General features: G+C 41.2%; 10 protein-coding genes across 12 annotated transcripts in view; 4 read left to right on the top strand and 6 right to left on the bottom strand.

The window, feature by feature from the left end:
* Window positions 1-11,981, top strand: part of ARG2 (arginase 2) — a 17,245-nt gene extending 5,264 nt beyond the window's left edge. The window contains exons 1-7 of one of the 2 annotated variants that reach the window (XM_063117546.1): window positions 3,080-3,960; window positions 5,284-5,461; window positions 6,513-6,672; window positions 9,868-9,962; window positions 10,099-10,203; window positions 10,363-10,499; window positions 11,776-11,981. In XM_063117546.1, coding sequence (XP_062973616.1) covers window positions 3,849-3,960; window positions 5,284-5,461; window positions 6,513-6,672; window positions 9,868-9,962; window positions 10,099-10,203; window positions 10,363-10,499; window positions 11,776-11,981 — 993 coding nt within the window. In that variant the 5' untranslated portion in view covers window positions 3,080-3,848. Of the gene's footprint in view, window positions 1-3,079; window positions 3,961-5,283; window positions 5,462-6,512; window positions 6,673-9,867; window positions 9,963-10,098; window positions 10,204-10,362; window positions 10,500-11,775 lie in introns of those variants that run through there. The other variant, XM_063117544.1, reaches the window with a different exon arrangement.
* VTI1B (vesicle transport through interaction with t-SNAREs 1B) lies at window positions 10,276-28,280 on the bottom strand. The gene is made up of 6 exons (XM_063117547.1): window positions 28,057-28,280; window positions 25,095-25,153; window positions 24,084-24,275; window positions 16,720-16,893; window positions 14,536-14,597; window positions 10,276-12,533 (listed from the first exon to the last, which is right to left on the bottom strand). The coding sequence occupies exons 1-6, from the start codon at window positions 28,172-28,174 to the stop codon at window positions 12,443-12,445; spliced, it is 696 nt and encodes a 231-aa protein (XP_062973617.1). The 5' UTR covers window positions 28,175-28,280; the 3' UTR covers window positions 10,276-12,442.
* A 3,804-nt stretch (window positions 28,281-32,084) lies between these two features.
* LOC134392850 (retinol dehydrogenase 12-like) lies at window positions 32,085-48,410 on the top strand. 2 transcript variants are annotated; one of them, XM_063117543.1, is made up of 7 exons: window positions 32,085-32,171; window positions 33,825-33,943; window positions 36,144-36,299; window positions 39,756-39,860; window positions 42,099-42,308; window positions 46,321-46,510; window positions 47,536-48,410. In XM_063117543.1, exons 1-7 carry the CDS (start codon window positions 32,092-32,094, stop codon window positions 47,636-47,638), a joined length of 963 nt encoding a protein of 320 aa, XP_062973613.1. In that variant the 5' UTR covers window positions 32,085-32,091; the 3' UTR covers window positions 47,639-48,410. The 2 variants fall into 2 exon arrangements, with proteins under 2 accessions (XP_062973613.1, XP_062973612.1); XM_063117542.1 differs by lacking the exon at window positions 32,085-32,171 and adding an exon at window positions 32,178-32,296.
* Window positions 48,411-48,535: 125 nt separating this feature from the next.
* ZFYVE26 (zinc finger FYVE-type containing 26) lies at window positions 48,536-115,901 on the bottom strand. The gene is made up of 42 exons (XM_063117567.1): window positions 115,623-115,901; window positions 115,277-115,474; window positions 113,326-113,404; window positions 112,582-112,671; window positions 108,131-108,671; window positions 106,405-106,535; window positions 105,137-105,301; window positions 104,887-104,975; window positions 103,892-104,052; window positions 102,249-102,461; window positions 99,301-99,957; window positions 98,720-98,809; window positions 97,163-97,234; window positions 96,535-96,683; window positions 95,759-95,957; window positions 93,485-93,751; window positions 93,203-93,313; window positions 90,750-90,914; window positions 90,061-90,288; window positions 89,384-89,489; window positions 87,329-88,068; window positions 86,346-86,542; window positions 80,605-80,709; window positions 80,004-80,126; window positions 77,869-78,045; window positions 77,507-77,753; window positions 76,795-76,893; window positions 73,387-73,544; window positions 73,019-73,188; window positions 72,635-72,666; window positions 71,787-71,920; window positions 70,784-71,004; window positions 67,294-67,441; window positions 65,653-65,862; window positions 63,190-63,408; window positions 61,555-61,752; window positions 57,245-57,447; window positions 56,562-56,703; window positions 55,184-55,243; window positions 53,875-54,057; window positions 51,889-51,933; window positions 48,536-50,002 (listed from the first exon to the last, which is right to left on the bottom strand). Exons 2-42 carry the CDS (start codon window positions 115,465-115,467, stop codon window positions 49,793-49,795), a joined length of 7,725 nt encoding a protein of 2,574 aa, XP_062973637.1. The 5' UTR covers window positions 115,468-115,474; window positions 115,623-115,901; the 3' UTR covers window positions 48,536-49,792.
* Window positions 115,902-117,471: 1,570 nt separating this feature from the next.
* Window positions 117,472-121,555, top strand: LOC134393752 (galectin-related protein A-like). Its single transcript, XM_063118842.1, has 4 exons — window positions 117,472-117,619; window positions 118,536-118,624; window positions 120,715-120,895; window positions 121,383-121,555. Exons 1-4 carry the CDS (start codon window positions 117,476-117,478, stop codon window positions 121,524-121,526), a joined length of 558 nt encoding a protein of 185 aa, XP_062974912.1. The 5' UTR covers window positions 117,472-117,475; the 3' UTR covers window positions 121,527-121,555.
* A 5,060-nt stretch (window positions 121,556-126,615) lies between these two features.
* PLEK2 (pleckstrin 2) lies at window positions 126,616-139,880 on the bottom strand. The gene is made up of 9 exons (XM_063118841.1): window positions 139,779-139,880; window positions 137,827-137,991; window positions 137,332-137,513; window positions 135,394-135,485; window positions 133,520-133,707; window positions 131,566-131,667; window positions 129,574-129,657; window positions 127,452-127,530; window positions 126,616-126,787 (listed from the first exon to the last, which is right to left on the bottom strand). The coding sequence occupies exons 1-9, from the start codon at window positions 139,824-139,826 to the stop codon at window positions 126,660-126,662; spliced, it is 1,068 nt and encodes a 355-aa protein (XP_062974911.1). The 5' UTR covers window positions 139,827-139,880; the 3' UTR covers window positions 126,616-126,659.
* Window positions 139,881-151,817: 11,937 nt separating this feature from the next.
* Window positions 151,818-166,413, bottom strand: EIF2S1 (eukaryotic translation initiation factor 2 subunit alpha). Its single transcript, XM_063117541.1, has 8 exons — window positions 166,334-166,413; window positions 163,907-164,148; window positions 163,357-163,436; window positions 160,704-160,855; window positions 159,303-159,409; window positions 156,412-156,509; window positions 155,834-155,977; window positions 151,818-152,342 (listed from the first exon to the last, which is right to left on the bottom strand). The coding sequence occupies exons 2-8, from the start codon at window positions 164,145-164,147 to the stop codon at window positions 152,217-152,219; spliced, it is 948 nt and encodes a 315-aa protein (XP_062973611.1). The 5' UTR covers window position 164,148; window positions 166,334-166,413; the 3' UTR covers window positions 151,818-152,216.
* Window positions 166,414-168,864: 2,451 nt separating this feature from the next.
* On the top strand, window positions 168,865-183,510 carry ATP6V1D (ATPase H+ transporting V1 subunit D). The gene is made up of 9 exons (XM_063117566.1): window positions 168,865-169,017; window positions 174,176-174,293; window positions 174,434-174,513; window positions 175,385-175,452; window positions 176,730-176,774; window positions 177,297-177,400; window positions 179,258-179,324; window positions 180,928-181,006; window positions 182,817-183,510. The coding sequence occupies exons 1-9, from the start codon at window positions 168,977-168,979 to the stop codon at window positions 182,959-182,961; spliced, it is 747 nt and encodes a 248-aa protein (XP_062973636.1). The 5' UTR covers window positions 168,865-168,976; the 3' UTR covers window positions 182,962-183,510.
* A 2,068-nt stretch (window positions 183,511-185,578) lies between these two features.
* PALS1 (protein associated with LIN7 1, MAGUK p55 family member) lies at window positions 185,579-261,388 on the bottom strand. The gene is made up of 14 exons (XM_063117565.1): window positions 261,239-261,388; window positions 231,719-232,237; window positions 221,381-221,589; window positions 216,018-216,095; window positions 215,171-215,317; window positions 212,865-213,026; window positions 204,908-204,985; window positions 200,744-200,927; window positions 200,109-200,180; window positions 199,260-199,331; window positions 196,109-196,276; window positions 195,258-195,460; window positions 192,885-192,995; window positions 185,579-189,749 (listed from the first exon to the last, which is right to left on the bottom strand). Exons 2-14 carry the CDS (start codon window positions 232,119-232,121, stop codon window positions 189,573-189,575), a joined length of 2,064 nt encoding a protein of 687 aa, XP_062973635.1. The 5' UTR covers window positions 232,122-232,237; window positions 261,239-261,388; the 3' UTR covers window positions 185,579-189,572.
* An 8,006-nt stretch (window positions 261,389-269,394) lies between these two features.
* On the bottom strand, window positions 269,395-286,645 carry GARIN2 (golgi associated RAB2 interactor family member 2). The gene is made up of 7 exons (XM_063118840.1): window positions 286,613-286,645; window positions 284,084-284,234; window positions 281,696-281,898; window positions 277,668-277,923; window positions 275,691-275,947; window positions 273,628-273,674; window positions 269,395-269,585 (listed from the first exon to the last, which is right to left on the bottom strand). Exons 2-7 carry the CDS (start codon window positions 284,165-284,167, stop codon window positions 269,539-269,541), a joined length of 894 nt encoding a protein of 297 aa, XP_062974910.1. The 5' UTR covers window positions 284,168-284,234; window positions 286,613-286,645; the 3' UTR covers window positions 269,395-269,538.
* Window positions 286,646-288,358: the final 1,713 nt, after the last annotated feature.

Raw genomic sequence — 288,358 nt, 5'->3', positions numbered from 1 at the left:
AATTAATCAATTAAAAAAAATTTGGGCAAGGGTTCAGCCATTGTATCAGCGTGTAAAATAAAGGGGAGCAGAACATCCAGACGTGACATGGAAAACAGATTTAACATTTTGAGGTTTTCAAAACACTGCTCTTCATCATGTATATTTTTCCATTCCTTTCATGAGAGAAAGATTGACTAGATTTGCACATAACAATCCGTGGTTAGTTGGGAACCATGTGAGAGTGAGTGAGCAATACCAACCATGGGTTAAAACTGGGTTGTGTCTCCCTCAACAACCCAGAGTTCTGAGTTTATATGTGACAGAGCACAACCCAGGAATGGGATGTTCCTGAGTTGTTTACAAAAGTGGAAATTAAGCGGTGAGCAATTTGGAGGCAGTACTCTTGCTTGCTCCTGTCTGGTCCCATGGATTAAACTGGGTATTTCTTTATGTGATCTCTATCTTTAAGAAATGAAAATGAAAAGAAAGATGGGATTGAAAAAATACCTATGATAAAGAGCAGTGGATCAAAATGTGTTTGGTTACAAAAAAAAAGTTTCATTTTTTAAAAAACTCCGCTGCTGCTTTTAGATGTTTTGCCCTTTCTTTTGCTGTTCACTTCTTTCTGGTATATAAATACAGATTAGATTGAACAGCAATACAATGGACTGGATTCTGGAGTATCAACTGAAAACTCATACTCAGGGGTAGGTTAGAGAAGCACAACGTTAAAGGAAGTGTCAGTGACCTAGGAAGTGTGGTAAGCCATCATGAAATGATGAATGTACTCTCTGTTACAGCTTTGGGTTGTTTTGCAACCCAGGAAAGAGCTTTAAAGTGAGGAGTTACCATCAGCTTCTTACCAGAAACAGAGATTGATTGAGACTAATCTTTTCGGATTAGTTAAACTAGTACAAAGCCTATAGCTACAAGTTCCAAGGGATAGCAATGTTAGTCCGTTGCAGCAAAAATAGCAAAGAGATGCAAAGCCATTTTAAAGATTAAGAGATTGATTTTTGGTACATTTTTCATGGCTAGAGATCACTTCATCAGACACATGAAGTGCTAAGTGCAGCCCAAAGGCCAGATGATACAAGATCACAATAAAAAAAACCAGAAGATCCAATAAAAGTAGATATGATTCACTCCCAACTTTTAATGAATGGGCAAGGCAAGACAAATGCTGTATTGAAACACCTAACAGAGGAACAAATATTTTCTGTAATGAGCAAGCCACACCCAGGTCCTACTGAGTGTAAGAGTCATTGCATCAGACTTGCGAATGAAAATTCAGCACCTTCACTTCCAAGTCATACAGAATGTATAGCATGAGTGCAATGCTCCACTGTCCTTTTTCCATGTTAATTTTACTGTGTGCTTAGAATTAGGCAAAGGCAAAATGCCTAAGTTCGCTTGAAACGCTTGAGCGACCTTACCCATTTTATTTTAACGACTTACTAATTGAGAAACAAATAAAGTTTACCAAATCAATTATATCAATTGTGCCCATCAATTTAAGATCACCCACATGTTGTGTGGAAGTGATTAAATCACAGGGTTATGTAAACGACGGTTCTTTTGTGCAGTCAGTAATTGACTTGTATAAAGAATGAAGTGCTGGCTTATCAGTAGAGAGCTCTGATTTCAAATGATAGCAATAGATAAAATGCTGTCAATGGGAACGTGGAGGATTTTTCCTGGCTTTCAGATTAATGGGTCTTGGAAAATCTACAAACCACAAAGGGGGAGACACTGGAAAAGAGCCTAAAGTAAAGGGGTAAAGAAAAAGTGGACATGGCTGGCTATAAATGGCTTTAGAAATATACTTTCTACTTTTGTTGGCTTCTTACCAGAAGCTTCTGTCCAGCCCATGCCCTCTGAAGGGACAGCTCTGATGACAGACAGTTCTTTGTCACAAGACTTGAGCACTTCAACACTGTAATGTGATTTGTACATGATGACAGAATGTGCTGCCATTGCATCATGTTTAATGTATTAGTGCAGGTTAAAAGATTGCTGACTGATTTTGGAGACACTTATTAAAATGACCTGCAGTTTATTTGGATAATCCTTTTGAGGTTAGGAGAACAGCATGGAGCCAACATATATGTCAGGTTTTGGGGATAAGCCTCCATTACATATTATGTTTACTTAACTGTGTGCAGTGTCTCCATGCTGTTGCTTTTGTACAATTCATCTAATTCTTATGCAACTGACTATAATGTATTGATTATCCCAATACTAAAATTTATTAGCAGCAGGCCTTTGGAGAATAATCTGGCCCTCCATCTATATTAAAGTCTTATAATTTTGTTGTGTATTTTAAACGTTTAGGTTCCCCCCACCCCAATGTATGTTTTAAACTTTGTAAGGCCGCCTTGAGGCCCAGCATTGGGCAAAAGGCAGGATGATGATGATGATGATGATGATGATTTGGAGCTTAGTGCAAGAACATCAGATGTAGTAACTATACTGCAGATAAACAGAAGTGGATCTAGTCAGCTGGGAGCTCCATGTAAGAGCATGTTCTACACATTGGCTTGGATCCAACACCATCATTCCACTGATGGAAGCAGTTTTGTCAATAGAACAGAGAGGGGACGATTCGTCCTCCTTTCCACATGACCTTAAAATCAGCTCCAGAGGACTAGGAAACCCGCTGGAGATTTTCAGGCTGCAGGAATAAGAAAGTCCCATTGTGCTGGTGAAGTTCTGCTAGCACAAAATTGGATCTAACTCAGTATAAATAACCTTTTAAAATTGTTCCTGTTTTCTAGTATAAAGAAATCAGCTGTAACAGGTTACCTGGATTTAAATTCATTTAGAAGGAATTTATGACCAAAATTAGTCACTTTTATTATCATAAATAGTAATTTTTAGACTACTTTCCTCTGATCATAGTGAAGTTTTCTTATGATTAGGCTTCCTGTGAGATCAGGTCTTTTAAAACAGGAGGGGGGAATCAAGGGAGGTGTACTGGTGATATTATTTTCTTGCTGGTCCTGAAAACAATTGCTTCTTAAAATGTGTAGGCACCCACTAAATGGCAGCAGTTTGCAAACAACTGTTTGTGTCTTATTGATATTAGGTGTGTAAATAGCAAAGGCTTATGGTCTGAATCATGATGACTCCTAGGAACTGATGAAAGAGAGGAGTGGAGTTGCAAGTCCCTGACTATTGAGCATCCAGCTAATTGAAACAAGGACAGGGCTTGTTTCAATTAGCTCAAGGAGACTGGGGAGGAACTTGTTCAGCGGGATGCATGAACTATCTGTATTGGTGAAACAGCCATTTGTGGTCAGAATGAACAAATGAAGAAGCCATGCAGGGTGGTTAAGAGTCCAATGTACCAAATGACATTCTAGATGGGCCAGGGGTAATTTCATAAAGTTTGCTGTTTTCCTAAACTCTTTCCCCTGTTAGGATATACCCACAAATTGTCCTCAGCTGCAGAAGACTCATTATGTAACCTTAATAAATCCGAATCGAGGCCTAATTCTAGGCCATTCAACTTCATTGCCATTTTGCAAAGAAAACTTCGAGGGCTTACTATTGAGCCCTCAATTTTTGCAAATCAGACAGAAATAATCTAAGTGAAGTAAAACAATAATCTCAATTTGTTAGTGCAAAAATATTTATGACTTTATTAAAGCTGCATTTAAATGGTAACCTGAAACCCAATTACGTTACTTATTCTGCATTTCAAGGCACAATTTAAATCTGTATCACACGAACTAGTAATTTCCTCTTAGGGTTGCCAGGAGGCCTCTTTTACAGAGGACCGTCCTCTGAAGGGCTGCAACAGGCCCATTCTTTATTTGAAGGTGTTCTCTATTTGAAAGTCTGCCTTGTTCATTTGTTTAAAGATGAAAAACACCCACATAAGAACTCTTGCCCATCAACAGCCTCTGGATAGCCGACTGACCAGACATGGAACCCAAGTCACCAGGTCCACTGTCTTCTGCACTAAACTTAAATGTACAGCATTTCTATTAAATTTAAAATAATTATTTCTAAATTTGCAAGCATACATATAAATGAGCATACACACAATTTATACAAATCTACATCCTCTTTTAGTCATTTTTTGTGATGCATTTCTTCTTCTTTTTGGCAGTGTATAAATTACTATGCTATTTCCACTCAGATGATCTTGCTTTCAAGCTAAGTACACTTTTGAGATGGGCTAGGAGTTCGCAAGCGACCATATTGTCACTCTAAAGGGAGCCTGTAATTACTGTTTGTCTGAAATTCTGACATTTCTGTTGAAAAAGGGTTCTCTTCTTTGAGAGTACAATCCTATACACTCCTGAGTTCAATGAGACCTAGTACCATGTAAGTGTGTATAGAACTGCAGCCTAAGTATAATTGGGAATTGTATTTTTAAATAAAGGAAAGGCCAGACGCACCAATGAGTAACAGTGATTGTTGTAATTTCCTGAATGTTGCTTCCTTTTTTAAATTTTGAAATATATTGTTTCAACACAGGAGAGGGATATCAGTGGCTACTAGTCCAGATGCCTCTAAGCTACCTTTAGTATCAGAGGCAGTAAGCTTTTATGCTACCTCCAGTAGTGCTGTTGCACTCATGTCTTGCTTGTTTGTGGGTCTCACGTTGACAGCTGGTTAGCCACTGTGTGAACAGAATGCTGGGCTAGATGACTCTTGATCTGATACAGGATGGCTCTTCTTATGTTCTTAAAAGACATGCATGTATTTTCAACTTCACTCCCAAAATTTTACAAGAGTAAATTGTTTATTAATTTAAGGGCAGAAAGGTGATTCATAAACCTTTTTTAAAAATTAAAATTTGCACTTGTAATTTCAGGTGGCAGCTGTTATGGCTGAGAGTACATTTCATGACTCCATTTGATGATGATTTTGTGCAGACTTTATTCCAAGCTACTCTCTAAATACTGTTCAATGTCTGGTTCTGTAGTTGCAGAACACAGCAGTCTGCCAAGATTGGGCACTAGGAGCATATTACATCAGCACTGTGTGCTCTCTACCCCTACTTTTTTGTGGGGGGTATATGTGTGTTTGGTTAAAGTGAAAATCTAGAATAAGCTAACAAGTTCTTATCTTTTATAAATACAAAGGTGGGGTCCTGAAGTAAGTCATCTAGGATCCTTGCATAACCAGGGGCATGGTTGTAAAGCAGGTGTTTTCACATCTACATTAACTGAATTAATACTATAATCACCAGAGTTACTTATCACCAATGCTAGTACAATTATATGTAACGCTAGTACCATTATTAGTACCAACCCAACTTTCTTCTTCCCTTTTCTTTGTCCCTAGGTTGCCAGGTATATGATCTTGGAGATTTAAATTTCACCCATGTGCCCAATGATGAGCTATACAAAAACCTAGTCAAGTACCCACGTTCTGTAGGCTCAGCTAACCAAGTCCTGGCTGACACGGTGAATGGAGCTGTTGCTGCTGGGCATAGCTGCATAACTGTTGGAGGTGATCACAGGTGAGCTAAGAACCATCAACAAGGAATGAAATAAGTTTTTAAACTGCTTTGTGAAAAGAGCGGTAAAGCACACTGCTCCTTAACTGGACTTAGTCCAAATTATTGTTGGCTGATTAAAAGTCATAAGTAAGCATGAACAAGTTTTCTGTCATTGTCCCCTATGGCAAATAGTGATAAGTTTTGCCTGGTATGGAGCAACAGCCAATAAATAATAAACGTGCAAGGAATGTGTGGAAGACTAAAATCTGTCCCATGCATTCAAAGTTACATTGTGGGGACTTCCCTTGACTGCACTACTTCAGGATGGGTGGTATTTTTTGAATGCTTCTTTCATTGCAGTGTGCATGTAGAGAAGTAGCACATTAGACTCAGGCTAAAACTTTTTGTCCTGGTGTGGTTATTATCTACATACAAGGAGTTTATGTGGAATAGTATTAAAAAATGTGTCCGTTTCCACCTACAGTTTGATATGATGAAGTGAAAGGAGGTCTCTAATTTTGCTGTGCATACAACTTGGTTCTTAATTGAAGGCTTATGCAGTGTCTGACTAATGCAGAATTTGGTGTCTTCGCTCACTTTTCCTGGCAGGGTAGTATTATGGTGTTACATGAGAAACAAGGCAGACCACTAGCAAAAAAGCATAATAGCGGTGTCCAAGGTGTTCTAGACTCTACTAACAACAAAAAAGTAACTGAGACTCTGATGACTAAGCAACAAAAAAGGGATTCTCTTTTCTTGGTTCAGTCACCAGATTGTTAGTTGCTTGGTGATATTTCTACAGTTTCATCCTCTTTGCTATATGAGCTTTTAGCAACAAGTAACCCAAAATGAAAAGGGCATGGGTGCAATCTTTGAACACTGCAAGACACCCAATAAAGCTAAAATTATACTTTTGAAATAAAATAGGTCAACTCCTAATAGTGGAAGGCTAAACAGTGATTGATCCAAAAGTATCCTACTTCACAGCTATAAAAAGCCACCCCATGGATGTATTTATTTACTTATGTATGGGTAGGACAGATAAACATTTGAAATCTGTTTTCCCCCACAGTTTGGCACTTGGTTCCATCAGTGGCCACACAAGGCAGTACCCACATCTATGCGTAATCTGGGTTGATGCACATGCTGACATTAATACTCCACTCACAACTGAATCAGGAAATCTCCATGGACAGCCAGTCTCATTTCTTTTAAGAGAACTTCAGGATAAGGTAAGAAGGGATAGGGCTGTCCAGCAGTGAAGTACATTTCTAATGAATTCTGCCTATTCTCTTCTACTTGTTGCCTAATCAGATAAAGCACAGGTGATACCCTTCCCTCATATAATAACTTATCTGTTAGACAGCCCTCTAGCGTTGACAAGGTTTGGCTTCTATGACTGCCTGAAACCACAACAGGGCTTCTGTCAGATGTCCTCCTCAGGAAGGGAGCCTGATTCATGGTGAACTCTCCCTAGTAGGTGAGCACTTCTTCGCCTGGCTGTCGTCCTATTGTGGATCTCAAGACACCAGCAATCTTGGGAGCTAGGTGGTAGCCCAGCATCCTCCTCACCTTCAGAAGCTGAAACTTCTACCATTTGGGGGAAAGATCCAACGCCCTCTTTCTGGAGGGCACAGGATCATCCCAGTCAACCCCAGGATCCCCTGAAGTGATTAGTTCCCTAGGAACTTCTGATTTAGGCGGCTACATATCCATCCTCTAAAGAAGATTCCTCCAAGGGGGGGCATGACAGTCAGTCCAGCTGAATATTACTTCCTATATAACTGGCATACTTTTTGTCCTTTTGTTTAGACTGACACAGTTTTATCAACATTGGGGGGCTTGTCAGGAACAGGACCTTTGGAAATGTTTCTGCCAAGCTACTGTACCTTTGCAAGTTCTTAAGCAAATGCAACGTTGGCATAACCTACTGGGGCAGTGTATTCTGGCTGCAGGCATTTAAATCATTTAAGATAGAAGTTAGCACTAATAATTCCTCAAAAGCAAAGAATATAGCTGATTGATGCAGCTACCAGCATTTTAAAATTTACTTGATATGTAGACTAGATATGTGAAGCCTCTAAGGAAAAAAACCACTGGAAAAATTTAGGGGGAAATTTCACCCACCCACCCCAAGACTGTTTGTGGGTGGATGTGGGTGTCTATAAAATGGAAAATTTAACAGCTTTGGTTTATGATTTTTATTTATTTATTAGAAATTAAGACAATATTTTATTTTAGATGTTTTTGTTCAACTCCAGTGTACCATCCTTTCAGGAGAGCATACTATGACCCAGTTTGCACATCACAAGAACCCGTAGGTTGTTGGAGCCAGATAACAGTGAGTAAGCATGCTGCAGCTCACTGCTTCTGCTTTACATCTGATTCAGAATCCACTTTGGATCTGGTTGTTTGCTGTGATGCCCAAACATGGCACCCTGGGTTGTTGAGGCGGAGACAACCCAGAGTTACAAACCATGGTTTGTTGGTTGATTTAATCTCTGGATTGTTTATCCCTCAACAAGCCAGAGTGTTCAGGGGTCACAGCAAACAACCCAGGAATGGGCATTCCTGGATTGTTTGCTAAACTGGATGTAAAGCAGAAGTGACGAGCAGATGGGAGGCAGCATGCTCACTCATTGCCACACAGCCCCGATCAACCAGAGTTAATTAACCAATCAATAGTTGGTTGCTATGTGTGAACTGGGTCACTATGAACTTGACACCTTTTCCACCTCTTAGCAAGTAGACTTTCAACTGTTAATCAGTAGCAGCTGGTAGCCGAAAGTTCACTGGCTTTACCCTACTTGTAGCCATTTTGGTAGTTTTACTTACCACAGAAAGGATTATGCATGAACATGTTTTCTGTTTAATAAACAAACCTAACTTCTTTCTTTCAAAGAAGTTTATGCAATACTTTTTCTAGTACCAGCATTCATTTCATGACTCCCTCTTGATCATATCCATCTTAAAGAAGTATTAAGACATCTACTTACACAACAAACATGTGAATATTTTGAATGGCAGCTAACATTTTGGTATATGCTATTCAATTTACAAAGTAGTGGCCTAATATAATCCACTAATTTGTGTTAACGTATGCAAAATTATTTGACAAACAGCCAATTAACAATAATACTGTGCTTAAGCACTGCTCTAATATCCAACCCTGTGAAAGCACTATACAATCAGTTGTATCTTAACCAAGGTAAGGCTTTACCTTAAAAGCAAACAAGTTGAACTCATCAAAATGCACACACTTAGCAATGGATTCTTAATGTGGATATGTATTGGAAGATCACCGTTACTACTCTTCATATACTTCTTTCAATATAAAAGTATGTCTTGGAAGACACAATGTGTGAAGCAGCCTCTAGACTAACATAAGGAGTTCCACTAATACTATTCTTGTGACTCCATAACATACGCATAATCTAGTAAATATCATCCAACAAGCTTGAATTGAATTCACTTCTACCCCACATAAGATCATTAGTACACTTAATGAGCTATCCTGTGTCTCTTAGACAGCATCTGAGGGACTGGAAGATATTTCAGATTCCCTGATTAGAGGTTAAGACTGTGTTTCTACCTCTTGGGAGAACAGAGGACAGAGCTTTCACCCCTCTCTCCCTGCCAGAACCGAGTTTCTAGCTGCTCTCTAAGGTCAGGAAGTCAACCTTGGAGAAGGGGAAAAGGGGGTGTTTTGGTGAGTGGGTAGGGGAGGAGACTGGAGAAACCAGGATACAAACTAGCCTGAGGTCTCCAGCCTCCTTCCTTCCCCCTCCAAAGCGCCCCACCTAGATGATAATCCAGAAAGTGATGGACAAAATAGCTTGTCTGGTGAAAAGGGCAGGGCAGGAGGCTGGGGAGGCAAAGATCGCCTCTGCCACTCCTCATGCCCTGCTTTGGATGATCATAAGCCTCTGAGTTCAGGGACCTACAGTCATTGAGGGTGCAACCCATAGGACTGTGTCCTTAGACAAGCTTCTTTGGACAAAGAATTATATTCTCTCAAATGGATTTCCTTTAAAGGATATTTATTTATTTATTTATTGCATTTCTATACCGCCCAATAGCCGAAGCTCTCTGGGCGAATATGTGTTAAATGCGCAATAACTGGAGCCCACCCAAATCTTTTGCTGTTACTTTTGAGGCTTGTCTGGCCTGGACCCTGTCCTTAATCTGGTACATGATGTTACTCCAAGGGGAAGACAAACTGTAATAGGAATATAACAACAAGACTGACCTCTCACCTAGGATGCAATCCTATTCATGTTTGACAGAAAATGTTCAACTCCCAGTATGAATAGAAACATGCATAGGATTGCATCCTTAATCTCCCTTTATTTATATTGAGTGTAAGACTGTAAAATATGACTCTCAGATCAATCCTTTCAGGACCATGTTCTTCTCTTCTCCTGTAGGTGCCATTGCTTCCTGGATTTTCCTGGCTAAAGCCCTGCCTTTCAAGATCAGATATTGTATATATTGGCCTGAGGGATGTTGATCCTGCTGAACAGTAAGTGCAAGATAGCTGGGTTGGGAGAACATTATTTTACAAGCACTTGGCTTGGGTAAATGCTGCATTCATAGGCTACTGGCACCAGTAAGAGTTATGCTGGCTCATAGCTTTAAACTATTTTCTTTATTAACAGCTATATTTTGAAGAACTACGGCATCCAGTATTTTTCTATGAGAGATATTGATAGATTCGGAATCCAGAAAGTGATGGAAAGAACTTTTGACCATCTTTTGGGCAGGTAAAACCTTTTTGAAGATGGATACTTTGGGGAAGATTTGTCAGACAAAAAATACTTGACATACGCAGCCAATTATCCTACTGATCAGTTCCTAATTAGTATAACGGATTTATTGCACATGGGTTATACCTGTAGAATAAAGTGATTCTCTTTCCACAGAGGACAAAGACCAATCCACCTGAGCTTTGACATTGATGCCTTTGACCCAACACTGGCTCCAGCAACAGGGACTCCTGTTTTGGGTGGCTTAACATATCGTGAAGGCATGTACATTTCAGAGGAAATACACAACACAGGTAAGAACCAGCCAAGCATATTTTACTTTTAGCTTAAGGTAACATAACACACACAAAAATATGCTTGTATGGTAGCTACATCACAAAATTATTCAGAGATTATTGAAATATAAAATGTAGGAATGTAGTTCAGATAAAAGTTCAAGTTCTCTTTCCTTACTGCACTCCCTTCATGAGGGAATTAATAAGAAACAGATTGGACTGGACCGGACACTTACAAAACTAGAAAAATAGTTCCCTCGAGCTTTCAGACAGAGCCCAAATCACACTTCCTAGGTAGTAAAAAAAAATGCACCCAAACAGACTTTACTCAAATATTGCTAAAATAAATTCTAAAAGCTATGCCTAACAAACTTAAGCATAAGCTAAATGGAAATATAGCCTCATAAGAACTGTCATTCCATTTGCTCTATGATTACATTGCTTTCAGTGTTATTCCATTGCAGTCTTTTATTACCTGTAATTTCTGTAGTTTCTATAGGGAGTGGGGGAAAGCTGTTGGCCTGGTTCGTACATAACACTAATCCATTGTCGTTGAACTTTAGTTTGTCATGATGTGTGAATACGGCCACACTAACAAACCACAACCAAGCCAGAAAGAGAACCAATAGTTTGTTGTTGGGTTTATGAACTCTAGGTTGTTTAAACCATTGGTTATCATCATGTGTGAACCCAGAACTATGGGTTGTTCATGGGTATTTCAGCAGGCATCAGAAGCAGCAGGCAAGAAAACCAGCTTTTGGGATACAGGTAGAGAGCAGGCAAAGAAGGAGGGAAATAACCCAAGGATTAATAGAACAAACTACAGTTTGACTGATCATCTTCCAGACAAACCCTCAGTTAAATAAAGCATGAACTAGCTCTAGGTGTGAACCAGGCCAACATTTATAAAGTTTAATTATAGCTGTAAAGGATTCATAAATGTTTCTAGCATCTATGTTGCAGCATTACTTAAACGTCAAACCAATAATCTGCACTAGTTTGATCTGTGTTTTATGTCACTGGCAACAACATAACCTAAACACTGAAGCTAGTAATAATTATTGTTCCTTTGGACAGCTGTCTGAAAAGCAATGCAAGATTATTTGAATAGTGCAGTACATTTAAAACTGCAAGAGAATAGTGGAAGAGCTTATGTTTGGAACTTGGGGTTCACATAAGACCCATATGGCACTAAAGTAGTATAGACAATCTATCCTTTGGTTGAGATGGTGCTTTTTAAAAACATTAAATTCTTCTGCTTGTTCCACATGATTTACTGTGTTTAATTTCTTAGGCCTGCTTTCTGCTGTGGACCTTGTAGAAGTTAATCCATTACTTGGAGCTTCCCAGGAGGAAGTGAATGCAACAGCTAATCTTGCAGTAGATGTGATTGCTACATGCTTTGGGCAGACAAGAGAAGGAGCACACATCGTTTTTGATGATCTCCCAACACCCAGTTCACCAGATGAATCTGACAGTGAAGAGCAAGTACGGATGTAGGACCCCCCAAGTGTCGGCAGATACTTCACAACGGGCATTAAAGACAGTTCTGCTGATCTACTCAAACGGACAGGCGCAAAAACTCACTGTACTACACTCTGAAGTGTTCAGTTTTGGAGAGACTAGTTTCTTTTTCCATTGTGCGACCAAACAGCTGCATTACAAGTTAGACAACATGTCAGCTTAAGACAAATGTTTATTACTTTACAATTATACAATCTTACCATCACTTCGCTGCTCTTTGTCCTTTCTTCCAGGCACATTTCCTTTCAGATGCCAGGCACCATTCTTAGATGAACATATTGTTAAGATTAACACCACATGTGTAGTGTGTTTCAACTGCATTAAGTATAATCCACCCTTTTCAATCTATGCCAAAGAGCTGTTACTCAGCAGTGTCCATGCATAGTCCTTAAGGTAGATGGAAGACATGAAGGCAGAAGGCTGCACATCTTGAAAGTTCAGCGGAAGAACTTGTAGTAGACAACACCTACCAGGATGATTATTTCCAGAATGATAATAACGGAGAGCAACAATTTGTTTGTCATAAGTCTAGAATAAGAAATGGAACATAAGCTTATTGGGTTTTTTAAAAAGTCTGACACTACTACCCATCCAGGTAATTCTCACAAAGGTAAGATGAAAGCATCAATTTTCATATTTAGATAGTGCAAGTCCCACTATGTTCAATGGCGCTTACTCCCAAACATGCATAGGAATGCAGCCATGGTTCAGATATCATATCAAACTACGGTTTATGGTAACTGAAGCTGAGAAATCAAAACACAGTTTGTGTTCCCAACGTACAGCCAAACTATGCTCATCATTCTCACTAGTTTCTCCCTCCCTGAACTCCATGAAATGGGCACAAAGCATTTCCAGTAGCATTTCCCTCACACCTTTCCATAAGGATAAAATAGCTATGTGTAGTCAGCCAAATAATGGGGGAGGGATGTCTAAGAAAGCTAACAGGCCATCAGGAAAGGTACCTGAACCATGCACATCCCTCTATTGTGCACATGTCACATCTAATTGTGGAGGTAGGGCTGTAAACGCCAAATGTGCTTGGATGACGGAATTAACTGCTAGAATATTGTCTTTGAATATTCAATAAAGAATGTTAACTGAGTGTGTTGGTACCCTTGCCTTTTTTTGCTCTGATAGTAAGAACTGACTTAGCAGCTGAGAGGGATTCAGAAGCAAATGTTGGAGCAGGGTGGTGGGTGGGGCAACCAAGGCTGTGGACAGACTAGAGCAGGGGTGGGCAACCTGTAGCCCTCCGGATGTTTTAGCCCAAAACTCCTATCATCCCTCACCACTGACCCTGTTCAGAAGACATGCTAAGGCATGGTGGTCAAGCATGTTGAGCTAAACATTATTATTTATTACATTTATATACCACCCCATAGCCAAAGCTCTCTGAGCAGTTTATAAAGATTAAAACTCTGAACATTAAAATATATAAAATTTAAAACCATAAAAAAGCATAAAAACAGGTTACATACAATATTCATTTAAAACAACTATTCTGGGTCAGTAAAAACCTCAACATATGCTGTTAAATGCCTGGGAAAAGAAGGAGGAAGACCAGGCATTCTAATATTTTACATTGTGTGGAATCTGGAGTAAAAATTTTCGTCTGGGTGATACTGCTAATCCATTCCCTGACTGAGCATGCAGATTAATGCAGTGCTGGTAACAGTCAGCCAAGAGTCCTTGGTTGGTGAGCTTGTCAATTCACTTTTCAGTGCTCTGTCTTATATTGAGGCTTGGTTGGAATTGAGCTAGCCAACAGGCACGTAGATCATATTTTTCAGCCAAGAGATGTATCTTTCTCAGTATTCATATCATACAAGAGACAACACTTTGCCTCAGGGGCATTTAAATAATTCCCAACGTGGTTGACCTGCAGTGACCCAGTTGCCAACAGGCAGTAAAAAAACCCACAAACCCCTGCAGAAAACAGCAAAAGCTAAAATTGTGTGACCCATGACTTAGCATGTTGTATGAACAATTCCTAACTATGGTGGCTACTTAATGGCCGGGTTCAGGCAACACGCTAAACCCTGCTGCTTAACCACAAAATGGTTAAGAGAATGCATTATTCCCTTAACTATTTTGTGGTTAGGCAGCAGGGTTTAGCATGTTGTCTGAACCAGACCAATAGAGTTTAAACACACTCACTAACCATTTGTTGCAAAAGGGTTAGCTGGTGAACTAAGGCTTATCATGATGTCTTAATGGGGTCAAAATGAAAGCTAATCTACCAGAAAATTGTTTGATTCACCTAGTATGTGATTTTGCTCCAAAATACCATTTTGGAAATGCTATTTGCACTACATGCAACTTTTAAAAAATGGTACTTCATTCAAACTCTAGATCCATGAAAGGCTGAGAAGGCAGTGTTGCAAGAAAGATCCTAGATTTGTTAGGCACTGGGAAATATTTTGGGCTTAACTTGAAAGGATGGGCTTAATTTGAACCACAGTAAAACTAGTCTGCTGGTGCTTAATATCAGAATGATTTTGATCCAAGACTCAAACATGTTACTAACCTTCTTGAGATGGAGCGCAATATTTTCCGGCTTTTGCTTAAATTTTCACTCGTGTTTACTAGCTAAAAAGAAAAGAAAAGAAAAGAAACCATTAGTATGAAAAGAAACCATTAGTATGTCTCAAGTAAAGTTAGCAAAAAGATTAAAATTCTGTGTCCAGGCAATTCAAATTACGAAATAGGAAAACCCAATTCTAAGACCTAGAAGTAAGGCAGATTGACCAAACTTGCATAATTCCTTATTCTGCATAGTTTATCCTATGTGTTCCTGTCCCAGGCAGGTGCATAAAGCTATGCAGAGCACCACCATCAAGCACTGGAAAACGTATTCAGCAATCCATCCAGCTTCTGAGATTTCAGCAGGCATTTCACAAACACTTTCAAGCATGTACTCATAATCACAAGAGCTAAAAATGTGTTCTTTTTTAAAACATGAAAGTACAGATTTAAAGAAGTCGAATTCTGCCCTGGGTAACACATTCTGTGCTTTTTTCTGGGCTCCTGCAAAATCTCAGTATACACATAGGCCTGTTCTTCTGCCAGCACAAGAAGAAAATATACCCATTGTGTGAGAAAAGGCTTGCAATTAATTTCTACATCACTAGAGCTACAAGGGGCTGCGTAATAATCTTTAAGCAGTTCCTGCACCGGAAATGTAGGCCAGCATGAGCACATAAACTGGTTTCACATGAGACACTAACCCATAATGGATTGTTTTCTGATGGATGTCGTCTGTGTTGTTTTTTTACTCATGGCAAAAAGCCTTATTCACCGTGGCTAAAGCCATGTTTTAAGGTGTCTTCTGAACACAGCAAGTGGCTTATTTCCTTCAAACAACTCACCCCGAGAATCCATGGCCTGCAGTAGAGGTTGTTTAATTTACGGCGGATTAGCAAATCATCTGGCACACCAGCATGGGTTACAGCAATCGCTTACAGAGCTGCTTGGCAAGAGTGGCCAAAAAAGCTGCCGCTGTTCTGCTCCTCTCAAGCAATCTCTGAGCACATTTGTTTTCCTGCTACGTTCAGCTGTGTCTCCAACTCCAAATCATCTCCCCACCCCCACAGGAGATTCCCAAATGATTTCACCTGTGGCTAAATCCTCACTTTTCCATGAAAAAGCAAAGTTGCACAATTATCCAGTGGCGCATGTGGTGGCAACCCTTTATATTAAATTTCGTGCAATTTCTACAAGGTTTCAAAGAGAGTTGGAGCCCCCACCCACCCCTTTTTGTTGCACATGGGCAGAGATAGGGGATCTGGCAAAGGCTTGGAAAAGCAGTATGAGTGGGAAATGGTTTTCACAGCAAAGGAAGCTGAGATATCTGACTGGCCGAGCGGAAGGACTATGGGAGGGGGGGAGGGGGAGGGGGGAGCACAGTAGATTGTTTGCAAAACAATCTACTCTATGTAGCTTATCGCGCAACACAGGTTAGTGTGATGTGTGAATAGGCCTGCAGTTTTAAAGAATAAAGACAACAAAATTGACCAGATAATGAAATAGTACAAAACAATTTCAAGAAAATGAGGGCTAGGTAAGTCTGGGATCCCTTAACCATGAAAGCTCTTGGGCTAGATTTTATAAACTACATGATCTAGAATTATGAGACAATACAAATTATTGATTGTGCTTCATATTTTCTCTCCTTTCTTTCAACATAAGCATTTTTGGAATTAAAACATTCCAAAAGGTTTGTAATTGTTTTACATCCCAAGATGGCAGAGAATGGGAAGGGGCCATTGCTCAATGATTGCACATGCATTATATTCAGAAGATCCTACGTTTAATCTTGAATCTCCATTTAGAAGTGCTGCTAACTGTTAAGAACTGACTGCAGAGATCCACATCTGACTCATACTTAAATTAGTAATACTGCAAAGTTATCTTAACCCCAAATTAGCACACTGAAAAAAAAAGTCATTCTTTACTTTGGCTCCTGTATCCTGAAAAGATATAGCTCTGAAAAGGAAAACTGAAGGTAAATGTTTCAGGTCTACCTTGCTTTGCGGTGGGGGTGAAGTTATATGCCCATGTCTCAATTTTTTGAAAGATGCTTTTTGAATCCCCCCCCCCCCAGTTGTGCTTCTCAAATTGGCATGCGTTTATATGAAATACTGAGGAGACTCAGTATTTCCAACACAGAAAGATGAGACTGCTGTGTTAGAGCAACATTCTTTGCACTCACTCTGCCTTTGGTGCGTTCCAACTGCTCCCGCTGTTCTCCAAGTTCTTCAATTATATCTGTACCGATCTGGTCAGTCTCTGCAGCAATCTGGTGTGAACGTTCTATGCTTTGACTTGCTCGATTCAAGCTTTCTGTTCCTTGAAGCAGCAAGACCCTCTGAGACTGTATCTGAGTCTAAGAAAGACAATTAAGACCTATTAAAAAGACAGGAAAATGTTTTACCTTCTGATATGTTCTCTCTGAGATAACAGAGATGCAGATTAACTGCCCAAACTAGCGACAATCTCTGCTTTACAGGAATGTTTGACATTGTACGGAATAAAAATAAGATTTCTGGATTTTGCACCTAAGTTTTTATTACAACCCAAAGATCTCTGTGTACCATGTGTGATGGAAAATGGTACAATGTCTGCACCAGATAAACTTATAAACTGCCAAAAACAAACAAACAAAGAAATGGACAAAGAGGCAGAGATACATTCTCCAGATGAAAAAAAACTAAATGAATTAAGTCAATCAATGGCTCATACAGAAAGAGGAATATCTTGGTTAAAGCACTTCATAAACATATTGCTATGATAAAAATGCAAATAGCTCACTAACAAGGAACTATGATTAATTGCTAAAGACATTGCTCCAGGATTACACCAACCAGTAAAACCCTCCTATCCCAGTACTGGGGCAGTTTGAGTAGCTAATGTACACGCCTTCAAACTCATTTTTTAACTATTTTATTAATTTCTACACACAACAACAACAACAAGAAACATTACAGAACAACACATACTACATTAACAATATAATACACTGCCTCTAATAAGAACACATATAAAAAACATATAAAGCCATATTCCATTTGAGGCAATCTTTATGTCAGACATATAGGCTGTTAATTACTTCACTTTAGCCAGCCCAGTGTTATGTAAAGACCACAGATTATATATAGAATCCACAAACAAATACGTCATTCTTTTGCAACTCTTGTACATACTCTATCAGAGGTTTCCAGTCCAGTACAAATGAGACTGTTGATTCTTCTCTTACTAACGCCTAAGTTTAGCCGTCTCCGCCAGCTCCAAAACTTTGAGCAGCCATTCCTCCGTTGATGGTACTTGTGTCTTTTTCAAGTACTGTGCGTGTAGTAGTCTGGCAGCTGTTGTCATGTACAAAAGCAACGTTTCTCCTTTTTCTTTAAGTTGATCATCCATAAGTCCCAGCAAGGGCGATAAAGGACAGCCCTGTCTTGTCCCTCTTTGTACGTCACATGGACTAGTAAAGTCTCCATTAACAATTATTTGGGCTTTTTGTAGATTATAAATTGATTTCACCTATTTTATGAAGTTCTCCCCAAAATCAGATAATTCCATTATCTTAAACAAGAAGCTCCATTTAAGATTGTCGAATGCTTTCTCTGCGTCTAAGAATATCAATGCTGCTTGTTTTTCGAGATGTTTTTCCAAATACCAACATTTAACACCACTCTTACATTATCCCTCAGATGTCTTTTTGGTAAAAACAAAACAAAAAACACTTTGGTCTTCACGGATGAAACCTTGTAGTACTTTCTTAAGTCTTTCTGCCAAAATTGCTGCAAATAACTTATAATCATTGTTAAGTAGCGATATTGGTCTATAGTTTTTAGTCATGGTTAAGTTTTGCCCTTCGTTTGGTATGAAATATATGCAGTCTGCCATGAATCCGGAATCTTCCCACTCATCAATATAGAGTTCATTGTAGCTTGCAGTGGTTGCAATAGTTACTCCTCTCACTTCTTGTAGTAGAGGCCAGGGAGACCATCCGGATCTGGAGACTTGCCAAGTTTAATATTTTTTATTTTCTCCACCATTTCACATATCATTATAGGCTCATTCATTCTTTGTTTTTGTTCTGTCGTTACTTTTGGTAGATTTCGTTTCTTTAAATATTTGTCCATTATCTCTGTTGAGACCTCCTGTCTTTTGTATAATAACGATGAAAGGCCTTCTGGATAGCCCTAGCCTCTGTAAGTTCACTCTCTTTTATTTTGATTATTATTTTCTTTTCCCTTTCTTTTCTCAGCCTGTATGCTAACCATTTTCCTGGTTTATTTGCTGATTCAAATTCTCTGTTTCACATAGTTTAACTTAGTTTGCATCTCTCTTGTTGTTAACATAGATAGCTGTTGCTGAAACATTTTAATTTGTTGCAAAATTTTCGTCTCTCCCGGATCCTGCTTTAATTCTTGCTCTCTTCTTTTTATCTCCTCCAGTATATTCTGTGTCTTTTCTTCTCTTTTCTAGTAGACAGTTTTGTTGAATAAATTGTCCCCTCACAAATGCTTTGCTTGCATCCCAAACCATTCTCATCTCCGTTCCTTTATTCAAATTCAGTTCAAAATATTCTTTTAGTTTCTTTTTAATTTTATCGACCATATTTTTATCGTGTAATAACGTTTCATTGAGTTTCCATCTGAAAGCGGTTCTTTCCCTCCTGCATTCCATTTTTATAGAGTTATGAACTGAAAAGGATTTAGGTAAAATCTATTTTCTTGACTTTGGTGAAGAATTCTCTAGTTGTCAGGTGAAGGCTACTCCCTCCGGGAACTCCCATCTGAATCCGATCTTCTCCTCATTAAGGATGTTTGTTATAAATGAATAGTCCTTCCATAGGAATCTCCTTCAGTACGGCAATCTCTTTGCTACGAATTTTCATTTTTTGCTCGAATGGAGTTGAAGAATTTTGTCTCTGAGTGTCTTTCTAACAATACATGTTAGAAAGTACACCAATACATCTCCCAGCCATCCTCTTGTTTTTGCATATGCAGAATTCACCCTGCACACTCTATCTATTTCCTCTTCCAGATAATCTGATGGTTGATCCAATGCTGATGATAAGCACATTATTATTTCAGCTCTAAACTCACCATCTTTTATTTTGTCTGAGACCGATCTAAATCTCAGAATATGTTCCTTAGCTTGTAATTCAACAAACGCCCATTGATCCTGTTCACGTTCCAGGGCTAAGGTCGTTGCATCTGCCTTTGTTTCCAGAGTATCCACTCTATTTGTAACAGCCTGCACCTCTTCAGTCACTTTATTTAAGGCACTGTCTATTTTTCTGATTTCTTGCATTAGCTCCTATTTTGTCCCCTTCACTTCTTCTTCGACTTCTTGAATCTTCTTTTCCAGTCTGTCATCAAAAGATTGTAGTTTATCAACAATCCCATCCATCTTCTGTCCTAGCAAATCTATTATCTTTTGGGATTGGTCTGTAGTTGACATCTTGGAAATAGGGGAGTCCAGAGAACCTCTCCTTGTTCCCGCCCCTGGCATTACAGCGCTGGCCGGCTGCTCCAATAAGTTCTTTTTCAATATGTCTTTTTCAGTAACTTTATTACTATCTCCTGCAAGTGGTACTGTGGCACCTTTTTTAGGTCTAGTACCCCTGCATCCAGACATAGTACATTTTTTCAGCAAGCTCTTTAACATCAATATCTGATCTCCAACATAAACAATTCAGACAATTCTCAATTTATCCAGCAGATGGCACTCTTGCACCTGTATTGCTAATGGTAATAGAAAAATTTCAATAAAAGGATTTCAATTCAAAGGAAATTCTCCACTTATCCAGCAGATGGCAGCGATGAACTTGTTATTGCTGTACTGCTCACGGTCAGTGGAAGAATTTCTGTCGCCATTACAAGGATTCATCCTTTGATGAGATAAAACACCCATTCTGTTAACTCGTTTGTAAGCAAAGTTAAGGAATCTTCTATTCATTTATCTGGGGTCCCCTTCCGATTCAGTTAATCGTTACTTCTCTAAATAAAATTCAGAGCGTTCTGCCTTCTGTTGTTTGTTAGCCGCCGTCTGTCAGGATAGCTGCCCCAAATGCTTTACTAAGGTAGTTGCTGTTAAGGCCTACCGTATTTCTTCAGTTCTAAGACACACTTTTCCCCCCATATAAACATCTTTAAAAACGGCGTGCATCTTAGAATCACGGGTGTGTTTATTATTTCTTAGAATCAAAGCTTTTTTTCCGTTGGTGGTACTGAAATTAGTGTGCGTCTTACAATCTATGGCGTCTTAGAATCGAAGAAATACGGTAATTAAGAGTGAGGATATGCTACCTTTATTACCTTGAGGAATGCAGGTTCCATCCGACATGCCGAGGTGTTGTAAATCCTGAGTCCTTATCTGCCTGTAGTCAACGCTCAAGCCACCACAGCAGGTCTGGTTCCAGGTCTCCTCTCAGGTCGACCCTCTTAAATTTCCGAGGGGAAAAAAATGGCTGGAGATTCTCTCACAGTCATAGCATGCTGTCATTCTGACCCAGAAAGTGTCAGGCAGCCATCACCCTCAGGCAACGGAGTCCATGCCTTCAAACTCATGAATATTTCCTTCCCCATCACCAAAACAGAATCAGATTTCAGACACTATCACTAGGTTGCTAATCCAGAGCAACACTTCAGGAAGTAACTAGGATGGGCTAGAGTCCCATGGGGCAACAGACAATCTACTCATATTGACAATGAAATTTGAAGGCACTAGTCTGTAGAAATTCTGTAACATTGCTTCAAGAGATTGCATACTACAATCATCAATCCCTGGATTTTCAATTAGAATTTTTAGAAATGTCCTAAAGTTTAGGACAATCTGGGATGCTGCAAATTGATGACAAAATCCAGATAAATGACTAAAATTGTGTTCCAAATATTGTGAAGACATATGAATAAGCTAGCGACAAAGGAGGAGGCATTGGTCAACATTTCTCTAAAAGATCTCTCTCTCTCCTCTCCATCTGCAATCAATGTTGTTCAACCGTAGTCGATGTGGAATCTCTTATCTCATCTTCAGAGATAGACCCCACCGGTCTAGGTACCAAAATCAGTAGTGGTGTCAGCACTCGCTGTGGGCGAGGCACTGGAGAAACAGAGACGTCAGGAGTAGGGGTCAGGAGTCAATGAGAACTCAGAGTCCTTCTTTTTCTTCTGAATGTCAGAGGTTTTAGGGGTCCAGGCTTTCTTTGATATTTTCTTAGCCACAGACATCGCCAGAGAGTGGCCAGGCGTAGGAAGTAAGTCAGGTGCAGATCCCTCTATCTGGACCCCTTGCAAATGCCCTGAAATGTCATCAGAACGAATCCTACTTGATGGAGATGTTAGGCGCTTAACTGATGTAGAAGCACTCCCATTCTTTCGTTGCACATTTCTCCAAGCTTATGAGGAGCGTCAGCTGCTTTCAATGCTCTCTCCCACAGGACAGCCCACAGCTTGTCCACTCTATTTAAGGGTCTGCTTAGTGAAGGACATACAGTGATGACCGGTTTCAACAATATGTCCACCAATTCAGGCTACACACAGAGAATAACCATCAGTTGGGGGAAGTTTACTCCCACACCACACACTTTTGGAATGGGGCCTTAATGGCCATAAGCCCTGGGGCGATTTGTGACCAAGGATCACAACAATTAACTCAAACCAACTAATTAAAATGAAGAAAGGGAAAGATTGAATGTACAAGAAGAAAGAAAGGTAGATTAAAAACAAATTTCCTCAAAAAAAATAGCAAAAATGCTAGAAGTCCCTAGAGTGAGTCTGGCCACAATAGTGGTCAACGAAGAACTGAGGGTTGGGCAGGAACCATCAGCACAAGCGCAGTAGCAGTGGAGGCTGTGTTCCTGCCAAAACGCTTTCCTCAGCTATTAGAAGTACCTGAAGCGGATGCACAGAGACCACGATGAAGAACTGCCCTTCCTCCCAACAGACCTTGGATGTCTCAACAGAAGCCTCTTGCTGAGCTGTTTGGCTTACCATGCTATATTTAGCACAGGGAGGAAGGCTACTACAAGATGGAATTCAGAACACAAAAGTTGGAGGAAAATGCTGCACCAGCCCACTTTCTCTGACCCTAAGGGATGTTTATATGAAAATCAAGGTCTGTATTAATGTATTCTTCCTAAACTCTATCTACCATTCCTGAATGACTATGGAAATCTTTATATACAATACTAGAGACCCAAGTGCAGACTTAACAGTGGGGGTGAGGATGACCTTTGAAGTGTTTGCTAGTGAATGGGAGTTGGGAATTTGTGTATGAGGAAGCAAACTTCCCTGCCCTTTCCCCAATGATTGATTCTTTGAAAGGAAAGGGAAGAAGGGAGCAAAGGATTTTTTAAAAGCCCTCTTCCTTCCAACCAAGCCCTCCACAATGGTATATACAAACAGAGGACTATGTAAGCACCATCCTTTCACAATAACCAGTAAGAGATGTACCACGACCTTAAGGGGGAAAGAGAACTCTGAGGAGATTTTCCTAAGGGAGGCTTTAAGAACCCCTGCCCATCAGTGCACTCTTGCATGTCTAGAGATATGTCAAATGAAGAATCTCCATTTCCTGACACAGATTAAAGAAAGAAGACCAATCCTCCTTTAGTTCTGAATGCTAAATCTGGCCTTAGCATCTCAGAAGTTTAAAATTATACATGGCAAAACTCCATTGAGGGCATAATCACATGCCTCCTACATAAACAAGAAGATGTAATCTCAAAAGGTACATAGAAAATGTTAGCCTGCATAAAGCAGTTACATGACAAATAAGAATTTGATCAGTATACCCCATATTTGATTTAACTAACTTTAATATCTGTGAACATTTTATTATGCATACCAAAGATGGATGCACGCAATTCAGTTTGAAGACTGAAATACAATACAAATTGTATGTTTAGTTATGCCAAAGGAGCATGCAATAGGGCAAATGTTACAGATTTGTCAAAAATGGAAATAGCTTGCTAGATCAGGTACCATGAGCATAAATCAGACATGCATTTAGAAGCCCAACAGAATAGGTACCTGGATGATATTTATCAACAATGCATTGCTTTCAACACTTCAGTGCTTCAAAGAGCATTCAAATGTGCATCTCATTTTTATGTGCAGCTAGAAATGAGTAAGGGCACACAATTTTAACCCTACTGAATCAGTGGGGATGACAACAATCAAGGACTCAGGACTCTATGCAATATATCCTTTCCTTCCAACAATAAGTAGTGGCTTATTTTCTCCCTCTTACAAAAACATCTGCCCTCCTTTCAGGACTCTTAAAAAACAAACAATTTCACTGAGGTTTGAGAATATTTAAATCAACAGCTTAAAGTAAACAGACCTATTTAATTTACATTCCTATAGTACTGACATTATCAAGCTATTTGAAGAACTTGCATAATTTTACATATATTTGCAATGTTGCTATTAATACAATCCCAGTATCAACATAAAAGTGAGTATCCTTATTTAAAGGGCTGAACTAGCAAGAATGTAAAGAGCTTTGCCATCAATAATCTAAAAAAACTTTATATATAGTTAATCTATACCTAGTACTCACACTCTGCTCATTTTCTGTGGAGAACATGCCAAATCTTGAATCTCCACGCCCACCTGGGATGACTCCCAAATCTGTACTTTTCATTTTCCTCTGGTATGTAGCAAGGTCTCTTCTGTATGCCCGAATTTTGACCATCATTTGATTGTGGAAGGACACTGGAGCATATTTCAATTCTTCTTCTATTTCCCGTAACTTTAATAAGTTTAAAACATATACACACATATCAAAAATTCTTGTTACACGTTTTTGAATTATGTCAGTCAAGCCTGAATATGATCAGTTTGCTGGTAGTCTAAGTCATATACCATGCCTGTAAAAATATTACCCCCATCTAGACTACTTATTGAGACATATCATCTGACCACTCCCTATGATTAAAACATGACCTTCTTTGCTGTTCCGCAGGTAGAAGGACACGTTTTGATATATCTCTATGATTTCTTTCCTCTCCTTTTTTCTGCCTATTACTCTGTTTTACTGTTTTCAAGACTTTAAATCATCTACCCAAATTTACAGTTAATTTGGGCATAGGTCTCAGTGAAATGGCAAACCAGCATCTGAAGTATACCACTTCAGACTGCAAAAATGACACACCTCTATATTAAACAAAATGAATAAATCACTGTATGTAGAAAACGAGCGTGTCAGGGGCTGTGTTCAGATGACACTTTGGTGTGAACTCCACCCCACAGAGTGAGTGGTGTGGACTGCTAGCATGTGGCTTTAAAGCATCATGGTAAAAGATGTCCGCGGGGTGGAGTTCAACCACTACATGGGGTAGTCTTCTCTCCCCCTCCGGCCTTCCCACTGAAAGGTGGTGCTGATTCCCGCTTAACGCTCTTGCTTTGGCAGCCCATTCAGCAGAGGGGAAAGAGGAGTATAAAATAATGGAATTTTTCAGTCAACTCTCTGCAATGGACTAAGGTTCTGAGTATTGTGCTTAGAATAGAGGTCTTAGTCCATTGCTTAGCATTGACTGGAAAACCCATAAGTTATAATTTATATCTTTACCGTTTCATTTGCTTCCTTTTGTTTTTCATCAAAGTCTCGTATCAATTTCTTCTTTTCCTCTGGAAGACATAACAGACAACATACAAAAGGCAAATTTTCATCAAAGGGAAAAATAACCCAACCATCAGCATGTCAAAAGGAATTTTCAAGATGAATTCACAAGATAAGTGTATATTTTTCTGCCATAGCTACAAGTTACATACATAGCATTTGTTTCCCTGGAAATTGTTTTCATAATTAACTGATAATGTGAAATGACCCTCAAACACTTTACTTCAGTAGGGACTACATAAAAAGACATTAACATAAAAAATCCTAATTCGTAAACTCAGGCGGAGATCCTATCAGTTTGGTGGATGAGTGAATCTCACTCATGTAAACAAGGTAATATGCAACAGGGGTTATGTGTACATACAGGTGTACAGATGTAGATCTGGTTTGCACAACCTTACCACCTCTGTTTTAAAGAAGGATCAAACATGAAGTTGGACAAGCAATACAACCATGTCACATGGTGCCTCATATGCAGTGGATGAACATTCATGTGTAAGTTTCTTCACTTCAGATCTCTGGTTGATGTAATGTAAGAACTGCCCCCTAGAACAGACCAAGCCCCAAGGACCACCAACATGAGCCAGGTGCAAAATGGGTGTTGAGCCAAATGCAAGAAGTTGGTTCAAAGGGCAGAGCCAATCACCTACAGCATCCCAAGAACCATACCCTGGGTTGACATGCATTTACAAGTACAAATCTACATCTGAGTTACTACAGAGCAGTTACTATCCAATTTAGAAGGCAAAATGCTGCTTTGTTATTTTGAAGAAAGCTTGATTTACTGTAAACCATCTGAAGACCTACCAATAAATCCTGATCTATTATGTACTCACCCATATCCTAGACAATCAAAATACTTTTAAATACTTGGTGTTTGCTTGTTTACAAGGTCCAATACTTTTTGGCAAATTATATCTGAATATTTCCAGAGTTTCTCTCATACTTACTATTTGGATTTCTCTAAGAAATTCATAGTTAGGCACTCTGCAATCTACAGAGTTGCTGCCTAACCTCAGGTAATTGCATTACAGCAAATTGCATTACAGCGAAATGTGGACATCCAGATGAAACTGACAATTTGAACTCAACTGATATAGATACAGTCATAAAGATTTCTAATTTTTATCGCTCAAGGTCATAGATCTAACTTCAAGTGGGAATATAAGCATGCTCAACAACAGACCTGTAGTACAATCAGATAAGCTAGTGATGTTAGCCAATATTCACATCTGAAAGTAAATGCACATATTTTTCTCAAGTCATGTGTTGGTCAAGTGCTCAACTAACATAATACGTTTCTGACAGTCATGAGCGTGTTTCTGTAGAGTGGGAATGGAAGGATATTAAACATGAAAATTTAGCTGGGTCAAAGATAAGAACATAAGAAGAGCCATGCTGGATCAGACCAAAGTCCATCTAGTTCATTCAATTTTATCAAATTGATAAAATCCTGTTGTATGTGCAGTATATTTCCACCAGAGTTGCAAGATATTTTGCTTTGTAAAAAAATAGAACTGAGTCAGAGTTGTGCAGCAGCTGGTGTTAGTCTCGAAGGGCAGAAAATTGGGTTCAAATCCCCTCTTGCCTATGACAATCACTTTGATGCCCTTGAGTAAATTACCCTCTCTCAGCTTAACCAACCATACAAGGTTGTTGTGTGGCTAAAATATCAGTCTGGTTCTTTCAAAGGGCAGTATACAAAGTAATAAATTATACGGCTCTTATTGGATCTGCTTTCATGCCGGCTGGGGATGATATGAGTTGCACATCTGAAGAATGATAAAAGGAAGATTTGTTGTAAGCTGATTATGAGTAGTAGTAAGAGTTTGGCAACAATTTTTGGCAACATTGCACAGAGTACAATGTTGTGGTATTGTGTAAGTGACATCAAAAAGACCAACTTCACACTCTGTACATTTATCTCTAGCAAAAACAAGATAACAAAGAGTTATGCTTGCTCGATCACAGCCAAGAAAAAAAGTGTCCCCATTGTTTTGAAAGGTGTGTGTACACAAACCAAGCAAAAGAATTTTCATTTTGTTTCATCCTTTAGGCGTTTCAGAAAGAAAGAAAAAGGGTGGGAACTTAGGACATAGCAGCCCTGGACTCTTTTTCAAAATGTCATGCAAGAGCACTTCAGAGTATCTGCAGATTGCCCTCCTCTCATGGCTAAGTATCGACGATCATGTTTTTCTCAGGAGTGTAAGTCAGTGACAAAGGAATAAGTGTCACAGAGCAGTATCTAATGGTGGACCCACTGAAATGAGGCTCAAGTTAGCAGTGACTAACTTGAGACTCACTCATTTCAATGGGTCTACTCTACATAAGGCTGACATTGGATACTACCCAATGAACTGAACTCAACAGCACTTGTTTCTAAGTAAGCATCTCTGGGATCGGAGGGTAAGAGGCAATCTCGCGGTGTTAGAAATCATGATTTGAGGGTAGGGCTGAGTACTAACAGGGTTAAATCCTGCCATGAAATTTTAGTCATTTCCCCACCCCTATTTCCAACCTCTTTTAAAATCATTTTGGGGCTTAGGGGTTGCCACTTCTTTTTTATTATGGACCCCACGCCTGGGCCTTCAGCAGCAGCTTTCCCCCATCCCTTTAACTCCTTGCTAGGAAGAGCGGTTGAGCGTCTGCGGCCTTGTCGGGAGGCGCTCTTGGACGCGCAGAAGCGGGGCCAACGGAAAGGGAAAATAAGGGGAGGGGGGAAGCCGGACACGCCGCTGGAGCTGCGCCCAACAGGGCCGCGGCGCTACAGGCTCAGCGGCGCCGCGGCAGGGTGGGAAGTTGAAGGTTCATTTTCACCACAAACGTTGGTCTGAGAGCTGCACTGGAGGCGGACTCTTCTCCCGGTTTGTGCCGTTCAACGGCTCGGTCCAGAGCCCCTCACGTCACGTACCAACTGCCGAGCTCCCGCGCAGCCGCTCCGGGGCGCCGCGTAGCTCCCCGTGCAGGCCGCGGAAGATTTCGTGCAGTCGCTCCAAGTGCTCCGAAGAGCCGCTGCCGCGATCCACCATGACGCCAAGGAGCGGGAGAAGGCTACGGGCTCCCCAAATCCGACGCTCCCCCGGTTACGGCGGTCTGGAGCCCTCGCAATCTCCTCACGGGCACTTCCGGGATGAAGAACGGGTGAGGGCAACCTCCTCCCGGCCCCGCTCTCAAGGGTCTCGGCGGAAAAGTATCGGTTAAACAGCGCCGCCTTGGTTCTGGCGGAGAAATCATTTCCACAGAGATAAGAAAAGACCTTTTAAAGCGCAATCCTATGCGTGTTTAAGACAGAAAAGGTCCTACAGCTCCCACTATGCTCCAGCCAGCACTGGCCGGGGCATGCTGGTAGTTGTAGGACCTTTTCTGTTCAACATGCAGGGATTCTGCCCATGAATTCGGTCTCACTGGGTTCCCAACCCAGCCATCTGGGGCTTCCCAGATGGTCACACCATCCACTGGAGCCGCCCCTTTCTCTCAGCAGCCAATCCTTTGGTGGTTGTCTGGTTTTTGTTCATCCTCCCGCCCTCCCTCCCTTCTAAAACAGAGCTTTCCAAACTTTTCAAGTTGGTGACACGCTTTTTAGACATGCATCATTTTGCGACACAGTAATTCAGTGTACTAGCAAACCGAAGGTTAAACTAACCCCTTATAAGAGACCCCCGTGGCCAGATCTACACTAGTCTTATAACGTTGCTAGTGTCCCTTTCTAACGTGGTTCTCTGTATCGGTTCTCTGAATCACGGGGCACACTAGCGTGACTTAGGTTTAGCTGTAACGTTACTGCAGGGCACATTGTTAAATCCTTTCGGTTGTTCTGGGTTGCTCTGAGCTGCTGGGTTTGCTCCGCCCACAGCCTGCCTCATTCCAAGTCTGATCCAGCATGGCACTTCTTATCTTCTCTTGTTCTTAACCATCAGAACGAAGCACTTGACCCTGAAATTAACCAGTGGCATGTACCACCTTCACAGCAGAATGAGCAAGGTACACAGATATATAGAGAGGACTGTATATAGAGAGAGGACTGTTCTCTGTAAAAGAGGATGTATGGCCACCCTAACAACCCCAATTTTGCAGGGTCCTTTGTTCCCTATGAATGAGCACTGCATTTCCAGCAATGTTTGGGTTGTGCAGGCAAAATCGATTTATTTTCAGAGAGCTTACTTTTAGAAAAGGCAACAGTCAGCTTTTCATGGTTTCCTTTTAAAAAAAAAAAACTTGCTTCCAGTGACAACCCAGTTGCAATCAGCAGCACATCAGCATTTCACATTTGGTCCGATGGGACATGATGTAGCCTGATTTCCCCGGAGCATTTTTTAAGGGAAAAATGTCAGACCCCTAATGGCCAGTGAGGGCAAATATTGTTTTTGCGGTAACCACTCTGGTTTTGGGCCATTCTGTGCAAAATGAGGAATGCTGCTGGACAGCTCCAGAACTGCCTGAAACAGTGACAAAGTTTTTATTTTTGTTCTTCACAGTGGAAACTCCTCCGCTATCTCACCTTCTAATGACAAGCTCCATCCAAAAATTAATAGTCATCCATGCAATTGTCATTAATTTTTTCTACAAGACTTTTCACCCCCACAAAATAGACCAATAAAAAAAGTGGGCCAAATACTTCAACCCAGAACTAGGACAAACCAGGTGGTACAAGTCAAACATCTGGACAAAAAGCCCAGGCAGACATTGTGGCTTAGGCAAGGCTTAACTCGGAAAGCCTCCTTTTAGTCCTTTCTTTCCAGGAAGCCCCATAGCCAATCTCAGTGGGTAAGGCCCATTCATGGCCTAGGGCAGAAGAGGGCAGACATTAGGCTTCTATGATCTACTTTGGGTTTTTTTAGAACCCTGAAGTCTACCAACTAGAGTTAGGTGCCAAACAGAAGTATAGGGGCACAGATACACACTTAGAATGAAGGAATAGGATGCCTCTGAACACATGCCCAGTGCAGAAATTTGTTTTCATTACTGAAAGTGAGCTTAGAGTTCTTTCACATAAAAATCTACTCCTAAATTCTCTCTCCTCACCCAAGTTTTAAAAATATATTTAAGAAGTAACTTCTACCCAGGAAATGCAGGGAGTTGTTATTTCTATCTCAACATGCGTAAGATTGCGCTTGTAGTTGCTACTATTAAATAATTGGGAGTCAGAAACCCTTGCAGATCTACTGCAGTTCCCAATCTAACAATCTTTGGCCCAGGGTAGTTAAGTAGTTAAACGAGGGGTCCCCAGCCTATTTGAGACAGTGGGCACAATTTGTGTTGTGCAGTCAGGAAAAGGGGGGTCACTTCCAAGTTGCAACGTTGATTGCAAAAACAGTTTGGAGGAGGGAAAGAGTTAATCACACCTGCCCTAATATCTATAGACATAGAAAGTTGAAGTCAAGCCCAGTATTCAGCTTCCATTTTGACTTTATCTTGGTAGGGGCAAAACTACAATATAAATGGAAACTAATAAATGGAGGCTGAAGCTTCTGGATGCAAGGGAGAACTGCCTTGGAGCCAGGAAGCTTTCTGGGTATAATTTAACTTCATTGAGCTTTACTGCAAATTGAGGGTATTTTGTCTGGTCTGGATTAAAAAAAACCACCAAACACACTAGTCTCCAACAAAAAAATGGGTGGAGTAAGGGAATAGTAAAGATATTGCAAATTTATCATAAACCACTCTCAGCTCACTTGCAACATGTGGGGATAACGATGGACTACATCGCAGGGCTGTCGAAAGGCAGGCAACAACCACCATTTCTAACTGCACTGGCTGCCTATTAGCTACTGGGCCAGGTTTAAGGTTCTTGTACTTGTGTACAAAGCCCTAAACAACTTGGGACCAGGATACCTGAGAGAGCGCCTTCTCCCTTACCAACCTGCCCGGTCACTGAGGTCATCCGAGGGCCTGCTCCTGGTGGTTCCACCTAGATCCATCCTCGGATTGGAATCCACCAGGGGAAGAGCCTTCAGCGTGGTGGCGCCCCTCCTGTGGAATTCCCTGCCTCTGGAGGTCAGGCAGGCTCCGACCTTGTACTCCTTTTGGTGCCTCCTGAAAACATCTTTATTCCAAGAAGCCTTTCTCTAACATGCAGCCTTGGATTACTGTTATTGCTTCTTTTAAATTTCGTTTTAACTGTTTTTATTCTGTTTTTATTTTCATTTTACCTTGTACACCGCTCCGAAATTTTTCAATGGGGAGCGGTATATAAATATTCTAAATAAATAAATAAATAAATAAATAACAATTCTCTTGAATGGCTAAATATATTGATATTTGGTCTGCTTTTCTTAAAACTTGCATAAACTCGTTATTTTTAGAATGTTGCATTTGATGGAATATGGATATCTGTATACATGTAATTTCCTGTTCTTTTATTTTCACTTCTTGTTCTTTTGTTTTGTGAAATTCACAATTAAAAAAAAGATTAATACAGGAATTATGACGATGTATTTACTCTTTAATTAGTAGAATGCGGTTTGATGTAACTCAGGATGGGAAATACACATTTGCCATATGATATAGCACCTGGGTTATAAAGTGCCTGGCATTTTATGTTTTGGCGTGAGGGACATGCTGCTGCCCAATCGCTAAAATGCTGCCTTCTGCTATGCATTGTTTCCTATGAGCAACTATTATTTCCTCCTGAGTACCGAAGGAGTCTCGTCTTCAAACCATGGAATCGTAATTCTTAAGTTCTTTTGTCTAGGTAGGACACATCCGTCAGTATTGGCATTTCTCATGCAGTTCTTAGGGTGGTATCCGTGTTAGCCAATCGCTGAGAAAACAAAGAGCGTTGCTGGCACTTTAAAGTCTATTAATGCAAATGATACAGAATATAGAGCTGCCAAGCGACACACCACTCCACGCCCATTCTGAACCCCAGCCAATTTCGGACTGATTTTGAAAATCGCCGAAAATCCAGACTCTGCACTCTCAAACTTTTCTATCTCTAGATCGCGCGATGTTCTCAGCTGTCGGACCAATCCCAGGCGTCCGTGCTCTTTCCATTTTGTTTCTCCGTCTCTTCGCAGTCAGACCATGGTGAGAGATTCCTCCAGCAAGAACTGACACTGAGGGGGTGTAACGATGCTTGGCTTTCTGGGGTCCCTGCTAGCGCTGTCCATATCTGTTCCTCTTTTGATATTTGTGGCAGCTCCTTACATCAGGTTTGTGGTGTGGTGGCTTGGATCAGCTCATTGCAGCCTTTGAGACGGCTTCACGGGTAGCTCGCTTCTTGTGTGAAGCTAGCCTTTTGCAGCATGCACCATAGCAAGGAACTTGACGTTGTTAACTGGTGACGCTGAAGTCAGATGCTAAAATATGAGGAAGTAAATCGTTTTTATAGAGCTGCCTTTACTAATCCATTAGTAAATCCGTTTAATGCATCCATCCTAACACCTCCCTACGTTCTCCGACTTTTCTGACTGTAGCTGCTGTACAGTGGATTTCGGTGGGGTGGTGAATTTAGTTGTTTATTTATTTCGTTTCTATACCTCCCAATAGCCGAAGCTCTCGGGAAGGTTCACAAAAATAAAATAGAAAATATGAGTTAGTGATGTATAAAATATTGAATCACTAACTCTGAGCAAGGCCCCAGGAGAAAATATGATGACCCCAGAAATATACAAACATTTCCCTGATTGGTGGGCATCAATTTTAGCTAAAGTGTTCACTCAAATTAAAAGTACAGGTATATTCCCAATTGACTGGAAACAGAGTATTGTTGTTCTGATATATAAGATGGGTGATAAGCAGGATCCTAGCAATTATCAACCAGTAAGTCTTTTGGATATTGATTCTAAGTTGTACAGTAATTTTTTATTACATAAACTGGAGGAAATGCCAAAGTACAACTTATCACTTCTTGGGCCAACTAAACATCTCTATGTCACCTTTGTTGGCTTAGCCCTGGACTCTGACTCAATTGCTAGAGAACCGGTGTTGGCAAAAATTGGGCAATACTGATATCGATAAACATATCTTATTCCTGATTAAGGAACTTTATTCCAATACTTTTTTGTCTCATTTAGATTTTACTGTAATTTATTAGGTCTCTGTTTTTACTTTGACAGCATCAAAAATTCAGGCAAAAATTATCTCTGACAATGCAGTTGTTTATTCTGGAGATACACTGACTGAACGGCCTCCCTAGCTGTTTTAATTTCCGAACTATAATTATCCTGTTTAATGGTATATTTTAATTTAGATGAATTTACACACTGTTTTGTGAATCTATTTTAGCTTGAGCATTTTAGATCTTGTTTTATGGTGCTGTTGTCTTATTTTGGCATAGCTGTTATGTATGTGACTGGCATATGGCCCAAGCAAAAAATAATAAAGGGCTAAAGAATAATAAAATATTTTGTGGATAGGGTTCAGCACCTTGGAAAGCTGCTTTAGAGTTCTGGCTGGTTCTGACTAAAACCCAGAATGGATTCACAGCCCCACTGAAATCAGAGCCACCAGCCTCCACTGTTTCTGCACTTGGTGGTGTTTTTGTCTTATCACTTCCTACTGCTTTTTGCAGGGGGAGGTGAGTGGGTAGCACAAGCAGCAGCAGATGTCATGTTATTAGAGATAATAACTAGTCTGTGAGGGATGTAAGCAGCAGAGTAGTGTAATTAACATTTGATGTAGTAACTATTTACCTCAGTATTTGAATTCATAACTTACTAATGCATCTTATTTTTACAGGAAGTATGTTGCAGGGGGAGTGTGCAAGTCTACAGCCAAGTTGCATGGGAAGGTTGTAGTGATCACTGGGGCCAACACTGGCATAGGGAAGGAAACTGCCAGGGACTTTGCGGGAAGAGGCAAGTTGTTTATCTTCATCCATCCCCAGTTCCCTCCTGTAACAAATCTTCATTAAAACATATAGAAGGAATCATGCATAAAGCCAGCATTTCTACCAGCCTTCTCCAACTTAGCGCCCTCCAGTTATGTTGGACTGCAACTCCCATAATTCCAGCCAGCAGCATGGTCAGTGGTTGGGAATTCTGGGAGTTGCAGTCCAACACATCTGGAGGGCACCAAGTTGGAGAAGGCTGATCTACATTGAAGTTTTAACCTGATCAAGGCACTTGCTGCCTCTTCTTTTGGAATGTAATTTCAAAGCATTGTTAGCTGAATATAATTAGATTTCACCTTCGTTACCTTTTTTCTAAGGTGTTCAAAATATTAGGGCAAAAACGTACATCCCTTTTTTGCCTTTTAGCTGTATTGTCAATTGGGGTAGCCAACCTTGTGCCCTCCAGATGTTTTTTTTTTACTTCAACTCCCATAATTCCTCAGCATTGGCTATACTGCCTGGGGCTTTGACAGTAATTCTGCTTTTAACTTTGCATGTGGGCTTAGTTTTCCACCATCATGTGTGTGTGTTCCTGTAAGAGCTCCAGCAGACAGGGTAAAAGCTCCATCACACCTTGGAAGAAACGCTGGCTACCGTCGCTTCTCCATGGTCACTTCCTGTTTTCAAACAGGAAGTAAACAAGGTGCACCAGGGCCATTCAGCAGGAGAGAACAGCAACTTCGGTTTAAAACATATTTTGTAGTTTTTCTGTTTTTTCTTGTGGCACTAGGAAGACCAGAAGGGATGGAAGGCATGTGAGAGGCAGACAATGTCATGGGAGCTACCGTTGAGGAATCCCCATGAGTGCCCAGTGTTCTGCTCCAGCTCCAGCTCCAGTAAAAGCAAAGCAAAACAAAGCCCCTGCTCAATGTAGGAATCCACCTTAAAGCATACCTGACAGATGGTTGTCCTGCTGCCCCTTGAAGCCCTCTAGTATGGGAGAGCCCATAACCTCCCAAGTAATGGTCGTACTGCTCTAACAGTAAGGACGTTTTTCCTGATGTCCAGCCGGAATCTGGCTTCCTGTAACTTGAGCCCATTAGTCCCATGTCCTGCACTCTGGGATGATCAAAAAGCGATCCTGGCCTTCTTCTGTGTGACAACCTTTCAAGTACTTGAAGAGTGCTATCATGCCTCCCCTTAGTCTTCTCTTCTCCAGGCTAAACATACCCAGTTCTTTCAGTCTCTCCTTATAGGACTTTGTTTCCAGATCCTTGATCATCCTCATTGCCCTCCTCTGAACCCCCTCCAGCTTATCTGCATCCTTCTTGAAGAATGGTGCCCAGAACTGGACACAGTATTCAAGATGAAGCCTAACCAGTGCCGAAAAGAGGGGAATCAGTACCTGGTGCAGTTTGGAAGCTATACTTCTATTAATGCATCCCAAAATACCATTTGCTCTTTTTTGCAGCCACATCACACTGCTGGCTCAGATTCAGCTTGTGATCTACAACAGTTCCAAGATCCTTTTCACTCGTAGTATTGCTATGCATTTGATTTCTTTTCCCTAGGTTTAGAACTTGGCATTTATCCCTATTAAATTTCATTCTGTTGTTTTCAGCCCAGCTCACCAGCCTATCTAGATCCCTTTGAAGTTTGTTTCTGTCTTCCAGGGTATTAGTTATCCTACCCAGTTTTGTGTCATCTGCAAATTGGATAAGCATTTCCTGCACCTCCTCATCCAAATCATTAATAAAAATGTTGAAGAACACTGGGCCCAGAACTGAGCCCTGTGGTAGCCTTCTCATTACCTCTCCCCAATTTGAGAAGGTACCATTGATAAGCACTCTTTGAATCCAATTCTGTAGCCAACTGTGGATCCACCTAATAGCTGTTCCATCTTTTAGCTAGTTTGCTGATCAGAATGTCATGTGGTACTTTGTCAAAAGCTTCACTGAAGTCAAGATATATTATGTCCACAGCATTTCCACAGTCCACAAGGGAGGTTACCCAATTTGAGGAAGGAAACCTGCAGAGGGAGAGGGAATGAAATGGAGCATCTTGGAAAACAGGCAGGCACCCTGAATAGAACCACTTCACACTGTAACATTTTGTTGCAGGCCCTTCTTGTTAAGAATCTGTTACAGTATAAAAGCTAGGCCTGAGTCATTCACCTCCAAATTCATTTGTGTTATTAATTCATTCCCATATTTTCCTTCTTGCAGGTGCTAGAGTCATCCTTGCTTGCAGAGATATGGCAAAAGCAGAAGCAGCAGCTTGTGAAATCCGGACCAAGACAGGAAATCAGCAAATTATTGCTATGAAGTTAGATTTGGCAGACACCAAATCTATCCGAGAATTTGCTGAGAATTTCCTGAAAGGTATGTCTGAGACGCAGTGTTTATTATGATTCTTTGGGTGTCTCTTTTGGGTGAAATGATGCTGATTGGATGTATACCTGAACACATAATAACACTATGATTAGATGTAGATACAAGTTTTGTTTTGATTTGTATTATATTGCCTTGGGCTGTAGCAGAACTTATATTTTCAATTTTGCTTCGTTTAGAAAGAGGGGTGGTAATTCCAGCATCCTGTGAAGTATAAGTACACACATGTTTTTTTATAACCTATAACAATAACTTCAAGGAAAACCACATACACGTACTATCAGTAAGTTCCCCAAGTACTGCTAAAAAGAAATAAAAAATTAAAATGAAAAAACCCCATGATTTTTGTAAGTTAGAACAGCAAACAGTTCTCAAAGTGGTAGTTAATGTCACCTCCAAGCACCTTTACCTACAGACAACTCTTATATTCTCTCAGAAGGAGAAACAAGGAAATGGATCTCATAGTGGAAGATGATTGGGCTCTCTTCTCCTCTCCCTTTTCTTTGCTCCAAAATATCAGTTAAAAAAGAAAAGATAATGAAGAATCCAGCAATAAAACTCTGGTCCAATGTTGTTGCTTTCATTTAAGAGCTGCAGGACAAGGGCCGTTTGGTTCATGCTTGCTTCCTTTTTATACTGGAGGGAATGGAGCAGAAAACAAACTTGGTTGGACACCCATTTGTAGGTACTAATCCTCTTCCATTCCCAGTAAGCAACCCTTCCTCCTCTAAATCAAACAAGTCACTTTTGTTTCAAATGGTTTTGTTTCTGTGTGTGGAATACATGGCCCAGTAAACAAAATATTTCTCTGGAAGTTAGGAGACTGAAATTTTATTTATTTATGTATTTATTTATTTATTTATTAAAACATTGGATCCTTCCCTGTATCATTGGGATTTCAGGGCGGTGTACAGATAAAATCAAACAGTATGAAACAATAACTAATGTACACAGCTCAAAACGTATGAAACCATTAACAAGCTAAAGCCAGTAGAAAAGTTTAAAGCAATAAAACAATTAAAACTATGTGCAGCTTTAGCCTTCAAAGGCCTTGATAATGAGCCATGTTTTAACTTGGCACCAAAACAAAGCCAGGGTCAGTGCCAGACGGGCCTCCAAGGGGAGGTCATTCCACAACCGGGGTGCCGTAACACCCTGGTTTTGAAAGCCCTCTCCCATGTCCCACCATAATGTATATTTCGTGTTGGTAGGATGCAGAGGAGGTCTCCTCCAACGGATCTTAAATCTTGGGCAGGCATATATGGGAGAGGCACTCCCTCAAATATTGAGGTCCCAAGATGTTCAGGGCTTTAAATGTCATTGTAAAATTCTTACAGTGAATTCCAACCAGAAGCATATAGACAGCCAGTGCAATTCCTTTAAGACTGATATTATATGGTTTCTTCGTAATGTTCCAGTCTGCAGCCTAGCATTTTGCACTAGCTGCAACTTCTGGGTCATCTTCAAGGGCAGCCCCATGTAGAATGCATTGCAGTAGTCTAACCAGGAAGTTAACAACGCATGCACTGCTATAGCTAGGTTATCCCTGTCCAGGAAAGGCCATAGCTGATGGATCAGTTGAAGCTGGCCCCAAATACTCCGGGCCACAGAGTCCACCTGGGCCTCCAGTGACAAGGATGGATCTAGGAGTACTCCCAATCTACTCTCCTGCTCCTTCAGAGGGAGGGCAACCCCATCCAGAACATGTCGCTTGCCCAATTCCTGGACTTGGGAATCACCAATCCACACAGCTTCCATCTTATCAGGATTCAGCTTCAATTTATTGGCCCTCATCCAGCACATTTCAACCTCCAAGCACTGGTCCAGTACCTTCACCGCCCCAGCTAACTTCAATGACAAGGAGAAGTAGAGCTGAGTATCTTGAGCAGTGCAACCTAACAATGCAATCCTATGCGTGGTTTTATATACCAACTAAACTCTTATCTGGACAGAGATAGCTTTGCTACAGCTATCCATGCTCTGATAATCTCATCTGGATTATCCAGGTGAAAACCTTTTTATTCTCCCAGTATTTTAACAGTCTATAAATTTTAACTTGGTGTTTTAAATTTGTAATTTTGCATTGCTGCTGTTTTTATCTGGTTGAGCTTTTATATTGTATTTTATAGTATGGTTTTATACTGTTGTTTTATACTTTGAATGTTTTTAATTTTTGTGAACCGCCCAGAGAGCTCCGGCTATAGAAATGTAATAAATAAATAAATAAACAAATAAATAAATTACTGCAATATGTTATATGTGGGGCTGCCTTGGAAACGGTCCAGAAACTTCTGCTGGTCCAAAACAGGGCAGCAAGATTGTTATCGGGGACTTGCCAATGTGTTTACATTATGCCAGTACTTTTTCAGCTGCACTGGCTGTCAGTCCATGTCCAGGCCTCATTCAAAGTGCTGGAATTAACATTCAAAGTCCTAAATGGCTTGAGGCCAGGTTAGCTGAAGCATCACTTCCATATGTACCTGCCCAGATCCTAAGATCATCTTCAGGGGTCCCTCTCTGTGAGTCCCTGCCAAAGGAAGTGAGGTGGGTGGATACAAGGAAGAGGGCCTTTTCTGCTGTGGCACCCCAGCTGTGGAATGATCTTTCTACAGAGCTTTGAATTGCACCTATGTTGTACTCCTTTTAGTGCCAAGCGAAGAACTTTTTATTTTCACAGTGTTTTCGCCTTTTAGTATTTTAGCTCTTTGTTTTAAATCTCTGCATTGCTGCTAGATTTTATTCTGGTTGTATTTTTATATTGTGGTTTTAAGTTTCCATTTTTTATATTTTATGATGTACCTTGTGGTTTTAAATTTTGTGAACCACCCAGAGTGCTTTGGCTATTGGGCAGTATATAGTAATTTATTAATGCTTAGGCCATAGGCCATTCGCATACAAAATAAATACAATATGAAGAGACAACAATATGAAAATACTACATATAATCATATACAGATCTTACATAATAAAAGAATAAAATTTAATACAATTAAAAGCATAATTTGTATATAAAATTTGTAGTTAGATAAGAGCATCTCCAGTACAGTCAACTGCGATCTCAGTAATAAAACTTGCCCGAATTTTCATTGCTGCCAGGGCATGTCTCTTAAAAAGAAATTGTTGGAATCCTGGAAATAACAGGCATGCTGATCAATTACTGCAGATGTTATCACGTAGATTTCTTATGTAAACCACCCACAGAGCTTTGACTGTGGGGCGGTATACAAATGCAATAAATAATAGACTTGTTGCACAAATTGTTATGCTGTAGGTAGTGTCTTGCTCTGAGAAAGGAGGATAGAATTTTGGCCTTGCCCAGTGAAGACCAGGCTTAGTGAAGAGAAGAAAGGCTCTGAAAAGAAGTTGAGCTGATGGTTGTGGGGCAGATTGTTTTGCCAGCCCTAGGATTCCTCTTTAACGGTGTGTCCTGTGTGTTTTTTCTTGTAGAAGAGAAAGAACTCCATATCCTTATTAATAACGCAGGGGTTATGATGTGCCCCTACTCCAAGACAGCGGACGGCTTTGAGATGCACCTGGGAGTCAACTACCTTGGTAAGGCCAGAGGCATAAGTGGGATGAATGTGAAACAGAGGCTGAGTTTGGTTGACACACTAATCAACTGGGGAGGGGGGCGGTAAAAGGATCAGAATAGGAAGCAACTGTTGATTAGCGTGTCGTCCAAACTTAGCCACTGATTTCAGTTGAATTTTATAAATCTAGGATACTCTCTCCTTTCCCAGGAGGGAAGGTGAAAGGTATCCAAGTCATAAAATTTGTGGGAAGACTATGAAGGGCTAATTTAAAAAGATGGCCAACTGCAGTTGGCCAATTCAGCTGCAGACTCCTCAACCCTGTGCTTTCCATTTTCCGCTGCAGCGTCAGGTAATACTGACGCCAAGGAGGGAGCGCGGGGTTTCTGGACAGCCATCCGGGTCCCAGAGCTGCCCCTTCCCTTTTCTTAGTGGAAGGCAACCAATCACTGGTCACCTTCCACCAGGCTCCGCCCCCAGGTTGGCCCTGGAGTGGCCATGGAGTGCTGTTACCTGGCGGAAGTGCCATGTTCTCTTTGAAGAAGTCAGGGGAATTCCCCAACTTTTTCAAATCAGAGCATTGGGGGGAAGCCCCACAGTGGCTACAAAGCTGCACCTGTGCTGTGTGACGGGCGCAGATCCACAGCCACTGTGGGGCTTTCCCTGTGTGTAGACAACCCCAAGCTCAGCATGTGTGGCAGTATGTAGCCATGGCAGAGTGAGGAGAGCACAGGGTTATGATGGGAAAATAACTATGATGGGAAAATAACTAAATCCTATTATATTCTCATGTTTCCAGACAGCTTATTGATATCAGTTTTCTGACTGGGGCTACATGTGCACAACCCAAGTTATTATTATTATTATTTATTTATTTATATAGCACCATCAATTTATTTATTAAAACAATGGATCCTTCCCTGTATCATTGGGATTTCAGGGCGGTGTACAAATAAAATCAAACAGTATGAAACAATAACTAATGTACACAGCTCAAAACGTATGAAACCATTAACAAGCTAAAGCCAGTAGAAAAGTTTAAAGCAATAAAACAATTAAAACTATGTGCTTGAATACACTAGGAACTGCATATTAAGCACCCTTTTAAGAAACCAGTTCTTCATCCATTTGGAGATATGCTTGTGAGAACTTAGTTTTGCACACACAGGGCCCTTACTTGGATTCGGGCATAAGAATTTCACTAGTTAGAACCTCATTGCCTGAGGTTGCGAGGGACCTATGAGAACACCATGCCATCTGACTGCTTAAAGGGTTGAAGTTCAATCAAATATCTCAGTCCCACCTGGAGCACAAATTTGCTAAAGGTTGGACACTTGTTGCTCTCGGATGACTTCCCTGAGCACCACAACTGCTTAGCTGCTCTGCTCAGTATTGGCCAACATCTTGGTATGTGGAATCTTAATTTGTCCACTTTTCTTGCTTAATTTTTCAAAGTGTTAAAATTAGGATGCTGCTATAGCAAGTTGGATAATATCGGATTGCTGTGATTTTTTAAAAAATCTGTCTTAAAAAACAACCACCAGCTCCCGGTTTACAATATCTGAACTCTGTGTCCACAAACTTGTTAGCCTCTGTTTAAACATAAAACTGCTATCAAGCACAGTTGAGGTTTTTACTGATCTTTGGCCTTGTTTTTTTTTGTTACTAAAAGATTGCTTGTTGCATAAAGAACCATGTGGAAATCAAATTTTGAGGATCAAAACCCATAAATATGAAACAGTAGATAGTGCATCAGAATATTTTGGTTGAGATAGTGGGGACCAGTGGCTGACCGGAACAATTGCATCTACTTTATTTTTAAAAAATGCATTTCCTTTATAGCCTGTAAGCTTCATTAGGCTGACAACTGTTACCCAGAGGAACTTCTCTTCTGCTGCTCCCAGGCTGTGGAATGGCCTGCCGGGAGAGATTCGTTGACTTAATAGTCTTGCCCAGTTTAAGAAAGCCATAAAGACTGAACTCTTCCAGCAGGCTTACCCAGATTTTTTTTTAAATGTCCAATTGTTATTTTAATATTGTATTAGTTATATATATATTTTAGCCAGTTTTATGCATTTTATTGTGATTTTGTATTTAATGTTGTTCTCCGCCTCGATCCAGAGAGACAGGCGGAATATTCTATTCTGGGTCATAGTAACTTCTTTCAGATATTCCCAGAGTTTCTCAGTTGTGTGGTATTTAGGGTTGGGTTTATTCAAAATTGTAAGCAAAAGCTAAAGCCTCATTCCTTTTTCTTCAGGACACTTCCTTTTAACATTCCTGCTGATAGAGCGCCTAAAGCAATCTTCACCAGCTCGCATATTGAATTTGTCCTCATTGGCTCATCATGGTGGGAGAATTCGCTTCCATGACCTCCAGGGTGAGAAGTGCTACCATCGGGGCCTGGCATACTGCCACAGCAAGCTAGCTAATATTCTCTTTACCCGGGAGCTGGCCAAACGACTGCAAGGTGAGCCTCTTGTTCACTGTCTCACATAAAACAAACTCATGTGACTTGCGTAGTGGAAAATCGGGTTCCAGGGGTTAATGGGCAACACGTTCTCTGATCCAAAACAGAACTACAAAGTTGATCTGTAGTCATTTGGACAGAACAGAGACTTCAAAGTCAAAAGCAAAGATAAGGGGGTGCAGGAGGAAGTTGTAAAGAGCCCTAAAGCTGTCATCCTTTGCACATTTGCATGGAATACCATCCTGTTGAAGACTAAGACCTCTGTCCAACTACATGTGGAAAGGATTGGACTGCATCTTTGGAAAGACGGCAGCTTGTTTTGGCACTTGAGCATTTACTAAGTCCCAAGAGGAGATCGTTACCTTGTCGTGGTGCTGGAGCTTGAGTACCTCAAGGATGCCATGAGCTAAACTGTGAAGGGACACCCAAGATGGGAAGGTCATTGCAGAGAGGTCAGACTAAATACGATCCCTGGGGAAGGTAATGGCAACCCACCCCAGTATTCTTGCTGTGAAAACTAAATGGATCAGTACAACCAGAGATATGTCGGTATACCATCGGAAGAAGGGACCTCCAGGTCGGAAGATGGTCAAACTGCTACTGGGGAGGAACAAAGGATAAGTTCAACTAGCCCCAGATGTGATGACGCAGCCAGCTCAAAGCTGAAAGGATGGCTAGCGGCCGACGGTGCTGGTGGCGAACAACAAATCCGATGTTCTAAAGATCAACACACCATAGGAACCTGGAATGTAAGATCTATGAGCCAGGGCAAATTGGATGTGGTTATTGGAGAGATGTCAAGATTAAATATAGATATATTGGGTGTCAGTGAACTGAAATGGACCGGAATGGGCCACTTCACATCAGATCACCACCAGATCTACTACTGTGGACAAGAGGATCACAGAAGAAATGGAGTAGCCTTCATAATTAATAATAAAGTGGCTAAAGCAGTGCTTGGATACAATCCAAAAAATGATAGAATGATCTCAATTCGAATTTAGGGTAAGCCATTTAACATCACAGTGATCCAAATATATGCCCCAACCACAGATGCTGAAGAAGCAGAAGTAGATCAGTTCTATGAGGATCTGCAGCACCTACTGGATAATACACCAAAAAAAGATGTTATTTTCATTACAGGAGACTGGAACGCTAAGGTGGGTAGTCAAATGACATCTGGAATTACAGGTAAGCATGGTCTAGGAGAACAAAATGAAGCGGGACATAGACTGATAGAATTTTGCCAGGACAACTCACTGTGCATAACAAACACTCTCTTCCAACAACCAAAAAGACGGCTTTATACATGGACTTCACCAGATGGCCGACACCAAAATCAGATTGACTACATCCTTTGCAGCCAAAGGTGGCGGACATCTATACAGATGGTAAAAACAAGACCTGGAGCTGACTGTAGTTCAGATCACAAACTTCTTATTGCACAATTCAGAATCAAACTAAAGAGAATAGGGAAGACGCACAGATCAGTTAGATATGAGCTCACTAATATTCCTAATGAATATGCAGTGGAAGTGAAGAATAGATTTAAGGGACTAGATTTAGTAGATAGGGTCCCGGAAGAACTATGGACAGAAGTTCGCAACATTGTCCAAGAGGTGGCAACAAAAAACGTCCCAAAGAAAAAGAAAACCAAGAAGGCAAGATGGCTGTCTGCTGAGACGCTGGAAGTAGCCCAAGAAAGAAGGAAAGCAAAAGGCAACAGTGATAGGGGGAGATATGCCCAATTAAATGCAAAATTCCAGAGGTTAGCCAGAAGAGATAAGGAATTATTTTTAAACAAGCAATGCGCGGAAGTGGAAGAAGACAATAGAATAGGAAGGACAAGAGACCTCTTCCAGAAAATTAGAAACATCGGAGGTAAATTCCAGGCAAAAATGGGTATGATCAAAAACAATGATGGCAAGGACCTAACAGAAACAGAAGAGATCAAGAAAAGGTGGCAAGAATATATGGAAGATCTGTATAGGAAGGATAATAATAGCGGGGATAGCTCAGACGGTGTGGTCAGTGAGTTAGAGCCGGACATCCTGAAGAGTGAGGTTGAATGGGCCTAAGAAGCATTGCTAATAACAAGGCAGCAGGAGATGACGGTATCCCAGCTGAACTGTTTAAAATATTGCAAGATGATGCTGTCAAGGTGATGCATGCCATATGCCAGCAAATTTGGAAAACAAAAGAATGGCCATCAGACTGGAAAAAATCAACTTATATCCCCATACCAAAAAAGGGAAACACTAAAGAATGTTCCAACTATCGGACAGTGGCACTTATTTCACATGCCAGCAAGGTAATGCTCAAGATCCTGCAAGGTAGACTCCAGCAATTCATGGAGCGAGAATTGCCAGATGTACAAGCTGGGTTTAGAAAAGGCAGAGGAACTAGAGACCAAATTGCCAATACCCGCTGGATAATGGAGAAAGCCAGGGAGTTCCAGAAAAACATCTATTTCTGTTTTATTGACTATTCTAAAGCCTTTGACTGTGTGGATCATAACAAACTGTGGCAAGTTCTTGGTGGTATGGGGATACCAAGTCATCTTGTCTGCCTCCTGAGGAATCTGTATAGCGACCAAGTAGCAACGGTAAGAACAGACCACGGAACAATGGACTGGTTTAAGATTGGGAAAGGAGTACGGCAGGGTTGTATACTCTCACCTTACCTATTCAACTTGTATCCAGAACACATCATGCGACGTGCTGGGCTTGACGAATCCAAGGCTGGAGTGAAAATCGCAGGAAGAAATATTAACAATCTCAGATATGCAGATGACACCACTTTGATGGCTGAAAGCGAGGAGGAGCTGAGGAGCCTTATGACAAAGGTGAAAGAAGAAAGTGCAAAAGCTGGGTTGCAGTTAAACCTCAAAAAAACCAAGATTATGGCAACTAGCTTGATTGATAACTGGCAAATAGAGGGAGAAAACGTGGAGGCAGTGACAGACTTTGTATTTCTGGGCGCGAAGATTACTTCAGACGCTGACTGCAGCCAGGAAATCAGAAGGCGTTTACTTCTTGGGAGGAGAGCAATGACAAATCTTGATAAAATAGTTAAGAGCAGAGACACCACACTGACAACAAAGGTCCGCATAGTTAAAGCAATGGTATTCCCCGTAGTAACCTATGGCTGCGAGAGCTGGACCATAAGGAAAGCTGAGCGAAGGAAGATAGATGCTTTTGAACTGTGGTGTTGGAGGAAAATTCTGAGAGTGCCTTGGACTGCAAGAAGATCAAACCAGTCCATACTCCAGGAAATAAAGCCAGACTGCTCACTTGAGGGAATGGTATTAAAGGCAAAACTGAAGTAATGAGAAGACAAGATACCCTGGAGCAGAGGCTGATGCTAGGGAAAGTGGAAGGCAAAAGGAAGAGGGGCCGACCAAGGGCAAGATGGATGGATGATATTCTGGAGGTGACAGACTTGACCTTGGGGGAGCTGGGGGTGGCGACAGCCGACAGAAAGCTCTGGCGTGGGCTGGTCCATGAAGTCACGAAGAGTCAGAAGCGACGGAACGAATAAACAACAACAAAAGAGGAGATTAGAGTTGTGTCGCATAGTACATGGCATCAGGGGTATGTTCCACTGTAAATGTGTAGTGCAGCAAGGAGCTATGGCCAATTCTGGTCTAATGGCAATAGTGTTTGTAAAACTATTGTTAAACAGATGGTTATAGCATGCAACCATTTGTTTATATAGCATACAGAACCCACAATTTTATGTGAATGCATGAAAAACTCTTGATGTGATCTCTTATTTTCTTTATTAGATTGTAAGCCTATGCGGCAGGGTCTTGCTATTTACTGTGTAATCTGTACAGCACCATGTACATTGATGGTGCTATATAAATAAATAATAATAATAATAAGGTACCAACCAGTATAGTTTTGTGTATTGGAATTCAGAGGGGAAAAACAAAATCTTCGCATTTGAACAAGCTGACATTCACATTTTATGTATGGTCTCTAGTGCATGTGTGATTCCTTCCTTGTAGGTACTGGTGTGACTGTAAATGCTCTGCATCCAGGCACAGTCGCTACTGAGCTGACCCGCCATTCATTTATATTGAATAACCTGTGGAAGATTATGTCTTTCTTCGTGAAGACACCTGTAGAAGGAGCCCAGACCAGTGTGTATTGCGCAGTGGCAGAGGAACTGGAGTCGGTCAGTGGGAAGTATTTCAGGTGAGTTGAGCTTTGAGGATTAGCTTTAGAGTGCAGAGGGTAAGAGCAAGGGCTGATTCTGATCTCAAGGAAACAGCGCCCTGGTGCTACTGCAACCACTTCTAGCAACCACGTGAGAGCTGGAAAAAGCTTTTGAACTATTTTGGCATAGTAGTCTCCAACAAAATGAATCAGCATACACTACCTATAATTGCTTTAGCGTCAGTGTGAAGCATACATTAGTCTCTTCTCATGCTCCAGGATTTAGCCAAGTCATTTAGATATTAAGACTGAGCTGCACTGGGGATTAATTTGTGGCCCTAGATAGTTCCCCTTTTGTCTAATAGGGATGCCATCTTCTTCAGTAGCTCTAATAATTGTAGAAACTATCCAAGGAGAGAGGGGCCAGAGCAATGCATGCACAACAGTAGTCTTGTAGTAGTTAGTTTTACTTTTGATAATATCAGCTGCCACTTGAGAAGGGCTGGAAATCGGAATCCAGCCCCCACGTCTAGGTTGACTTCAAAGCCATCATTGACCATGAGATGCATGCCACATCTGCAGTTGCCTTGCCAAAACTGAAGGTAAAGATCCATATTTGGGAGCCATCTGTGCAGCACACCTGTCCATCAGGTACCCACTCCCATCTGGGGATGTGTACCCCAAAGTCTATTTCTGCATGATTGTTGGGTCAGGCTGGCTGAAGAATCCCAGCCTAGTATAAAACGTAAGTGGCTGCTAAGATCTGCAAATAGTGTTTGTAAAGGTAGGTTCTAACATCCTGGGGAGGTGCTTAGATACTGGCAAACAGAGCGTTCAGCAGCTGTGCAAATGGTATGCTTGTAGGAAGCAGATCCTGCATTTGGCGAAAAGGTAGAATGCTGTTAACGTGCATTAGCAAGTGAGAGGGTGCAGAGGAGGGAGGACGTGAGTACATTTCCACTCATCTCTATTTCTTCCTCATTTTTTATTTTGCTAAGCTGAGTTTTAAACTATCCCAGTGCTGTCCAAAATGCCTAATAGAACCATTTTCCTTTAATTGACAGCGACTGTACGCCAGCATATGTATCGCCTCAAGGACGCAACGATGAAACGGCAAAGCAGCTCTGGAATGTCAGCTGTGAACTCTTAGGCATCCAGTGGGACTGAATTATGGATAAACCTTGGGCAGAATCCAGTGCTGTCCAGCTATTAGCGGAGCTGATCTCCGCTTCTGGTTCGCATACGGCCAGGCCCTACCACTTGTGGAACTACAATTTAGTACTTCCAGAGGCAAGCCCCCGAACAAGCGGAAATGCTTGCTTCTGGACGGGGGCAGCCAGCAGGTGTGCCATATAGAAACTCCGCTCTCCTGCTCCCTTCCAGAAACAAGGGTTTCCACTTTTTTAAGCTTGCCTCCAGAAGTGCTAAATCGCTCTTCCCCAAGTGGTAGGGTCCATAGGCAGATCGGAATTGGCCGGGCTGTCCGTGCTCACAAGGGAAGCATTGGATTCTGCCTCTATCTGTAGCTGTACATTCCTGGAGAGTTGTTTCCTAGGAAAACAAATGTTGGTAAATCTAAAGGCCAGACATCTCACGCTCACTTGATGCAAACTAATTCAAAATGCACTTGACTAAGACCTTCAAGAGATATATTCAAGGCTGCTTCCATATGTATTTCATACATACAACACTGTCTGGATTACTTGTTTCTAATATGGGAATAGACACCTTAATCTTCTTTACTTCATGCACTGGTGGAAGCAGAAGCTTACATCACTTGTCAGATATATGTATCTGACCAAGATTTATACATATATTATTGTCACTTTCATGATCAGGGTGTATAACTGCATCTGTTTTCTTTGACTGGAAGCTTCAGTTTAGCATTAGTACTGGACTTTCTCAGAACATTTGACTAAATAAAAATATTGAAAGCTTAGATTGTTCTTGTTTGTTTTCACCTTTAGGCATTAGTCTTTCATCTGTGACTGAAGTAGCCATAAATCATTTAAGATGCTAAGTTTCAGCATGTCAAAGTTGAACCAAATCCACAAAACTGACGAAATACATTTTATTTTTGTTCCTTGTAAGCTCGTGATGAGGAAGTACACATTTGTGCTTCAAAAGATTTTGAACTTATCAGTGGCAATATTTGTGATGCAAGACAATGTCTAGGACAGGTTTTGCTGGTGAGAAAGGGATCCTTGGCGTAAGCCCCAAAGGAATTTTGAGTTGCAAATAATGTAAAGTGCATAAAGTACAGTGCAAAGGGGAACACAGAATAACCGTCTAGGGCTCTTCAACACAGCAAGTTCTATTCCTCCTCCTCTGCAGAGATGCTTCTGAGAGGAGCTTGACGAGATCAGTTGTGCAGCATGGTTTGCAGCTACCTGAAAACAAAAGCAACTTAAAATGCAGAATTACTACTACCCTCATCTCCCACCCACACTCCAGAGAAAAGCATATCAGTACCACATTCAGTCAGAAAAGACTGTCACCTGGGACAAAGTGGAAGTTTAGTTCTGAACAGACAGCAAAAGCAGCTTTTGTAAGCTTTAAATTCCTAATGGGATAAAGCTTCAAAATCTGGGGGGTGGGAGACTGTGGAAGCTAAATGTAGTCATCCCAATTACTTAAGCTCTAAACTATTTCTGGACACCAGATCCAATGAGCTAAGCGTTACGAATGTCTGTGGTTGTGACACAGCACTCACGCGACACAAATGAGGCCGACCACGACGTCCATTTCACTGGAGGAGAGTGTGCCCGTTATCACTGCACTCTTCAACTAAAGTTAGTGGGAAAGGACCATATCCACCTAACAGAATGACATGTGTTCAATTTTAAAGGGTAAACAGCTATGAAGAATTGCTCATATCCACCAGAATGAAAAAATGTGCATTCCTCCGCAATTCAGTTTTCTGGCAGGATAAGAGTCAGGTAATATTTCTTGTCATCAAATCACAAGACATTAGGCTTCCAACTAGACTTGGTTGATGTGGGTTTTGAACTACTACCATAATGCCTGGATAGAAGTCTAAATGGTAAGAAAAGAATACACAGCTGAAGCAAGACTGAAACGTTAAACACACACACACACACAGAGAGGGAGAGAGAACGAGAACACCCTGAGATAGAGGTAGTTGGTTGTCTACAGGACATTATTGGCACTTTCAGGAAGTCACTCCTTTCCCTTTCACTAGAGGCATCTGAGCAGCTCCTTCCGAACTCACTGCCATACACAGGTTAAGCTGATCAGCACAATTCCAGAGTCTTCCCTTTATAGAAAGCAAACCCGCAACTACCACCCGCTTGCTGGTAGTCATTTCTTGGTGCTTTGGGTGAGCCAGCTTCTTGGCTTGGTGTGGTGCACTGAAAGCCACTGAGTGCAAATAGCCTGCACCACATCTTCCCCGCTGTCCTCAGCCAACTGCCGTACGTGTTGGACCAACTGCACAGCTCTAGCATTTTCTTGTTTCACAGAGACCAGGTAGGCAGAACGTAGCTTGTGGCATCTCAAGTATGCTTGGATCTGAAACAAAGAAGAGACAAAGGGAACCTAACTTTTGTGAGGGGCGTTCCACTCATGGGATCAGGGCCCTGTCTTCATGGCACCAAGCTGGCGCCGCCTCCCTCCAGGTTGACATCGGTAATCCTGATGTGAAGAAGTGAGCGCAAGGTTTCTGGTGGTCATCCGGGTATTGGAGCTGCCTCCCGCCCTCTTCCTGATGGAAGGCGACCAATCGCCAGTCGCCTTCCACCAGTACTGCTCCCGGAGCAACGGCAGATGGCAGAAAAGCCGCACTGACCTTGCTCCCAATGAAAAAGTCGGGATAAGTCCCTGAATTTTTAAATGCATATCTTCATGGGAAGGCCCCACGGTGCCTGCGAAGCTGCAGCTTCATCATAGAACTGATGCAATACAGATTCACAGCCACCACGGAACTTTCCCCACATATAGACAGCCCCAGTGCTTTCTCACCTATTCCTTCCCTAAGCAGTCCCCTGCACCTTTTCCTGCAATATCTATTCTTGGGAGTTGTGGGACCCGTTAGAGCAGCATGCAAATCTGCAAAACCAAGGACTTCGCTTCCTGCCGCCTCCCCAGCAGGAGGGGAAGTGCTTTCCTGTGCCTGCAGGGCACCTCTGGATAAGACTCAAACTACACATAAAGTTCCAGATTAAGAACAGGTGATATGGCTGCCTTGTTAGCCAAGCCCTGGAACGCATTCAAAAGAACTTCTCCAATGGAAAAGGGGACATGGCTGGCTCTGCCCCGACTTCCCTATATGTGAACTTTCCCAGTCAGGGAAGCCCGCAGTGCTGGGGAAACCCTGCTGTTATTTCCAATCTATAGAAATGTAATTAATAAATAAACAAACAAACAAACTTTTCTCTTCTTCCAGGCAGTTAACGACATATGCTGAGGTTTTTTAACTGACCCCAGAATAGTTGTTTTAAATGGATATTGTCTTTTTAATGTTTTGAAATTTCTGTATATTTGTTTTTAATGTTCACTGTTTTAACTTTTGTAAACCGCCCAGAGAGCTTCGGCTACAGCGCAGTATATAAATGTAATAAATACATAAAATCTGTGACAAGAGAGAACAATGGGGATTCTTCTCCCCTCATCCTCCGCAACCCCTGATAGGGGTGAGCAGAGCTTGTGGCAGAGGGAAGGTCCTGAAGAGTGGGCACAAGCCTCCATGGGCCGGAGGTTCTGCACCCCTGCGCTAAGCTGTGTGCACTGATCTGACATGGTGCTTAATACTGCCTAATATCCACTCCAGGAGAAGCTCTGCATGAAAAATAGCACGGAGCTATACCAAGCATTTTGTCTGTTAAAAGCAAATATTTCAGTTGTGGCTTTCTCTGAGAACAGCCCTTTACAAAAGAGAATTCACCAGAATGAGAAACTTCACAATTGCTGTCTTTTGTTTCTCCACTAACAGAAGAGAAAGAATCAAATTCTGGAATAATGGGTGGCTCAGGGCACACAAAAGACTCATTGATCATCATAGCTGCCTGCAGCCTCTGCAAAAATATGTATTCAAAACCAAAGAGCCAGCTAAATAATTGTGCCCCAGGCTCTCTAAACTTTGGCAGTATCCTTATTGGTGGGAAAGGCCATTGGGGAGCCAGCATCTTCAAATACTGCTAACAATCTTGAAGGATCAAGACAACCCTTTCAAAGAAGTTTTCGTTCATTTTTTTAGCAAGGTCGCTGTGAGCCTCACTTTGTGATAAATAGCTCACAGCAAGCATGTCCTGATAATTGCTGCTGAACCTCAGAAGCACAGAATAATGGGGAAGAGCATGGAAGTGGACAGAACATATGCAGAAAAGAAAATAGAACTTGGAGTAAATTCTAAAGGTCCCACATCTCCAGGATCAAGTTTGCTGTTACATTTCACTCACCTTGTTTTCATCACTGTCCATATCCTGGATCAGATTGTCCAGTTCCTGTATCCCACAAAGAAATAAACACAGCTGAAAGAGCCTTGTGATATAATTGTGTAGCACAAATTAAACAATATTTGCATCCATTCCAATGTAGATGACACATTAAATACAGGATAGACCTACAAGATGTTGCCACAGAGCCAGGTAGTTGCTCTTGCATTGATGGATTTCAGGAATTGCAGCCTAAGGGTGTAGGCTAAGGTGTTTTGAGAGGTGGGGCCTACCATGTGTTTGCTCAACACTTGCCCTTGTTGGATGATAACAATTGAGGGGGAAGCAATTGGTTGGACTAGGGAAGTAATAAATGCCTGGGTTGAAGGGGAGGGGGACCTGGCCACCTTGAAAGAGGACATCATGTGCCTGCTCCATAAGAAGCCCTCCTTGAACACAGATGGCCCAAGTATAAAAATATAAGAGCCATGTCGAATCAGACCAAAGGCCTAGCTAGACCAGTGTTCTGTTCACACAGTGACCTACCACGTGCTTATGGGAAGTCCACAACCAGGACATGGGCACAATTGTACTACCTCAGTCATGTTCCCCAGTAACTGGTGTTCAGAGGCATACAGCCTCTAATACTGGAAGCCATTACTAGCAATTGATAGCCGTATCCTCCATGACTGGTTGCTAATATCCCTCTTGAGGTCAAAGTGCAGAATGTGTTGACCATCTCCAGATGATACTGATTATCTACACTATGGGTGGGCAACTTCATGTGGTCCAGGGGCCAATTTCCAGTCCATAGACCCCACCAGGGACTGGCCACATTCCTGCTGCTGTACCACCAAATTTGGCAGTGGCAATAAATAAATGGTGGTTTGCCACCTGAAAAGCCACTATGGAGTCTTAGAAGGGCCAAATTTAGATAGGAAACAAGCTGTTTGGCCTAAGGCTCTGTAGTTGTTTGCCACCAGATTTAATCAGTAAAATGGCAAAAAAAAATTGCACCCGCCACATTTGGTGATTTGGCAGCAACAGCAGCGGAGGAAGAGAACCATTGGGCACATTTACATGCTGCCCACCCCTGATCTAGATCGATTTCAATCTAGCTTTTTGCCTGGTTGTAGTAATAAGTCCACTCTGGTCACCCTGATGGATGACCCGTATAGGGAGAAAGACAGGGGAAACATGACCACGTTGGTTCTGTGGGACCTTTCTGTGACTTTCAACTATGGTATCCTAATGAGGTGTCTGTTGGGGTTGGCTGTGGGAGACACACTGGTGGTTCCACTCCTAGCTTTTGTATAAAAATGTGGTGATGGGGGATCATAACACTTGTAACTAAAGCTTGAAGCCACAATGTTTATATCTTATTACTAAGAGCCAAATCTATCTACAACATGTCTAAGGCTTCAAAGTGCTTGGCTCCATTCTTCTTCATTGTTCTTACTCGCCATTCAGAAACCAGAGGAAACAAGAAAGCCTATCAGGGAAGTTCTTCCTTCTCAGCATCCAAACACTGAATTCTGACATTGAGATTCCTAGAATGAGGCTAACTGTAATGGTCCAACACACACACTCATTCCTTAATTCAGCAAGTGCTCATCTGAATCCTCAATTTGCAGGTACAGCTTGCATCCCTCCCAAATTCATTCATTTATTTTTTATTTATTTTATTACATTTATATACTGCCCCACAGCCGAAGCTCTCTGGGCAGTTCCCAACAATATGACTCATATTCATGGAAGATCTCCCAACATTTTAAAAGGGCTACCTGGAGGTAAAGCACTCATAGCTGGTTACCCATCTGCAGACAGCGGTTTCAACGAACAAGTCACTGTCACAGATCACTACGAAAGCACCACTAGCAAAATGAGAGCAATTCAGTCCTGAAGATGATTGAAAGTCTTCTTGGCATTCTGAGTGCGCAATACCAATTTGTGGAGGGAGAGCAAATGTGGCTGCACCTTTTCTTTCTTCCCTGGGGAGTACAGAATTACCTCAGCAGGAATAGAATCAAACTCATCCAGACAGTTTAGGATGACGTTGTCCCCATCATTTTTATCTGCAGCCCCGGATTCCTTGATGCATTTGAGGAGCTGTCTGATCTCACTGTAGTTCTGCTGCTTCACTAGTTGTCTGGCCACTTTGTTGTATACAGTAGCAGCCTCCAGCTGGAAGTCCTAGGGTAGAAGAACCAATATTACTTTAGGATCCACAAGTACCTTCCTATGACAGGAATTGAGCTTTACTGCTAGAGATGCAATATGGATCTGGGAAGGGTGAATTGCCACAGAGCAAGAAGAGCGTAGAATCTCAGGCCTGTTAGGCCAAATCTAGCCTGCCCTCCGAGTTCCCCAGACGGTCACACACACACCTATTCTCCTTTGAACAACGGTCATTTGGTGGTTTCCTGGCTGTTCAGCACTCTTCCCCATTCTAAAATGTTGAAATGGGTCTTCCAAGGCTTCATTACTGGCAGTAAGAGCTATGCTGGTATTCCTGGCATTTTGGCCCCACCCACCACTGAAATGAGTGTTTCTCCAAAATGTAGTTCAGCCCTCAGCCTGAAAGAGGCTCCTCCCCACACTCCAGCTACAGATTGTGGTCCAGCTCAACTCATCTTTCACACGGAAGCATAGTGCTGTGGAAAGGGATCCTGTCAGGCCAGGCACTTTACAAAATGTTTGGCCACAGTGAAGTTATAGAACCCTCCTTCCAATGGCCCCTACTCTGTATTTACCTTATTCTCTTCCGTTCTTCCTCAGCTGGTCCTGCCTTAAGACATTGTGTGTTAACAAGATTAGTTCTCATTAGGGCTGCAGTATTCACCAAATAACTAGAATTCATGCTATTAAAATGATGAAGACTTCTTTAATCCTTCCTTCTGTACACCGCCCAGAGAGCTTCAACTCAGCTACACTGAGATCATTGGGAGAAGGGAAGTTAAAGCCTCTCCCCACTCCCCACCCCCCAGTGGTCCTGATGGTTGTCCTGGCGCTCTTTTCCCCTGCTGCTGAGCTGATAGCTGGATGGTGAGGAAAAGTGAGTGGGGCTTCTGGAGCTCTAGCAAGTGTTGCAAGAAGCCCACGGTTACCCACACGGCCCTCAGAAATGTAACCCACCCTGAGCAATGGGAGGCAGGGCAACAGGAAAACATATAAGGTACGAAATGCAAAAGCTTAGCTCAAGGTTTTTTAGATACCTAGAAGACACTTAACAATAAAGTGCAAGTATGCCGTGGTTTTCCTTATCTGTTTTGGTGATGTTTGCAATAGTAGGTATAGCAGCTTCTTAGGTTTGACATACCTGTAGGACTCTGAATGCAATCCCAAAGCCTTCTTCAATGTTTTTGCCTTCCAACATGACCTAAAAAGAAATTGCAGCAATAGAAAATGGAAACAAAAAGTTGGGTAATGTAACTTGCATCACATCCCACAAACAGACATAGATGACTTGTACCCTCTTGCTATGTCAGTGTCAGCTTTGGAAAAGTGATCATCAACCAGAGATACGATGGGCTCATTAGCCAATGCCTGCCACCCATTCCCTTTACAATAAGCATCTAATTCTGCATGTGCCATCATCTTGTAGAATATACTGAATTCCTTCTAGCTTTCAATTTTACACTGAAAAGCCTCGGCATGTATGTTTGTAGTTTATAATAGTGGGGGGCAACTTGTAGCCCTCCAGATGTTATTGGACTGCAACTCCCATCAGCCCTAGTCAGCACAGCCAATTGTTAGGGATGATGGGAATTGCAGTCCAACAACATCTGGAGGGCCCATCCCTGGTTTATAACATGAACATGCAACAGAATCTCTCTCACATACATGTACTCACTATTGCACCCATTTGGAGGAAAACAAAAGGCCTATCTAGAGAACATCTGATCTATCTGCAGCTGGAGACCAAGGTAACTCCACCTCATAGTCATGTATCAGATCACATTCAAACAGGGGGCTCCACAAGTAGAGCCTATCACTCCCTGGAACAAGCAGTTTGATCTCAATTTCCTATCACATACATGCTCTACATCAGCCTTACCCAATTTGGTGCTCTCCAGAAGTATCAAATTACAAATCCCAGCACATCCCAGAGAGCCCTGCAGGATGAGGTACTTATCTGATGCTTATCTGGAAGGCACCAGGTTGAGGACGGCAGCTGCTCTACGGAGAGCCATGTCTGCGTACAACTGAAATTACTTCCAAATACAGCAGATTTGGAACAGGGAGGAGGACCAAAAGACGAAGGCATATAATCTTAATTGATCCGGTTCCTCCTCGCCTTAGCCGCATAATATAGTATTCTGTGGGAGGTTATTTCCTAGGAAGTGTTTTTAGGATTGAAGTCTTAGGCCAGCACTGCTAAAACTACATTGAAATAGTATCTTCTTAACTCACTGCTCATATTTTAGGATCAACTCAATCTCTAGAACTAGTACCACTAAAAAAAAAGGGGGAGCCTGTCCTTTCCAGCCACTTAAGTCTTATTCCCCATCCTTTCCTTTCTTCATTCTAACCTTTGCCAAATCAGAACTAATAATGAAAAATGGACATGAAATGTGACTTGTTGGAATAATTAAATAAAGAATTTAGATGTTTTCACTGTAGTCAACACTGTCCTGTTCATAAGTATTCAATTTTGATATCTAAAACTATGCCACGATCTAAGTAGTACTTAGTACCTTGCAAGCTACTTCCATCTTCATTTGATTGTTTCCAAAGAGTGTGGGTACAGACGTAGCAGCTACAGATGAAGCCCCCAATTTCTCACACTGATGGAGGAATTTTGTTACTTCCATCTGAAGTTCAACTGTATTGATATGCCTTAGTTCAGGGGGAAAATATGCTTCATTAGCCAACATAGAAAAAAAACATTTTTAAAACAATGCTCTCACTGTGCAGAATGATTCAAGTATGAGAACAGTTGCATAAGCGTGCCATTATAGGCAGGAAACACTGGTCATTGAGATCATTAGTTACGAATTTTTTAAATCTTCCTTTTCCCCCTTTTCTGGAAGAAATAACTTTTATCAATTTGTAGGCAGAAGTAAACAAGAAACACGGACTAGCATAGCTCAAAGCAACTTCAACATGGAAAACATTCGATATTCCTTATGTTAGAGAGGTTGGAAGCTTCAACGCATATTCTAATATATACAGAGAAATACAGCATTACAGTGGAATAGAAAATTTTAAGGAAAAAAATCCAAAACCTTTAAGGTTCACCGAATTGTAAGTCTATGGATGCTTATAGTAAAAGTCCCACACCAATTTTGAAGTGAAAGTTATCACACTGTTCAGGAAACAGTTTCACCAACGAAGCAAAGAATTATTAAACTGATGCCAAACATTGTTTTCCTGGTACCTTGACACATCAGGAGCATGCATCTTCTTACGGAAAGTGCATGTAACCTTTTTTCTTCCAGAACTCCGTGAAACTTCCTGAAGGTAAATTTTGAGGTGGTCTTTGACCTTCAAGAGCCATTTCTGCCTTTCACCTAATTCAGTGTAAGACTTGGCTTTGTGAGTGAAAAATCTGATACAGGTCATAGCAGCACGGACTTGATCCTGAAAGACAGACAGATTTTGAACTTTAAACGGAAAAAAAAAATGGATGAACAGATCTGATTCAAACTTGGCATGGCTAAATATCTCCTTAAGAGCTATCATGGTGCCAACTTTCAGCTCTTTATCTTTAAAAATGTCATTTTAAAAAAAAATTAAAAAACCTCAAACTTTTTTAAAAATCCTAAAACTCAATGGATGAACAGATCTGTTTCAAACTTGTCATAGCTAAAGTCCTTGTTAAGAGCAATCATGGTGCCAAGTTTCATCTCGTTATCTTTAAAAATGACGGAGATACAAGCATTTTTGTTAATTCCCATTAAAGTAGAGCTGCCCTTTGGCTGGGGAAGATGTGGAAAATCCAGATTTTCCCTCCCCTTCCTGGATTTGTTACCAAAAATCTGGACAAATCCGGGTTTTGCCTGTCATATGGTCACCCTAGTAGGAAGATTGACCCACCAACTGTGGCTTCGAAGTCTCGTCACTGCACCATGTAAAATTTTTTCAGAATTATTCTAATGTAAAGGAACTTGTCAAATATCAATGCTTAAACACTCTAACTACATTATTTGTTGATGTTAGTGTCTTAAATTAATTAATAATTCATATTTAGTAGTCCTAGGTGAATTTTTTATATTGCAGTGCAGAAAGTGTCCCATACGTGACATTTGACTTAGCTAAAATGTAAAAATTGAGTCTAACATGGATATAAATGTGAGGTGATATCTCAGGAATTATTAGAAAAAAGCTGAATTAGTTTCAAGTTCACAGAAATGTTTAATTGAAGATAACCATGTGCACTAAGATGGAAATTCTTGTGTCCCATACGTGACACAATATTAATAGTATCTCAGATAATTATTTCTTGTTGAATTTAAAGTTACTAACCCTGTTCTGCTAGTAATGACCACTGTATTCATACGCTGCAAAATAAATCATTTCACTTTAAACATTAGTAGTATATGCAAAAAATTCTTTGTCCTGAACTTGAGTACAAATGTCCCATACGTGACAATGGAATGCTCCTAATGAACAGTGTTCATGGGAAAGAGGGTGGGGCCATGGGGAGGAGAGGGGCCTTCTGATGGACCACAGAGGGCCAGATTGGGACCCAGGAGGGCTGAATCTGGCCTATGAGCCTGAGGCTTGACACCTCTGCTCTAGAGCAATACCCTCATATCTATGGGTACGGAAGGGAAGCAGCAAAATGCCAGCTTTGTGGCAAACACAATTTGAGGTTTAAAAAACTGAAGCTCTTCTGCCTTCTACCTTCTTTCTAAAGGAACAGACCCTTTCTAGTGTTCTGTCACTTTTTTTTAATGAGAAGCCATCATCCCCCTAAAGTAAGAATGGCCTGAAACATCCAGTTTTTTATCTGACACAGTCCTCTTAAGGACTCAAAACAGTCTCTACCTCAAAAGTATCCCTGCACCAGGAAAACTGAATGCCAAGGAGAATAACACTTCATTCCATCTTTGAGTAACAAACCTTCCCCAGTGCCAAGTGCCTAGCTCCTGGCTTCTTTTGTAGACACACCTGTTGCTGGTTATTATGCTGTTATTATGCAGACTGACTCAGAGGCCCCGTTCAGACAACGCTAAACCATGCTGCTTAACCACAAAATGGTTAATGGAAATGGTTAATTCCTTGAACCAAATGGTTAATTTGGTTAACAAAATGGTTAATTCCTTGAACCATTTTGTGGTTAAGCAGCATGGTATAGCGTGTTGTCTGAACGGGGCCAGAGATTTGCAAGGAAACTGTTGATGGCCCTCATCGACCCTTCCTAACCAGAAGTCTAACCAAGTCCCGCTTTTAAGGTGGGTCTCTCCAGAGAGTCATATCTCTGGCTGCCAGCCTCTTGGAGCAGCTTGGCGTTGCTCCTCCTCATGAGACGTCCCACCCTTGGGTCTCTTACTGCCAGGCCCTCCACCTTATTAGGATCCTGCATTCCCAGCGTTCCACAGGCCCCTGGCTGGCTACTATCCAAATGATTAAACTGCAGCTGGGAATGCTCCCGTGTCACTGTTATTCTCAGTGTCCTCCTGCCAGCTTAGCACTTCAACAGCCCCTTCCCATGTGAGTCTGAATAGGCTCCCATGTCTTCTTGGGGTGCACCTGCAGAAGTGCTGGCACCAATCCCTACATCCAAATAGTAAAACTACATTAACAACGAACACAGGAACCCTAAAATATGTGATATGTTGATTGGACAGATCTTTATAAGCATTCATTTGCTAAACTGGATTTCTTATACCACTGACACTAACTGAACCAGTAGTTCAGTAACTCCACGTTAAGAATAAAAGCAAGACTGAAAGAATTTTATTCCAGATCTGTAATACTTCACTCTTAATTGTTTGCCATTTCAATCATTCTCCCCAACATAATTCTCACCATATACTTCTACAAAATGAGAACAGAGGAACAACTGCTGAACATATTGGTTATGAGAGAGCATCTAGTTTAATGAAGCACAGCAGTATGAAGCACAGTATTTTAGAATAGAAAACAGAACAGGCTTGTACCAAAATATTTTATGTCATCTTCCTCTTATTTATTAATTTATTTATTTATTTATATTTATTACATTTATATTCCGCCTTTTTTCCTCCAGGGAACCCAAGTACATAATCCTACACTTCTCCATGTTATCCTCACAACAACAGCCCTGTGAGGTAGGTTGGGCTGAGAGTCTGTGACTGGCCCAAAGTCACTCAGTGGGTTTCCATGGCCGAGTGGGGATTAGAACCCAGATCTCCCGACTCCCAGTCCAACACCTTAGCCACTACACCACACTGGCTCATACTACACCACACTTATTTAATGTATGGCAGCCAGTTTCATTTGCAGAATAGCCTTTGCTTCCTGATAAATATGAACTTGCCATTTTAATTTGCATGGAAAGCTGCCACTTGCTGGAGGAAATTGCTCAGGTCCAAATCGAAAACTCTTTAACGGAGTAATCCTAGCTTAAGTGTGGGGAGGGATGTTCCATGGGGGAACAACCGCCACATCTTGTGTCCTGCCGTTTTGCTGCGGCTAGGGACGGGGGTGGGGTGGGGGCTGTGGGGAGAAGGATCCTTTCTCCCTCCCATTAGGTACAATGGGAGGGAAATGGAGCGTGTCAGAAGAATAGGAACATGGGAAGCTACATTATATGGAGTCATACCATTGGTCCACTGTCAACACTGACTAGCAGTGGATTTGCAGTCTTCAAGCAAGTTTCTTTCTTTGCCCTACCTGGAGAAGCCAGGAATTGAACCTGGGACCTCCTGCATGCCAAGCAGGTGCTCTATCACACTGAGCTGCGCCCCACCCCGAGAATGAGGCGGTTTTTGATCTAGAAGAATGCATGCCTACCCACAACCTTCCCAGATGTCTGCCACATCGCTGCCCAACCCATTCAGCAGAAATATCTATGCTGGCAGAGCTTTCTGCAGGGGAACCTCTAGTAGTATGTCACCTGCCTGGCAGGCCTCCCTCTCTGCAAGCAGTGTGGCACCTATGCCACATAAACTGGCTTTCAACCAACAGGACTTCACCCTTAATCCAGAAGTAACATACTTCCACATGTCACTAAATCAAGCCAGAAATCTTATACAGATTTGTTACAGGGGAATTCCAGCAGTACGCTGAGACACCAGATTATCTGCCCACAGTAAGGGAAGGGGTAACTTGGTTTATTTTACAACAGGAATGGGAAGAAGGTAGATCTCCAGATGTTTTGAACTTCCAACTCCCAGGAGCTCCTGCCAGCATGCCCAATAGTCAGGAATGCTGGGAACTGAAGTCTAAAACATCTGGAGATCTACTTTCTACCCACATCTGGATTAATGTTTTACAAATTGTTCTTATGTTGACTTTATTTTCTCTCTGTGTGTTTGTATGTATTTTTTTTAAAAAAATTGTGAACCCATTTGAAATCTGCTTCTTTTTTGCAGAGGCAGGTGTTTTTTAAAAAACAAAACTATCTCTCAAAATAAACAAACATACATGCTCAGATATATATATTTTTAAAAAAATCAAAATTGTTCCAAAAAACCTAAATACTGTGCAAAGTTCCTGCCAAAAATAAATTACAGCACTTGCAGACTTCACCATTCTTACCTTCATAAATTGCTGCAATTCATACAAAATGTGGTAGTAATTCTTCTTCTGCAAGTGTTTGCAAGCTGCAATGAGATAGACACCCCAGCTCTCCAGGCCTGGATCAATGGTTTCAAGCAAGTTCTCCAACATGTGAAGTTTTCCACTTTTGTAGCTTGGAGCAAAGATCCCTTCAATAAACACTCCCTGCGGGCTCTCCTAAAGCAGCATACAATGGAAGCTTTTAGACGCACTTGCATCATCAATATCGTTACTTTTGTTAAGAGAAGCTTATGTTATCAGTCTGCACTAAATCATACTAGGAGAGGTTTAAGTAGACCTCATAAAGGCTGGTGATGCCAAAGAAGGCTATGTTCAAGGCAGGGATGTAAAAAGAAGCCAAAGGCAAAGGTAGAACCAGGCAATCTTCAAAACGGAATATTTACAAAAGTTTATTTACAGTGCCAAGGTGCTGCCTTTTTTAAAAAAATTATTTACAAAAGTTTATTTACAGTGCCAAGGTGCCGCCTACGCGTTTTGAACGCAAACTGCGCTCTTCCTCAGGGCTGTTATCTAAAAAATAAATTAAAAAGTCCTTTGAGTCATAATATTTACAATTAGAGGTGTTTTACAAGTTTATGTACCTTAAAAATACTTTAAAAAACTTATATATATCCAGACATACAAATTGTAATCAAAAGGTGTAATACATCATCATTCAGTTAATTAAAGTATATATACAAAAATATATACCAACCAGGAGTAAATATCTACGTTACAAATGCAAACATCAGAATTTACTTACAGAGATCGTTAAGTTGTCTGCAGAACGCTGCTAGACTGACATACTAAAAGAGGAGAGACTAAAAGATCTATCATTCTGGGTTATAGAAATAATCAAGAATAAATCTGACAGGATCCTTTTAGAAAGAGAGGCCAGATGGATTATTAGGCTCAATACTATCAGCCCATCCGGCCTCAATGAGTCTTTGGAATTATCGGCACTGTTATAAGAAACATTTGTTTCCAATTAGTTGTCAAGGTCTCTTTCCCCTCCCTATAAATCTCTCCTCTTTTAGTATGTCAGTCTAGCAGCGTTCTGTTTCAAGAGCAGTTTGTCATATGGTTTTGCAGGGAGGAGGGAGAGACTGCTGCTGTGCAAGTGTTGAAAACCAAAGTCTCCTTGGGCACATGAAACTAGGTATATGTCCTGTGGATCCCAGCCAAAGGTTTTAAGAGCATAAGAAGAGCCATGCTGGATCAGACCAAGGGGCCATCTAGTCCAGCACTCTGTTCACTTGGCAAACCAGTTGTCAACAGGAAACCCACAAGTAGGACATGAGTGCAATGCCATCCTCCTGCTCATGTTCCCCAGCAACTGGTGTACGTAGGCTTACTGCCTCTGATGCTGGAGGTAGCATGTAGCATTCAGGAGTGCAGGAGGTTTGAAGCTTTACCCAGTTAAAACGTCAGTGGGTTTGCCCCACCTCCAAGGGCTAGTGCTAGGAAGGGTATAGGGACAAACAACAGAAACAAGTTTGCAGCCAGTAGAATATGCTACGGATTAAGGCAAGTGTATGGACAGACATTGCCTCCATTTTAGATCCGCTTGTAAGTCCTTACAGCTACTTCTCAAACTCTTACAAGAAGCCTTACCTTATTTAACAAATGCAGCAGTGCTTCTCTCATGCAGTCATGCCTCATATAAAAACTAATAATTGCTAGGTTGGTGCCATAGGTGTGTAAATAAAAGAGGCACTCTTGGTAGTAAGTGTTGTGTTGAATCTTCCCCTCAGGGGTCATCTCCAGAGAGAGGCTTCGTGTCCTCAATGCCACTTCCAGTTCCCTCAAAGTGGCAAAGTAGTCGTCATCCTGCTATTGAGGAAGAAAATCAAAAGTCACTGGGTTGGGTCCAGAGTCCCTGTGAATGGAACTCTACTCACTGGACACTGCTACTGGAGCAACAGGGGAAGAAGAGATTTCCGACAATTCCTCCTTCCCCCGGCAACATCCTTAAGATGCCTTTTAATAATGTGCTGCTTTTAATAATGTATTAGTTTTAAATGTTTTAATCAATTATATGTATTTTATTGCATTTGTGTTGTACCCCGCCTCGATCCAAAGGGAGAGGTGGGTAACAAATAAATATATCATCATCATCATCATCCTGAGAAGCTGCTTCAGAAGAACGGCGGATCCTCTGGAGCAGTGTGGGAGGTGGCAGAGGGAACTATTCCTCCAGCATGAGGCTCCACTAGATTTCAGTCTCTTCTCTGAATAGAAAGGGCCTCGCTGGATCCCACTCATGGGCTAGAAATGAACCACAGAGGCTATATTTCACAGTGTCGCTTCCACCATACGGTGATGCCTCCCACACAGTTTCCAATTTCTTAGGGCAGTTGCAAGTCAGCAAGTGCTGCTGAACTGCTACACATTTGCAAATAGGCATATTTCAGTGTGGTACCACACCTTGGATCTATAGTACTCCCTATGAACACCAGCAGCGCATTCCTAGCAAGTTACAACCAGTGCTCAAGACTATTTCTTTATTATAATTTTTATCCCACCCTCACTCCAAGGAGCTCAGGCTTCTCCCTCCGCCCCACAGCAGCCCTGTGAAAGTAAGCAGAGCAGTTTCTATAACCCACTGAGCTCTATGCCTGAGTGAGGATTTGAATCTGGATCTCCCCAGCCGTAAGCTGGCACTCAAACCACGTGATACTGGCTCACGACTTCATGGGATGTTGGGATCTGTACATGATGCTGGGGACAACTCCGTAAGCAAATGGTCCCAGCAACAATTGCAGCATGTTGTCTAGCATGACATTTTTCATTTTTATAGCTTTTGCCTGGAAGGCCAGCAGCTGCTGTCTTTGTCAGCGTTTTAGCAAAAACTGCAGCCAGTCAGAATCTTATTTAAGATGTAAAATGCTAGAATATTTTATGTCAGCTGAAGCATAAAAGAAATAATTTTCTTGGATAGTGGGAGCTGTCAAATAGACTCCAAACCAAGACAAGCATTTCTTGATAGTACTTGGAATCATGGTAACCCCGACTGTCTTTGATGGATTTAATTGTTCTGACTTTATACTGTTAGTTTTACCCTACCCAGTGCCTGTTTACCCTACCCTGTGCCTGTTTGCTTTCTCTTCCCCTCCTTACTGTTTTATCATGGTTTTATTAGAATGTAAGCCTATGCGGCAGGGTCTCGCTATTTACTGTTTTACTCTGTACAGCACCATGTACATTGATGGTGCTATATAAATAAATAATAATAATAATAATAATTATGTTGAATAAACCAATGCAATGCACATGACGTTACTCCAAACCCCAATAAAACGGCCAGCAATTGCACATCCAGAATAAAAGAAAAAAAGCAAAACGTATAAACAGATTTAAAATGTGAAAGGTGTTGGCATAACATGCCAGTTTCAATCACAAATGGGATATGCTGCAAATGCCATTTATAAACCAGATTTGAACAGACAACATGTTGCAGCTCATCATGGGTTATTTAATCCAAGGTGAGCAGTGGCACCAGCCGCCGCCAAGTTGCATAGGCACCCGATTGGGGGTTGTCATGTCATGCAAACCCGGTGAGCATGGGTTAGGTGAGGGATAACCAACCCTCACAACACATCATGTGCTGATTAACCCTCACATAACCCATTCTCACTGGGTTTGCTCAACACAACAACTCCAATGTGAGAGTTGCATATTCAAAATGGTGATCAAATCTGCCCTGCATGCGTCACAGACTCACTGTAGGTTAAACAACTCATGGGGGTTAAATTAACCCATGATGGGCTGTTGTGTTGTACAAACAGAGCCACAATCTGAGCCAGACGCAGTCAGGAACATGGCAAACCTCAAAGGGTCAACCATCAGCTCCTGTGTTAAATAACCATGGCACAAAACCATGGGCGCTCCTTCTCTGGATTTATGAACAGGTGCAGGAGCTTGGTAACATTGAGCTAATGGCTGCAGAGGTCTTTTTCCATATGATTGGAGCCACAACATACTAAACTTGTTAAGTGGCCATATTGCGCAGTTAGCCGTAATCTGAATCCACCCCAAGAGATCAGCTGTTGAGGCAGGGGAAGATTGAATTCTTACCACAGAGAGAATGGGCTTCACTGTGGATTCCAGATATTGTACCACATCTTGGACCATTCTTGACCCCAGATTTAATTGGTTCAAGTCAAGAGGTGGCTTCAGGCATCGGCTGAATTTCTCTCTGGCAGCAGTTAGGTTGCCAGCTTTAAGACAAGCCATTCCCCATGCATGCCACGCTCCAGCTGGATCCAGGCCAGTCTTCGTAGAAACCTAAAAACCAGGTTACTGAAAACAGTCATCGAAAATAAAGACAGGTAATCTTCTTGGTTTTAGATGGCCATTTTTGTTTTCTGAAGGGGGGAAATGTATATGCATGCAACTGCAATTGTATTTTGGAGGTATTCCCCATTATTAAATGTACCAGCAGGTTATACTTCAAATATGGAGGAAGGGGAAATTATTTCCCTTTATATAAACCAGGAGTATACAATTGGGGAGATTTTGCCTTGATTTGATAACGCTTAGAAAAATACACTCTACCACAAAGGGGGGAAAGGGATCACATTTACAACTGCAATTCAAAATACAAGATGTTTTTCTCACAAAGGGAAATATAATAAAAGGAGCATTTCATTTCACTCTAACTCAACTTATGGCAAAAAAGTTGGGGGGGGAGGGAGGGGATGATTTTCTCTAGCAGCTTTAGGATGGTTACAGTATTAAGAGGAGAAGGGCCACAGCTTAGTGGCAGAGTGCATGTTGCAAGACTCAGATTCAGCTCTTGGCATTTCCAGGTAGGCCTGGAAAATGGCTCTGTCTGAAACCCTGGAGGGCCACTGCTAGTAAGTCTAGACAAGAGTGACTCAATGCGCCAATGGTCTGACTTGGCAAATGTCCACTTCCAAGATACCAAATAAAGATCAGAGTCAGGTTATCCAAATTGCCATATGGTTGTTCACTCCAAATGTATTTTGGATCACCCAGAGGATTAAATGACACCCTGAGTTGGGAAGAGTAGAAAGCAAGCACCTCCTACCTCTACCCCAGAAATCCAATGAGTTTTCAGCAGGTCTACTCAAGTGACTACAACTGATTCAAAAGGCAGGTAATTGATCAGTTCCATTTAAATATATCTGCATGTTGCCAGAACTTCAATCTACAAGCCTTTTTCAGTTATTGAAGGTGTAGAATAACTCAAGAAACAAGAGCTGCCATTCATTCGTAGAAGGAAATGCCCTACTAAATAAGTTTTGTTTTCCATACTCCAGTCAGAAAACAACCACACACCCTAAAAAAAAGAAGTGCCTTTAAATTACAGCCTCAACAGTTAAAAAGATCTTGGTCACATGATCCCTGCCATTCCAAGGCACTGGGAAGACATAATCGATTAGGGATGCCTCCTCACAACAAAATGGCCCCTGCTGTTTCATCAGATCATATTTAGTTGCGTAATCTACCAGTTATACAGAGTAAAACCAAAAACACCTGAGCATTGTTTTTCAACATTTTATTAGTTATAGAAACCAAGTCTGAAAAGTCCCAAAGGCTGATGGGTCAATCTCTGTTTCCTTGTTGGGAAGAGACTTGGGATGCAATTCAAAAACACAACATTTGTGTTCATTTCCAGAGAGGTTATCTCCATGCAGAGAACAGAGTAATGATTTAAGGAACTACACAGCTACACCTTTCCCCAGACATTACCTCTACGGCTAGTTCATAGTATTCTGCTTCTAAAAGTTGATTCCTTAGCCTAGTGACTGCGGCAGGCTGCAGTATCTGATCCAGAGATGGTACACGGCGATAGGCAGCCGCTACTAAAATGTTCAGCACATCCACTTTGCTTATGTAACTGTTGGAAGAGTTAAAACAAGATAGTAGTTAGATGTGAACGCACATTGGATCCATATGACTTAAAAATTCAGCACAATCTTTAACTTTAAAAACGTAAATCTCTCAACATCCCTGGTGCAACCTTCCTCCAATACAGGATGTACAAGAGCAGACTTCAACACCTGGATTTGGGCCAACCAAACCAGTTGCCCAAAATAAGGTATTTGAAGTATGAGACCAGGTCATACGTACAATAATGTGTAATACATGTATTTCATCCCAACCTTGCCCTCTGGCTTCTCTGCGCTCATCTCTTGCAATCACTTTTCCTTTAAAGAGTTCATTTCATAGAACTCTTTTATGTATTATTCTTAGGGGGGGGGGAAGAATCCATATTCTAGACTTTTTAAAGAAACCTTACAACCAGCATCCCCCTCTTAGGAGGTGTCCTGGGTAGAGTTTACACCTCATCCTGGAGACTGCTTCCAATTAGGGCTCCACTTCTGAATTTTGTTATGTGGAAGTTAGATCTGCAATGAGGAAATCCTAACTTCTCCACAACTTCCCTTGTGTGGACAGAAACTGAGACAACACTTAACACAGGAGTGGTGGCCTTAGTTTGCTGCAGCAAAACCAAAACAGAACAATCAGCATCCTAAGGCACCTTTACAGACTAACACATTTATTAGGCCGTAAGCCTTCATAGACTAGAATCCATGTCATCAGATGAACAAAGTGTTAAACTTAGTTGGCAGGTATACAAAAGGTGTATCTGGTATACACCCCATTCCTGCTACTCACAATCTGGGTGGTTAATAGCAACTAAATCTGGCTGGAGTCCATCCCTGCCAGATTTAACATGCAAACGTGCTCTAATCAGCCACATAAAAGGCAGTCATGGAAGCTTACTTGCATGGAATTCATGGGCTGTGTGCAACAAGCTACACATGCAAGAAGCTGCACAATAACACATCGAGGGAATGTGCAGTGGGTCTGCCCATTATCTTCATCAAAGAAGAAGTGCTGATGCAGACACAGCCTTAGAGGAAAGGGGATCAATGTTGGATATGCCCCTCCACCACCCCATTCCCTGTTCCTCTAACAAAGGCAAACAGTCTCAAGGTTTCTTTTCTTTTTTGGAATTAAACTAAAGAAAAGCAAGCCAACCCATGAGCGGATCTATTATAGGTCTACACTGCTCAACACTGCTAAGGTAATAGTGGTCTTTCCTATGAACAGATGCTTGATGCAATTGTAAGATGGTGCCAAGATGTGCCACGATGGCTGAGGATTGTGGGAACTGCAGTTGAACACATCTAGAGGGCACCAGGTTGGAGAAGGCTGGCATAGACCATGGATGTCTATGCATCCTCAGCGGCTCTTTGCGTCCTTCAATTCTCTCCTGAAGCCTAATCCACCATCTCTCCCCGCCTCTCTGTCTGCTAATAACTTTGCCTCTTTTTTCAATGCTAAAATCCAAACTATTCGCTCTGATCTGGCCAGCTCTGCTTCTCTTCCAGTTCCTGTTCCTCATCTGTCAGTTCCTCCTGCAAATTTCTCTGTGTTTCCTTCGGTCTCAGCTGATGAACTGTCTACAATACTGCACTCTTCGAAGCCTTCCACTTGTTCTCGTGATCCAATTCCTTCTCGGGTCTTTATTAATCTTATCCCTGCTATCCTCCCTTCCTTGCTTCATATTATTAATTTTTCTCTGTCCTCTGGTTCATTTCCTTCTGCTTTTAAACATGCTACAGTCTCTCCTATTCTCAAGAAATCTACTCTTGATGTGCTTTCTCTGTCTAACTACCGCCCTGTCTCTTTGTTGCCTTTTGTTTCAAAGATCCTGGAGCGTGTGGTCTACTCTCGTTGTCTTGATTTTCTTTCTAGTAACTCTGCTCTGAATCCTTTTCAATCTGGATTCCGTCCTTTGCATTCCACTGAAACAGCCCTTACTAAGATTTCCAATGATCTTCTTACTGCCAAGTCTAAAGGCCATTATTCCGTTCTTATTCTCCTTGATCTAACTGCAGCCTTTGACACGGTTGATCACGATCTTCTTTTAGATTCCCTTCATGACCTTTGATTTTGTGGCTCTGTCTATAACTGGTTTGCCTCCTATCTAGCGGGTCGCTCTTTCAGCGTGTTGGCTAATGGCAGCTCGTCTTCTTCTTTTCCCCTTTCTGTAGGGGTTCCGCAAGGCTTGGTGCTTGGTCCGCTGTTGTTTTCTTTATACATGTTGCCCTTGGGTAATCTTACTCAATCTCATGGCCTCCAATATAATCTGTATGCCGATGATACACAATTATATCTTTCATCTCCGGATCTTTCTCCTGATGTTCACGATTGTATCTCGGCATGTCTTTCAGATATCTCAGCTTGGTTGCTTCATCGTCGTTTGAAACTTAATATGGCAAAGACTGAATTGGTTGTTTTTCCTCCTAAACCTTCTCCTCATCTCTCATTCTCTCTTACTGTCAATGATGTTACGCTTACTCCAGTCAAGGAAGCTCGTAGTCTTGGCTTTATATTTGATTCCTCGCTCTCCTTTATTCCTCATATCGAGACAGTAGCTAAATCCTGTCGTTTTTTCCTGTATAATATTGCCAGGATTCGATCATTTTTGTCTGTCTCTTCTGCCAAGACGCTTGTTCATGCACTGGTTATTTCTCGGTTGGACTACTGCAACCTTCTTCTCACTGGCCTTCCTTCTTCTCACATCAGTCCGTTGGTTTCTGTTCACCACTCTGCTGCTAAGATCATCTTCTTGGCTCGCCGCTCTGACCATGTTACTCCACTTCTGAAATCTCTTCATTGGCTTCCAATTCACTTCAGAATCCAATATAAACTTCTCCTGTTGACCTACAAAGCTTTTCACTGTCTAGCTCCTTCCTATCTCTCCTCTCTCATCTCACACTATTGCCCCGCTTGTGCTCTTCGCTCCTCTGATGCCATGTTTCTCACCTGCCCAAGGGTCTCTACTTCCCTTGCTCGGCTTCGTCCATTTTCTTCTGCTGCCCCTTATGCCTGGAACGCTCTTCCAGAACATTTGAGAACTACAAGTTCAATCACAGCTTTTAAAGCTCAGCTAAAAACTTTTCTTTTTCCTAAAGCTTTTAAAACTTGATTTTGTTCTGACTTTATACTGCTAGTTTTACCCTACCCTGTGCCGGTTTGGTGCATTCTCTTCCCCTCCTTATTGTTTTATTATGATTTTATTAGAATGTAAGCCTATGCGGCAGGGTCTTGCTATTTACTGTTTTACTCTGTACGGCACCATGTACATTGATGGTGCTATATAAATAAATAAATAAATAAATAAATAATAATAATAATAATCTCAGGAGGACTGCTGTCAATCTACCTGTCACAAAGAGCTAGATCCTGGCTCCTTCCAGCTTTTACGAACATCATTTTGGCACTGAAAAGCAGCTGTTTCATGATATCCGTGAGGAGACCTGCGTCCACTTCAGGGTTTGTCAGGCCTTGGGACAGTCGGCAGCAATGTTCTATCAACTGGTGACCACAGGAAATGCTGTTCGAGTGCAGATTCAAGATGGCAATGCACAAGGAAGCGCTGGGAGCCTGTATATCGGAAGAGGAAAGGAAACGCAGATGCGGTCATGACTCCACCCACAGCATGGTGGACCTTCTTGTTCAGCTAAGGAAATCCATCTGTTAGGAGGAACCTATGTCAAGCAACCAAGCACAAGAAGACAGGGGCAGAACTATATTCCTTACTATAAAACTCTGTCAGAATTTAATTCCAGAATTTAATTCCCTTTAATTCCAGTATTGGACATACAGTCAATGCAAAGAGGTTTACATGCAATCTGATGGGGCTGCAATTTAGTCACTATGAAATTTGGGTGGAGCAATTCAAAGACGAAGGGACTGCCAAAACCAATTGCTTACTAGGCTCACACCAGCAAGGGCAGAAGCTGGGAGGAAGCAGCTGGAGGGAAAATACGTTCACCAATTCCAGGGCTAGCAAACTTTCCCCGGCCCCATTCCAAAGCCTTCCTCAATCCTGTGCCAGAACACCCTCTTTTTGCCAATACCACCTTCAAAACGCAGAGTGTGCCAGACACAGTTAAGGTTTCTGTGCCTGTGGCCCAAGAGGCCTGTGAATAAGCCTGCTTCTCTGCTCATGAACTTCCCTTTCTGTGGGTGGAGAGGGTTAAATAGTATGGACACCCTTACAGGGATGGAAGCATTGCAACCTTAGTTGCTTGCCAAAAGCTCAAGGACATCCATTGGATCTCTCCCCATCCCTCAGGTGTCCCCTTTCCCCATCTCTTTTCTATCCTTCTTGCTTGCTTGCCCTACACAGACGTCTGTTTCACACTTGAAGAGCATGAATGTACCTGTTCGTAAAAGAACTCGCCACGCACAATTTCGTTTTCTTCTTCCCTCAAAGAAAGAAGCCACTCGAGTTCTGCCATCTTTGGTACCTGAACTACTGCAGAATAATCTGAACATACATCCTCAGAGTCCTCTCCTAGCATGGCAGGAAAAAAAACAAGTTAAAAAGAATTCAGGACTAAAAGCTCCGTTTGACAAATGGCTACAAATAAAAATATTTGTAGCACTATGGACTATTGCCCCCTAAACATTAAATGCTTGAAATATTCTACTTGCTGCAGTGAGATATTTTATTTCTAAGTACTCCCCTCAATTAAAAAAACCCTCACGTCACCTTTGTGCTTTGAACTCCCCTTACGACCATAGAGGGTGGGAGGACTCAAAAGGACAAGAAGGTCAAGTTCATAAAGTGGTTTTTTTTTGCTTTTTTAAAGTGGCTTCTACTTTGTTAATTTTACTGATTTCATAATACAGGGGCAGCCGGTTGCCATTTTTCCTGCAGTATTTTTTTATGACACTATTTTCTTATGTTATTTTATTGTTAGGTAGCTTGAAATATAAAGTTATAATCTTTGTTAGCAATTTACAAGTGTAACAAGGGTTCCTTTACCTAAGCCTAAGGGTTCCTTTACCCATGCCTGAAACCACATGTGCTGGCTCAGTTACAGCAAATGTTTGCCTTGCAGCAACGAAGGTTATGAAGCTCTTCCCACAATGCATTTGCTGGTTTTTAAGGCACCACCAGACTTTTTACTTTTTCTGCGCTGCCCCCAAGAACATACTGAGAGCCAGAGCTGGAAATCCATGAACTCAGCCCTATTACACGCCAACAAACAGTTGCTCTCCTCACCTTCTTCTTGATCCTGATCCATCTCTTTTGAACTACAAAAAAGAAAGGAAGATGCTTCATACCCATTTTAACATGCTTGAAAAAGTTAATTAGAGGACTTCAACAGAACAAGCATTTTCAACATATTAGCTAACAAAAAAATCTACTTTTTCTTGCCACAGAGTAACTGGAAGGTCATGGCTTACTGAATGAGAATTTGCTGTAGTTCTTTGGGAACTAAGTTATTACAAAGCTAGATAAAAATAGCCTTCACCTAGGGATCGCAAGTCCCAAAGGGAACTGCTAGGTAAAGGCTAAATCACTTTAAGTAAAGATGAGTCACATAGTGACATCCTCGACCACCATTACAGCTACATTAAAAATGGAGAAAGACTGTTTACACACATTTCTGTATCCTGGGACAATACTGTCGAACCCTCCGTGTTGCAATAACTGTAGCACTGGTCACACACGCGGGCTGGGTTTTCCCGACAACTTTCCACCACCATTTTCTTAGTAGAACAGGAACTGCACACCAGCCTCCCACAACGTCTGCAGTGATGTCGTCTATTAAACTGTGACACAAAGGACAAAGTGTAAATGAGCTAACAGGATTCAGCAGCTGCCATTTCTCCCATTCAATGAACCTAAAATTCAGATGTTTTGGATAAAGTGACAAACGTGATTGATGAAAGTTCTGTAAGCTGCATAGCAGAAGCTGCTGGAATAACACATATTCAAGAGCTCCAAGCATGGTCCTGGTATTCCCTTACCATGGTAAAACGTTCAGTTTTGCAGACCATACATGTGACTTCAGTTTCATCTGGAATCCATTGTTGTTTTGGCGGGGCCTTCTCTGGTGGCACAAACTCCTGAAGGGAGACAGTTTGCGGCAGGCTTCTTTCTCGTGGGCTGGAAGAACACGGTGTATCTTAACAAGAAAGAGAGAAATCAAAGCTAATGGAGAACTGAATTATTGCTAGCCTATGGTGACCAGGTGATGCACAGGATATTTATTTATTTATTACAAGCTCTCTGGGTGGTTTACAAAAGGATGTTCTGACTTCAATGCTAACTGACTGAGAAGACAATGTGCTTGCAACATTTCCATTACCTGTTATCAAGAGACAGTCTCTTGCTACAGTGGCACATACCAACCCTGTAAGCGTGGGAGAAGCGGAGGCTTACTTACATAGGCTCAATCAACTTATTATTTAAGAAATGAAATCACACACGCAGAAAACCCACACCAGTTATGTTAGAGGGAATTGTGCAAAGTTTTTCCCCAAACCATAAAATTAATTTTGTATGGCAACCTGCAGTGCTAATTTGCAAAAAGTTACTTGTTTATACACTGAACAATTACTTTACAGGACTTGCTTGAGGAACCAGGAGTGATAAATGCCAATGTGGCCCAGTTCCATTTATTTGAGCTCAGATTGTCCAGAAGATATCATAACCTACTTTGGGAATCTATTAAAAAACAAAATTAAGCAGCTTCAAAGCAAACAGTTGCTGGAAGGCTTCTAATCAGGATTACAAATTCTAGTTGAGATGATTTATCTATACATGTTATTAAAAGAAAATATCAAAATAGTGGGTATTGCCAAATGAAATTATATACCTGGTGAAACATCAATGAATTCCAGGAACAGAGGAAAAACATTAAGTGGCTTTTTCACAACCAAAGGATATCAACAGGTACAATATATCAAACAGTAGTTGTCTTTTTTACAGTGGTCACATGTGGCAAAGATCCTGAAGGAAGATTTTTACATTCTTTTTTTTTTTTTTTTACCAAATAGCAGATAGAGAACTTCACACTAAATGGCTAATGCTACACAAGAAAATTTACTAGTGTTAATATATACTATCCAAACACTACTACAGAGCACTCCACATGATTTCTTAAGTGCCTTGGGCTCAGATTACCTAAAATACCAGCTCTTCTTGTATCATCCTGCCCATTCCTTAAGATCCGACAGGGAGATTTTTTTCTATGGCTGAAGCGCAACTGGCTGGATCACATAGGAAAGCTTTCTCTTTGGCCAGTCCTGTGGAAGAGAATTCTACAATTCCATTGTGGAGTTCTCTTCCACAGGAAGGTCAACTGAATCCCTTCTCTGGCCATCTTTCTATTTAGCCAGGCTCAGGAATTTATAATGCTGATCCTGTTATTTGAAGTGTTTTGTTAAAAACAACTGGTGTGACTTTTCGTTTTACTGAAATGTTAAAATATGATAGGGTGTTGTTGTTGTTTTTAAAAAGAATGATGTGAGTTACTTTGAGCACTGTCCATAGCAGCAGAAAAGCAAACTAGTAAGTAAATAAAATACTTGAGTGGTGTCCAATATTAGGAGAAAGGCACAAACTGTGTTAAAAGAAGAATAAAGGGCGACTCAAACCTAGATGCCTTCAGTTAAACAACAATTCTAAGTCTCCTTACCTAAATGCAAAGTCTCTTTTTAGTTGTATTCACTTTCATAAAGATAGGTAGGAACATTTATGCACATTTATGAGGTCAGTACGTTTTCAAGGAATAAGCCTTAGCTGGCATAGGCGGATGCCAGTGAGATTTGGTTAGAGTCAGAACATTTATGTGTTTGACCAATAGCGAATACAAACAACAGAACTTAATGCATCATGCAATAACAGAACATAGACAGAAATCAAGAGAACAATTCAATGCACAGTCAACTGCAATAGCATTCAGATGACTGTACAAATATGCTTTGCAGCTTTAGCAAACGAACTGTTTTGCATGTAACATCGAGGTCACAATCCGACAGTAGCCAGCAAATCGTCACATAGATACTTTTACCCTGTAAGAATGCCAAGATGTGCCCCAGGAATCTCTCCCCGGGGCTTTGATATAGAGGACAGTACAGTAAAAAAATGTGAGGTAGTCTCTATCTCTCCTGTAGACCTGAGAATCTTAATGTTCAAATGAACTTCTGTTTTTTCTAAACAGGAGGTTGGAGAGGATTCAGTGTCTGGTGCACTTATTTCCTGGAGTGTGTGAACCATATAGTCAGTTATTTGGTTCACACATCATATAGTTCACACACCAGCCAACAGAACTAGTTTCAGGGAAAGGAGCTCCAATATGTTCACTTCCAAATAGGTTTCAGCATCCCCCCCAGGAGAATCTATGACACTGTTCAGACAACACGTTAAGCCATGGTGGTTAAGCATTTTGAGCTAAACATTACGGCTTAGTGTGTCATATGAACCATTACTAACCATCGTGGCTACAAAACCACAGTTTAAACACACTCACTAATCATTTGCTGCAAAAAGGTGAGCAGCCTAACCATGGCTTAGCATGTTGTCTCAACAGGCCCTATACGAAGTAGTCATGTTGGTGAGGGAAAAGAGTATACCAGACTGTGTAATTATTGTCAGCTTCTATCTTCTGCAGAAATGTCTGGGTGCTTAGAAGCACCAACCCAGCATGAACGTTGCTTGTAAGAGTAAGGGCATAGAAGGAATTGAGGGTGAAGGGAAAATAACCCATTCTTATGACCCTTCAAACTATACCAAACTAGCACTGCATAGCTGCAATGAGGAGACAGTAACTACAGCACTCCAATTAGAAAAGGGCTTCATGAAGGAGTCATCAGTCCTACTTTGGGGATTCTCCAGCCAGACCCTGGGCCTTGGGCTACATCTTCAGCATTACGTTTTCAGCACATCATGGCCAATGGAACCTGCTCTTGTGTACTTTTTTTGTGCTGTAGGCAGTTCTAAGAACAGACATTTTGTTTTCTAATTAGAAGTGTATGGCTAGAAAACTGCCACTTCTAGATAGCAAACAACATGCCACATAGACTCTCTCTCCTCATGCCCAGATGCCACTAGTTCTCCATGGAAGGTAACAGCAGAGACTTTTAGATGGAAGACCAACCCCCCAGTTTCAAGACTTCCAGGAAATGTCTGCACACAAGCAAAGCACCTTGGATATTTATTGATCAGTCAAATCTTTTATACTTATATGCACCAACGGAGGAGCCATCTCAAACATTCACTTTATAATTTCTTTGTCAATCAGAAATATTCTAAATCAAAAATAATATCTTAAATGGCTCTTAAATATATCAGGAGCAGAAGATGACACCAGGGAAGAAGGATTAACAGAAAAACACAGGTATTTGAAAAGAATCTAAACCTTTTTCTCTCACCAGGGAAAGTAGCTGGAAATTTTTCTAATGATTCCGATTTGGACAAGGTCTCAGACTCCGAGCCCCGATACAGACTTTCTGGAATCTGAATCAAAGAATCTAAGGTATCAAGAAAGAGCAGTTAACATACTGATCAACATTTTTATCTTCAAAGAAGATTAGAATAACCCATTCACTCTAGTGCATGAAAACATTCATCCAAACTTAGATTGGCTCGGGTGACTACAACTTTTGAACAAATTTGCTTACAAAAGATTTATTAACTCAACAACATGAACACTAGGTGTAAAGTTCAGATTTTGCATCCAACAGGAATGTAGATATGCTAGGCCCTTTCATGTTCTCTTCCCCAACATATTTTGATAATTCTCTTTTATGTACAAATGTACAAAACAGTGAATTACAGGACCAGACTTAGATACGGGTCCCATTATTACAAATGATCAAAATACTATACCTAGTAATAGTAATGTTGAATTGAGTGGCAAAAGAGCTAGCTAGTTAGAATGGGAAGAGGAAGAAATGGGGTAGCAAAGGAGCATTTAAGTCATGCCTCTAGCCATTCACCCAGATTCCCAGGAAACATGGCAATGTTTTGGTGGCAGCAGCTGTCTGCAGTCCACATCTGTCCTCCAGGCTGAGTGTATGTGAGATTTGGTCAAAGAGCACATAGAACACCTTCATTGACTGGAGACTTCCCAAAAGCAGTCACCTGATCTCTTCTCTTTCAATGAGAAAGGGAAGTCGAGGGCTTTCCCAGCATACTTGGAGAGCAAAGCATCAACGTCTTCCACAGAGAAACCTATCTCTTGCCCAACCAAGAGCTGGTGCACTGTCTGTATGGCGACTGCTGCCCAATCCACTTTCATGTTCATCAAGAGCTGTTCCAGCATGAGCAGCGGCTTGCAGGATAAATGAGAGTAGCTAGCACGGTAAAGCTCAGGAAGGGTCAGCAATACCTGGGATACAGAAGACACAGAATTGCCATTATTTGAGAGAAGAACCTGAAATCACGTAGTTGGGGAATGACATGGAGTCTTGCGGCATGTTCTTGAGAATGTAGCTTCAGCTTACCTTTGATCCCATGTAAAGAGCCTGAATTTCATTATGGCGCATAATCGTTAAGTGCTTATAGAAGTATGTTGTGAGATAATCTGCGAGAAAATGAGAAGCTGCCAAGCTGGGGTGTTTATCAAGACACTGTTCAGTTATGACAAGCTGGATGTCTGGATCTTCTATCCTTTGCAAAAGCTACAAAGAAATTAAATAAAAATAACATGTTCAGCTCATTCAGATGATAAATAATGGACCATGCTGCCCCAAGGCATTTTATTGCCTTGCTGGGGCCAATACTTTCAAGTGCCTTGCTGAACCATTCAGATGCCAGTCCCTACCTTTGTCCATCCCCTCCTCAGCCTGGTGCCACCTAACGCAGGTCACTTCACTCTACTGCAGCTGTCCTCAACCTGGTGCTAGACTACAACTCCCAGAAACCACCACCCCCAACATGTCAGTGGGCCTTCTCTATAATGGCACCCACTCTCTGGAATAACTTTCCATTGTGCTGTTCAATAGATAGAAACTATGGTGAGCCTTACTCACATCTTGAAGACGTATCTGTTTACAAGGCTTTCCCTGCCTTGTAATGGACTAAGACACTGCTCCATTTGATTATTGTGCCTGTTGTAATGTTAATTATTACGTTATATTGTTCCTACATTGCTTTTATATTAGCTTTATATATAGTTTATTATGCATGTATTGTAAACTACTTGGCGATTTAGGTTATTGAGCGGTATAGTATGTATAAATAAAAAAATAAAAGTTAGGGAGAAGCACTTGTGTGACCATGAGCCATAATTGTCAAAGCTTTTGGGAACATGCTTTCCATGTGTTCAAACACAAACAAACCCATCTATTTATGTAGGTCGCCACAGAGGCACTCAGTTAACATGGGAACGCACACACTCACACACACACAAATTGCGGTCTATTCGGCATAACACCCAGAGGAAAACAAGCAAAGCTTGGTGATTTATTATTATTTATTTATTTAGAATATTTATATACCGCTCCCCGTTGAAAAATTTCGGAGCGGTGTACAAGATAAAATGAAAGTAAAAACAGAATAAAACAGTTAAAACAAAGTTTAAAAGAAGCAAAAAAAGAAATCCAAGGCTGCATGTTAAAGAAAGGCTTCTTGGAATAAAGATGTTTACAGGAGGTGCCGAAAGGAGTACAAGGTTGGCGCCTGCCTGACCTCCAGAGGCAGGGAATTCCACAGGAGGGGCGCCACCACGCTGAAGGCTCTTCCCCTGGTGGACTCCAATCGGAGGATGGATCTAGGTGGAACCACCAGGAGCAGGCCCTCGGATGACCTCAGTGACTGGGCAGGTTGGTAAGGGAGAAGGCACTCTCTCAGGTATCCTGGTCCCAAGTTGTTTAGGGCTTTGTACACAAGTACAAGAACCTTAAACCTGGCCCTGTAGCGAATAGGCAGCCAGTGCAGTTCCCTCAGCAGAGGAGTTACATGCTGGAAAGGGGCAGCTCCAGACAACAGCCGAGCTGCAGCATTCTGCACTAGCTCCAGCTTCCGGAGCAGCTTCAAGGGCAGCCCCACATAGAGCGAGTTGCAGTAATCCAATCTTGAGCTTACCAATGCCTGTACCACTGTGGTCAAGCTATCCCTGTCCAGGAGAGGCCGTAGTTGGCGAACCAACTGAAGATGGTAAAAGGCACTCCGAGCCACGGCAGCTACTATGCATCCTTGATCTTAAATGCCTTCTCCCAGGCATTTAACAGCATTTAACAACGGTATGCTAAGTTTTTTTTTTTTTAACGGACCCCAGAACTGTTGTTGTTTAAATGGATACTGTTGTTTTATACTGTTGTTTTTATATTTTGATGGTTTTAAATTTTGTATACTTTTTAATGTTCACTGTTTTTTTATTTATTTATTTATTACATTTTTATACCGCCCAATAGCCGGAGCTCTCTGGGCGGTTCACAAGCTCTCTGGGCGGTTCACAAGCTCTCTGGGCGGTTCTTAACTTTTGCGGGTTTTAACCGCAAAAGTGGTTTTTAAAAGCAGTTTTTAACTTTTGTAAACCTCCCAGAGAGCTTTGGGTATGGGGCGGTATATAAATTTAATAAATAAATAAATAAAACAATTTTGCAGATAGATAAGATCAGAAAAACAAAATGGTTACCTGCAAAGACTTTTCCATGTCTCCCATCTCCAACAAATGGAGGAGGTGCTCTTGATGAAAGCTGATTAAATGATCTCTTGGAACGGAATATAAATTTCCCCATTCTTCACATAATTCATAATCCTAGGGTAAAGACAAACAACTCTTCCTTGGATCATTGTCACTCAGATACTGTAATCAAGAAAAGTTTAAAGACCTTTTTGCAAGACTGATCAGTTTATTCCGCAGGTCAGGGGTTGGCAACTTGTAGCCTTCTAGACTTTTTGGGCCTACAATTCCCATCATCCTTCACCAAAGACTTTGCTGGCTAGGGCTGATGGGAGCTGTTGGTGAAAACACCCTTGACGTTACTCCTCTATTGTGCAAAAAAAAAAAAAGAGAGAGAGAGAAAAGAACAGAGGTAAAAGATACAGCCCCTTTCTACCATGGCGATAGCATATGGACAGGCAAGATGGTGGGCTTCTCAGAAACAGATAGTTGGCCACTGTTGGAAAGAAAATGATGGACTAGATGAAGTTGCTAAATATTTTAGGCAAAAATTAAGGATTCCACATGAACAAGCTTCTGAGAAGAAGTGCGATACAAAAACTCAATGTCCTACCTTTGCTTCCAGAATCATCTGTATAATAGCCTGGGAATCATCAGTACAAGCTCTTTTCAGGTCCTGCCAGTCGTGCCACACTGGGACATCTTGTAGACAAAGAATCTGACAAAATAAAAGCAAGTAGAACCGAATAACCACTTAAGTCCTTTTCCTTTCTTTTTTCTTTTAAGAAAAGAAACAAGGCAAGAACTGAATTAGCCGCTCAATGAATTATTCTCAATTAGAAGTCAGCTGTTTTCAAAAGAGCAGGAAGAACTATTGCCACTTTTATACAGCACTGACAGTATACAAAACATATTAGAGTACAAGCAAAAGAGGACAGTCCCTACCACAATCTTCTATATAAATAAAAATGTAAATGTTCGTTTGTTCCTAATCTAAAATCTCCGAAAGTTCTTCACCGATTGCTTTGAAATTTTGACACAACGTTGCATTCGAATACGCGCGTTTTTATGTAACTATATTATAGATGGGGACAAAAGTGTGTCTTAGAATCGAAGAAATAGGGTATATAAAAAAGCCCAGAGGCCTCCTCCAAGCCACTTATGCAAATAGGAGAGAAGTCATTGTGACATCACCAACCAGTAGGCCAATCTACTGCCTCTGCCTTCTCTCCTATTTCCATGTTCTCTCTATTTGGCGCCATCTAGCGATGTTTCTCGGAACTGCGGCTTTCTATGGAAGTTCCAAGTTCTGAAGAAAGGTAACTGCCAGGAGATTCCGGCCTAGCAGAGGGGCCAAAACCCACTAACCTCCTCACCACACCTGTGACAGGTAAAAACAATCTTTTTTTGAAAAACATCGCCATCTGTTGGATGTAAAAGCAACACATGCTATACTACATATTGTACGATTCCATTTCAATGTTTCCAATTTTCTGCGTTTCAATTGAAATATTTTGTTAGTTTTAAATTTTTTACCTTTTTTAATGTTTTGCAATTTTATATGTTTTTGTTATAACTTTCTATCTTCTTTTTCAGTGCAATCAATCTGCTTTAGTTCATCCAAATAATGCCTCGCAGAAGAACACACTTAGGTTGTCTTAGTCGCGGAGCGAAAGCAGTGCGACGAGTAATTGCAAATATGACTGAGGAAGAACGGGCATCAGCGAACGAGCAAAAAAGACAAAGAATGGCTCCAATACGTGCCAAGGAAGCAGCCGAGCGACGTGCAGCCAGACTTAAGGATGCACGGTTGCGAGCACGGCGATCGCGTTCTACAGCATCAGATCTGCTTCGTTCTCAACAGAATGACTGCAACAGGCTGAGAGTGGCTGAAAGACGTCAATGAGAAACAGCACATCAGCGTCAAACACGACTCCGTACTCAACAATCAAGCGATTACAATCGCCTTGCATTCCGGTACAACCCAGCTGATGATTATAGTTTGAGCCGGCATGTTGTCATCGGCGCTATGACTGAAGTGTGTCCTTTTTGAAAGGCTCTGAAATTTAATGGAGAAAGAAAGGAATGTGTTGCGCCAGCGGAAAAATTAAACTGCCTCAACTTGGAGAACCACCAGAGCCATTACAAACTTTGCTTGCCGGATATACCGCAGAATCAAAGCATTTCCAATCTAAAATCAGAAAATACAACTCATGCTTCCAAATGACGTCGTTCGGCGCAGAAATCGTAACAGTTCCATTTATGCCAACATTCAAAGTCAAAGGACAAATTTATCATAAAGCCGGCTCCCTCCTTCCGTTTCCAGATAGTCAACATAAATTCCTACAAATGTATTTCATCGGTGATGGCAATGATGAATTGAATGCACGCTGCGGAATTTCTACAGGCATAAAAAGGTCCATCGTTTCCAAACTGCAAGAGCTTCTTCACGAAAAAAACAATTTAGTACGTTTGTTCAAAACAGCAATTGACATGATGCCATCTGATACACACAAGATTGTTATTCATGTTGAAATAACGCCTGCTGGAGAACATGTGCGAAGATTCAATGCTCCAACTATAGACGAAGTGGCAATTGTTATAGTCGGAGATCAATTCCAACCTAGAGATATTGTTCTTCATCGGAGAAACTATCAATTGACAAAAGTTGCAGAAACTCATCGATGCTACGATGCCCTGCAATATCCAATCATTTTTTGGGATGGTGCCGATGGATATCACTTCAACGTTAAGATGATAAATCCAGTCAGTGGAGAAGAAACAAATATGAAATGCAGCGCAATGAACTATTATTCATACCGATTAATGATTCCAGAGAATGAAAACAATCACATTTTGAAATGCCGTCAATTGTTGCACCAATACATCGTAGATATGTATGCAAAAATCGAAACAGAACGTTTGATATTCATCCGTTTGAATCAGACCAAGCTTCGCTCAGAAGAATATGTTCATTTGCGAGATGCAGTTGTAAATGACGGTAATACAACTAACGTTGGAAGACTAACGATTTTGCCATCTTCATATACAGGCAGTCCACGTCATATGCATGAGTACGCTCAAGATGTAATTGTGTATGTTCGACACTACGGGTGTCCAGACCTATTCATTACATTCACATGCAATCCAGCTTGGGACGATATACAACAGCTCTTACTTCCTGGCCAATCGCCGGTGGATAGGCATGACATCACAGCACGTGTTTTTAGACAGAAGCTAAAATCGCTGATGCATTTCATGGTAAAACATGAAGTGTTTGGGTCTGTGCACTGCTGGATGTACTCAGTGGAATGGCAAAAGTTTATTTCCCAGCTGCAAATGTGCAACAAATAGCCCTGAATCCACTGGCTACAACATTAACTGCTTTCTTCACCTTATGTCAAAATGACGCGTTTGCAAAAACACTGCTGTATTCGGAAGTGCCTACGTATTACACATGGAATGCAAGTAGAAAAACATTTGAACGACATAAACGAGGAGAACGAGTCGACGGACAATCTGGCATATTCAAAGAAACTACGATAGGCAGACTGTACACCGTGCATCCCAATCAAGATGAATGCTTCTTTCTTCGCATGCTGTTGGTAAATGTGGCCCGTCCAATGTCTTTCCAGCAATTGAGAATTGTCAACAGCGTTACACATGCCACTTTCCGCAGTGCATGTCAAGCTCTGAATTTATTGGAGAACGACAGACACTGGGAAGTATAATTAATGACGGGTGCAACACGTCACATCCAAATCAAATTCGTGCATTGTTTGCAATCATATTGACCGCTGCTCTCCTTCATCTCCAACAGAGTTATGGGAGAAATATAAATCGGACATGGCTGAAGATATTTTCCGTCGAATACGCAACGAAAATTCAAATATGAACATGGATTTCACAGCAGAAATCTACAACGAAGCGTTGATAATGATTGAAGATTTGTGCTTAGAAATCGCGAACAAAGTTCTCAATCAATTGGGAATGCCATCACCGAATCGATCTGTTCCTGCTTTGTTCAATGTAGAATTGCATCGTGAACAAAATTACAACACAGGTGATCTTTTGTCGTATGTGCAATCAAATATTCCTAAGCTAACGCTTGAGCAAAATCACATTTACGATCAAATAATGCAAACTATAAATAACGGGTTGGAAAAATCTTTTTCTTAGATGCGCCAGGAGGAACTGGTAAAACATTCCTAATTAGATTCATTCTAGCAACAATTTGATCCCAAAATGACATAGCCTTAGCTCTTGCGTCGTCCGGAATAGCTGCGACATTGCTACAAGGTGGAAGAACTGCTCATTCCGCTTTGAAATTGCCATTGAATATGCAATTCATTGAAACTCCCACGTGCAACATTTCCAAAGCATCCGGCATGGGAAAAGTATTGCAAAAATGCAAACTTATTGTTTGGGATGAATGCACAATGGCACACAAAAAATCCCTCGAGGCTCTTGATCGATCATTGCAAGATTTGCAAGGAAACATCAGACCATTTGGGAGCGCAATAATATTGCTTGCAGGAGATTTCAGGCAAACATTACCTGTAATTCCTAGATCAACACCAGCGGATGAAATAAATGCTTGCCTGAAATACTCTACTTTATGGCGACACGTCAAGACGTTAAAATTAACTACAAATATGCGTGTCCAGCTGCAAAACGATCGATCAGCTGAGATATTCTCACGTCAATTGCTGGAAATTGGGAACGGAAAGGTGCCGGTTGATCTGACCTCAGGACGAATTTCATTGCCTCATAACTTCTGCAATTTAGTGACGTCAAAAGAAGAATTGGTTGAAAAAGTATTTCCCAAAATTCAAACCAATTATAAGAATCACGATTGGCTGAGTGAACGAGCTAGTCTTGCGGCCAAGAACAAAAACGTCTACGAACTTAACAATATTATTCAGTCTAACATTCAAAGCGAGGCAGTCACATACAAGTCCGTCGACACTGTTGTGGAGATGAAGCGGTTAATTATCCAACAGAATTTTTGAATTCACTCGATCTGCCAGGGATGCCACCGCACGTACTGCAATTGAAAATCGGCGTGCCAATTATCATGTTGCGAAATATCAACCAGCCAAAGCTTTGCAACGGCACGCGGCTTGCAGTAAAAAAATGACTGAGCAACGTTGTAGAAGCAACAATCTTGACAGGACCTTTTCAAAGGTGAAGATGTCCGCATTCCTATGATTCCAACGGATATGCCATTACAATTTAAGAGATTGCAATTCCCAATTCGATTGGCGTTTGCAATCACCATCAACAAAGCTCAGGGCCAATCTTTAGAATTGTGCGGTTTAGATCTAGACACAGATTGCTTCTCACATGGACAATTATATGTTGCGTGTTCTAGAGTCGGCAAACCAGACAATCTCTATATCTACACAGACAATGGAACAACAAAAAATATTGTATATCCACACAAGCATTGTGAAATTAAACATATTAGAAACGTCCGCTTTGTCTTTTCTTTCTTTTCCATTTAACTACACTGAGCCACAGCAACGCGTGGCCGGGTACAGCTAGTAGATATATAAACTAAATTTGACTGCAACAGAAATAAGGAAAGGAGGTGAAGAAAGGAAGAGTAGAGGGTAAAAAAAATCCTAGGATAACTGTAATCCACAGAAATGTCATGCCTCCTACTAACTTTGCATTGGCTTGTAAAGCAGAAAGCTAGGTCAGAAGTTCATGTGAAAGTGCTTTTGAAGAATCAGTCCTACAGCTTTCACGTACCCCAACAGAGGGAACAAGTCAGTGGGGTACCATCATCCTAGTGATACAAATTCTCATTTGGCTGAAAACCCAAGAGTCCGATGAAGCCTCAACTGAGAAAGTTTCACAGTTTTAAGAACTGATCTCCCACCATTGTCCTCAAAGTTGATGCAGGGAAACCAGCTAATCATTCTTCAAGAACAGCCACATTACGAGGCCTAAAGTATACTGAAATCAGAGACTTTCATATAAGCTAAGTCATTTTAAGCCTTCTATGCCTCAAGATCCAAAACATGCTCATCTGATTGTTCCATTGATTTCAATGAAACTTACTTGCGAGTAATTTTTAACCTACCTGCTTTCCAAAAATCTCCACTGTAATTTAGAACTATAAAAAACACCAAAGAATTCCTGTCTCAAAGTTTGGTGCAACTATATCCACTTTCTTCTTAAAAATGGAGCTAGAAGTGCATGTTGAGAACCCCCAGGCATTTAAATACTCAAAACCAAAGCAGGTTTGATCCATGGAAAAGGCAATTTCAATATTCAGCAAGAGAAAAGGGTCCAAGTGTTGGGGAGAAATATTCCCCCCCCCCCTTAATAAAATGGCTTGGGTACCTTTTGATAAACCTGAAGCTCTCTTGTTTTGCTCTGCAGATCCAATCTGAGTTCTTCAGATACCTCTGGGTCACAGGCACAATAGGCTAAGATTTCCAAGCAAGCCTCCAAGGGCCACCTATCCAGACAGCGCAGGGACAATCTGCTCCTCAGCATGGCATCTCTCACTCGGAACAAGTACTGCCAACCTTCCTTACCTGAAAAGGAAATATTCTCAGTGACCCTATTCAGACGACACGCTAAGCCACGGTGGTTAAGCATTTTGAGCTAAACATTATGGCTTAGCGTGTGGTGTGAACCATTCCTAACCATGGTTTAAACATGCTCACTAACTATTTGCTGCAAAAGGTTTAGCGGCCTAGCCATGGCTTAACGTGTCGTCTGAACAGGCCTAGCGTGTTCTAGTTGTAGAGGCTTAACCCCCCCCACACTGGATAACATAACACCAAAGACATTGGCAGCAACACTGTTGGACTGCAGAAAGCTGCCTTACCCAGAGTCAGACCACTGATCCATTCAAGCTCAGTACTGTCTACACTGGCTGGCAGCAGCTCTCCAGAATTCCAGGCAGAAGTCTTTCCCAGCCCTTCCTGAGCTGCCAGCAATTGAAACCAGGACCTTCTGCATACAAAGCAGGTGCTCTACCACTGATCTGTAGCCTTTCCCTTCACTACGGGCCTTATAAATCAACAGTTCAAGTAATGGTCATTTCCCACCCACTTCCCACTCCAGAAAAACCTCTTATTTTCCCCATTTACACTGTTCCTCCCTCGCCCCTTGCAATGCCTAGACAGGGCCAGCTCTCATATATGTAAACCTTCAGTTCTACTAGAGGAGACTGCATGAGCCTAAGTTTCAAGCAGCTCAACACACCATCCAGGAGCTTAACACATTTTGCATTTTCCTAACAAAATTAGTAAATCAAATCCCCAGTTTCCAGCCCAAGTGACCTCTGTAAAGAAGAACAGTCCCTTTTTTTTTACCATCAGCAGTGGCACAACTGAGCACAGCATCTCGCACAGTGATGAGCTCTTCCATATCTTGGCTGTAGAGATCCAAGACCTTCAAGGCTCTGGGCCAATCCCCTGCCGTGAGCGCGTGCTCAAAGACCTCCATTAACGCCTCAGCAGCCATGACAGAATGCAATCCCAGGAAAAGCAAAGAGATGTAAGACTTGCCACAAAGTCCACTAGCCAAGCCGTTCCCCTCATCCTGAGGGTCCTGCAGGGGCTCGGACATGACAAGTAAAAAGCGCTCCAGAAACGGGAACCCCTTTAGCAGGGCTTCGCATTCCTTGGAAATTTGCTCGATAGACAAGGGCCCTTCACGCTTGCCTCGGAACTCCATCCATGAAAGGCTCTGCTTGGGGGGTTTCTGAACCTTTGATGCACTGAGACAAGCCATGGTAGCTGTCAGTTTTGACTGGGACTTCAGGAAATTGAGGGTGGAGGCCGTGAGCATATGCTGGTTCTGGTCAGGCAGAGAGGGCGAGGGATGGCTGGAAGCATCCTCGGAGTCCATGGCTGGATTATGGACTGGCACCTCAACATCAGGCAAACAATGATACGCATGCAGGTGTGCTAGACTACTAATGTTGGTCAAAAGGGACCTGGTCTGGCTGTTTTGCCTGGTATTGCACAGGGGCAACGGCTTACAGCAACAGTTAATGATCACTTGCTGCACATTTAAGTTCAATTCTTCTTTGGCCAGCAATGAAGACAACCTGCAGGATTGAGAAGTAAAACGTGTAAGAAAGGTGACCTTACACCACAAACCGTTTCACATATTGTTCAATTTGTTTTGCAAAGACATTCAACAAAGGCCCGCAGCAAATCCCAGCTTCCTGATGAGCCTACCTGTGTGATACCAAATGTGCCAAATGTGCATGGCACATTCACACTTACATTTTCAGTTGTATCCCTAGAACGTCTGTGAAACAGTGCATGAAGAAGCCCTGCTATGTCCAATGATTCTCATCTCTTTTAAATGGCAGTGACGAAGCTACTCTTACTTACAACGCTAGCTCCTCCATAAACAGGGGCAGAACAGTTGCACAGCCTACCGGTGATACAATAACCATAAGCTAGAACTTCTAAGAAGAGTATCCAGGACCCTTGCTATTCATTTTCTTACTTAATCTAGAAAATGAATGCTTCAAATGATTTTAAAAATGGGTTTCTAAAAATAAATAAAGGTGCCATCAAGAGATACTCCACAACTGGAGAGTTTAACGTGTATTAACTGTCATGTTTTGGCTGGCAATTTGTTATGTTCTGGAAAGTTAGCAGACATTTTAGTGGTTAAGGAAAATCTTACAACTTAAAAACAGATTCGAGGCTAATCTGCTCATTCAAGCAAGATGGTGAAACTTTCCTGAATTGCACCACCTTGGAATTCAGGAAGTGGTACTGGTAAAGGTGATGATGTAGAATAAACTATTTTTAATGCTTCCTCATGTAATAAAAGGTATCTACCCACAGAACACTAGAAGATCAAGGAGAAGTCTAGGTGAGAGTTTCTCTCCCTACTGTGCTAGTTTTCTGTATAGAGCGAACACAGAAAGGATTCTACCACTTGATTATGCTGAACAAGTAGCTTGGTTTTCTGCTGTAGCTCCACAGTATACAAGAGCAGACCTTGAAAAATATTTCAGCTTTTACTAAAGATGTCTAGCACTTGCTGCAAAGAACTTGGTGGCCTTATTTCTCAATTCCAAATTTCCATGATGTGCTAAAAGATGTGCAAGACACTTCATTCAGATCCAACCAGCAAATCTCACAACAGCTTTTGATCTCCCGAAACAAAACTTACGTCAGTGGAAGAGTAGAATAGATTAATACAAACTCCACTGAGGCTGCTACAGCAAATACTTTTCTAACCATTTAAGAATAGTCAGGTCTGAGTGACAGCAGAATATTTATTAAGCAGCACTTTGCATGCAATCTAAAAACAAACTCACTTAAGCGAATAAAATCGAAAATCAAACTTCCAAACAAGCATGTTTGAACACCACAACATCCATGTCTGAAAACTCTTACCTGTCAGGAACAACCTGTTTCTCAAACAGAAGTTGGGACAGCAAATGACAAGGGGTCTGCTGTAATAATATGAAAGGATTTCCAACTCGTACTTCTGCAGATTGATCTAGAATCAAAGAAACAAAATGGGAAATGGTCATATATTGTTTGGACTTGATCCTGTGTTATATGTTTGGAATCTTCCTTCCAAAGATTGTGCTGTGTTGTAAACCTACTATGATCCCTTTTGTACTTTCAGCTGCACAGACACAAGATTGTTTATGGAAACCTTCCCCTTCAGAAGGTGCCCTTCTGAAGTTTTGGATAACAACTCACAGCATTCCTGACCACTGGCCATGCTGGCTTTGGGTGATGGAAGATGACATCCAAAACATCTGGAGGGTACCAGGTGGGGGAGAGCTAGTTATGGAGAACACCCATGGAACATTTATGGAGAACCACTTCAATAAAATGTAGTCACAAACAGCTGATCGGTCTGATATAATCATGGAAATTGTGATCTACAAATATAGATGCAACATGGGTTTGCTCATTTTAATTCCTCATTATGCACATTATCTTTTGCAATATCTATTTAATCTATCTATCTCTTTGCTTTCCATCATGGGGGGGGAGGAGGAAGTAAATTACCAAATTAAAACCTGGATTAGCTTGTTTAGTGGTGCACAATCTCTTACCTAGTTCTGGAGTGACACTTCGGAAGACAATGGCAGCCAGCCTGTTGATATAATCAAAGAAGCTTTGTACATAGACATTCTGCACATGGCTCTCCTGCATGGTATTAGCATATTGGTCCAAAGTTCTCAGCAAAAGTTTGATTTCTTTATAAACTGGATGTACTTCTAATTCAGCAGGTTTCAAAGAAGCCTGTTCTACTAACGAGGCAAGCAGATTTCCTTTGGAATCTATTAAAATGAGAGGGTTAGAGAGAAAATACTCCATCACATTAGCCAACAAAGACAGTAATTCTTTTTCCTTACCCAAATTACAACCTCCCATTCAACCAGACTACCATGTTGGAATGGACTTACGTGGTCTGACCCTTATTACACCAATGAGAAAAACCTTGTGGAACTTTTACATGTAAGTATATAGCCATTTTAAATGGGAAGAATTAAGTAGATTATGAGGTTAATATCTATTCTTCAACATATCTTATTAAGAAGCCCTGCAAACACTAAATAAAGAAGTTTTTGATCCTGAAAGTAATATTTATGTCAAACAGGGACTATTGAAGTAATTTTATTTCATACCCTACATATAATTAACCTAAAATTTGGGATTAAATTTAAATACAAACACACTTCAAAGCAATTTTTTTTGAGTGATTGTAAAGAAACCCCTTGAAACACACACACTTACTTACCTGAAAAATCTTCTACATGTGCCAGATTTTGCAGGATTTGGTCAAAGTGCTGTGATAAAACAATCTGATTAGTGATACAATTTTCAGTCACAGCAGGGTAACAAGTCTGGAGCAGATCAGCAATGCTGCAATGGAAGTGACTACTTATTTTCTCATCAGAGATTTCTGTGGGGAAACAAAAGGAAACATCCATCAATACCAAACCTCAATGTAGTTTTAAAGCGACTGAACAAATAAACAACAAATGTAAAAGCACATCAAGAAGACTAAGTGCCATGATTGGGGCTAAATGTTGAACTGAGTCAATGCATCATATCTAACCCATATTATCTACCGTGACTGGCAGCAGCTCTCTTAAGTATCAACTCATGATCTCTAACACTCCAACTTGGATCTTCTCTGGTTTCATACTGCCCTTATACAAATCTACGGTGTGACCATACTTGCAATACTGTATACAGTTCTGGTCACCACACCTAAAAAAGTTATTATAGAGCTGGAAAAAGTACAGAAAAGAGCAACTAAAATGATCAAGGGGCTGGAGCATCTCCCTTATGAGGGAAGGTTACAACAGCTAGGATTGTTTAGCTTGGAAAAAAGGAGGCTAAGAGGAGACCTGATAGAGGTGTACAAAATTATGTATGGTGTGGAGAATGTGGATAGGGAGATATTTTTCTCCCTCTCCTATAATACTAGAACCCAGAGTCATCTCATGAAGCTAACTGTTGGGAGATTCAGGGCAGATAAAAGGAAATACTTCTTACACAGTGCATAGTTAAACTATGGAATTCACTATCACAAGTTGTAGTGATGGCCACCAACTTAGATAGTTTTAAAAGGGGGTTGGATAAATTCCTGGAGGATAAGGCTATCAATAGCTACTAGTCCTGATGGCTGAGTGGAATCAGAGGCAGTAAGCCTATATACACCAGTTGCTGGGGAACAGGGGTGGAAGGATGCTGTTGCACTATGTCCTGCTTGTGGGTCCCTGGTCAACAGCTGGTTGGCCACTGTGTGAACAGAGTGCCGGACTAGATGGACCCTTGGTCTGATCCAGCATGGGTCTTCTTATGCTTCCAAGGCTGCTTCACACCTTAAAATGTCTTATATGTAACTCAATCTCGATGTATACTAACATCTGAGAATTTTTACTGCTAGAGGTACATCAACTGGGCAGCCAACAGCAACCGCTGAATTTTTTTGAATTTTTTTTACAACATCTATAAACCGGTCTATATCTGAAAAAGAAATCTTGGGAGAGTCCAAGAGATTCAGGATTCAGCTGTGGATCTCCTAGGCTCGGAAGCTCTACAGTCTCCATCTTGCAAGGACTCATCTTCAGTTTATTGAACCTCATATAGCCCACTCAGAGCAAGAAGCCAACTTAATTCACAATTCAGCTCTGGTCCGACCTAATTTAAAGAGGAACACCATTCTGAGGAAGGTACATAAGGAGGTTTGACAGACCTTGGGCTGAGAGTATGTTGTCAGGTATTTGATTTGAAAGTGTTCATATCTAAGTGGAAGTTTTTCTGGAACTGAAGAACAAAAGTAACAACCCTGAGATAGCCATCTCAAGGTCTTTGAGAGTGGCCAGGATGTGCAGCTGGATGGCTCTCTGACCAAGGCCGTTTGCCCATGTTTTTTTCTTGAGGCATAGCAACACAATCCTGGTGATGCAATCCGGTGTTCATATTGCATGTGGACACTATGATTGGCTCAAAAGGCTATTAATATGTGATTGAAGAGTGTGGAGAGTTTGTGTGAAGAGCTATTGTGTAAAGTTCCTCAACTATATTATGCTCTATGTAAATATTTGTAAAGTAAACTTAGATTAGTAGTCCAAAACGCTGTGTCTGAGTATTCCTTCACTTCGTGAACATCTGCCTGCTGCCAGTGACCTCTGTCTCTGCTGACGTGTGCTTGCACTCTGTGCATGCTCTGAGGGAGTGCAATACATCAGACTCCTAACATATGTGACTGGACCAAAGTCACCCAGTGGGCTTTCATGGCCAGGTGGGGACTAGAACCGGATCTTCCGACTCCCAGTCCAACACCTTAGCCACTACACCACACTGGCTCTACACGAGGTGTAAGAAACTGTTCAAGGTGGCTAAAATCATAACACAAATTCACAGCCATAAGAACACATAAAACACTACTTAAAATATCCTCCTTAAAGCTGAAAACAAGCAGCCGGAGATATAAACATTAAAATCAGTCGCAGAGTAAAACAATCTAATAAAACCAGTTACTGAGAAGGAACAGCAAGACCAGACGGTCAAAACATGAAGGCCTTTCTAAGGATGAAAGCCTTCACCATTCAGCAGAAGGCCAAAAGAAAGGCGTCCAAATCAGCCACCTGCAGGAGGGAATTCATTGGCTAGATGCATCTATTTGAAAATGGTCCTCCCAGATCTGAATGAACTAATAATATGAAACAATGTACTTACCTGATTTAGGCTGCCCTTGTGATGTATTGACAATTTTACTTATTTCTTGAAGAACTGCCGGGAAACCTCTCATGCCCTCACAGCACTGCAGAACAGAATCAAGTCTTCGGCCTATTATCAGATGCAGAAGCAAAGTGAGGAGGGAAAATATGAGAACAAAAAGAATACATTGGCACAATTATATGCACGCTCTATGGTTGCCATGACTGTCTTAGTTATTTACAGTGCCATTTGTTTATTTTAAAAAGACAGTATTTAACTAAACAGAGGAAGAAAACTTACCCTTCATTTCAAAGCTATTATACAACCTTCTCTCTGCTGTTTCTAAGAGCTGCTTGCAGGTTTTCCACAAGTGGCACTGAGTACATGCCAAGTCAAATATGGCCATAGCGGAGGGGCAGAGGCCTTCCAGGACATTGCTCAGAGGGCTGGCATGCTCCAGCTGAATACTGCTGGCCCAGAAGCTCTCTTGAAGCATAGGGACCACGAGGCCTTCTGAAGGGGAAAGCAGCTTATCGGTAACATCTGAGATGGAGTAAAACACCATACCTTGGGAAAGAAAAAGAGAAAGCTATATATATATGAAGGATTTGGGCCCAAACATAACATGCAGTACAGCTTTGCAATCTTGAAGAAGTCAGATCTCTCTTGGCTTCACTTTGACTTGGTCCAATTCTGGGAAAGTACAATTCCTTCTTGACACTTTTGATGGTTTTAGATGGCAGAACAGGGAACCCTGACTTGCAAGTATAATGGCTTGGATATAGAGGTACAGTGGTGGCCAAAATTGTGGGCACTTTTAAAAAATTTCATGTTTTGCAACTTTACATGCTTATAGAAAATGTTCTGCTTCATGAAATTCAAATGTTTATATATCATTTGAAAGACCTGATTCACGTAATTCAACAATCCTGCTTCTTTTCCTGGGTGTCCAATGAACTCTTTTCTTTGGTGCCAGTGCTCTATTTATGATGTACGTATATACACTTTTAATTTGAGAAATACTTCAAATATTCACACAATCTCCAATTGCGCTTCAGTTACAGAACAAACAGCAAAACTGACTTTCCCCAACTTGAAACATGATGTATCGCAGCTACTGCCATGTGATTGGTCCCCAGAATAAGGACTGTGATTGGCCAGTAGGGTTTGCAATTCCAGTCCGCTTCTTCACTCAATCACACCTATGTTTGTTTTCAGACTAAAGTAAGCATAACTTTTTTTGTACTGCAGATATTTACATTCTGCTTTTTGTATTGAATTCAGCATTACATTCTCTTTCAACTGATATATAAACATTTAAATTTCGTGAAATGGAACCTTTTCTATACGCATGCAAAGTTGCAAAACATGAAAATTTCAAGAAGTGTCCACAATTTTGGCCACCACTGTATCTTGCATGAGCAGAAAGGCTCTTCTGCTTGCAAGAAGCAGCTCCAATGAATTCCTTTGATTTCTCCCTCTTGCTGCAGCTCCCCACCCCCCAACGCATGTCATTCCAGAATTTCCATTCATCCTCAGAAGCAGCTTCTGGGGGAACACAGGACAACGGTGGGAAGGGAGGAGCCAGGAAAGGCCAATTCTGCATGAGCAGAGTTCCACTCAACTGTCTCTGGATCCAAGCCAAATTTGATTTGTCCCTCATTGCTCTTCTTTCCGAATATGTACCTACACACACTTCTAGGAGGGAAAAACTGAGGGACAGAAGACCATGACAGACAAAACAAGCTGCAACCAAAGGCCTCTGAACCAAATGTAAATAAAGCCATTTCTTACTGAGTTCTCTTACAAACACTCACTAGAGCAGGTGTAGGCAAGCCGGTGCCCTACAGATGCTTAAGACTACAACTTCCATAAGCCCCAGCCAGCATGGCCAATGGTCAGGGATTGTGGGAGTTATATGCCAAAACATCTGCAGGGCACCAGGTTGCCTCTCACTGCCCTAGAACACCTCTAAGATAATCCATTGTTAAGTGACCCAGGATGAGGGATGGAGTATTTAACAATTTACTGTAGGCCTGCACAACCTGTGTCTCATAAAGCCTAACACAGCCCACTGGCCACGGATTATGGCCTGCCAGGTGCTTGCTACACCAAGGCCTAACCAGCCAACAAAATCAGTAAGGACAGGGGAGGATTTTTCTTGTTGAACATGGCTTGTATTCAGCTTGATAAGATAAATCATAGCATGTTTCATAGTGAGATGAAGCACTACCCCTCACACAGGGCCAGCCCAAGTCATTTTGCTTCCAAATGATGCTCCCATCCCCTGAACAAGTTAAATGACCCTAGTACCCGGCACGTAATTTTGGCACTAGAGGCAGAAAATTCCACAAGCAGCACTCCCAATCCCTAGCAGTAAAAATATGACAACCAATTAAATAATAAACAATTTGCTGCCCCTTCTGCTGCCTGAGGTGGCCACTTCACTCTGCCTAAGAGTAGGGCTGGCCCTGCCATCAGACATCCACTACACACAATCTCTGTTATGTTTAAGTCCTGTTCCCCCCTCCCCAATTTGTTTCCAACTTTTAAGATCAACGGTCAGGTTTTTACCTGCAGCTGCCGCATTCCCAATAGCCTTTAGTGTAGAACGGCCACTGCCAGACTGTTTGAGGTTTCCAGATCCCTCAGACGACTGATGGTCAATCTTGTGTTCCACTTTTGCCAGCTCCCTGATCACTTCTTGGTTACGCTCCAAGAAAATTAGCTCACCATAGGAAGCAGAAGACTCCAAATTAAACATAATAGCCACCTGTCATTGTGGAATTGAGAGGCACCATATGTTTATTAGGAGAGAAGTGCTTTATCAATAGTTAGAATTTTTCTCAATAGAGAAACAGAATGAGCAACCCCAATCCTACTAGAAAGCTTTGGGGGAAGCTGGAAGAGAGCCCTTTGCAGTGCTGAGACTGCAGTCTTCATAGAGTCACTGGATGATGCACAGAGCAGCTATGAACCATGGAAGATTAATTCCCATGCTTCTCTAGATAAACCATGGGTGCATGGTAATTTCCAGAAAATACAGCCATTTCCAAAACAACAGACCAGTTCACACAGAGAGCTTCGGCTATTGGGCGGTATAAAAATGTAATAAATAAATAAATAAATAAACATCACAATATGGGTTATTTGAGGGCTGTTTAACCCTCAAACAGCCCCTGCCACCTGGGATCACACAACATGACAAGCCATTGGCCTACAGGCACCGTGCAAAAATGGCACCTCTGGGTGCCCAGCATGATGCTACAACCCTCACAGGTAAATTAAGCCACAGTGGACTGTTGTATCATGCGAACCAGGTCAGTGTCCTGTTATGATCATGGAGTTACCTGATGAGCTTCTATGTAGTTTCCCCTTAAGATACAGGCAACAAGAAGAGATTCTGGCGGGGAAAGCATCATTGGGATGAGGAAGTTCTTTTGAGGCTTTAACCTATATTCTACATCACTCCAGTCAGATAGCGTACTAGCACTTCCTTCTAAAAAAAACAATAAAACAAAATAAAACACTGCCCAGTAGATTAAGTTATCAGGAACAACATTCATCTCAAAGAAGGAATAATGTACACACAGTAAGCAGTTTATGCCAAGTCCTGCCATTATTAGGAGGTTGAAAATAACATGGAAATGTGTGTGTGTGTTTTTAATTAACTATTTAATTTTAAAGCTTATTTGCAATTGTTCAGTGTTGGTACTCTCAGGGTGACTATCAATCGACAGAGATATTAACAATAAAATCATAAGCAATACCATTAAGTCACCACAGCAGAATAAGATTTAAAACCTCAGCCAAATTTGAAGAAAACTATAAAAGTTCTTTGGCTGGCATTGAACATACAAAAGAGCAAGCAGTGGGTGAGCCACCCTGAAGGGGAGCGGGGTGGGTGGGGTGGGGGGAGAAAGATGATTCCAGTGGCAGGCAGGGATGGGAAACTGATGGATAAAAAGTCTTCCTTACCTGATGCACTGGTGATACTTAGTTCACTACTTGCGCTCTCTTCCAACGACCCTGAGACTCCCTTCTTGCAATCTGAAGCAGAACATAAAAGAGACAGTGCGAAATACACAAAGCTATCAAGGAGTCGCTATTCTAGTCTCCATGGGGATAAAGCGAGTGACAGAAGTCACTGCTAAAAAGAACTTATCTAGCCGGAGGGAAGCGCCTTGGACTGGGTTGGCTTAAATATTATGGCACTCATATGGAGGCTACTGAAAAGCCCTTGCCTGGTAGGAATGCTCCATGTGGGGCTGTGGTGTAACTCCCAAGAGCCTTGCCTTAATTCCCAACCTCACAGAGTGACTGCATGCAGCCACTGCCAGGGAGATTCAGAGCTGGCTTACAGACCATGTACATGTACGGTCTGGAATATGGGACAAGAAACTTTAAAACACCATGCTAGCAACACAGGCAAGCACTTTTTGGCAGCCTCAACACAGGCTGCCCTCAGACAAAATATTTGAGGGGGTGGGGGGAGAACAGTCTAACTGCTACTCTGAGGAGGATCTCTTGGATTTTTGTTTAAATGTGTCATCAATTGTACATGCACGCCACCTTGAGGCCCAGCATTGGGCAAAAAGCGGGATATAAATATAATAAAATGTAATAATAACTAGCAAAAAAGCCCGTCATACAACAGGTGTAGAGGAGCAGTCTGGTGAGGAGGTTAGTGGGTTTTGTCCCCTCTGCTAGGCCGGAAGCTCTTTCTGGGAACTTGGAACCTTCAATAGAAGGCTGCAGTTCCGAGATACGTCGCTAGATGGCGCCAGAGGGCAAAAATTATAACTGGCTTGGAGGAGCAGTCTGGGGTTTGATAGATAGATAGATAGATAGATAGATAGATAGATAGATAGATAAGTAACAACAACAACAACAACAACAACAACAACAACAACAACATCTAATTGCCCATGCATATCCACATTATATTTTCCCACTGCAGTCTTAAGAGGCAACTGCTCTGCTTATCTCTAGACAGAAGCAAGCTCACCTCTAAGCAAGGCTGGAGGAAATTCAGTGGTGCTAAATATGAGCCTACCAGAGTTACCATCCAACTGCAGCAGATTACGGGGACAGAAAGCAACCAGTTGTGGCCTACTGTTATTGCCCTAACATTTGGCTGGGATAAAGCAAGGTCCTTCTTGGCCATCTGCAGACAGTGCTGTATGACAAACCCATCTGTTCTACTGACTGGCAGAGCTGGGAATAATAATTGGAGCATTCTTCTCAGTGGGGGGCAGGAGCAGGAGGAGGAGATAAGCTTTGGCCCCCAAAAGATTTTATCCACCTAGGGATCACACAACGATTCCTCTGCCTTTTTCGTTGCATCCGTCTTTGGACCCAAGCTTCAAGTGAGCATCGAAACCCAGAGCCTGTTTTCTCCCAATGACAATTAGAGATCCCTGACTTAGGGCTGCAATTCCAGCCCAGTCCTATAAATCTCTCCCAGCCATGAGGTTCTGAAAGACAAGCAGCAGCACATACACGGTGGTAGTACATGTTTCTTCACCAAATTACCTGGCCTTTGTCTCTGAGATCGAATCTGCCTCTTCAAGTTGGACCCTTTGGTTAAATTACATGAGGTTCCGGTGGGAGTACATTGATTACCTGGAAGAACAGGATTCAGTTATTATATTAGGGATCTATTGTTATTTTATGCATAACGCACCACTGATGAAAGCAAAAGGCTGCCTAAATCAGAGACAACAGAGCTCCAAATATTGTTGCAAGGCTGGGCTACGTCTGGAGACTCCACGTGGGTAACACTGCCCGCAGCTCCACTTTTTATAGCAGAAACACAGAAGGCTCCCGTCAAACAATGCAGCCAGGCCAGAGCAGTCAAAGGACATCATGATAAAGGCTGGAACCAAAGTCTGTATCCTTAAAGCCACCGCTGCCTCTTCTTCCGAGACGTTTGTTCGCTTGCTACGTGCAAATGCCTTTTCCTCCCACATGCTCGGAGAACTGACCTGACCTGAAGCACCACAACCCTCTAACTAGTTATGAGGGTTAGGGTAAATGCTCCTCATTTGTTCCTTATCTACTCACTGGTACGAAGGCTCTTGCCCCTCGCTCAGCAATTTCCAGGAAATTCCTACCTGCATTTCTGTTGCTCAGCACTATTTTGTACCGCCACTGAGCTTCAGAGAGATACTTGGAGAACAGCTGCACCCGGCAACCAAAACTGTCTCTATTGACAGATAAATTCATGCAGTCCAGCAGTGCCAGCTCCTCCTGAGGTACATGCCTAGAATCCCATGGGGAAGAACCCTCTATTTCTTTCAGATGGTCCAGAAGCATTTCGAGAAAGATCTCCATTGCTACATCATCCACTAAAAATCCGTGGATATCAGCAGTGAGATGCTTCAAATCCAGATAGCTCCGTCTGAAGGAAGTGCAGTTGCTCCTATCCGATTCCGAATTGAGCAGCATCTGGACGCTGCTAGGCTCCTGAGGTGTAGCGACCGTGTGCATGGCGGGCCTCCTTCTTGGCCCTGCAGAGTGCTGAGGGCTTGCTGAAGTGGAAGAACCTTGGCTAGCACAACGCTCTAGTCTCCTTGCAGCCCAGCTCTTTTTCTCGAAGCCACCATCTTCTGGGTTCCCCTCCTCGTGGAGATCATCACCGCCGAGGTCGCTATAAGAGATAAAGAGCAAGGAGAAGATGTTCTCCAGGAGCTCCAGGCGTAGAGGCACAGGAACAGTCCTTAAAAAATGCTGACACTTGGCAAGATACTCAGCAAAGAGACCCACATAATCTGCATTGTGAAAACAAAATATTAAAGAAAAACAGATTTACTATTCCTCTTCCTTGTATCAATGGCCTCATTTGAGGACCAAATAGCTACAGACTCTTCAAATAAACTTGTTGGGCTAGCCAATAATCACTAGCCTGGGCCCCTGGGGCAGGTAAGTATTGCCTCCAGGCAATTCCCACTAAATCTTTACATTGCTAAAACGTTTTGTTTTAGATAAATTCTACAACCACCCAAAGACCCTAGAAAGGGAGGGGCAGAGGGGTCTACAGTCCTCCGAAGACTGGCTATAGGGACTGTGCCATCAGAGGGATGATGAAACAAGGCAGCTGCTGTAGTCAATGTTGATAGAGAAGGGAGAGGAAAAGCTGCTACCCGGGCTTTAGGACCCAGCATCCAACTGAAGAACCTTGTTTGCTCTGCCTTGGGTGCAGAGCTTAGCTGTAAATGGAGGAGCTGAGCTAATGGGGAGAGAGAAAGAGGATTGAGAGCGAAGAGGCCGAGTCCTGAGCAGTTAGTTCTTCTAATATTTTGTAATATTCAGAAACTATATTTTCAGCACAGTTGGCATCATGCTGGAACTTAGTTTTTAATTTAATAACAGACCCATTTACAGCTTGTTCTCAACTTTTGAAATAGAGCAGGTTTCTAATATAACTACCAAATCCTATGCATTTTTACTCACAGGTAAATCCCATTGAGTCCAGTGGGGCACACTCCCAGGTGTGCATAGGCAAAATAAACAAAGGGCTATGCTGCCATTGTCATCTTTTCTGTGCCAGGTGATCGCATATGATGGGGCTTTTAATGTCAATTGTTTTACTGGGTCCTTATAGCTAACTATTTTATTTATTTATTACATTTTTATACCACCCAATAGCTGAAGCTCTCTGGGCAGTTCACAAAATTTTTAAATTGCATTACATTTTTGTATGTTAAAGTTTTTATAGTATGTCTTTATTATGTTTGATTTTTGTGAATCGCCTAAAGAGCTCTTGCTGTTGGGAGGCATAAAATGAAATAAATGCTTGGTCCAGCCACTGCTGGGCAAATTGTCCTGACTGCAGATCAGAGGAAAACAAGATGTGTGGACACAGACACACACGTGATAAGCAAAGCAAACAGGAAGTAACCCTCTGAGTGGGTAAAATGCCTCTATAAGACGAAAAATGTTGCAACAGGTCTGTCCCTAAGGGTGCAATATTATGAATATTTAGACAGAATAAATGTGTAAAAATTAGACACATGTACAGTAATAGCATGAAGACCCAATTCATTCTATAAGGCCTCCATACTATCCAGCAAATGGGTATGTTTAAACCTACATACAATTGCCTCTGCCCGTGCAAACTGACACACAGCTTGAAAAACATTTTCAATGATTTCTTTGGACTAGGAAAAATGAAGTAGCACATCTCTATCAACAACAATACAAATTTATTTGTGTAGCAAAAGCCATTACAAAGAAACAGGACACATAGAAACAAAAGTAAAATACACATCAGTTTAAATCTCTATCAATCATGGGCCACCTGTTCCAGTTTATGCTCCAATAGTCTCCTTGCAGAAATACTGAATGGAGCATATGTGTGTGTGTGTGAGTGTGAGTGTGAGTGTACAGAGGGAGAAATGAGTACGGTACATGTGGAAAGCTATCTCAACAAAGGTTTACAGCTCAGTGGGCCAGAGTGATACAAAAGGACTTAAACTTCTGTACCAACAATTTACCAATGTAGAGCACATTACACTTTAGAGCACAGCATCCAATCTGACCAAGGGAATACAGTGCAATGGCTGCACAACAGAGGATTACGTTTGGGAGACATTAGTTGGGTTCAGACAATATGATAACCCTTACTGAAGGGGTTGACTATGGGTTTTCATTGAATGGTGAGTTATTGTGTTGCCTGAACCCAGACACACTAACAAAATATGGTTTGTTAGCCATGTACATCCCATGGAGAGAACCCATTGTCTGTTGGGTTGTGAAATGTGAGTTGTTCGTAGTTAACAAACCATGGTTTGTTATCACAGCGGGGTTCAGACAACATGAGAACTCACATTTCAATAACAACCCAGACTCAACCCATATTCAACCCTTGGTTTATGATGTCATCTGAACCCAGCCAATGGGTGCACTAGGCGGATCGTGTGAACCAGGCTACTGTCTCATATTTCCCCAGCATTGCTTACAGCTCTGAATAAACCTATTAAGATAGGTTGTGCTCTGCTGATGCACAGTGAATAAAAAGCAACACTGATTTTAGTTAGAAAGTATGCATAAGCTACCAGACCTGGGTAGAGAGGTTGATCTGCAGGTTTGTTTTGATCAGGCAGCTCATCAGGGAGGTCACTGACAAAGCAGCTTGCACAGTCCTTGCAATTTGAATCCCTGTGTGCATTGACACAAAGTGCATAGATGGCATATTTCATGGCACAAAATGCCTGGAAAAGAACAAGATTGCGCTGCTGACTCAAACGACTGGAAGCTGGTATCACTATTGAATCTAAAAAGGAAGAGAATGCAGAAAACCAAATGGTTTTGTCACTCTAACGTAGTAAATCAATTAAATTTCAGTCATTTCCCAGATCCTAGAGCTAATCCATTTCAACAACAAGGCTAAAGAAATTGCAGTCACATACATCTGATAGGACTATCAGCAGCCAGTAAATATCAGGATTCATGTTATGGGAGACTTCTCTACATATTCTTGCTATCAGTGAATCAAGTAACTCATTAATCTAAAGTTTGTCTCTTATACCTAGACATGTATTTGAGAAATGGCATGGCACAGCAACTAAGGGGCAAAATAAAAGTTATTTACTCCTTTACGAAATATTCAATATAGTTAATTTGTATTAACTTAGTTACTGTGCCAATAGTACAATAGTCCATTCCAACCACATTTTGCTATACTATGAAGTGGGAAAACAGGACAAATTTCCTTACAGTACGTAGACAGCCAGAATATGAACCTGACCTTTAAACATATAATTCCTAATTGTTCCAGTGCAAAGCTAAACAACCTTTTGGACCCATGGCACGTTTGGAAATTTGAGGAACTGTCTTGGGCACAACCATAAAATGGCTGCCATGGAGAATGTGGAAAGTCATAAAATGGATGCCATGGGTGGGCACAGCTAGTCACAAACAACAAGGAGGCATTCATGGTAAATTAAGATGGCAGCAACTAAAGTCTCCCACCTCACTCTGTAGCAATCCCAGCTGCCAGTAAGAATATATATATATTTAAATAAAAATTAGGAAGAGTAATGCAGGGTCTACAGACCACCATCTACCAAGTACACAGTCCTATTTTTGGAGGGGTGTAATAACTAGCAAGGCTAATAAAAAAAAAGATCATTTTGCGACTGAAATTGAGCTTAAAATCCATGCAACTAGAACCTATGATGAATAATGTAAAACAGGCTCTGTGTGTGTTGAGGTTTTTGTTGTTCTATCATTGTTACTTTGTAGTTCTAAAATAAAACACTTGTTTCAAAAAAAAATTGGAAAGAGTAGGGTGCTTCAATGGGCACCAAGGAAGGTGCCTGGAGATATACTGGTGACTGTAGGGAGCACATTGCCATCCCGATTTAGTGGTTCTTCCAACAATCTTTAACATTTTTAATGATACTACAGTACCTGCTACTAACATTAGGTAAGAAGGAAAAAAGGAAAAAAATAAGGACTGGGTCTTTTCATGAAAGTATAAAATTACCTGGGGGAAGGAAAAGGTAAGGACATGACTGCCACTACCCAACACCCCTACAAGATATTGTTAGGAGACAAGCTGAGAACACTACCACCCATGTTCTTCAGCACAACAAACAAATGTGTATGTAACTTTATCAGTAGAAGTGTTGCTGTTGTTTTAAAAACCTGACAGAGGTTAGATGAACACTTGGTCATATCCATACCCCTTATGCAATTTACCTTGAAAGTCTATGTCCCTGACTGGACTTTTCTGCAGAAGTTCGACGACCTCTTCTTCATTCAGGGCCAAGAGATTGGTAAAATGGTGGAGAAGGTAAAGGGAAGAGTGGCACTCCAGACTGTGTAAGTGCTGCAGAAGAACCTTCTCTGGGATAATATTACTGCAAGAGAAAGGATGCCTAGTTTCAATAAGCAGCACAATTGGCTTGCAATCTGGACTCTTTTCTTAAGGATTCATAGACTCATAGAACAGTAGAATTGGAGAATCGTAGAGTTGGAATGGGCCTATAAGGCCATCGTAACATTCCATAAAGGGGTGTGTGAGTTTTAAGCACACCATACAATCTAATTTTGGAATGCAGTCAGGAGTCACCAGTGACAAGGACAGACATAAATATTTCCACAGAACTGGAAAACATGTCTCCATTGCCCTAGCCTTCATCCCAGGAGCCCAAAGCAGCATATATGAAGTATGAACAAATGGTTTAGAACTCCCTGCAACAGATTTGCACCAAAAAAACACAATAAATGTCCATATTCCATAAATTAAGCATACAAATCTGCTTGTTTGGATAATATTCTTTCAGTGCAGATCACAAGGTTTCGATTATTTTGTTCAGAATATGTAGAGCTATAGCTCCACTATAAACGTGGTTTTGGTATTTTGATACTGAAGTGGCAGAGAGGAAGGTGGTGGGCATAAGGTGGAAGAAGAGGCTTTATGGACAATAGGAGCTGATGGGCTGGGCAAGGACAGCTGAAAGGAAGAATGGGAGCTGGGGGAGAAATCAGGTGGAGAGTGGAGAATTGTTAAGGGCCCAGTCATTCCCAAAGAGAGGATTCTTCCCCTTTTCCCCCACAGTTACAGCCATAAGCCATTTATGGACTGAATCAGCACGTGCTAAACGAGGTCACTCTCATTATGTGTCAGTACAAGTCATTCTCAGTTGGGGGAGAAAGAACTTTGCCAGAAGAATTAACCCACAATGTGTTACCTGTTCCGCTGTATACACCACTCAAGAACATCCACTTGAGCACACAGGCCATCACAGAAGTCTTTCAATACCGAGTCATTATGGAGTCCCTGTTTTTTTTAAAAAAAAAAAGTAGAGAGGCGAGAAGTCGTATCAGGTTTACATCCATTTATACAAACAAGCCCTTCAATTTCTCACCTCAGGAACTGACTTGAATAAAAACAAAGAAAACATTGCGCCTTCTCCACATGCATGATGTGGTCTGACTTGCCTGAGATTTGTGAAGAGTCCACAGCAGCATTTTTGCCGATTCTAAACTGCGACACTGAGTCCATCCTAGCAATATGAGGAGACGACTGAGGTGGCTGAATTCCTGCCTCAGTAAACTGCTGAGGCTGGAGAAGTCTTCCCTTTTCAATAAAGTTAATGCCGTGATCTAGAGAAAGAACCACTTGTTTAGTCTAAAACTGTGGAATACCAGAACTGGGAGAAGGGTTATTGCTACAACTGATCCATGAAATGTTGAAGTTGTTATCACCGGAACAGCTCGCAGAGATTTTTCTCTTTCTCTGGGCTGCAGGGAAGCAGTCGCTGGAAAACATATGCATAAACCTGTCATTGCAACACCATTCTTTTCTAGTTCTGAAAGATCCCTTCAGGATTTTATACAGAAGTGAAACATGCTGGGATAGTGATGATCCACAGCTTTTACTGGCCTAGAACAAATCAGGGGGAACATGGCTCTGGGGAAGAGCATGTGCTTTGCATGCATCAAGGTTCCATATTCATTCTCAGGCATCTCCAATTAAAAGATCTTGAGCAGGTAGATCCTTGCCTGAGATCTCAAGGAGTCAGGCTAGGAAGGAAGGGGGGATCTTGGGCCTGATTCTGCATTGACAGATGCTTATATCTATACGTGGTTCAACCAATTTAAATTGTAGTCACCTCTTTATTCTCTTGTTTCAGAACTTTCACAACTCACTTCAAAACATATGAAGGGCTTTACACTTACTAATCTATCCTATGTAAACCACCCAGAGAGCCTCGGCTATGGGGCGGTGTACAAATATAAATCATCATCATGATCTCCATTTCTAGGCCCTTCTTTCAGGTATAAATCAACCCAAGTGAGAAATACTTAAGACAAGGAATGAATCAGAGGGTTGCATCCAATGGTGTCCCACAGAATGGACCCCTGGCAGAATAAATTCATCCTCCCCCATGCAGCTCCATGTGCATCCCCCACATCTGCTCTGGAGGTGTGGCAGATCCTCCACAGCAAATCTGGGGGGAGGAGAGGAAGCTGCATGAGTAAAAGTTGATTGGACGAAGCCCACTGTAAAGAGCTAGATAAGAACAAAGATCCTAGCTTGCGGTTTACTGACCTAACCATTGAGCCACTAAAACTGCAGAACATTTGGCAGAGATCTCAATGTTAATGGCCTGAGTGCTATTCACTGAGTTCTTTCCTTAGTTCCAATACATTGGCATCAACACAATTCATTATTTGCTTTTTCTTATGCCTCATTTGGGATTTACCAGAATTTGTTCCAAAAAGTGTTTGTTGCTGATAAGACAGTAGAAATAGGCAGCTTTCCAGGAATAAGCCTGTTCATGATCCAAGAATAATGCCATCACTGCCCGCTCAGCATCCACCTGTTCAGATGTACCTGGAATATCCATAACTGCGGTTAATTTCACATTTAGTCAAGATACAGAAGCCCTATTCAGGCGTTAAGCCCTTACACAGTTGGAAACATGAGAAGGGAGAGTGGGAAGATGCTCACTGGCCCCTCCCCTTCCTTGCACCCACACCATCCTCCATGCATTGGAGACCGTGGTACTCATGCATGCGCCTCATGCTCCGCTGGAACATGATGGAAGGGATGGAATCAGGTGGTGCATCCTCGTAGTTAGCCTGAGTTAACCTGTGCTAATAAATTTGGACTCTTGAGAACCACTAACAGCAGAGGATGGGGGAGGTATCTCTCCACTAAATTATGTAATTTCCGAACACTTCAAAGGAATAAGCCAATTAGGTTCTCTTCCAGATAATGAAAATCACCTGCAAGTTCACACTGCAGGTTCACACAGCATCCTAGCCCACCCATTTGCGGGTTGTTGTTGAACCGTGGGTTATCGTGTTGTCTGAATGCAGTGCTTTTTCCACAGGATGGCTTGTTAACCATGCAATGTGTCTTGTTAACCACACTGAACAACCCAACAGCAAGCCATGGGTTCTCAAGGTGGCTTGTTCAAGAAAAATAAATCACACTGCATGGTTAACAAGCCACCCTGGGGAAAACATGTTACGTTCGGACAACATGATAACCCACCCTGTGAAAAACATACTGCATTCTGACAACACAATAACCCGTGGTGGGTTAGTGTGTTGTGTGAACCCAGCCTTTGAGTTTACTTTTCCCACTAGGTACAGAGTTCTCTGGCAAGATTGGTGAAAGGAGCAAGTGCCGCTCTAGGAGAGCTGCTGGGATTTTTTTTTGCAGCAATGGCTGATGGGATACCATCGGGAGGAGTGGGGGAGGAGAGGGGGGAGAAACTGTCATCAATGTCACGCTGGATTTTACTCAACTCCACGGTAGCCCACAATCACACAACGGTGGAGTTAAAACATGTTGTATGGGGAGTACCTCCTAAAAACTCAACCGTTGAATGGGGTTTTCACACTGTGCTGACTAACGTGTTGTCTGAACTGAGCCAAAAGTCTCATTATCTCTAGCCAACATGGCTGTATCACTTTAAACTATAGGACTTGCTTCGAATCATTTTTTTTTAAAAAAAATACATTACATGGAAATATATATATTGTAAAAAGTTCCCAATCAGCACTACAAAAAAAATTTCAAATCTGCTTATGATTCTGCATCAAGACACAAAACCGTGCCTAATACTATCTGAGGAAAGTCACTAGTTGGAAACTACGTTTTATTTTCATTGCTTAAACAAAGTGTAGTGCATGGAAACAACAGACAGGCGTATTGAGGTTGATGGCACCGCAGCTGTTAGGCCATCCTGTGCCACACTCTACTTCCAGGCCATTATATTATTGAAGTGGGGCAAAGAGCACAAATCGGTGGATCCTTGCAGGGGCCCTTCCTCTAAGGGGCCCTCTCACTTTGCATAGGGCCGTTACATTGGAAGGGGGTGGGGGAAGATGACACAGAATCCTGGTAGGGGCTGGATTAGGCCCATGGGCTGCCATTTGCATACTGCTGGCTGAGGCCACAAAAACGTAAGAACAAACCTTTGCCCGGTGACTTCAGCCCCAGCAGTTTCTCTCTCGTCTTCTCAACAAACACGCTGCCGAACAGACTGAGCAAGGCACAGCTACCTTTCCTCAGCAGACAGCTGAGCAGCCGTTCTTCCCTCAGTGGGCTCCGTTCCGCCCAACAAGCATCCAGAAGCTCCCTGAAGAGAAGGCGCAGCTCTCCGCTCTGATTCTCCACGTCCAAATTCAACAGGCTAAGGGCATGATAGATTTCATCTACAGCCTCACTCCAATCTGATTTCGATAATTCTGGATTTAGCTGCAGACGCTTCAAAACTTTTAGGGAGTCCCAAAGAAAGCCAATAAAGATGTGTTGCAGGGAGAAACTGGGTGCCAGTGAAGAGCCACCTTCAGCAGGCTCTCTCTGGAGAAGCTCCAACATGGCTTGCAGCCTCCGAGGAGCCTGCAAGAGCATTTTTCGGAGAGCAGAGAGCACCTCCACACTAAATTTATGTATGGATCCATCCCTTTGCCTGCTACTCAACGTGTGCCTGTCTTGAAAAGCTTCGTATAGCTCCTGAAAAAGAAAAAACACAGCCGGGAAAAGAGCAAGTCATTTCCCCCCATAAATCGGTTTGAGAAACAGACATTAAATATGGAGTAACTCAGCAGCATTGCCCCTAATCATACTGGAGTCCTAAAGAGAGCGTCTTCACAGTCAGAAGCCTGATGCTGGCTCTAGCTACTATGGGTAAAGAAAGCAGCAGCCAGGCACCTTTCCATCGTGCCTGGGTCCAGCTGAGAGCTACCACCTTCCTGCTACCAACTGTTGCTGCTGAGGCCATCAGAGGGAAAGGAAGCAGCTGCTGAACTTTACAACTAAGAATCAAGTGCCTGAATTCACTTTTTCCCCCTCCCCCCTCCAATCCCCTTTCCTTTTGTGTCATGCTTTTTTGATTGTAAGCCTGTGGGCAGGGACTTTTCTTAAGAAATATTTTTGTAAGCCGCCTTGAGAGCCTTTTTGGCTAAAGGGATGGATAAAAGTACTATAATATAAATAAATAAATGGGTTCTAACAAATGCTGTAGTCAGCTGGACGGCCCCATTCCAGCCCTATGTGCTTGCCACAGCTACCTCCTGCTTTATCGTCCATCGTCCAGGATGCATGGAATCTTCATGCAACATCAGAGAGGAACCAATGAAGTTGTGTTGTGTTGCTTCCTTGGTCCTATCTGGTATTGTAAGAAGAATCCCCATGGTGCCAGAGTTTTAATGAGTAAATGGCCAGGCAGGTACTAGTGTGGGTGGAGAGAGGATTAGAATAAGGTTCTCAACCTAATGATAGTATGTGTATCAGAACCAATAGCTGCAGCAGTCAGCCAGGTTCATCTGGACACATGGAGGGTTGTTTTAGTGCTCTTATGTGAACTAGGCCATTGGCAAAAGAAACCCAAAGAAACATCATAACGAATACCATTAAAATGTTTGTCCAGGGCTCCCAAGTGTTTAATACCAATATAAAAATAGAAGAAGAAAAATCCAGGAGGAGAATGTGACATAAAGAACGTACAAGCCATGCTGGATCAGACCACGGGTCCAGCATTCTGTTCAGGTGTTGATCAGGAACCCACAAGCAGGACATGAGTGCAATAGCACCCTCCCACCCATGTTCCCCAGCAACGGGTGGACATAGGCTTACTGTCTCTGATACTGGGGGTAGCACGTAGTCATGAGGACTAGTAGCCATTGATAGCCTTCTTTATCTGTCCTGAATCTCCCACCAATCAGCTATTGACATTAATGAGAACAGAAGGAAATGAGGGAAGTTTCAGGGCAAACGACCTTCTCAGTAGGAGAAGTCGCTAGATCAATACATTGTCGTCCCCCATCCCAACATCTTCCAATGTCCTTATTTATTTATTTATTAATTTAAACATTTGTATCCTGCCCTATATCACTAGGATCTCAGGGCGGCGTAGAGATAAAATTATAGAATATAAAACAATATATACAGCTAAAAACAAATTAAACCATTAATCAAGCTAAAACCAGTATAGAATTTAAAAGCAGTAAACCCAATTAAAACAGTTAAAACAATGTGTAAGCCTTACAGTATTGGGAGGGCTGTAGTAGAGGGGGGGATGCTAAAAAACACTAATTTTTAAAAGGAAAAATAAAGTAAGAAAGTAACTAATTTAATGAGGTATAGGTTGGGCTCCTGAGAGCACCAACCGGACCAAATGCATGCTGGGCAGGGTCAGTCTAGAAGGGCGGTGGCACTTCCCCTGGAAAACTGGAGCCTGCCTGCCTGCCTACCTGGATCAGAGAGAGGAGCCATCCCAAGGTAACAGAATGCCATCAATTCCCAGTTGGAAGACCTGAATAAGTTTCTTTTATTCATGCCAAGTTCTTTGGAGGAAAATTATGAAAGTGACTGCTAATCAGCAATCCACCATTTCATTCAAAATATTTTCACATACAATACCTGCTTTTTTAATTTCTTCTACACACAAACACAAAACCCAGGGCAGAGAATTCTTCAAGTCAAATAAATATTTATCAGCTTTCCATTTAAAAAGAGGTAGAGAAAAAATCTAGTTCATATTCAAGAGAAAGCTAAACAAGCTGCATCCTGTGCAGGAATGTCATTTTCTTTCCTCTTTCACTTCTATTTAAGGGGTTTCCCACCATAGTCACTATACAACAAGCCACAGATACAGATAACTACAGTCAGAAAAACCTTAGTTTCTGACTGCATTTTTTTTTATATCACCACCCATGATCCGGAAACAGCCTTCTCCAACCTGGTGCTCTCCAGATGTTTTGGACTACAACTGCCAGCATTTCTGACCACTGCCCATGTTGGCCGGGGCTGATGGGAGTTGGAAGTCCAAAGCTCCTGAGGGCATCAAGTTGGAGAAGGCTGACCTGGAGCACTTGGCTCATCTATCAGCATTCATGCTCTTGAATGGAATTCCTTAAACATGTAATATAGCAATAAGAAATTGAAGATCTCTTAAAAAAGAAGAATTCTAAAAAAAGTGGTACTGAAGAAATTAAACCAACTGCACCTTTTGGTATTTAATCGGTGCTTGGTGATATCAGATTCAGATATCAAGTTAGCAGCTGCAGAAGTCAAATATAATTATAACTGTTTTTGTTATATATAGCAAGGGAGTCAGATTTCTGTTTATTGTTTACTGTATTATCTGTTATGAAAATAATCAATGAGTTGGATCCAGAATTTTACGGACCCAAACTCTGCAAAGATGATCCAGGTGGGGAGAGGCCATTTTTGCAAATTCTACACACACCCCTTCCTTGTAGCACCCTGAAATCTGCTTTGGAGGGTTAGGGCACCTATTATTAGAAGCTGCTCCCCGCCCCCATGGAAGAAGCTCTTCATTCCCAGGAGGGCAACTCTGGCCCCAACCCAATAAAACAAAAGAAACAAAAAAGAAAGAAAGAACTGAAACCAAAGTAACAGGAAATTTGAAAAGACTAACAGTTTGGCACAAACACCAAACCCCTATCACAGTTCCTTATCTCTGGCTGACTACCTTTTTGGCTAAGAGAGTTAGGGAGAGTCAGCAGCCTAAACACTTCTTCATTATGGGCCTTAAGAGTGAAAGACTTCTCAACAATGGAAGTAACCCTCACAATTTTACCACACAAAAGGAGGCAGGATTTCTCGCCTGCCTTAGGTCCCCCTCCTCTTTAGGAATTATGTTGGGAGGTTCAGAATTTAGCATCTAGGCCAAAACACAGTAAACAAACCCATCCTCATGGGAACAGAACAAAGCAATGATAAGAAGCTAAATAGAAAGCTGCTTTATAATGACTCAGACTACTGGTGCATCTAGACTGACTGGCAGCAGCTCTTCAGGGTTTCAGGCGAGGGTTTTCCTCAGCTTTCCCTGGAGATGCAAGGGACTGAACCTGGGACCATTTGCATGCAAAACATGAGCTCTACCCACTGAGAATTACAGTCTTTTTCAGAATAAATACATTCAAAGAAAGAATGATTGCGCTCTTTAAAGGAATAACCCAGAGCAATTATTCCATTTGCAGAAGGTTGTGGATGTCTCTCAGTAAACCAGCAATAAGGGAAACCTTTGCTAGAGACAACAAATCAAACCATGCAAGCAACAAATCAAACCATGCAACAAATCAAGCAAGCTCATGTTATTTGTTACTTTCACATCTAATCAAAATTACTAAACATGCTTGGAGTCAGATAAACAACTGAAGTGGTGACCTCCCATATTTCAGAGGAATTTCAGGACCTCCAACTTGACCACCTTAACTGCAGCTAAATTCACCCTTCACACATGAGCTTCACATGCCTTAAAAGTAGCACCTCCCAAAATTAATGCAATTTTAACATTGATGGTTCTACCAACCAATGGTCTGAGTGGTCTGCTCAAACACTTCTGCGCTATCAGCAATATAGCTGTACCATGTTCTCCCTCAACAGGGAATCATACCTTTAGAACGGCACGGGGGACATCCTTTTCCAGTTCTTCTAAGAGAAGTAAGAATTCAGTTTCTTTCTGGAGGGCTGCAGGGAGAGGTTTCTTGAATAGTTTCAGAGGAGATAAAGAAAAATGGGGGAAATACATATTAGATTAGCTATACAAACTATTTATTGAGCTCTTATTCACAAGCTGTTTTAGAGCTGCTTTAGGAACTGGAGAATGATTGCAAGTAGTTTTCCAGTCTACTTTGAAACTTCCAGTGCAAATGGATTGCATGCCTATTTGCAATTAGTCAATTAGCACCAGCAACTTGTTGGTAGTTATAAACCTAGATTTGTGTTTATAACACACTTCTAAGTTTGGACAATAAACAGGATTTACACTAGTTTAATAGTCCAAGGAAGAATGTAACATATCATTTTATAGTCTTGACCAAGGTCTGTTTTCCCCCCATTCAGGATTGGATTGGATTCAGGTTTAGAATAGACCCACCGAGCAATGGCTAATGACTAAAAGAATTCCCATTTATTTCAGTAGGTTTACTTTAAGGCGACTATCTCTGGGTCCAACCCATAGTAGGCAAAGAATACTAGTTAGGTTATTTTAAAAAATACTTTTTTATTATAGTGAAAGCCTTGAGACTTTTTGTCATTGTTGCAACAACAATTCTCAGACTTTGTTGAGTACTATAAAAGATCTCTACTCTGGACAAATTACTTTCCTATTTGGAATTGGGAAAAAATACATCTTTACCTGTTCCCACGCTAGCCACTTCTGCAACACAAGAAGCCAAAACCAAGCAAGTTTTTGAGGACTGTGGTTTGCTCCACACCTATAAAAACAACATAAACCAAAAGAATTAAACATTTATAACCTAAATCCAGTTATCCAGAAGTCCTAACAACTTCAGTGGAAATTACTCTTAAGTAATTATGATTTCAATTGCAACCCTAGCAACCATTCCCCAAAACAATGGTCCACACTGAATAAATACAAAATCATGTCACACACCCATACACTTCCCAATATACCCTTTAGTTCCAGTCACCCAAACATCTTGCCTACCCCTCAGCTACATTCTAGTAGTTCTGAATGTGTCATATGGCAATATATCTGCTGGGGTAGGGGAAAGGAGAGTGTTGAAGAATGCAACATCTGCTTTTTTGCCCCAGACACATCATTTTAAGCCATGGTGTCTTATAAGCTACATAGATTGTTCTGAAAATACCACCACTGTCATTTCTCCAAACCAGAGGAAAAATAGTTCCAAGGGGATGTGCAATTCCTATATTCTCATGAAACACAGTAAACAATTGTAAAAAGCTAGGATGAAGTAATGGTTCAGGCTTCAGAATTTGTGTTGGCCTGGCAGCATGTCTATGTTAAAAGCAACACAAATTAAAATCCTAGGTTCTAAATAAAAGTAAGTTACCAAAAACAACAAACAAACAAACACCAATTCTCTATTGTAGAAGAAAAACTCAATACACCTCAATCAATGGAGGACACACAGAGCAGCCAGGGCAGGATACATAAAGGTTTGTGGTTTTTAAGCTGCAGCCTTGCCAATCAACTTTTAACAGGGATGGAAGGGCTACTTCCCATTCCCAAAAAGCTGACCACCGGGATTAAAATGTTTTAAAGAGCTAAGAATACATATTTAGCACCCTGCTTCCATGCATGTAATATCTCAAGTTGAATTTGGCTGAATGTTTTTTTTAAAAAACTAACAAGACTTTATTAGAAAAAAATCTAGACAGCTGCCCATTTCCTCATAAAAACTACCCTGCTTGGCCACCTTAATCCAAATCCCTTCAGAAAGCCATTCAGGGAGGGTTTGGATGGGGCAGCGGTGCTTCTCCAGCAGCAGAAAAGCGCCCGACTAGCGGGGGGGTGGGGGCAGCGGCATATGCCTGGAACTCTGCAATACACCCACGAAAAACTCTGTTAGACCCCAAAACGGGGCATTCTAGGGATAGGATGGAGGCAGCCTTGGATCTGCTGGATCCAAGGCCCCTCCATTCAATAGCAAGGTCCCAGGATCTGGCCCATCCTCTACATGAGCCTGGAACTAGCACAATAAACTCACCACCACTGGTACCAATCGGTGGGAGGAAGGAGGGAAAAGCACCACGTTGGCTAGGAATAGGTAAGACTGTGCCCCACCCCGCAATGACCTGTGCAAGCCAGTGTGACTTGGGAAATGACGAAGGATCCTCCAGTTTACACACATACCTCCAGCCTCTTAGGATTGCACTGTAAAAGCTCATTACTCCAGCAACCTGTGCCCAGATGCTTCTGAGAAGCCCTCAAGCAATTAAACATAATATTCCTGATATCTCCAAGGAAGGCTAATATTCCTGCCTGAAACCCTGGAGAGCTGCTGCCAGTCAGTGTTGATAATACTAAGCTAGATGGACCAATGGTCTGACTCAATATAAGGTAGCTTCCTATATCCGTATGGTCTATGCCCTATAGCATAAGCATTAGTGTATAAATGATAATAAGGAAACAAACAACAAACTCAAAAGTTACTTTAAGGCTAAAGTCCTATACCCACTTCCCTGGGAGTAAGCCCCATTGAAAACATTGAATAGTAATGAATAGGATTGCACAGTAACACATTTTAGATGTTGAGTCTCCTCCTTCCACATACTAATAAATTAAACTAGAAGTAGTAACATAAAATCATGTCAGAGCTTACCTCAAACGGAAAGGGCAGACTACTAGAGCATGTAGGATCGTTTCCACTTTTTCAGAGCCTTCCTCCTTCCACTGATGTAACTGAGGAATACAGGCCTGTGCAAGTTCCCAGTCTCCCCTCTGCACACATTCGCAGAAAAACCAGAAGAGCCGCTCCAGGGACGCAGATTCCTCTTTGCCAAATGGATACATCTTCCTGCTTCAAAAGGGAAACACCACGACTCATCAGAGACTACTCTGAAATCAGATTTACTCAACTTTCGCTTGCAAAGCACCTCCTAAAAGGAGAGATAAAATTTTGCTAAGAGAAAAATCTAGGGGTTAAATCTGAGTTTTCTCTTACACACCTTAAGAGAGTTCAGCCAGGCAGGCAACCCTTTCAGCCGACCAAGCTTGTAAAATTATTCCTGCAGAAAGGAGGCTCTCTCGCATCCTGCTCTGAGCCTGATCTCGCTGGGTGGAGTTTTCTCTGTTGCTAACATACTTTCCCTAGCTTGTAAAGGCGGCAGGGAAAGGAAAACAGTAGCTCTTGCCTCGAGTCCGACCCACCTGCGAGATCCACTTATCCTCCCGTCTCCTGATCGTTCTAGCACTACTCCCAAACAGACACAAGTCCTATTGCCGCGGCCATGTTGAAAAACAGATCAGGTGATCGAAGCGACAGGCGAAGCAATCAGCTTATTGGACAAGGAGGACGCCATCTTTCTCTGGGGCAACGAAGCCCAATCAGTGCCATCATTCAAGCCGGCACGGAGTGGTGCTAGATCCTGTTAACTCGCTCTTCCCCAAGGAAACCGGTGTGTGTGAGGCGCAGGAGGCGCCTTCAGGCAGCGGCGGCGCTGCTCAGAGGTGCACGGAGCACCACCTGGCAGCGGTAGCTAACGATTCCCTCTCCCCTCAGTCTTTCTTAAAGGAAAGGCCGAGTCGGGAGGGAACAGTTTGCTCTTCCCGAAGCCCTGAGACTCTTCTGGCATTGCTACCTAATACTTCCTCTCACACACACAAATATTTTTCCCACGGCTAAATCAGCAAATAGCACACTCCCATACATCCTTCCAAGTCAAGGTACCTAGTACCTCTGAGCATGCACAGAATTCTGTTTAAAGCAGAGATGGCCAACTTCTGTGGGTCTGATGGCCAATTTTGCATCGGGTGGGGGCACTCTTTGTTGGATCTGCTGCTGCGGTGCCACTGCCAATTTTGCTTAAAAACAAAATTGCACGATTTAACTTGGAAACAAATACCACAACTCCAGTATTCCTTTGTTCAGGGCTTTTGTTAGCTATCCTAGCTCGGATGTTGAATGGCTGTAACATATTGCTAGTATAAACGATGCAAAATTTCGAATAGAAAACTCATTTCATCTAGGTGACAAAAATCACACAAGCTTCCTAATTGTTTAAAAGTGAAATAAGGACTCCATTTGTTAATATGTTTTACTTAAAATAGTAATGGATGGACATTGCTTACTAATGGAGCTCGGGCTTTATATGCAAAAGGTCCCTGGTTTGGTTCCTGTCAAATTGATCTGAATTAGCAGCTAGGGTTTTGCTTCAGAGACACTGCCTGCCGAGGTAGATATAACAATCATCAAAGACTCATATCTTCAAAAACTGTGATAGGCCTACATGATGGAAAAATAATGTTAAAGTGGTACTCAAAAATATTAACATCCATTATGCATCCTATGAAAGTAATCTGTACAAATGTCCAAGGTATTTTCCTTTACTAATACCTCTGAAGAGACTGCATAAAGATCTGCTCAACATAGTCCCTTTGAAATCGTTGGGACTGCATGTGTAATTCTCTAAAATATCAGGTTATAATGACTGGAATTTTATTTAGTGCTACTAATTCATGCATATTTTTTTCTTTTTCTTGACTTGGAATGTGGTGTCCCCTTTGCTTACGTGCTTGCAACATGCATGCCTCTGAACTGAAGCCACAAAAATATTTCCCTTATATAGTTGAATAGTCACTGAACATTGATTTATAATATACATCAGTCTCAAAGAGATTCTTCCTAGGCCATGCTGAAGCCAGTTTTGGGAACTTAATGCTTGAACACTAGCAAAGCTGCAAGCCAGTACAGCTTCTTACTTCTTACCCTGTAGGATGCCCATTTGAAGATGTTGACAGCTGTGACTCAGCTATCTGTGTGGGTGGTGTCAACTGGTGTTTGCTAGAGATAATGTTCCTTATGATATCCTCTCTTTATTCTGGCTCTTTTGTTTGTTTTGTATATATCCAAGAAAAGAAAAGAAAACCATTTTCTGTAGACTTCTCAGGAGGCATGAGTGTACCAGGTCAAAATAAGATGTCAGAAAATGATGGGAGCACAAACGTGAGTATAAAAGTCTACTTGTACTGTCTAAGAGGAAATGTTCCTTTGTAAGTGTACAAACAGGAAGAACTGAGTGAATTTTTATTTACGATCATCATTCTAACTTTGCATCAATTTGAATCCTGACTAATGTTCAGACATGGCATTTCCCTGAAAGGGCCAATTCCAGAAATGCCTTTCAGATATTTGATCAGAAACAATGCTATACAGGGATCCCTCAGAGGTGCTGAATCACAGAGAAACTATATAAGCAGAAGGATCTTTACACAGTAGTCTCTTTTCAGTTTGTTAACAGTATTAGTTTATTGTTCAATGATGCACAAGAGCAAAAAAGGAGGGTTGGGTAGACAACCAGAGTCAGTTTGTTCCCTTCTGCAAGTGAAATAGGGTTTTTTAGACAAGTAATTAGCTATCATATGTTACATACGCCAAGAGATTCAACTACTAATCTTAAGAGTCTACGGGCACTTCTATATCAGGTTTTTATTGTACAATTGCACTGCCTCATTAACAGAACTGCAAGGGGGTGGGGCCAGATGCTGTTTTCCATTTCCACCTGTGTTTTCTCACTGCTTCTTCCATCTTTTTACTTACCAGAAAAAAATCCCTTTAGGAAGAAAAGTGGGAGTAACTGCAAAATGCCTTATGTTTAGCTAGAGTGACCAGATTCAAAAGAGGACAGGGCTCCTGCAGCTTTAACTGTTGTGATGAAGAGGGAATTTCCCCAGGTGCTGTATGCATGCAAATAGCACTTGCTGAAATTCCCTTTTCTATGGAACTATTAAAGGTACAGGAGCCCTGTCCTCTTTTCCATATGGTCACTCTAATATACATGCAATTTATCACATTGTTTTGTATGCTATCATACAGATGTATTTAACAGACACACATTCAAAATGACTTTCCCCTCATTTAGGTGGAGAGATATGTTGGTGAAATTAAGGGCGGACTGAGGCCAACAATGAAAATCACAATCATGGGTGTAATATGCCCGAACCCCAAAAGGTAGGTGTGCCACTTGGCATTCTGGCAGCAGCTTCTTGGATGTAGCTGGCCATGATTACCTATAATAATCCATCGAAAAACAGCATTCTTTGGGTGAAAAAGGAGTAGTATTGCCAGATTTTATTTTTAAAGGGATTGTCTCCCTCTCTCTCTCTCTCTTTCTTTGAGAACATAAAAGAAACATGAAATATGAGAGGTATTGTTGTAAACCGCCCAGAGAGCTTCGGCTGTGGGGCGATATATAAATGTAATAAAATAAATAAATAAATAAATATTAACTATTTCTGAACATTGTAGCTCCATAGAGCATAGCTGAGTACTCTTATTTCAGAAACCCAGATTCAAAAGCAGTAAATTCCTAACTGGGACACCCAAGTTTGCTGTGAGAAATAAATAAATAAATAATTGCATCCTGCACTGAGGAGAGAATTTGACAAGATGACCTCCAAGGAAATGTCCAACTCTTAAATTCTATGATTCAGTAATGAAAGGCTCTTGTGAACCTCACAGAGGAGACTGCCTGCTGGAACTGCATGATTCAGTGCTCTGGGCTTGCCTCCTTCCTGTCAGCCTCCACTGGAGATGGATAATTTTGCTCCATCTCTGCGAAGCGTGTTGGAGCACAAAACCATCCTGAGGCACTGGCACTGCAGAATTACCACCCCCCTTGCTAAGGCTGCTTGTTGCCTCTTTGCATGAGTCACTGCTCTGGGCTTGACTCATTCCTCCAATCAGCCTTGATGGCAGAAGTAGAGGAGGTGCAATTTTGCCAATCTCTATTTTGGCTGTGATGAGATCATTCCAAGTCTCCTGATGCCGAGATATAAGATAATACCTGGCCCCAGAGAAGGCAGAACAGTAACTCCTGAAAAAACAAAAGGGACTGGGCTCCTTTGAGCCTGAATTATTCTTGCTATCACACATTATAAAAATACTATACTGGAGTGACACATAGGTCTCCAATTTAAATTGGGGGGGGGACTGCCCTAGCATGCCCCTTCCTTTTGTTATTTTGGACAACTTGGAAAGTCAGTAGCTGAAAAATGACAAACACTTACAATCCACAGGCAATTCATGCAGCAGGCAGACAAAAGTTTATCCTCTGCTGGTGCAAGCCCCCACTGAATTACAACACATCAGGAAATTCAATTTTGTCATCTCTGGTCTGAATTGGGATACAGTTCTTGCTTTTTATCACACAACATGTGTTAATTAGCTTACCAATGCCAGGATGCCTTTGCTATCACTAACAACTGTTTTGTGAATGGCCACTGTTAATAAAATAATTGTCACAGTTTATAATTTCTTTATTTCATTTTTTTCTGACTTCACTCAACCAAATCAACACTTTGTTAGTTTTGCTGCAGCAGAGTAACACAGCTACCTCCTCTGAAAATTGTGTCTTTCTGGTGGGTGTTACAAATCAGTTGGAAATTAAGAGGAAAAAAAGGAATAATTTGCTGCCCCCCTTTTCTGCTTTTATCACATCTATGAACGAGGAGTTACATCACATAATGGCGTTGTTATTCCATGTCTTTGTGCTGTCTCTTATAGAGTGCTCTGATGTCATGCTATAAAAAGGTAGGTGAGCTCTTTTTCTTATTTGGTGTATGTTTCATGGCAGTTTGGTATTGCTGGAGCAGGATCTAAGACAGAGCAGTTTAGCTGCTTTTACCCAGTTGCTGGCAGAAGTAAGCATTTTATGAGTAATTACACTTATGGTGGAAATAAATATGACCTTAAAAAAAAAAATCTTACCCGCCTCTCCATTTGGATCGAGGCAGGGGAACAACGATAAGTATAAATACATAAAATTGATTAAAAACATAGTACACATTAAAACATCCTAAAAACATTCTAAAATTCCACTGGGTAGGCCTGCCGGAAGAGATCAGTCTTTATAACTTTCTTAAACGCTAAAAGACTGTTAAGTTGATGAGTCTCCTCCGGCAGGCCATTTCACAGTCTGGGAGCAGCAGAAGAGAAGGTCTTCTGGGTAATACTTGTCAGCTTAAAAGGCACACTAAGCTCTTTCCTTATGACTTCTATGCTGAAATTTTTGTTCCTTATCATATATTTATTCTTTGCAGTTTTTCAGTGACTTTGCTCTGTGACCCCATGAATGATCAGACAAGCGAGGATGTTGGGCTATTACTTCTAGTCAGTTTTATTGAGAAATCCATTGTCCGAAATTCACGGATTGCTGGGAAATGGGGTAAAGAGGAAAAGACAATTCCTTATTTCCCATTTACAGCAGAGGATTCATTTAAGGTAATTTTTACTAGATAGCATGTATGATGGCTGTGTGTGTGTGTGTGTATATGGATAGATATAGCTGTCTTATATCATCAGACCATTACCCCATCTTGCCCAGTATTGTCTACTATGCTGACTGGCAGCAGCTTTCCAAAGCCTCTAGCAGTCTTCTTTCCTAGCTCTTTAGAACCTTTAACAGGAACCTGACAGGAAGGAGTGAACTTGCAACCATATGAATACAAAACATGCCCTCCACATTTGCTCCATTTGTATTGACAGGAGCAAAAGGGAAACTAGCTAGAGCCTGGTAGATCTTTCAACGTGATCTTTCCAATTCTTTTTCTAAACCACCAAGAGGACAGTAACCATACTGCTCTGAAATCAATAATAGAACATAAGCACTCAATATCCATTATTTTGTGGGGCTTTTGCATTGCACTTAGACCCTGCTGCCGCCTCCGCTATGATCTACTGTCCTCATTTGCTTTCCATTCTCTTTCAGATGGAGCTCTTATGTGAGCACCAGCAGATTCGGGTCCTGCTTGATGGACGTCAGCTTTGCAGTTTCAGTCACCGTGTGCAGCCTATGCAAAGAGTTACCGCTTTACATATCTCAGGAGACCTCAAGCTCACAAAGGTGGCATGAAGAAAGGAATAAAGAACCCCATATTGTGACAGTGTTGTGGCAAAAGTCGTTTCCCTACATCCTTTGAAGTGCTTCCTTCCTTTTGTTCTTGTGTGTGCCTCTAGAGATTTGAAATGTTCAGGAAATCTGGGTTGGGATCACTTTCTTTCCTCTTGGGTTTTTTTTCCTTCTGCCAACAGAATTGAAATACCTGCTTTTTACTCTAGACTGAAGGACTGCAGTGACTGTAGAGTGGTTCTGGAGCTCTTTCATGCCCATTGCATAACCCACCATTCTTGAGCAGTTCTGAAATTATTTTTCCATTTTTAAAAATCATTTCAGTAATATGAAATGATAAATGTATATACATATTGCTATATACACACACATATCACAAGGCTGCCACACCAATTCCAACATAACTCTACCATTCACACTCCACACAGTTAAGTCAAGTCCGTGCTTCTAAATAGGGAACAAAATACAATTAAGCTAATTGTATATGCAATGTGAACTGATGAAAAAAAACTATGAAAAGTACATATCCAGTTTTGTACAAAAGTAAGCCAAGCATATGCTGCCAGTGTTCAGGAAGGTGAAAATTTCCACATAAAGTCATTGGAAGGTTTTGCATACCTAGTTTGGAATAGTTATATGAATCTTGACTACAGACCTTTCTCATTTGCAACACGAGAAAGAAGTATTAAGATGCAATGAGAAAAAGAAGCACTCTGTTAAGTTGAGCCCGAATAATACAAGTTGCAGTGCAATGGCTGCTTAAAATACAACTGTGTGGAAGCCGTTGCAGCATAGTGGCCTGCTATATGGACTTGTTGAATTTCAGCACATAGAATCATAGAATAGCAGAGTTGGAAGGGGCCTACAAGGCCATCAAGTCCAACCCCCTGCTCAATGCAGGAATCCACCCTAAAGCATCCCTGACAGATGGTTGTCCAGCTGCCTCTTGAAGGACTCTAGTGTGGGAGAGCCCACAACCTCCCTAGGTAACTGATTCCACCGTCACACTGCTCTAACAGTTAGGAAGTTTTTCCTGATGTCCAGCCGGAATCTGGCTTCCTTTAACTTGAGCCTGTTATTCCATGTCCTGCACTCTGGGAGGATCGAGAAGAGATCCTGGCCCTCCTCTGTGTGACAACCTTTTAAGTATTTGAAGAGTGCTATCATGTCTCCCCTCAATCTTCTCTTCTCCAGGCTAACCATGCCCAGTTCTTTCAGTCTCTCTTCATAGGGCTTTGTTTCTAGACCTCTGATCATCCTGGTTGCCCTCTTCTGAACACGCTCCAGCTTGTCTGCATCCTTCTTGAATTGTGGAGCCCAGAACTGGACGCAATACTCTAGATGAGGCCTAACCAGGGCCGAATAGAGAGGAACCAGTACCTCACGTGATTTGGAAGCTGTACTTCTATTAATGCAGCCCAAAATAGCATTTGCCTTTCTTGCAGCCATATCACACTGTTGGCTCATATTCAGCTTGTGATCTACAACAATTCCAAGATCTTTCTCATTTGTAGTATTGCTGAGCCAAGTGTCCCCCATCTTGTAACTGTACATTTGGTTTCTATTCCCTAAATGTAGAACTTGGCATTTATCCCTATTAAATTTCATTCTGTTGTTTTAGCAAAGCAACCTGAGAAGGTTTGGGGTTGCGTAGTGAACACCCATTGTGTTGAACATGGGTCAGGCTTGCCTCATAGCTGCATTCCAAAGAACCCCCATACCAGTGTTTGCATGAAGTGTCCTTGTACAGTTTTCCCAGATGACTTCAGAGAAGGAATACATAATTCTCCAGGGTAGCTTCTGGAATCTCAGAAGGTGTTTTGGTCTGAAGGTTTAGAAGATCAGAAAAATGGTACTTTTCCAAGCTGGGTTTAAAAATATGCTCAGTATTATTGACCAGGGGCTTGTCTTGATAAAGGGTTTGCCCTGGGGTGGATTTGGAGTGGTGGCAGGTCATCTACATGATTCAGCTGCCATTGCGAAGCCATCCAGGGGCAAACCCCAGAAACTCCACTTTAAAAAAGTTGGGCACTTACCCCAACCTTTTTGGTTGCTGAGCCAATAGCGCCCCCTGATTGGTCGCCATCGGCTGGGCTGGGCAAGAAAGAGGGTGGTCCAGGAGCACCAAATCAGGTGCCGCAGGGCCCTGTAAATAAAGAAATAAAAACCAGGAGGGGAGGAATAGGGTAGCCAGAAGGCTGCCACCAGGCGAAACACCAGGGAGGGAGCAGGAATAGGGCAGCTGGCTCTCCTCCCTCTGACCTCCCTTCAGCTGCCCTGTTGCCTCCCAACCACACTTTTTTTAAAAAAAAAATCTGTAGATGCGAAGGTTCACATCTACAGATTTTAAAAAAATGTGGGGGAGAGAGCTGGTTGTCCCGTTCCTCCCCCCTCCTTGGTGCTCAGCCAGGCGGCAGCAGCAGTTCTGCATTGGCACTCCTTTCAGTGCAGATGCCGGGAAGGAGCACCAATGCAGGAGCCCAAGGCTTCGCGGTGCAGGTGCACTGCTGTCAAGATGGGCCAACATCCATAAGCAGCAACTGTTTTATAAGTGATGACAGCAGAGTACATCTTTATATGAAGGTGCTTTCCAAAAACAATCAAAATCACAGGTCATTTTTTTTAGCTTGTCAGGAAGTCTCTGTGCTTTTGAAATTATTAACATTTATTTTAATGGAATACCACCAGTGGTTCCTTGAGATTGTAAAAAATCTTTATGTTTTGGTAACAAATGATTTAGATTTTACAGCTATGGAATAAATAATAAAATCAGAAAAAATACAAAAGAAATCATTATCAGACAAACAATAAAATACAGGAGATCATTAAAATATATTCCAGCTGATATCTGGTTTTATAGTTAACTTTCTATCATTAACCACTGCCTAACAACATACAGAGGTGGTTTTTTATGTTTTTCAGGGCATTTTCATTTTTCTTTAAAAATCAACACTTGCAATACAGAAACCACTTCTCCAGTTGATATTACTTTGGATATACAGTTTATAGTTCAAATTGAAAATAATTACACACATTGGGAGGAATCCCCCCGCACTGTCCTGGAGGAACCCTCTGGAGCAAATCTTGGAGGTGGTGCAGGGGTTAGGAGGGGGGGGGAGAGACCTATTTCACAAGCTTGCACAATATTGGATGTCACCCCTTGAGGTATCATTCCTTGTTATGCTTTATAGCAAATATCCCCCACAAGTAAAATGAAGAAAAAAGTGATTGATTGGCCATTCCCCATCCCCACCCCTTCCATCCTGGGAGAAGGCACGTTTACCTCAGATGGGGAACCTTTTTTTTTTTTGCTTGGAGCCCAAATTGGCCAGTGAGTTCTCATATTTCATTCACAATTATATTTATATTCCACCCTTGTTCCAAGGAACTCAGAATGGTATATATCAGAGGTGAACAGAAAGTAAATCTCCAGAAGCTTCTGCCAACATGCCCAGGAATCCTGAATCCTGTGAACTGTACTCCAGAACAGCTGGAGATCTATTTCTTCCCACCTCTGGTGTACACAGGTTCTTCCCACCCACTCCCTTTTTCTTATCACTACAAACCTGCGTGGTAGCTCAGGGTGAGAGAATGGCCAGCCCAAAGCCACCCAATGAGAGCTTCATGGATGAATTGCTGATGGCAATGGATAGAAAGGCACTTTGACTTCTATTATATTTTTGCTTTGCCCACAAATAATTCCCTTGAACTAGTACCTAAGAATTGCACTTCTGGCCAATCCAGGGCTTGGAGATGGGTCTGGGCCAGACCAAGAGCAGGGGAGACTCACAGCTCTATTGTAGAGGAGATTTTCCCTGCAAGTGTAAGGCCCCAGCATCAGTCTGTAATTAAAAGATCTCAGAGACCTAAAAAGGGCCTTGCCTGAAACCTTGGGAGATGCTGCCAGCCAGAGCAGACATGCAATAGGACTAATTGAATTTTATTGATACACCACATTTCAGTTGAAATAACTCATATGTGGCTCATACATACTAGATAAAAATCAGACCAAAAACTTAAAACATCTTTAAGTTAACAAACATAAACTATATACATATAAAGCAGTAACCTTATATCCTGGTGGGTTCCAGATGGAAGGGGACTGAATTGACCTCCAAGCGTGATGTTCCCACCATTCTTGGTTTAAAACACTAGGTTATATCTCAGTGTGTCAACCAGATTAGCTTTATTCTGATGAAGGTCAGAATTTCATAATGGTTCCAAGAAAATTATTGTATGATCTTGGACCATATACAGAAACTGACATAAAGAGGCACAAATCATCAGAATTTAGAAGTTTTGGGATGAAATAAGTGCACTGTAATAAGCTTTCCTGCTTCATGGTAAAGCTTACATATATTTGTCAGGTGCATACTTGATGCTAGACTGAAACAACTCATTTGTGCATTTCAAAAATATACCACTTTTTACCCAGACAGCAGCAATCTAGGCCCCCATCTATACAACAACGGGATTGCTCCTCATTGAATATAAACCCAAATTTTCGTAGATTTGAATCTAGGCAACGAGTGTCACACTTAAGCAGTTATTAATGCGCACATTTGAGGCTATGAAATGCTAAAGCTTTATCTGTGGAGCTCCTTAGATTTATATAGGAGAAAAACGGAGCGGGGAAAGGAACGAGGCAACAGACGAGGATGCGAGAGGGGGACTGAACACGTCTCCTCTCTCTCACTGCCAATTCCCCCCTCTTTGTTTTAATTTTAAAAGATCTATCTGTGGACCTCTGCAGATTCATATAATTCAACATGAAAACGGTGGGAAGGAACGAGGCAGCCAGAGGAGGATGCGATAGGTGGGAAGGCGGGAAATCGGCCAATCACTTTGTCCTGCCCTCAAAGTTACGCCCACATTTCAAAATGTGATTTAACTCCCCCAAGGACACATAACTATAATGCAGTGCAAACTCAAAGGTTGATCCAAAAGTCACGGTAAATCGCAACTATGAATATGCGCATTATTGGGTTAAAAAACCAGCGCTGCGGCGAATGGGCAGCTGCGTCATGTGTCCTGAAACGCAAATCTGTGCATTTAGTTCAGGGTAAAGAAGCCATATAGACATCCCCTAGGTCATCAGTTTTGCCATTGACCAATATACACACTTCTGCACATTTCCTATGTTAGCTTTTTGATAGCTTCAATCCAATGTGCCCTCTCTGCCTTGCAACTGGCCTGTATGTAGTAATGAATGTCATTCTTTGTGATGATTTTGAAGAGGTTCCCCTGCACATTTCCTTTCACTCCTGCAAAGAAAAAGAAAAACACAACTGGTTAGCAAGGCGCAGTGGCAAAACGGTTGCTGCAGCAGCAGCAAAATCCTGCCAGAGAGGGCTTTTGAATATGGTAAAAATAAGGGCGGTTGATTGTGCCATATGACTCAGCGCAGTCAGCTTTTGTCTACCGCACTGATATGAAATTAATCTTTATGTGACTTAAAGTGTTTTCACAAGTGATGTGAAGGAACAGTTTGCACAAACAAGCAGCATTTCTTTTCTCCATGTAATTGTATACTTAACCTGGGAACGAGACTGCTTTGCGTATACAGAGAAACCCATCACCGTGGTCATTCTTTGCCAATCCTGCTCTGTTCAGTGCTCAAATAAGAGACGGGGCAAGAGGGGGGCCTGAACCCTTACTTTTGGAGCAACTTCTTTAGCTATAATTTTTAGTAGGCTACCTTGGGTTGAGAAAGGGAATAGTTTGGCTAAAACTGGAGGGCGTCAGGTCTGTGGATTTCATTTACTCCCTTCAGTCTCCCATCATTTGAGAAGTGGCCCAGAAAACATAATGGCTACCATTATCCCAGTTTAAGTATCTGGTTCATACTAAGTGTTATCCATAAACAAGAAAGAAACACACATAAGGATTGAGAACAAAAGAAACCAATCTAGCACATTTATAACTTGCCTGTTGGGACTCCATTATCTTCCAATGCAGAGACAAGGCAGCCACGGAGAGTAAAACCCCCAACTGGCCTGTTATCTTCCTATAGGGGTGGAGGGGAGAGAGAAGTAAAGAATCTGAATGATATGTTCCCCATGCCACACATTTTACATACACAAGGAAGACATGACTATGCAATAGATCGCCACATCAGCATAGTTGAAACTTGTTCCAGCCTGTTTCTGTTCAAGTACATGCCTCTGCAGTTCTTTCCCAACAGTGTTGGACTCACTACAGATGCTAGTTCTTGATTACTGGTAGAAGCTGTGTCTTCCTAACAAAATGGTTTAATAATGGTGTTGAACTCAAAGCTGAAGGGAAATCATGAAAACACAGGATGGTGTCTTCCATCAAGTCAGACTATTAGCCCATCCAGCTCTGTATTGTCTCTGACTGGGGTGGAGATATGCGAAAGAGGACAGGGCCTCTGTCCCTTTAATAGTTGTGCAAAAGACAGAATTTGAGCAGGCATTGCTTGTCATGCAAGCCACATTCCTGCTGAAAGTCCTCTTCTACATAAGTATTAATGGCGCAGAGACCCTGTCCTCTTTTGCATATGTCCACCCTAGCTCAGACTGGCAGTGTCTCTTCAGGAGCTCAGATCGAGGTCTTTTACATCACCACTGCTACTTGAGGCTTTTAAAAAGGAGATGCCATGAAATGAACCTGGGATCCCCTGCATGTGCTCTTCCACTGAGCTGTAGTCTCTCCTGAAATTCAAAACGGCTAAGCCTGATCTTTCTTCTCCTCCCAACAGAGGATATAATAGATACAAGGTACTTTGTGCTTCCCAGATCAGGGCTAAGAGATTTCACGGCTCAGTTACTGCTCCTGAAGCAAGCACAATGGACTGCTTGTTTGGATTCTGCATCTGAAATATATAGAAATAGCCAGGGATGCATTTTCTCAGGCTACCAGAGAGGGCAATAAAGAGCACCAGAACTGTTTATATGTCTTCTAAGCCCCGCAGTGGCTGCACAGTGGCACAGGGTCAGTTATACACGCAACTGCCAACTTGCAGCCATGTTGGGGCATTTTGTCGAAGCAGCATGGTAAAAAAGTCGGGAACTTATCCCGACTTTTTTCTTCAAAGCAAATTCACCACAGCCCTTCCACCATGTGACCTTGCTCCAGGGTAGAGCCGGGGGTGGATGGTGACCCCTGATTGGTTGCCAGAAGCCGGGTAGTGGGCAGGTTGTGTTAGTTAACTTCTCTGGTGCTGCGTTAATTCACCCCAATTTATGTCCAAAACTGCACATTTGTGGAGGGAGCTTTTATCCTTTACTTTACTGATGCACAGTTGTGCATCTCCAGTTTATAAAAATAGATATCTGCTGCGTTCCCCCACAGTTTGCTCTAATGGGGCGAAATTGGGGTGGGGTGCTCTCATAGGCAGAGCACACCCACCCATTTCACGCCATTCCAGCAAACTGTCAGGGAGCACAGCAAAACTCTATTTTTATAAACGGGAGATGCACAGCTGTGTATCAGCAAAGTAAAGGATAAGAGCTCCCTCCACAAATGCACACATTCTCCCCTCAGATCCTGCCTTGGATAACTTGGGATTTTTGCCATACCCCCCACCCCCCAGAAGTATGTTTTCCCACACTGAAAATCCAGGTTTTTGGGACAAACAGCTCTGCTATATAACACTGATAGAGAAGAGCCAATTTTCATCATACTGCGGAAAATAAGAGCATTGTGCTTTCCTCCCGTGCTCGTCAAGATGAAGCCCTGGAAGTTTGGATAAAGGGCTGTTGTTACAAAAACAAGATGGCATCAGACAGTTTCTGACAGAATAGTGCTAGAACAGCATACTTCCATAGCATGGGCATGACAACCTACATCTGATATGGAACTGAACCATAGCTCAGTGCAAATCACTTGGGTTGGTTGTATTTCAGGGTGCCACTTTTGGGGCTAATGTGGACACAACTCAGGGTCTGAGCCTCACTCAAATCCAAAAATCACATGGTTCTTTGAATAAGATTTCAGATCTCTTGTATAAAAAGGCAAAGTTACTTACACACACACACACACACACACACACACACACTCTAACTTCAAGTATTGCCTATCATCTCACCTTTGTGGGGTCATAATAGTGTAGAAAAGCAGGATCAGCCCTCAGGACAAAGCGCCTCACCTTCCAGTTTTTCCTCTTGTGCCCCTAAAAGTTGAAAAGATGAAATACACTTAGGGCACATTCCTATGCATGTTTAGACAGAAAAAGGTCCAACAAGTCCAATGCTGGCTAAGGAAAACTGGGAGTGGTAGGTCTTCTTTCTGTCTAAATATGAATAGGGCTGAGCCCTTAACCTTCCTTCTCTCATAAAATAGTCTTCTCAAATCAGCTGTTGATCTGTAGCAACATGAAACATTTTTCATTATCTGCTTGCCACATTTCATCTTCACAACAGCCCTGTGAGGCAGATTGAGCTGAGACTTAGTGTTTCGTCCAAGGACTGTCTGGACATCTTCTTTGCCCCCGGGGTGGCTCCGAATCTGCACAACGTTGGTTAGAGGATGCAGCCACATATTCAATGCCACCCGAGAGCAAAGTGGCGAAGATGGACGGCTGAAAAGTCAGGGACTTACCCTGACTTTTCCAGCCAGAGCGAGGTCAGACCGGCTCTTCTGTCAGTCTGTCCTGGCTCAGAGCCACTCTGGGGGCGTTCCTGGGCAGAAAGTTACCTCCTATTGGTCACCAGAAGCCGCAGGAGGAGGAGGGGGCAGGCCAGCAAGCTGAATGGCTGGTGTAATGTCACACCAGCATGGGAAGAAAGGTTTCCCTTTGGAAGAGGAGAATTTTTGTGTTTTACAAGGGGTAAGGGGGAAAGCCAGGGAGGGATGGGGGTGGCAGCTGTAAACCCCATGCTCATTCCTTTGCAAGCTATTTATTTATTTATTGCATTTTTATACCGCCCAATAACCAATACCACCCAGTGCAACCCCGGAGGAGCGAAAGCATGAGATTTCTGGGGGAACGTGGTGCCAATGCGGGGCCATCAAGACCGCCAAGTTAGACACACAATAGAAGTTTTAACTGAGCCACTAGATATCTGTGCCTATATCAACTTCCTTTCCTGAAACAACAAAAGTTAAAGCTGGTCTGTCTGGATAGTAATTTTATACTTTGTTCAATTGCACATCTCGGTGAGCCAAATTTTCTTCAGAATCAGGATAAAATGCAAAGCAATATCAGGTACACCCAGGCTGTCTACATGCGGGGAAAGCCCGGCAGTGACTGTGGATCTGCACCCCGTTGGTTAGATGATGCAAGGTTCACAGCCACCATGGGGCTTCCCTGCAATTTACCCGGACTTTTTCAAAGGGAGAGACGTCAGCATGGGGCTTCCACTAAGTAACGTCGCTCCGCAGCCAATCTGGGGCCAATCTGGTGGCTCCGGGACCCGGATGTCCACCCAGAAACCCTGCATTCCCTCCTCAGCATTGGGATTACCCACTACCACCTTGGGAGAGGGAAAGCACGGGGTCGAGGAGGGAGGCAGTGCCAACCTGGCGCCATGAAGACAGCCCCTTAGAGCAGCCTTCCTCAACCTGGGGCGCGCCAGATGTGTTGGACTGCATCTCCCAGAATGTCCCAGCCGGCATTCTGGGAGTTGTAGTCCAACACATCTGGAGTGCCCCAGGTTGAGGAAGGCTGCCTTAAAGGAACCACTGATTGTTTCTTGGAACAGAGGATCAAGATGAGGCTCCTATTGTGCAACCCCCTTGCCTCAAACACAGATTTTTACGTGGGATCCAGACATAGTTATCTCCCATTGTAACCCTCCTGTGTTTTCCTACCACTTCTTCCTTACCACAACTAAACTGGTAAGGAGGGAAAGGCGGAATAGCGTCCCAATGCCTTTTGATTGGTGGTGCCAGGGGCTGCTCATCTGAAGGCCTCTTTGCAAGGGACTTTGGAATTTTCCTGAATTTCAAAAAGTGTTTAGCATGGGGCTAGAGGGCTCCTGTCGGAGAATCACAGTTCCAGGAAGAGCTTTAAAAGATAGAATAGCATCCCCTTCCTCCCCTTCTCAGCTTGCCAACATGTTTCAGAAATCATGATCACCTGTTTTATTAAAAAACCTTGTTTTACAATTGTGCCACTCAGTTCAAGAATGTTAAGATGAAGCTCTTCTTTGGAGCTGATTTTCTTCTTGTAGCTTTCAGCCTGCAATTAATATAAAATTACAAAAAAGTTAATGGCATTTTTGCAGCGGTGGAATCAGTATGAAATATAAAAGTGTTGATTTTATGCTTTCATGAACATGGAATATTCAGTCCTCAAAGTTAAAAATGTCCATTTTATCTAATGGAGAAATTAGCAAGGCAGATTAGGCAACGAAGGCCTGAAAACAAGAAGCTTTTATGAAAATTGGGCAGCTTTCATACACTTTACAAATAATTCAAACAATATAGAACGTCCATGGATTTTGTTGGAAGGATTTCTTGGTATAAAGGAATGATCATAATTAATAATGAATCACAGGAAGTTATTTAATTTTTACATCAACTTGGAATCCAGAAATTCAGCAGAAAAGTAATTCATTTCTAAGAATGCAGTGTACCCAGTGACTGTTTTGTTTTTATGTTATTGGTTTATATGTTTATAATGAATGTTTATAATGTATTAAAATAAAATTCAGTAAAAAAAAAATTTAAAAAAGAAAATGTCCATCTTAATAGTTAACACTTCTCTGTTTTTATTAATTCCTAGTTTTATTGAACAAAACGTTGTTTAGTAACTCATGTATTTTATTCTTCATATTTGTACTTCACTTTAAATGCTCACTGAGCAGAGGGCAATCCCAAAATATTCTAAATAAATACATTTTTGGCCAGAAACAATGTGATAAACAGCAGGGCCCAATCTACATGGCCAATTTAATGCGGAGGGAGAGCACATTGGGATCGTTCCTGACAGACGACACTGTCACCAACCCGCAGCAACCCCACAGCTTCAGTCTGGAAAAGGTGCAATTTCGCAGTGTCATTTTAGTTCATTGTTTTCCCTTAAATGCGGCTCCTGAGCAGTTTGTTTGCAGTGTGCCCTGCCGCCCACTATTACATCCTGGGCATGCCTGTAGCTCCTTCTGGATCCTGGGTCAAGGGGTGGGTTTCCCCCTTTTCCCCCACTTGGAATAGGGCACTTTTGGACAGTACCACTTCCCATTCACAATAGTGCAGTAGCCTGCTCTCCCATTCACAATATCTAGTGTTTTTCTCATTCACAATACCGCAGTAGCGCTGTTTCAAACATTCACAATAGTGCAATAGCACTCTTGCCACAATATCTCAATGGTGAATGAGAGGGGAGAGGTATGGGGTAAACTACAGGGGCTTAATTCAGCGCTTTCAGTAAACTCTCCGACCAAGGGCGCATGGACAGGGAACGAGCCTCTCTTATTTGCTGAGCTGCATCTAAGCAGTTGATGATGTTTAGTTCAACTGGAAGGACTTCACCCACCCAATCCCAAAGTAAGGCATATTAAATTGAGGTTTGATCTTTGAAAGCAGATTTTTTTAGGTAGTGCACAGTCAACTTTTCTTGCTTTGTGTGCTGCTGAGGGACCAAAGCCAATTTCTTGAAAATCCAGATAAAACCAGAAATGCTTCTGAATGTGTTTCCGTACACATTGGGCCCAGGACTGGTGCTGGCATCCAGCACACTCAGGCAACTGCTGGGGCCCCAGCATCCCTGCTGGGGCCCCAGCATCCTGCTGACAACAGCCCTGAGCCCCTCTTACCAGGCAGCTAGGTCTATGAGCCATCCACTATTTTAATTACTCGCAGTGCATCACTCTGGGGCATTGTGAGAAATTAAAAGGCAGGCGGCACACAGCCACCCATTGCACCCTGCCACCACACCCAACAGGTAAGCATGCCACAGAAAGGTCCACAGATGTAGGAAGGCACCTACAAGAGGGCATTTGGCTCTGGCCCTAACAAATAATGACAGACAGGCAGAAACTGACTTTCATTATCATGCCTACACAAAGGGTCACAGAAATCACTTCACTTACAAATGTGTACAGTGCTGTAGAGTCATCTAAAAACTGCTCCGCCAGATCACCATTTCTTATGGCTTCAACACTCCGGGCTCCCACAGGCTTGATGAAATTTTCTTCCATCAGCATAGAGGCCAATGTAACTGCCTCTAGCCGGGAGGCTGCAAAACTATTGGAAATCAGCCAGTCCACCATCATAGAGCCTGCAAAGAAGAAGAATGGCAGTTCTTAAGGGGGGCAAGAATGATATGCAGCTAGCCTCCTACCGTCAAGATATACAGAGACAGATGCGTCTATTAAACCTTTTCATAAAGAAACTGTCTTAAATTAAAAAGGGACTCACCTACCCAGCCTGAAGGTGATATATTTGCTTGCGCATTTCTAGAACTTAGGTCAGGCAACCCAGTCTTTCTGGATAACCATATTCCACTTTCTCCCTTCTGGAATGCTTTGGACCAAGGCAAGCTAGAGAATTTGGGGGATGCCACCCTACATCTTGCCAATAATGTCTAGTTAAGAGATAGAAGATGACAGGATATCTCCACATAGTGTTTCCCCCTTCCTCTCCCCTGCAAGCATCAGCTAACAAAATACAGGAGGGAACTTTGAGTGGTGACATTATGTCAGTGTCGGTTACTAAACTTTACCAGAGAGACTGAGGGGAGTGGCAATCACATGGTGGCATCCCCATAACATACATTTCGGGTCTGAGACTTGGGTTCAAGTCCAAGAAGAAGAGACTGAGTTGGGTGGTTATAGAGATAGCAGAGAAAGGGCAGTATCCAATAATGCCACTGTGCCTCTGCTAGTTCCACTGTGCCCATGGGACTCATTACTAGTACAACAGGAACTAGCATTTCCTACAGCCACCCTGGAAATGAGTGGAAACGCTCATTTCTGGAACAGGCCAGATCCACAGAATTCCCTTCTGCAAACTCCATTGACTTGCCCTGTTCCAGAAGAAAAAAATTCTGCTGTTTCCAGCTGCTTCTAGAATCACTAGCTTCCTGTTTCACTAGCGCCACTGGATACTGCCCCAGAAGAGGAAGGTCATGGCACATGGATGTGTGTGCATGAAAGAGAGGAACTACGTAATATCAAAGTCAGAGTTGTTGGGGTTCAAGACTATTTCTCTCCTTACATTTCTATCCTGCCCCTCCTCCAAGGAGGTGTTTACATAGGTCTTCCCTCTCCTATTATATTCTCTTAACAACCCAAAGCCACTCAGTCAGGAGCTACTTCATCTGTGTACAGCTGCCCCGAGTGGTAAAGCATTGAACTGCAAGTGGCAGCTCTCCAAGTAAAGTAGAAGCCCTGGACTCTGCCCACCCTAACACACCATAGGAGCCTCCTGGGCAGAAAGAGGTATAAAAGGACTTCCTGTTGCAGCTAAGCAATAATTGTTGCTTAGCTGCAACAATTGCTTGAACAATAATAATTGTTCAAGCAATAAGATCTCCCCGGGATCCAGTGTGGTTATTCTTCAGACCCGACTTCTGGCGTGATTCTCAGCCCTATTGCCTGGTTTATCATTTCGTTCTTATTCTTTGGTCCTGACTTCTGGCTTGTTCTATGGCTCCTAGTTCCCAGCTCAAGAGTAGGGATTTGAACCTGAAACTCTTTTGTCCTAGTCCAACGCTCTAACCATTTATATCACACCGGCTGAGGAAGTATTTCCACCTAAGCCCTGACATGTGGGGCCTGACTGTTGCTGCTGGGGGTGTGGAAGGAGACACACATTCTTTATTATTTCTCATGTCCCCGGGCTTTGCCATACTAATGAAAATAGGCCCTGAAGCTGTACGTTGGTCAGCCATGCAGAAAGCAACTTCCTTTTGCATTGAAGAATACTGAAGTAGCAGGAGACTGGCAATGAGGGCTTTGTATACCTGTAAAGCTTTCTTTATATGTGCTGCCTTGTCCTGTGTTGGGTGTTAGCTTAATTCCGTTGCTGTTGTCATGCATTTTGTCTATGATGTGACTGGGGGAAAGAACAAGAACAGGGTTAGTGTTAAGCAAACAGAAAAACCAGTTCTGTCAAGTTATCAACATTCCTCAGTCTCAACTAAGAAAACTGAAGCACTCCAGGCATGAGTGGAAGGCAATTCTGCTTAAGCACAGGTAGGAATCATCAATTTCTGCCAATTCCACCCACACATCCACCCCCTGGCTGCAGTTCTCCATGCTTAAGAACATAAGAAGAGCCATGCTGGATCAGACCAAGGGTCCATCTAGTCCAGCATTCTGTTCACACAGAGCATCATCACACAGGGGGAAATCGCATTTGCTTACTGTCGTTTCTCTGCCCATGTGTTTGTCCCGTATTACTTCCTCTTTTGAAAGAGGAAGTAAACAATGTGCATGTGGCCCATTCAGTGGACTGTTTTGATCCCGCTGCTTCTCCTGCACACAACAGGAGTTAGTGGCAACTTCCATCTTTATTTTAAGTCGGACTTACTGGGGTGTTTTTTTGTGGTGTGAAGAAGGCAAGAAGGGGCAGGAGGCAAGCAACATCATCAGAGGGACCTGCGAAAATCCATGACTACTCATTAATGAGCATGCAATAAAACGCTCATCTGATGGAGCTCACAGTGGCCAACCAGCTGTCAACTAGGGACCCAGAAGTAGGACACAGTGCAATAACACCTTCCCACCCATGTTCCCCAGCAACTGGTATATATATAGGCTTATTGCATCTGATACTGGAGGCTGCACTCAGCCATCAAGACTAGTAGCCATTGAGAGCCTTCTCCTACAGGAATTTATCCAATCCCCTTTTAAAGCCTTCTAAACTTCATTGCCAGTGGAGGCTGGTGGCTCGGAGGTCAATAGAGCAGTGAACTTTCTATAGATTTCAGTCAGTAAAAGTCAGTACCTTGGATAGCTCTTTTAGAAGTCTGACTAGTTCTGACTGACACACGGGGCAGATTCACCACCCCACTGAACTTGGAGCCACCAGCTTTCACTGTCACTTCCCATTCCAGAGAGTCCTGATGCTCAGGAGCAGCATACATTTATGGAATACTGCAGCCAGTTCTTTAGATCATCCTCCAAGCTAATGGCACTTAGTAATAGCCCATTTGTCACTACAACCCTAATAATAATAATAATAATAATAATAATAATAATAATAATAATTTATTTCTTACTCGCCTCTCCGCTTGGATCAAGGCAGGGAACAACAGTGAATATAAAACACATTAAAAACTGATTAAAAACATAGCATACATGATTAAAATATCCTTAAAATATCCTAAAAACATTCTAAAATTTCACTGGATAGGCCTGCCGGAATACGCATTGTGAAGATGATCTCTTTGTGAAGAAGGCAACATTTGACAAAGTTGATAGCAAAGTGCCCAGCCCTGGTAGAACTGAATGACATCATGGGATACTGTTGGAATATAAGGTGCATTCATAGGGCTGGTTTGTGCATGGATGTTCCAGGCATCTGGTGACTGTGAAAACTTGCATCTCTGAATAGATTAGCAAAGACAAATCTCACGTTACCTGAGAGGCAATGCTTTTTGAGGGAATTAGCTCACATGCAGCTGCCAGTCAGCAAGGTTAGATTAAATATGTGTTGAGAAATCAACTGTTGTACATGCGTGTGTGAACCAGGCAGAAAAAATAATGGCATTTATAGCAAAGTGTTCAGTGGGAAGATACATTCACAGGGGTTTCCCAAATTGATCCCAAGGCTGGGGTGTGGGAAAATGGAAAAGAGGTGGCAGGTTTAAAGGTGGCCCTTTAAAGCAAGCAAGCAAGCAAGCAAGCGCACACACCAAATTGTAGGAAAGCAGATTGAGGGATTCTTTAACACTTACTTCAGGCTGATATTTGAAGGCAGTTTGAAGGAATTTTTCATGAGGTGAAGCTGCTGAACTTGCACTGGATTGCCAGCATGAATAGCACCAGTTATATCTAAAGCCCAAGAGTCACGCTCTTCGCGAGAGCAAGAGTCTAGGAAATATTCTGTATTGGTTTTTGTCCTCAGTTTAATGACCGACTGCAAAAGAACACCACAAGAAAAAACAGGATTTATATTCATTGCCAGAATGTCCTATATCACTCAAAAGTTTATTTGAAATTCTAACAAGGTAAGGAGGAAAAGAGAGATCTCAAACAGCTGTATTGCTCCAGTCATAAGCAGATGTGATCACACACTCTCCCAGATCAAGATTATGAAAAATTGGTTTTGTTCATGTGACTGTACTTATGATAAGATACACATTTCAAAGTGACATTCAATTTGTTCTGAATTTTCTAGAGCCATCAAAACAATAATAGTCTATAACAAATGGGTACAGCTTTGGACATACCGGCCTGTTCTCGTATTCTAAACATGGGCAGGTGATAGTGCAGCCATCTAGAAGAATCCTGCCCTTTGGAGAAGACTCCTTCTTTCCTCCCACAACTTTATAATAGAGCAGCCTGTCTTGGAGAAGAACAAACCATCTTGCTTTCCAGTTGTGGACAACATGGCCCTGCAAACCAAAAGTAGTAATTTTAGGGACAGCTTAAGAACGTATATCTGCTTTGGTGTTGCACATGCATGCACTTTATACTCATTGTAATTCATAAACTTTAGGGCGAAATCTTATGCATATTTAGACAGAAAAACAGTCCTATAACTCCCAGCATTCCCCAGCCAGCTGGAGGATGCTGGGAGTTGTAGGACTGTTTTTCTGCTCTTGAACTGTAGGGCTTTAAATCCTGGCCTTCTGGGATTTTCTACATATTCAAGGCATCCCCCAAATGCTTTTTAGCTATTTCACCATGCTCCTAGAATTAACCCATCCAGTCATAACAGCTGCATGCCCAACATGCAGGGCTATCCCTTTTTGTAGTGAAGCAGCCTTGATGCTGACTTTCACTCCTTTAAATAAAATATTGCCAGATCAGATGTGCCCAAGTTCAGCAGCGGATCAGCACACACACAGCCTACAAGCAACTTTTAAAAAACAAATCCTAAAACTAAAATTCAAGTGGATCTGGCATGATTAAGCAAGTGCAATCAAGCACAAGTGGAATTATGCTGCTCAGCATCACAAAAACACACTCAACAGTTACCCAGTCACATTTGCACAACCACAACCCACGCTGCTTTTACAAAGGCTATAGAGGAATTCTCCATGCAAAATATGACATTTCCTTCAGTACAAAATAATGCACTTAGATCCTAGCTTCAGGGCGCCATGTTGGTGCCGCTCTGCTGCCAAACCCCATGGTATCGCTGCTGTGGAATGGCAGTGAGTAATCTTAACTGGAGGATGCAGCACGAGCTTTCCAGCAGCTATTTGGCTTATTGGGCCTGCCACCTGCCTTATGCCTTGCTTCTGACAACCAATCAGAAGTCGCCTTCCACCCGGGAACGACTTTTCCAATGCAAAGTTATGTGGGAAAGCCCCACAGTGGCTGTGAAGTGGCTGCTCCATTGTATAACTGATGCAAAGCCACTGCGCACTCAACGCAGGGGTTTTAAAACATATAGACAGCCCCTAGAAGTTCAGAAAATGTGATATTCCCTGTAACAAATGTGCAACCTGGGCAAAGTTGAGTGAAGATCAGAACAAGATTTGCTTAAATAGAAATAGGCTACTAGCCAATTGGACAATAATATAAATTACATTGTACTAGCATAAGGGAATTCTAGCATTAGCTATTAAAATAATCATAATAAACATAGTGGGAAAATAATGTTGGCACTAATTAGAAGTCTGAGTTAGAAAAATAAACAGAGTCATAAAATAGTACCCACAAGGGTTATAGTCCATGTGTGCCAAAATTCAAACACTCCACCCACAGCACTTTACATCACACACACTGTTCTGGATGGAATATAGCAGGGTGTACACACAATACTCCTGATAGTATGAAAAGTCAATCGTAATTCCATTTGTAGCTTGCAACAAAAAAGCAATGATTGTGGAGTGCTGGGAGCCACGGGTCTGGAATCAGCTCAAGAGGATGAATTTGAGAAGAATTGCATGCAAGACCAGACCTGACAGTAAATGAGCTGTGGCAGGTCAGAGCAGGAGAGGAATGTTAGCAGAAAGTTAGCATGGCATGTTGTACCCAACCCGGCTCACACACACCCTTTGCCTGGCGACGAAGAGGGACTTTTCTATCTCTGAAAAGCAGTCAGAGAACACATTACTTATTTCTAAGACTTATAACTCACTTTCTGTCCAAAGAAAGGCCAGCACTTTGTTTTTTAAACAAGGAGGTTGAAGTCTAATACCACCTGGAGATAACATTGACAGCACCTTACCTTTTTAACGAGAAAACCCTCTTTCAATATTCCACTCCCTTCCTCCATGCTGGGCCTGCAGCCAGTAGGTCAATGAGCCGTCTGAAAAGTCTGCAAGTAACTGCAAACCGATTCCTCTCACTGGAAAGTTTTAAAAGGTGGACTGACTTCCTTATCCACCTCTTCTGCTGTGACGTCTGCTCCCCTCCCTACTCAGGAGACAGCAAGCAAACACTGAGCTGGCAAAGGGAGAGCACTTGGAATACAAAACAGGGAAAGTTTAATATACGGTCATTCTACCATAACACCTCTCCTCCTACAGCTCAGAATGGATCAAGCTCATTGAGTGACTCAGGTAATATTAACCAGCCATCTGATGACACAACACAGGAAGAAGACAGACCTTCTATAGGTGGGAGCCAAGAACCAGAGGTTACAATGTTTTGTTGATAGGGCATTTCCACCTTTGATATCTTAATGGAGTGTGTGTGTGTGTGTGTGTGTGTGTGTGTGTGTGTGTGTGTGTAGGTTCTACAGCCTAGAAGCTGCAACAGCAAAAGCTCTGGATACCATAGGTGTACATAGCAGAAAAGGTTATATGTAAGGTCTTCTCCTTCGCTACAGGGGAATTCTAGTTAGTAATGTAACTGCGGTGGGAACAGTGGCCAAACAAGGTATTTTTCCATGCATAGGAATGCTCATTTACTTGAATGAAAGCATTAACTGTACCCTCTTCTATATTTCTCCCTTTCCTTTTGTGTTTCTCCTTAGTGAACTGTCCAAGACTAATGCTTCTTTTATATGTTTATCCTTTTAAAAAGATAACACACACACACACACACACACACACACACACACACACACACACAGAGAGAGATACATATACAAAAAGGAGAGGTACAGGGTAGAGAAGCAATTTTCAGGGCATATTTTAGTTTTGTCTGTTTAAGAAATGGTGACCAGTTCTTTCCCTCTGTGTTTTGTTTCTTTTTTGAGCAGGGAAAGTCTGGTTCTTTCCCTCCATATGCAATAAATGCACTCCTCCCTCCTGTGTATTGCTGTCCTTGCGTTCTATCAGACCATCCCATTCTTTGTTGTGGGCGTGTGTGCTTAAGGGTGGTCTTGCTAAAAAAAAAGAAGAGGAGGGCGAGGTGGTTCTCCACTCAACCATGGAGGGAGAGAGGTCCTATTTAACTCTATGTTCTTACTCTTGAGTAGGCATGACCAGGAGTAAGAACATCTTTAAATAAATGTGGAAAATAGGGTGGTGGTGGTTCATCCCCACACCTCCCTACAATTGTGAAGCTTCACAATTAACGACTTATGGTTTTTTTTTAGAAATGGAGCGAAGCACTAGTGTGCCGGTACCCGAGCTGCAGTGCACATTTGTTCTTCTTCCCCAGTAAATGTTCCCCAAGCCAAGCAGCACCCTCGGCCCATGTGCTCCCTCCTGCTTCCTACAAATGGCCTCCCTTTCTTCTCTCACCGGAGTTTATTATGAACTTAGGGGAAAGTACAGTGTGTTCTTTTACCATTATTGCACAGTTTCAGGCTGCCGTACTATTTTATTTGCGCAGAAATAAAAAAATGTTTTTTACAAAATAAAAAATTAACTGTAGGGGAAAGGAGAACGTAGGGGGCAGGAGATTTTGTCAGCATAGCAGCACTCCAGGTGAAAAGATACATGATCTGAAAGAGCACAACAGTGCACAGATGTGGAAGTGCCCAGCGCTCAACACACTAAGGAAATGGAGAGGGGAACCATGGATAAAAACCAGATTTAAAAAGTAGGTGTAATGGAGGTCTAAGGCTCATTGAGTTATAGGCAATTATAGATTTGTACTGTAAATAGATCTGTACGTAAATTCAAATTTTGTAATTGCTTTAATCCTGTTGATTCCCCCACCGCATAGATCACAGTTTGGGGCCAAATCCACTATACAGGTATATAAATTGCTTTTTATATGGCATGCTCTATACCAGCAGCAACAGAGAGCTAGTGTAGTGGCTAAGAGATTGAGCTACAAACTAGGAAGTCCCACATTCAAATCATGCCTCTGTCTTGAAGTCACTAGGTGGCTTTAAGCAAGACACTCTTGCTTAGCCTCAGTCACCCTAGCTGCAGTATAATGGCTTAGACTACTGCAGTATGCTCTTCTTGGGTCTGCCCATGAATAGGGTGACCATATGAAAAGGAGGACAGGGCTCCTGTATCTTTTACAGTTGTATTGAAAAGGGAATTTCAGCAGGTGTCATTTGTATATATGGAGAACCTGGTGAAATTTCCTCTTCATCACAATAGTTAAAGCTGCAATTGCCCTGCCCTCTTTTAAATCTGGTCACTCTAGTATAGCTCCTGCACTTTAACTATTGTGATGAAGAGGGAAATTCACCAGGTTCTCCATATATACAAATGACACCTGCTGAAATTCCCTTTTCTATGCAACTGTTAAAGATACTGGAGCCCTGTCTTCCTTTTTATATGGGCCCCCATACCCATGAAGAGTATATGCAGGTTGCTTACCTGTAACTGTGGTTCTTCGAGTGGTCATCTATGCATCACACATATGGGCTTTGCGCCTGCGCAGAGACCAGACCGGAACTTTCTATAGCTGAGTGGAACGCTTTTGGCGGGAACCCCTCCCCCACGCTACCGTGCATGTCCATGGGGTTCCCGCCCTTACCTCAATTTACAGGAGTCCGACATTGTGCCCCCATAAACATGAGTGTAATTTCAATAAAGTACATTCCACATATAACTGTGTCATTTGTAAGTCTCACACCACCAAGTGGGGATGGTGGGTGAGTTGTGTGAATGCATAGATGACCACTCGAAGAACCACAGTTACAGGTAAGCAACCTGCATTTCTTCTTCGTGGTCTCTATGCATCACACATATGGGCGAGTAGCAAGCTGACATATTTTCGGAGGTGGGTTGGTGCATCATCTGAAGATCTCCGAGAGCACTGTCCTTCCAAACGAGCAGTCGTGCCTAGCACGGGTGTCCAAACTGTAGTACCCAACAAACGTGGATGGAGTGGACCACGTTGCAGCTCTACAGACTTCTGTCAAGAGAACACCTCTGCTGAAGGCAACAGATGTTGCGACAGCTCTGGTAGAATGAGCTGTCACAGGTTTCACAAGCTCTAGTTTAGAGATAGAGTAAGCAAGTTCAATTGTCTCTACAATCCAGCGTGACAGTTGCTGGCATGAAACAGGGAGTCCCTTATAAGGCTCACCATAACAAATAAACAATTGCTTTGTTTTCCTAAAGTTCTCTGTCCTAGCCTTGTAAAAGGCAAGAGCTCTCCTTACATCAAGTGTATGTAAAGAAAACTCAACAGGTGTTGTTGGATTCGGAAAGAAAGCTGGTAGAGTGATATATTGGAACAGATGAAAGGTTGACACTACCTTAGGCAAGAAGGCAGGGTCTGTGTGTAACACAACCTTATCTTTGTGAAAGATAGTGTAAGGAGCATCTATCCTGAGAGCTCTAAGCTCACTTGCACATCTAGCAGAAGTGATGGCTACTAAAAAGACAGTCTTGAATGTTAGAAGCCTAAGGTCAGATAAGGCCATGGGCTCGAAGGGCTTCTTTGTCAATGCCTGTAACACCACTGATAGGCTCCATGGTGGAACGATACTCTTTACTGTCGGTATCATATTTTTAAGCCCCTTTAAAAATTTCCTCGATGTTGGATGTACAAAAGGTGTAAAACCATCCATGCCTCGATGAAAAGACGTAATAGCCGCTAAGTGAACTCTGATGGAAGTGAGTTTGAGTCCCTGTTGATAAAGTGCCATAGGTATTTGAGAATCAATGACAAAGGGCAAGATTCAGGAGCTTGATCGTTTTCCAAGGCAAAAGTTTGATATCTCTTCCACTTTGCCGCGTAAGATTTTCTCGTTGAAGGCTTTAGTGATGCCAACAATATATGGTCTACAGTTAAATCTTTGATACGAGGGGAGGAGTGGATGATATCCTCCATGCCGTCATCTTGAGGGTCGACAAGTTTGCGTGTCGAACCCTGCCCCGGTGTCGAGACAACAGTGTCGGTATCGACGGGAGTTTGATGTAATTCCCGTTCGACAGTCGAAGGGCGTGGGAGAACCACGTCTGTCGAGGCCACCACGGTGTGACAAGGATGCAGTCCGACCTGTCCGACTGGATCTGGCCAGTACCTCGTCAATAGTGGAAACGGTGGAAAGATGTAAAGGAGATTTCCTTTCCAGGTCCTGGTGAAAGCGTCTCCTAGCTAGTGCTTTCCTCTTCCTGCTCTGCTGCAGAACTTGGAACAGGCTGCGTTTTCTTCGGTAGCAAAGACATCGACAGCAGGGAGGCCCCAATACTGAAAGAGATCGTCCCTTACTTCAGTATCGAGCTCCCATTCGTGGTCAACGTGAAAAGACCTGCTGAGGGCGTCCGCGATGATGTTTTCCTTGCCCGCTACATGGATCGCCATCAGGTGAGTATTTCTCTTTATGCACCAGTTCCAAATCCTGAGTGCCGATCGATTCAGAGGATGAGACCTTGTCCCACCTTGTCTGTTGATGTACGCCACTACCGTGGTGTTGTCCTTCGCGATCAGGACGTTTCGGCCCTCGATCATTTGTGAAAAAGTTTTTATTGCATTCTCCACCGCTAGCAGTTCTAAGTGTTTGATATGATGTTCCCTCTGGGAAATAGGCCAATGACCCTGAGCTATGAGGGAGTCGCAGTGTGCTCCCCATCCGATCAACGATGCATCCGTCGTGATCGTTACCGAAGGAGTGTTTGTTGGAACAGAACCCCTTCTAGGAGTGTCGACATCAAAAAACCACCATTTCAGAGATGCCCTTACTTGCGTCAGGATCGACAGGTAAGTTCGCCGGGCATCGTGTCGAAGATCGAAAGTTCTTAAAAACCAGGCCTGCAATATTCTCATTCTGAGTCTTGCAAACCTGATGACTGCAGTTGTAGCTGCCATCAAGCCTAATAGCCTCTGAATTGTCCATGCCGAGACCTTTCGGCGGCTCTCGGTAGCGATGGCTAAATCTTGAAGGGTGCTTGCTCTGGTCGAGGGCAGGTATGCTCTCCCGTCCCGAGACGATAGGGTTACCCCTATGAAGTCCAGCTTCTGCTGTGGGGTCAAGATGGATTTCTCCTCGTTGACCCACAGACCCAACGAGTCCAACAGGTTGAGGGTGGTTGAAATGTCCTTCTGAAGCGTGTCGCTGTTGTCCGCTACCAGAAGCCAATCTTCCAAATACAGGTATATGTATATTCCTTTTTGTCTTAGCTGGGCGCACACTACCGCCATCACCTTTGTGAAGACCCTCGGTGCCGTGGCGAAGCCGAAGGGAAGAACGGCGAACTGGTATTGAGATGTCCCGATCGAAAAACAAAGGTAAGCTTGATGCGACTTCCTGATGGAGATGTGGAAATACGCATCCTTCAGATCCACCACAGCGAACCAGACTCCTTTGTGTAGGAGCTGTAGAATAGAAGTAGCCGTTACTTCCACCCCCGAAGAAAGAGGAAGGACATCGAGCTAGATGGCATACCCCGAGTTGATGATAGTGAGCACCCAGGAGTCCGATGTTATTGACTCCCATTGATGGTAATGTGGTGCTAGGCGGTTCGCAAAGGGAGGTGGATCTGGGATAAAGGAGTCAAACCCGCTGCTTCTTAGAGAAGTCGGGCTGACGTTTGTCCCGCTGGTATCTACCCTAGTAAGGTCGCTTCCTTTGGAGCTGTTGTTGTTGCTGCCTCTGTTGGCCTTGGTAGTAGGGCCGCTGCTGTTGTTGTTGAGGTGGCGGTCTTGTCCACCGTCTTGGCTTGTACTGGGCAGGCGGAGCAGAGAAACCCATCTTCTTGGCCGTTGTACGAGCCTTGTATATGGAGTTCAAGGTCTCGTCTGTCTTACCATTAAATAAGCCCTCGCCATCGAAAGACATGTTCTCAATCCTGGCTTTGGTGTCATGAGCCAGATTGGCGGAGCGTAGCCAAGCATGTCTCCTCAAAGACACGGCTCCCACCATCGAGTTGGAATGGCAGTCAACTTGGTGTCGCACTGTCGACAATTGTTGCCTGGCTATGGCTGAAGCTTTACTTTGGAAGACTCGTGCCAGCTCTTTTTTGTCTTCTGGGAGATGTTCACATAGTGATCCTATTTTCTCCCAGAGGAAGAGCTGGTATCGTGCCATGGTAGCCTCGTAGGCTGATGCCCTGATGCCCAAAGAGGCAGAGGAGTAAATCCTCCTGCTCGAGTCATAGCCGGTGTTTTCCAAGATAATTGAGCCGTTTGCCTTAAAGCATGTGGAATAGGGATGGCAAGTCGTTGGTTGTGGACTGGGAAAACGTCGTAGATTGGATCTACGACCGATTCTTCTGTTTGCTGGATCCCCAGTCCTAATGCCTGAGCCATTCTAAGCATATGGTCAGAAAATCTGACCATATCGTCGGAAGGGGAAGAAGGGTCCTTGTCATGAACCTCATCTTCTGGTGAAGGCATCGATGGAGTAGCCGACAACCCCGACTCAGAATCCGATGGGTAATTATCCTCAGGCGAGGATACTGTAACCACCTGGAGATCTACATGCTCTGTCAGTACCGTGGTAACCGCGGCGGCCGATGCCAATGGCTGCGTACGGTGTCGAGGCGTCGACACCGTGGACATTTGGTGGGCGGGCAGTGGAGGCAGCGGTAGATGACACACCCTCGATGTAGGCGGAGGGTGCGCATAATATTCTTCTTGAGGGTACTGATGGTCACCCTGGAAGTATCGTTGTGGGCGATATCGATCCCATTCATAATCGCCACATACTGATTGGGGATAAGAGTATTGAGAAGCTCCTTCCCATTGACGCCTTGGAGTGTGCCTTGACTAAGGCAGAAAAGGGATTAGTCCCTGAACTTCTTGCGACCTGGCAGGCTCCCGGAAAGAGGCCGCTGAAACCGAATCCTGCAACTCGCCCTCCGATAGACTGGGAGGGTGTGTCGGTACCGTAGCCGTCGGTACCGACTAGGATCTCGATATCGAGGGAGGCCTCGGTATCGAAGCGGTCGGTATGGCAGGAGGAGTAGAGTGACTCCTAGCCGGTTCCGCCGTGCGGGATGACCCTAACGAGGGTTTTTCCGCGTCTTTCTTCTTCTTCTTCTTCTTCTTTTTCTCCATTTCAGAAGAAGATTTGGGAGTCCGGGCCTTTTTGGAGATTTTCCTGGCCGCAGAACTCGCCAGTGACCATCCAGGCGTTAGGGGTATCTGAGCCCTATTAGCCGCTCTGGAATGTTCAGGCACCTCAGTGCAACGGTCATCAACGGACTTACTGGTTGCCGTTTTATCCATCGTTGTGGCGTTGGAGGCCTTGTCCGTGGCCCTGAGGGCTTTTTCCCAGAGTATAGAGCGAAGGTGGTCAGCTCTATTTTTCCTGGTTTGTTTGGTGAAGGCCATGCAATGATGGCAAGCCTCTACCTTATGGCCTTCACCCAAGCACAAAATACACAGCGAGTGCCCGTCAGTTGGAGGGAGCTTAGCTCCGCATTTCACACATTTACGAAATGGGGCCTTAACTGCCATACAGCTAGGCACCGCGACCGAAGTCGCTGAGGAAAATCTAACTCCTATAAGAATATATATATATATATATATTTAAGGATAGAATAGAAGAGAAACGTTAAGAAGCAAGAAATGAGCGAACAGAGAAAAGATTTAGAGTGAAAGAAGGATTTTAAAGAGAAAAACGCGAAGAGGTTTGGTTCTATGGTCTAAGCACAATGGCGGACGACGAAGAACTGAGGTAAGGGCGGGAACCCCATGGACATGCACGGTAGCATGGGGGAGGGGTTCCCGCCAAAAGCTTTCCACTCAGCTATAGAAGGTTCCGGTCTGGTCTCTGCGCAGGCGCAAAGCCCATATGTGTGATGCATAGAGACCACGAAGAAGAACCAAAAGTTTCAATTGATGCAAAATATAACAACTTGGCACAGTGCACAGGATTGGGACCATATTACACCTATCTTTGTTGCCAATTGCATTCCAAACTCATTTGGGTGTAGGTTTTAACGTTTAAAGCCCTAAACAGCTTATGACCTGGCTATCTAAGGGACCGCCTGTCTCCTTATGAACCTGTCTAGGTATTAAGCTCTGCAGGAGAGCCTCCTCTTAAGGGCACCATTAGTCTCCTGGTCACATTGTGAAAAGGGTGTTGCTCCCAAATGTAATATACATTTGTCACACACACATTCCATAGGGTCACTCTTGTGATAAAAATAATGAAAATAAAAAATATTTGATTGGCCAAGCACAATCCCTTGCACGTACATAGGTTATTTTGAATCATGGCAAGGAGTACAATTTAAAGGCCAGATCCACATGAGCTTTCTATTTCCCTCCACAAAGGAAAATAGTAGCATACACAAATGTCCCTGAGAATGCGCGAGTATATGTTATGCGTATGAGGGTGAGTATGTGTGTGAGTGTGTGCATGAGAGAGAGAGAGAGAGAGAGAGGCAAAGACATATTGAAGCTGCGGGCTAATGGCCAATAGTTTCAGTCCAGCAGATGCAGTGTGCGCTCTGGCTCCCAAAATGCACAGAGCTTCTGTTTGTGCAAAGGCTTCTCTATTGACTTCCATGTCAGGCAAATGGAACTGCCTCTGACGTTGCCATGAACAGGGGGGAACTCCTAGATTGCACAGAGATTCACATGTGCATTGGAGACTCACAGAGGTATCGGTCTAGGTGAAAGCCTTTAAGATCAAGGTGCCAGCAACGCTCTTCCTTGTCATTGTGTTGCTTACCAGCTTTCCAGGTCAGTGGCTGGGAAAAATAGGCTTCTGTAGTAAAAACCACAGGACTTTAAATAGGATATAGTGAGATAAGAATGTAGTAAAGGAAGAATTCATGCTGTGCCTAATACTCCTGAATACTTGCTGTTATCTCACAAGAAATAACAATCTGAGCTCTAGTAGTTTGTGAGTCACAGGACAGGAAACATTAGTCACTGAGTCATTGTCTTCGCATGCCAGCCAAGCTGTGTGCACACACATTATTGTGGAGTGGGTGGGTGAGAAATGAGCAGGCATTTGTTTTCATCTTTATAAAGCACTGATAAGTTGTTCTATCAGGAGAAGTCATTCCAATAATTTGCTTTCCTTTTCACATACAGATGTTAACCCTAGACAAATGTTCACTAAACAAAAAAACACCTTTCCATTTAATATGTTGTGTCAAGGGATTTCCATATTTACTCAAGCTACAAATGAGAAGGCTGATTGTAGACTGCTGCTTAAAAGTGAAAAATGCAGGTATATGGGAGGCAGAACACGTGCTCTCTCCTGCTCATGCACAACCACCCATGGGTTGTTTAAACCACGGGGTGGTTATGTGTGAACCAAGTTAATGGGTCTTGCATGTGTCTTCCTACCTTGAAGGGTTGGTGGAGGAAACACAGTGGTCTCTCTCTCTCTCTCTCTCTCTCTCTCACACACACACACACACACACATTCATACATATAAAAATTCAAACTCACCTACATACCAGTACTGTGTGTTAACAAAATTGCATGTCAAGCTTCATTTTAAGATCATATGTGTGTATACATTGCCCAGTACTTTAAGGACAGGGAATGATTTGATTTCTCTCCAACCTTTATGTCATTTTTTTTTTTGACAAAGTGGCCATAGCTCTCCAGATGGTCAGATTCCAATTCCCATCAACCCCAGTCAGCAGAGTCAACGGTTAGGGATGATGGGAGTTATGGTCCAAAAATATCGCACATTACGAGAAATGTCCCATACACACAATCATCATGAAGTTTGGGGATAAAATTTGTAATAGTTCTCTCAAGAGCACACAAAGTTAATTTCAGCATTGCCTAACTTGTCATTACAAAAAACTCCCAGTTTAGTGATAAATGTAACCTCATGCAGCAGAAGACAGGTAGAAGCCTGCATGGGAATTATAAGGCTCAACTCAGACGGTGATGTCAGCGTCACAGACATAGCTGCAAGATCTAAGCAGAAGATTTGCTTTTTGCTCTGTAGACCACCCACATTGAAGGAGGGGGAGCTGGTAGTGAGCTACCTGTTTGAGATTTCTGTCTGAAGCCCTTGGAAATCAAAATATAGCTTGCAGGCGTATTTTTCATGTATCTCAAAGCCTTAGGCATTAATGCAGCAGCAACAGACCTCCAAATTATTAATGAGAATTTCACTTTTCTGCCCTGGGAACCATAAGGGGTATATTTCCCTAATGACCCCCCACCCCCTATCCCTGGTTGAGATTACTGGCGGGAAATACAGCTGCATGTAGAGAATCTTGGGATTTTTCTGTGCCACTCCAGAGGCATAATTGAAGTGTAGCTCACAGATGTTGCCTTAGTAGAATTTCTAATTGTTCTGCAGCACATATTTCCTAGTAGTCCCTAGGATGTTGAATATACATTTTGGTATCTATATTACTACACTATATTACTGTTGTTATCCCGGTGCTCACTACACTTTTCATCAGCCTGAGGCAGTATGGCTAATGGTAAGGAATTATGGGAGTTGTAGTCCCAAATATCTGGAGAGCACCAAGTTGCCTATCCAGGAAATAAGATAACCATTAACCCTTCATTCAGCAAAGGAAAATGTGAGAAATATTGGTCACATTCCATTGCTTAAAACCAGTTATTTATTAACTTAAGTATGGGAAGACTTTTGAAAGATTCCCCCATTCAAAATACGCTACCCTCTCAAGTTATACAAGTCTAGGAACTAAAAATATAAAATACTAGAAATTGTTCCTTTCTCTTTAAAAAAGAAACAGCTGTATGCAGAATATCTGGATGTTCTGATGGAAACTTAAGAGCACAGAAAGACTGTTTCTTGGAGATTTTGCATGGTGGACTAAGAAGAGCCAAGATCCAATCCCTGCTCAGGCATGAGGTCCACTGGGTAGTCATGGGAGTCACTATCATTCAGCCTAATCTACTTTACAGGCTTAGCATGCCTTACCCTGAGGTCCTTGAAGGGGAGGCAAGATAAAGATAGTGACTAAGATTGCAATCCTATACATACTTACCTGGGAGAAAATGGCATTGAGGTTAGTGGGACTTACTTTGGGTAAATGTGTAGGATTGCACTGTAAAAAAAAGAAGCTCTTTGCTATGTAAAGGTTGGTTTGATATTTTTAAATAAAAACAATACAATGAATATCTATTACTTTTAGTCAAATTAAAAGTTTTCTTGACATGGGTTGTGATTTACCCAAGGCTCTTCAGGATTGAAGTGAAATAGACTGCTGCAAATAGAGAAGAGCCTACATAGGTCTCTATAAGACAACAAATAGGAGAAAGGAAAACTTACTCATGCAAAATTCCAGTATGTTAGTAGCTTCTGTTATCCTGACAGGCTGCCTTCCATTTCACTTTTGGATATTGGCTCCAGGTGCCTGACAGCTACTGAACAGAAAATGACAAATGACTTTTCCATTGGATGACCCTCTGGGGGATACACAGTGGGAGGAGAGGAAGGGGAAGTCCCATTATACAAGCATCTATCAGCTCACACGTTGTTAGTGGGGTTTGAAGAACTAAATAGGTATGGGGTGTACCAGAAGAACAATGTCTCTATCAAGAAGTCAGTCATAAGATTCCCTTTCCTCCCCATACACCTATTAAGGCAATTGAATCTAGTAGCCTCTCCTATTTCCAAAGAAGCCGATCAGTTTATGGTTAACCTTCGGGTACACACAAAACTCCAGTTTCATCCAAGAACCTTTGCATTGCACTGTGGTTACAAGCTAATGGAAAAGCTTAAACATGAGCACAGGAAAATGGCAGTCATTTCCCCATCATTTAAATGCAAAGCACAATTTCTGTTCTTCCACCCTTGAAATGTTAAGCAGCTGTGTTCCAAACAGCCCTAAAGTTGCCTGTACTCACAAAAACCACATATGCACTGATCAGGGAAGTCAAGCACTATTAGTTAAGGTGATGCATATTGCCATCTTCAAGAGCTGTATTCATTACTGTTACCACCTCACCTCTCTATGCTACAATTTTAAGAATGTGAAAAGGAAGAAGAGAAACAGATAAATATCCAAGAAATTTATTGAGTATCCGCTTGAGTACAGTCTGTGGAGGAATGTTGGTTTAATTCTCACAAACCTCACTGACAGACATACTGAATGGTTGCCAATCTGGAATCGTTAGATATGAAAATATTAAGGACAGCTTTCAGACAATGCTCGGTTTATTAGGGGGAGGGGAATTAAATCTTCAGTGAGAGGACCTTCCCTTTGAGGAAATTAAGCAGCACGTTGTAGTAGATGGTTTCATGTCTCTTCAAAATTTGGTCGCATTAAAAAACTTGAAAATCAAGTCTTTCTCTTGTGGAGTTTTCAATATCAGACACCTTGTCAGTTGAATGTGTCTTCACTGGTTTGGTGTGTATCCCTAGAATTGCCACTCTATACTTTCACCCCAGGCAATTTAGTCTTCAGTTTTTGCTTCCATCTCCTCGGCATCGTCATCTCCATCCACTTCAGCATTTTCACGCTCCAACCTTTCCAGTTGTCTTGCCAGCTCAGTCTCATCAGTGTCAGTAACCACCTTGGGCTGATAAGTTACAAAAAGATGAACATTTTGTTAGCTTTCTCTATGACCCAGATACAAGTAAGCAGACAGAACTTAGTGCAATGGCACTGAACACAGATGGCTTGTCCAAATGTTAAGGATGGTGATGCATCAACCTGTAAAGCTGTCAAAAGGTTTGTAACACCAGTGGACAACATTCGTCTACATTGCCTGGGAAAGATGCTGTCACAGCTCCATCCTAAACACTTTTACACAGGCCTGAGAACTAGACTGCAATTTAGCACAGTTAGCATCAGGCTGCCTTCAGTTATTTGTGGATTGGGATCACAAAGTCACCATATCTGCTCCCAGCCCACTCTACAGCACCTTTTCCAGTGGCTACAGAGGATGGTTGCTGGTTATGTATGGTGTGGTATAGGTATTTTATTTAAGTTTATAAGATAGAATTTTTATTTCATTTGGCTTGTTTTACCCCATGAACCATTTAATTAGATTGTGAACTCCTTGGGGAAAGAAGTGTTTGAATTTGGAATCTGTAAACTGTAAAGGCAGGAGTGCACAACTTTTTTGGCCCCGAGGGCTTCATGTGAAGCTGGCTCAGGTACCATGTATGCACACGCATACTGCAAATCAGGAAAGGGATATCTGAATCAGGATCGCTGGGGAAAGGAATTCAGTAGCAGGAGCTCAGGGTACCCCTGGGGTTGTACTTAAGGCCTTAAGTTGCAAGTCTGTTCTAAGCTTATGAGATACAGCTGGATACAAATCTAAAAAGTAACTAACTTTTCTATTCTCTCCAAGAATAGAAAGGAAAACAAAAAGATGAAGATAGTATGCTGGATCACATACTGAGATTTTTAGTGTATAAAATAGGTAAGACAATCGCAGTAAATCAAGCACTGTTTCACAATTTATGGCTTTAGTGATTCTTTACCATAGAACCAGCAACAACTGCTCTTGATTTAAGGCAAACACCCAAACATCCCAATTGCAAGGCAAATTGGAGGAGAGGGGAATGGGAGGAGGACCATTTACTCCAGAACGGTTAACATATTAGCCAGACAGCTGGAACCTCAAAAGTACTTACAAGATAATACTCAATTACTTTTGATCAAGTGGATTTCTCTCTTAATTCTACCTTTCCTTTTCATCAAACCCAGGTGAGGCAGTGGCTGTTCTGAACCAGTGCCTGGGTATGGTAATGGACTGGATGAGGGCTAATAAACTGAGACTCAATCCAGACAAGACGGAGGTACTGTTAGCGGGTGGTTCATCTGTCCGGCGAGGTGATGTTTGCCCTGTCCTGGACGGGGTTGCACTCTCCCTAAAGGATTGGGTCCATAGTTTGGGGATGCTCTTGGAGCCAGAACTGTCACTTGAAGCACAGGTGAACTCAGTTGCAAAGAGCACCTTTTATCAGCTTAGGCTGATATACCAGCTGCGCCCTTATCTGGACAGAGATAGCCTAGCTACAGTTATCCATGCTCTGATAACCTCTCGTTTTGATTACTGCAATGCGTTATACGTGGGGCTGCCTTTGAAAATGGTCCGGAAACTTCAACTGGTACAAAACAGGGCAGCACGGTTACTAACAGGGACCGGTCAATGAGACTACATCATGCCAGTCCTTTTCCAGCTTCATTGGCTGCCAGTCCAGGTCCGGGCCCGATTCAAAGTGCTGGTATTAACATTTAAAGCCCTAAACGATTTGGGGCCAGGCTATCTGAAGGAATGCCTCCTCCCGTATGTACCTGCCTGGACCCTAAGGTCATCCTCAGACGTCCTTCTCCGCGAGCCCCTGCCAAAGGAAGTAAGGCAGGTGGCTACCAGCAGGAGGGCCTTCTCTGCTGTGGCACCCCGGCTGTGGAATGAGCTCCCTAAGGAGGTTTGCTTGGCACCTACATAATATGCTTTTAGATGCCAGGTGAAGACCTTTTTATTCTCCCAGCATTTTAACAGTCTATAAATAAATTTTAATTTGGTGTTTTAAATTTGTAATTTTGCATTGCTGCTGTTTTTATCTGGTTGAGCTTTTATACTGTATTTTATATTATGGTTTTATACTGTTGTTTTATACTTTGAATGTTTTTAATTTTTGTTAACCTCCCCGAGAGCTCTGGTTATTGGGTGGTATAGAAATGTAATTAATAATAAATAGATAAATAAATAACAAATGCAAGCACTCCAGCCCAAAGCAATCCCAGTTGTATTTAGGATGGAATATTGAGTTGAGGGAGTTCAGTTTCTGCTTGAATCAGCCTTTGGGGCTGAATTTCCAATAGTAGCCAGATGTGTTTGCAGAGTGAATTTACGAGTAAGCATGTACAATTTGCAGAATCTTTCTATTACGATAATCAGAAGTGACATTTCCAATAAAGGGAAGATTTTATATTAGTTTTGTGTTAACAGCGTACCTATTGTTTATTCAGACTGCCAGCATATTTTTGATTGAAATGTTCAGTTATGGTGCTATGCTATGAAGAATCAGGAACAGGTGAGACTCCCCAGGAGTAAGGAGTGCATCACACCCCCTGCTGGACAAAATCAACAACTTGAAACTGGCAAAGTCCAGAGCTGTTCATTTTACCTTGCAAGCCTCTTTTTGTGTGTGCAAATTATTTCCCGGTCCTCAGAGCTCTAATTTAGATTACTGTGGGGTGAAAGTTGAAAGAGGGAAAGAATAGCTTTCTCTGACCTCTCAACTGCCCAAGCAGTGACCATTTCATTGGCAGATGGGCACAACTGGATACAACCCATTCTCTATGGTCTATTCCATAGTGCCAGAAAACAAGTGAAATTTGATGTGTGAGTTATCTAGCATATTCTATGGGACTGCAAAGTTCTGAGGTAAAATACTATTTTAAAATTAGGGAATGCTTCAAAACTTCAGTATGATGCCTCTGAGGATTTATTATTATTATTATTATTATTATTATTATTATTATTATTATTACTACAACTAAGTTTGGGGCACAAATAAATGGGACTTAAAAATCATGCCGTTTATTTAGAAAGTTGTATCCTGCTTTTCTTTATAAAATAAACCAACATACACACTTAGATGTAGCACAACCAGGTGCTTATATTTTGCGGAAGGGCTTGCCTTGCCTCCTTCTGGACCTTTCCATGCCTGATATTCCTTTCTCCCCACCCCTTCATTTCTTTCCCATCTCCCCCACTTCTTCCTATTTCTCTCTTGCTTATCCCATTTTTCCTTCCTCAAAAATTTGTCTTCTGGTAGGTTTCAAGGAAGCGACAGAACCACCAACTGATTCTTTCTCCTTAGTCCTATCCCTGCCACAGGAGGCTCATGAGAAAAAAAGGGCATGCTGGGAAATGTAAATCCCCTGGTGGGAAATGCATATGCCAGGCCAGCTTTGCATGGAAGGAAAAAGTTTAAAATCTCTCCCTCTCTCTCAGCAAGAACCGTGTGTTCATCATGGGAGGTGTTCATTTGTACCTGCAGAAACTGTGTTAAGGACCAATGAGTTAGAAGAACGAATGATACTTACTTGCATCTGTACATTGAAGACGCCCCTCTTCTCTTCAATCTTTTCTTTGATGACAATCATGGCTTGGCTGAGGACAGAAAGGCCTTCAGTCCTCTCCAGCGTTGTAGTGGTCATCACATATCGAGGAGGAGCTATCAGATTTATCTACAAGAGGGGTGAGATAACTTTAGACTTGCTTTGAAATGTTTAGAAGAAAAACTAGTTATTGATAATGCAATTATTTAAATCTTGAACACAAGAAATGATTTTATACTTGCATAATGTGTGAAAAATACTACATGAAGATAAGACAGACATACTTTTGTTCATTTTCTATATTAAGGGAAGTTTCCCCACATTTCTAAAAATGCATAATTTCAAAAAATAATTAGTAGAAAAATTAATGGATAATTGGGGCAGTTTCAAAGTTGTAAGTCGTTTTTTTCAGGTGGACTATCCCCACTGCCCCCCACCCCCCATGTTCTATTGAAGGGGGAGGGATTAAAACCACAGGTAGGCATCATCCAAACTAGTTTAGGACATTAAAAATGTTCATTTCAAAATTTTCCAGAAAACCCATACCAACGAATGCCACTTACTTTAATGGGCATGCTCTCTGTAGAACAGCTCAGGCCAGCTCTCAGAGCTTCTTTCACTGCATCAATACCCTCGTAGCCATAACAAGCAACTTCAATATCTAGAGGGGCCAAAATTAGATTTGATTAAAATATACAGGAAACTATTCTGAAAAGAGAGCCTATAAATGAAAATCTCTCATTTATTCTATTATTACTGAACTGTAAGTAGTTAGGTAACATTGCATTTTAGGGTAACATGTAAGTGAAAGCTAGCAAACACACAAACGTTATTCCTAACATTTTCTTCTAAATTCATCAAGATTCACTGTACTACTTGCCACCATCAGGTCATATGAACATGCTAAGGAACTGACCCAAATGAGCTGTGTTCAATTTCCACCTAACAATGCCAGTGACACAGTGACACAAACACATCCCTAAAAGCAGAGGAAACATAGGAAATTCAACCTTCCTCTTCTTTACAGCTCTTTCTATAGCCTCTGTTTGATGTTTTACTTCCAGAAAAGTTTGACATCACAGCAATTTTATTCAAACCATGTAGAGAAGAGCCACTTCCCAGCCACTGTCACTTCTTCCCACCCTGTAACTTTCCACCTTTCCAACCTGCATCATTATACCGTCTTCTCTACCTATCCTCCCCCAATCTCTGCTTCCTATACACTTCTTACTTCTGGGGAGAGGGCCCATCTTCCCAATCCTTTCAGGCTTCTGCAAAATCAGCCTAAAGCTGTCAGGAGCACAAAGACTGGTAGACACCACCACCACCCTTTTGACTTTCTGAGAGGTTTTGTACCTAACACCATACACTGTTTCCCAGTAAATTTTATATTTTAATGTACCATTTTATAATTTAAAACACATTCTATATTTTAATATGTCCTCCTTTCTCTCTCTCTAACTAAGAGTGCTTCCTAACAAGGCTTGTATTGCATAATTGCTCTGCATCATTCATAGAATTTTACATGGACTCCTAATAATGTTGTCTTTAACTTATTACCCCACCCGTTTTTCCACAGCTTCTCCCATCTTTTCTCTCTCTACAGAAAGGAAAATACACAATAGCTGCACACAGTGTTTTTTTGTTTGGAAGTGCTAGGAGGCAGCCCTACAAGTACCTTAAAACAAGTTTCACATAGGGAGAAAAGAGATTTGGAAACAGGATACCGATATCTCTATTTTCTTAAAAACTGTAGTTAGTAAGTGGCAATTCTCAGTACTATGGGAAATTCTTATCAGATGGCAAACTGTTTTAGAAGGTTAGGAAAACTTACCATAGGCATTTTATAACCTGAACCTGATTCTAACACGTGACAGAAGTGTCCTATTTAATTCAAAGGGCCTTTAATATTGGCTGCAGGCAAAGCTTCACAGTTGTTCAATATAAACATGAAGCTCTGCATGTAACAGGGATGGACAAATCACAAGAAAGTGGAGCTGTTCATGAACATATTGGTGGCCCAGATCTAGTCAACTATATTTAGTAACGGGGAAGTTTCTTATCACTAAAGACGACAGAACCACAATATTTGAGCTTTATGCTTTAAACTGTTAATTTGCCAAACACTCCTTTGCAACACTAATTTAGTAAACAGCATATATGTCAGTATTAGCCTTAACAATCCTGCAACCCACACCCTAGTGATTCATAACATCTAACTAGTATTCCTGTGGACAAGACTGATCTAACATAATTAGTGTTGGGATTTATTACCATATTTCTTACAAAAAGCTTTAGGGAACTCCCATGTTTCCTTATAATCATGAACGGCTAAATCCTGACAGACTGCTCAAGTAATTCATAACTATAAACGCTACAGGCAAGATGTGCAAAGCTTCTTGGGTAATTTTACAAGAGTCAGGTCTAACAGCTTAAGTCTGTGATCTCATCTAGTATTCATACAACATTTGGAATAAAAATAAACCAAAGTTTAAATCAATTGGGCAATCAACCACTTGTACAGAAATGTCAACATGGATCCAATTTTACCCAGAGTCTTCCCTGTTCTTTAATGTAGCTATTCCTCCTCTATATTCATCAACTTAACACTCTCTCCGAGTTTAAGCCAGCCATAACCTTCCCCAACCTGGCGCCTTCCAGATCCCATCATCCCAAGCCGGGATGGTCTTCTAGAGGGTACTAGATTGCGGAAGGATTCAATAAGCCACAATGCAAGGGTGGGGAATTTGTGAACTTCCACATGACTACAACTCCCAACATTCCTCACCAAACATCTGAAGGGCCACAGATTCCCCTCCCCTGCCATAAAGTATGAAAAGGATGCATATTACAGGACATCCAAAGGATAACAACATGACACCAGCTTTCCAAGAACATTTTAATTAGGCCCAATAGTGTAAAAATGCAATAAAAGAGAGGCCACTTCAAAAACCCTTCATAAAAAATTGCAGTCTCATTTAAGAGACTGTAAAAATGTAGTTTTTTAATTATTTCAGTTATCAAATTGTTAATTGTATCAAAAGTCTGGGAGCTCTTTAATTTTTTCTCAGGAACTCTCCATTTTCTAGAAGTCTAGCTCCAGAAATCTATTAGATTTCTTTTGGCTTTATTGCTTGAGAACATTAAACTCTTTTCCAATAAAAAGTTTTTCGAAGTCTAAGTATTTTGAAATGTTTATTCCCTCAGTGTACATCCAAACATTGCCTAGCCATGGTACATACAGTTTTCTATCTATTGGTACCTCCACTTGAATAGTTGGCACTATTTTAGCCAATGTCTACACTTTCCTTCATAGTAAACTCCAAGATATTTTATTCATCCAAGGATATTCTTTCATTCATACAGTTATGTTCTTCCAAAAGACTGTAGCCATGAGCTCATTCTAAATTAACAAATCATTATTTCTTTAACCAATTCAGGTTTTGGGACTCACCTGCTCGAATTTTGACGGCTTGTGGTGTCAGACGCCTATTAATATTGTCAATGAGCACGCGCTTCTCATCTTCTGTTAGATCCAGTCCATCCAAGATTGCGGGATCCCTAGGTTAAAAAAAATCATAAACGTAAGCTCACCAGCATGCCTTAAAATATAGGTGATAGGAGAGAAAGGAGCAACATTAAGGTATTGTTTCCAGAAAAATCATAGACTATACAAAGAAGATATAAGTTTGTTTGTTCATCCTTCTGTACACAAGAGGGCAAGAAATAGGGATCATACTTGTGTGCTGCTTCATTTTCCTCTGCTCTATGCAAATTCCCCCTCCCTTCCCTGGGTAAGCATGGCATGGCATCATGTCTGCACTAGTGCTAACCCAGGATCAGAAATGTGGTGTGCTTACGAAACTGCATGCTTGAAGGCAGCATATGCATAATAAAAGCAAGGAGGTATTTGCAGAGAGGTTGTGTGTGAAACTGCTCTCCAGTCTCTTAAATATATTTGGAAGAATAGCAGGATCACATTTGCATGGGGCAATGTAAGTCAGACAAACAGTCATTTATCTAAGAAGTTAAAATCCTCTGGCACAAATCTTGCACAAACAGACCAGGTTCTAGTTCAACTTCATTCTCATATTCTACCACAACTGTCAAGTTTGACTAAGGCTTAGTTCTCATTGAGGTGCTAACCCTGCATCTTGGCTGTCCCACTTCAGAATGCAGCATGACTGAATTACCTCAAAAAAGAGGAAAAACCCAACTCCAAACAAGAAAACTAAGTGTCATAGAGAAAATTCTTGCCTAGCCTTCTCACTGGCATGCTTTTATAAGGAGGAACATTCCATCAGTAGCAATGAACATGAACAAGCAGTTAATGCAGAGAGAGGTGCTCTTAAATGATATTCAAATTACTAAACTAACTTCCCCTGAAATCTTACTAAAATCTAAACATAAATCATAACTCAGCTTAAACAAAGCTGCCATTTGTTAGTCAGGATCAGACAGAGAGAAGATTGGATCCAGAGTCATCCTTCTGTCCATGGAAAAGTTCCTTCCATTCACAGAAGCAACTGAAATCCAGTAAAACCTTCTGTTAGAGAAAAAGAGTGTTTTTCATCAATTCCCCCTTCAGTTCCCAGTGCCACTTCTCATATTGTCCTGGAGGGTTCACCCACACCCGCTTTAAAGCGGGCTGAGGGGGACGGAGGAATCCATGAAAAGTGCCTCCTGCCTGCCTTCAGTGGCAGTATCCCATAAGTTGACTTCCACTCATGGGGAAACTTGAATTCAACCCTCTGCACCTGGCTTTTTACATTCATGCATAAATTTTTAAAAAATCAAAACTACTGAAACATTTGGGATAAAAGTAGAATACAAGGTGGAAACGTAGTGTGCTTACGAAACTGCATGCTTGAAGGCGTCATATGCACCATATCCCGGCCTCTTATACTTGTCATCAAATACCCAAGCAGTTCTCTGGAACAGGCTCTCCAGTTGTTCATCCTTTGTATATTCTAAAACCTCAGCAACATGGCGAAGGATGCTGTAAACCTAGGTATGAGTGGGGGAAAGGTTAGGTAAGAATGCAACAACGATACCAAAGGCAATAAAATAAATTCAAATGATGGCAAACTTATATATATAGTCTGACAACCCCTTGTGCATTGTGCACATTAAAGTGATCTTCCTTAAACAAACATTAGGTATTTCATCTATGACATCTGCGCAATATATAGCTAAGAATCTATTTATTCAGTTATTTATTGCACTGCTGATAGTGTAAAATAAAAGCCATAGACCAGGGATGTGGAACCATGAGTCCATGGAAGTCCCCCAGCTGGCCTGCAGAGCCTCCTTGGATTCCTTCATGGGGAGAGGTTGAGCCTGTTATAACAGCGGGGATGCAGATGGCAGGGGGCTAAGGTGGGACTGAGAGGAGCAGCTGCTCTTCCCAGCTCTGGCTGAGTCCTTTTCTGCAGCATCCCCATGGATACAATATGCACCGCATGAAGCCAGGAACTCAGCCAGTGTTGTAAGAAGCGGCTACTCTTCCCAGAGTGGGCAGAGTTCTTTTGCATGGTGGGCACCTCATGGGAATCATGTGCACTCATTAGCTGAGGACTAAGCTGGTACTGGGACAACAAGGTGCTCCTCCTAGTGCTGGTTGAGTCCCTTTCTCTGTATTGAGAGAGAGACACAGAACTCTGTGTCTTGCACAGATGAAACTGGCCATGGTCTTGTGTCTTTTCAGCATGGAGAAAGGCAAAATGGGTGGGTCAGTTACTACCACCCTGTTGATGTCATCTGACCTATGGAAGACCTTATGTAGGGCAATTCAGCCCCACCCCTCAAGCAGGTTTGGCACCCTGGTTTAGAAAAAATGTTTCATACTTAGTTATAAAACTTGGTCACTGCAACTACCTTGCGCAGATGAAACTGGCCATGGTCTTGCGTTCTTCCATCCTATCTTTATTCACTCTCCTGGTATAGAACGTAATTGGGGAGGTGACTTGAAATGCAGCCTTAGCTGTATGGGAACAGCTTTTCGGTAACTGGCTTTTTCATAGCTGGGGTAATGTTTAAGAAGGGCCCACTAGGTGAATTTGTTTTCTGCACAGCTTATGAAATGTTTGTTCTCTTGCTTGCACTATTTGCAGCAGCCCTCAGCCCAGCTTTCCAGAGATCAATTGATGCACGCAGATAGTGTAAATAATATGTAGGAAAAAGAAAACAACTAATGAAGATTCCATGAACAATACCAACCCAGATCTACATAGTCTATGACTGGGAAATCCAACCAGAAGCACTTTAAAGGCATGAAATCACCACATAGATGAGTATGGGTACTACACCCTACATAACAGCCATAACAGAATACACTGAAATTCTGCTAGTTTTATTAATGTTTTCATGCAGCCATGAACCAAACTTTTACACTCATGCTGGACATCGTGCACTGGACAGCAATTAGCATTTGTATGCAATTGAAAAAAACACTGTATCCAACAAACTACAGTGCAATAACATTAACACAGTTTACAGCTTTAGGCTGTTAAGATTAAACAACCCATCGGACAAAATCAGATGTTGTGGACTTTCACTCACGTGATGAGACAATCTCCTCTCACCCTTCTTGCATCTCTCCCTCAACCCCACCGGATGCCCTCCCAAAATCTATTTGAGGCTCCCCGAACCATTCAAGGCAAGGAGGGAGTTGCAGGGGCAAGGGGAAACCATCCCCTTCCCCATTCTGCTGATAGATGCCACTCCATCAGCAGGATGGATTAATTGGATAACACTCATAATTGCCAACAAAACCACTCTTCACTTTGGTGATTTCTCAGGAATTTCTCAGCACCATGTACACTGATGGTGCTATATAAATAAAATAATAATAATAATAATAATTTTCATTTTCTTATTCAGTCTACTTATTTAATAGATCTAAATGCCCACCCTTTAGGGTGTCTATCCTCATAATGCAACTTATAGTAACCAATACCAAATAACTAATAAACACCAAAATAATCAAACATAAAGTATACAACTATATAAAACATAAAACACAAGAAGATAGTAGTAGTAGTAGTTGTTCTTGTTATTATTATTATATTTATTTGTATCCCGCCTTTTGCCCAGTTACAAAATGATGCCTAAAACCACTCAAAAACTGATAAAAATAAAGGAAACTTTAGGATTTTTCTAAAAACAGGGTAAGAGTTGTACGCATCTCCCTGGGAAGTGAGTTCCAAAGTGACAGGGCCATTACAGAATAGGCCCTGTCCTGGTACTGCTGGAAGAATCAGAGAGCAGGCCTCAAAAGCAGACTGCAAGGCTTGGGCAGCTTGAGAGCTTAGAATAGTACTTGCAACTGCCAAACATTCTAACCATTAGTTAATGCTGTTGCATAAACTGGGTCACAAGGCATTCTGCTACAACTTTTAAGGTAAATTTTTCAAAAATTACATACACATTTACCAGAAGAATGTATTTCTACTGCATCCATCAGCAAAGCAGGAGAACAATGACCAACCAACCATACGGGAACTTACAGTTTTTGATTTGGTGAATTTGTCTTCACATTTAACTGCCTCCTCTGGGGAAACTCTTCTTTTCGACAAGTCAATATAACCTAATACAAAACACATTAAGGATCAACACAAATCCTCAACTGTTCTTCTCTTCTATGAAAAATGTCCGGTCAATCCATATAGTGCAGTAGGAAATTAATAAAATTTGGGTGATGGATGAATCAGTTCTCTTTTTGCTTCCCAGTCTAATGGATTTACATACAAGTCAAACATAGCTTCTAAATTATGACAGAAAACATCAGATGAAAACAATCATGCATGGGCTAGATCCAGAGATGGAGAAGCAGAATCCCACTCACACAATGCAGCTTTCTTGGTTCCTCCCTGCACCCCCAAGCAACTTATCAAGGGAGGTGTGATAGGGCACACGGGGTTGCAGTGGGACAGAGAAATTGGAAGAATTCAACAGGGATGCCTTGCACAAGCGGCAGTGCCTTTTCATTTGTGCAAAACTTCTTTGGATTGAAGCACTTGGATTTAAAACGGCACTCAACAATCTTTATCAACTTACCTTTCTCTTTATCAACCCTTATGACGACGACACATTCATTTCTGCCAATTCGGATGAGTTTGTTTATAGAACGGATACGTCTCCTGGACAGCTCACTGAGTAGAATCATACCCTCAATATTGTTATATTCCAGAAGGCTAACATAGGCTCCCATTTCTGCAATGGACCGGACGTTGACCATAACCACATCTTCTACTTCTGGAAATTTATGCTGGTAAAATCTACAACTTAGTCCAGGCATCCTGCAATATTGGGATATAGAAGTAGAAGCATTTATTCATTTTATAATAGCTACAGCTACTCGTGGCAAAATCAAAGCAAGGCTCAAAACGAGTGAACAGAAACGCCTATCATTTAGCTTCTTACTTCAGGCATTTGTAAAACAAATTATTAAGGTTAACTAAAGGATAACTAAAATAAAACTCCAAGGGGTTTATTACTATGTAGTTCGAAAAGTAAAATGTTAGCAAAGTGCTCTGGAAAAATATTGAAAATAAAGCACATTAGTTGTACGCTGGGGATTGCTATCTCAGGGGAAAGTGGTAAGCAGGCTGCAAACCTAGATTGCTGCATGCACATCCCAGTGTGAATTGGGAAGTCCCCAATGCAAATCTCCCCTCACCTAAAAACTCACTAGGTGGTCTTAAGCAAACCACTCCATCAGCTTCAGGCCCAAATTTGCAACAAGACTGACATACCTTATGGAGTTGCTGAAAGAACTACTGAGAATGTACACAACATTCATCTCCACCACCTATTCCAATAGATGCTTTTCAGTTTCTATCAGACACAGATCCTTCTCTTCAACTTTACCTGAGGAGTGCTTACTACCTTGACAGGACGGTTTCCCCTGGGGTAGCTTCCAAAGCATATGTGACTTGTTGTGGAGCTGTTTTGACATTGGGTTTCTAGGTGAACAGCACTGGAAAAACTGAGTATGGAGAACCTAGATCTATGTCATGCTTTGTTTAATTCATTAGATAATACAGACCAAAAACAATTTCAACTTCCCATTCTTAATGAGAGAAATTATGTTTGCAATTGTCCAAGGCTTAAATTTGGGAAAAGGTTAAGTTATTTCAGGAATACATTTGGAAGCCACAAACTGAAACAACAGATTAATGGAAAACTATATGAAAAATCTGAGAGTGCCTCTGAAAGCATGACTGTGTTAACAGTTTTCTAAAAGAGCAAGAAAAAATTCTTTACATTATTTTATGTCTACCATATGGAGAATTTTCCAATAAGGAACTGTAGGAAACATACAAAGAAAATTATCTTGGATGTTCCAGATTAGTTTACTGTTAATGTATTTAAAGTTTACACTAAACCAAAAGCCCCCTCAAAAGTATCATGAGATTAATTAAAATTCAATGCTGCAAGGTGGGATGTAATGGGAGTTCCCCATCCACCCCACTCAATGCTCCATTCATTTCCCCTTTTCTCTGTGCCTGAGAATTGTGTATTTTCAAGACAGTCTTTTATCTTGTGGTTCTTTGATCTTGTCATGGCCCAAGCTGAGGAGTGCAACATCTTTGCTCCAATTTCAAAGGCCCCCACAGACGGTGATAAGTGAACCCAGCAAAGGCAGACCATTTTCGCTTGATTTTAAAGTGAATAATTTTATGAACACCCTGGAACTGTGGCAGCTTTCCCAACTCTTCACTCTGTCTGGAGAGACAGATCATGGAAGGGAAGTGGCAGAAGCACATTACAGACGAGAAAGCTTCCTCTTAGGACCCAAACGGGGGAGGGTAATATTAAGTTGTCCGAGGGCCGGGTGGGGGGGAGAACCACTGTTTCCCTGCAACTGGGAGAGGGGGAAATGTACCAAAGGCGACCATTTGGAGCGCGCCGGCTAGAACAGTCCTTCTCTTTCTCTGCACCCTGAGCCGACATGTTCCACACTACAAGTGCATCGCTGTAAGTTCCCCGGTCTTTCTTCGTCCAGTCCTTCTAGACGGCAATTTACAAATCCTCCCACAAGGCAGCAAACGTGGATGTGTGACAAAACGTAACTCGGCGGGGGACGAAGCGGCGGGCCTGGGCGGGAGCCCTTTTGTGACACACATATCGCGCAATTCAGCTAAGGGAGGGAGGCCTGGAGGAAAGAAGCGCGGCGAACCCGCCAAACCCTCGCGTCGGGAGCCGTTTCCGCGGGTCCGTCCGTGGAGAGGCAAGGCCTCGCCATCTCCACGCCCTGAAGCACAGGCGGGGCTCCGAGCCCTTCCTGGAGAGGGAAGCGACGCCTCAGCCATGTCGCGCCGGAGAATACTCGACATGGCGGACCCCCGCCCACCTCTGCCCGTCCGCAGTTCCGCGGCCGGCTGGGATCTGGAGACCGCGCAGAGCAGCCCGCCCCGGCCCCTCCTCTTGTGGGCTACCCCAGAACGAACTCGCGGGCCCGGGCCCTTCTCACCACTTTACCTGTCCGCTCCACAGGCCCCACTCGCTAAGCTCTGGGGAGGAGTCTCCGCCGACTGCGCGTATCCGTCTCTTGTCACAGCGTGGACCCTCTTCAGACTGCGCAGTCGCCATCCCGCCTCTTCCTGTCAGCCTTCGGCCGGAAGCACTTTCATTCTCCGGCTCTTATAGGTCTGTGGAGCTCGGAGAGATGGAAAAGCTGAGCCCTAGGAGTGCAATCTGTACTCGCCCTTTCGGACCGTAATTGAATTGCTTTACCCTCTATAGAAAAAGTATAAAATGAGGAAGGCTACAGTCTGAAGACGGAACTTGCTGGCTTCTTTAGACCCACTCTTTCCCCTTCCAGTTAAGAGAAAACAATTGAGAAATCCGGAAATTTCATAAATTTATTTATTTCATTTATGTACCGCCCCATAGCCGAAGCTCTCTGAGCTGTTTACAACTGTTAAAAAGTGAACATTAAAAACAAATATAAAAATTTAAACCCATCAAAAGCATAAAAACAACAATATCCATTTAAAACAAACTATTCTGGGGTCAGTTAAAAGCTCAGCATATGTATATACTTTTTAAGCTCAAATCTCAAACCTTAAACACGTGATAATGCAATATAGGCAGTAAGGTGTGTCTTACAACAACCCTGCAATGTATCCACAGCTGTTAATATTTCAGATAAGTGGGGGAGCCGAAGTTAGTTTGGATTTCTCCCCACTCTGAATAAATTCTTGAGCTCTATTGATTTGTATGCAGCCATGTTGCATTTTTAATGTATTAAAAGTGTTAAATTTTCCACATGAAACGAGATCTGAGTGACAAACATCAGGAACTCCTATCTTTGCTCCCATCTTATATTTGGGGGAAAGGCATGATGCTGATCAGTTGCAACTAAGCTAAAGTGTCAGACTGGGAGTTGGGAGATCTGGGTTCTAGTCCCCACTTGGCCATGGAAACCCACTGGGTGACTTTGGGCCAGTCACAGACTCTCAGCTCAACCCACCTCACAGGGTTGTTGTGAGGATAAAATGGAGAGGAGGAGGATTATGTATGCCGCCTTGGGTTCCTTGGAGGGGGAAAGGCAGGATATAAATGCAATAATAATAATAATAATAATAATAATAATAATAATAACTGCTGCATCTACTGTTTTTTAGGGGTAGCTCTTTCTTCCTCCCCGAGAAGGCCCAAAGAGTTATAACCCTGCAATGTAGTCCACATGGAAGAATTAAGTGCATGAACTGATCTTTTCAGAAAGGGAGTCGGAGGAACTGAAGCAAACAATTGTGACAAAATGATCAAGTTCTTGACCTTATTGACAAATTGAAAGCTAACAAAAGTCCCTCATCAAAGGCACTTGAGCAAATTTAGCAATCATGGAATGAGAGGAGAGTTTGTCTTATAGATCGACAATTGGTTAAAGAACAGAAAGCAGAGATTAGAAATAAACTGTAAATTCTCCCAAAGGAGGGATTTAAACAGTGGGGTCTCACAAAGATCTGTTTGGGACTAATGCTTTTCAGGTTGTTCATAAATGATCTGGAATTATAAGTGAACAGTGCGTTGGCCGGGTTTGCTGATGCCACCGAATTATTTGGTATGGTTAAAATGAGAGGCCCCAAGAAATATCTCCAAACTAGGAGGAAGGCCATCAACACGGTGAATATGGTTCAATGTAAGCAAGTGTGAAGCGATGCCATCTGCCAGGTATACTTTAGGGTGGATTCCTGCATTGTGCAGGGGGCTGGACTCAATGGCCTTATAGGCCCCTTCCAACTCTACTATTCTATGGTTCTATGATATACTCTGATGAGATCTGAGCTAGCAGTGACTGACCAAGAGTTCTTGGGGTTGTGGTGGACAACTCAATGAAAATGTTGAACCAGTGTGTGGCTCCAGTGAAAAAGCAAATTCCATGTTAGGCATAATTAGGAAAAGAATCGAAAATAAAGCTATCAATATCATTCGGCCTTTGTAGAAATCTATGGTGCAACCACACTTGGAATATTGTGTACAATTTTGGTCACTGCTCCTAAAAATGGATGTTGTGGAATTGGAAAAAGTGCAGAAAAAGAAAATGATCAAGGGAGTGGGAACTTTAGCTTACAAAAAAAGCGAGAAAGGAAAGAAATGATATTTACAAAATTATGCGTGGTGGGGAGAGAGTGGATAGGGAGACATTTTCTCCCCCCTCATAATACTCAGGGTCATCCCATGAACCTGATTGGTAGAGGAGATTCAGGGTAGCTAAAAGGAAGTACTTCTTTACAGAGCCATACAACCCGCTAGACACTCTGCAGGCATACCTAATTTAGAGTCAGTGCGCTTTCTAATCCGTCTCCCCTTGGTTTTACGGTGTTCAGAATTGTCATTGTATATTTAATATCTATGGTTTCAGCTCTATGTGTTGTCGACGGGTACAAGCACGTGACTTCCGTTACGTAGGGAGGCAAGTATAGCGCAAACGGCAAAGGGCGGGTCTTTGGCGAGGCTGCGCCTTCCCTTTCGCCCGGCGTCGAGTTGTGGAAGCGGAACAGGAGGCCTCGCTGCCCTTGGTAACCAAGCGGAGTCACGTGACGGAGCCGAGAGCCCAGCTGAAGGAAGGAGCGCTCGGCTTTTCTGCGGTGATCTGCCTCGACCGTTCTCGGCAGGATGTCGGGCAAGGACAGGATCGAGGTCTTCCCTTCGCGGATGTGAGTCCCACTTTCCTTCTAGTCCCTCCGGCCTGCTTCTTTTACGGGGCTGCTTGAGTGAGGATGGGCCAGGCTGTCTTCTGCCCCGTTCCCCACAAGATGACACTGAGCGCTGGCGGTGGGTGGGTGGGTAGGTGGGTTTACCCTCAATTCAACCTACCTCGGAATAGTTACCCCGATCACCCTTTTGCCACTCTCTCACACATACAATCACGATGTGGCAAAAATATGCATTTTTTCATTCTGTCAAGGCAGGCTAATTTGGAAAGTGGGGTTGTAATCTGTATTCAGTGATGCCAGAAACGCAATGAATGATAGTTATTCTAGATTACTTAATTTGGGATTAAATAATGTGTGTCAAATTCTGTACCCTGTACACCACATATTGTTGTTGTAATCCTAGTGCAGTCACTGGTGCATTGGTTGACTTCGGGTAAATCTTTCAGCTTTTGCTTGATATCTGCATAATTGGCAGTAGTGATCTATATCTCAAGTGCTAAGGGAAAAGTGATTGACATATGGAAATTTATCATTTGAGGCTCCATCCCCCCCTCCCTTCAGACAAGCCAGACCTAGAGGTTTAAGAAAATGGGGAAGTGAAAATCAAGTTATTGCCAGGTCAGAACAGCAAGTGTTTTGTCATGTAGTCAGATGTCTTTGACAGTTATGGAACAGGGTTGTCACTGTATCTGAATGCTCAGAATGTGTCATAGCATGGCCATTGGATAAATATTTTAATACATTTTTTACTGGAGAGATTGATCCTATGCAGAATTGGGTGTGCATAGTGCTATTCATTTCATTTGGTTTAGGATGTGCCTAACTGTTAAGAACCATTAGAGTATTTACTCCAACCCCTTCTGTACACTAAGAGTTCAATCCAGTGAATATTTGCTCAGAAATAACTTCCATTAAGATCAATGAAACTTACTCCTAGGTAAGTGTGTATAGGTTTGCAATCTAAGTGTTGCTAAATTATGCTGGAAAATATTGAATATAAGAAACAGGACCCTTGCTTACTGTAATCAGACAGGCTGCTATTATTAGCTTTGGTCCTTTGGAAGACTTACATGCACACACAGCCTTGTTGAATGTGACATGTTCACTCAGTGATAGTATTTGATAATCTACAAAAATTAGAACAACTACAGTCAGAGACATTTTAATGTTCCTATATTGAGGCTGAACTTGCTAATATTAATGTACATGTAACACCATTGGATCACAATTGGAACCTTGACCTTTCAAGTATACTATAATCTGTTTTCTAACTATCTGTCCAGTAAACCTTACATTTCTAAATAATGGTGTTTCATCATGACTTAACAAAAGAGCAACAGATCTTTCTCAAGGTGATTTCCTCCTACCTTTTAAGATAATCTTTAATAGGAAACTTTAATATTGAGTACTCTCCTAAATGTGACTTGCTTTGGTCAGGAGAAAGAGAAATTAAACTAGTCAGCTAAGATTAAAAGAAAGTATTAAGGACTTTGGTTTTCATGCCTTGCAAAGAAGTAAGTGAACATACATGATCTGTTCTTACCCACTCTTGTTATAAGTACAGATTCCTGTTGGCATAAATACTGTGAGATCAGACATGCTTCCAGTAGGTTTGCTGAATCTGGTGTGACATTCTTGATAGTAAACAGAACCATGTTTAAATGTACACACACAGTTTTGCTGGACCTTGTTCCAGCTAGTAAAAGCGTGAGACTGAGATAGTAAAGTAGTGGTGCAAGCCAGTTAGTGCAAGAATATGAAAACCACACCTATGCCTTAAAAAAAAAGTTAGTCCTCTTCCTTAAGCTGATCTTCAGTTGAGGCCTTTCCTGTGATGCATTTTAACTCTTTTAAGAAGTTGACATGAAATCACATTCAGTATTTCAAGTGGCTGCTGTACAAGGTTAATTTATCCCTTAAGGCTACAGTTATTTTTCCTTGGAGATCCTTGGGGATTGTGGGTGGACACAAGACACTATGCTCATATGAGTCAGGCAAATGTGTAGCGTGGGTACAGACAATTGGTCACCACATGGCATTTACATGTTAACTCACAATCAGACAATTGCAAGCAAGCTGGAAGATGCTAGGTGAGCCAATGTTGTCTTCCTGCTATATAAGAATCAATATGGCTTCTGTAAAGATAAATTCTGTCTCACTGACCTTTTAGAATTCTTTGAAAATGTCAGTAAACATGTGGATGGGTGATCTGGTACACAGTATTTATTTGGACTTCCAGAAGACTTCTGACAAAGTCCCTCACCAAAGACTCCTGAAGAAACTTAGCAGTCATAGAATAAGAGAAGTCCTTCTACAGATTGCTAACCAGTTACTGAACACAAAGCAGAAAGTAGGAATAAATGGTAAATTTTCCTAATGGAGAAACATAAGCAGTCCCACAAGAATCTGTATTTGGGCCAATGCTTTTCAGTTTGTTCATAAATTATCTGGAATTTGGAATGAATAGTTAGCTGGACAGGTTTGCTGATGTCCCTAAATTATTTAGGGTGGTTAAACAAAAAGGAATTGCGAAGAGCTCTCCAAATTTGGAGAAGGGGCATCAACATGGCAAATATTACTGTAAACAAGTGTAAAGTCATGCACATTGGAGTAAAATATCCCAACTTCACATAGATGCTGATGGGATCTGAGCTAGCAGCGACTGACCAAGAAAAGGATCTTAGAGTTTTGGTGGACGGCTCAGTGGAAATGTCAACCCAGCCAACCCAGTGTGTGGCTGCTGTAAAAAAAGGCAAATTCCATGTTAGGCATAATTGGGAAAGGAATAAAAAAAATTTAAATGCCAAGATCATACTCTCCTTCTACAAATCTGTGGTACGACCACTTGTGGAATGCTATGTATAGTTCTGGTCACCACAGCTAAAAGAAAAATGATATTGTAGAGTTGGAAAAAGTAGAGACTAAAATGATCAAGGTGCTGGAGCCACTCCCGTACAATGAAAGGTTATAACAGCTGGGATTGTTTAGTTTAGAAAGAAAGTGAGTAAGGGGAGACATGTTAGGGGCATACAAAATCATGCATGGTGTGGAGAAAGTGGATGGGGAGACATTTCTCTCTCTCATAATACTAGAACCTGAGGTCATCCCATGAAGCTGATTGATAGGAGATTCAGGACAGCTAAAGGAATATAGCTTGTAGTTAAACTATGGAATTCACTTCTACAAGATGTAATGATGGCCACCAATTTAGATGGTTTTAAAAGGGGATTGGACACATTCATGGAGGATAAGGCTATTGATGGTTATTAGTCCTGATGCTACCTCTAGTATCAGAGGTAGGATGCCCATTATTATTATTATTATTATTATTATTATTATTATTATTATTTATATAGCACCAACAGTGTACTTGGTAATGTACAAAATATACAAATAAAACAGTGATACCCTGCCTAGAGGCTTACAATCTAAAATCACATTAAAACATATGAAGGGGGGAAGGGATTCACAAAGCAGAAATAAGAGAATAACCATAGTAATAAGAACAGTAGATCAAGCTAAAATACCCAAAGCTATTGAAAACAAATTTGTTTTCAAACGCGTTTTAAAATCTACAATGGAACTCGTGGTACGTAGTTGCTCTGGAAGAGCATTCCAAGCAAACGGGGCAGCCAGAGAGAATGGGCGAAGCCGGGCAAGAGAGATAGAAAGAGAGATGCCCATGTACATCAGTTGTCGGGGAATATGGGCAGGAGTGTGCTATTGCACTCATGTCTGTTTGTGGGTTTTCCATGGGCAGCTAGTTGGCCACAGTGAGAACAGAATGCTGGACTATATGGACTCTTGGTTTGATCCAGCAAGGCTCTTCTTATGTTCTTATGATTGGGAAAGTATGGTAGCAAAAACACATTGTTCACCTTATTGGACAATATCCAATACAACACAAGTACTACTGTAAATTTTGTTACGTTCGTGTAAGATAGCACAACAACAATAGTGTTAGCCAATGTGATGGGATTCCTTGGAAAACCTGGCACAATAACTAATGCTATTGGCATTGTGCTAGACTGCAGCGGTTCTCAACCTGTGGGTCGGGACCCCTTTGGGGGTCGAATGACCCTTTCACAGGGGTCGCCTAAGACCATCGGAAAACAGATATTTCCGATGGTCTTAGAAAACTGTATTGACTGAACTATGTCATGTATCATCTTTTGTATTATTAAAGCTATTGTTATGTATTATTTTCATTAGCAAACCATCCCATGACAATGGATCGTGTAGAGAAGAACGAAAATAATTTTATGGCTGGGGGTCACCACAACATGAGGAACTGTATTAAAGGGTCGCGGCATTAGGAAGGTTGAGAACCAATGTGCTAGAGGTTCCTTATGCTAGGACAACATAATTTATGTTATTGCTCATATCACATGAGTAGTTACAGTTCACACGTAATGGTGGAAAATCATGGATTAATTTACCCATAAATAACCTACAATTAGTAGTTAGGTTAACTGTGGGTTCACTTGTCACGTAGCAACCCCCAATTGGGGTTGAATATTCAACATATGCACAGTGGCATATTGTGGGATAATTAACACACAATTTGCTGCTATTACATGCAATCCAAACTACTGTGTACCATATATGATGGGGTAAACCAGTTCTGAAGTCCTCCCATCAACATTTCTGAATCCTGTAGGAGCTTCTCCATAAAAATAGTTTATCATCTTTGCTTATTTGCCATTGGGCTTACTCTCTTGTAAGTGTGTTTAGGATTGCAAGCTAAAGCTATAATCTTACGTACCCAGAAACAAACTTCACTGAACACAGTGGGGCTTACATCAGAACAGACAAGTTTAGGGTTGTGCTGTCAGTCATGTATCCAGTGGGAGCAATCCTATGGCCCCTAGATAAAGTTTGGAGAGCCATAGGATAGTTTGGATTCCTGGCTCCCTCCTCCCCTCACAGCCAGAGCAGAGAGAACTGTGCCGGCTGCCTCTCTGAGCTGACAAAAGGGACCTTGGAGAAGAGGGAAAGGGACATGCTGGTGGGCTGGGATGTAAGGGAACTGAGGGGGGGCTGGTTTACGCTGTATTTCTAGGCCTTGCCAGCCTCTGTGGAGCCCCAGCTAGACGGCTGAAAAAGAAGACTGTGTCTTGTTTTTAGGACTGTGTCTAACCCTTTTTGATTTTGGCAGGGCTCAGACCATCATGAAAGCCCGTTTGAAAGGAGCCCAGACAGGTCGCAACCTGTTGAAGAAAAAATCTGATGCACTGACTTTGCGATTCCGGCAGATTCTAAAAAAAATTATTGAGGTAGGGGGTGTTTAATGCTTGAATTTTGGACTTCATTTTTAAAAAAGAAAAAGCCCACATGAGAATTAATTCCTGTTAAAAGTTGTAGCCTCTATGTTGGTTCAAAAAGTTGTAGCCTTTTTTTGGGGTTGTATTTGCAGACAAAGATGTTGATGGGTGAGGTGATGAGAGAAGCTGCTTTTTCACTTGCTGAGGCAAAGTTCACAGCTGGAGACTTCAGGTAAGGCTCACAACTTGGGGTGTGGTTGAGGGCCGTCATGTGATACATTTGGCCTTTCTTTCCCAGGAAATGAATTAATGGCCATCTTTCTGTTTGTTGAGGTATTTGTGGGGTAGGAGGAATTCTGTAGCAGACCCCCTATAAGAAGAAAAAGGCGGCAAACCCATAGGAAATAAAATATATTTCAAAGGGGCCTGCAGAGATAATTGGGAGAAGAAAAAAATCATGGGGGAATAGAGTAAAATTTGAGTATCAAAATGTCAGCTATCGTAAGAGGCAGGCAAGCAAGTTTTTGTGGCTTTATGTTATACAGGGAGCCAATGATTACTCTTGAACTAATATACAGTGAGCCAGTCACAGTGTATCAGAGCACATTCCGAAAATCTGAAATCAGCATGGCTTGATATTGTCATTAATTTGAATGTTATTAAAAGCCAGAAATAAGCATCGCTGGGGCTTCAGAAAAGCTATAGAAAAACTATGCATCTCTAAAATTTAACTGCCTATTTTACAGGTATAAATAATCTCAACTATCACACATAGATAAGGAAAGTGACACTGCATCTTTAAATGCTTCAAGAACTTGAACCATCAGTTCAAGCGTGTGAACCACCAGAACCATCCTTCATAGGTTATTAAGATATTGTGTCTTATATGCACTTTTATGAGAGTAAGCCTCATAACTGGGACTAACTTCTGATTGTGTAACATGTGCTAGAGCTAGGTTTTTAAAATGGTGTGCTTGTCTGTTTCTTGTAAAATAAATATGATAACCTCCAGAAAACTAAGCAAATTGATTGTCAGTTGTTTCCACAGATCATTGAGAAATGCATATAATATTTTCAAAATGAAAGGTCTTTTGTTTCTGCAGTACTACTGTGATTCAGAATGTGAATAAAGCTCAGGTCAAGATCAGAGCCAAGAAAGACAATGTAGCAGGTGAGATCCGGGGTCCCCAACTTTTCTGAGCCCATGGGCCCATTTGGAATTATAAGCAAGTGTCATGGGCATTGTCATAAAATCAAGCTGTGGCAGGGAGGGTGTGAACAATCACAATATTAACTTCTGCAACTCATTGTACATAAGGTGAACTAGTGAGACTCAAAGATAAGTAACTTGCCTAAGATCCTGAGTACAAGGCAGAGGTGGGGTCTGAGCCCCAAAACACAAAGCCACTCCTTTGAACTCAGAGTTTTCTGTTCCAACAAAACAACCGTTCTGCAAAAGGCAAACCAATCCATTTCCCCAAATCACTTCTAAAAAAATTCCTCTAAAATTAATACATTACCTGTACATACATGCTCACCTTTTTCACTCCCAGAATTATCATTCAAACAGGACTTGGCTCTTATTTTTCCCCCTTCCCCAGGCTCTTCCTTACCCCATCCCTTACCTACCTTTCCTATTTCCAAGGCACAGCGACTTGCTTACTGTCTCCTCCATGAGAAGAGTTTTAATTGGACACTGCCAGCGAAGAATGAGAACAATTCTGATTGGTCTCTTTCTTCTCTCTGCTACTAAAGTCTAATTAGAACTCTTCTCTCTTTTCACTCCTCTCCTCTTTCCTGACTCTGTTGGCCATTCAGAATGATAGGCGGACCTGAGCATGCACCGTGGGGGAGAGTGAAGATAAACTGGGGCTCAGCAGCCATTGTAATTCGTATAATCAGGTAGTGAGGGAAGCAGAGAGCCTGGCAGGCATTGGTAGGTCTCTGTGGCCACACTGCTGCTTGCAGGCACTGTGCTGAGGATTCCTGTTCTAGATAATCGTAATATGACTATATAATAGGTTTATATAAATCCTTGGAAAACTTGATACATTTCATAATAGGAACATGTATTTGTTTTTGCAAATATTTTGGGCTGTTTGTGGAATTAGTTTTCTGAATGCAGTGAACACATCTGAGACACAGTGCCCCAGTTCAGATGTAATATTCCTGAATCAACAAACTGGTTGAGAAAACAAGTGACAAGCTCAAGTGCTCCCTTTAGAGGAGATTTCCTGGTTTGTTAACGCCATGGTGTCATGTGACATTTGAACCAGGAAACTGTGGTTTAAACACTCCTTACAAAGCAGGATCATTCCCTGGGTCAAAAGAGTATCAATTTCAGCACCCAAAGGATATAGTCAGTACACATAATAGAGAACTAGACGGAGGCTGGAATGGAAATTGGGAAATGTATTATTTGCACAACTTATTGTGTGCCTTTTACAGGTGTGACTCTGCCAGTTTTTGAACATTACCAAGAAGGAGGAGATAGTAAGTAAGAGTAACTTTTTTCTTTCTTTCTGAAGAAGGCTTTTGTGTGAGCTGAGCTTCAATAAGCTATGTTTAATTGAAAGCCCTGGAAACCATATTCTTCTGGCATAGCTGAATGATTTAACAGACAACGTGAGGTCTTGTACAGCTAAAGGACTGTCCATTTTTATCTGATGAGGTTGTTTTCAGGTGCTGGAGGAGAGGTGAACATATGAAAGTATATAGACAATACCCAAGACTTCCCCACCATCCCTTGAACATTTGATTCCCTTTTAGATGCAATTCTAATTTGGGGGAATTAATGGAAGTCTCGCTGTTTACTTTAGTAGGGTCAGCATCATACTCTTTATAACTATTTGTATTTTCCACACTAGAACTGGAAACTGAGATGTGTGGTTTGGCATCTCTCATGCTTGGAACTCTCCTCCCGTCTGTAATGTCCTCTGGTGATGTATTTTTGTGTTTGAAAGTTGATTTTTCTTCTTGATGAGTCCACTAACTGTATTGGATGACTTCTTTCAGGTTATGAGCTGACTGGTTTAGCCAGAGGTGGGGAACAGCTGGCCAAACTGAAAAGGAACTATGCTAAAGCAGTAGAATTGCTTGTAGAACTGGCCTCCCTTCAGGTAGGTAGAGGAAGAAAATGGTCAAAAGGATGTTTGGTATTAATTAATTAAAGAATGTTTGGTATTAATTAATGAAATATTTCTAGACCACTTTTCAGGGCAGGACTCCTCCTTAGGCAGTATGACTGTGTTATAGGGCAATGCATCAGCTAAAGGAGTGTAGCACTGTACATAGTACAAACCTTTTTTTAAAAAAAAAATCTTAGTACTTAGTGATCCTGTTCAGACAACATGCTAAGCCATGGTGGTTAAGCATTTTGAGCTAAACATTATGGCCTAGTGTGTTATGTGAACCATTCCTAACCATGGTAACTACATAACCACGGTTTAAACAAGCTCACTAACCATTTGCTGGAAAGGGGTTACCAGCCTAGCCATGGCTTAGTGTGTCGTCTGAACAGGCCCAGTGAGGTACTTTAGTATCTGTTCCATCTCTGACACATTAAACTGCAGTTATTCTGGAAAAGAGAAGAGGAGCTGTGTGCTGTGTTCCAACCAGGTGACTGGGTTGTGTGGAGGATTAGTGGCAGTGGTACTGCAGCAGGTGTACGTAAGTAGTGTTAGGTTAAAGGGAAAATAGATGGCCAAACACTGATTAATTGACAATTGCAGAAACACCACCTTGTTGTATTATGAATCTACTGTAGTCTAACTTCCTTTGGAAGGAGCTCATAACTGTCTTGTAAACTTGTATCTATCTGCCAGCTGGTACAACATTTATGTGCATAGATTCATGTTGTATAACTCCTTCCTCAGGCCATTGTAACTGTATAGCCATTATGGTACCTTCCAAATGTTTTGGACTACAGCTCCCAGACTCTTTGGCCATTGGCTGTGACTTATTTACTTTTTATTTATTTATTAAAACATTTATATCCCGCCCTATATAACAAGGATCTCAGGGCAGCACACAGATAAAATCATACAGATAAAATTGAACAATAAATATATAATTTTAAAACAAATTAAACCATTAATATGCTAAAACCAGTATGAAATTTTAAAACAGTAAAATCCAATTAAAACAAGACAGTGTGCAGACTGGTGGATTTAGCCATCAAAGGCTTTGTTAAAAAGCCATATCTTAACCTGGCAGCGAAGTGAAGCCAGTGCCGGCACCACTTGGGCCTCCAATGGGAGGGCATTCCACAGCTGGGGTGCCACAACAGAGAAAGCCCTCTCCAATGTCCCACCATAGCGTATATCTTGCGTTGGTGGGGCACGGAGAAGGGCTCCTCCGGCAGATCTCAAGTCTTGGGCAGGCAGACTTATGAGAACTGTAGTCCAAAACATCTGGAGGACACCAGGTTACCCTTGGTATAAGCTATTGGTGTTTCCAAGCTGGTGTCATCCAGATGTTTTGGACCAACTCCCAATAGCCCCAGCCTGTTTGGTCTGGCATTCTGAGCACTGTAGTCCAAAACATTTGGCAGTTACGAAGTTAGGAAAGACTGGCCTCTAGGATCCTCTTACCTGTACCAGAGTTAGACAAATTCCACTCCCTGCCTCCAACCCCATTCTAACTTGAATTTGCAAGTCAGGACTTCGAGTGGCTGCTCTGTGTCCTGCCATCCTCTATACCAATCTGGTGCAGAAACTGCTGTGTCAGTCAGCGTGGCAGACTGGGCTGCCAGTAAATGTTCTCTTTAGGGAAGTTTGTATGCAAAATGGCTGGTGAGTAACCACACCACCATCATGCCAATTCAGTTTGTGATCTGTCTTCATAATGACAGCCCCAGATATTTATGCAAATATGCCTTTGCTTAGGGTTGAGTTTCCAAGAGCCAACCTGCCATGCCTCTTTGGCAAAAATACTTCATTTTGTACTCCATTTTTTTTTTTTTTTGCTTTTTATAGACTTCATTTGTTACACTGGATGAAGCTATCAAGATAACAAACAGGCGTGTGAATGCTATTGAACATGGTAAGTGAAAGAAGCTAGTACTTTGGTGCTGTTGAGCATAAATAGGCAATGTTATGTAGCTTTTGTCAATACAGAAAGCTGTGGGATATTTCTCTGCTTGCTGTAGAATCTGCATCTGCCCACCCTATATCTTGTAACAGATCGTGCTGCATTTGCACCACATTATTCAGAGTTACAGTGATGGAGAGGATTTTCAAGAGTCCATTTCATACCACCATCTTGGAGGAGGATAGGAATCCAGACGAACTCTCCCTGACACAAGCTTTTTTCTATACCACTACAGGACATGATACAATCCCGTGTTACATTCCAACAATGACCCAGAAACCTCTATTTTTTGAGCAGGGTATCTCAGATTGGACAATTGAGCAATGCTTCATGGCCCATTTTCCAGTACTTTCTCTCTCTCCATAGATAATGTGGCAAAACTAAACCCCCAATCTCAAATGTCCTATTGGTTTAGATCAGAGGTGGGCAACTTTGGGAGGCCCCGGGACCACTTTCTATCTCCCAGACTTCTCCCCATGAGCCGCAATCCTGCTGCTGCTTTGCTGTGTGGTGTGGTGGGAAACCTGCATGCACTCCTGCTGCTGCTTTGCTGTCAAATTTTGGCAGCAAACCACAACAGAAGCATAAAAGGACAAACTTGGCTTGTTTTCAAGATAAATATAGCCCCTTTAAACCTGTGTCAAAATCTAACAGCAAATTGCTAGGGTTTTTTGTTTTTGTTTTGCTGCTGCACTGCCAAATTGCGATGGGGTGCTAGGGGCCACAGGGGAGGGTGAGGGGCTTCATCTTGCTGAACCCTGGTTTCAGTGATGCATTGGGCCAATTCTCATGACCATCATATGACCCTTGCCATTTCCTTACTTCAAGGGAAGTGGAAGGCTTGATACAGCTGACTTTGGTGAAATAGTTGCTTGGATATTGCTCTGTTGTCCTACCACATGAAGTTATCACAGCAAAACAACAACTTTCATTTATCTTGTTGAACGCTGGCCACTGATCTGGGCATTTTGTATAATTATCCAGCAACTGTTTTATTATGTAACATCTAAGTATTGCAGGGAGGCCACTATAGGCTGAGAGTTTCATTTTAGTACTGTGAAGTCCTTACATCTGTGTAAATATGTTTAAGAGCAAGGTGCCAGAGTCCCAGGATTTTATCAAAAATCTTTGCTTGTTCTTTAATGTATGTTGCCATTCAAAAATACAGGTTTTACCACAAGCTGTTGTGATGGCCACGAACGTGGACAGCGTTAAAAGAGGATTAGACAAATTTATGGAAGATAAGGCTACCAATGGCTACTGGTCATGATGGCTGTCTATTACGTCCAGTATCAGAGGCACTATCCTCTGAATACCAGTTGCTGTGGAACACAAGCAGGAGTACACTACTGCATTCATGTCCTGTTGTGGGCTTCACACACTCATCTGGTTGGCCAATGCGTGAACAGAATGCTGGACTAGATAGGTCTCTGGTTTGATCCAGCGTGGCTGTTCTTATGTGGTGTCTATTATTTGCCAGGAGATCTAGGTTTTTATATGGATGTCCTCATAGCATTTATATAATATCTGCTAGTAACATTTCACTTTTTCATAGTGATTATTCCCAGGATTGAACGTACCCTGTCTTATATCATAACTGAGTTGGATGAAAGAGAGCGAGAGGAATTCTACAGGTAAGTGACTTGGCAATCCAAAAATGGAGAATTTTGGGCAGAATCCAATGTTGTGCAAACAAACGAGGACTTTTAAGATGGGATGTTTTCCTCTACCCTCTAGCTCCCCCAAATCTGCTGCCCAAGGTCCCCCAACCTTCCGAGCAGATTTTGAGGGCAAGCGTTGGGTTGTAGGGTATCATCCCCCTCCCAGTTCCATTGGTGGAAGTGGTTCTATCAGTGGAACAACGTAATTGGATTTCACCCACTGAATCTGGAGAAATATTTGCTTTGCAGAAATTGATGCAAGACATGGAAGGTGCATTTAAAATCGTATGATACGTCATTCTAGTATTCTGGTTATTTAGGACATGAGAGTTGCTTCAGGTATTCACAGAAATCTATTATAGCAGAAAGGTAACTGGGTTCTAGGTTGGCTTGATAAGCACCAGTTTTTGTCTTTCAAAGAGCTGGTTCACATATGTTTGCATTTTTTGTTTAATTGAGCATCCCCAGGGACCATCATGTGGAGAAACACTAATGTGAACTGGGTTGCTTTATAATCCACCCAGAGTATGTTTGCTGTTGGGTAGATTAAAAATATAATAAAAAAATATAAATATGTGGGTATAGCAGCAGTAGCTGAGCCCAATTCCTGTGATTTCGTTTTTACTTCCTTTAGTCTTTGTGGTCTTGAGAATCACAGATAACTGCTGGAGGCTATATTGTCGTACAGCCTGATTCATATTAATGTTTCTCTACATGATCTTATATTGTGGGACAGTCAGGAGAGACTCAATGGAGAAGTAGCCAGCTTGCATCTGTGACTTGCTCCAAAGCTTCAAGTGAAGTGGTATATAAAACATAAGTAGGTGATACATGGCACATGTATGTTTTGGTGTAAAAAAAAATTGTACTATAGAAGCAGTAGTTTCTTAGTCACAACCATTTTTGGTTAATGGCTATTTGATTTTGACTGTTTTTAGCACAGTCTAGAATGTTGTGTGTGTTGATTACTGAACTTCTGTTTTATTGAAAGAAAAAATGTGCAAGAGTGGAGATCTGCTAAGGTTATTAAAACACAATTGATTTGATTCTAAAGCATTGGCAGAAAAGATGCAGAATTCTGTCAGATCTGTTGAACCAGCAGTGTCCTAGTAATAATGGTGTGAAGGATTGCTTGGCAAACGGAGCAGAGCTGATTTGGTTTACCATGTTCTTGGTTATTACTTGCAGAAGTGGAAAAAAGTTCAAGCCATTTTTAAATTAATAATAATAATGCCAAAGCACCAGCCAGTTAAGGCTACAAACAAGTCTAAAGGGGGCACTGAGATTGAAAGGTGGTGTGTGCTGTATGGAGTGCATGAGCACTTTTACACACCCTTTTGCATGCCCACCTCCAAAAATCATCAAAATAGTGGTGTATTTTCCACATGGACAAAATGTTGTGAAATAGTGGGGTTTCACAAATGTTTGTGAAACCCTAATTAGCACTAGGCTCCGCATTACTGTCAGTGTCTTATAATTGGAATAAGAGGAACAATACAGATTCACTGACCATTGTGGGTAGATGTAGCACCCACACATAGAGGGCTCCCTACGTGGTATAACAGTTGCTTCCTCCTCTTCCAGTCCCTCCCTTTTCTTGGAAGTTTATTCTTCTAGCCTTTCCCAAAAATGTGGTGATAGGGGTTTTTTGGGGGGAGGGGGAGGAGAAGGGGGGAATCCAGATAATGATCCTGCCACACTTCCTGTGTTAAAAAACAAATAAAAACTAAGTAATAAGACATTTTTCAGCATTAGCAGTAACTTGGATCACCTTGCTCTGCAGATTAAAAAAGATCCAAGAAAAGAAGAAGATACTGAAAGAGAAAAATGAAAAAGAACGAGAATTACGGAGGGCTGCTGGAGAGCAACAACGTGAACCAGTCAATTTGCTTGCAGAAGAAAAAGATGAGGATCTTCTCTTTGAATAACTACTTACATGTATAATATGTGACTGAGAGCAGTGAGTTTGAGATACAGAACTGGAAACATTGTGGTGCTTTTTTACGTTGTGGCTCTTCTTTTGGTGTATTAGCCTGAACTTTCTGCTTATGCTGCTTTTAACCCATGAATGTTTCTGTTGTTGAAAACAGCTAATGTGTGATAATGTTACAGCCTTGCAGCTGGAAAATTTCCAGTACTACCTTCCTTTCTCCATTTCATTCCTTCAGCGGAGAAGAACTGGAGCATTTGCTTCTGTTGTTCTCTGTTATATACTTAAGATTCCCCTTTATCCTTTTCTTGTATACTGCCAAATTCTTGTGAGCAAAAGTTAGTTTTAATCTTTGTGTTCGCAAGTGAAAGCAATCATAACTGTGCAAACTTATTAAATGAACAGGATTCTTATCAAAACTTGATTGAAAAGAACTGTAGCTGCATTTCGTTGGTTTTCCTTTCCTCAAAGAAACTACTTCCATGTTAAGTTGTATCTGTCAACTCATTTATGCTGTAAAGTCAGTAAAGGAATATGTCTAAACTCAGGTTTTGGTTTTTGTCAAAATTGTCCATTAAAACTTCAGTGAAAAGGAATGGGGAACAGTGGTCTGTACACAATTTGTTCCTGTATCTAAGCAACTATAATCAGCTCTGGAGTGGGCATTCCCATGTCAAATTCTCCCAGCCTCCATTATGACATCAAGTTCTGTTGAAGAGGTGGGGAAGGTCTCATTTGATTGCCACTTGCAGGAGCGTAGAGAAATGTATGTGCAGCATAGGGTAAGTTACCCTAAGTAATACAGGAATGTTGTTTAGGGTGGCACATCCCTGGTTGTGCAGAATATTCTGCTTTTGAACTTGTGACCAAAAACAGTAATCTCACTATACAGCAGGCAGTGCATCTACATGAGACCCCTATGCATTAGCACTTAGCAACACAACTGTTGGTATAATGTTCTCCTACAGTGCATTGTACCTATTTTCTTTCTCCCAGGTGTTAAAGTGCTTCTAGTTTTACTGAATTAGGAGTCTGGAAGTCCCCTGAGTAGTTCAGTCATCTTGACTGTGGTGTGTTAGTATAGCAGTTGAAAGATGACTGGATATGGATATTGTTTTGTGAAGGAAACATCACACAATTGTTCTACATATGTAACCAAATGTGCAACTGCTTCATTCTAACAGGTACTAGGTCAAGCACCCATTAAGTGAAATTATTGAGACAAATGGCTGGCATCAAGTTACTGGTTCATTTAGTGAACAGTTAGGCAATAATAGTAACTAAAACAGCAACCGACATTGATCTAGCTGAACTAGAACAATCCCAGGAGTGAGATAAATTGGCAATAATGATTAAACTGAAAGCTTGTGCTTTAAGCAGCATAAAACTTGTCACTACAGGTCTATTAGGCTTGCTGTGGGAATGGGCTGCTAGAGTTAAAATTATTTTGCCTCGCATCATCTTGCTCATCATGCTTCTTAATTAACTGTGTTCACCTATCGTTGACTAAAAAGAAGCAAGACACTGTAATTCTGAATGAATAGATGACAGTGGTATTACTTAAGGAAGGAAGGAACCCAAGAGGATACATAAAGAGAAAACAGTTTCAGTGCTTTTGTGTTAAAGGAAGACAAGATAAGGCTCCAGAGCTTGGGATTGTATCCAATGGGGTTTGTCCACCTGTGGTAGAATAGACTCCCACTCCTCAATAGCAGATTTGGGGCATGCAGTAGGGAGGGAGAGCTAGGAGAAATGCTACACTATGAGCAGAAGTCTGCTTGTGTGATGTTGGATATATGCCATACCCTAAATCTTCAGCTATGCTTCACCTAACTCTTGAATTTAAGTAGATAAATACTTTTTTGTCCTTATTGATTTTAACACTAACCATTTGTGTCTCAACCTCTTCCCTACTTTTTAAACTAAAAATGGTCATCTTACATGCAGCATTTTTAGTAAGGGTAGGGGGTAGTACTCGGTATCCCCTTTAACTTGACCACATGGCTTTGTTATGCAAGGTTGTGATTTAGGGTATCTATCCCAACTACCTTTAAATGAAAATACATTACGTGCTCATGTCCCAATATTTGAATTAGGCTTTCAAAATCACTAACACCTGAAAGTTTAGGAACCATTGTAGTAGGGCTATAAAATATAAAACATAGGAGGATTTTACATGCTTAGATGTTACTGGTTGTTCAGATAAAACCGCTTAAATGTGTATCATTGCAGAGGGGTGCTTTGTCTCCTCTTTGTCATGATGTTTTAAAAGCAATAGGACTGTGATACCAATCTTCCCTTGGCTAACATCCACCCTTAGTTTCTTCGATACCTTCTATTATGCTTGCTACATTACCGAGGTCAGCTACACTTTTTACACAAAAATAGTACTGAAGGGAAACACTACATGAGAGATTTGGGGCAGTGGCAGAGAGAAGAGAACTCCAAAGTGTGTTTGGAGGCGTTTAACATGAGTTGTGAGTTCAAAATAAGGTTTACACAGGACAAATAAAAATCCATACACATTCTCCCTCCTTCCCTCCCAAACGGTTGGGCAAGTTTGCAGACGGGGTTAAGGTTCTGGTGTATACCAAGCATATACTTCATATGCAATATGAGTAAGTAGTGACCTTTATTTTTGGTAAGCAAATAATAATGGTGCAAGATATGCTAATTCCTTTCCAAAGGATACTGAAAAACCTCCACAATTAAACACATGCAATATTCAAGTTTCATTTTTCAGTCAAGTACCTTAATTGTCATCATGATGTTACAAATTGTGCCTGAAGTAATAGGCCAGATTTAAATTATGCTGAAACATAAAAAGCAAGAAGAAATTTATAATATTCTTAGACCCACTTCACACATTCTCATGATGCAATTGCCAGTAGAACTAAATCACATGGCCATGTCTCTATGATATTAGTTATCCATACAAAGCTGAGGCAATGCAATTTGGGGGAAAGTATTTACCTGGATAAAACACAGAGGGCCTTTGATAGCAACCCCAAGTAACCTTTAGTCTGCTAATCTGTGAAGAATCTGTATCCTATAGATAAATATTTGCATCGAGAAATTACTATGTTTAATATTGCATAGATTGCAGTGAATGTCAAGAGGACGTCAGGCTAGAAAAATGGTGAGCTGGCTTTTGTTGCCACCCATTTTGCTGTCTCCATCCAGTACATTGTGGTTTTACGAAGTACTACTCTACCACCTCTGACAATAGGTTGTATCCAACTGTGATCAGAAGTAGGGACACTGCTTGCAGAAGAGATTTCCCTGCCCCCCAACTCTGCTCCAGAGAGATGAGGGGAATACTCTGGATCAGAGTTTGGGTGGTGGTGCAGGGGAGGTCCCATGGTGTGAGTGGAAGTCCACTCACATATTGGAAGGAACACAATGACAACCAGGATAACAGCAAAGATTTATACCGACAACTTGGGGCAATTCTGGCTACAGGCTGCATTGCAGTCCTTTTATCGAACTCCATACTTTTGTTTTCTGGCACAATGACCTGTAATAAGCCAATAAGAACCGAAATATATTAGCTAAAAATACATTTACAGTGATTTACTTGTAGGCTAGAAATAGAATTTTACATTTTTACATTGATGTACAATTGATAACATCTCAAAATAGAGTGCAGGTACTTGGTATCAAGCTTCAAATAGGGGCTATTTATAGATACAGGTAGGGTTACCTTAAATGTTATTGGAGTCATCCCCTCCCTCTCTCTCATGTTTAAAGACACATGATTCATGGTTTGTCAACAGGGGTATCTTAATTAAGGAACATTTCCCCCCATTTAACTACCTTAGCAAAATGCAGTACAATGGCTCTCAGTTATGGCAAAGCTATTTATAAAATGGAATACTGTCTGCTTTGGAAAAAGTTTTGAATTCCCTCACCCTCTTCCAAAAATACATGTCTACTTTTCTGCAGGTTAAGATTGCAGAACATCCTTCCCTGAAATACACACTTCAGGAGTAGAGTAGCTGAGAAGTTTCAATTCAGTTATTATTGGCTGATCTTTGAAAGACCTGTTAAGACCTTTTGTGGATTACTACTGTTTATTACCATTATATTTCTTTAACCAGAGCTTAGTGGGATTGTTATACCATCATTCTTACTGCATACACAGATGCAAGTAGTGGCACACCTAACAATATCTAATAATTTCTCTATCCAGAAGACTATAACCACTCAAGTTCTCAATTATTTCACAAATTCAAAAGGGGGATGGAAAAAGCAAAAGGGTTTTTATTGCTTACCACACTAACTCTTTAACATACTGGTGTAGCATGACAGTATTTCATCTACTGTCCTACCATTCATCATGGATTGCATCAGAATTTACTTAGGTTTAATGTACTGATAAAAGTATTTTTCCACATGTAATTTAAGTTTAGACCTCAAAGGCATCAGCACCATGCTACTTACAGAAGGTGACAAATACATTTGGATAATCCACAGAATAATGGTGCAGACATAAACCCCTTTCCATGATTTAGCCATGGTTGAAGGAGTGGGAACAGGCCAGCCCTTCCTTCTTGTGTGCAAATTCTACCACTCTTAACCATGATTCATATCTGCACCTATTTTAATCATTGTTAGTGCTTTCCAGAGCAACCCATAACCTAGGATTTGTAAACAGCTCCAAATGGCCAGAATTAACATCAGTATAGATGTAACAAATCATAGCTAAGCGGAGTGAGGGTCAGATTTGAATTTAATAAAGGAAGGGCCTATGTGATCTCACTGTCCATCCCTGATCCCATTAGTTAAAAAATGGGAAACTTTACATCCACATGGGTCAAAATTCTGAATTTTGGTGACTCCTATTACATCAAATCAAAGAAAGGACCACCACAGCATTCATCTTTGTGCCTTGCAAAATAGGCAAAGTTGACCATTTAAAACAAATAATTATTTGTCAGCTTCAACAACGATACACATTGATTTTTCCATATTATTTCTATTTCCTACCCAAAGGCTTTATTGGATGGAGGCACATTGTTGAGTGATTTTACAATATCTTGATAAATGTGCTACATTTTAAGACCATTGCATATAATCTGCATAGAAGGAGAGCTGATGGGTATTTCCAAATTCTCTTTTTTCCCATGGTGGAGGATAGATCATAATACTGAGGAATTTCAGTTCTTAAGTAACTTTTTCCACACTCTCCATATGCCAATATATATACTATGTCCAACTATGAACACAAAAAATATCAATCTTGCCTGGATTTTTTTGTTAGATCTTTTAGGGGAAAATATGAAAGTACATGGAAAGACAGCTAATTCTTCACTATTATATTCAGCTACATGTTGAAGTAATTCCAGTGTATGACAGTATATAAAAATAAAAGCTATGATTGAGAACAAAGAAAAACTATTAATATTCACATTCAAGGGTGCCACCAACAAAGAAGCAACAAAACTAGTCCATTTCAAAAGGCAGCTACAGTTGGAAGCTTCATAGATGGAACAGCTGGAATATTTGAACCTTCATGGGCATCTCAATTGCACATAGGGATATAATGGTTCTAGAAAACAGAACATGCCAAGTTCCTAATTTAGTAACGTTCACATTATCTTACTACTCCAGGGCAATAACTTGGTTACTTAATATTAACTCCAGTTAACTACCTACATGACCAACAGCCATGAGACATCTTGTGCCTAGGTATAAAAATACAAGAAAATACTCTAATATTCACCATCCCAAAGTCTGTGTTCATGGTTATAAAAGACAATTTTACATTGTAAGGAAGCAAAACCTTTAAAAAATCCATATAAGAATGCCTATTTTCATAAAAATATAGCTTCCCTTCTAAAGTCTTCTACAGTTCCATTGGATAACAGGAGCTTCCAATTGAGTGATGTAGCCAAGAGAAAAACAAATTCCATAAAAATATCAAATCTAAATATCAACTTATATATATAATTCACCTTCCATTGGACTTAGAGTTATTTAATAAGCTGTCAATCTGATTTACAAAGTAACTAAAGACAAAAAAGTTTGAAATATTTACATTGTACACATTTTCAAAAATCGTAGTGCTATTAGATAATGGAATGTTTCACCACTAAAAACAAATTCAAGCCTAAGAGGGCAACTCCGGATCAAAGTGGCCCCTTATAAAGTTGAGAGAACTTGCAGATTAATTCCTCCATTACCCTTATAGATTAATTCCTTTGTCCAATATTCTGTAAAGGTATTTTTGAAAACTACAATCATGTCCACAAGATCATTAAGTTAACAGTGTTAAATAACCAATATTTATAATGATCAGGGATCATTTATATATACTTGTTTTAAGAACAAAACTCTAGACAGAAAAGGTAAATTTAAAGCAGCTGGTTGAAAGGCTATTTGAATTATTAAAAATGTAGTGGCTTGTTCAGAATGCCCATGTCTGATAAAAAGGTAAGGAAAACCCAGACATTCTAAATCACAGTAGAATTGTCTCAGACTGCATGTTATTTTTAAAAATGTAGTACACTGATCATCAGTGCACACAGAGCTTAACCTGTCATCTAATATCTAGGATGAGCAGTCTTCTACTGTCAGAGTTCTTATCTCCCTTGGACGTGATCTCTTTCACCGTAGCCAGGAGGATGGAACCCACTGAGGTTCTGTATCAAGTTTGTTAATTAAACGAAGTAATTCTTGATATGCTTTATCGATATCAGAATTCACAATTGCTGTATCAAAGTAATGGCCATTGTTTTGTTCCATCTCTCTGGTTTTCTCTATGATATCTCGTAGTTCTTCTGGCTGAAATTGAAACAAAAAAATTGGAATAGAAGTAAATATGCTGCATTAGCAAATATCTATGTCTCTCACTGTCTCTCTCGCACACGCACACACACAACCAATCTGAATCTCACGAAGAAGCAGAACAAAACTTCTGAATAGAGGAAGCAAAGTACTACAATGGAGCAGGCCTGAGTCAAAACTGGATGCATCCTTCAGCCATGTAAATGTTTTCCTGGAAGCTTCAACTTGGAATGGAAGTTCATGTGGAGTACTATCCCTTCCATTTATTTTCATTAAAAGCATCCTCCTGGATATCTCCCCTCACCCAGAGGAAATAAACGTGAACAGTTTTGATAAGAAAAACATTATCCCTAGGAAAAGAAATTGGGGAAACTATTTACAGAAGTGAGTGTCAAGTGTAGTTTGAACTTGATTTACAAAATTGCTACCCTGATTTAGACTGTCGTCAACTCTTTGGGGAAATTATTCTGATATCTGTTCAGCTTGATTGGATCCTACAGAACACTAACAATATCTAAAATGAGAAACTACATGAATCATGAAGTTACCTCTCACACCAATACCACACCTCCAACAGAGACAATATCAACATCCATTCAAACATTAGCAGAGGGATGGTACTCATGATAAAGAAGTAGCAACCATGTGAATTAAGGACCAGCATATAGCCAGTGTCATCATAAATCAATAATAACTAAATTCCTCAAGGTTAAAAATGATACATCCAGATGGCTCTGGGGCTTTTTTTGGCGGATATGGCTGGCTTTCAATCCATGGAATGCAGAAATGACACAATTGCTCCTGAATAACCTCTTTGCAGTAGGCTCCATGGTACACTGCGGAGTGGAGAGTACTGAAACAAAATAGGGAACTACTTGAAAACAGAGGAAAACTGACAGATGCAATTGAACACTGGTGTGTGCCTATGATTCGGTATATTCAGGAGCAGTGAGGGGCGGCAGAGAAACAATCTGTCTCTACTGAATCCTCTAGGTGCCACCCAATAGAGCTTTTCAGGGTTGTCCGGGGCTTAATACATGCTAGCCCTAAAGACTTGGTGGATTCATCAGAGGCCTGCTGTTATATGTTTGCAAGACACTTCCAAGATAAAATCTCTTGCATCTGTCAGGACTTAAGACTCCAGTGTTACAGCAGCTGAATCAGGTGAGGTATCCAGAGCACAGTCCTGACCAGTTTTCTTGGATGAGTTGCAGGTGGTACAGTTTGAGGATGTTGACAAGGTGCTTGGATATGTTCATGTAACCACTTCCATATTGGATCCTTGGTCTTCTTGGCTTATAAAAACTGGCAGAGAGGGAACAGCTTCTTGGGCTAAGGAAGTGATCAATGTCTTCTTGTGATAAGGAGTGGTCCCGGGCTTCCTGAAAGAGGTGGTGGTGGGACCAATCCTGAAGAAATCCTCTCTGGACCCAGAAGACCTCAGCTTCACACTTCAAAAAATTACTTAGAATTAAAGAACTCTCAGTTCCAGAACTGAATGGAGCCACACAAAAACCTTTCTTCATTTCAGGAGTGCAATTTAAGGTGTTGTGAGAAGTAATTTTATTACTGCTGTTATTAAACAAGTCAGACTAAGAAATATTTGCTGTTCTACTGCAAATCACCCAGAGATCAGTGAGAAGATCTACAGTAGACATACTGCCCATCCCAACTGGAAACAAACTGATAGCAATTGTAATTTTTTAAAGTACTGTCCTAATTTGTGCAACCCAAAACATCATGTGTGCATGAGAATATTTTAATGAAATGTTCTGGGTGAACTGATTAAGTAGTAGGTGAATTGACATACTGCATCTACTTGCACACAGGAGATAATGGACGTGGAAATCCCAGAAGATTTGAACATTCCCTAAATAGATGGCTGCTGCTTATTGCTGCATTTCTTCAAATTCTGGTACAAACAGAACCAGTTGACTATTGATTTGGCATGGAATGCCCCTCTCAGCTTCCTGAGACATCTGTAACAGAAATTCACCAGAACATCTCTGCCTTGAATATCTTTGTCATCATTCACTTTGAGTGATGAGTTTGAATTGGAGAAGACATCTCAATGTGGGCTATTAATAACTTGATTCGGTATATGGAGAACTAAGAAAATTGTATATCACAAGAGGAGATTGCTCAAGAGTTAGGTGTGGTTAACTTACCATGGCTGCAATAAATCCAACACAGTCCTTCTACAGCCGTGATTAACCACTTCAAATTCCTTTTGCTTTTTGTCCTGATCTAACTAAAACAACTGAGCACACAATCAGCGACAGCTGGGCACCACCACCAGGTGGCAGAAATTGGGAAGAACACATAAGAACAGTGCTTCTAAAATATTATATTCCCACCCACCCCAGCAGACAAAAGAGACAGACATTGACCCTGTTCAGATGACACACTTAATCCACGGTAGTTAAGCATTTTGAGCTAAACATTACGGCTTAGCATGTCATGTGAACCATGACTTAGTGTGCCGTTTGAACCATTCCTAACCATGGTGGCTACATAACCATGGTTTAAACAGGCCCATTAACCATTTGCTGCAAAAGCTTAACAGCCTAACCATGGCTTACTGTGTTGTCTGAACAGGGTCACTGTATTTGAAATCCACAACTGGTATGCATTCTATTTAGTATAAAGTGAATGCCCAATAAAGTCAGGATTTTTGCAGAACTTTCTAGTACTACCTAACAAAGGAATGCTCAGTGCCAGGCACCTCCTCCCACTCTGCACCCAATATTCGGTTTATATAACTTTTGAATAATTAACATGTTGTTATTCTGTAAATAAGTACTCCAATCCAGTAATCACCTTTGTGCATCTAATTGCTGATGCTGATGTATATTCAGACACAAGCAGCAGGGGCTTGTGGCACCCTTAGAAAAGAGTAGCGAAGTTCATATACCCAACCATGGCATAGAGGTAAGCCTGGAATCTAACCTATATGTTCCCATTCTGAATTTCTGACTGCTTTGCCACATAGCTTAGCAAATGCACTTCTAAGCACTGCAGGCAGAAAATGGATTATAGTATACATTAGAGTGACACACTCTCATACTTTGAGTTAGAGTTGTAGAAAGCTTAACGAACAGTACTGTTGTAAACATTGTGTATGAGTTTTACCTTTGGATTTTTGCCCTCTTTGGCCAGTAATGCACGAAGCCGCTCTTGTGAAGGTGGTGCAATGAAGATAATATATGGTTTCAAGTCTGAATTGCGTAGGCTCTTCAATGACTAATGGGAAATAAAAAGTTATACTATTAATATTCATATAGAACAAAGCAAACTCAATATTTATACCAATTATCTTCTGCCAATACAATTTTAGCATTGCAACAGTATAGGAATAGTGAATTTCTATTCTAATTATAGTAGAAGACCTCTATCCTGAAAAGCCAGTTAGCCCCTGGAGGAACTAGCTTAGCAAGTTAAGTATGTGACCTCAAAAACCCTTTAGTTTTGAACAGTATAGGTAACCACAAAAAGGAAAAGCTATACTGTATGAACTAATATAAAATTATTTATACTGCAACTGGAACTGGATTCAGGGAAGCTGAGTCCAAGACCAGCAGCCATTCTATCTATCAAGACACCATTGTAACAGACACCAGGAGAATGAAGAGGGCTACGGCTGCAAGACACCAACCTAAATAATGAAAATCCTCTTTATGTATTTCTAATATAATTATGTGTACAGAAACACTTTTTATTTTTAAAAAAATTCCAAGGCTTTACTTTCAGACAAGTGACATCCTTGCTATGACTTGCTCTTTATCAGGAAAATAAAAATGTAATATACCTGCTAGTATTGTTTTCAAGCATTTTATAGGGTAATTTTCTGTTCCTTCACATTTAGACTGGGGAACACAGATCACACAGTTCAAGGGTTAGCAAGATATGACCCAGATACTCCCTTACATTATAGCTGAAAAGATAAGGATTTTTTTTGGGGGGGGTATATCCAATACAGCCTTCCCTAATCTATTGGACTACAATTCCCAGAACCCTCGAACCAGCAACACTGGTTGAGAGTTTCAGGGAATTGTAGTCCAACATATCTGGAGGGCACCAGTTTGGGGAAGGCTTGTCTAACATAATTGTGTTATAAACTGAACTAGAACTGCTTCTCATTTCACATGGCAAATGGGTTATTGTAGTATCTGCTGTGATCAACAGCTACATTGGGATGCACCCACTGCTTATTTAGGGATGCACTCCTTGCTGTTCAAGCAAAGTTCAACTGGAAAAGGGAGCGATCTTATATTATAGTTCTAAAGTTGTTTTATTGTCTTTGTATGTTGTCTATTTTTTTGATTCTATGTTTTTAAATTTTGTATATCAATTTTTAATGTTTAATCTTTTAATCTTTGTAAACGGCCCAGAGAGCTTCGGCTATTGGGTGGTATAGAAATGTAATAAATAAATATGTGTGCTGTAGCAAACACTGAGGTAGGAAAAGTTACAATGCGTGGTCTCCAAAGAGAATGTTGAGGAGCAGCATTTCAAAGTTCAGAAGTATGTTCAATGCAGCCGCCGAATGTGCAGTGGGCAACTGATGTGCAAATTTCTAGCCTCCATAAAAGCAACCAGAGTGAACATTAGGAAAGTTCCAAAATACGAAAACTGCATTCATATAGTGATTTCACATAGGTTGATTATTGTGCTAAACTAAACACCAAAAAGAAAGCCAACAACATGTTCAAACTGAACTACTGCAACCTAACATCTAGTACAGGAATGCAAAAGGTGTGGCCCATGGGCTGCCAATGGCCTCCTGAGCCCTGTCTGGCGGCACCCACATTTGCCATCCCCGGAAAAAAAAACAGAGGGAAGCTCTGGAAACAGGCTGACCCTGTTCAGACAACACACTAAGCCATGGTGGTTAAGCATTTGAGCTAAACATTATGACTTAGCATGTCATGTGAACCATAACTTACCATGCTGGGTAAACCATTCCTAACCATGGTGGCTACACAACCACAGTTTAAACATGCTTACTAACCATTTGCTACAAAAGGATTAGCAGCCTAACCATGGTTTAGTGTGTTGTCTGAAGAGGCCTGCTCTGTATGGTTCCTGCCATTGAGCAGGAATCTCTCTCATAGAGCATCCCAGGAAGCAATGGATGAAGGTTCCTTCCCCCTTTCTGAGATGCTCTAGGAATGAAATTCCTGTTCTACGGCAGGAACTATCGAACCTGTATCTACAGTCTTTTCCCTCTCTTTTTTTGTATTGGCGTAGCTGGGGTGGGGAGGGGGCTTCAGCACCTTGATGCTATGGCTGCAAGACCAAGAAATGTTGCTGCTGGGGTGAGTGTGAGTGGGAACGAAGTGTGCATGTATGTGAGTGTGTAAGAGAGAGAAAGAGAGAGGTATTTGAGTGTACATGCATGTGCAGCCCCCACTCTGTAGCGGGCATTTGATGCAGCCCTCAGAACCTTGAAAACCTTGTGCACCCCTGACCTAGAATTTCAGTGTCCAAAAGCTGTTCCTTTACCTGTGTATGAAGATTTAAGAGACATATCTTTCCAGAATTGATCACTTGCCGGACAGAGTCTGTGCTGGTACCATACAGATTCTTCTCAAATTCGCCATGCTCAATGAACTTTCCTGCTGCTATGTCAGTCTCAAATACTTGTCGTGATACAAAATGGTAATCTCTGCCAGCTATTTCATTGTCTCTCCTATTTCGTGTTGTATCTGAAATGGCCAGGAAACAAACCAAAGTTCAGACTCTTAAATCTTTGGAGAGTGGAACTGCATCGAAGACATTATTATGCTATGTCAATTTGCAAAGCTTCTTGGAAAGAAACCTCTTTCAGCAGAATGCTCTTGTGCTAAATAAACAACATTGATCTTTAGTGCTTTTCATCCTGAAAGGATTACAAACCCTTAACTGGGCTCAAAAATTAGTTCCATAATGCAGTAATTTCTGGCACATGTCCAGCCATGCATAGCACATGTTCAGTCATGCAAATGTACTCATAACAAAAAAAAAGTCACATAAAGCAGAGAATATTGCATGCAACTGAAACTACAGGAACATACACAGGGTGGCAAAAATGACATTCCTGTAAATGAGAATTTAAGTTCAGTTCAATAAAGGGCTTGTTCTTGTGAATGGGGTCAAATAATTCTCTCATTAAGGTTAACTTCATGTTTGTGAAAGACACTTTTAACAACACATACAAACCCATTTCGGGAAGAATTTACTGAAGCAGCTTTTCTCCAAAGCAATGTACAAAATGTGCACTGGACTTAACTTGCGAAGTGGCATAAAATCAGTCAACGATGGTTTGATTTCAAAATGTAAGACAGACAGTGACCTATATCACCCCTTCAACTTACGAGGAACTGCAGAAGCAAACCGGTCAACTTCATTGTTCATTAGCCTTTGCCGCAGTTCATTTTGACCACAGTTCTGTGGACCAATCAGGACAATGGGTCTTTTCCTATTTGCTGGTTGGTGATAAAGTGACATTTCCTCATAAGTCAGGATCTCCTCGTTGTCATAATCTTCAAAAAGAAAAGCCAAAATAAAATATAAATTTTCTTCATGACTATGAAATACACACAAGTTTTTAAAAAGTGTATCCTCTTTTCTGTAATAACCCTTGTTCATTTTGAGTCACTGAATGGCTGAGAAACAGAAGTACTCTTTTTAGACAATCCACACTATTTCTAATTTAATTAAAACCATTTCTTCTCTCTTCCTTTTGTTTTATAGTGCAATTCTTCCACCTATTACAAAGAAGGGCAACTCACTGTCTGTAGCCAACACATGGCCCTCAGAGGCCTTCTTTGTGGCAAGTGTGATGGGTAAGATGGCATGTAAGGGTCATCCCAGCATTTTGTCTTCCCCAGCACATCTTTACTGAACTTCCCCAGCTAGTTATTATTATTATTATTATTATTTATTTATATAGCACCATCGATGTACATGGTGCTGTACAGATAACACAGTAAATAGCAAGACCCTGCCGCATAGGCTTACAATCTAATAAAGTTGTAGTAAACAATAAGAAGGGAAGGAGAATGCAAACAGGCACAGGGAAGTGTAAACAGGCACCGGGAAGAGTGAAGCTAACAGTATAGAGTCAGAACAAACTCAAAGTTTAAAAGCTATAGGGAAAAGAAAAGTTTTTAGCTGTGTTTTAAAAGCTGTGATTGAGTTGGTAGTTCTCAGGTGTTCTGGAAGAGCATTCCAGGCATGAGGGGCAGCAGAGGAAAATGGACGAAGCCGAGCAAGGGAAGTAGAGACCCTTGGGCAGGCAAGAAGCATGGCATCAGAGGAGCGAAGAGCACGAGCGGGGCAATAGTGTGAGATGAGAGAGGAGAGATAGGCAGGAGCTAGACCGTGAAAAGCTTTGAAGGTCAACAGGAGAAGTTTATATTGGATTCTGGAATGAATTGGGAGCCAATGAAGAGATTTCAGAAGCGGAGTGACATGGTCAGAGCGGCGGGCCAGGAAGATGATCTTAGCAGCAGAGTGGTGGACAGAGACCAGCGGACTGATGTGAGATGAGGGGAGGCCAGAGAGGAGGAGGTTGCAGTAGTCCAACCGAGAGATAACCAGTGCGTGAACGAGAGTCTTGGCAGAAGAGACAGACAAAAATGGTCGAATCCTGGCAATATTATACAGGAAGAAACGACAAGATTTAGCTACTGCCTCAATATGAGGAATAAAGGAGAGCGAGGAATCAAATATAAAGCCAAGGCTATGAGTTTCCTTGACCGGAGTAAGCGTGACATCGTTGACAGTAAGAGAGAATGAGAGATGAGGAGAAGGTTTAGGAGGAAAAACAAGCAGTTCAGTTTTTGCCATATTGAGTTTCAAACGGCGATGAAGCAGCCAGGCTGAGATATCTGAAAGACATGCTGAGATACGATCGTGGACGTCAGGAGAAAGTTCCGGAGATGAGAGGTATAGTTGTGTGTCATCGGCATACAGGTGATATTGGAGGCCATGAGATTGAATAAGTTTACCCAAGGGCAGCATGTATAGAGAAAACAGCAGCGGGCCAAGCACCGAGCCTTGCGGAACCCCTACTGAAAGGAGAAAGGAGGAGGACGAGCTGCCGTTAGCCGACACGCTGAAAGAGCGACCCTCTAGATAGGAGGCGAACCAGTTATAGACAGAGCCACAGAGTCCAAGGTCATGGAGGGAATCTAAGAGAAGATCGTGATCAACCGTGTCAAAGGCTGCAGTTAGATCAAGGAGAATAAGGACGGAATAATGGCCCTTAGACTTGGCAGTGAGAAGATCATTGGTGATCTTGGTAAGGGCTGTTTCAGTGGAATGCAAAGGACGGAATCCAGATTGAAAGGGATCCAGAGCAGAGTTACTAGAGAGAAAGTCAAGACAGCGAGAGTAGACCACACGTTCCAGAATCTTTGAGACAAGGGGCAACAGAGAGACAGGTCGGTAGTTAGACAGAGAAAGTCGATCAAGAGTGGGTTTTTTGAGAATGGGAGAGACAGTAGCATGATCTGTTTGGTGGAAGTGAGATTTAAACAGGAAAGAAGAAAGGAGTAAGGAAAACACTGGATGATGTTTGTATGTTTTCAGAAAGTAGATAAAAACAAGGATGTACCATAATTAACTGTTCCTCAACTATGTATCGAGTATTAATTTATATTCTGTGACATACAAACAAGTAACATTAGATTTTAATAGGAACTGTCTTTAATGAAAGAGTTAACTAGCCATGGCACTGAGGTGAATGCATTACACATGTCAAAACACAGACAAAGCATTAAGATTTCCCCAGCATTAGATGAGCTGCCTGTAATAAATTCAATTACCTTGAAATACTTTGAATTTAAATGAATTAAATGAATAGTAAGTTGGCTACAAACAATACCTGGTTAATGAGTAGACAGGCAGAGAGAGAGAGAGAGAGAGATGTTTAATAAAGCCATGATTTGGCACATGCACATGGGCTTTTCAGCTCTACCCTTGAAGTAGCAGCCATTTATCCTGAAGTTTAGGACCCTTCAGAGCTGCACCCTGAGGTGCTGCTGCAAAAATGAAAAACCAGCTAACCATCCATAACTCTCTGGTTCCTGGTGAAATGCAGAGACAGATTTGGCTCCCTCTGAGGAGGTATGAGCACAGTTTCCCAAGTGCTTTGGAGACAACTAATTGAAGACTCCGAGCCCCTCAAAAATAAGGGTTTTGAGTGGCGGGTGGAGGGCTGCATGCATGAACATTAACATAGTAATATGGCACTCTTGAATATTTCTCACAAACTGAACAAAGGGAAGGAGAAAGAGGGAACTAAAGAGTGGAAATAATTTATTTTACCCATACTGAATGGATGCATGCAATTAAGTTATATTTTGTACTTAAAGTGAGCAATTGAGCTTTGATCATTGTGCCTTTGGAAAACAAGGAAAAAAGACCCTTGAAAGAAAAATTGTGACCAACTAAACTTATCCTATTGATACTTTATTTAACTAGAAAAAAACCTTGATGTCAATTAAAATCCTTCCTTACCATCATTTTTATTGGCATTATACAAAACTTTCTTCCGCTTTTTTTTGTTTTTCTTCGCACACCAAAGTTTCCCTAGAAGTAAAAAACAAAAAGGAGTCAAAGTTGTCCAACTACTTAACAAAGCCTTTCCTGCTGGATAAAAAATAAATTATAAAGCAAATAAAATTGCAAGGGGGTGTACAGAAATTAACACCAGAAAGTCTCAGCCCACAGAGGCTTACAATTTAAAAAAGAGACAATAGATGTTAGGGAGGAAATAAAAGAGAAAGAAGCCCAACTAGGATAAGCCAAATTACTGTTTTAGGGAGGTACCTCAATGTCCACACAGAGGATAGTCGCCATATCAGAAATATATACATATATACACTGTATGTACAAATCTCACAATTGGCTATACTAATCACTAGCAAGAATAATAGAAGATAGGCTTATAGAGTTTTCACTTTATATTTAATTTCATATACCAGTACTGGAACAGTCTTCTGTCAATGAGACACCACACACATACACATACACACACAAGGTTAACTATTCCTTCTCTTGATCATTCTTGGTTATTTATCAAGGCTGGATCCTTTATCATTATCATGATGCCAACTGGTACACAAGGAACAAAACTAATGCCATTCAGAGCTTGTCTGGCTTTATTCACGGCCAGAAACACCTGCTCATGAAACCACATTTTAAAGGGTAAAGCCCCTTCTCAAGTGTGTGGAGATAGTTGTGAATATGGGTTCATTATCAGTAGGCTATTTGGACTGCCCCACTACAGAGGTAGTGGGGCTCAAGTTCTGGGTTTCTTTTAACATTATTAGCAATTGCAGGGATTTCTTGAAAATTTTCACCTACCTGATTTTTCTGGCTCTTTGTCTTCCTCTATAGTTTGCTTCATAGCTTCTCTTTGCTGCTGAAAACTTTTTCCTTAATAGTAGAATACATGTACAAGGGTAATTAGTATTGGGGGAACACTGTCATGGTCATTACAAAATATACCACTATTTCAAATGTGACTATATTTCAAAATGGACAGATTTTGATTACTTCTAGAACTCTGGGGAAGGTAATCCCATAATCTTGCAGTAATGTGGGGGGGGGGGGAACTGTTTCACATTTCTGTAATTACTTAGATTTTCAAAGCAAGCATCTCTCACTTATTGATTTTTTTAAATGGGAATATGGTAACATTTAGATTAGTAGAAAACTTCCAACACAAAATGTCATGCTTTCTGTGGCCTGGTTCAGACAACACGCTAAACCACGCTGTTTAACCACAAAATGGTTAATGGGATGCATTAAGGTCAATGCATTCCGTTAGCATTTTGTGGTTAAACAGCATGGTTTAGCGTGTTGTCTGAACAGGGCCTGTGTCTCAGGGGCCAGTATGAACCAAATCAAAACCAAATAGAAATCAACAGCTTGGTGGTTCACATACAGTGCTAGCCCAAACTTCTTTCTAAATACATATACATTCCAAGACTAAATACCTGGAATAAGGCCCGCCAAAGGCTGATTTTCTTCATCTCCATCTCGGTAGGCCTGCCACCAGTTTGGATCTTCTTGGCTGATCACATGAAGTATATCCCCCTTTTGAAAGGATAGCCCTAGCTCTCTGCAAGGGACATAGGGGTCATCAGATGGATCATAATCAAAGTGAGCTTTCACGTGAATCTAGGAAACAAAGAAGCATAAACATAAAAAACTAGTATAGAAGGCAATTAAAATTAGAAACATTCAAATCCTTTTTCATACATTTGACAAATAGAAATTAGCTAAAACAGAAAACAAACAGAAAGCACACTTAACCTATGTCAAATACCTACCTTTGCTAGAAAGTGGAAAGATTAGCACATGGACCAGTAATCCCGCTCACCCACTCCCACCAAGAAAGTCATTCTGGACAGTAAGTGTGAAGTGGAAAGAGGAGGGCTTTTAAAATAGAGAGCCCAAAGAAGAGCATTTTCCATTTTGTGATCCAATAGAAAGTGACCCAAACTATTAAACAGTACCCAAAATTAAAATTAAAACTAAAACAGTTTCTTGCCACATGTTCCCCACTTCATAGCCAATTCAACTATACAAGAGCTAATTTTTTAATATTGCATGAGCAGAGCAATCCCAACCCTCAGATCTTCTGGCTGGTAGATGTTAGTATGGAGGAGAAGGAGTGGTGGAGGGGATGTTTACCCCAGAAGCCTAGTTACAGTTGTGGAAAGCTCTGCAGGTACACATCTACTGCTGGCAGTAGCAAGCATTAAGCCCCAAAAGGGATCCAAAGATCCTCAAGTGGTATCCAAAGATCTCCCAAATCCTCAGGTTTGGGCCCCTCAACTATGCTAGCCTGTACCTGGCCTAGTTCATCTCCTTACCATCCACTTCAACAGGTGGGATGCAAAAAATAATAATCTGTCACCAAATAATGGGAAAAACCACAAGTTTGCTTCTCGACCTCCCATCACCAGTGTAAGCCAGCAGGGCTTTGGAAGTGGTGGAGATTCCGCCACTTCACGTCGCTATCCTCATTTAGGGTTGCCCTGTAAGGCATTATATTAGCAGTTTATAGGTTGACTGAAAAAAAAAATTCCATAAAAGGATGTTATTATAGCTGTACACTGACAAGTATTATCCAGAAGCAGAAAGTGCTGGAATAAGGGCAGAGCATGTGTGAACATTGCATTTCATATTAGATCAACCTCACTAGCTACAAAGTTTGTTTCTTCCTACCTGCAAACAGCAGAAGCCCTTATGACAGTGGTTCCCAATGTTGCACCCGCAAGCACCTCTAACAGAGCCCACAAAGCTCTTCACTCCTTCCCCGCTTCAAAAAGAAATTTAATAAAAACTTGAAAAATGTTAGGGTACCAGGTTCTCCTTCTTCTTCCTGAACCTGCTGCGGAACAGCTGTTCAGCGGGCAGAAAAAGAAATTAAGGTAAAGGGGCAGAGGGGAGAGAAAGAATGAGGCTCGAGGCTGGTGGGGAAGCAGCAGCAAGACAACAGAAAGTGGCGACAAACAGCAAGATAAAGGGGTGAATGGGAAAGAGGAAGGCTAGGAGCTTGGAAGGGAAAGAAATAAGGCAGCTAGGGATGAGGAAGGGAGAGGAATAGTGAGGAAAAGGGTTGTGGGAGAGAAATAGTGAGGCTAGAGGATAGGAGTTGAAGGAGAGAGGGAGAGAGAGTGTGTGTAAAGGGGAAAGGTCTATATGGATAGAAGAAGATTGGGCGGGTCAGGAAGAAACTCTTTCCATTTCCCCTTCCCTCTCAGCCTCACTATTTCTCCCCCCCCTTGACTAGCCAGACCCCAGGGCAGCCATTTTATGACTAGCCACATTCTCCATGGAAGCCATTTTGTGGTGGTGCCCACAGCAGTTTCTCAAATTCCCAAATGTACCCATAGGTCCAAAAAGGTTGGGGACCCCTGCCTTATGGTATTTGGGTGTGTTTTGAACTGCCCAGACAGCTTCAGCTATTGGGTGGTATAGAAATGTAATAAATAAATAGAATAGGGTAAAAAAAATGCCACTCTGAACTCAAGGAAAAGGTACTCATATTTCTTTGAAGAGTGGCTGTAAAAGGAATACCCTGATAGAATGAAGAAAGTTGGGGAGGAGCAGAGATATAAATATTTCAACTAACAGCATAGGCCAGATCAAGAAAATACATTTCGATTAACATCTGGCACTATAGAAAAAGAAATTAAATAGCAAAAATAGTATGATAGTCTCAATTCTGCACTGTGACATGAGTATTTTGTTCAAGATGTTTCTAAACTGAGAAGATCCTTGCCAAACATTATGCAGTTCATGTGCTGGAAGGAAAATGTATTAATTTATTGATTATTTTAATTTTTAATTAATTAACTCAAGTCTAATTTTATGCCAAAAATGGTGTTCAAAGTGGCTAAAAATAATAAAATTCAGATTAAAAAAAACTTTAGTTAAAATGAGGCAGGTGGCTACCAGGAGGAGGGCCTTCTCTGCTGTGGCACCCCGGCTGTGGAATGAGCTCCCTAAGGAGGTTCGCTTGGCACCTACATTACATTTTAACAGTTTATAAATAAATTTTAACTCGGTGTTTTAAATTTCTAATTTTGCATTGCTGCTGTTTTTATCTGGTTGAGCTTTTATATTGTATTTTATATTATGGTTTTATACTGTTGTTTTATACTTTGAATGGTTTTAATTTTTGTGAACTGCCCAGAGAGCTCCGGCTACTGGGTGGTATAGAAATGTAATAAATAAACAAACAAACAACATAAAAACAGATCCAAAAATCATCTTTAAAATACAGCAAAAAAAGAAAGAAAAAAGAGACAAATAGCACCAAACCAATTAAAACAACTTTACAAAGAGGTTTTGTATTGAAGACTTTGACTCTATTGTAAAAGTTAACCTCATATGGGAGACAGAATAAATTCATTGTACTTAAAGGTCATGTGAATGAAAGACTGCCTGCTCAATAGGGCTTATCCTGCCCTCCTTTAGGCCACTATACCCAAAAAGCCTTTTAGGCGACTCTCAGGAAAGGTCTAGGAAGTATTGACAGGAGAGCTTACATGAGCAGCATATGACTAGCTATAGACTTCTGTTCTATTTATCAACTCAAGTTTAATTACCCAGAATGCCTTTTGGTCCAACATCCCATCCTATCTACTTTCTCCGTACTCTTAGATAGGGGAGCTAAATGTCCTAAACCATTCCCTCCGGACACTCGTATGGCTGTCACAGAACACATTTAAATTAATTTATTATATTTTAGTCTGACCAATAATAAGAGTTATTTTGAGTGGATTTCTTTCTGTTCCTCACATAAAATCCATACCGTGGAAAAAGTATCGATTGAAAATACATATATTTACCTCTATCTTGCCTGAATTAAGTAATTTGTTTGCCTTCATCCAGCCCATTACTGACACTGCTAAGCTTAATTTTACAATTTTTTCCCTTTGTATAATGAATGGATGGCCTTTGTAGTATATTTGAAAATGTGACGTTCTGGGGAAACTCCCCATTCAAAGCATAGGTATGGCTGCATTCAGACAACACAATAGTCAACAGTGGGGCATTAATCAACTCAACATTTGTTTATCTAGGGGGTACTCCCCATACAAAATAATAATCAACCGTGGTGTGGATTAGGATCAGCGTTGAGTTGACTATTAGTCTACGCTGAGTTGACTCACTCATCCTCCCCACTCTCTCCTCCCACTAGTATCCCATCAGCCATTGCTGTCAAAAATCTATCCTGCCAGCTGGACTAGAGGAACAGCCCCTGCTTTGACCGCTCTTGCCTTGCAACTCTGTGGCTGATCAAATAACCAACAGTGGCCAAAGAAATAACCAACGGTGCCCTCCATACAACACAATAACCAATGATGGTTCAAACAGCCAAGACTGCACATCATTGGTTATTTTGGTCAAATAACCAACCACTGGTTAAAAAACTCCCTCCACACAACACGATAACCCATGGTGGGTTAAATAACCAACTGTTGACTATTTAAATCACCATTGGTTATCATGTTGCCTGAACCTAGTCAGTATATTCTTCAATGCAGGAGAGTTGTGTGACTTTTAAAGAGCAACAAAAACAAAATCAACTGAATATTTGCAGTTTAGTTGTTATATGCTGTAAATGCACTACAATCACTTACCACAGTCTCCTTGGTAGGTGGTGGTTTGTTCTGTTGACTGGGAATCAGCACAAATGTCAGAGTGCCATGCATGTCCGCCTGTGAGAAAAAGCATCAGTAAGTAACATCTTATAACGGTCCTGAGGTTGCATAGTGAGCAAAAAAACTTTGGGTAGGAGAGAGGAATTTGAAGCTGCTGCTCTTGCCAGCCTTTCATCTCCCTGAACTCAATCCTAGTTTCCATGTCTCTATTTGGGTGTGCTCTGGCAAATTTGTATGAAAAGCTTTTCAGGTCCACCAGAGAAGGCATAAGGAGAAGGTGAGCAACAAGAATGGCAGCATGTGCTTCAGGCCACAATTGGGAGACAGAATGCTTTGTTAGATGGACCTTTGGTCTACTCTAGCAAGACATTCATATGTTTATAATTCAATCAGAGTTTTTACTGTCAACAGGTAGGGTGGGCCCAGATAATGCCAGGCTACATAAATGTTAGAACAACAAAGATAGAGCTCAAATGGAGCTCCTACTGCTAAACAGTTGGGATTTACTAGGTAAATGGGAATGGCACTCAGAGCCAAAACGAGGTAGAAGAAAGGGGATACATACAACGTTCTATTTATAATTTATATAATGCCATCTATGTACATGGTGAGCAGGTATGACAGATCCCTACCCCAAAGAGCTTACAATCTAAAACAGATACAAGGCAGAAAAGAAAAGGGTGCAGAATGGAGGCATGGGTAGGCAAGGGAGAAATATGTGATTATTTCAATTATATGTACTTTGGCTTCGTTACAATAAGATTTAGTAGGTAATGTGTATTAGGTTTCAGTGATGGCAAGTAGCTTGAGGGACCAAGAAAGAAAAGGATTATGAACTGCAACTGTTATCTGGATGAGGGAACAACATTCTAGAGGGAACAGGAGAAAGGAGGTGGGAAGAGGGAGAGAGATGAAGGAAAGAAAGGGAAGGATAGCAAAAGGATGGACCAATCTTAGGGAAAGTCTTTGCCACAGACTTCTAATATGGCTTTTCCTAGACAGGGACAAAGACAGGTTGCTTACCCGTAACTGTAGTTCTTCGAGTGGTCATCTGTGCAGTCACACATATGGGCTCTGCGCCTGCGCAGGGCCAGCTTCGGAAACTTCTATAGCTGAAATCTTTTTTAGGTGGGAACCCCTCCCCCACCGTCCACTGAGCATGCTCAGGGGTTCCCGCCTAATCCCCTCAGTTCCTGAAACCACCTAGACAGTCTCACTGAGGAGAATCACCAGGTGATCAAAAATAATGACACCATAGTGGGGACGGTGGGAGGGTTGTGTGACTGCACAGATGACCACTCGAAGAACTACAGTTACAGGTAAGCAACCTGAATTTCTCCTTCGTGGTCTCTGTGCATCACACTTAATGGGGCGATTAGCAAGCTGACTACCCGGAGGTGGGTGGTGTCAGGTGATGGATGAAAAATTCACGGATTGCCGATAAGACGGCACAGTCTCTACGCGCTCTGATGTCCAGATGGTAGTGACTGGCAAAAGTCAGAGGTGTCGACCAGATATCCGCTTTGCAGAGGTCCGGTATGGCAATACCTCTTTCAAAATCTGTAGCAGTGGCCCCTCCTCTGGTGGAGTGAGAGCGAACTTTCCCCTTCAGCGGGGGCCAGCAAGTTCATAGGCTAATTTGATAGACTGAAAAACCCCAGCAGATATTCTCTGCAGAGATGCTTGGACTCCCTTTTGTCTGACACATAACAAACAAAAAATCTTAGGGATCTCCAGAGAGTCACTGTTCTGTCCAGCGTATGTAGTGTCGACTCAAGAAGAGTTGTCGGCGCAAGGAAAAGCTTGGCAGAGTAAAATCCTGTCCAAGGTGAAAGGAGAAACAACCTTTGGAAAAAAGCTGGGTCCAGTCTAAGGACCACTTTGTCAGCATGAAAACCCGTATAAGGTGAGTCCATACGGAGTGCCGCTAACTCTGATGTACGTCTAGCAGACGTTATGGCAACAAGGAATGCCACCTTAAAAGTCGGTAAATGCAATTCTGTCTTTGCCAACGGTTCGAAAGGCTTGGCAGACAGTGCTTTGAGCACCATGGAAAGGCTGTATTGCGGAACAAAGGAACGAAGGGTGGAACTGTATCTTTCATCCCTTTCATAAAGCGCTTAACCAGTGGATGAGTGAAGACCGAACAGCCCTGAATCCATAATGTGAGGCAGAAATCGCTGCCAGATAAACTCTAAGTGAGGAAACTTAAGGCCTCTTTTAACAAGGAAAAAAGGAAAGTGAGGATGGTGGAAATAGGCTCTGAAAGGGGTTTCTCATTCCTGCTTAGTGCAAAGGAGGAGTGAGCTTCCCATTTGGTAGCATATGATTTTCTAGTCGCTAGTTTCTTAGCTGCTAGAATTATGTCCCATATATCAGGGGGTAAGGATTGACAGTCTAACATTGTGGTTTCTACTATGAGGTCCAGAGAGCTCAATAAATTGAGGATTAGTCCCACTGCCTTCGATAGCATCCTCTTCTAAGATGCCACTAGAAGCCAGTTGTCTAAATATAGGTAGACTTTCACCCTGTATATGCAAATGAACTGCCATATATTTTGCAAACATTCAGTGGGCTGTGCTTAGGTCCAATAGACGCACCCAAACTGGGACATATCGGTACCTATGATAACCCCAAGGTACCTCAGGCGAGTGTTCTGAATGGCTATATGGAAGTATGCATACTTATGTGTATGGGGCAAAACCTACTCCCTTGTTGAGGAACAGCATTAAGAAAGACAGTGTGTCATCTGTAATTTGCTGGTTCTGATGCAGTAAACGAGATGAGCAATGAGATTGAACAATCCTTCACCATCGGATGGTAGGTCCTCAATCTAGTTCACAGAGTGAGACCTGCTAATCATAGGTATGCATGCAAAGCGCAAGAGCGCGCACCATCGCTCTCAACTCACAGTGAAGTGACGGGTTATGTAAAGTTGCTGACAAGAGGAAAAGTTGTATCTGGACATCATAACTAGATAGTGTATGACTCTGGGGCCCAAAGCAGATGAATATGTTCTGAAAACTCCCCTTGGGGCTAACTGAACTAATATAGAATTGGAACACGGGTGCATAAAGAAAAAACCCCATGTCCATTACTGGACCTTATGTAAAGATTCTGCACTTTCCAATGTCAGAGCCATCAAAGAAGGGCCCTTCCAGGAATTTTTAACTGTCAGAAGCAGTGCTGGGAGGGAAAATATCGACACTGGAGTTGGCTTCTCAGTACATACAGCATGAGATACAAAAACCTGCACTTTATTTTCCTAGTTATGTGTCTCAATACCAAGCCTGGTCATTCTCAATGACCGGGAAGTGGTATAAGTCCTCCAAAGGAGGTTCTGCCCTGTGTAGGTGATGCAGAAGACAGCAATGTTGAGACCGACTGATAGTCCTCAAAGGATTGAAGGGAATTGGGTCTATTCTTATGCTCTAACTCATCTTCCCCAAGTTGATCTCCTAATGTCCCATGGAATGGGGGTGGAATGGGGAAGAGCTAAGTAATTGTGCTGACGCATTGTGGCTGTAACAGCTGAGCCCTGTGTATCGGTCGCAATGACAGTGATCACGGTTGTACGTATCCCCATCATGGTACTAAAGCCAGTACCCATGCTTGTATGGTATTCTCAGGAGACGTGGCCCGTTTAACACTGTATGCCCTCCTCTTCCAAGGAGGGGGAGAACCCCAAGAATGATGACATCAGACATCATGGTAATAAAACGCTCTCCATTGAAAGCAAAGCACTCAGAGAGACTCTGGAATGGGGACCTTGAAATAGGTGGTTTGCTTGCAAGGTATACACTGCCTGATGTGGTGGACAGATGTCCATTGGCTTTGGAGGGGAGAGATATTACATCTCACCCTCTGACATTGAAGCTGCATGTGAGATGCCCTCTTGGTATCAAGAGTCTCAGCGTTTGTACCAAAGAGCTATTAAAAACCAGTTATGTTATTGTAATTTTCAGTACCAAAAATTTCAACCTTGGTACCAAAAAAAGTCAGTTATGTTCATTGCCAGTGTCAGCATAGAGAACTCCAGCGTCTGCATTGTAGATGCTAGTTATGTAATTGCCACTGTTGGTATCGAGGGCTCCAGTCTGTACCGAAGAAGCTACATTGTTGCCAGTCTCGGCATTGAGGGATTCATTCTTGGTACCGAAGAAACTAGTTATATTGTTGCCAGAGTCGGTACCGAGAGGCTTCAGGCTCCGCACTGAAGAAGCTAGTTATATTGTTTCTCGGTATTGAGAGCAGTCTAGGTACCGAAAAGTCACAGGCTAGGCACTGAAGAAGCTAGTTACATTGTTGCAAGTCTCGGTATCGAGAGGCTTCAGTGTACTGAAGAACCTAGTTATTATTGCTACCGAGGAGGCCAGCCATGGGGACTCTAACAGTAGTGGTTAGATCTGGCTTCCATCGAACGGCAGATCCTCTATGCGGGTGCGTGCCTGCTGGGACAGCCCTGCGGACCTCAGCTACGCATGCCTTCATAGCGCAATTGAAACTACCATGGCTTTGAGGCGCAGTCCGTAGCGTGGCGTGCTGTATTAAGCTATTGTAGAGAAAGTCTCATAGCCTCAATACAAAAACATCTGCCAGTTCCCTTTGGTCATCTGGCAAGAATCCGGAGAGAGATGTAATCTTTCCCCATAAAAAGAGCTTACGTTTTGCCATTGTGGCTTGGTAATTATGACACGAAGGGATAAAGCTGTAGAAGAGTATACTCTTCTCCACAGGCCGTGCAACCTACGGCCTTCTTTGTCCACTGGTGCATTATTTGTATGTAAATAGGAACGGGACAATTTAGTCCTGCATCTTATAAATATATGTTGTCTAGCCTCCTCGACGTTGTGGCATAGAGGAGGGCAGCTTCCATGATTGTGCTGTGTGCAGCAGCACAGGCAAATATGGAATAGCCACTGGGGTTGATGACCCACAGTATACATCATCGTAAACTGGGTCATTAAATTTCTCTATAGGTTGGGATATTTGAGCCCCTAGGGACCTTGCCATTCTTTGTACCTTATCAGTAAAGTGTGCTAAGTCCTCTGAAGGGGACACCACGTTTGCAGTGACCACGAGGTCATCTGGTGGTGATGTATCTTGTGAGGAGTCCGATTGGTAATCCTCCTCCGATGGAACATCCAGTCCCATGTCTGATGTAGGCAACGTTTGCAATGCTTCCGACGGTACCGAAGCGGTTGGTACTGCGGTTTGCGTTGGTTGCGGAGCGTGCCTTGATACCGATGGTAGAGGCGGCAGTGGCATGGCCAAGACATCCTCTGGGAAGGGTGGAGGGAAGATCGCTTTGGAGGGTGGTTGGCGGAAACGCGGGTACAGCTCGTGTTGCCGTTCCTACAGATACTGATAATAGTAATCTTGGTGCCTTCTGTGTCTCCAATCCTCGTAATAATACGGAGGATACTAGGGAGGTTGCCAATCAGCGTAATAGTCCCACATTCTTGGAGGGGACAGATGTCGCTCGTCATAGGTCATATATTGAGGACCTGAATGAGCTAAAGCCGGTGAACGACCCCGGTCGTATCTGTAAGGAGGCATATGTCAGTATCGATAGCCTTCGGTATCGACCGGCGTTTGCTGGGGCACTTGTCGGTACCGACGTCCGTCGGTATCGATGGGCTGTGGTTCCTCTCGGTACCGAGGGGAACTGGGACCCCGATCAGGTACGTTATTATCCAGGGAGGAACCTCTAATTTCGCCTTCCGAAATTGATGCTCTTACGCTGGGATCATCTGTCGGTACCGTGATGATCTGCAGCGGAGAAAGTATTGGTGAGCTGATACCATGCCCTGCCTGGGGTGGAGAATTCGATACCGGTGGTGCGGATGGTGTCGCCCATCTCGGTATCGAAAATGGTCTCGGTAGCGATAGCCTTGGTATTGGGCTTATCGGTTCCAGAGGAGACCTTTGCAATGAAAGGCTCGACATCGGGCTCCTGTGCCCTGTCGGATGCCTCGGTACCGAAGTGCTTGGTACCGGGCTCCTCGGTACCGACGAAGTCGGTTTCAATGGTTTTTTCTTCCCATTTTTCGTCTTAAGTTTGCTCTTTTCTTTCTGGGGTTGTCAGTCCCAGAATGCTCTCTCACTCTCTTAGAAATCTTCTTTGCCGCCTTTGTTGATGCGGACTGAGAGGAGGAAGGGGGAACCGATAAGGCTTCACTCTGCGCGGGAGGAGGTTGGGGCATAGACTCCATTATAATAGGAGATTTGGAGCGTCGAGATCCTCTCGGTACCTCCACTGCCTCCAACGCCTTTTTTCAGAACAACGCCCGAAGGTGGTCTGATCGGGTTTTTTCTCGCTTGCCTCGAGAATTTTAGACAAAACACACAAGATTCCACAATGTGTGTTCCCCAAGCAAAGCAAACAAAGGGAATGTCCGTTGGTTAGCATGATCTTCAGCCCGCAAACGGGGCACTTCTTGAAGAGGCCTTGATGTGCCATAAGCCACAAGGCTAACTAACAATATATATATATATATATATATATATATATATATATATATATATAATAACTAAAAAGAAAAGATTAGAAAACTGGAGAGAAAAGACAAGAAGGAAAATAGAATATTTTCAGCTGAGGTAAAGTATACCCCACATGAGAAGTCTCCACAAGCTGTTGACCCTACAGGCGGTTGAAGAGAACTGAGGGGATAAGGCGGGAACCCCTGAGCATGCTCAGTGGACGGTGGGAGAGGGGTTCCCGCCTAAAAAAGATTTCAGCTATAGAAGTTTCCGAAGCTGGCCCTGCGCAGGCGCAGAGCCCATATGTGTGATGCACAGAGACCACGAAGAAGAACCTAGCTACAGTAGTGCATGCACTGGTAACTTCCCAATTAGACTGCTGCAGTGCATTTTACGTGAGGCTGCCTTTGAAGATGACTCGGATGTTGCAGCTGGTGCAAAACGCAGAAGGTACCCCAAATTCCAGTTCAAAACAGACTAGCTGTCATGGAAAGCTGGGAAGTTAGGGGTACATTTTAGATATGCATTTAAGTGTTTAAGTAGGATCATTTGTTAAATCTAGGCCCCAATGCTCTTTCCTATCAGTAATTATAAGTAAAGAACCTAGTTTCTACTTTTGGTTAGAGAGTTATCCAATCTTCAATTGGCACTCACTAGCCATGTTCCTTAAGAGTCCATGTTGTTCCTCTGCCAGGGAGATTTGATTTAACTCAGCTATCACTATGCACCACCTGAGAGAGAATGTACCTGCCAATTATGCTAATTAGGCCATGTTTATAGGTTTATAATTCTTAAAAGCCAGGAACAGATTATTTAATTGACTGCAATGTTACCGTATTTCTTCGATTCTAAGACGCACTTTTTTCCCTAAATAAACAGCTCTAAAAATGGAGTGCGCCTTAGAATCGATGGCGTCTTACAATCGATGGCGTCTTACAATCGAAGAAATACGGTATATTCTGTGCGTTCCTGTTAATATATCTACTGTTTTAGGTAATATAATCTTGTATATTCTGATTTGGGTAGATTCTGAACCAATGGGCCCATTCACACACAAACACACACACTCAACTAATATAATCCTAGGTACTTATCCAAGATTACCAAAGTTTTACTGAAATAAAATGATGTTTCACTCCTTGGACTGGACTTTAATAGACCTCAATGGAAGAACAATTTCAGAATTGATGAACAAACTGTAACATCTCTCCATGCCTGACATGCTAAAGGCAATATTAGGAGATTGGTCTCCTCTGACCTTAAGAGAATTTATCAAGACTCAGGCGGTCTCCTAGATATTCATACCTAACTGTTTGCTAAGTATTCCTGCTCCAAACTTTTTAAACAGCTTCAGCAAAATATTTGAATGACTGAGCTGGAATTTAATAGTTTTGAATAAACAATTAAGCAACAATTTAGAATGTCATGAGAGTAAGAAACAGATTCAACATACCAGTAAATCAAAAACCTCATTAACATCTTTTCCACGAATTTCGATTCCATTAATTTCCAGAACTTCATCACCTTCATGCAATAGGCCACTCTTTTCTGCAGCACCTCCCTTTACTATTCGACTAATGATGACTGAATCCATTTCATTGCGTACTGTAGCACCCTGCATAATTGAAAGTGACAATTTAAAAATACCAGTTTGTTACCTGCAATCAAAAATAAAATCTAATGAAAGGTTTAACTTAACTAACTGGATTTACTGAAACATTCAAAGTATTATATGTTTTATCTTTACAAAACCTCCTTAAATACAATGCTCTTGGTGTAAACTCCAGGGTGGTCACTGTAACGTCCTTGTTCTGGTCCATTGATGACTTGAATCTTGAAGTTTGGCAATGACCACATGTGACTAATGGCAACTCCTGACTTTGAATGATGTAAGATCAGATCAGAAACTGAAGTATAGTGGTTAGACTAGAGCCAGGAAGACCTGGGTTCAAATCCTCTATGAAATATCCAGGGGTCAGCCTTTCTCTCATGCTAACCCACTTCACAGGGCTGTTGCAACAATAAAATAATCATGTATTCTGAATACTATCCTGAACTTTGAGGATGGACAGGAAAGAAATATAATAAATAGTTATAACTTTCCTGAAAGTTCAACATCCCTACAGTTTTTAAACAATAGTTTAGCTTGTATAGTGACCATACTAAAGAAAGTCTAAAAAAAAAGGTTTTAATACGGAATGGCCCCAAGTATGTTTAATAAGGAGAGTATTCAGCTCATCAATACATATTCTTCCTGTTTTTACACTGATTGTGGATTCTTATGCCAATATGTTTTATTGTGTTTTTAAACATTATTTTAATTGTTTTATTACTGTTGCTCTGGATTTGTTAGCCCCTGAGGAAGATTTTTTTTTAAAGTAGAGTCTAAATGATTAAAATTAAATTAAATTAATGTATTTCACATGATATAAACTGAAGAGAATCCAAACAGATTGATTTATATAAAGAGTTATATCTGATGCTTTTAATTCTTATACACTATTTAGGGTGGCTTACAGCAATTAAGGTCAATTATAAAATACAATACAATATAAAATACAATACAATTCTATAAAAATAATATATAAAACCAATAGGTTCAGCATATAGCAAAGACACTGGATAGGAAATTATCTACTGGGTAAAGCAAAAGCCTTCTGGAATAAAAAAGTTTTTACCATCTGGTAAAATATGGCAAGGGCAAATGAGCCACACAAGGCAAAAAAATCCTCAGTTATAAAAATGTAATCAATACTAAAAGCATTCAGTAGCAGCAACTATTGGAATAACTATAGGAGCAACTATTGGTCAGAAGCCCAGTCCCATGGGTTGGCTATATCTGCATCAGCTCAACCGTGCAATAACTGTGTGGCTAAACCAACTCTTGTGCCAATGCCTCTATCTTTGATTAACAAAAAATGCCTACCCCTTAATGAAATTTTAGCACCAGTTTTTGAGACTCCTATGGTTTAGAAGGGATCATAAAGTGTCATGTCATGATGAAGAGATTCTTTTCTTGACATCCCCCAGCTTACTGGGTAACAGTATAAACATGGTATGCAGTGGCAAAAGCAAAGGACAGCTAAGGGTAGAGGAGCAGTGAAGCGGTGAAGAAGGTTATGTTACGATCAGGTCCCAGTACCTGAGGGTAACTACTTAACTGGTTTGTCATAGAAAAGCACAATCCTACAAGGAACAGCCTAAGCATAGCTGCTTATTGGACTGATTATTATTCATGGAGGAATTCTTAAATGGATAAAACAGTGGGAAAGCATATTAATGCTCGTTATATGAATAAGAACAGTACAACTTCAAAATTTGTATCTTAAACTGATTTTCAGGAAGAATGTATCTTCAATCACTGATCCGATTTAAACTGTGCCTTGTACAATACAGGAATATGTCTTTAAGTTCAACTTTCCAAGAAATGCTTCATTTTACACACAAGCATACATATGAGAAACCATCAGTGGTCTTCTTACAAAAGAATATAACTAAATTTTCAGCATAGCCTGAGAACATGAGTCAAACCTAATCACTTCTCAGTTTCACATGCCATTCCACAGAATCAATGGCACAATAAGAAAAGTATGTGCACGTGTCTCCTCTCTCATACCTCAGTGAGTATGTCAGGATTCTTTTTGTTTTGTTTTGTTTGAACAAGAAGAATGTACCACAAATATCAGACCAAGAACTGTGAAAAATAGTAGCAAAGCGATCTTTTTTTGGTGGTGGTGGATCATGTTTAAGTATACTCACCAATGGAATATCTCTAGCCTTCTCAATGCGAACTATTTTAACTGTCTCTCCTCCATACAAACCAACATTCTCATAAATCTTTTCATCTGTCACTGGCTCTGGTTGCATTTCCTGCTCAGCAACTTTATCATGAGCCAAAAGCAATGCCTGGTGTAAAACAAACAGAGCCATTTATAGAAACTTACATTCACACATTGTAATTAATTTGTACTAAGTGGAACAGCCTAAGAATTCCAACAAGCAAATAAAAAGATCCATCTTATATACTATGGTCCAGGAGAACCATACTTTATAACTTCCTCAGTATGGAAAGAATTATATATTCAAGAATCATAGTGATTTTATGAATAGAAACTGTGAAAATTAATGTAACAGAAATCAAGCCCTGCCCAACTGCTACAATTTTAATTTTTAATTGCAGCTGTCCTGTGAAGCAGCAGCACATAAGCATGCTGCCCACACCTGATACAACATCTGACCCAGGCCTGCATCATATGCTTTCGTCATATGAATTATGTTTCAAAGTAGTAATGTCTGCACATAGCACAGAACACACATAGTAAGAATACTGAAATTTACATTGCAGGAGATTTCACAGTCAAAGATGTAAGCTTCTTAGTTTTAAATGCGGTGTGTCTTTGTCAGATAAAGCCACTGCGGCACAAACATCAAACAAAACTCCAGCCGCATCCACAGTTCTGCCCAGCATGCAATTATTATTTCTTTGTATCATGGAGTTTATCATATGGGACAGGAAAAATGTATATGTTTGAAAGCTGTTTATGATATAGGCATTAAGAAAGCAATGGAAATGTTTTACATGTTAAAATAAGCTCTTATTTCTTACCTGAATATGAGGTGCATTTAATAAAGAATTAAGCTCTACTCCATCTTTCTGATGGCTTGGTTTCAAAACATTCTGTACCTGAAAGACAGGAGAACACAAGAAATATGCTGCTAAACACCCTACACCCATACACATACTATATGCTGCACTATAAAAATGCCTTTTCTAAAACAAGTAAGGACAGAAGTACTTGTTACATCAGCAAGACTGGTTCCCACCATTTTTCTTAATATGTTAAACAAGAAAGAGAGGGTCTGCACGCATACATTTTCAACAGAGAAGTGAAAGGATGAGGGTCTTAACACCTTCCTTCATGCATGGTTTCTTCCCACTGGGACAGTGCTTTCAGAGCAAAACATGGTAGGCAAAGAAGAGTTAAACATTTCCTCCTGCCACCTCTCATCTAGAAATCTCTCCACCCATGCATTCACTTAATTTAGCGAACATAGGATTCCAACAGTGTTTATCAGTACCATGTTAGTTCCACCACAAGCTCTCTGTAATTAAAATAATAATTCTTTAATTAAATAACGTTCTAACTGATGGGTGCTGCAGTCTTCTACAGTAAGCATTACAACTCTTATCAAACTGGTTTTCTACAGGTTGAGTTTTCCACATGGCAATTCATAATAGCATGTGAAAAATATATTTATAAAATAATGTAGGAAAGACTATGAGAATTGTATTTTGGTACAGATACATAAGATGGGGGGGAATAATTAAAAAAGATTCATGTGAAGGATGTCAGGAAAAATAATTTATAAAGGAAAGGAAGTCTGATCTATATACAGAAGATCATTTTTGCACTTCAGAGGGAATATCTCCCTCAGTGGTACTGTGGCACTAGCTTTGATCCATCATCAGTTGCTTAGGAACAGTAAGAAATAAAGAAGGAAAGGGACGAGTGTGTGAAGCTTGTTTGGTCTGTTTCCCTGATCCAAACTGAAACAAATCAATGGAGTTGTCAAGTTGACTTGACTGGATCACAAATAGCTTCTGATTTAGCCAATTTTATTCTTAAGTGTAACTTTTTTTAAAAGTGTATTTTCATTATATTTTTCCAAAATATAAATCAATGATTAACCAACAGATATAGTGTATTTCCCCATTAATTAATATAAGGTCAAAATTTCTTGATCAATTGGTTACATTGTCTACCTTTTTGGACCTTATATAATTTTAGTTTTGCTACAATAGAGTGTTCATGAATTCGCCTTTCCACTTGTGTTTGTGGGAGGGAATCGCCAGGATTTAGCAATACAGATTCTTGTTGAATGGCCCATAACATATTAACACTTGATTGCATCTAAGGTAAGGACACCCATGCAAGAAGAATCTAATGGAACAATTCCTGCACATGGCAGCCCCCTGAAAACCCTCTCCTAAGTTTAGGGAACTCTCAGGAAAGGCCTGGAAAGTAGGATGGTAGGCTGCAGTGGCAAGGGGGAATCAGGGAAAATAAAGTGGAAGCTGCTTACTCAAGCTGATTTCCCCCAGTTTCTTGTTTTTCCATAATCCAAACTCTCCCAACTAACCATAAGATTAAAGTCTGAATCATAAATATTTTCAATGTATTTATTATCGTATTTATTAAATGCCTCATAAAACTAGTTTGCTAATTGCTGCAACAGTAAATGTTGGACATCTAGTTCTATGTCCAATAGTGCTGGTGCACCTTGCCTTTTACTTTCATTGGCAACAACTGCTAGGAGTCTTTTGACCTGCAATCCTTGATGTATGCAATTTTATTCCCCTTAATGTAGTACTGAAGAATATTTTGTTTAGCAAATATAGATGCACTGGAAATTCCAGTCCTTGCGTGCTGATATCAGTAAGACCTTCTTGGCTCCATAAACCAATTTTGAGCATAGATAGCATAATCCATATGTAGTACGGAGAGAAATCAATGCAGAAAATCCCACAGTTGCTTTATCACTATCATGGAGACATAAGCATGTTTAAATTTTGTTTCATGCCACCTTGGGTTTACCCTAAAAAGGTGTCTTAGTAATCTTTTAATTAATTAAATCAATAAAATGGGAAGCACCTGGAATAGTGTAAGACTTGGTGCTGAGGGCTACAGGGGGCAGGGAATTCTAGAAAAAAATCACCTTGCCTCCTTCTTCCAGTGTTGTGGAAATCCAATGAATACGTATCTGGATCCAACCCACAGTATTTAACTTGTAGGCACATGTATAGGATCAGAGAATAAGATACTCTCATGCTAAAATTCTACAAGTATTAATTCTGGAAGAATCAAGCCCTAGCAAAACTTGTATGCCAGATGCCAGATCTTTTTAAATTGTTTTGTAAGAGAAGAATAAGTCTGTGTATATGCCTTTAGAAATAGTAAAACGTTTGTCACACAAAAAGCTCTGTAATATGATATGGGACTTAGAATGTTTAAATTTTGTTATCATGCTACAGAGCATTCCATTTCAGAAACTATTGTCTTGAATGTTGCATCAACTGATCTTTGAGGTCAACACTCAAGCTATGTTTCCCTAGCCCTGGCCCTCAATTTTGTCAAGTTTAACTGGCTTTAAAATCAATTTAATTAAATTTGAAGTTCAACAGCTATTTTTATAACAGAGACAGAGTGCACTACATTATTTTAGGGAGTTAATCTCCACATAAATTCCTTAAGCCTGTATGCTTTACTCAGCCTTCTAAGTAAATTAAAGTTTCAGAAAAATAGATAAATCATATTTTCTTTGTCTTATTAAACAAGGAAATGCTTACACTGAGAACTATCCAAACAAACCAACAAACCCATTATATAGCATTTAAACAAGCTACAAAACTAAAAGCATCTTTAAAGTTGAATCTGTAACCTTTGATGAATTAGTCAGGGTATTACTAAGACTGCATTCTAATAGGGCGTGTACACAGCATCTCTGCAATTACCTAATCTATTCTGAAATATTTCCTCTCAAAGCTGCCTCCAGAGGAACTCCAAAGTGCTTCTTCAAATCTCGAGTTTAAAGAACAATTTATGCTTTTTTTGAGAATATAAAGTATATTTCATGTGCACTGCTGACAAATTTGTACAACAACACAATCACACCAACATTCTCTTTAATTCCATATTGCCATAGCATGAATTGGATCCAATGGTGCTGTTCCAGCAACAAAAGACAAACCACTAGCGAAATGGATTTATCCTCCCTGCAGCATTCCCCCACATGCCCCCAAATCTGCTCCAGAGAGTTGAGCGAACCCTGTAGAGAAGATGTGAGGGGGAAAGCAGGCTTCAGGGACTTTCAATGGGATGTGAAAGTCCCATTGTACAAGCAGCTATCCTGTTGCGTGAGCAGACATCCGTTTGCACAATGTTGGATCCAACCCTATATGCGAAATACTTAATAAAGGGATAGAAATAATAATTGTCTAGACAGAGGGTAGAAATGATGGGAGAAATTAAATTTGCTTTAGTTCTCGAAGACCTCATGGCCATCTTTAGGCAAAAAGCTATACAAGGGCTCTTCTGATACAGTAGAGGATCTGGAATTAAACAACTGGCCCCATTGTCTTGTGGTATGGAATAAGATGGGAACTCAGGGAAGTAAATTATTTATAGATCCAGACTTCCATTTCTGATGGGTACGATGCAGAGGAGCTCTTGAAAATAGGTCAAGTTCATTATTTAAATACAATAAATTGTAGCCATAATTTATTGGAAAAAAATATTTTTCCAACTTTGTGATTCTATCTCAACCTTTAATATGAAACCTGCTAGTGAAGTTACCTAGCCCCTCTGAAGAAGTGATTAATAACTAAAAGGTGGCTTCCCCATTTTTCGTAAGGCAAGACATGCTAATAAATATATGCACAGTATTATAGTTTAGTCAAATATAATGGAGAATGTCCACTAAATGTATATGAAAATATATACTACTTTAGTCTGAAGTGCTTTGAAGTCTTTAAAAGTACTAAAAATGCTTATTACTACCATCCGTACTGCTATCACCACCACCACTCCCCATCTCAACCACTAAAGAAACTGTAAACAGCAAGAAGCAATTTGGATGTAAAAATTCTAAGTTGGAAAAGGAATATGGAGGCTATTAAAGTTCTTTATGTAATGTCCACTACCAAACATGCAATAGTTGTAAATCGTCTTGATTTTTTGGCAGAAACAGAATAGAATTTATTCTACAGAAATTATTAGCACAGTTCTGCAGTCTGATTTACTAAGGTATCAAATGTATTCTGACAGATTGCAAAGTATTTTGTGGCAGGGGGTGGGGGACTAGGCTCTGAATGGTCAATTAATACCAATTAGCTTTACAAAGGATCTGCTCCTTATGAAGAAGAAAATTGTGAGAATTTCTTTGTTGGTATGGATCAAATTTTTGGACTCTCCTTGGGGGTATGGATGCGGCACCTGGATGCTACTGAGAGAAGTGGACAATTCACATTTACTCCCAAGTCCACATCAACTTTAACTCTGTCTAATCATTTTAACTAGTTAGTACAATAGAAAAATAGAACACATGAGTCATCACCAGAGGTAGCAGAAACAGAAAAGATTAAGATCAACTCAGCCATCTATCTGAATAGCAACCAAAATCACAGGCAAAAGTCAAACCTACAGTATATCTGTTATATTATGCTGCTACATCTCCAATACGCTTCCCTTTCCAGATGCTATTAATTTAGGAAGTGCAATTCAGAGCTGAATATAATACTACGGCCTTACCTAGATCTACCTTCTATCCCATGACAGAGGAGGGGAGATCTCGCATTGTGATTAACGTGAGATCCCTCTTCCATTTACATGTAAGGCGCTATGACCTCAGGAGGAGAGGCGTCGCACCTGCCATTTTTTATTTTAAAGAAGACGGAGCACACGAACGGTCATGTGCAAAGCTAATTTTTTTTAATTTTAACTTAATTTCCCCGCTCCCCCCACCCTACCCCTGATGTCCAATAGTATTATTTTACTTTTTTTTTTGAACAGATTACCATGTCATACATCATATCATGCTTTTGGAAATTAACTTAAAATCAGAAGTTATTTGATGTGTGACACAGTGGCCTGCTGCTTAAGAAACACAAGCCTAATGTCTCCTTTGACATGCAGAATTAGTCAGGTATCCCTTTGAATGCTAGGCACTACTGAATTGTATGCAAAGAACTAAGCCTGAAGGAGGAAGCTTGCAAAGATCAGTTCACTTCAATTAAGATACCGAATTTGCCATCTTAAATTCCTACAGATACAAAAGCTAGCTTTCAGATTCTAAAGTTAATTTCTTTGTTTCCCCCCCTCTCTATTTCAATGCCATGCTTATGATTGGCAGTTTGGAATAAGCAGACTACTAGTAGTTTAATTATCATATAGGAATGTATGCAATACATACCTCTTGTGCAAGCTCTTGTGCATTGGAGATAAGAGGATATGGAGGACTTGCTTTGTTCATATGCACGGTAACAGCATTATGTATCTTAAAAGCATTTTGAAAGTCAGTGTTTTGCACAAGCTGTAAAATTAGAGCAACTTCCTCTTGACTTTGAGGATCTACCAAAGTGTGCTGGACATGCTTAAGAGAAGACAGCAGCTCATCAACTTCTGAAAAAGAAATAGATACACATTAGTTAGCCTGGATGTACTAGATACATGAGACAAACACCAGCAATCAAACTGGCTACATCAATAGTGATTAATACAGAATTGTTTATTTCCTGCATTAATGAAAGACACATGTCAAATATGAAGAACTGATCATGGCATAAAACAAATAGCAAGCCTTTACAGAATACTCCCTTAACAAATTAGTTCTACAAAAAGTAAAAAAATCCTCCTTCCAATTGTTTTTGCTAACACTTCAGTAAACCATAGTTAACAGTGATATAAAACTGTTCAACAAAATATTTGTTCTTCACCTTTTTAGCATACTCAGGTCAAGTCATAATACATTATTGTCCAATAAATTCCAATATTTGAACAGGAAGATCATTAGTTTATTAGCCATATATTACTTAGTCTTTCTGTTGCCAGTCTGTTTCGGATGTTTCAGAATTGTTATACAGGAATATGGGCAGATGATCGTGCATGTAGCTGTGCTGGTGTTCTTGGATCTTTGGACTGCATAGTAAATTCCACTGGTATTAGATGGATTGGTCAGGATCTCTGATCCCTTTCTAAAGCTCCATACATATATAAGAACAAAGGAGTAGCTCTTTCTAATTTTACTGAGATGTCAGGGCAGCAAGAGTACAGTCACCCCATAAATCCAGTGTGGATCACTGAGGGTCCACTGGTGTCAGCACTACTGAGCTGAAGTCACAACTCTGTTCTCTGGCTTAAAACCCAAAGAATTTAATTAGGGAGGGTGAAGGGAAGAAGATGAAGCAGAGAATGCTCTATCATTCCACAGCACATCATATATACTGAAATATGAAAGGAAAAGATAACAGAAGATGAGCTCTTAAAGTTATATTCTCTCATCCAAACATAAAAGCTCTTTATCTCGCTTCATCACTTTTCAAATGTACATAGTCTGAGAAGTCAAAAGATTTTACTACTAACTTTTAGAGGGTGTTTAAAGTAAGTAATATCTAGAATTAGGTGGGATGCATATTTATCTAACCTAAACCATATATTGGGAGTCAACAGCAAAGAAGATAACCAGTTGACAATCCATATTTTGTGAGTAAATGTGTTAATATATTAAATGTTAACAGTGCAGTAACATTTCTGCACCCCTACAACATATTAGAAAATTTTAATACCTATGTGAGGGCTACACGGACTCTAGCCTGATTAATAATTTACTTCTCCTGAATGATATCCTACCAACAAAGTTCTTGCATCACACTTGTTTCCTAGAATTCTCCCTCTCTCTCTCTCTCTCTCTCACACACACACACACACTAACTCCATCAGTTTACAGTTCTTGCAAGGGTTAGATTTACACTTCAGGTGCAGTAGGACAAGCCATAGTCTGCCCTACAGCAGTGTAAGGTTCCATAAACGTGGGCTGTAAGATGCTAACAGCGTGGTCCTATGCAAATCTACTCAGAAGTAAGCCCCACTGAATTCAATGGGACCTTTTCCCAGACTGTATTCCCATCGAAAAAGTGAACAGCTAAAGAGGTGTAAAACAGCTTCCTACTGGTCAAGTAAAGAGGAATCTATTCCATTTGGCTTCAGAAATAGCAATAGATGATTACAAGTTTAATTCTAGATTTGATACTCCTGACTTTTAAAAATAGAGATATATTACACTAACTATGGTTATATTTGATCTCCTCACCCAATACCTCATGAAGTACAAGGGGCTGCTGCCAGAAGTAAAATCTTGCCCACCCTTCCCCCCACTTTGTGCATATGTGCGTGCACATGCAGGCAGACAGAGAGACAGGCACACATACCCCTACCATTCTATTCCAACCAATGCTTTGTTAAAAGGTGGTCTACTCACAAAAAAGGAAAAGTTTCTCATCAATTATATAGATCTGTTAAATGACAAAAGCTATGTCCCTACCTGATACTCCTTTTATTTTCTGTTAGGAGCTAAGTTGCATCTTTTGGGGGGGGCTTCAGCAGCAACAGGAAAGATATTCAATCTGTATACTACTCAAAAGATTGCAGAGAATAAAAAAGATGTGCAACTGGAGGGGAGGATTCCTTTTCAGGATGACAGGAAAGCAGATTGGAAGGAGGGAAAGGAAATTGTTGCTGGGTCACATTAAATAAATATTATAGGAGGCATCTTTGAAGAGGCTGAAACACATTCTAGTTTTGGGACAACCCAAGCAATTAACAAATGAAAGTCATTTTCTTTTGGATCCTCAGTATCAAAGGCAATGCATGGCATGATTCAAATATGACATATCCTTCATGTAGGTAATTCAAGTAAAAATTGTGAAGTGGGGAAAAAAACAGCTGCAGTTTCTTAGTTTTTATTTGTCACACAAAAGTCCAACTATAGCCTACTTGCATCTTGAAGAGAAATCACAAAGGCAAATAGAAAAAAGAGTGTTCACTATGAACAGGTATTATTTTGAATGTAGATTCACTTTTACTTATCATTAAGCAATACAGGTGAAGTGTTTCATTCATTCATTTAGAATTTTTGAGGATATGTAGTCGTGTGACAAATTAGTGAAGGAAAGAAGCAATGTTAGTGAAGTACCACATCCATAAGTAGATCAGCAATTATGCACTGCCTTTTCTGAATGACTAAAAAATAAAAATAGTACAGAATGTTTTCCATACCCACACATCTTAACAGAATTTGACAGATTTCAGAACAAGCTAGAATTTTATTTTGAAGTTTAGCAAAGCTTTAAATCCTGGATTGAAGAATCCAGAAGCAGAAAGATAGGGTGTGTTGAATGAAAAATGCAAGCTTTCAGAAAAGACATTGCAGTAGAGCTCTTAAGTACTCATTTTCTTCCACTTAAAAAATAAATAAATAAGTATTTCAATACATTCAACTGGATTAGGGTTCCTCATCAGCACAATTGTTTCTAAGGCTGAAAAGTTTAGATTTAGTTTGCATTTAATTCACAAAAATGGCTCACATGGGTAGTTCACTCAAATGACCATGAACTACTATTTGCCCTTGCTTTAATACATCCTTCTATCCCTAATGCAGGAAGAAGGCAACAATGTATGAAATTTCAGTCTTGTTTTATTGTACTACAAACATGCTGATATAGGATACTGGAAGACAGCCAGAGTCCAAAAACATTAAAACAATGGCTGGGATTCATTTCAGCTCACCTTAGTCTTACATCAAACTCTAGTGGTCAGGTGAGAACATATGGAAGAAAATGTTCCTTCCCAAAATGGAGATACATTTTCCAGATTTTAATGATACACACAGTATCAGAGTGTATCTTGACCGAAAAACATTTCTTCGGAGGCTCTCCCCTGTTCCCACCCACAGCATACACACTCCTAAATCTGCATCAACTTAACCAAATGGGTCTAACAATTTCTTGGCTGCATTGTAACAGATTTTATTGTTATACACCTATAAATACTTAACAGGAAGTATGCGCAACAAAAAACAATTTCTGTGTAAACATGCATAGGATTGGGCTGTAATATAATTCTAGCTAAGAGTTGCTAGTGGCATCCTAGGTTTTTGTTTTGATTGCTTAATGCTAGAACTGTTTCAAAACAAATCATAGCAAAGCTTTTAATATTATAAACATCTAGTTGTATTAAGGCCAAGCACTCTGGGTAGTGTCAATAAGGCACAATATGGCAATGATAACTTAACTTGTACAAGGTGGCCATGCCAAACTTTGATACAGGTATATGTTCTTTTGTTGGAAACCCAGGATCCACTGGGGATGCCACTGATATACTAGATGGAATACACTGTACTGATGTAAATTGGGTAGAAACTGTGGTTGAGTTGTATACAGAAATGGTCAGCCAGATCTACAGTTCTCACATACTAACGCTTGCATTTTCAGGTCTTCCTTGCTTCAAAGACTATTCCCCCTCCCTCCGCCCCATGCAGGATACAAACAGGAATTTATGCATTGGCTTGGGGAAAGGCTGCTTTGGGAAACAGGGAGACACACAACATTGTTGTCAAGGTTCAACAGCTAAGCTTATGAAGGTAGAAAGTTCTCTGTCCCCATATAACCTCTTATGGGGAAATAGGCAAACACTTGTTAGTTCCTTTCTACTAAGGTCCCGGAGGGACCTGTATTGGGACCAATTCTTTTCAACTTGTTCATAAATGATCTGGAATTAGGAGTGAGCAGTGAAGTGTCCAAGTTTGCTGATGACACTGAATTATTTAAGTTAGTTAAAACAAACAGGGATTGTGAGGAGCTCCAAAAGGATCTGTCCAAGCTGGGAGAGTGGGCATCCAAATGGCAGATGCGGTTCAATGTAAGCAAGTGTAAAGTGAATAATGTTGGAACAAAAAAAACCCCCAAACTTCAAGTATAACCTGATGGGATTTGAGCTGCTGGTTACCAAACAAGAAAGAGGTCTTGGGGTTGTGGCAGGCAGCTCAATGAAACTGTCAACCCATTGTGAGGCTGCTGTAAAAATGGCAAACTTAATGTTAGGCACTGTTAAAAAAGGAATTGAGAATAAAACTGCCAGTATCATACTGCCTTTATACAAATCTATGGTGTGATCACTTAGAATACTGTGTACAGTTCTGGTCACCACACCTAAAAATATATATTGTAGAGCTAGAAAAAGTGTAGAAAAGGGAAACTAAAATGATCAAGGGACTGGAGCACCTCCCCTATGAGGGAAAGTTACAACAGCTGGGGTTGTTAAGCTTGGAAAAAAGGAGGCTAAGGGGAGACATGATAGAGGTGTACAAAATTATTCATGATGTGGAGAATATGGAAAGGGAGGCATTTTTCTTTTTCTTCCATAATTCAGGACAGATAAATGGAAGTGTTCACACAGCGCATAGTTAAACTATGGAATTCACTACAAGATGTGGTGATGGCCACCAATTTGGATAGCTTTAAAAGGGGGTTGGATAAATTTCTGGAGGAGAAGGCTATCAATGGCTACTAGTCCTGCTGGCTAAGTGCAACCTCCAGTATCACAGGCAACAAGCCTGCATATACTAGTTGCTGGGGAGCGTGGGTGAGAGGGTGCTGTTGCACCATGTCCAGCTTGTGGGTTCCTGGTCGACAGCTGGTTGGCCACTGTGTTAACAGAGTGCTGGACCAGATGGACCCTTGGTCTGATCCAGCATGGCTGTTCTTACGTTCTTTTTATCTTCAATACTTACTTGCATTTAACAAAAGTAACAGGATGGGGGGAATGATAATAAGCAGGAACACAACAGACATAGGGGAGCAATTTAACCCTTTCCTCCTGAGGAAAATCCCTCCTCTGAAGGTGACATTTGCATTGGAGGGAAATTGATGCTAAAGATTAGGCCTGAAGTCAAGAGAACTCCAGAACTCTGGGGCTATGTTTCAGCTATCTGCAGGAGACCTTGTTCACAATACAGAGGGCCAAACTACAACTGCTCAAAACCAGCCTCCATATTGCAGCTGGAACAACTTTAGAATGGCTTGCATCACTGTAACAGCCAGAGGGATTTGATCTCAAGCAGGGCCAGAGATGAAACAAGATAATCAGGAGCAGGTAGCCCCTAATCATTGCTTAAGGTGTGAATGCTGCCCAAATTGTATTTTGAAAACTCTTTGGCAGCAAAGCATCTCTTCTCCATTGCCAATGTACCTATAAAGTACCATCTGGCAGAGTATTTCTAGTTAGTGAAAGGAGTGAAGATGGGCTGTCTCTCCCCAAGATTAAGCCATCCTATACCTGCTGTGATGGCTTTCACACGTATTAATCCTCCCTGCATGACATTTTGACTTACATGAACAGAATGCGCTCATGAGTGAAGGCTGTAATGCAGAATGCAGCCCTTCTATGCATAAACATTCTGTAGCTTTTTCTATTTGAAACTATGAAAAGTAAAGTTTGTGGGAACGGTTTAGATAGAAACAGACTTCTGCTACAGAAAGCAAAACCTAGAAGATAGAAATTATTAAATATTGAATTTGGTCGGGTTACAGGCTTGCAAAAATCAAGTCATGACTGAAGCATGTTTTTCAAGTCACTTCTCTCCTTGTTTGGCAACACAGCTACACATGCAAACTAAATACAACCAAAACCTTTGAAAGCTAGTATGTCAACAGTGTGTCAGACTAATACAGATGACAGTAACTAAAGTGACAAGTTGAAATGTTATTCTGTAGCTAACAAATTATTTGCTGCAAATGAAAGTAAATGGGCAGATTTGCACTCTGTTGTGATGAACTATATTGGATGTAACCATTATACTTCAGATGTTTCACTAAACAATGTTTGAAGGAAGCTTAATTATAGTTTTAATATGACTATTCCGGGTTCCAGCCACTCCATTCTAGTCTCCCTCTCCAAATCTCACAATAATTTTTTAACCTTCTAGGGAGCACTCCTACATCCCCCAGTGTCTGGGGCAACATAGGATTGTTTGGGTTTGGGGCTCCAAGGTCGGGAACAGTAGTCCCCTCCCCGTCATAGCCAGTTGCGGTTCTGGCTACATCTCCACTCTCAGAAATGGAGTGTGGAGACAGGAAAAGGGGCATTCCCAGGGCAGGGAGGAGACTGGGGCATCAGTCACAGGACCACTCCTATGGCTGCCCCAGCCTCCTTCCCTCCCCCCTCCGAAACACCCCTGCTGCTGGACAGGTGAAATCACTCATCTAGCAGAAATGCAGGGGTGTCTACAAAGCAGAGGCAAAGATCACCTCTGCTCTCCAGCTGCCCTTCATTAGATGCTCGGCAACCTCTGAGTACAGAGGCTGCCAATCATCTTCACAGGATTGCCCCCCTAGTCAGTCCTTGATGTATACAAATCTTTCTGTCTGAAAATATAGTTGCTAGGAAAATGTTCTTGAACATCTTTATTCAATTTTTATGTCCCATCTGCTGTACAATATGTAATTTATGACAATAATCCCATTAGGTTATAATTACATACATTCGCAAACAAGATGCTCATCTGCATACTGCTCTAGCATGGGTCATGCAATGCAAGATGTGTGCCAGTCTTTGCAGTACCATAGTGCTGTTTATAATTTCACATGCGTTGTCTCTGGTACTATGTCCAATACCCTTTTCCAGGATGGACAGGAGCGGTTGCCAACTTCTGCATTGTCAGTGTGCATGTGTCAGTGATGTGGGGTGTGAAATTTTCCAGTGCTTTATTTATCCGCAGAAAAAAAATCCATTTCAGAATTTATTAGTAACAATGAAGGGATGCCAATTGCAAATACAATGTTCAGCAAACGTGGCAATTATAACAGTGTTTTCCAGGTGATTATCCCTAGCACGTATGTAACAAAATACATATGTCACTGAAATGCATACATGTCTTACTGTGAAATGGAACTATTCAGTAATGACAGTGAAACTGAAGGTGCACCAACAACCTCAGCGGAAGTAAGCTGAACTCTATTCAAAAAGATGAGTTGTTGTCATGATAAAATTGATTGGTTTATCAACAGTTTTCAGTGCTGTTTTTTTATGCCCGCTAAATTTAAACTATGTAAAGGAAGCACATGCTACTGTCTTTTTTTATTATTACAAGTATTCTCACATGTTCTTCTGCCACTACCCTATCACTGAAAATAACACTCTGGCGCCTGGCAGCCCACTGAATCGCTTGTTGGCAGGTTGGCAGAAGCCCTATGCTGCAGGGAAAGAGGTTGTGCGAAGAGCCTTCCCCACATGGCCTCTTACCCTCAAGAACTGGGTTCCTGCAGGAAGCTCAATGTAGCAGGAAAAAGCATACATGGGGGTGACCTCTAACACAACTTCTTTCCCTCAAGAACTGCTGGCTTGGATGTGAAGTTAAAGCTTTCTAGCAATTGCAGTAATTTTCAGCAGCACAACAACGGTGGGGAGGAAACTTTAACCTTGCCTCCATCACAGCAATTCTCCAGCGTAAGAGGATATCTGTGCAAGCCCTCTTTCCCTGGAAAATGCCGCAATGGGGGGGGGGACAAGGTTAACCCCCCCTCCCCATCCTAGTGATACTGCACAATATTGACAGGGGGAAGGTAAAGCCCCTCCACCATCACAGTGATTTGCAGTAGTAATTGTGGACACACAAATACTCATTCAACCCTTGACCTGAGAGAAGATGGTTTGAGGGCTTTAAACATTTGTTTTCCTTCTTTTTAGTCACTTTAATGCAAGACTTAATAGACAATGTAATTCCCTTTATGTAGAACACGCGCAACATTATACGCCCTTGAGACTTACAGTACTAAGTGCCCTTATTAGGAAGAAAGCCTCACTGAGCCCATCAAGACTTACTCCTGGATTTTTCAAGGGGACTTGCACCCCCCTTGAAAAATCAACAGCTCCACCACATCAGCACTGTATTCAGCATCCAAAGACAAGGAACGCTTCTTCACAAAGCTCTCTTGTTTGCCTACCCATCTATTCCCTCCATGCCTCTCTTTAGTGTAAGGAAAGGTAGTGAGAAAAAGCCAATGAAAGAACACTTTAATCACTACCCTGGCCTCTATGCTAGGGCTCATGGTTCATTGAGGGGGTTAGGAAAATGAGAGAAGCCCAGCAATGGAGGTTTGGGGAGGGGAGATGGGGAGGGAGAGACAAAGAGGGAGAGAGAGGAGAGAAAAACAGACAAGGAAGAAATAAATGGTGGGGAAAAGGCTCCCTTAAGGCAAACAAACCTTTTGCCTTATGACTCAAGAAACAACACAACAGACAAAATAAAGAGGTGCGTGTTGAGCACTGCTTCATTTGGTCTTTTGCTTACATCTCCCTGATACCACACTTTCTTCTCACCTTCTCTCTAAAGGTGCTTGGCAGGTTCCACACATTCCCCAGCCCCCTCCACTAGCACACTGGATAGGTATTCCAACCATACCCTGCCTCCTCTTCATTCTGGTTAGTCAGAGGCATGCAGGAGTGGTCTTCCCACTTGAAGTGTGTGGGCCCAGAGGCATTCTCAGGAAATGAAAATGGCAACTGGAAGCCAGTACTTGCTTTGCAGTGTGCCCAGGCTGCCTGTTAAAGCTAAGTGAAAGACGAAGGGACACTACTGCTGCAGCAGCTTAGTAAGGCTGGGGTGGGGGAGCAAGAGCAAAAACGGGCAGGGTTATTGTGGAGGTGGCGAGAGGGATGGGGAGAAAGTGGGGCAGGGGGCTTTGTCGATCAGGTTGACAATTTGGTGGTGTTCAGTTTGGTCACCAGATGTCCAAGTGGTATCCATGGCATAGAACATTCCTACTTTCCATGTGCCTGATTTCACAGCAAAATCACTGGGATTTTGGCATCAGCAGCCACTTTTGGCAGTAGCAGGAGATGGGTGCAACCCTTGCAGGATTCCAGAAGCTGGTAATGCAGCCTGTACAAGCCCAAGAATTTCCCTTCCCCAGGCTTAAATAGCTTCACTGGCTCCTGGTACACATCTGAACACAATCTAAAGTGCTTACTTTTCAAGCCCTACATAATTTGGGATTTAGATACTGCAGGATTACTTATTCCCACATCAATCTGTCTGTGCACTATGATCACCAACAGAAGCCCTCCTCCAAGTGCCCCCCCACCAGCTGCATTAGAGACAGCCTTCACTACGGTGCTCTCCTCAGGGAACCTCGTGCTCTCCTCAGGGAACCTCGATTGGGTCTACAAATGTCTTTTCAGCACCAAGAAGAGATCATCATCATCATTTATTATTATTATTATTATTTCTTTTTTTCTAGGCTTTGTAATCTTCTGTGATATTGTTTTCTACTACTGTTTTATGTTTGTGTTGTTTACCTATTCTGATGTTTTGTACTTTTTTAGTGGAATTGCAATTGTTAGCTATTCTGTATAATTTACCAGTCTGCACACAATAAGCTCCATATGTAGCACCAGTGGCCAGAAGTTGCCATGTCAGAGGCAGCCATAACAATCTATACTAAGACAGCAATGTTCAAATATATTCTGAAGACTCTCAGTAGAAATGGGAATCAAGCAGCCTTTATCACATTAATGATTCAGGTTGTTTTACATTGTAAGAGGGAAAATTCTATTTGCAGATCAACAGCAACTTAAGTGCAAATTTTTCTCTTGTTATAGTCATCTTCTTGAAAACCTAACAACCTAAATATCAATTTTGGAGCCCTAAAATAGTATTTTATATGTAAGTTTCATTCCATTTGCAATCTATACATACCTAGGATTTTCACAGCGCAATGTGGGCTCTCCAGAATAACTCCTTCTCCTGTTTCAAACATAGGGTTGTCTATTCCAGTTTTGGGAGGGATCTGAGCTAGCTTCTTCAGACGTATAGAAGAATTCAGGTCCAGCTCCTGTTTCTTTCCCTCCTCTTCCCGTCTTCGCCTCAGGTCCTCTTGCTGTTGCCGAATCCGCTCAAGTTGAGCACTCCGCCGTAGTGGCATCATCCTAGTTCCCAGATCGCTAGGGCAATCAACAGCCATCTCTCTGTGCTTCTGAGTCTCCTCCAGAGGTGCAAGATCCACATTTTTTGTTTCACTGTCAGAATCTTCTGTTACATGTCCATTCATATGAGAGGTTGTCATTGTTGTGTGTAGTAAGCTGCACCACTTGTCAGACATAAACTTTATTATAAAGCCTATTTTCTTGACAGTACCACTTAAAATCCATTATAGTTTGAAGCAATTCTTCTGACGCATTACCAAACCAGATGAAAAGACATATCCAGCAACAGAATCTGAAAAAAATAATAGGAGAGTTAATGTGCAAAATCTAACCTATACCTCTTGCCACTATATTCATTTTCTATCAATAAATTTAGCAGGATTACTCAGGCACACAGAGATTTCTATATTCCACCTCTGGTTGCTGCCCAATGGGACACACTAGACTAAAATTTGAAGCCTTGCACTATGTGTAAGTACAAGTAATTAGACTACAAGAGAAAGAGAACCATCCAGCCCCAAACTGAATAGGTGTTCATCTCTGTAATCCATGCAGACCCAGAAATGCCCTGGGCTGCATATGCAATGGACTAGTAGACATGTGCATACACACAGTGCACCTGTACTTGGATGAATGAAAGACGTTGCTTCAGAAATCTTTGTATTGTCCTTCAAGTCTCAGCCTTTCTGGAGCTACCCTTGCTCCAGCTTAAGTGTTCCTCTACTGCAAACCAACAAATCATCCATCTCCACTAATTATCAGTTCCTGATCTCTCTCCTCAGTTCTCCTTGTTATTCGCAATAGTAAGATGGGAGATCAGATTTAAATAATTAAGGATGCAATCCTAGGCATGTTTAGCTGGTTGGGGAATGCTGTGAGTTGTAGGACTTTTTCTTTCTAAACATGCATAGGATTACATCCTAAGATGCTATGTATCATCTTATTTATTTATTTATTATTTATTTATTTCATTTCATTTCATTTCTATACCGCCCAATAGCCGAAGTTCTCTGGGCGGTTCACAAAACAGCAAATAGCTTTGAAAATCATGGTTCTGCCCAGACTTTGAACTAGGAAGATTATTTTTCCCTCTTTACTTTGTACTACAAGTTTTTAAGTTTGAATATTTTGAAAATATCAATGAGCATGCTTCATATTTGTTTTTTAAACTTAATTTATCGCTGAGTGAGTTAGCTGATTTAATCATTTCATTAATATATGATGATTGTCAAGGGCAGATTGACCATGACATTACTGCAATGTATCATGCTTAATAAAACAAGTTTCTGTTTACACTCTTCACTTCCTTTTACTCCCAACTACTTAAACTTAATCACAGAATCTGAAGGAGTGCTTTGTTTATGAAACCTTGTTCTTGGCCTTAGTATATTTTCTTTATTACCAATTAGTGTGTGTGTGCGTGTATATATATCAAGTTGAAAATGTAGCTTACTAGTCATGTATTTCAACATAAAAATTACCTTGTTGGATCATACTAAAAGGGTTCATCTAATCCAGCCTTCTTTTTACAATATGACTAGCTGCAGGCATGACATGAAAGTGATGGCTATTATTTTTATTTCACCCCAAACACAAGTAATAGCCATCTGGCACTTAGACGTATACTGCTGCTAGACATGAATATTCCATTTTGCTATCATGGGGGAATAACCATTGATAGACATATCTTTTATGAATTTGCCTAACCCCTTTTTTAAAAAGTCATCTAAACTTGAGGCCATAACTGTATGCTGTAAATTAATGAGACTCAAATAGGGTTTTGGCTCTGGCAGGGGGCTTCAAAGCATCCAACAAAACAACAGTCCATCTTAAACTCTAGTAGCAACAGCTGTAGCACTTTCAACCGTGATTATGCTCACACTGCATGACAGAATCATATCACTTAGTGGACTACATCCAACTTTACACGAGTGGATTTCCGCACGCACAACAGAAGTTTCCCTTCCCATCCTCATAAGAAGTTGATAGCCCCAATTTTCTGCGACAGATCTGGGGTGCACAGTGACTGCAGAGGGAGAGGAAATTCGATCTACCTGCAATGCCCCTTCAATCCACCACTGAATACAACCCTACATCAGCAGGTAAAGTTTTGTCTGCTTCTGAAAACCAACTCTGTCCATGTTATGTCATTTAAAATTACAACTGCCATTTATGTTACAACTGCCACCCCCAATGTCAATATAATCTCGATAGGTTGTATTTAAGGGGAGGGGAACATTCAAGAGACCCCTCATCAAATAATTCTGCTTAAAGTGATAGTCATCGGAGAGAAGTTTTCCATTACTTTTTCGATAATTGAAAAGTTTAGAGCAATGAAAAGTCTGCTTCTTCTCAAGGCTCTAAGTATTCTATAAATCAAAGCATCTCAAGGTTTCACAGACAGAGATAAACCTGCAGTTTGTAGAATGTTAAGCCTAAAAGACTTAACCCATTACAGGGTAATCGCTCACAAGAAAAAGGAATTAATTTCATGTTGCTTCCTAGAAGTGTTTTAGATATTTTCCCCCAAGTATTGTATAGGCAAGATAAGAAATTATGCCTACACTAATAGAAACTGCATCCAGTTATACAACCTAATATGTACATTACAGCCCAGATTAGAGGCCACAATTAAATATTGCATAACTTTGAACCATGTAAAAAGATCCTTCACAGAATGGAAGTGGCACCACAAAGTGGCAGCACATGTCCACTAAAACAGCCTTGCCCAACCTGGTGCATTCCAAATGTTTGGGACTACAATTCCCAGAATTCCTAACCATTGGCTAGGTTAGCTTGGGTTTATGGGAGCTGAAGTCTAAAACATCTGGAAAAAAATCTTCTCTTTTTGCCCCACTGTAAATTGACTGGCACCAGAAACATCACTGTTTGTGCTGTATACAGTTACCACTATAACACAGTCCTGAACCCTTATACGTACTTTTTGAAAGAAACGAACAAGGAATGTTCCAACATTAAATTTGTATTGTACATTTCAAGACAGACAAGAGAACCCAGCCATTAAATGCCTATACCCTTACATTTCAGATATAGTTCACACTATATTGGTCACTAGGAACAAACATTACAACACAAAGTTCCAGAAATCATCATCACAACATTGATTTGGTTCACACGTAACACCAAACCATGGCTTGGCACTACAAAAGCAAGCCTTGTGCTCATGCACTTCCTCCTCCCATCATGCTGTTCACTTAGAAAAACTATGATTTGCACTTGCCCTCAAACCTTGTTGTACAGTCCTGGTTTTCAGGGCAGTCACAAGCCAAGTACTAACTAACTAAGCAGAGCATACAAAGGAAATAGGGAGAGAAGAGTATGTAACCACAGAACTAATTCCTGTACCATGGCTTGGTGATCTAATCCTTAACTATTCAGCAGCTGCTGCTTCCAAGTAGTGGATATAACATTTCCACGAACTTGTACATGTAGATTTGTATAACAGAACAGCAAGACTAAAAACTATCACTGTTGCTTTGGAAAGAGCACACACCATAAACAATTATGTAACATTAAATGGTGACCCATAAAATAAACATAGTACACAATAATTTGTCAATCCAACTATCAAGCAAGGTTTCTATTGCCTTCACCTACAGGTCCTATGTAAGGATCAAAGTTAGGACTGCCTAATTATAGTACCCGATATATTTTCATTTATGAACAGACTTTGGATCCAAACCATTCATTATGTTTTCAACTTTTGATACCAAACTTTTGCTTGGTTGAGTTTGCTGGAGCTGACAGCAGGGGCATGGCTGCAATTTTCACAAATTCCTCCTTCATAATGCAGCCCTGAGGCTGGGGAACCTTCAAAAGAGCACAAGAGCTGGCAGCTGCAGGGGAAAGAGGGTTATCAGCAAAACTCACCTCCACATCCTTCAGTGGGAAGGCTTCATTGTGCCCTCATTCCCTTCACAACTGGAAGGAGCCCTTCATTTGTGGAGGAATATGCCTGGATCCAAACCACTGTTCTCAGGAACAGAAACCTTCAAACTGAGTCCTACAATCCTTTTTTCCTTGAACATTTTATGTTATGAAAAGCCTGTACAATTTGTTGAGTTCCACAGAGGTTGTCAGACAGGACTAGAAAATGTACTACTAGTTTAATTGTAACCTATCACATGAAGTTAGCAAACAATGTATTTTTTACATATCAATTTTCTTTTACATATCACCATTTTTAACGTATCAAATTTGGGAATATTAAATATTTTGTAATATATCAAAGGAAAATGTTTTGTAAAACATCAAAACAAAATGGCTTCAAACAAGTTAAAAGGCAATCATAAAGATTCAGGTTAAAATTTCATTTCAACAGGCCATCAGCACAAACTGCCTTTAGAAAAGCCACAATACTTAATCTGTGAAAGACAAACTAGCTTTGGTGTTTTGTAGTCAAATTTAGTTATTGATGAAAGCAGCTGGAGGAAAATAACAAATATCCCAAATCAGATGTATTGCTTGTTGTCAGTCACACCAATTTAGTCAGGTCAACTTTAATCTAAGACTGAAAGCTCGAGCTGATTAATCACACCAGTTAAGCAATGTTGATATGCCTATTTGGGGATTCTCTCACTAGCTATTATCAACTTTGTGTTCAAAGTCACTTCATACTTTCTAATAAATAGTTAAAATATTCAATTGGGGGAAAATGAAATGATGAAGGACGCTGAATGTGCATGTGCATTATGGAGTTAATTTCAGCTATTGCAGCTTTTGCCTACCCATATAAATTTATGGTACCAGCATTGAGTAGATACTGAAATAGTGGAATGTGGTTTCATTCCGTTAACTTCCTCTATGCCTCCCCACCTTTGGGCAGCAGCTGGAACTTCTCATTTATAACAGATTAGCATTCCGTTGGCACTCTCTAGAGCTGAATGTTTGTTCCCATAGCAACAGCTTTGCCAGCTAGCATGCAACTCATGAAAAGAAAAGAAAAAAACCTTACAGGATAAAATCACACTCAGTCTTCCTTCTATCTTTTCAGATGCTTCTCCTATGATTTTAGGCAACAATGATTAATTAGCCTCTTAAGCCTGTAAATCAGAAAATTAGATGATTACTCATATGAAAGCTGTACAACATCTTCCTACTGGCTGTGTCAGGCTCAGTTGGCAGATGGCTAAAGCTTCCTAGTAAGTAGTAGTAATGATGCCAAAACCTCTAAAGAACAGCACGTAAACTATCTGCTCCATTTACGTCAGTCATTTGAGACCACTTAAATACTAAATGACTCAGGTGAAATTCACTTCATGCAATAGGCATAAAAACAGATTCAATTCAAAATATTAATTATTTGGTTCAATTAGACTATATCCACTAGCAAACCTTGATGAGTGGACTGTTTAAAAGCGCAGCTATTTCTTACTGCCCCCCATCCCCAGGAAAGATATTCCCAACATTCATATCCTCTAGATCTTATCCAAAAATAGGGGACAAAATAATTCTACAGTTACAGAATAATCCTTCTCTCCCCAACCAATGCTATCAATTGTCCATCCTGGAGACAATCACACATCAGCTCCTAAGCACAGGTAAAATGACCATTCACAATCATTGTTTAGAAAATATAACTGAGTTTTAGGTGTCATTTTCAATTAGATCCAAAGAATTGTGTTTCATACGCACAATGGGCTTTCCCACCTTCCTCCATGCTGTACTCCTCATGCACTTCAAAAAGCTGGTTGATAAACGAAACAAAATCCAAACTGGTACCACAGCGAGAGATTACATTCATAGGGGCATGACTCAATGCCAAAGAGGGCAGGTCATATCTATCCATAGATCGGTGCCGAGCTTTAATAATTCTAACAACAGAGATTTTTAATGCAGTAAAAGTTTCAGCATACAAAATTCAAAAATTGCTCAGTCTAATGTCAGCTACGATGGCGGTGGTCGAATATGCACGTTTCAGAATGAGACCTCTGCAGGTTTGGTTCATTCATTGCTTCAACATCAATCGCAATGCACGGACAACATATTTTCAGTTGCCAAGCGAAGTGGGCCAATCATTGCGGTGGTGGATGGTCGAGGAGAATGTATTAAAGGGCATTCCATTTGCATGTCCTACCCCATCCAAAATACTGACTACAGATGCGTCGATGTCAGGTTGGGGAGCCCATTGTGGAGTGCTCAGGGCACACGGGATGTGGAATGCTCAGGAAAAGATGTGCCACATCAACTATTTGGAACTGAAAGTGGTGGAGAAGGCATTGAGAAGTTTCGAGAGTCATTTAAGCGCAAAGGTGATTCGAGTAGCATCAGACAACACAACTGTTGTGGCGTATTTGAACAAGCAGGGAGGAACAAAATCCTCTCTGTTGCTACAATTGACAATGCAGATCCGAATTGGTGTGTCGACAGAGACATCAGGATTGTGGCCATGTAGCAGGGACGGAAAATATAGTTGCGGACAGGCTGAGCAGGATGACAACATAACCCACAAGCGGGAGATACATGCTTCGGTGCTGACAACATTGTTTTCTCGATGGGGAGTACTGAAAATAGAGCTTTTTGCAACAACAAGCAATACAATGAGGGAAGCTGAGCAGTGGAGAATTGACAATGTACAGAATCAAAAGACACTTCAGATCTGAACCAGTATTTTTCTAACACAGTGATCTGGTTCACATGACACAACAGCCCATCATTGCTTAATTTGCCTGCAGGGGCTAGCACTGTGGCATGGCACCCGGCTTGTTGTGGGTTATCGTGTTGGGCAAACCCAGATGGCAGGGGCTGTTTGAGGGTTAGACAAAGAAGCCATGGGATATTTGAGGGTTGCCTAAATCTCAAACAACCCCTGCTGCCCGGGTTCACAATATGACAAGCTAGGCGCCCAACAGCAACACGCAAAAATGGCACCTGCAGGCAACTAGCATAATGAGAAAGCCCCCAACACTAAATTGAGACATGGTGGGCTGTTTTGTCATGTGAATCAGAGCAGTGAGTCCTATGCAGAGTAGACCCATTGAAGTGAATGGGATTTAAGATTTACTAAGATTGTAGTGCCTGAATTTGCTTTCCTTCCCCCCCCTCCTCCCTCCCAATTCCCTTTCCTTTTGTGTCATGTCTTTTAGATTGTAAGCCTGTGGGCAGGGACTGTCAAATACTTTTGTAAGCCGCCGTGAGAGCCTTTTTGGCTGAATGGCGGCATTAAAATGCTTAAATAAATAAATATAAATAAATTTAAATTAGTCATGCCTAATTTAAGTTTCATTTATTTCAGTGGATTTACTCTACATAGGACTAACTTTGGATACAACCCATTTTTAGCTATCTCAGTGTAACTACTTAGAGATGTACTTTTTAAAAAAACATCATTTTTTAAAATTTGGAAATATAACAACAAAACAAAAACAGGTGGAATCACAAAGAAAAACAAGAGGAACATATAAAACATATCCATACACAATAATCATTTACATCATCCTTAATTTTAAAAAAAGGAAGAAAAAAAAAGAGGGGAAATAGATTTGAAACGTAGCAGGCCATACATCTAAATAACCATCCACATGAGATTAATGTCTGTTGGAGATAGTGATCAAATGTAACAAGAGCAGTAAGATCTTCAGTCCACTGAATGATAGGTGGTTGGTATTTATCCTTCCAAGCTTGAAGTATCTTTGCAACAGTAAGTGCTCTTAGCATCTATTTATTTATTTATTTATTACATTTTTATACCGCCCAATAGCTGAAGCTCTCTGGGCGGTTCACAAAAGTTAAAACCACAATAAAACAACCAACATGTTAAAAGCACAATTACAAAATACAGTATAAAAAGCACAACCAGGATAAAACCATGCAACAAAATTGATATAAGATTAAAATACAGAGTTAGAACAGTAAAATTTAAATTTAAGTTAAAATTAAGTGTTAAAATACTGAGAGAATAAAAAGGTCTTCAGCTGGCAACAAAAGCAGTACAGTGTAGGTGCCAGGCGGACCCCTCTGGGGAGCTCATTCCACAACTGGGGTGCCACAGCAGAGAAAGCCCTCCTTCTAGTAGCCACCCGCTTCACTTCCTTTGGCAGGGGCTCATGAAGAAGGGCCCCTGTAGATGATCTTAAGGTCCAGGCAGGTACATATGGGAGGAGGCGTTCCTTCAAATAACCTGGCCCCAAACCGTTTAGGGCTTTAAATGTCAATACCAGCACTTTGAATCGGGCCCGGACCTGGACTGGCAGCCAATGAAGTTGTAAAAGGACTGGCGTAATGTGATCTCGCCAGCCAGTCCCTGTTAGTACCAGCCTGTTCTGTACCAGCTGAAGCTTCCGGACCGTTTTCAAAGGCAGCCCCATGTATAACGCATTGCAGTAATCCAAACGAGAGGTTATCAGAGCATGGATAACTGTAGCTAGGCTATCTCTGTCCTGATAAGGGCGTAGTTGGGATAGTTTTATATTACAGGGTTGTAATATAAAAGTGTATGAACATCCGCAATCACAATTTTTCAAGAACAAAAATTATATGAGCAATGACTTCCAACCAACAGCGAATTTATCATGGGTTGCCACAATCGGCTACAGAGCCGCTTGTTAAGAACACATACAAAAAAACAACCACTGCGCTGCTCTTCACGATCTCACCAGTGCCACTTCCAGCCCCCCTTGCCAATGATTGCCTTGCCACCGATGTCCAAACAGCACTTTGGAGGGACAGCCATTTGTTTCCCATCTTGTTTGTTCATTTGTTTTTTCAGTGATTCTGGACGACACAAATGTGTTCGTAATCTTTTATTCCCCCCCACAATTCTTTCACAAGTGTGCACTTGCCCCAGCACAATATATGTAGTCTTGCTTTGTCAATGTCCTCATAGATTGCAGCTGTCAACAGGAGCATTGCAGTGGTAACATACAAGGAAATTGACAAGATGAGGCTGCATATAGGGTAATTTGCACACAGAACAGAAAACAAATCAAGATAATAAAATTAAAAAAGGAACAGAAAATTACATCTGTTAAAGTAGCAATTCCGTCAAGTACAACATTCTTTAAGAAAAAAACAACAGGGGAGATTATTCATGTTTCAAGAAAAGCAGACCAAATATCCATATATTTATCCAATCGTGAGCAGCGCCATACTCCAACCACAGTGTTGTTAGGTTCTCAGTCCATTCATTGCATTATGTGAAGTGAACATTTATACTTCCAGTGTAGTAATATCAGTCTTTTGGCTGTCATAAGGACTCAAAAAATCCGTTTGCACTGACCATACATTAGCTTCTGGGAGACTGGTAAATAATTTAGGAAGACATGCACATCATTCAATATTAAAGATTGTTCCAATATGAAGTTTATCCTTATTAGTAGCTTTTAAATGGATATTGTCTGTTTTTATGCTTTTTATGGTTTTACACTTTGTACATTTGTTTTTAAAGTTCACTGTTTTTAATCTTTGTAAACTTATTATTTATTAATAAATGTAATAAATGTAATAAATAATAATAATAATAATAATAATAATAATAATAATAATAATAATAATAATAATAATGGCTTCATCCCAAAAGGACGCAACTATTTGGCATTGCCAAAATATGTGAATAAAAGGAACATTAGGGGTGTTACATCTCCAACAATTATGTGAATTAGACAAGTGTCCGTGTTTGCCAGCTAAGAGAGGAGATTTATAGCTGTCATTATCAAATGTGGAGGCCAAGCCAGAGAAACTGCAGCTGGATTCCTTAGTTGGCTGGGATGCAAGCAGAGTCAAACAACGCGGTATTGGAGTCACAGAGCAGGGCTTCCAAATGCAGGCTGAGTTGGGGCCACAGTCCAAAGGGACTCAGTTCAGCAGGGAGTCCAAATGCATGAAAAGCTGGATAGGCTGAACACTGGGGTGTGTGGATTGTTTCCCGCATCTTCCCTGAACTGCTTTGAACCTTTTAACACCTGACATCAGGAGCTCGCAATTCGTTCCCTAGCTTTCGAGCTCTGGCAGACTGCTGATGCTGATCTCTGACTCTCATCAGCCTGTGCTCAGCTGGGGTTGGAGGAGCCTTGTGAACCCCTTCACCACTGTCCGACACTTTTAAAGGGGCTTCAGCTGGGTCTTGCCTCCACTCTAATTCTCTATTTCATTCCTGCCTTAAACCCTATCATATTTATTTACTTATAATGGGTATTTATATACATGGATCGTGGGTTGAAATGCCTGTTCAGCCTCTATAAGTATAACAATGGGGATGCTCAGGAGCAATCGTATCCACCGCCCTGGTCATTTCTCCATTCCAGAGATGACAAAATTGCCTGCTGAGGCAACAGGAAAATCCCCAAGAGCCATCAGGAAACCATTCAGATCCATCAGCCTCCTGGGGTGGACCATCTTAATCAGTCCTCCACCCCTGAAGAGGTTCTGAGTGCCAGCAAGTCTAAATACCACCAGGTAGCGACAACAGAACTGTAGAAAGTTCCTCCACTATCAGATCATTGTCACTCCATCCAGCACAGAAAACAAGGTCCAAAGTGTGCCCAGCAGCATGGGTGGGGCCATATACTACTTGGGACAGCCCCATGGTTGTCATGGCAGACATGAAGTCCTGAGCCTCTCCTGACAGGGCAGCCTCAGCATTTATGTTGAAATCCCCCAGCGCAACAAGTAGAGGGGACTCCAACACCAACCCTGAGACTACTCTGGCTAGCTCGGGAAGCGAGACTGTTGAGCAGCGGGGTGGACGGTACACCAACAGAATCCCTATTCTGTCCTTACACACATTCAAACCTCGCAGACTGTGGGACAAGGCACCTGGTCAGGGGGATAGAATCCCAATAGACCAAGGCTACTCCACCTCCCTGCCCCCCCAGGCCTTGCCTGCAGCTGGACAGAGAACCATGGTGGGCAGAGCTGAGAGAGTTTAACTCCCCCAGCTTCGTCCAATCAGGTCTCTGTGATATAGGCCAGGTCAGCATGCTCATCCAGGATCAGGTCCTGGATAGTATATATGATGATTCAAAGCCTATTAGCAGGTATTTAATTTGTAAATCCCGTCCAACAACCATCTTTATTACTCAAATGCTCAGAAAATTTGAAGTAATTGTCCATCAGTTAAGATTACACTTTTAATCCAAATTTGCCTCCAAAGAAATCAACTATATATGGTGACATCCTTTCCCCAAAACTATTTAATATTTACATGAAACTGCTGGGAGAGATCATCCGGAGGCATGGGGCGGGGTGCTATCAGTATGCTGATGACACCCAAATATACTTCTCTATGCCTTTGACATTATTATTATTATTATTATTATTATTATTATTATTGGTAATACCTGCAACTACTTAAGAGCCGTTATTCTCACTGCAGTTGGGCATTGCAAAACTATATCTTCTCTTCAGGTTGAAACCTTGCCATGTAAGCAAGGATGTAAGCTTATGTGGCAGGGTGTTGGGGTTTTATTCTTTTACTATGTACACTATGTACATTGATGGTGCTATATAAATAAATAAATAATGGCCACATGCTCTGTCATACTTGTCACTACTGCTTCCTGCATTTTTTACCTGTCTGAGGAAAAATCCAAGAGATTAGGGTTTCATCATTCAATGTCCTAGCGACTGAAAAACTGAGAAAGAGGTGCTTCCTCACCTATATAATGGGCAGTTCACCCAAAATGCCACAGCTTGTAGTGGCTTACTTAAACCTTTGCATATCCCCACCCCCAGCTGGGTTCACACAACACAACAATCCACAGTCAGGCTTGACTGTTCAGGATGGTGCCCATGGATGCCACAGCTTAAAAAAGCCATGATGAGGCATGGTGTGTCATGTAGCCTAGTCATAGACCCATTTTGCATGATCACCGCAGCCCACTACGGCTTATTTAAGCCATGATAGATTGCAGTGTGTGCCAGCAGCCATTTTGAATATTCAAACTACAATGGACAGTTGTCGTGGCTTAGCGTGATGTCTGAACCTAGAGAGGATAAGTTGTTGACATGGGGTTGTCAGTGAGAAACAGCTTTGTTATCTTGCCTTTCCACTTCAGAGAATATTTACTATTGCTAAATGTCTTAAATTAAATGTTTTAATTAAAAATATTGACACATAGCCTCCCTCAGAATAGCCAAAATAAAGGGTTGAATCCAAGTAATTCCCTCTGCTAACTGAACGCTTCCAACCATGAAACAGGGAGAGGTGCAATTCCCACCCACCCCCGTATCCCCTCATATCTGTAAAATTCATAAGGATTTCTATCCACCAAAATCAAGTTCAATTAGATAAACTGTAGATTTTGTAATTTTCTGTTGGGCTGCAAAATTTAATCATTAATACAGTGGTTCTCAACCTTCCTAATGCCGCGACCCTTTAATACAGTTCCTCATGTTGTGGTGACCCCCAACCATAAAATTATTTTCGTTCTTCTCTACACGATCCATTGTCATGGGATGGTTTGCTAATGAAAATAATACATAACAATAGCTTTAATAATACAAAAGATCATACATGACATAGTTCAGTCAATACAGTTTCCTAAGACCATCGGAAATATGTGTTTTCCAATGGTCTTAGGCGACCCCTGTGAAAGGGTAATTCGACCCCCAAAGGGGTCCCGACCCACAGGTTGAGAACCGCTGCATTAATATGTTCTAATACTGAATTTCTTACGAACGCTATGCTTAAATCAATGTAGCTGCTAGAGTTCTCAAAAAATACAAATAGGTAGCATTTACCTAAAAATGGCCAATCTTACAAAGTAAACATGATAAAGCTTTTAATATCTCCTGAATTCTGTATCAGTTTGAGAATTTAGACTAATTACACCAAAATAGATGTCCCTGATTTTTTACATTTCAAAAACATGAATTCAATAAGCAACATTCTAGGGATCATTTTGTATAATATTCTCAGAATTAATTGATGTGATGTTAGATTTGAGAGAAGATTGCTTGTGCTTACCCTTCTTCATCAAAAATAAATAAATTATAGGCTTCGAAATATTTTTATTAAAAGCCTAGGAAATAATTGTCAGAGATATTGGGTTGGATACAACTTTTGCCAGTAGAATAGAAACTGCTGGCAAAAGAGACTTCCCCTCCAAAGGTTTAGAAAACCCTCCTGAACAGATTTGGGGTCATGGGGGGAATGCAGGGAGTGGGGGAGGATGGAGACATTGGATTTAAGCCAATGAGCTGAGGCAATCCCACTATTTAACTAATGGCCTCCCTTCTGTTAGCAGCCCTGAAACATATTACAGCAAAAAGAAATATTTTACAAATCAAAACGATTGCAGATTTGCACTGTGTGAGTATAGCAAGTCATGAAAAACAGAAGTAGTCACCTCTGTTTAATATATTACACAAGAACTGTTGCTGAGCATTATGTTGTAGATTAGGTTAATGTTCATCTGAACTTGATCACTAGATGATCTTGACAACCAAGCCTCAGTTTGCTATCTGTAAAATAGAAATGATGGCTTATTTCACAAAGCTATTTTGAGAATGAATGAAACTTGGATTACTTTTCATTACAAGGGACTAATATAGCCAAAAGAGGAACAAAGAACAATTTGTAACCTGGGACATTACTGAATATTTTTTGATTTTGCAAGAAAGGGATTTTTCGGTCATCAGATATCAACTACACCCACTTCAGGTAGGAGTGGTGTTTGTTAGTCATTACTAGTCGTCATCATTTTAGTTTCATTCTATTTGTTTTACATTTACAAGAACTTTCAGAGAGCAATCACATTAATCACAACTGTTTGTCTCATAGTACATCAGATTTTTCAGTACACTAAATACTGATGTAGACATGAAACAGAATTATGTAAGATCTGGTTACAATATGGGCATCTACTTAAATTTGCTAAGTTTAATATTGGAGTTTTAGTACCACCATGTTTTTCAACTGCATGTGGAATGCTAGTTTCGACTTACCTATCAGAATGATACAGATGTGTCATTTTTGAACACGCCTACGTTTCACTGAAATTCTAATAAGAATTATATCCTGTGAGTTTTTAGGAATGCTGCTTTATCAGTTTGCCATCTGAACAACACAACCAGAATTTCAGAAGCTTGGTTTGGATACTTGAATAAGCCACCGTTGGAGAGGTGATATGTTGACTGGATTCAGATGACTTAACGCACACCATCATAGGTTATTAACCCATGATGAGCTGTGGCATCCATAGGCACCAGGCTGCATATGCAACTCCTGCTCGAGGGTTGTCACGTTGTCCGAACTTGGTGAGCGTGGGTTATGTGAGGGTTAAACAAGCCTCACATAAGTCTAAAACAGACCACGTTATGTGAGGATTGTTTAGCCCTCACATAACCCACACTTGCTGGGTTTGCCTGACATGACAACGCCCGAGTTGGACTTGTATATTCAAAATGGCGGCTGCACACAACTCACACGCACTGCAGCCTCAATGTGGGTTAAATAACCCACAGTGGGTTGTCATGTCATGTGAACAGTCCCATCAAGTCTTTTGTGATACTGGTCGAATATGGATGTCACTTTAAGCCATGATGATGATGATGATGTAATAATATTTTATTTTTACCCACCTCTCCCTCTGGATCGAGGTGGGGAACAACATTAAATACAAAAATACCATAAAATGCATAAAACTGATTAAAAAGCATGTAAAACTGATAAAATATTAAAGTAACAATGATGGCTTAATAATCTACAGGCATTGAAAATAAGCTGCTGGCATCCCCCACACGATTCCATAAATAAGCTTCTGTGCGTATCTTATTAAACTACTGTGCGTAATCTGACTCATCCCATCAGCCCTTGTCCTGCTGCAGACCTTCCACCCCAGCAGTGGCACTGTTTTACCCATTGACAACATTGCAGCAGCCTGTTGTAACCTTACACAATATCCCAATGAGAGGGGAGAAGTGTGATGGCTCTATAGCACTAGAAGTTTGCAGGATCGGGACAAAACTTCATACACAACCATCCCTAGTCACAAGGCACACAATGCACCATCAGACCTCTGCACGATCACATACAAAGGAACGAAAACGCTGGGAGCACCAAAAAGCGGGATGGCGCAGATAAACCTTTTGAAGTTTACAGGAACGTGACAAAATCTCACACACCTGACGCACCCCCAAAACCTCTGTAACCCTCTTTTTTGGTCATTCGCTAAAGCCCTATAGGACTAAAACACAATTGCACATTTTCCACACAGACACTGCTGGCATAGATGATTTTAGGTGCTCTGAATTGCGCATTTCCTGCCATAGACACTACTGAAATAGCCCATACGAGCTGTTTCCATTACACAGAGAACACGCATGAAGAATAGACCAGAGGAAGTGATCTGAACCATTCTTGCCATGCAACACTATAAGCAAGCAAATTAACCCATGGTGCCCAGCAGATGTCACAACAATGCACAATGAATTAAACAACCCACTCTGCAGACCATGGGTTATAGTAGCTCCAATTACCTGTTTCCCTGGGATTGCAAAAGCAAGGGGAAAGAATGCTCAGGCCCCATCCAATGGCCAAATGAACAAGAAACACCGACACCAACACCAGACAGGGAAGATCTGCTTGGCCTGAACTGGATATAAATGTCCACTTGCAGCTTAGTTCTGACTTTGAAGAATTGATCTCTCTCCTCTACCTTTTCACTCCGCTCCCTTTTTATATCTTTTGTTGATCTGAGATGCTTTAGAAATGACAACTATTTGGAAAGCCAGAGAAAAATACAGTAAATAAAATAAAAATATATCAAGGTACCAGTATGACTTTTTAATGCATGAAAAGGCCCAACTTCAAGACAATGTCTGATGGACAAGTGCAGGTCCCCTCCTAAATGGTTGGGAGAAATCTGTCATTCAGGTTAAAACAAATGCGAACATTCCACCAACTGAGATCCATCTTGCATTTTGAGAGAGCCCTCAGAGCCACATAAACTACACCCAATACTAATAAAAAAAAGCCATGACATAAACTAAACTATAAACTCTTCGGTTCTAACAAGGCAAATCAGACATACGAGTCCTAAAACCACTGCCATATCCTCTAGCAAAACACAAATTTCTGAAATATCAATTTTGATTCAATGTCAGAAGAAGGAAGCAGATATATCAGGATGTATTGATAGATCTCTAAACACTTTGCTGTCATCAGGGGTCTGCAGGTTTTGGCAGGCCTCGGTAGCCAAACAAAAATTGTGGTTGCCAACTTGCTGCTCCTGCCCCACAGTGTAGCAGTGGTCAGGGAAGCCCACGCACCATCGTATAGGAAAGGCATGGAGCGAGTCAGCTTTAGCTGAAACTGCATAGAAGTGTCTGATACATTCTGTCAGCAGCAGCAGCCAGAATCCACTTGCACTATCCTTTCCAGCAAGAAAGCCTAGTGCAGAGGGCCACCTCCATGAAGAGGTAGAAGACAGCAAGAAGGTTTTTGGAAGCTGAGCCAAGTTCTGGAGCAGGTTCATATGGAGGCAATTCCTGAGATGCCCCATCTCTTGGCAATTTAGAGCTTTAAAGGCCAAAGTCAACATACTGGTGTCCAATGAAGCTAATACAGAGCTCGCATAATATGATCTGACTGTTGGCACAAAATATATCGAGCCATAGTCTTGTGGGCTATGTGTCCAGACTATCTTCAATGACAGCCCCACAAAGTTTACTATATCTAATTCAATTCGGAGCTGACTGGGGCATGAATGACCATGGCCAGGGCTCATTTGTCCTGGAAAGTACATAGTTGGTGCAGACATAATCCAAACTGCATATCTGTTGCTTCAGGAGGCATGCAACCCAATCCAAAACAGGTCTTCCAAGATCATCAGAATCAACAATCAACAGATTCCCCCATCTTACCTTGATGAAGTTTCAGGTTTTTTCACCTTCATCCATTCAAAAATGGCCTCCAAACACTGGTTCATAATTGTCACTACCACCCCAGGATTAGTTTATAGACAATGAGGCAGAGCTGAATGTCTTCCACATACACTGGATGACATCTCCCAGCCCATGACCTCACCCATCAGTTTCATGAAGGTATTAAAGAGCATGTCAGACAAAATGGAACACAACCACAGAAGCAAAGTCTATGGAGTAGAGCGTGCAGCAGTCCCATAGCACCACCCCTTGGTACCAGCTCTTGAGAAAGGATCTAGAGCTACTGCAAAACAATGACCCCCAAGCCCATCCAAACAAGGCAACCCAGAACAAAGCCATCAAAAGCTAATGGGAGATCCAGAAGAATCAACAAAGTTGCACTCTTCCTACCTATCTCCTAGTGCAGATCATCCACTAGGTGATCAAACCCAAGTTCAACACCTGGGCTGAAAACCAGATTGGAACAGAGCCAAATGATTGGCTAACCACCTCATACACAAGTTCCTTAACTAAAAATGCAGGGTAAAAATACTACTGTCAAGTGGATTCAGAGCTGATTGGAAAACAAGAAGTGTTCATCATTGGTTCCTCAGCAAACTGAAGGGAAGCTTTGAGTAGGTCTCTGTACTTTATACAATACTTTTCAACATCATTATCAATGACTTCATGGAGGGAATAGAAAACACCTAAAAAGACAGGAATAAAATTCAAATGATCTTGATACAATGGGAAATTGGGCTTAAACTAACAAAATGAAATTGGGCTTAAATTAACAAAAAGAAAGAAATGTAGGGTTCTGCATTCAGGCAAAAATGCAGAATGCACAGGTATAGGATGGGAGGGGTGGATATGTAGTTTGATAATAATACACATGAAAAGGATCTTGGGATTGCAGTCAATCACAAGCTGAATATGAGAGAGCAGCATGATGCAGCTGTAAAAAGGCTATATTAATTAGAACCATAGTATCCAATCACATGTAGTAATCATTCCAGCTTATTCTGCACTACTCAGACCTCATCAGAAGTATTGGCTCCAGTTGTGGGCACCACATAATGAAAAGGAAAGAGACAAATTGGAACATGTTTAGAGAAGGGTAACAGATGGTCAGAGGTATGGAAAACAAGCTCTATGAGGAAAGACTGAAGGTAGTGGATATGATTAAGCCTAGAGAAGAGAAGGCTGAAGGGGGACATGATAGCACTCTTCTAATACGTGAAGGCCTGTCACATAGAAGAGGGTGAAGACTTGTTCTCTGCTGCTCCAGAGGTCATGACTAGATCTAACACGTTTAAGTAGAATTCTGTTGAAAAGCAGGAATAACTTCTTGACAGTAAGAAATTTGACAATGTAATCAGTTACCTAGAAAAGGGTGTGTGTGTCCCTTGCTGAAGGTCTTCAAGCAGATGTAAGACAGCTATCTCTAGTGGGTGATCTAGATTTCATGGATCAAACGAAAGGGTGGAATACAAGGCCCCTCCATCTCCATGACTCTAAGAGACAGGACAACAGTTGTTTAAAGTAGAAGGGTTAAGTGAAGGCTTCTTCTCAAAATGTCCTACTACTGTTTTGTTAAGAGGAAGTAGGACCTCATTTTCTCGCAAATTGGAATTTATAATCTCCTTGTCTTGCAGCACTAATTAACCTGGATGGACATGGGCTCAGGAGATAAATAGGCCTCACCTCCAAGAATATTGTCCACATATTCAGATTGCACAAGCAGAAAGGTATCCATAAAAGGGCACCTAAATGGAGGCCTAGATCAGATTCTGTTCTAACAATGGCATCTATGTCAGAGTGGATGAGAGCAATTTTGATTTGGTTTGAATATAATGTATGTGCACTTTATCTGTTTAAAAACTACGGACCTGGCCTCAGTTAATCATATGCTGGTTAAATTCAGACTTAGACTTTATATTTAAAACAATTCAAAACCACTTGAGAAATTGTTTTTATTAGAGTACTTGTAAATATTTTTAAATATAAAAGCATACACTTCCCCTCAATGTTCACATGTTGTGTCAAACATTCTGTTGATATTCCAAGGCACCATTTAGAAATCATGCTAGGCAAAAATCCTGGGTATATTCTTTATCCCCTTTTGCTATTGCCTCAGTATAGACGTTGCAACTCGTCTCCAATATCTCAAACACTGGGGTGTCTCTTAAGACTGGGCCATGTAGTCACCAGAGAATAGGGATGGACTGTGCTATGCCACGACACTCGCTATAAAAATTTCACACTGGAATCTGAAAATATTGCAGGAAATGCTTTCATGGTTCCATACAGCTAGGTAAAGAAGGTGGCTTGATTCCTCATTAAGTTTGCAGTACTGATAAGTCAATTGGGTCAGGTCCATTTGATATTTAAAATGTTGGATACATGGGTTTATGTTCTTTAATTACATAGACCCAAGCCCTTACTATTCCTTACATATTTATGAACTCTTGCTTTATAAAATACATTTTACTGTGTCATCTGGTGAGGAATAGGAGGTGAAATCTGGATCAGATTTTTCCTAACACACACATTTCAAATTGGAATGACAATTGCCTTCCAGTTCAACCAGAGTCTCTTGTCGGCTTTTTGTAAATTCTTCTACACCTCAAGTCCCCAAAGGCTAGACTTTTCAAGAATGTCATCTGCTGAAAACTGATGGGAGATCTCCTTTCACAAGGTAGGGACAGTATGCTTTGTGGGTGCATAGAAGAATGTATGTCTTGTGGGTGCTCAACCCCTGTGGAATCTCAGCATGACAGAAGAATCACAAGATAAACTTCAACAATAAACCAGAGTCCAGTGAAGCTGTCATGTACATCAACAAGTGGTTACACTGATGAGCAGGCAGTAATAAAAGACTTGTGAATAATGTACAAATAAGCTTACTAGCCTTCAAAAACTTTTATTAGCACAGAACTTGAAGATTCATGGTAGTTTACATAAAAGCACTATATTTTTAAAATAAAATATAAAACTATATTTATGAATAATGAACAACTAAAATTCAAAACAAGAAATTCAGCAGTCAGCAAAATTAAGCAGGACAGCACCTTCATCAACTACAAAAGTAAGGTAGAACAAATGGACTTTGCAGCTCTCACTAAAGACCAGAAGACAAAGGAGCCAGTTCTGACTTCCATTCTGGAAAAGCTCTGTTCCTTGCTGTTGACATTTTCAAAAGTAATAAGGTTAAATGCAGTAGGGCCACATTAGAGAATCTTAATTAACATAGGGATCATACATGACAAGGAAATCTAAGATACATTAATTCCAGGATATGATGGGCTTTAAAGGTAAAAGCAAAAACAAAACAAAAACAGCTGGAATTATTTAAGTATTTCATTTAGTCTGCATTTATGTGAACTGACCCAATTTGCACTTCTGGGACTAATATTTTTTTTCTTTTATTTTGAATATTGGGACTAATATGTAGATTGCAATGCAAGCATACTTCAATTTCTGCACTCCTCTAAATTTTATAATACAGTTCTCTGCTCAAAAATATATAAAAATGTGTATAAAATTTACATTATGGGTAAAACACAAAAAAAGCATTTCAACAATTTTATATGTATTTTTTAAAAATATTATGTAATTATATTGCATTTTTAAAGTTTAAAACTTTGTAAACTGACCAAAGAGGTTTCACTGGTGGGTGATAGAAATGGTGCAGAAATGGGATGCAATCGATTCATGAATAAACACATGTGAAATTGTCATGGAATAAAAATAGAATGACCCCCCACCCCCGGCCTACTATCAGCACATTGAATTGCACCTAAAGTTAACAGATGAGAAGCTTTACACTGGTAAACTTTTTTCTTCTCAGACATTTGGCCAACTGCAATAATGAACTTGAACTGGTAAATGGACACGAGACTGGAGAATAGCAAACATATAGTTTATATCAATACAATAGACAAGTTATAACATATGAGAAAATAGACTTCCATTTTTATAGGTATGATAAAGTTTTGAAGTATTTTACATCATATGTTTAAACCAAGGATACACAGGCAAAGTACTTTTACTGTATGCATATCTAGAATTAGGGGGCAGGGAGAACCACCTGGTAAGCTACAAATCCAATTTTGATTCCTAAGAATTTAAGCTATATATTTTTAATCCATATATAATCTCTCATGACAGGTGTAAAATATTATCTTCAGTTCAACTATTTTCCATGATGGCTTACAGTGGTTCTCAACCATTTTTGCTCCATTCCCCCCTTTCACCATTGTTCAGAATATAATTCCCCCCTTTCCAAGATAGTCTAACTCAAAAGGTGCATTCCAAATAATATGCATATAATATTGAAAATCTTTTATTTTTTTCTATATTAGTCCCATTTAAAGGGACAACGCAAACCATGGCCCCTTTTACATTCTCAGCTCCCATGCTTTGTGTTGCCCCTTTAAATGGGAAGCTTGAAACTTCCAGGATTGTGAGGGAGGGAGGGAAAAGAGAGCAAAGGCCTGGCTTTTACAGATGACATGACACTTTTCTGGGATGTTTTTAATAACATGTTAGGAAGACATAATCTACAGGACATCATACTTTGCTGAATAGTGGTCCCAATTCCCCCCCTGGAACCCTAAAATTCCCCCCTGGAAATTCTCCCCTGGTTGAGAACCCATGGATGACAACTGTGAACTCTTTTTCCCACTCAAGGTGGCTTATTTTTCCCAAATAAGCCACTCTGAGAACATCGCAGTAAGGGTAACTTATCTATGGTGGACTAGCATGTCATCTGTCACACCAACATCAGTTACAGAGCACTCAGCAAGAACAGCAAAAAACACAGCCACCACTCTGCTCCTCTTAGGCGATCTCTGTTCCCGAAATCTGTCTAGCAACATATTGCACTGCTGTCGGTAGTCCAACCCCTTCGCCACCTGACTCCTCCCATCCTACAGGGATGCGCTCTGCAAAGTTATTTTTACTCGCACATCTGTCTAATCGGTGGAGCGTCCTTGAGCAAACTTGCTTTCCTGCCATACTCAGCTGTATCTCCCACTACAAATCAGCTCCACCACTCCTGCACACTTAATCTGTGGTTAATTCCTTATTTTTCCATGGAAAAGCAAACTTGTACAATTATCCAGTAGTGCATCTTCTGCCTCACCATAACAAGACCTGTTTATTAAATTTCATCCCATTCATGCAAACCCTATTTTAGTGCAATGTTCCCACTATGTAAACATTCCTCCTTTACAGTCAGGCCATCACTTCCCAACACAGCAAATGCTTCTTCCCCTTCCTACATTCCACAAGACTGAACCTCTCCCACCAACTATTCACTGCCACTGTCAGCTCCCAAGCTAGCCATCCAATGCCCCCCAAGAACTGATGCCAAATAATGCCTTGGTAGATTCAAAACAGTATTAAGCAAGCCAAAAAAGCTGCTTTGTATACCAATAAAAAGTTTCTGTTTACTCTCTGTTGTTGGTTTGTTGCTGGTGAAGGGGGAGCTGTCAAAGTTTTGGAAAGTGGGGTGGGAGGTAATGAATAATGACTGAGAAGAAAAGGAAAGCAAACAGGGCAGTGTGTAGGGACTGACACAGGACTGAGAACAGGGGGAACCTGCGAAGGCAGAAGATGATGCCCCTAGTGCAAAGCACCAATCTGAGACAAAGAGGCAGTGCAAGGGATGGTGGAGTATGCCTGATCAGGCAGGAGGACTGCAGGGGGAGGAGGGGCGAAGGGGAAAAATAAACTACACTGTGTAGCTTATTTGTCATATAGCCTATTGTGCTCTAACTGACAATTTTCAAAATAAGCCTCTGTGCACAGCTCATAAGTGACCAGGTTCACGTGTGAATAGGCTCTCAGTCTCCTCCAAGACAACCCCCCATCCCAGTTTCTGTTAAGTGACTGTGATGTCACAGAATGTTCACAAACATTCTAAATTTTCAAAGTTAGGCTGCTGAAGAAAGCTGGTAACTAACATCTAAGGTAAGCGGTAAAAAGAACAGCCATAAATCCAAGAAGAAAGAGCAGCTGGGGTAAACTTTCGTCTCTACCCTGGACTCAATTAGTAGACACTACTATCTATAAGGACTTTCCCAATCTGTAATAGGGGATTAAAATGATACTAATTAAGAATTATTGAGAAAGTATGCTGTAAACACTCAAAATGCTACCAAGGCCATACAAAATTGTGGACCCCTGGTTTTTAAATTGTATGAAATAGAGATACTGGCTTGCATTCAACTGTGTCCATACACTAGAACTGGAATGTTGGAATGGATTCCCCTTCCCCTCTGCAGCCCCCCCAAATTTGCGTCAGAGCGGCGGGACACCCTCTGGAGCAAATTTGGAGGCAGCATGGGAGGGGAGTTCAAGAATATGCATTAAATGAACAATCACAGTGGTTCAATAAGCAAAGCAACCTATTGCTCCATTTTAATTTGGGAATCTTTTTCTTGAGAGATTTCTCTAAGTGCTCCAAGCCTTTACTAATAACTGACAGAGACTACATGGCTTTGAGAGAAAGATCATCAAGCCATGCTTTTAATAGCACCATTTCAGAATTCAAGAGTAGGGCACAAACACTTTACTAATGGGATACAACTTGCGGCAGTGTCCAACCAATCCCAAATGGGGGATACATTGAAGGTTGGATTGCAAATAAGCCAGTGGGTATTTGCAACTAAGTTTCTATCAGAATAACTATTGAAGCATTAGCAGTGAATGATATACCATTTTTAAATGAAGCAAAATGGATTTCTGTCATTACCTGCAAGTTGGCCAGAGATAGAGATGCTTTTGAGGAATAGCTCTCTTTAACAAGGCAAGAAGACTCAACCCACATCTACCCTCCTGAAGTGGCAATGCTGCATATTTCAATGTGAGGCAGAGTATACATGTTCTGTTCCAGCTCCTTACTTCTCATTCTATACCCAATCCCATAATTTTACTGACACACTGAATCTCTAACCTTACTCACTGGTTCCCCTCTATTCAGCACTGGTTAGACCTCATCTTGAATACTGCATCCAGTTCTGGCACCACACTTCAAGAAGGATGCAGACAAAAGGAGGGGGTTCAGAGGAGGGCAAAGAGGCGACTGGAAACAAAGCCCTATAAGGAGAGACTGGAAGACTGAGAGGAGACATGATAGCACTCTTCAAGTACTTGAAAGGTTGTCACACAGAAGGAGGCCAGGATTGCTTTTTGATCATCCCAGAGTGCAGGACACAGAATAATGGGCTCAAGTTACAGGAAGCCAGATTCCGGCTGGAGTTCAGGAAAAGCTTCCTTACTGTAAGAGCAGTATGGCAATGGAACCAATCACCTGGGGAGGTCGTGGGCTCTCCCACACTAGAGGCATTCAAGACGCAGCCGGACAGCCATCTGTCAGGTATGCTTTAAAGTGGATTGGGCTCGATGGCCTTATAGGCCCCTTTTGACTCTACTATTCCATGATTCTATGTCATAAAGATTGGTTTCAGACTGCTACTTTCAATGAGAATACCTCACTACTCTACTGCTGCCTATGGATACTTACCAGATAAGTAATGGGAGTTACAACTAGAGAAGGACATATCAGTATATTTCCAGTGTCAGTTTCACTTCAATTATTTATAAATCTATTTTATCCTGTTTCCATGATAATCTACACAGTGACTGGGTTCAGACAACATGATAACCAAAAGTGGTTTAAATAGTTGACGGTTAGTTATTTAACCCACTGTGGGTTATTGTGTTGTGTGGAGGAAATTTTTTAACAAACGGTTAGCTATTTGGCTGAAATAACCAAAGAAAATAACCAACGATGCACAGAGTTGGTTATTGTGTTGTGTGGAGGGCACCATTGGTAATTTCCTCAGCCACCATTGGTTATTTCGTAAGCCATAAAGTTGCAAGGCAAGAGTGGTCTAAGCAGTAGCTGCCGCTCTAGTCCAGAAGGCGGGATACATTTTCAGCAGCAATGGCCAAGGGCTGAAGGGGAGGGGGGAAACAACAACTGGGCCATAGCTTTGTGGGCTATGTGTCCAGACTCAACTCAACGGTTGAGATTTTAAGACGGTCTCCCCACACAATATATTCTAACTCCATTGCTGTGTGACTGTGAGCTACCGTGCAATGTTTGATTGACAGTTCCTCTGCCCTCTTTCCTCCCCCAGTCATCTTGATTGTATCCCATCAGCCATTGCAGCAAAAAACAACAACACCCCAATCTCAGTGGCTGTCCTAGAGCGGCACTTGCTCCTTTCACCGCACTTGCCAGGGAACTCTGTAGCCAGTGGGAAAAGTCAACTCAATACAACAGAAAGCTCCATGGAGCCCTCCATGCAACACAACGGCTGTGCCGCAACTGTCCTTTGCACAGCGTGGATATTCAGTGTGGGGTATTTTCCAAAAAACTCCACTGTGAGGTGAAGTTTTTCCACCAGACAATACGTTTCTCAATAGTGGTGTGAAAACTCCACTGTGAAGTTCTAAAACCACTGTTGAGAAACATGTTGTTTGAACTGAGTCTATATCCGCAATAACCAGCAGAGGTCTTAAGTTCACTTATTACTTTATCTAAAACTGTTAAGTTAAATCTATGTATAGTGAGTGATTATTAAGCATGTTAAAACTTGGAGTTCAGGATGAAGTTTATTTCTTTATTATCATCTCTGCATCCTTATTTATCTACAGGTTATTCTTGCTCTCAAAGCATTTCTGAACCATACAATTTTACATCCAGGGCTTACTTGCAGGAAGAATTAACAAATCAAATTGTTTGGAGAAGGTTAATTGAAAATAAAAAGAGAAGACATTTTCAAGACTTCCTAACTGTGCAAAAGAAAAATAAGGTTTTAAAAATGGAAGAGCATCTTTCTTCTACTTGGCACCACTTTTGACGGCTAGAACTAAGATGGAAGATAGGTTTTAACATATAGTATTTTAATCTTTTATAAATACTGTAACACAGTAGCCATCAGGAGAGAAACTGAAAAAATAAAGACATGAGCTCCAGATTGACTTGTCACTAGGTGATGCCCTTCTAAGCTTTAAATGACTGGATAGAATAGGTTGTTTCAATGGTAAAAGCAGATCCTTAATACTACTAGCTCAAGAATGACTTATCGACCACCCAGCAGGAGAAAAAAGCCTAGCTGATCAGCTCTTAGCTCATTAACTCTAAAAGTCTCCCTTAATACTACTGTTAATGAAGGGACCAAATTTAGAATTCATCTTCTTGCCTGAACAAGATGAAAAAGTTCCTTACCCACAGTGGGAAAAGATTAAAAACAAATCCAGTTCTTTCCCCCCAGAATTACCAGTTAGTTTCTTCCAAAGCTGATAAATAGTGCAGGTTGATGATTCTGTGATGGTGAACATAAACCCTTAATTTACCATTAGAACTAACTGTGCCGACACCACCCTATTCAGAAACACAAAGCAAACCAGCTATATTGCATTTTTATATATTTTTAAATGTATCAATTGCCTTTCCAAACATCATTACTCAAGCTGTCTAAACATTAAAACCACAATATAAATATACCAATAAATCCACCTGTCTGAAGCACAAACAAATTATGATCATGATCCATCCCAACTTAAGCACAGATTTCAATGGGCCTATTCAGATAATACACTAAGCCATGGTTAGGCCGCTAACCCTTTTTCAGCAAATGGTTAGTGAGAGTATTTAAACAGTGGTTATGTAGCCACCATGGTTAAAAGTGGATCACACGACACGCTAAACCATACTGGCCCCATTCAGAAGACACCTTAAACCACACCTCTAACTACAGTGAATAAGACTTTTTACCTTATTCACCATGGTTACAGCCATGGTTTAAGATGTCTTCTGAACGGAGCCAATGTTTAGCTCAAAATATTTAACCACTGTGTCATCTGAACAGGTCAATGAGAGAGATTAAAGCATGCCCTTAAGGGCACAATCCTATGCATGTTTAGATAGAAAAAGACATACAACTCTGCGCATCCCTCCAACCAGCAATGCTCACCCACTGAAATCAATGCAGCTTAAAAGTGTTTAACATAACAAGATTGTGTTATCATATTCTATGCATGTCTACTCAGAATCAAATTTAATTATTTCAATGAGACATTCGTAGCCTAAATGACATTACCTAGGCAAGGAATGTATTTGTTACTAGTGACACAATTATTCTGCTGGAAGTGTTTCTTCCTATGCAGCCTATGGCTATAATACTAGATATACTTTCTTGTGAGTAAGCCACATTAAAATCAGTGGAACTTAGTTCCATAGCCGTAACCACAAGATCAGACTGCATGAGAAATTTTCATTTAGTTTCTCATGCACAAGTATGCCTAGGATTGTAAATAAATTAACTGTGCTGCTCATTTTGCTGCTCCTTGATTTTTTTAAAATTGTAGTTGGAAGTGTTTTTAACGCTGTGTTTCAATGTTATGTTTTTAATATTGTGAACCGCTGAGAGATTTTATTATATTCAGTGGTATAAAAAATATCACAAATAAATAAATAAATATTAGAACATGATTAAAATCCAGTATTGCCTACATTCTTGATTATTCCATACAAGTCAATGTAATAATGTACACTGATGTTTTCAGGTCACCTGCTAAAGTAAGATCACTTTTAAGAGCTTGAAGATGTTAACAAACTCTTGCCAAATTAGTAAACCTAACTATCAAATCCTTAACTATCAAGTTTATTCCAACAGTTTTTAATATAGAAAATAGGCAATATTTTTGGTTTCCCCCCTGTAAGTCAAACTACAGAAATTAATCAAGGTAATTTATTCTTACAGATCAGCTTCCGGAAGAAAACATCTGATGACACTGCACATTACTTAAGAATATCCTATAGTGTCTAAATGTCTTTTGAATCTTTTTTTAATTAAATGAAAGTGATCTCTTATAACCCTCATCTTCATCAGATGGAGACAGCTACCTCTGCAGAACAATAAGTAAAATAGCTGAACCTCAGTGACTACTAGAAATAACCATGACTACCAAGTCCATCCAAAACTTGTGGACACCGATGTGTTCCTTTTGTAATGAGATCCAGCTACTGAATTCAACTGGGAATTTTAAAATTTGCCAACATATGGTATGATCTCAAATTGGCTGTCAATACACCGCCACAGGAGTGGTGAAGAGAACAGGATTTTAAGTCAGAATAGGAAAACATGAAATGCTAACCTTTCCCCTTTGTATGCTAACCTTTTCCCTTCTCTAGTACTTCAATGTTTTCAGAAATGTTGGCTGAAAACCAACAAAAAATACACCTGTCATTCACCTTGTTGAGCAAAAGCAAACTGTAAGGCCATGAATGTACAACAGTTACCGTTCTCATTTTTCCACATTGTAGCTGGATTTTCTGCACTTGCATTTGTTAAGTATAAAGAAGACAGTTTCAACTTTTGTCTGTATTGACAAATAAATTGAGGATGGGGGGGAAGCACATGCCTTGATGCTTTTACAAAATTACATCATCAGGATACATTCAGAGGATCAAAGTAAATTTCTTTTGAGGTTTCTCTACAAAACATTTTTTAAAATATGCTTTCTTGGTCAGGGCTTCTGAATGGTACCACAGTATTTACCCATAGCAATTAATCCCCAAAGGATACATTTGGTGCTATATGCACAGTATGCTGCTGAAACACCAATGTAATCCTTCCTGCAATAGCCCAGTATGCCGGTAGAGACTAATGGGTTTACAAGGCCAATTCCCCAAACATGGGACTTCCAGTACGTTGCAAAAAGGGGGGCAGGATTAAGCGCAGGACACACTGAAATAGACGTATGTGTGAGCCAACAATGGAAATAGCTACATCGAAAGAACCGAAGAGACAGCAATGGCAAATAGGGCTCATTGAACTAACTTGAAGTTCCCTTGGTACCAGACAAACAGGGAAGCAGCTCAAAACGCGGGTCACACAAACAAATGCAAGCACCGCAGGATGAATATACCAGAGCATCAACATAAACCATTTGCAACCAACCATACGGAGAAAAAGTGACAGTCAACAGGACTGTCACTTCGGTCCCCCTCAGGCACGTACACACGTACAGAGGGAGAGAGAGGTGAAGAGAACACAAACAGGCAGGAAAGGAAAGCACGGGGGAGAGGCGGGGTTGGGGGAAGAGTTCTCGGGAGGCAACCAGCCAGACACAGAGACAAAAGTTCACACAGACACACACGGAAAGGAAGGAGGGGAGGGGAGGAAGGAGTGGAAGATAGATATAGATATGAACAGCACCTCCGTCTCTCTCTAACTAGATACCCCAAGAAAGGGAACTCGATCTCGATCTCCACAGGACTCCCCACATACAAGACCGGTGGCGATAGCAGCTCGGGAGGCGGCGATCTGGGCGAGTAACTCGGGGACAGCGCGGGCCCCCAGGGAGGGGCGCTCCCCCTCTCTCCCCGCCCTCTCTCGGGGTACCTGTTGAACGGCTTCGGCACTGAGGAAAAGAAAGGGCGTCTCACCTTCGCCTTCCACATGACAACAACAGCGGACGGGGCTCAGCCTCCGCCGTGAAGGGCCGGCGGCGAGAAGGCGCGCCCGGCAACAGTCCACTTCTTCAGGCCCTTCGAAATAACCGAGGCAGGCGGCGAGACAGAATCCTCCCAATTCGCCCCGCGCGCAGCCGCCAGGGAGGAAGAGACAGAACCAAGCGCCACAACTTCGGCGACCGCCGCCGCCAACCCCGCCTCCTGTGCCAGATCCCAGGAACGAAACCGCCTTCCCACCGCCCCACCCCCACCGCGCGCGCATGCGCACAGGCGTCGCCCTCTCGCGTTCCTCGACCAATCCTCAAGTCCCTCCTCGCAAGACGAGGAGGCGTGGCTGGGAACGTGCGCCTGCCCCTCCGCGGCTAAGCTTTCTGTAGACGTCACGGCCATCAAGCGCGAGCTCTCCTCCGCCTCCTCTCACCTCTCGCGCTCTCTCCCTTTCCTGAGTTTCTCTAACCGTCGTTTGCCAAATCGGGCAAAAAGGCTTCTCTCATGCGGTGAGGGAAAGGATGGTGGTGAGAAGCGTGTGTGGAGGCTGTGGTGGAGCTATCGCTCGCCCTGCTGAGGCTTTCTGTGCCTTTAACAGCTGCATTATAGGTAGAAATGAAGCAGCAGTCGTTTCTCATTCCTGCATTTCCATGGTGATAATCACCGCGCCAGCTGAGTTTCCCCTCATACTTTTTTTTAAGTGAGTGTGCCGTTCAAGAGATAGAATGTTTTGGTGATTAATAGCCAGTCTTTAAATTAATTAATTAAAACATTTGCAAATGCCAAAACCTAAATAGGTGCTTTAAAGGAACTGTAAGAACTTTTAGTTTGATAAACAAACGGTCTCACTCATTTTTAGAAGGACAAGCCATCTTTTATATTTTCTTTTCATAATATCCTTGTTTATAGCCATAAAAAGAGCATGTGCCAACAATTCACTATCCAGCTGATAAACTTTGCCCTCCTCACTTCTCTGTCTTGCTCTCATACATACCTTTACCCTATTTCCTTTTTAGTCCAACATGAGAGCCCAAGTGAGCTAAACTCATAAAAACTTTCATGGAGGGGAGGCGCCAAGCTCCTATTTATTTAATGTAATAATTTCCTTCTAGCTGTTGCCACTTAATTTTTTTTAAATAATGAATTGTTAGTGCCTGTAATGTGTTTTTGTGTATGAAACAATCTTCTAAATAAGGGAGGTCAAAAAGATTACCACTATCAGACAGACTTTTATTTTGGTTGCTAAAATCCTTTGAAGCTTCCCTGAGGTTCCTAAGTATTTTTACTAGGAAGTCTTGTTGAACTAAATGGGACTTACTTCTAAGTAGTCATGTGCAGGATTGTGTTGCATGTCTGTTTGCAGTTCTCTCCAGACTTAATGGAACTTACATCAAAGTAAGGCAAGCAAACATAGGATTGGGCTGCACAGCTTCAATGCTGCACACAGGCTTCTTCAATGATTGAACTCAGTGGCTCTAAGTAGCCTAAAACTATGTTCTTTAAGTCAGAATTAAACTAGATTTCGTATATTCCTACTTAACATTTCTTCAAAAACTGAGCCACAATCAAAATACATCTCCTAAAAGTGGAATGTCCAACTGTAAAAATTCAGAAGTAATATAATATCAACTCTATTTCTTTCTTGTAGCAAGGCAAGAGAAACAAAGAAACCTGGAATTACAATGTTTTAACTACAGAAATTTTGTTGAAATAATACAATGAAAACTGGTATGTTGCAAACCTGTCACTTAAATATACACTGAACTTATTCTGAAGTACACTACAGAGATGTATAGGAAGTAAATCATGGTGCACTGGAGAGCCGCTGACCAATATCTTATGGGCCATCTAATGCCTCCAGGGTGGTGAAATTCTTTGCAATGAACATCAGACTAAATAGACCCTCATCTAATACAGCAAGACATTTCTTATGTTGTTAAGCAAGGCTACATATTAATCAGGATCAGTTCTAACAGGTAAGTTATGTCTTAATTGTTAAGAGATGCCAAGGATGCTGATCTGCTTTGTACATTTAATGCACATTGGTGAACTAAGGATTTTAGTTTTAAAAAAAGTGTAGTAGTAAATCATGCAAAGCTGAAGTTTGTTATTATTTATTTAAATCATTTTTTTACGCTGCCCTTCAGCCAATAAAGTTAGAATGGGCAACTTGTATCTTTTCAAATGTTTTGCCCTACAACTCCCATCAGCCCTAGTCAGCAAAGTTAACGAGGGCTCATGAAACTTATAGGCCCAAACATTGGAGGGCCATAAGTTGACCACCCCTGCAGTAAAGGCTCTAGGAGCAGTTTACAAAGATCAATCATAAGACAGGCCCTCTCCTCAGGCTTACAATTTAAAAGACACACAAGAAAATGGGATTGGGAAGGAGGAAGAAAAAAAACAAGCAAACTTGGGCACTAGTTCTTATCTACAACTTTCTTATAAGAATTAGCTGGAATGGAAACAGCTCAAGTAGAGGAGGCACCAAAAATTGCTGGTGATGGAATTGCCCTCCTTCCCATCTCTCCATTCTTTAGCTTGATGGAATGGCTGCTGCTGGGTGCCAGTTGACAGATGGAGGAACATGATGGAGCTGGTTTCTAGCAGAGGTGATAATGGCTATGCTTTCCATCTGTCCTTTTGCAGCCTGATGGAATGGCCATCAGCTGTTGGAATCAAATTATCTAAAAATGAAATAAATAGGTAGTGTAATGATTACTCCAGTTTTGCTGAAGGCCTCGCCCATGAAGGCTCATTCAACTGACACCACTAGCAGTAATTCCAGCAGGCTGTATCAAGGGAAATGAGAGGGGTAAGCAGGGCTATCCCACCAGCTGTGCTGAAACATTTAATTTCCCCCCTTCCCTCCCTATTCCTTTTTACTTGTGTATCATATATTTTAGATTGTAAGCTTGTGAGCAGGGGGTGTCTCCCTTTATTGGTTATTGGTAAGCCACCCAGGAGCCTTTTTGGCTGAGGTGTGGGATACAAAATTCTAAATAAATAAAACTTCTAAAGTAAGAACCTATTTCATACAACCAGAAAATAGCAGAGAAATCCAAGGTTCATAATTTGTTGTTACTTTTCTTTGTGTATTTTTAATTAAAATAAATACTGTGATCTTTGGATACTAATCTGTGTTGAATTGCGTTGCTGAAGAGTATCTAGAAAGATCACACAAGATATGTATTTTATATTAGAGCCATTTCTTATGTAAGGGTGGGATAAAAAGGTATCCTCCTGTACTAAAAATAAAAAGCACATCTAAGGGGGAAATGTGTATATATATATATTTAGTAAGTATCCAATATGTAATCCAAACTAGTTTATATATACACACACATTTTACAAAAGAATTAAGGTTGGAGTGTTTTTAAAACATTGACAAGTGATTTAAAATTATTGCTCATTTAGAGTCCATGAAGAATTTCTTTTAAATTGTAGTATGATGCTGTGGGAGTCAAAGGTCACAACCCAAAGAAACAATATGCAAATAGAACAGACCCTGGATTGGGGGACCCTCCAGAGCAGATTTGGAGGGGAGATTATGCAGAAGGCCCATTTTACAAATGGTGTCCTGCTGGTGAATATGGATCCAACACATTGAGCTCAGCTGAAGACAGCTTGCTGCTGCATTTCCCATTATCCAAGAAGCAAATCACTTTTTAAAAGCAGCTTAATTATTTGGCAATGGATATAGTTTTAGTATCACTATTTAAACAAAACTCCAGTTACATATATGATTGTTCTGTTCATACATATTGAACATAAGAACATTTCTAAATTATTTTTATTTATTTATTTGTTTATCATACTTATACCAAATGCTCCATCTACTCCAGCCTTCTTGTTCACACAATGCCTAGGCAGTTGCCTGCAGGAAACCCAGAAGTAGGACATGTGTGAAATAGCATCCTCCTGTTCATGTTTCCCAGCAATTGGTTTCCCCGCATTGATGTACTGCCTCTGATACTGGAGGCAGCATATAGCTATTAGGACTAGAGACCATTGATAGCCTCATCCTCTGTGAATTTGTCTAATCCTTTAAACCTTGTAAAGCAGCTCATAAACTAAAGCTCAGAAATAGACTCATCCCAAGTTTGAGAGTTCAGATTAGCATTTAGTTTAAAATGCACACAAAAAGGACTCAGTCCTTGCATACCACAACCCTTCCTAAATTAGATACCCAGTGTCAGCCTCTTGCACCCTCAGAGAAGCTTGAACCACATCCCTTCCCAAATCATCTGTTGTCCCCTCCGATGACTGTTGTCCTCTCTCCTAGATAAAAAACCATCCATTGACTATTATGTTGTTGTTTATTCGTTCAGTCGCTTCCGACTCTTCGTGACTTCATGGACCAGCCCACGCCAGAGCTTTCTGTTGGCTGTTGCTCCCCCTAGCTCCCCCAAGGTCAAGTCTGTCACCTCCAGAATATCATCCATTCATCTTGCCCTTGGTCAGCCCCTCTTCCTTTTGCCTTCCATTTTCCCTAGCATCAGCATCTTCTCCAGGGTATTCTGTCTTCTCATTATGTGGCCAAAGTACTTCAGTTTTGCCTTTAATACCATTCCCTCAAGTGAGCAGTCTGGCTTTGTTTCCTGGAGTATGGACTGGTTTGATCTTCTTGCTGTCCAAGGCACTCTCAGAATTTTCCTCCAACACCACAGTTCAACAGCATCTATCTTCCTTCGCTTAGCTTTCCTTATGGTCCAGCTCTCGCAGCCATAGGTTATTACGGGGAATACCATTGCTTTAACTATGTATACCTTTGTTGTCAGTGTGGTGTCTCTGCTCTTAACTATTTTATCAAGATTTGTCATTGCTCTCCTCCCAGGAAGTAAACGTCTTCTGATTTCCTGTCTGCAGTCAGCGTCTGCAGTAATCTTTGCGCCCAGAAATATGAAGTCTGTCACTGCCTCCACATTTTCTCCCTCTATTTGCCAGTTATCAATCAAGCTGGTTGCCATAATCTTGGTTTTTTTGGAGGTTTAAGTGCAACCCAGTTTTTGCACTTTCTTCTTTCACCTTCGTCATAAGCCTTCATCATAAGGCTCCTCAGCTATTATCCTTATCCCTAAATAGAAATTCTCCGTACCCAGAAGGCTCAGATGCTCTACATTTCCACTCACTGAAAACTAGTGCCAACCAGTAGTTCAGCCACAGGCTCCCTTGCTTTAATTATATTGGCTACAGCAGCAGTTGGGTCAATTAGCTAGAGCTATATAAGGATGCAGGCTTGTGAAGAAGCCAGCTCTCTGAGGGCGAGGAGCCCCAATGGTAAAGTGCCTCAACCTCAGTGAAAATGTGTTAGCATACAAGCAAGTTAAGCACCTCTTCAAGTTTAGCAACAGGAAAAGGAGGCTAGGGCATTCAACTCTTCCCTCCCTTCTCATAGTAACTGTAAATAAATATAAACAAATAACTATAAATACATTTCCCACTTTCTCCTAGCAAACAACTTAGTTTTTCAGGTAAACAAGCCCAATACTAGCGATGATGATATGAATGTAGAAAGCCAGCAGGGGTGTGGGGGCTATGCAGTGTATTGCACTGAGTGCCATATTATGGCTCAATGTTTATAATTTGTTCAGTTTTGTTAGGCACTGGGGGCATTTTTGGGATAAGCCACACCTATACAAGAGGTTTGGGCTCCACTTGAACCAGACTGCTGGTGCTAAACATAAAAGAGGTGGGAGAGCAGCTTTTAAACTGAACCCTTGGGGAAAGCAGACAGCAACTGGGAAGCATACAAATCATCTCTAGGGGATGAAGATGAAAATGTTTCCAATTGTCCAAATTAGAAGCGGAAAAATAGGCCATAAGCATATGGTGAAACACGATAGCCAGTCAAAGAGGCTTAAGTGCCATAGCAGAAGATGTACACACCAGAGACATCTGGGGAGGGACACTGTGTATAGGTTTTCTATAAAAATGCAAGCCAAAAGGCGAGAGCTGGAGTGCCTGGTCTTAAAGGAAGGCCCTAGTTATAGTGGACATTACCGAAACCTGGTGGGAATGGAGAAAACCAGGGGGAGCTCTGTGTATCAAAGAGGGCATAGTGTTAAGCAGGCTAGAAAACCTAATAGGGCAGATTCCTTCACAGAAGCACTACGACTGACAATACTGGGCTCCAAAACTAATTTAGTATTAGAAACATGCTATTGTCCCCAAGACCAGAATACTCAGGGTAATCTTCAGATGAAAAATGAAATCAGGGACACTTCCAAATGAAGAATAATGGATGACTTCAATTACCCCACATTGACTGGATAAATGCAAGTGTGGGGAGGGAACGAGAAGGGTTACAGAATAACTGTGGACGTGGTTTGTGTATTATAAAATATTTTTTTAAAAAAATCAAGAAAATAAAATAATGGGACTTCCGGGCCGCACCTCTGCTCCCACACCCAAGGTCTCACAGTGCTTCTAGCCCTGCTCCTGACATCCACATTAGAGCAATTGTTCAGGGTTCAGAAAGCAGGAAATGCTTATGCCTGTAGGCTTACCTTTGCTAATGTTCACATCTAGTCCATTGATGTCAAAGACAGAACCAATAGTGCCACAAAACTTTGAGGCACAGCCTTGATTTACATGTGTCTTTCTTTCATGCTATGCATGTGCAAACATGGCTATTGCCCCTCCTTCAGAATTAGTTTCTTTTACATGATCTGTATAAACTCTAATATTATCTCACTAAAGCACTCTGTAAGTTCATTTAATAAACAACTGTTACATCTAGAGGAAGACATTTGTAGACACTGTCCACTTCATGAAGTATTAACCTCAATTTGGTAAATTTATACATATGTTTGGGGGAGGGGGGATTGTAAATGACAAGGTTAGAGGGAACTGAGAAACAAAAGGTATAGACAGTGATAATTACCTTAAGTGTGACTATTCACAAAATATTCACAACAATTCACAACAAACATCATTGTATTAGTGAGTAATCACTGCACATATATTTGTGGCAAATAATTGGGATCAGGATTGAGGATCAACAACCATCAATGTGTGAGTGGAACAAAAATATCTGGCACTGACTATTAATGTACTAGCTAACATTATAAAAAAAGTTGGGAAGGACAAAAAAGTAGAAGGGACTCTTTAGAATCATGGAAGAAACAAATTAATAATAATAATAATAATAATAATAATAATAATAATAATAATAATTTATTTCTTACCCACCTCTCCATTTGGATCGAGGCGGGGAACAACATTGAATATAAAACTCATAAAAACTGATTAAAAACATAGCATACATGATTAAAACATCCTTAAAATGTCCTAAAAACATTCTAAAATTTCACTGGATAGGCCTGCTGGAATAGATCAGTCTTTATTGCTTTTTTAAATGCTAAAAGACTTGTCAAGTTGACGAATTTCCTCCGGCAGGCCATTCCACAGTCTGTGAGCAGCAGAAGAGACGGTCCTCTGTGTAATACTTGTCAGCCTAGTTTTGGTTGACTGACGTAGATTTTGGACCTGAGTGTGCGGGCGGATTGTACGGGATTGTCCAATATTTGTTATTGGAATAAGAGAACCAATAACCAAAATGTGGAGTTGTGTTAGAGATATGATTTTGTGAGAGTAACTATTAATGAATGAATTTAATAGATTTACAATGAATGAAATAGGTAGCAATTCCAACAATTTTGGGGGGAAGAAATGTCAATTTAATTTTATTTGTGTGTTTTTTTCTTTCTGCCTCTTTGGTTTCTGTATTTTATGATATTTATTTATTTATTTATTATATTTATATACTGCCCCACAGCTGAAGCTCTCTGGGCGGTTTACAACAGTAAAAAACAGTAAACATTTAAAAAAGTATACAAAATTTTAAAAAACCATCAGAAACATATAGACAACAACATAAAAACATTATCCATTATCCGTTAAAAACAAACTTAGTGTTGTTAAATGCTATTAAATGCCGGGGAGAAGAGAAAAGTCTTGACCTGGTGCCTGAAAGATAACAGTATTGGCACCAGGCGAGCCTCATCAGGGAGATCATTCCATATATACCAAAGAAAGTAAATTAACAATTAATATTATTACCTAAATATATTTCTTCATCACATTAATACTGAATGAAATAGTTGGGGAAAAAAACCCACATTACTGTTTCAATAATGTTTAATTTTATATCGGAAGAGACGAATACAGTAGTTTCTAGATCTCTGTCTCCCATTTGAGCATCTTGTTTTCTTGGTTTTTGATTGGTATCTTCAGTTTTAGTTTCTTTTCACACTGTTTGTATGAGAATCCATTTTTCACTGTTACTTGTAATAAAGTACCTCAGGCTTACTGACATTCTTCAGGATCCCTGCAAAGAAACAGGAGGAACATGAGGAAAATACCTAGGAAAGCAGATAATAAAGAAAGTGTAAAAAAAAAGTGTGTGTACATGTATGGGAGATAGACAGGAGAGAGAAAAGAAGAAGTAATATACAGAGGTGTGTGTGTGTGTGTTTGTGTATGTAGGAGGCTGGTTGGTTTGTGTGCAGGCATATAGAGAAAGTTACCTTTTCCTTTCCTTTCCACATTCAGATATTAGTCTTATTAAATCACTACACAATTTTCTGTCATAGCAGTTATCTACTCTTAGAAGCCAATTTTCAGTTGTCCACTTCAGAGATAGACATTAGATCCAATATCCATTATGCTGAAAATACAGTTTTTAATACTAGCTATCACATCTCTTTGTTTTGTCAGCTTTAGAGTGCTTTCAGGTATTTCAACTATTTGGTATGATATGAAAATAGTTATATGAAATGTAACTGTATGAGTTACATGAAACATAATTTGAAAAATAGATCTTTTGGGACAGCAGTCTGAAAATTACAGCAACAATTACATTTGCAACAATGTGTTGGGAAGAATAGAGGAAAAGTTGTGGTGGAGGATCTAAAATAAGAAGGGTGTAAAACAAAAAATGATTAGATTACCTAGAGTATAAGGGGGAAAGAAAGATTAATCAGAGGGAAGACAGTTGCACTAGAAATAGCTAAAGATTTTTAGGAGTACAGTACAGCAAAAAAAAGTAATGGTGTGAAGGAGGAAAAAAAAAGAAGGAAGAGAGTCAGTTTTTATCTGTTTATAGAAGTGTTCTGCAAAAACTTACACCCATCAACATTTTCGCCCACTCCTTCAGCACTGATGATTGCAGACACTTGCTAATATAGAAAATGGTGGTTTATTTAGGACATCATAAGAATAAAGAGGAATCATTTTACTTTTAGTGCTGATGTACCCTCCTCCCTGGATATTTTGTTTGATTTTGTTGGCTGCTTATCCCAATAAGGAAATCTAAATGGCAATTTCGACTCTGATGACCTTGGTACATAGTTCTAGATGCGGTATTTTAATTTTAACCTAAATATTTACTAAAAGTAAATATTGCTGACATTGTGCAAACATAGACACATTACTGGTTGCCATGGCAAATCTCTCCTCTCCTATTTTGAAACTGATTCAAGTTTCCAACATCCCTCTATCATCTTGCACATGTGGTTAGGTTTACTCTTTGCTGGACTATGTGTTCTCAGTATTGAATAATTTCTCATTTTCTGACATTTCTAGTAATTAGGCTACCCTGAACTATATGTATAGCTTATGTTGTGGAAGTGCCTAAACAATCTTTTTGTACCCACATGAAGTTACATTATCTAGAACATAAATTCTACATACTGCATAATTTGCAGTTTAATTGCATAATTTTTGTGTAGGCATTCTTACAATGTAATCTTATAAATGAGTAGACTTGTAAAAAAAACTGCCAACATCCTCATTCAATTCAACTTAGTACTGACTGAGGACAATGTACAGAAAGGTTTCTGAAGGTGAAATTTAAACACTGATCTGCTTCTTACTGTACTAAGCTGAGATAATGGACAAATGACAGTTCATATTTCCATCTGTTTCTTATCTCACTTTCCCACTTTTATGATGATATGTAATGAAATGCTCTCAGCCTCTTTCATGTATTTGGGAGTGGCTCCACAAGCTCAATGAACTGGGCACATTTATGTGGTGTTAAGGTCGTGGCAGCAAGTTGTACCTCTTCCTTACATGCATTCCAAATGTCTGAAAGGGATTATTGATTTTGTCAGGGTTGTTACCTATAAGAGCTTTTAAAAACAGGTCATGCTTAGTGAAAGAAGGAATATTAAAATTCAGAAGAGACCCTAAGATTCAAATAATCTTTACAGGCTGTTTGAAGATGGTATGATGAGATGAGTGTATTTAGGTCAGAAGTTCGCAACATTGTCCAAGAGGTGGCAACAAAAAACGTCCCAAAGAAAAAGAAAACCAAGAAGGCAAGATGGCTGTCTGCTGAGACACTGGAAGTAGCCCAAGAAAGAAGGAAAGCAAAAGGCAACAGAGATAGGGGGAGATATGCCCAATTAAATGCAAAATTCCAGAGGTTAGCCAGAAGAGATAAGAAATTATTTTTAAACAAGCAATGCGCGGAAGTGGAAGAAGACAATAGAATAGGAAGGACAAGAGACCTCTTCCAGAAAATTAGAAACATCGGAGGTAAATTCCAGGCAAAAATGGGTGTGATCAAAAACAAAGATGGCAAGGACCTAACAGAAACAGAAGAGATCAAGAAAAGGTGGCAAGAATATATGGAAGATCTGTATAGGAAGGATAATAATAGCGGGGATAGCTCAGACGGTGTGGTCAGTGAGTTAGAGCCAGACATCCTGAAGAGTGAGGTTGAATGGGCCTTAAGAAGCATTGCTAATAACAAGGCAGCAGGAGATGACGGTATCCCAGCTGAACTGTTTAAAATATTGCAAGATGATGCTGTCAAGGTGATGCATGCCATATGCCAGCAAATTTGGAAAACACAAGAATGGCCATCAGACTGGAAAAAATCAATTTATATCCCCATACCAAAAAAGGGAAACACTAAAGAATGTTCAAACTATCGGACAGTGGCACTTATTTCACATGCCAGCAAGGTAATGCTCAAGATCCTGCAAGGTAGACTCCAGCAATTCATGGAGCGAGAATTGCCAGATGTACAAGCTGGGTTTAGAAAAGGCAGAGGAACTAGAGACCAAATTGCCAATATCCGTTGGATAATGGAGAAAGCCAGGGAGTTCCAGAAAAACATCTATTTATGTTTTATTGACTATTCTAAAGCCTTTGACTGTGTGAATCATAACAAACTGTGGCAAGTTCTTGGTGGTATGGGGATACCAAGTCATCTTGTCTGCCTCCTGAGGAATCTGTATAACGAACAAGTAGCAACGGTAAGAACAGACCACGGAACAACGGACTGGTTTAAGATAGGGAAAGGAGTACGGCAGGGTTGTATACTCTCACCTTACCGATTCAACTTGTATGCAGAACACATCATGCGACGTGCTGGGCTTGACGAATCCAAGGCTGGAGTTAAAATTGCAGGAAGAAACATTAACAATCTCAGATATGCAGATGACACCACTTTGATGGCTGAAAGCGAGGAGGAGCTGAGGAGCCTTATGACAAAGGTGAAAGAAGAAAGTGCAAAAGCTGGGTTGCAGTTAAACCTCAAAAAAAACCAAGATTATGGCAACCAGCTTGATTGATAACTGGCAAATCGAGGGAGAAAACATGGAGGCAGTGACAGACTTTGTATTTCTGGGCGCGAAGATTACTTCAGACGCTGACTGCAGCCAGGAAATCAGAAGACGTTTACTTTTGGGAGGAGAGCAATGACAAATCTTGATAAAATAGTTAAGAGCAGAGACACCACACTGACAACAAAGGTCTGCATAGTTAAAGCAATGGTATTCCCCATAGTAACCTATGGCTGCGAGAGCTGGACCATAAGGAAAGCTGAGCGAAGGAAGATAGATGCTTTTGAACTGTGGTGTTGGAGGAAAATTCTGAGAGTGCCTTGGACTGCAAGAAGATCAAACCAGTCCATACTCCAGGAAATAAAGCCAGACTGCTCACTTGAGGGAATGGTATTAAAGGCAAAACTGAAGTAATGAGAAGACAGGATACCCTGGAGCAGAGGCTGATGCTAGGGAAAGTGGAAGGCAAAAGGAAGAGGGGCCGACCAAGGGCAAGATGGATGGATGATATTCTGGAGGTGACAGACTTGACCTTTGGGGGAGCTGGGGGTGGCAACAGCCGACAGAAAGCTCTGGCGTGGGCTGGTCTATGAAGTCACGAAGAGTCAGAAACGACTGAACGAATAAACAACAACAAGAGCAGCACCTACAGCACCTCAGACTAATATGGATGAGCTTCAGTTTATTCCCCCTCACCAAGTCCATTTTCACTATTACTTCCATGAATTTATACTCACTTCCGTTATATGTAAAAATAATGATCATGAAGTCAAAATAGGAAAATTTCATTCATACCTGAAGTCTGCAGTCTTTTTTTTGTATGAGAAAAAGATTCTTGTTCCCTGAAAACAGTAAGAACAATAAAAAAACTAATAACTTTCTACTACAAGTGTATTAAAAAGGCTTATCAGTTATATTGTTGTTTCAGGGCTGAACAACACATCTCAGCAAATATGGCTTTCCAGCCTCATATTTAATAAATAAATAAAACTCCTTACCAATGCAGGAGAAGCAGTAACTGTAGCAGTAACTGCTCTGAAGAGGAGCTGTGAAAAGGGATGCGGGAATTAATATCTCCCCTTTCTGGAGTAGCTGGAGAGTGCGGAAGTGTTGAAAAGATGGAGGACACCGATAAGTGTCTGTTCAACATTTAAAAGCAGAGGATCACATTGCCAAGGAGGAGATATTGTTCCCCCTACTTTTAGTGCACTTACCCCTTTGGCTCCCCCTTCCCCATTTTCAGTGCTTTCATAGATCCCTCCTTTCTTTTACTATTATCCCCTCCCCCCCTCCTTCACAACGATGTGCAAATTAGCCCATATGTAAACTCATCTTGACCATTTCCTTGTATGTTAACTTACTCCACTTTGCAGCCCCAAGGAAGGAAATTGACCAGGCAAGACTACACTTATAAAATAGACTTAAATGTGCACTTGTATACTTGTGAAAGACCAACAATAGTACTATTAACAACAAAAAATATGAGCCAAATTGTGCATTTCTGAGGGGCTGAAAAATAAAATTTTAAAAGCTGAGGAATGAATGGTGGTAATTTCAAAGTGCCATTTTGGCTTTGTTGAAAGGGCAATCACTGGCAAGATTCCAAAGAGTACCTGGCACAGTCTGTTTTGCTGCTCTTGCCAAGTGGCTCTATAGTCAACTGTGGCAACCCAAGATAAAACTGGACTCCCAAGTTCAGATGACATGGCAACCCATCATGGGTATGAACAACCCTACAACTAGCCATGGGTTCTTTGTGTGGCTTGTTTGTGAAAAACAAGTCACCCTACAGAAAACACTCCGGCTTTGGATGACATGACAACCAACCATGGCTGGCTGCCTATGATGGGTTGCCATGTCATACAAACCCAGTTGGTTAACTGTGAATTGTTTGATCCATGATTAACCCATAGTGTTTGCATTCACGTCACAGAACAACCTGAACCAATTGGAGGTTGTATATACTTAACTTTCTTTATTGCGATCTATAGATCCATAAAAAGAAAAGAAACAAACAACAAACAACCAAACACAAGAATCAGACATGAAATCATACAGTTAGAGCTATTATCAACTTTAGTCTAATACACAAAGAGCTCTAATCTTGGCTGCCACTGTAAGAAATTTAGCAACAGCCAAAGTTACACTTGAGGACTTATCTTCCAACAAAAACTTAACATAAAATTTGCCTGAAGTTCTGGACAGTTTGCTCAACAATGGGGTAATCATAAGATGGCGGGCCTGATTATAAAAGCTACAGGACAGAAGGATATGCTCCATCGTCTCCACTTCCGTATTCCTACAGGGGCACCGTCGTTCCTGATAAGGGATACCAGCATATCTGCCCTGAAGTAATTCAATAGAATAAACATTGCATCTGGCCTTGGAGAAGGCAATACGATATTTAGCGACCGACAAGTTCTTTAGATAGTCAGCCAGCTGAAGAGGCCCAACGTAATGAACGTGCAATGCACTGGGAGAGCAAGAAACATGAGAGGAGGTTGTATATTAAAAATGGTGGTGGCACACAAGCTGGCAAATCATGGGTTATTTAATTTACCTATGATTTGCCACCATTTCATGCAACCTGGGACTCAGTTTTGGACATGAGCATCTTTAATGTGCCTTGTTCTAAACAAGTGTCTCTCCAACTCTGGGTCCAAAACTGAGATTCTTCATTCTGAAAAGGGGGTGGAGGTTGATAGCTCTCATTGTGAACTTTATAGGAAGGATTTTACAACCAAGGAATACATGAAGAGAAAACTCCTGAAGCAGAGGTACCTAATGTAACCCAAAAATATTGAAATAGAAGATAGAAAACAGACGTTCAGAATAATATGCCTCTGTAATCCACATACCTAGATTTATTCTTTCTGATAGTCCTGTCCTTTAATTCTTGTCTATTTGTCGTTTGTTTCTCTGAGTCTACACTGGGCTTTTTCATGCAGCTGTAGGAAGAAACTGTGGCTTGGCTCTGGTTCTTTCGAAATTCTTCAATAGGACCCACTATATCAGAAATGGTGACCCGCTTGGAAGAGGATTTCTTAAGGACTTGTGTTTTTATTGGCTCTTGGCTGGTTTGTTGATTTATGGGAGGCTCTACTTTGTTGTTTTCCTTTGAAAACAATGAGGAAATAATATTTTGTAAAAACTGGATATATAAAAACTCAATACACAATCAATAGCATTGGGATTCTGAATTTGCTGTGAGGAGTCAGAGCGATCACTGTGAGGAGTCAACAAATTCAGTCTAAAGCAATTTAGTACAGCGGCTTAATGACAAAAATCCAGTTTTTGCACAATAACTATTTGTGTGTTTTTTAATTCTAGTTTGGGTTAATGATAAAATTAGTGTTTTATTAGAATAGGATGCTAACAAGTCTTTCTAGGAGTACCCAAAGGTGTAGCTAATGCTGTGCTATTTTTGGAGGCTGGTTTCCTAACGGTTGAGACCTAAGCGTGGATAGTCACTCTAAACTATTGGCTATGTCTACAGTGCTTATAACAGCAATTACTACCATTAGTGCATTGGATTTTTATGTAAGTTCTTTCTTTAAGACCAGGCAATCTAAATTGGTTATTATTTGCTTTTCTCAGGAATTAATGGTTATTCTAAAGACAAACTGTGCTTAGATGCAGTTTTAGATATAGATCACCAACATAGCATAGCCTTTGCCAGGAAGTATTGTCATCCTCTATGCATGTCCTAATCCTCTACGTTCCTTATTCCCAGTATCTTCATTACTAAAGTTGATGGTGGCCTTTTCACTCTCTAAGTGTTATGCTTTGCTGTTTGCTCTATTCACGGGTCATATGGTAGGAATTTCTGCTGCAGAGCATCAATATGAATTTGGGTCAGATTGAAAAATCTGACTTGCATATTCTTTTCCACTGACATTTCTATAGTGCCTTGCATGAAGAATTTATTTGTCCACTCCTTTAATTTTACCTGAGAAGGTTTCTTGGTTTTTATGTCAACTTTCTATTAGCAAAGACCATACCCTATCTTATAAGGGGGGTGTTGTTGTTTGCTACGTAACTAAATAGTAGTGGCAAAAACAAAAAAAAACAAAAACAAATAAATTTATTTATTTAAATTGACAGCAGAATATATATCATCATTCTAAGAGTGTCATCAGATGGGTGGATTTTTGCTTTTCCCTACTGTCACAATGGCCTCCTGCTGATGTCCCACAATAGCGACACTCTCTTTACATGGGGAGAGAAAGAGGAAGCAGCAACAATCACATGGCCCATTCAGGGGCCGTTTATATTGCGCCACTTTTCCTGTACACAGCAGAAAATGGTGGCATATTCCATTTAAAACAACAACAACAACAACGGATCAAAAAGGAACTATTTTGTCATGGAAAAATGAGCAAAAGGAATGGGTGCTACGTGGGAGGCGGATGTCATTGTCTAAAAGATGAGTGAACATCCAAAAGTGGGCAGTAGTGAGCATGTGATAAAATGCTCATCTGATGATGCTCTAGTCAATAACAAATTATCTGAAACATGCACGTTATTTTGGTTCCTTTGTAGATCTAATGTAATTGGTTTGTAGACTGTATAATTTGAAAATTGATTAAAGGAATTCCCATTGTTTAGGGGCTTAGCTTCTCATGGTCCTTCCTTTTTTAGGCAGGAACTCTGATGGGGATCCAAATACATATATAGACATTGTTGTCTAAAAAACACATGAACATCCGTAAGCAGGCAGTAGCAAGCATGCGATAAAACACTTGTCTCATGATGCTCTTAAAGTTCCTAAGGTATTGTTTCTAAACCATCCCTTTCCTATGAAGAGGTGTTGTGTCCATCTGATTATCACTCACATTCAGTGTTTTGTTCCTGATGGCTATATTTTCCTCCTGGGTTTCAAAATCCTTATATAGAGCATTAGCTGAAGAACCTCTAGATTTAGATTTCAGTTGATTGATGAGCCGTGTCCACTGACAGAAGAGACGGGCCTGTTTCTGTGGTGGAGCACAGAGTTCTAGGTAGTAGGCACGGCCGCTCACCAGCTTTAGCTTGATGCGTCTCTTCTTAGCAGAGTGAATAGAAAGATCTACAAATTTCAAGGGTAAGAACCTGCAAGAAAATTCTCATTATGAATTCTTGAAAGCCGTACTTTACTGAGTCATCACATTCAAGGGGGCTGGAAAAATTGGATTCAAGAGAACAGGGAACATTAGAATAAAAGAGACCTATTTCAAGAAAGGCATTGTACACTTGCAATTTGAGTTGTATATTGGCAGCAGAAAGAAAAGGCACACAATGCATCTCCAATATGCTTTTTATCATAGAAATTAGACTTGTTCAGCTCATGTAACAGTAAAAAGCCACACGATACTCATTTTCAATACATACTGATCTCCCAACTGCCCACACTACAGGTGAAGAAGTTGCTGGATAATTATGCACACACAAAAGGTTTAATATGTTACTTTAACACATTAGATGTACTTTTCAGTCCTGAGGGCCACATCTGGTGTCAATATGTGCATGCATGTGCGGACACACACACTCTTCCCCCACCCCATCTCCCTGTACAGGCATGGGGAGGTTTCACCACTCCCAATCCCCAGCGATCTCCAACGGAATTGCTGTTTCCCCACTACTAGTAGCAGTGAAGAAACAGCAATGTTGCAAGTGCTATCACTGAGGGTTGGAAGAAGCATCCCCCAATGATCTCCGGGGAGATTACTGTTTCTTTGCTACCAATAGAGGGGGGGGAACCAATCACCATGAGATCACTACTCCAGCACTGTTAATAGCAGTGATGGAACAGCTTCCCACCTCATAGTCCATCTGATCATATGGGTAGTGGGGGAAGTAGGTGGAGTCCCCAGCAGCTCTGTGAGCCACACTGGGAGTGGCGGATGGCTGCATGCAACCTGTGGTTTGTGCATCTCTATGCCAAACTAAGAATACAAGAAATCCCATCTATACCCTCTGCACATAGGGTTTCAGTGCTAGTCTCATTTGTGGGAGAAAGTCCGTTAATAATTCATATTTGTTAGTCATTTTGAAGATTTATTTATTTAATTGTAAGATGGTCAAGAAATAGTACAGGCATAAGAGTGCCTATATACGTAAGCCAGAAACTTCATTTTACCGTTATAAAACTAGAACATTCTAAATGTTAATAAAATCTAGACAACTTGTTTGAAGTGTTTGAAATTTGTCATGGAGTATGTTCTTGGTATTAGCCATGTTCTGACCAAATTTTAGACAGACCTGTTCACACATAGCCAAGATACAGCCATTTAGTAACTTTCGGTTCATTTTTCTGCTGTTTGTGACCATTTTTTGGTTCACAACCATTTTCCCCCTTGCCTCTTTATAACTACATCAAAACTTCAAAGATCTTTCCCTTCCTTTGCTGGTAAAAATTTGCTGTGTTTTTATTAAGTAATAAGATTTTTAAAAACTCAGTGCAAGTCAGATTTGGGCTAAAAAGCAAAGGGAGAGCCTTATTTGTAAGTGAGTGCAATATGTGAGATTGTAGAATGTGTGAACTGCTCATATAGCACCTTAACTTACTCTTTCCATGTTTTTATTTAATTTATTTATTTAACTGTTATTTGAAACCAAAGGTTCTTTAATATTAGTGTTGTTTTTATTTTTACCCTATGGTGTATACACCCAATGCACTTGTTCCTTAGTACTGAAAAACGTTTTGGGTTTTTTTGGTCAGAATTAATACTTCTTCTATTTCAGTGTACTGATATTTAAACAAATCCTTTCAATACATTCTTTACTTGTATGGCCTGGCAGCAGCCAGTCTATCAGGCTGCAGCAGTGGAAAGGACGGGAAGTAGGGCCACTTCAAAAGGTCAGCTGAGAGACTAGCTCCAGCAGGCCTTGCCTCAAATGTCATCGGGCAGCAGCCATTCTATTAGGTAGTAGCAGAAAGGAGCGGTGGGAAGCTTTTGTTCTGCTTTCTGTTTTACTGGTCATTACATTAGCAACTACGTAAGAAAGAATTGGTGCCTGAGTCTACATGTTTTCCTCATCCTTCCTCTTCCCTTTATCCTTTTGTGTCATATATTTTGGAATGTTAGCCTTTGGAAAGGGACTGTTTTGTTTTAGTTGTCTTATTAAGTAAGCTGCTCTGGGAGCCTTTTCAGATGAAGCGTGTGGTGGTAATGATTTAAATCAGTAGTGTGAAACCTGTGGCTCTCCAGATATTGTTGCACTTAATTTGTTTTTAACTATGCATATTTATTGTTTTATACTGTATGCTTTTATCTGTACGCTGCTCTGAGATCTTAATGATATAGGGCGGGATATAAATGTTTTGAATAAATAAATAAATAAACTCCTATCAGCCCCAGCTAGCATGGTTAATTATCAAGAATGATGGGAGTTATAGTCCAGCATCTTACCCTAACCCTTATTTGAAATAAACAAATACATAAGTAAATATGAGTAGTTGGAAACAGGATACTGGCCTAGATGGACACAGTCTGATCCAACAGGGCTCTTCTTATGTTTTTATTAATTTAAAACAGAGGTACACAACCTTTTTTTTGCCTCAAGGGCTACCAGTGATGCTGGACTGGGAATTGCCGGCAGCATGCACATTCGTGTGCACTTCCACACATCATCAATCTGTATGAGGATCTCTGGAGGAGGGAGTACAGAGCTCTCTTTCCACCTCCTCCCCCAATGGTCCAGACACAGATCATTCTTTTGTCCCTGCTAGCAGAGGTGGGAAAAGAGAGATCTGGGTGAGGATCTCTGGGTGAGGTAGTGGATAGCACAGTCAGTGTGGAATTTGGCAGTCAGAGTAGTGGGGTGGGCAGGCAGGCAGGCAAAGTAAGGGCCTTGGGAGGCTGCAGGTTATTCACCTCTAATTTAAAGTATTTGCATACCACTCCTCATTATACTAGATTCTGGGGCACTACGCAAAACAGTTATTATTTATTTCTAAGATTTATTAGTCATTCTGTAGCTGTTTTTCATGATGATAGGCATTAACACAGTTAAAATCTAAAATCCACATATAAAGAGAAATAGCATAACAAAACAATCAATTAAAAGCAGCAGAAGCGAAAACAGATATTAGAAGAACTAAAATTATAAATGCTAAATCTATTTAAAAACACAGAATAACAGTAGAAATTTATTTATTTAATTTCTATACCGCCCAATAGTAAAAGCTCTCTGGGCTGTTCACAAAGGAGTAAAAGGCCTGAGAGAATTTTTAAAAAAGTATTTTGTGCTGAAAAAAATTAACAAAGTAGGTGCCAGGCAGACCACTCTGGAAAGAGTATTCCATAGCTGGGAGACTACTCCTGAAAAGGCTCGTTCCAAAGTAGCCACCCCACCATACCTCAGCATGCAAAGGCACCTGGATCAGGGCCTCTGAAAACATTAAATAAACAATATAAGAAAACATGGTTCGAAGATAAAAGCAGCAGACAAAACCTCAAAACAGGCAACATCAAACTATTACGCAGTTTGCCTCTGTAAAGAAAAAGAAGGAAACCAAACTATCCAAACTACTGCATACCTCAATAACTGTTTTCTGAGTATCAGTAAGGACAATGGTTTTGTTTTAATCACATAGCATATGTTAATCGGCTCACCACTGCAATGATGTCTGTGTTAGACTTAGCCATTGGAGGTGTCCCTTCATCCTAGCTGTAAAACAGTGCCACCAACTGGACAAATTCTGGTGTTGCTAGTATTGAAAATTTAATTCATGATGTGGACTATGTTATTTATAGGCATTTTATTATTTAGGAGAACCTGTGAAAACTGGAGAGACTTGGTCATGTTTCCCCCCAACAAAGATATGACAGGTGGAATCCATACTATTTTTTCAGCCATTCACTCCTCAGTATTAACTCACCTGGTGAGTACTAGTTCATCTTCAGAGCATGAACGCTGTGTACATGCTGGGCGTGTTGAAATGTCTACTTGGGAGGATGAAGGGGTTGAATGTGCAAGCAGCATCACATTTGGCAATGACAAGTTTGGACTGGAGGCAAAAATCCCCATGGTCACATAGTTGGGACGATTATGAACGTAAATTGATTCACCTCTTCTATTGACCTGCAAAGAGAGAAGTTATTTGAAGCATATTAAAGAAATAGTGTCATTTTAAAAGTATCTGGAAACCCAATGTAAGTAGAAAATAGAAAGAAAATGAAGGCATAAGCATGCGTACCTGCAGAAAGGGAAAAGAACTCAATTCCAATCAAAAGTATGCAATGTTAGCATAACTGAAATGGCAGTGGTGTGGAAAACCCCAGTATTTATTTTTTTATTTATTTATTACATTTATATACTGCCCCATAGCCAAAGCTCTCTGGGCGGTGTCCACGAGACTTGAATATTCATACCAAGATCCCCCTAGTTGGGTGCAGCTTAGGTGTTTGTGACTTCCATGACCATTAGAGGTCTGCCTTGGTATGGTCGTTGGTCAGATGAAAGAAGTCCTTTCTGATCATGGTGTCTGTCTAAGCTGTGGAATAACGTCTTACCATCATGGTTCTTCTTTGGCAGTTGGTGAAAACCTGGCTCTTTCAGAGGGCTTTTGTGATGGGTAAAGATTAGATATTTAAGCGTTACTGATGATGGGGCGATTCTTGATTGATGTACAACTTTTTTGTTCATATTACTATGTATTATTATTATTATTTTATTTTATTATTATTTTATTGGTTGGGGGGAGCTAGCTTTCTAAATTCTTCCAAATTTTATTTGATTTTGATTTTGTGGTGTTAGCCACCTTGTGGTCTTTTTACCAGAAAGGCGGTGTACGAATTTATAAATACATAAATAAAAAATAAATAAAATCCAACTATTTGTGGAGCTATTTTTGCATCCTTCTCATTCTTTATTTACCTCTTCTGCTATTTCTATGAAGTTATATCTAAATTTCTAGTGCAAAAAGAGCAGTGTATTGACTCTTCATACCTTTTCAGACCCGATCATCCTCATTGCCCTCCTCTGAATCTGCTCAAGCTTGTCTGCATCTTCCTTGAAGTGTGGTGCCCAGAACTGGACACAATTCTCAAGATGAGGCCTAACCAGTGCTGAATCAATGGGAACCAGTACCTCGTGCGATTTAGAAGCTATACTTCTATTAATACATCCCAAAATAGCATTTGCTTTTTTGCAGCCACATCACACTGTTGGCTCACATTCAGTTTGTGATCTACAATAATTCCAAGATCCTTCTCGTTTGTAATATTGCTGACCCAAGTATCCCCCATTTTGTAACTGTGCATTTGGTTTCTTTTTTAAAAACTCCCACCCATCTTGAACTCCTTTTTTCATTAGGGCCACTTGCCATGGGACCTTCTTCAGCAAGTTCATAGCACTATACCGACATTACACACGGCTGATATGATGCCATTAACTTTTATTACGAGCTTATCTCCAATCTTTTTGAAAGCGGGTTAAGGGAGGAAATGTGCAGGCAACGTCCTGGAGGTTGATCACATCTTGCAAGTGACCTGCAAACTTCTGTGTGTGATTGTTCATAAGCATGCATCTGTAGAGACATTCTAAGTGTGAAGAGTATAAACTGGGCAAAAGCCAGAAAATGTAACATGGATATAGCTAGGTATCTGCTTTTATTTATAATAAGGAAATATGTATAAAAGTGTAGAAGTGTGTTTATATGAAGCATGAAATGTGGAAATGGGAGCCTTAAAGCTGAGTCCGTTTATTTATTTACGAGTGACATGTCCTTCTTCTAGCATAGGCTGTCCATCAGGTTGACCCAAGAAAAGTTCTGTATCAAAACCAGGCATGAAGCCATATTGAAATGGATCCATACACCTGGTCATCCAAAGTGCCTGGATTTGCATGGCTGCCACCCACTTAACCTCCTTGCCTAAAGAGACATTTGCAGCTGGCTGATAGTTATTAAGATTATCAGTGTCTGAGGAGGGTTTCTTTAGAAGACTCACAATCACCTATTTTCAAGACAGCTGGGACCATTCCTTCTCATAGAAGTATTAATCACTCTCCTGGACCCAGCTGATGAATCTTCATCTGCTAGTTGTTATTGGCTGTTATTGGGCAAGTGATAGGAGACAACCCTTGCATCTTGTCCATTTCTTCAGACTGAATTAATTGAAAATCATTCCATAATCCAAGACTAGACCATGTTCTGGACACATCTAATGACGGTACTATAGAACCCATTGCATCCAAATTGCAACAGATGTCATTAGTAGTATGCTCTGCTTAACTGTCAATAACTTCCTCTAAAAATCCTGGTTACCTGAATAAAGTTGCTCTCAAACACAGGAGCAGATCTCAATGGAATATATTCTCCTCTGTCAAGAACTTTTTGAAGATCTCCCATTATAAGAATGTAACTTGCAGATTCTGTGTATTTGGTCCAGCTCCTAAAAACTGGTTGCTTATTACGCCTACATACAAGACAAGAACAAAATGATATTGGAAATTGTTACACAGAAAACATTTGATGGTGGAGACAGCACTATAATATGCTACTATAGTGTAGTAGAGAGCACTATGAAAATTAGAGTGTCTAACTCTTTGAAAGGCTATTTAGAATGACAATTCTAAATTATACTTTCAAGAGGATAATTTCCTGAGGCTCTTGAACATTTCAGCCCTGTTTTTTACATATCAATGGAAATTTTGTGCTAGTTGCTCTGAACAAGAATGAGGGAAATTCAGAACTCATAACAGCTTTGGGGGGCTTCCAGACAACTGCACTTAACTATATAGGACTGGAAGAGACCTGAGTGGTAGGGGATAAAGGGTAATGGGAGATGCAAACTAAGAGAAATACCACCCCCAAGCCTTTTGCATTGTCAGAGGCAATTCTGGGATGCATGTATGATTGGGCTCAGCAATGTCAGATATGGTGTTCCTTGCCCTTTGAGGCCAGCTCCTGCATCAAGTATGTACCACAACATTGGCGCTGGCTCTTAGCAGATGGAGGAGGAGTAAGGAGAAGGGTAGCTGAGCCACTTAATTGGGCTGGTTTCTGGCAGGAGCCCAGCTGATAATCTTAAGCACCAACCATGGGGAGATTCTCTACTAAGTATCTATGTTGCTTCTGAAGCACAGTTGGTATACTTTTGATCTTTATTGGCAATTAATGAAACTCACATGCCTCTTTAAGCAGATAAAAGCCATTATCTTTATAGGGCTTTCAAAACATTTTTTAAACTAAAAATGCATAATAGGTGGAGCCAGTAAGCAATGAAGTATTATTTCATCTTCACCACCACCATCATACTGTTACATTTTTGATAGCCACTAATATTATCTCCCTTTAATATTGTGTCTCCTTAAAAGAGCTCCTATATCTTATTTTCTTTATACTTTATTTTTCAGAGAGTACTTTCTTATGTGGAGGAATAGGCCAAAAAACACCAGGATGCACAAACATTAGATCAATGTCAAGTATTTCCTCATAGTTTCTCCAAGCAATGGTTGATATTCAGAGATGAGGTAAAGTCATGTCACAATAGTGTCACCCTCCAGAAAGTATAGCCGTATTGCAGTAGCATTGTAATGTATGACCTGAAGTGACAGGTCATTAGCATGTGTAAGAAGCATAGAAATACCTTGTTAGAGAAAAGGCTATACTGAAACCCTTTCCTTGATACATTAGTTTTCTGTGTCAAGGGAATTCCCCCCCCTTTTTTTTAATGTGGAAACATTCAAATAAGCAACTCCCACTTGTTATCTGAAGTGGTACAGTTCAGAAAAAGTTTACCACTTGATCCTGCTGATGATGTAAAATGGCCTTGAGACAGCTTTTAGAAAGTGTGCTTTATATGTTTACAACTGAGAATATGTTTTTGTTACAGCAGTGTAAATAGTTAAGAAAACGCAGGTTAATCCAAAATATTTTCCTGATTATGTTATTTATTATTTTTGGCAAATGCTAGACTTGAAGAAAAGAAAAAGGAAAGCAAGAGCATTTAGACAGCAAATATATGGTCATGGTGGGGAATGGTGAGCACTATGCCAGCTAAAATGCATGTTACCATAAACATGTATCATATCTTTCTTTTTTTACCTTCAAGCACACATGTGGGACCCTAATTTGGATCAGGGAGTTTTAAATATTCCCACCCAGCTGCTTTCCCTCCATAAATTCACACTCCCTGCTTGCGCAGGAACTAAAAAAAGATAAAAACACTTCCATTCCAGACCATGGCCCACGTGCTTACCTGAAGATTTAAAAAAAAGGAAGTTAGGAGCATCTGTACATTATGTATTTAATGTAGCATGTAGTTTAGTCCTCAACCCACGTCATGGGCTTCTTGAAGATAAAATATGGGAGGGAAGAACTAAATACGTGTGTTGAGCTCATTGGAAAAATGGTGGGATATAAACGTAATAAATTTCAGCATGCTCACTGTTTTTGTTGTAGTAAAAACAATAAAGAGTCTTGGGGCATCTAAAGTAAATGCAGGCAGGCTGAACCCACCCATTTGCCTGACACAAGATAGTGGGTGCTTGTTTGTTTATATGGTAGTTCAGCAGTGCACGTTTAGGATTTTGGTGCCTGTGCTTTATTCAATATTTTTAGAGTTAAGGTATGCTAAATCCAAAATATGCCCAACAGAATTAGTAGGCTACTCTAGAGTTAAAAGCTACATGGCTAAGAATGAACTTTAATCAAAGGGTTAATTTTTTTAGAACAATTAGGTATGTATAAACTAGAGGGGGGATTGAGAATATACCATAATGAAGGAAATGGATACATAACCAGATTATACATACCTGTATAGGTTGCCTGTAGAGTGTTTGTTGGACTTACCTTCACTCTTCTAAAAAATATTGTTTGGCTTTAAAGATGGCAAGTTGAATTGACATTCCATGGTAAATTCCTAGAATTGCGAAGTTCCTTTTAGTCTTTCGTGACTTCAGTTGGCAAGATGACTTTTGTCCTTGCAAGGTAGTCATCGACCTAGTCAGGAGCAAACTGGTACAAGTAACAAAGGTTTGAAAAAAATACACCTCCCCAGTTCCAGAGCGTTATGAGGTAATAATGCCTTATCAGCATATTTGAGTCAAACAAGGGAACGCAACCATTTCTACCATGATAGGATAAGGAAATATTTTCCTGAGACCCATAGCAACACAGAGAGGTATAGAACTATTTCATGTAATAAAATTAAATCAGTGCTGGAAGAGTATGGCATTTCTGTTAATAAGACATAGAGTCAACCAAATTTAGCTCTCAATAACAGATATTAGACTTAGGCAAAAAAAAAAAAAAATCCCCAAATTAAAAAGAGTAAAAAAAAATAAGCATGAGGTTTCAAGGGGAAAAACCCTAACAGAACATGCTAATAACTTTTTAAAAGCACATTTTTAAAAGAGCACAGAACTTCAGATACGTTAAGCACCAAATCTCAAAAGCGCATTACGCTATTTTAAAACTGCTCATTAGAGGTTCAAAACGCAGACTTGAAAAATAGTAAAGCATTTCAATGATACAGTCTTGTCTTTACCATGTCCTTGATTCCAGAATTATAGTCTTGATTTCTTTGGGGCATCATCAGATGAGCGTTTCTGTCTGTCTCTTCTGCCAAGACGCTTGTTCATGCACTGGTTATTTCTCGGTTGGACTACTGCAACCTTCTTCTCACTGGCCTTCCTTCTTCTCACATCAGTCCGTTGGTCTCAGTCCACCACTCTGCCGCTAAGATCATCTTCTTGGCTCACCGCTCTGATCATGTTACTCCACTTCTGAACTCTCTTCATTGGCTTCCAATTCACTTCAGAATCCAATATAAACTTCTTCTGTTGACTTTCAAAGCTTTTCACGGTCTAGCTCCTTCCTATCTCTCCTCTTTCCTCTCACACTATTGCCCCGCTCGTGCTCTTCGTTCCTCTGATGCCATGTTTCTCACCTGCCCAAGGGTCTCTACTTCCCTTGCTCGGCTTCGTCCATTTTCTTCTTCTGCCCCTTACGCCTGGAACGCTCTACCAGAACATCTGAGATCCACAAGTTCAATCGCAGCTTTTAAAGCTCAACTAAAAACTTTTCTTTTTCCTAAAGCTTTTAAAACCTGATGTTGTTTGAACTCGATACTGTTAGTTTTACCCTACCCTGTGCCTGTTTACCCTACCCAGTGCCTGTTTGCATTCTCTTCCCCTCCTTATTGCTTTACTATGATTTTATTAGAATGTAAGCCTATGCGGCAGGGTCTTGCTATTTACTGTTTTACTCTGTACAGCACCATGTACATTGATGGTGCTAAATAAATAAATAAATAAATAAATAAATAAATAATAATAATATTGCACTCTTGTTACTGGGCACTCATGGATTTTCACAGATCCTATTCACGTGTCGTCTGCGTCCTGCACGCCTCCCGCCCCTTCTAGCCTTCTTTGCGCGACAAATTATTTTTGAGATGGAACTTGCTACTATCTCCTGTTGTGTGCAGGAGAAGCAGCACAATCAAAATGGCCCACTGAATGGGCCACGAGCACATTGTTTACTTCCTCTTTTGAAAGAGCAAATAATGAGGGACAAAAGCGCAGGCAGAGAAAC

Source organism: Elgaria multicarinata, chromosome 2, assembly GCF_023053635.1.
Source record: "Elgaria multicarinata webbii isolate HBS135686 ecotype San Diego chromosome 2, rElgMul1.1.pri, whole genome shotgun sequence".
In the NCBI taxonomy this organism is placed as follows: Eukaryota; Metazoa; Chordata; class Lepidosauria; order Squamata; family Anguidae; genus Elgaria; species Elgaria multicarinata.
This window is presented reverse-complemented; position numbering and strand designations above follow the sequence as displayed.

Excerpts from the sequence above, each read along its gene's own strand:
- ZFYVE26 (XM_063117567.1), bottom strand. The coding sequence starts at position 115,467 with ATGTATCCATTTGGCAAAGAGGAATCTGCGTCCCTGGAGCGGCTCTTC. Across the intron at positions 90,289-90,749 it reads ACATGTAGAAGATTTTTCAG|ATTCCAAAGGAAATCTGCTT; the intron begins GTAAGTAAGTGT and ends TCATTTTAATAG. Across the intron at positions 51,934-53,874 it reads TTGATTCTATTCCTGCTGAG|GAACTGGACAATCTGATCCA; the intron begins GTAATTCTGTAC and ends TGTGGGATACAG.
- PALS1 (XM_063117565.1), bottom strand. The coding sequence starts at position 232,121 with ATGTCTGACAAGTGGTGCAGCTTACTACACACAACAATGACAACCTCT. Across the intron at positions 216,096-221,380 it reads CACAAGAGCTTGCACAAGAG|GTACAGAATGTTTTGAAACC; the intron begins GTATGTATTGCA and ends CCTGTCTTTCAG. Across the intron at positions 189,750-192,884 it reads AAGAGGGCAAAAATCCAAAG|CCAGAAGAACTACGAGATAT; the intron begins GTAAAACTCATA and ends TTTCAATTTCAG.
- GARIN2 (XM_063118840.1), bottom strand. The coding sequence starts at position 284,167 with ATGGGAGATCTTCAAAAAGTTCTTGACAGAGGAGAATATATTCCATTG. Across the intron at positions 277,924-281,695 it reads GATGAACTAGTACTCACCAG|GTTCTTACCCTTGAAATTTG; the intron begins GTGAGTTAATAC and ends ATTTTCTTGCAG. Across the intron at positions 269,586-273,627 it reads AAAAAGACTGCAGACTTCAG|GGATCCTGAAGAATGTCAGT; the intron begins GTATGAATGAAA and ends GTTTCTTTGCAG.
- EIF2S1 (XM_063117541.1), bottom strand. The coding sequence starts at position 164,147 with ATGCCTGGACTAAGTTGTAGATTTTACCAGCATAAATTTCCAGAAGTA. Across the intron at positions 159,410-160,703 it reads GCCTTCAAGCATGCAGTTTC|GGATCCCGCAATCTTGGATG; the intron begins GTAAGCACACTA and ends TTTTTAACCTAG. Across the intron at positions 156,510-159,302 it reads AGCCGTCAAAATTCGAGCAG|ATATTGAAGTTGCTTGTTAT; the intron begins GTGAGTCCCAAA and ends TGGCCCCTCTAG.
- VTI1B (XM_063117547.1), bottom strand. The coding sequence starts at position 28,174 with ATGGTGGATCGCGGCAGCGGCTCTTCGGAGCACTTGGAGCGACTGCAC. Across the intron at positions 24,276-25,094 it reads AAAAGGAAGCAAATGAAACG|TTACGGGAAATAGAAGAAGA; the intron begins GTAAAGATATAA and ends AACTTATTAAAG. Across the intron at positions 12,534-14,535 it reads TTGCGCTCCATCTCAAGAAG|ACTTATGACAAACAAATTGT; the intron begins GTTAGTAACATG and ends TTCTTATTCTAG.
- LOC134392850 (XM_063117543.1), top strand. The coding sequence starts at position 32,092 with ATGTTCTCAGCTGTCGGACCAATCCCAGGCGTCCGTGCTCTTTCCATT. Across the intron at positions 32,172-33,824 it reads CTCTTCGCAGTCAGACCATG|GAAGTATGTTGCAGGGGGAG; the intron begins GTGAGAGATTCC and ends TTATTTTTACAG. Across the intron at positions 46,511-47,535 it reads GTCAGTGGGAAGTATTTCAG|CGACTGTACGCCAGCATATG; the intron begins GTGAGTTGAGCT and ends TTTAATTGACAG.
- ATP6V1D (XM_063117566.1), top strand. The coding sequence starts at position 168,977 with ATGTCGGGCAAGGACAGGATCGAGGTCTTCCCTTCGCGGAT. Across the intron at positions 174,294-174,433 it reads TTCTAAAAAAAATTATTGAG|ACAAAGATGTTGATGGGTGA; the intron begins GTAGGGGGTGTT and ends TTGTATTTGCAG. Across the intron at positions 177,401-179,257 it reads TAGAACTGGCCTCCCTTCAG|ACTTCATTTGTTACACTGGA; the intron begins GTAGGTAGAGGA and ends TGCTTTTTATAG.
- PLEK2 (XM_063118841.1), bottom strand. The coding sequence starts at position 139,826 with ATGGAGGAAGGGAGTGGAATATTGAAAGAGGGTTTTCTCGTTAAAAAG. Across the intron at positions 129,658-131,565 it reads AAGGTTTTTTAATAAAACAG|GGGCACAAGAGGAAAAACTG; the intron begins GTGATCATGATT and ends TTCAACTTTTAG. Across the intron at positions 126,788-127,451 it reads AGATAATGGAGTCCCAACAG|GAGTGAAAGGAAATGTGCAG; the intron begins GCAAGTTATAAA and ends TTTTCTTTGCAG.
- LOC134393752 (XM_063118842.1), top strand. The coding sequence starts at position 117,476 with ATGATATCCTCTCTTTATTCTGGCTCTTTTGTTTGTTTTGTATATATC. Across the intron at positions 117,620-118,535 it reads AAAATGATGGGAGCACAAAC|GTGGAGAGATATGTTGGTGA; the intron begins GTGAGTATAAAA and ends CCCCTCATTTAG. Across the intron at positions 118,625-120,714 it reads ATATGCCCGAACCCCAAAAG|TTTTTCAGTGACTTTGCTCT; the intron begins GTAGGTGTGCCA and ends TATTCTTTGCAG.